Source organism: Dasypus novemcinctus, chromosome 6 (genome assembly GCF_030445035.2).
Source record: "Dasypus novemcinctus isolate mDasNov1 chromosome 6, mDasNov1.1.hap2, whole genome shotgun sequence".
Classification (NCBI taxonomy): Eukaryota; Metazoa; Chordata; class Mammalia; order Cingulata; family Dasypodidae; genus Dasypus; species Dasypus novemcinctus.
Window position 1 is genome coordinate 50860977 of NC_080678.1, and position 243102 is coordinate 51104078.

Genomic DNA, 243102 nt, shown 5'->3' on the forward strand with positions numbered 1-243102 from the left:
TCTCCTATCACATTTACATGCCTCACTACATACGTCTAAGTACTAACACTTCTATATTGAATATAGCCTAGATAGGATGTTATTTTGAATGAATAAAAAGCCATGTGATCTTCCTTGACAGATGTTTAATACTGAAGAAAGGAAATGTTTGCAGACACACAGAGTTACCGTGCATGGGGTCCCAGGCCCAGAGCCCTTTACAGTTTTCACTATAAATGGAGGCACCAGGGCAAAGCAGCTTCTCCACCAAGTAAGTTCACCAGTCCATGGGTAGGAGAATCCAGTGTCAAACATGTATGTACCTGTAGATGTGTGTAGATGTGTTTATGTACTTGTAAATGTATGTACACACATACACACAAATCTATTGATAATCCACCTTTTAATTATTTGTAAATGTTTTCTTCAGCCTTGAGTCCCACTCTGAGACTAATCTGAAAAACTCAAATACAGTTGGTACTACTAGGCAAGCTACCTTAACCTATAGAGAGAATCACTTTTTTAAGGTATCCATATCATCTTTATTTGGCAGAGAAGCCAAAACCTATGAACATTTTTTTTTTGCTTTTTTAAAAAAATCAATTTTGTTGATACATATTAATAAAGCATACAGTTCCTCCAAGGTGTTTCCTCAACCACAGAAAATACTGGCCTCTCTAAGGATAAAGACCAGAAGGAGTAGCCCTCCAAGCCTACACATGGGCCTCATAATCCTTCTTAACTCAGACTTTACTAATTACTCAGTATTTGCACTTCCACTGAATGAAATCTGTTTAGCATCCTAAGGGTGGGACTCAAAGTCTTAGAGCAGCAGATTGGACATGTAGGCCCAGAGACACCTTGGGCCCTTAGAGGCTAAGGTCTTCCTTTGCATGGTGAGAATCTCTTTAGCCCCTTGCCCCAGCCTCAGTCATAGCCCTTGAGGTCCTGTCCTTCTGGTGGTGCAGAGAGGCCTGGAGAACCTAAAGCCCACTACCCCAAGCCCCATAGCAAAATTCACCTAAGCCCCACATGCTGCACGGCTCCTCCTCTGGGCCCCCCCAGGGTTCTTGCTGGACTTGCACACAGGGCTCCCTCCTCATGAGAGGCCTTGTGAGAGTGAGAGGACCACAAACAAAGAGCAGCATCCAGAAGCAGTCAGCTCCTCCAAGGCCACCACAGGCCCTGTGTCTAATTCCTTTCCTCTTCACTATAGAGCTCTAGTCTGCTGGTCACAGTGCCCTAATAGCCTTTCAGACTACTTTATCCTTAACCTATTTCCAAATTTCTCCTCCTCCTGGGGGGTTGAACAAGGAGAGTAGTGACCAAGGGAAGCGACACCCTTGAGGTCCACTGAAGTTAATGTGCCGGATGAAATGTAGCTGGGGTCATATAATGTATAGGGGAGCCAAAAACTGATTGAGCAACCATACATAATAAGTGCTAAGAGATGGCTCTGCCACTTGAGAGTAAGTCAATGTGGTCGGGCCAAGGTCCCTTCCCTTTGCCCAACATTTTATAATTGACTTAGGGGTGGAGAAAACATCTAACCATCCACATTTATGGTTCTGTTAGGCTCTTTTTCAATCAGTTCATGAACATTGGTGTCTGCTATCACAAAACACGGTTGGGGTTTTAGAGAACCTGTGAAGATATAAAGTAAGCAAACATTTCCATGAGCCACCCAAAAATACCATTATTTTATTGTCACCCATGCAAGTCATCATGTGGATGTAAGGAGGGCTGGGGGGAGGATTGACCCTTCTGCAGAGGTGACAGCACTGACAGACCTGCCGCTGGGAAGCTTCACGGCCTGAATTACTCCTGCAGTCCTGGTCTCATTTAAGTCGATCCATTTGTCTTGGCCCCTAATGGTCAATGGCATCAATTACAGACCAAGGGCGAGGGCACAGGGATCACGTCTTATGAGACTCTTCTGCCCCCTCCCTCCTTGACACATTCTGCTTTCCCTCTAGGCACCAGGCCAAGTATTATCCCTCATAATGGCACCATTGGCAGGGACCTGCTGAGAAAGGTGTTGCTGTGTCCAGGCTGGGCAATGGCAGCTTGTCTCTGCGCCAGGAAGAAGCAGGGAGTTTCTCCTCTGTGACTGACCTTCAGCCCCTTCTAGGTCAGCTGTTTGTCAGGACCCTGAACAATATCAGAGAGAATAAATACATCAGTGAAAGTAACCATGTGCTGGCTGGTAGTTACTGAGTTCTCATAACATGCCAGCTTAATGCTTTATAATCAGTGCCTCAGTCATAAAGGGAAACAAACATTATCGAGAGTTTGTTACTGCTTTTACTGCAGATTGGGAAACTGAGTCTCCAAGGGGTTAAGTATCTTGCGCAAAGCCTCATAGTAAGTATTAAAGGCTGATCTCAGACCTAGGTCTGTCTGGCTCCAGAGTTTGTCTCAACCGCTCTGTTTTACTGCCCAGGGTCAGCAGCCAACAAAGAAAACAACCCTCCAGGCACACTGTCAAGAGTTTATTGAAAGGAGAATTCCCAGGAACTTAGATCAGATGAGAATTTAGCCCTTTGAACCTTCCTTTAAAAGATGATTGCGTGTTCCCAATGTTAGAAAAAGAGATTGTCTTGGTAAAAACTGGACTAGGTTCTCTGCCCTCATTCCTGTGTTTTTTAATTCAGTAGGAGCCCTCATTCCAGCAGTGGGAAAAATGCTTATGCCGTCTGGGGATTAGGAATAAGATGTGCCGTTGCCCAGAGTGGATATCAACAATCCTTTTTGGACATAAGGAAATTCTTAGGTCTTCGAAAAAGAATTATGTAATACTCCAGAGTAGATTTCTCTTATAAATTGAACATCAAATATATTTGAACACCATGAAAGTAGACTTGTTTTGAAATGAACATTTTTGCCCCACTCTTCAGAGGTGTGCTGAAATTTGCCTTTGCTTTTCTTTAGGTTTTGATGACTGAGCAAGGCACCAAACCTTTCACCACAGACTATTTTTTGATGGAAGAAAAATATTTTATATCTAAAGAAAAAAATGAATGCAGGAAACAACCATTCCAGAGAGCCATTGGTCCAGAAGAAGAGATCGTACAGATTTTAAGCAGCTGGTTTCCAGAAGAGGGATACGTTGGCAGGATTGTCTTAAAAACCCAGCAGGAAGTAAGTGTAACAACCCACACAGGAATAGCTTGGTGTGCGATTAACATCTCACCACTCACCACCTCCCTCAAATTCCGAATTCTTTATAATTGCAATTTGATCTATGTTATTCTTCTTACGTAAATGTGAAAAAAGTATTTTAGTCATCTGTACATACTGAGAATGTTATCTTTAAGTTTCACGGATTCGGTCTAAAAATCATCACATATTAAACCAAGACAGCAAGGACTTAAAGGATTCCTTACTCTTGTCATCAGTTGTGGGGCCAGTACTTTATACATGTGAAAAGACATTTTTGTGAGGGTCACATTTTTTTTTTAAAGATTTATTTATTTATTTTACATTATTTTATAATGCAAGGCCTTACGGAAATTTTACATTTTGTAGTTACTTTGCTTTCTTTTTAGTGCCTGTTTAAGTCTTAGCTAATAAAATGTCCTGTGCTTACAAATAAAACAACAATATTTATTTGAAAATATTCTATAACATCACCGAAAGTAAGGATCATCCTTAACCTTGGTCAGAATTAGTGAAAACATGTACTCTGTGTGCTAATGTCGTCATGCCCATTCCCGCAGAGAAAGAGAACCACTGCCGTGTTGTCTCCAGATTGTTTAGCTCCTGCTTAACTTGTTTTTCTTTTTTTCCCTGAATAAACTGACTTGCCTGCTAAGTTGCTACCATTTTTTAAAGTGACATATACAATCATTGCTCCAGCGTAGACATCAGGCCCTATGAGATGCCAATAATGAGGCAGTTGAGTCAGTTCAACCAATTGGTTAAACAAATATTTATTGGGCAACTATTGTTTGCCAGGCCCTGTTCTTGCTCCTTTGGGCATTTTCTGTTATATGGCTTGCCTAGTTAAATGCCCATCTGTGGTCCAAAGCACAGTGGAGATGGTAGAGAGCCAGTTTGCAACTTTACATGTTATTTTTTTTTCCTCTCCAATTTCTCTGCACATGGCCTGCAGCCCCTACAAAACTCCAGCACCTCCTTAGGGACCCAGCACCGAGCCCCACCTTCCTTCCCTAACCTTGCCTCAGACCATAAAAGGACTCTTCATTTAAGCAAAGAAATGAAATTGTCTCCCCAGCCTGCTCTTACTATCAGGCATAGGCATACAAATTGCTAAGATGGAGAACTAGCAGTTCTAATAATAGCTTTGAGAGGAAAAAAATAATGAAGATGGCTTAACTTGACTTTTGAATCCATCCTTAATTTCTCGCTAAAATTTGTTTCCTATTTCTAACTATCTTACCCCATTAATTAGCTACATGTAAAAATTGTCCTCTAAATGACAAGTCAGTGAATGAGTATTTTAAACCATGTATTTGCATAATGATTTACAGTGTTTAAAGCCCTCAAATACCCATTATTTTGAATGATCCCTTTTTACACTTGAGGAAACAGGTTCATAAAAGTCAAGTCACGGTGGAGCCAGAAGCTGAAAGAGCTCAAGTCTTCTGGCTTCAAGGTCAGTGTTCTTTTCCCTTCCAGCTGCCCAGGCTGGAGGTGTGTAAGTGCTGGTGGGCTGTCCACACCCAGCCCCGAGGGAGGCAGGAGGCTTAAGCAGGAGGAAAGATGGGCCAGCTGCTGAGTGTCATAGTGATGCTCTATTCTGTGGTTGGAAGGACTGAAATTATGACCAAAATCTTTTAAGTGAGGGAAAAAAAACAAGTGTAGAACAGTATATATAGTAGAGTACAATCTCATTCTGTGTAATGAAAATAGCCGGGAAACGGACTTTGGCCCAGTGGTTAGGGCGTCCGTCTACCATATGGGAGGTCCGCGGTTCAAACCCCGGGCCTCCTTGACCCGTGTGGAACTGGCCATGTGCAGTGCTGATGCGCGCAAGGAGTGCAGTGCCACGCAAGGGTGTCCCCCGCGTGGGGGAGCCCCACGCGCAAGGAGTGCGCCCGTGAGGAAAAGCCGCCCAGCGTGAAATGAAAGAGCAGCCTGCCCAGGAATGGCGCCGCCCACACTTCCCGTGCCGCTGACGACAACAGAAGCGGACAAAGAAACAAGACGCAGCAAATAGACACCAAGAACAGACAACCAGGGGAGGGGGGGGAATTAAATAAATAAATAAATCTTTAAAAAAATAAAAAAAATTAAAAAAAAATAAGAAAATAGCCAATACCTGTCCCCACCTCCCTTATATAATGACATGATCCAAAAAATTTCAGACATGTATGTTGTGGGGCCCATCATTACAAACTTATTCAATTGATTGGGGCAAGTCTGTGCAGCTGACTGGCAAGATGCTCCACAAGGCGATCTTTTCTGGCCCTGGCTACAGTTTGGCGCCACCTGGTGGAACTTATCCATTCCCACTTTGCTATCAATGGGGATGATTCTGGGTCCTGGGGCTGGTTGAGACTTCCAGGACAGTGACAGTGATACTTGAATTCTTCTGGTTTGTTAGCATTCATTTCAATAGACTGATCTGGGACTCACTCTGTTGCCTGCCATCTCTTTCTCTGCATGTTCCCCCTTGCAGAAGATAATTTAAAGTCACCCCCGTTTGAGAATGGAGGCTGAGCAAACAACAGGAGCCAACTGACAATCATATTATAGCTAAATTCACATACTTCCGCACACATACACACACAAAATATATTTGTTTAGCAATATATCACATACACAGACAGCGCGCCTGGTTGTCCCGCGGATCTGTCTCTTGCTTCAACAGTGTTTGAACGGAACAGACCCGGGGACTCTTCCCCACACCCTCGGCTTTGACCACCTTGCAACTGCTTCTCCAGTTGCAACCTCTGGGACCAACTCCTCGGCCATCCCCCGCTGCCGGGACCAGCTAACACCGCTTTTTTGTGGTTAGCTCCTCATTGTCGACCAACCATGAACTCCCAGATCCGTCAGAATTATTCTGCCGACGTGGAGGCCTCTGTGAACCGCCTGGTCAACCTGCAGCTGCAGGCCTCCTACACCTACCTCTCTCTGGGCTACTATTTCGACCGTGACGATGTGGCCCTGAAGGGCGTGGACCACTTCTTCCGCGAGTTGGCGAAGGAGAAGCGGGAGGGCGCCGAGCATCTCTTGAAGATGCAAAACCAGCGCGGCGGCCGCGCCCTCTTCCAGGATGTGCAGAAGCCTTCCAAAGATGAGTGGGGCAATACCGTGGACGCCATGGAAGCTGCCCTTGTCTTGGAGAAGTCCCTGAACCAGGCCCTTTTGGATCTGCATGCCCTGGGATCTGCCAACACAGACCCCCATCTGTGTGACTTCCTGGAGACCCATTTCCTAGATGAGGAGGTGAAACTGATCAAAAAGATAGGCGACCACCTGACCAACCTCCGCAGGCTTGCTGGCCCGCAGGCCGGGCTGGGCGAGTATCTCTTTGAAAGGCTCACCCTCAAGCACAACTAGGAGCCTCCGGAGCCCCAAGGCCGTGGGGGAGGGCTCTATTCCCCCAGCATCCAGGCTTCTGCCTGAGCCCCTCCAGCCAGGAGGCATCTTTCTAACTGCCATCTTGTAGCCCTCTAACAAGCCCTGAACCAAGTGTAAACAATAAAGCTTTTTGCAGCAAAAAAAAAAAAAAAAAAAATATATCACATACACAAAAATATATTTATTTAGCAATACCAAATGTCTAGAAGGATATCTAACTTAACAGCAGTAAGTTTTTGTTTGTTTTGTGGAGAATGAGATGGGAGAGAAAAGGGGGGGAAAAAAGGTGAGAATATGGGGAAATATTTCTTTTTTGATGAACTTCTATTTTTTTTAATTTAATAAGAAATATATATACATATATGTTATATATATTATATATTCACTGAAAGTCAATTCACCTTTTGAATACATCTCATATTTACTTAGGATTTTGTCGATATTCATTTCAACATGACTTACCCAGCTGTTGTTTTAGGCCTTTCACTGTGGGTTTTGTTCACCAGGCTGGCTGAATGTCACTTTCACATGTTCCACACTTCAGATGCCTCATAATTCTCAAATGCTCAGGGTCTCTGTGTAAATGCCTAGGATTTCTATTAAGTGCAATTTACTGTGTTCTTACTTGGCAAAATGGTCTATTGTCTTTCTGCAAATTGACCTAGAGTTAATTTGGACTCCCCAAATCGACAGCTAATGGAAGGCAATGCCTTGACCTTATCAGTCTGCCAACACCAGCCGAAATACTTATAGCACTTCTGTCCTCTCAGAAAACATGCATATCCTTTTAGAATAGTTTGTGAAATATTAACTAGTTTATGAAATACAAAGCTAAAAATTTGTTTCCTTCAGGTTTCAATTACCAAGATACAGCTCAAAATTTTAGCAAGATTTTCCTTCTTTGTTCTACACCATCCTACCATTTACTCACACCATTTTTTAAACACAGAACCTTGAAGAAAAGAGCATTGTTCAAGATGACAAAGAGGTGACCTTGATCTCGGAGGAGGGGAGTTTCTTTGTCCAAGTGCACGATGTTTCTCCAGAGCAACCTCGAACAGTCATCAAAGCGCCCCGCGTCAGCACTGCACAGGATGTCATTCAGCAGGTAAAAGCATCTCCTTTCCCACCTCAGTCCTTTCTGCATGTAAATCAGGTGTCCATGCATTGAAAGCTTATTTTATGAATGAAGTTCTAGAAAAACGGGGACTTGAGAAGAAAGTGTGCCTCGTAAAGGCTGAGAAATATTCATTCTTTCAACAAATAGTTACCGAGTACCTATTCTCTATGAGGCAGTGATAATAATGGATTTAGGAGGTGGCTCTGCAGAATAGGGATTTCATTGTCCAAGAAATGGTTAAGTCAAGACTTACTGACCAGGCAGCGGACTTGGCCCAGTGGTTAGGGCATCCGACTACCACATGGGAGGTCCACGGTTCAAACCCTGGGCCTCCTTGACCCTTGTGGAGCTGGCCCATGTGCAGCGCTGATGCGCGCAAGGAGTGCCATGCCACGCAGGGGTGTCCCCCACATAGGGGAGCCCTACACACAAGGAGTGCACCCCATAAGGAGAGCTGCCCAGCGCGAAAGAAAGTGCAGCCTGCCCAGGAATGGTGCCACACACACGGAGAGATGACACAAGATGATGCAACAAAAAAGAAACACAGATTCCGGTGCTGCTGACAACAACAGAAGTGGACAAAGAAGATGCAGCAAAATAGACACAGAAAACAGACAGCCGGGGTGGGGGGGGGGGGGGTGGGGAGGAAGGGGAGAGAAATAAATAAATCTTTAAAAAAAAACTTACTGACCATCTCTTAGGGATCCTACAGAGAATATACAAGAGGCCTACTCTAACCCTTTACTTCCTCTAAGTCATGTGTCTTTGCTGATGTGATTCCAGAGAACTAGTTTATAACCTTCAAAACCTCATCATGATTTGAATTCATTAAACATCTATCTGAGAAGTGGCATAGCATAAGGGTTAAGAGCACAGACCCTAGATCAAATTGCTCCAGGTTCAAATCTCAGCTGTACTTCTTACTAACTCTGAGGTCTTCGACACATTATTTAACCACCCTGTACCTCAGTAGTAATAGTGTGCTGGTAAACTGGCCTGCAAAATATGAAAAAAAAAAAAAACCACCCTGATTTGTGGCATTTGCTGATTGCTGTTGTATAAATACTCCCACCATGCCTGATTTCACTTGCCAGCTCCAGCTGGCTTCAGCATGCCACCATAGGGAGCGTGGAGATTAAAATAGTGTTTTCCTCACAGGATTGTTGTGAGGATTCAGTGAGTTGATGTATTTAAGGCATTTAGCACAAAGCCTGGCACATGGTAATCACTGTTTAAGTACTATTTACTATTCTTATTCCATGATAATTTGGTTAATATCAGATTCCTCAATAGATTTAGAACTCCAAGAGGGCCCAGTCTTGTCTCTTATTCACCTTTGTCTCCCCAAGTTATAGGACAGGATCTGGTACATAGTCAGCCCTCACTAAATACTTTTTTTTTTCTTTAATTTATAGAATTATATCACTCATATATAAATATACATAAACAAGAGTATATAGTAATAGTTGTGAAGTTACAAAACAAACATATATAACATCAAACAGGACTCTCATAGCTCACCCTATCACCAATACTTTGTATTGTTGTCAAACATTTATAACTAATGATTAAAGAGCATTGTCAAAATATTACTACTAAGCAAAATATTTTCCTCCAAACAACCTTATTATTATTTTTTCAATATATTTCTTATGACAGAAGTTGAAAACTTGTAAAATAATCATGCATGTGTCCAGAGTTCCCAAAAAACACCCCTCTATCAAAACACCACAATGTGGTAGAATATTTGTTACAGGTAAGAAAATATCAACTGATTATTGCCACGTCCATAGTGTACATTTGACACATTACCACACTGCCCCATTATCAACACAGTACTTTGGCCTAGATGCAAGAATATTATAGTATTACGGCTAATCACAGTCCATAGGTCATTCCAGTTGTATTTTACCCATGCTTCTCCACCTTCCCACCACCCTGCAGTACTGATGGACATTTGCTGTAGCTCACACAGGACACTCTTACATCTGTATCATCAACCACATCATCCACCCCTTGGTTTATTGTGCTATTCAGTCCCTAGATTATTCTCTAGCATGCTATTAATTGGCATTTACATACCTAGAGTACCATTTTCAGCCACATATCCATTTATAAACTAGCTTTTACTCACTATTTGTTACCATCCATTCTATACATTTCCACACTTTTACTATAAAGCTAATTGAAACTTCTACATACATTAAACAACAGTAGTCCATCTCAATCCTCCTCTTATCTCCTTTAAGAATCCACCACCTACTACCAGATCTTGAAGATATTTTCCTTCAATTTCATATAGAAGCTTTATGGTTCTTGCTTTTATATTTAGGTCTTTGACCTATTTTGAGTTAATTTTTGGATAAGGTGTGAGATAGGGGGTCCTGTTTCCTTCTTTTGACTATGGATATACAGTTCTTTCAGCACCATTTGTTGAATGGACTGTTCTGCCCAAGCTGTGTGGGTTTGACAGGCTAGTCAAAAATCACTTGACCATACATGTGAGGGTCTGTTTCTGAACCATCATTTTGGTTCCATTGGTCTATGAGTCTGTCTTTATGCCTGCACCATGCTGTTTTTACCACTACAGCTAGGTTATATGATTTAATGTTTGGAGATAAGGGTTTGCTTTTCTCTTTTAAGATGTTTCTGGCTATTCAGGACACCTTACCCTTCCAAATAAATTTGATAATCATGTTTTCAATTTTTAAAAAATGATGGTGGAATTTTTATTGGGATTGCATTGAATCTGTATATCAATTTGAGTAGAATTGACATCTTAATGATATTTAGTCTTCCTATCCATGAGCATGGACTGTTCTTCCAATTATTTAGGATTTTTTTTATTTCTTTTAACAATGAGTTGCAGTTTTCTGAATACAAGTGCTCTACATCATTGGTTAAGTTTATTCCTAACTGTTTGAGTTTTATCTCTCATATTTTATTTTTCCACTCTTTTGACACTTTTAGTTACTTTTTAAAATATAATCTTCATTTCTAGACTCTCTTCCAGGCCTCTCTCTCCTTTCTTTTCTTTTCAGGCTCCAGCATACCCTTTAGTAGTTCCTGAAAATTTGGTCTCTTGCTTAGAAATTCTCTCAGTTTCTGTTTATCTGTGAATATTCTAAACTCACTCTCATTTTTGAAAGACAGTCTTACCAGGTATAAGATTCTTGGCTGGAAGTTTTTCTCTTATAGTATCTTAAATATATCATACCCCTGTCTTCTTGCCTCCATGGTTTCTGGGGAAAAATCAGCACTTAATATTACTGGGTAACCCTTATATGTTATGCATTGCTTTTCTCTTGCTGTTTTCAGTATTCTCTCTTTGTCTTTGGCATTTGACATTCTGATTTGTATGTGTCTCAGAGTTGGTCTATTCAGATTTTTTCGAATGGGAGTAGGTTGTGCTTCTTGGACAGGGATATCTATGTCCTTCAATTGGGTTGGGAAATTATCTACCATTATTTCTTCAAATATTCCTTCTGCCCCTCTTCCCTTCTCTTCTCCTTCTGAGACACCTATAACATCTATGTTTGCACATCTTCTGCTGTCATTTAATTCCCTAAGACCTTCTTCATTTTTTTCCATTCTTTTCTTCATCTTGTTCTTTTGTATGTTCACTTTCAGAGGCCATTTCTTCAAGCTCACCAAGCCTTTCTCCTGCCTCCTCAAATCTGCTATTACATAATTCCAGTGGTTTTTAAATTTCATTTATTGCACCTTTCATTCCCAGCTATTTTTCTGTGTATGCTTTCTAATTCTTCTTTGTGCTCATCCAATGTCTTCTTAAAATCCTTAATCTCTTTAGCCATCTTATTGAATTTATTAAGGAGATTTGTTTGAACATCTATGATTAGTTGTTTCATCCCTTTTATGTCACCTGGAGGCTTACCTTGTTCCTTTAATTGGGCCATATCTTCCTGTTTCTTGGTGTGGATTGTAATTATTTGTTGGTGTCTCGGCATCTGGCTTCCTAGAGTATCTATTTTGGGTGCAGTTGTTCCCTTTAGTTTAGGGCTTCCTGCCCTTTCTCCCTCACTGGTTGTGCGGTAAACACCAAGGCTGTAGTTGGTGCTATAAGCTGTGGAGGCTCAAGCTGCCCTCATTGCCCCAGGGACCAATAAAGCTTCTCCCAGTAGTCTCCTTTGCCAGGGGTAGTGATAGAGTCACAGCTTGTCTAATAATCCAAGTTGTGCAGGCCTAGACTGTAGTGACCCAGAGAGACTAATGAAGCTTCACGCCCCTTCCTCCCCTGCCTGGGGCAGGGATGGAGCTGCAGGTGTGGGCAACAATCTATGCAGTGTGGGTCCAAGATGACCACAGTTGCCCCAGTAGACTTCTGATTATTCAGTCTGTGCCAGCCACACGTACCTGACGTTATATGGATAGGCTGGTGCAGGGCCCGCCAGCCTCCGCCCTGCCAGAGGTGGAGCTGAAGCCTAGCCTAGGGCTGCAGGGCCTATCTGGGTGGGTGAAAGAAATCAGTTCCTACTGTCACTGTGATTTCAGTCAGCCAGGCTTCCCCTCATGCTGGGGGTGGAATCAAAATGGCAGCCACCAGCCTCTTTCTGACTTGGACAGATTCACACCCTAGCTGTTCCTAGGGTTATACTTAGCCAGCTGAGTGTACTAATCAGTAGCCGAAATTGGTGGCCAACCATCTCCTCTTCCCCTGTTTCTGGGAAATGGAGCTTCCAATTCCAGCCACAGAATAGCTCCTGGGTTGGCTTGTGCCACCAGAGTAAGATAATCACCAGCCTCCAAGGCTTGGCCGTTAATTTCCCGGAGAGGCTGGTGCAGGTCCCTCTAGCTCCCTCCCTGCCAGAGGTGGTAGTGGGGCTTAGGCTAGAGCTGCAATCTGATCTGGATGGAAAGAAGCCGGTTCCCACCAGTACTGTGATTTTTCAGTCTGCCGTGCTTCCCCTTGTACCAGGCACGGAGTTAAAATGGCAGCTACTGGCCTCTTTCTTACTTGGACAGATTCAAACTTCAGCTGTTCTTAGGATTATACTTTACCCCGCTGAATTTACTCATCAGTTGCTGAAATTGGTGCCCAACCGTCTCTTCCTTCCCCGTTTTTGGGAAGTAGAGCTTCCAATTCCAGCCACAGAACAGCTCCAGAGGCAGCTTGTGCCCAGTAGAGGATGGGCACCAACCTCTGTGGCATGGAGCGCTCTGCTTATGAATCTTCTCTGCAGATGGGCAGTCTCCTTCCATTCTTTCAGGGATGTGGCAGGAAGCTCTTCTGGTCTCCTAGAGCCCCCAAACTGGTGCTTCAGCCAGCTTTAGATAGCTCTGGGTGTTTACTAACTGCCCTGTAGCAGGAGCTAATTCCAGGAGCTCCTTACTCTGCCGCCATCTTGCTGGTTGTCTAGTAAATACTTTTGATGAATGAGTAAATGCATAAATGAAAGACATTCTTGCATCAAATGAGAGGTGAGACCAGACAACTTCAAAAACTCCTTGAGCATTCAGGAGTCTGTGATTGAAGGACAGGAGGACTCTGTGGGTCTGGATTCTGCCACTCATTGGCTACATGACCTTCATGGTTATGGGCCTCATGGCACGAAGGAAATCTCGGTTCAAGTCCTTATTCTGTTACTTATTAGTTGTACATCTCTGGAATCTTCTTAATGTCTATAAACATAAGCTTCCTCAGATGAAGAATGGAATAATAATACTTAAATCATGACTGGTTGTGCAGCTGAATGAGGGAATGTGAGTAAGTATGCTATTAGCTGCAACGGCACAAATATAAAATGAGGAGATGGACAAATGATCTGGAAGAGCCCCTTCATCACTAAAACTCTATTTTTTCCACCTCAGAATAAAATCTAGAATGAATGCAAGCATTGGAGCTACTCTGTCCTTATTCAGATGATCATAACTTATCTTTCAGACTCTTTGCAAAGCCAAATATTCCTACAGCATCCTGAGCAACCCCAACCCAAGTGACTATGTGCTTTTGGAAGAAGTGGTGAAAGACCCTACCAACAAGAAATCTTCAACCCCAAAGTCCTCCCAGCGGGTCCTTTCGGATCAGGAATGTGTGTTTCAAGTCCAGAGCAAGTGGAAAGGTGCAGGAAAATTCATCCTTAAACTAAAGGAGCAGGTACAGGTAAAGTTTAAGATTATTTTCCTCTTTTCACAAGTGATTTGATATTCATAATCACATTGTGATTCAAATTTGGGAGATAGTGAAATCTAGGAAAAACCTCCTGAGCCAAGGAATTTAGTTGGGAGTTTGAAGAAATATATTCCTTCTGTGGATAAGCTGTCCTGAGAGGGACACCCCTCAGCCCTTCCTTCCAAAACTCCAGAAACCAGGAAGGAAGAGAAAAGGGGCTCTTTCTGAGGTAGTGTCATGTGATTGAGGACCCCGAGTTGAAATTAATACCAATGGAAGACTCTTTTTTTTTTTCCCACAGGCATCCCGAGAAGACAGAAGAAAAGGTATTTCTTTTGCAAATGAACTCAAGAAGCTCACCAAGTCAACTAAACAATCCCGAGGACTCACATCACCTTCTCAGCTTTCAGCCTCAGAGAGTGTCCAGAGCAAGGAGGAGAAACCCGTGGACGGCTTGTCCTCCAGTGACATGACGGACTGTCGGCAGTGACTGACAGCAGCAGGTCTCACCAAGGTATTGTCATTGCTCAGTTCTGAAGCAGGGCTCAACTTTAACTACTGTGTAAGGCATAATTGATCTTTTGTCTCTTCCAAGAGCGGGATGTCCTCTGAAAGCAGATAGGAATGGTACTTTAAAACAGGAAAAGGGCATTTATAATTTTTAACCCTATAACTTTGTAAATGAAAGCTGCAGAGGGCAACCAACTTATCCAAAGTACCACACAGCTTTCTTTTATCAGACAGAATTATCTTAATTACTGAAAATTCCTGAACTTCTTGACAGGCTACTATGTATCATTCTACTTTTATTCCTTTTGGACTCCCAGTTTTATGTTGTTTCAATTTAGGTTTGATTTAGCCTCTACAATCTGATCTGCCTTAATTTAAAAAAAACAAACCTGGCATCTAGGATGTGATGGTTAGGTAAAAAGAAACCAAAATCATGTAACAGCCTCCATATTGAAGCTGCAGTAAATTTAGGGCTCCAGTTGTCAGCTAACTGCTTGGTGCTTTGCATATAAAGTAAATTGTATTCTCTCTTAAAGGAAATTAAGAGAGAATCTGGGACTAGAGTAAAAGCAAATGAGGAAGCCAAACATTGGTTTCCGCTTTTTACTCAGTTTCTTAAAGAACTTAGAGGATAATTATAGCCCACTTTTCACCTGTACCCACTGTAATTCTCAAATTTAAAATTCACAAAAGACCAACAGCATAGTGAAGGCATTGCTGCTTATACTGCAGAACTTTACCATCTGTCTTTATCACAGTCGGGAATTTCTTACATATAATTGCAAAATCACCAAAGCTCACAAGTAAAGAATACATTGATGCCTCTTGGCAGAGCCAAATTTGATTTATACAGCCCAAGAGAAAGTCTATTTCCACAAGATCCTGTTTCTTCGTTTAGGGAGTACTCCAAATATATTTGGTGCCCTGTTCTACACTTGCAGAGGTCTTCCAAAACAACAGGCAAAGTCAAATACAGGAAACCACCTCCTCCAGAATATTTGCATATTAAACCATTCTGGGAGATTCAAGGCTGTTTAGGTTCTTTAAGCAAAGATTCACGAGAAAGAAATCTTAAAACTATGGCAGCTCCATCACCTGACAAATGGATAAACAAATTATTTTGTATACATAGAATGGAATATTATACAGCAAGAAATGAAGTCATGAAGCATGAGGACATTATGAGTGAAGCAAGGCAGACACAAAAGGACAAATACTATATGGTTGTACTATTATGAACTAAATAATACTGTGTAAACTCATATAGTTAATAACTAGAATATAGTTCACCAGAAAATAGAATGAGAATGGAAAACTGAAGGTTAATCTGTGCAGTACTGGTAAAAAAGACTGTTTGTAAATCTTTGGAAATGCATAGAAATGGTGGAAGTACATCATAGTGTTTGTAACTAGTAGTGCTTATATATGGGTATGATGGTCGAAAGGGAAAGTCTAAGGTAATGTATATTACTAGAAGGAAAGCTTAAAAAAATGTAATATGGGACTGTATAGCATAGTAAAATCTAATGTGAAATGTGAATATGGGTAATATTACATTTGTAAAACTTTTTCTTTGAAACAGAACAAATGTATGCTAATGTTACAAGATGTTAACATCAGGCTAAAATACAGCCAAAACAAACTATGGACAGTAGTGTGTATATTAACAATCTTCCATTAAGGGTAAAAAAAAAAAAGGAAATATACTAAGTGAAAGAAACTAGACAAAAGGGTACTACATATGGTTTGATTCCATCTATACTACATATAAATGAGAAAGACAGAAAGAGAACAGCAGCTATGTACAGCAGGGGAAGGACAGAGATTGAAAGGTGATTAAGTAAGGAGTGGAGATACTTTTTTAGTATTTTTACTATTATTATTGGAATAATGAAAATGCTGTAATATTGATGGAAGTGAGGAAAGCACAACTCTGTGATTATACCAAATTCCATTGATTGTACACTTAGGTTAACTTGTATGCTTTATGAGTATGTATCAGTAAAATTGATTCTAGAAAAATAGAATGAAAACCCTTGTACCCACCACACTATTTAAGAAATGAAACATAACAAAACATTTGAAGTCACCTGTGCATCCCCGTATACTTCTAAAACTATCCTTACTTTTGTATTTATAGTCCCTTATTTTTCTCTAGTTATGTATATATTTCTAAACAATATATTATTCCATTTCCCATTTTTACACCTAAATAAAAGAAATAATACTGTTTAAAAAAAACTATGGCAGCAGTTCACATCACATAGCATCAGATAATCATGAGTATTCACAGAATCATGAAGCTCTGAGCTGCATTTTCTTTTGAAATTTATCTAGTATCTCAACTAAAACTGTTCACTACTCACCTTCTTTGCTGCCCCAGTGTTGCTGAGGCAATCAATGCTTCATCCAACAGCCAAATGAGCTTCACGACTAACACCAATATCGAACCTCTCCAACTTTTAGAACATGATTCACCATGGTAGTGGGTCTGCAAGCTTGCCATGTGGACACTTATCAAAATTTTAAATGTTTTCCATATCAAGAACTTAGCATCAGCCTGCCCTGATCAAGAAGGCAGAGTGGGAAACTTCAAGGCTCCATTGTCCTACAGAGGCTTTGAACAACCAGTAAGAACTTTCAGAAATATCTTTCTCAGAGCTCCAGAAAATAGTTAAAAGATTGTAGGAATAGGGCAAGTGCCAAATCAAGAAAAAGGCCACTTAAAAGCAGTAGGAATTCCTGGTGCCCCAGCTACCCCTCCCACCCCCTCACCAGCTTAGCCTGGTGCCAGCCCACTCTCCCAGTGCAGATCCCTGGTTCCAGTTCCAGAGGGAAAAGAGTGATGCTTGGGCACATAATGGAGACATGTAGTCTGGGCCTTTCTTCTGGTGGTGGCCTAGGGATTTGCCAAACCAAAACTTGCTCTGTGTGTAGAATGCAGCTCACAGAGCTCTTCTGCAGGATGCCTTGGAAGAACAGTCAGGTGGCTGACTGGAGCAAAGGATTAATGGCCATAGGACATAGACTGCAATCCCCAGCACCATAAAGAAACTTTCCTGGGAAGAGGGGACATTTGTATCCATGAAAATGGGGAAATTCCTAGGGCTAAATGTATATGCTCAAGACAAGACCCATCATGTGCAGAAAGGACCCAAGTGGCCACTACACTTTGGCCTGGAGATATATATATATATTTTTAAGTTAGGCCAGTAATTTATTAAGGAAGGTAGGGAAGAGAAATGGGAGGCAATAACAGAATATGGGTCCTAGGTAGAAAGGAAAGGGGCTGAAAAGAGATAAAAGGGGCTGATTTACAGGCTACAGTTCCCCATTAGAGATTACAAATGTCCAGGTTTTACTTGCGTGGTATTCCAGGCACAGAGGAAGAAGGCAAGAACAGGCAAAAAGGCAAGAGCAGGAGCCTGGAGCTATTTTAAACTCACTGTACAGATAATCTCTGAAGGACAGTCCTCTCACAAGTTAATCTGCAGACTAAGAAAGAGATTTTCTTTTATTCCTTTTTGTTGTTGTTGTTAGTGCCTGAATTCAAGAAAAGTTCTGTCATAGCACTAGCTAGATACAAGCGTAAGGAACAAATGCCTCAGAGTCTGAATTCCAGCAATTACACATTAAAATATTAAAATTTCAACAGAAGATTACAGCACATACAAAGGAACAGGACTCAACAGCCCAAGCAAAGGAGAAGTTTAAAGCATTAGGAACCACCAGTAAAGAAAAGATCTGGAACATTCCAGACAATGACTTTAGGAAAATCGTCCTAATTATGCTCAAAGGGCTAAAAGAAAACATGAAGAAAGAACTAAAGGAAGTCAGGAAGACAATAGAGACAAAGAGGATATTAATAGAGAGCTGGAAATTATGTAAAGGAACCAAACAGAGCTGAAGACCACAGTAACAGAATTAAAAACTCTAAAGGGGTTCAACAAGAGATTAGAACTGGCAGAAGGAGGAATCAGTGAACTTGGAGATAAGACAATTGAATTCATCCACTCTGAGGAGCAGAAGGAAGAAGGAATGAAGTAAAGCAAACAGAGCCTGAGAACCCTATGGGACACCATCAAGTGTACCAATATATGCATTGTGGGGAGTACCAGAAGAAAAAAGAAAGGGACAGAAAGGATAGTCAAAGAAATAATGACTGAAGGCTTCCCAAATGTAATGAAAGACATGAATATGTACAACCAAGATGCTCAGTGAACTCCAAACAGATTAAACCCAAACAGACCTACTCCATACCATATTACAGTCTGTCAGATACCATAGAGAGAATTCTGAAAGCCACAAGAGAAAGGCAATGTGTCACTTAAAAGGGAAACTCATTGGAAATCATGAAGGCAAGAGACAATGAGAAGACATATGTAAAGTGCTGAATGTAAAAAATGCCTACCAAAAATTCTGTAGTCAGCAAAACGGTCTTTCAAAAATGAGGAAGAGATTAAAACTCCCCCAGATAAAACTGAAGGGCTTCCTTAGCACTAGTCTAGCGCTACAAGAAACTCTAAAAGGAGTTCTACAGGTTGAAAAGAATGGACACTAGACTATTGAATGGGGCCACGTTGAGAAATAAAGATCTCTGGTAAAGATGACATTGGGAAATACAAATGCTGGTACTATTGTATTTTTTGTTTGTAATTTCACTTTTCATTTCCTATAGGATCTAAAAGGCAAATGTATAACATGTATTGATAAACCAATGGTTTCAGACTCAATGTATAAATATGTAATTTGTGACAAGAACTACATAAAGGTTGGGAATGGAGAGCTATAGAATATAATTCGTGTATACCATTGAAGTTAAGCAAAACAAACAAGTTGTTATAGATTTAGGATGTTAAATTTAAACCCCATGGTAACTTCAAAGAACATAGAGGATATGCCAATTTACAGAGACAGAATGTACAGTATAGGTTACAAAGAGTGGAGGGCAGGGGCAATGGGGAATTAATACAGATTGAATGTAGGGTTTGTATTTGGGGTGAAGGGAAGTGAGAGTATGCTTAGGAGAGGTTGGGATGGAAAGATTTATGTCATATATGTGTTTCCACAAAAAGGAAGGAAGGGAGGGAGGAAGGAAGAACAGGAGAAACTGGAGAGATAACAACAATTAAATGTAGTACATGATACTGGATGAGATCTAAATATAGGGAATAAAAGACTGAAAAGGCCATTATAGGGACATAAGTAAAAAACTGAAATATAGAATTGAAGTTTTATATCAATATTAACTTCATTGAACTTGATAACTGAACTTAAGATAATTGTATAAGTGAATATCCTTGTTCATAGGGAATGTACATGGAAGTATTATTATACATTATTACGGTACCCAAACTGATTTACAGATTTAATGCAATCCCAATAAATTTACCACAGAAGTTAAACTGATTTTTAAAAAAGTTAAACCTCTCAAATGTTCAGAAAAATGATAGATGAAAGAAAAGAGGGAGGAAGGAAGGAAGGAAAGGTGAAAGGTGGCAAAATGTTAAAAATTGGTGGATCTGGAAGGGCGAGGATACATTGGAGTTCTCTATATAGGATTTGTATTATTTTTGCAACTGTCCTGTAAGTTTGAAATCATTTCAAAATAATATAAAAAAGCTTAGTGTCAATACATCTTAGGTGTGACAATGTTACACACCTGTACATTGTAGCCTTTGTAATGATGTCAATAGCAAAATTACACTAAGGCTGGTAAATTGGTCATACATTCTACATATAAAGAATGTTCAGTGTGCTACAAGATTAACGTATATAAAAATACAACTCCACTAGAAATTTGACCTAAAAATAGTAAGCTTTCTATAATAAATATTACTAATTGCTTTTATTTTAAGAGTGGGGGGGGGATGGTGCTTTGTATGATTGTCTTTGGATTCTATTTTTCTACAGCAAGTAGACATTCAAAAGCATTCAGTTGACCTCAACAGCTATGTCTCTAGTTGGGAAGAGCTCTCTTTAAAAACAGCTATTAGTGCATCATTGGGTGATGTTTCATGTTAATTTTTCCAAAATGATCACCTCTAAAGTTTCAAGGGTTTATTTATGATAATCTAAAAATTTCTAAACTAGTTAATATTTACTTTACTCATATTTGAAGTAACAGATACTGAGTTGAAGGAATTCCATCTTTTCTTAAAGTTGGACAGTTTATTTGGGTATGATGTGAAAAAAACAAACTAATATAACTTTTTAAAGACTGTGGTGTTCTAGGGCAGAAATATCCTAATGTTCCACCTCCCAGAAACATGATGTTCTAACCTTCTCAGTTCGTAGGCATTAGTCCCTCCCCCAGACCCAGCCACCAGAGCTGTGGGTTTCTGTTGGTTGAAAAACCCTGAACCCTTGCTACACTGTAAATATTTCTGCTCCTTCATTTTCTGTATACTAACAAGCCTATGTGTACAACTTTACAGGTGAAGATCTTTTTTGGCAAGAAGTTAAAGTCAAGAATGAACATGATGGAAACAAATATAATTTCCTTATTTTCATTAGATTTAAACTGGAAATTGATGATTTCTGAACTGAAGCCTTCTTCACAAAGGATGTGTGGTCCATGTGGGAACAAGTAAAATGGCACCAGCTAGCTACCAACCAATTTACAGATAAATGAAGTAAAAAAAGCCCAGGAGATTATCATTTTTACAATGTTAACAGTTGGGAAAACTATTGCTAAACTTCAATAATCGACTTAAATTAAGGGTCAGCAAATTTCATCTAGAAAGGGCAAGACAGTTAATGTTAGGCTTCAGGGGCCATACCTTGTCAGTTACTCAACTCTGCCATTGTCTTGCAAAAGCAGCCATAGACAATACATGTGTGAGCGCATGTGGCTGTGCTCCAATAAAACTCTATTTATGGACCTGAAATCTGAATTTCATGTAATTTTCATGTCACAAATACTATTTTGATTTTTCTCAACCATTTGGAAATGTAAAAGCTATTCTTTGTATTCATACAAACACAGGTGGGAGGCTGGGTTTGCCCATCCCACACTTAAGAGATCTGGGAGTAGTGACACAGTAGTGCTCTGAAAACACAGAAGCTTATTTGGCCATAATTTTATGGCTGAGAATTGGAAGCTTTTGGGCATTGCAAGTGTATATATGTCTTACAACATAAGACTCATTAAAATGAAATTTAGTTTCTACATCATGTACCATAGTATACTCTTCAAGATTTCTTTTTACATGTAGATGGTTTAAGTTTATTGCTTATATATTCAGATTATTCAGTTAATTTTCACAATGTTTAGAATGATGTATAATTTAATATCTACTGAGTTGTGACTTCCTAATAAGGAAATTAACCATTTTTTAAAAGTAAGAGTAGATTGAGTTTGTGTTTAAATTTATTTATTTTATTGCAGCAAGGTTTGTACTGACACTGTACTTATATATTTATTATGCATAGCTTTCTTAGTATCGCTTATAGAGTAGAAGCATTAGTGGTTCTAATTCACTATTTGAAGACAAATCTAAAAAGAAAAGGTGTCCTCTGAACATCTGAAATGGGTCCGAATTTTATGTAAAAGTCTTCATTTCTGATTAACTGAAAAGCTATTGATCCAAGTCATACTTCTAATGTAAATTAGTTTTAAAAACCTTGCTGTATAAAACTATCACTTAACTTTAATATTATTCTTATTCTTGGCATGTAGCAAATTATGGCTTTTTAAAATGACATATCTGTGTTCCTACAAGGTAAAATCTAAACTTTATCTTTCCACTGACATCATTAAAATGTAACGCATTTTTTCTTCGAATTACAAAACACATTAAAAACCCTAATCTTCACTTCTGAAAGGTTTTTTACCAATTATAAAAGTGAATAAATGAACCCCCACGTTCCTTGCATACTCTAAAAACAGAAGTGTTAAAAATTATGCACAACAGAGCTTTGTTGTTGAAATTTCTGACTCAGAGCCTCTTGTTAGAAGAACCACCATTTGCTTACCAACAGAATTCAGGCTATTACAGATCAGTGTCATTTGTACAGTGCTGCAGCTTTCTTTTTCACGTCTATAACAAATGCACAGTGCTGCCCCATTTTCTTTTTAAAATACTCTGGAAACACTTTATCAAGCCTAATACAGTAATAGTCATTTATTCCTCTGGTTTCGCTTAACAATATATTGAAAGCTGAGTTTACTGGTCTAACTGGCTAGAGCCAAAATAAAAACTTGTGCAGGGAAACAAGAAGAAAAGCAAAACTGGTCTCTTGGTTTATCATTTGGCTTTGACTCTTCTTAAGCAACCCCTTTCCACATCAAAGGCTTTTAACATAGTTGTTGATTTAGCTGCAGCACAAATCTGAATAGACTGAATATGAGACTAGGTGGTTTTGCAAGAGAATGAACCCAGCAAATGAAGGAAGAACCTAACTTTGTTGTTCATCATTTTGAGGTAGAAGTAGATACTCTATTGTATTTCAGTCTTTGGGATTTTAGGAAGGACATCATTCAAAAATGTAGAGTCTACTATTTCACTATTAGTTGACCACACAACCTGAAGTTTGCCAGAAATGAGATCTTTACTTAATGTCTCATGTTAATTATTTCAAAATGATGCTTATATGAGTTATACAACGATACCAATACAGCAAATAAAGTATCCTTTGTTATCTAGAATGCATCTAAAATAGCCACCAGGGCCATCCTCACTACCATTTCACTTTTCAGGCTACTAGAAATCTAAGCAGGTGGTGAAGTTGACATGGGAAAAAACTTAAAATAGGCAAACAGGGTTTATTAAAAGATTACAAGGAAAGACATTTTAAGAAGCATCACTTAAAGCAAAAAAGAAAGAGGCATGAATTCTGTCACTCTGTTAGGTGTTGTAAACTTTTAAAAATATCCATAGTTGGCAAGTAAAAATCCAATGTGATATGTAATGCAGGAAGTAATAGAGATAAACATTGTCTCAGTCACCTGTTCATCTGGAATTGGTTTTGCACGATGTAAAACCTTTTTGCATGTATCATCCTTAGCAAATGAAAGTTAATTGTGAAGTTTCCAATTGCAGGTAAATATGGAGTTTAGAGTCAACAAAAGTGAGTTACAAGTTCCTTGTTTTTTGTTTTATTTGAGAAGTTGTGAATTTACAAAACAATCGTGCATACTATACAAGATTCCCATACACCTTTTCTGGATTGCCGTTTATACGAAATCCATACTTGGGTGCATTATCATTTCCATTATACAGTGCATTGTAAATAATTTAGGTGTTTTCTGCCATTAACCCTAGGTGTAAACTTCTAAGAGCAATTCTTGGCTGATGGCTAAGAATTTTTATATAGGAACACCTGAAATGAATACCTTTGAAATATATACTAAACCTCCACGATTATCCAGTTATTTTCACACATCTCTTGGATTTATAATATACTTCATTCAAGTCTGCCACCAAACAGGCCTCTGATCTTTGAAACTCATCCTAACACGGAATTGCATAATGGCTCGTGTTTTCTTAGTTTTGTGAGAATTAGACTTTTCATGAAAAATCATGGAAGACTGAGGCTATGTCTTACACTTGTTATCACCTATACCCCACTCATAAGTGCCTAGCACAGTGCTAAGCACATAGTAGGTGCTCAATATTTGTTTAATCAGAAAAATTATGGCTGTAGTTTAGTATAGGCTCAAGTTGTGTGTGTGTTACCAATTTCTACAATGTTTAGTTCTGAAAATAAAATCAATATTATACCCTAACAAAGCCGCCATCATCTTTTTGGGGGGGGGGCGGGGCAGGATTTAGAGCAGGGATTCTTAACCATTTTTGGTCCATGGACCCCTTTGCCAGGCAGGTGAAAACAATGAGCCCCTTCTCAGAATATAACAGCAGAGAGTTTTATGACACTCAACATCAGAAGTCAGAGAAAATAAAGAGAGTTGACTTTTTTCAATTCAAGCTCTCAGACCCCTGAAATCTTTTTAACCCCTGGTTTATTATCAGTCTATGCTAAAGTGAAAAATTCTAAGCAGTTCTATTTTGCTAAGGGAACGTTGTAAAGTAACAAATTCTTGATATTACAACATGCCTCATCAATTTCAGTTAGAGAATTAATCTTCATGTGTGTCACTTTACAAGAGATAATAAATTTAAACAGCTGAAACATCTTAAGAATGCACCAAGCTTATTAAGTATCAAACAAAACCTGAATTTTCTGTACATATTCCCATCAAATGAAGTTATTTCCTGTTCACTCCTCTTGCAAACTGATCTGTGTCCTTTGATTTGACCTAGAACCAGCTTCAAGACCTAAAGAACAATCAGGACGGCTTGTGATTTCTTTCCCCAGATGGTGATCTTTCTCTTCTATCTCTAGAAAGTGACCTGCTTTGGCTGAGGGAGAAGCGTCTTCTTGGAGATCTGCAGCGATCCTTCTACGATCCTTCTATGATGATTATCTTGAGGGCAACGACCCCAAGAGAGAGGAGGGCCATGACTACGGCTTTTTTTCGCCATTTGACAGTTTCACTCTTATACAGCAGCCATAGTGTTCTTCCATCTAGTTCTTGGACAGCCATCAGCTGCATCTGGGGGTCGTCAAGTTCAACAAAAGCAAAGCCAGGAGGGTTTCTAGCAACCCACACACTTTGGATTGTCTGTAATCGTCAACAGCCTGTTCCAATTCAGTCTTGCTGCCATTGTTTCCTAGATTACCTACATAAACCTTACAGTCCAATAGACAAGAATCATGTTGCATTTCGAGATCTCGGGTTGAAATGCAGCGGCTCAAACCCACACACTGGAATGGCTCTTCCGGCTCTCATTTACCCAGCACCTTGAAATCCTGGGGGCTCTTTATAGACCTCCAGTAATTGCATCAAGACCCACCCTGATTCAATTAGTCACAACTTAACTAAAAACAACATCTTCAAAAGGTCTTATTTAAAATGGGGTCACACACATAGCATAGAAGAATGGGATTAAAATTAACATACTTTTTTGTGAAGAACATAATTCATCCTACCACACAAGGGAATTAGTGCCTAGGGCGAGTTCTACGTGTGTAGCTTTTAGTTGTCCTTGCTCTAACTTCTGGCAAACGTGGCAAAACAGTGTTGTCAACCAGGGAAGCTCACAAAAACCCTGGATGTCCAGAGTGTTTACTGGGGCTCATCAGGTAGCTATTGTTGACTATGTGGCTGTGTTTAGTTTCTAGTCCCTCCAGAGGTGGGCCAAAGCATAAATCATGTTAGAAGACTACCTCCAAAATCCAAATAAATCCACCAGACACTGGGCTTTTAGCAGGGTGTTAATTAAATCTTTTTGTCCCACCAGGTATCCTATTATTTTTCAGCTTAACCTGTGTGGCTCAGGCAATCTTTCTCTTTTTTTTTTTTTCAGGCAATCTTTCAATCAATACTGGCTGAAAGGCAGATTTACATGCCTTCTGTTTTACAATACTAGGCAGAGGAAGTGTTCCCCAGAAAAACATCTTAATCTGTGTTCCTGTAGGTGTGAACTCACTTGTAAACGGACCCTCTGAAGATGTTTTATCGGACCCTCTGAAGATGTTTTATCAGTTAAGGTGTGGACTCATTTGTGAATAGGGTCTTCGAAAATCCAATTTAGGTATGGTCCAATTGATTCAGGGTGGGCTTTAATCTTGGTACTGGAGTCCTTATAGAAAAAAGGCACTGGGAGGAAGGCAGAAGCTGGAAGACAGTGGAAACCAGAAGCACAGACATGAGGAGAGAGATGACCATGTGACAAGACGTAGAGACGCAAACCAAGGAACCCTAAGGATTGTGGCAAGCCAGCACTGAAATGTTAGAGGCTTCGGGGAGAAAGCATGACCTTGCCAACACCTTGATTTTGGATTTCTCCCGAGCCTCTGAAACTGTGAGCCAGCAAATGCTTGTCGTTTAAGCCAACCCATTGTGTGGCATTTATCATAGCAGTCATGGCAAACTGACACCCCTCCACCGCAAACCCTGGCTGTTACCTTTGGTTAGTATTTCTTTAAGCTCACCCTTAGAGTCACAGGTTACTCAGAATTCTTAAACCTTTAAACTACTATTATGATTACAATAAACTTTTGTTTCACTGCCCCAAAAAAAATCAGTATCATAAAGTTATATGAATTAAAATGTGAAAGTATTTCATACTCAAATTCATATGACATTCAAATTAATATAGGATATAGAATTCTCTGGTATCACTGTAATTCTCTATATGCATAGCCAGAAAGTTAAAATGGCTGGTGAATTTCTGGTTTAAATCTGATGTTTCCCCTGAAATAGTTGCTGCCAAACTGAAGAATAAATGTATTGTAAACATATGGAAAATAAATGATTTGTGAAATGTATTGCTCCTTTGTGTCAATGGAGGCAGACCGTATGGCTATCCACACAACTATTTACCTGGAATTGGCTTTATAACTGAGCTGTGTTCTTTGAAATTATGTTAAAAGCAAATATTTATATACCGAATCATACTTTTCTCATTATTAAACAAATAAGCCTAAAAAGTTGACCTCAGAAACACATTTTACAATCATATAAAAGAATATGCTGGGAAACGGACTTTGGCCCAGTGGTTAGGGCGTCCGTCTACCATATGGGAGGTCCGCGGTTCAAACCCCGGGCCTCCTTGACCCGTATGGAGCTGGCCATGTGCAGCGCTGATGCACGCAAGGAGTGCCGTGCCACGCAAGGGTGTCCCCCGCGTGGGGGAGCCCCACGCGCAAGGAGTGCGCCCGTGAGGAAAGCAGCCCAGCGTGAAAAGAAAGAGCAGCCTGCCCAGGAATGGCGCCGCCCACACTTCCCGTGCCGCTGACGACAACAGAAGCGGACAAAGAAACAAGACGCAGCAAAAAGACACCAAGAACAGACAACCAGGGGAGGGGGGGGGAAATTAAATAAATAAATCTTTAAAAAAAAAAAAAAAAAAAAAAGAATATGCTAATAAAAGTGATGTGTACTGTGTTAAGCTGATGTCCCCAACTCAGCTGGAATGGTAAAGGAACTTTTTATTTCCACTTAACTTCATGAGAAGAAAAGAGCTCTAAACTCCAGACCAAAATAACTGGATTCTATAGCTCTGAAGCAATAAGAAATCTACTTAGTTGGACTGTTGTGAATTTTTTAAAAAATTTTTCACATCATAAGAACAGGAAGCAGAGAAGAGAGAGAAAGCAGCTGTTTTATTCAGTTATTTACAGTATGCATATAACCAAGTCATCAAAACAGTTAAAAACAGTTATTTCATAGGTTATTCCTAGCATATGGGAACAGCTTTTACATAAAATATTCCTTGATAATTATATTAATAAGAATAGGCATTTTACCTGTACCAAAGAAAGAAAGAAAGAAAGAAAAGAAACAGAAGTTCCTCGCTAGGTATCCTTCCTCCCTAAGTAGAACAGTGAACATCAGGTCACAGGCTTTGTTTTTCTGCCCTGGAGTAATTCTCCCCATCATCCTCAAGAGCCTGTCAGGAAATGCAATGAACTTCAAAGAGACCAGAATCACATTCAACTATCTTTGAAAGTAGCCATAATGAAACCACTTGCTCTTTAAAAAAAAAAAAAAAAAAGGCCAAACTAGATTACTCTGTGAGGTGCTTCATCTAGCAAGGACTAATGAACTTGTCCAGTTTCAAGCTATTTTCTCTTTCCTCTAAAATCTTCATTAAAAATATATCACTCATTTAAAATGTTTCTCCCTTCTATGTATGATGTTGCAACAAAAATAACATTTATTTAGTTATAGGAAGTAGCTGAATGGTAAAAATCATTCTCAGTCTTGATTTTTCTTTGCTGTATGCCCTAATTTTAACCCAACAACTGCATTTCAACAAGATTCAGCCCCAAAGTAAAAAATATAACTTAGTATATACAGTTTTTAAAAGGTAGCATCATTAGGAAAGAAATTTCCAAATATTTGAGGAAAAAAAGACTTTGATTCTCCTTTCTTAATGAAAGGACATTTTCAGAATTGGAGCAGCATCCCACATGCTACAAAAGGTAACTCTCCTCCATTATTAAATTTTCTTTTGCCTTATATAAGAAAAGCTCCTAAGCTGACATAGCTTTATGTGTATCTGCACAGATACACAATTATATAAGAAAAATCCATGGACTCCTTTCTTCCACTATTGCAGTGATGTTTCAAAATATTTGGCAAAATCCAGAGGCAAGTGAGTAGCAACTTCATTGCAATGTCTTTTGATTAGTTGATTTAAATCTTCACTCAAAAATGAATCCCCTTCTAAAACTTTATCCTGGAAAATATTAAAAGTATGAGTTAAACTTATAGATGTCATAACCAAAACCAAGCTGGGGCAAAGTTAAAAATGGCAACAGCTGACACCAATGTATGGAACACAATAATGACAGATGCTTGGTCTCAGACAAATCCAATACTGAATGAAAGAGTCCCATGACCATCACTATAAAATTCCAATCCCAGAGATCTACCATCAACTGTGACATATGAAAAAAAAAAATTACCAATAAAACAAGCAAGCTGGAGTTAGAATTGTTAAGAGACATATTAAATTAGTTTTTATTTCTTTAAAAAAAAAAAAAAAAGCAAGGTACCACATACTTTTCTTTTGGAGTTTGAAGATGCAACAGGAGGGTTGAATGTCATTGCTGCCATACTGTAGGTCTCAAAAAGTTCAGCAGCAGTTCTATAATCAAAAACATAATAAATTTACCTAAAAATCACAATGTCATCATCTCTGAAATATTGGGAAATTTGGCAACGCTTGGCCTAGTTTTTATATGAAAAATAGTCAGCCACTGTCCCCTCTAAATGAGCCATGAATTCTGCAGTCTTCCAGAAAGTCTTTACCTTTTGGGAAGGATAGGTAACTTTCTGCTTTATTAAATAATAAAATGGCTATTTATCTTTTTCCTTCCCCCATACTTCCCACCTGTCTCCCTTCCCCCAATCTTAAAGGGGAAAAAGGGATAAAAACTTCTTGTCACTTTTCATGATCTCTCCCTCTCTCCTCTTTTTCTTTCTTTCCCTAGCAGGACCATTCACTGCCTTTGGTTGGACTCATGGATCTTCACATTGTAAAAAATTCATAGAACAAGTATGGCAATATCTTATTAGCTGCTGGACAAGGGTGATAGGCAAATGAGGAATTTATTCTTTCCACTTTTCTGTATGTTTTAAATTTATTGTAATAAAAAAAAATTCTTTAAGCAATTACCCAAAACAAATGAACACAATCACAACCAGAATGTTTTCTTCTTTAGAACAATTTGGGAATATGAAATTAAATCAAATCCAGATTCCTAACTAGCACTCTACATTTCAAAAAAAACTTCTTTATAAAACAGACTTTTCATGCATGAGTTTGGATTTATGACAGGTCTGTCCCCTGAGCTGGTCATAGTGTCCCATGCTAGAGCAATCCATGGCCCTGAACCATTGCCTGGCCTCCCTGTCAATGGGCTTTGGCACTGAAGCAGGTTGTACAGTGTGGGAAAAAAAAGAAAAAACAAAACCAGACTTCTCTAAGTAAGCTGCTATCAACTGAATTTTGTAGTTTTATAATAAGGCAAGGAATGCTAAACATTACCTTCGGCTTAACTCTGGCTTAAGAGCTTCAGAGCCTTCAGAAGGTGCTCCAGCAATCAGGTGAGCTGCGTATCTCCGCACTACAGGGTGGTAATGTCTCTGAAGAGAAAACAGGACAACCTCATGGTGCACAGGTCAGTACTTTACAGAATATTAGCTACAGCAGAGATTTTTTTTTTATGAAAACAACCATACATGCATATGTGATTCATAAGAACTATCTACATACTAAGAAAATTATATACAATCTTTGTTCATGGGATTACAATACAAATCTATTTGATGGCCAAAGTACCAGTAACATAGCTTAGTCTTGCTTTCACTGTATGAAAAGAAAAATACAAATGCAATTCTCCTGGGGAGCAGATATAGCTCAGTGGCAGAGTGCCTGCTTTGCATGTATGAGGTCCTGGATTCAATCCCTGGTACCTCCTTAAAAAATAAAATAAAATAAAAGACCCAGAAAAACAAAAAAGCAATTCTCTTTCACAGTGAAAATAGTCAATTCACAACACATTTCCTGATACTTACATTTTCTACTAATCTCACTTTTTTTTTTTAAGATTTATTTTATTTCTCTCCCCTTCTCCCTATTGTCTGCTCTCTGTATCTATTCGCTGCATTCTCTTCTGTGTCCACTTGCATTCTTGTCATGCAGCACTAGGAAACTGTGTCGCTTTTTTTGTTGCGTCATCTTGCTGCGTCCATTCTCCATGTGTGTGTGCCACTCCAGGGCGGGCTGAGTTTTCACACAGGGCAGCTCTCCTTGCAGGATGCACTCCTTGAGCATGGGGCACCCCTACATGAGGGACACCCCTGTGTAGCATGGCACTTCTTGCACGCAGCAGCACTGTGCAAAGGCCAGCTCATCACATGGGCCAGGAGGTCCCAGGTATCGAACCCTGGACCCTCCATATGATAGGCTATCAGTTGAGCCACAACCACTTCTCTAAACTCACTCTAATGCTACCCATACTGTGGGATCACAACACAGATGAAACCTCCTTAAAACCAGGCCTATCTAAGTGTTATTGGATAGGACCTAATACCCAAGTACCTAAAAACAAATCTTGTTCTATTGTGAACAGGATTATGGAATGATTTCAATAGATCTTCACAACCTTAGCACACTAAATTTGACATTTTCCATTTCCTTATAAAATGTACATCAACATTCCAAAGAAGAGGGAAAGCAAAGTAAAATGCAGCATATTAAGTCAGGAATTCTAGGAAAGGCAGTCCCAGAACAAAATATATTAAGTACACAGCCAATAATAACTATTTAGGGAAAAATATATAGAACCTCTCTTACCCGCAGTGCATGCAATTCCCAAAGAGCAGTGTTCTGTGCATTACAGTACTCGGGTTCATCAAGCTCAGGGAGGAACACCCCACTGCCCTGAGACTCATTGTCAAGCAAGAGATCTGTTTTGGGGAAGGTCTGAAAAAATGTCACACAAACAGAAGGACTGAGTAAATGAATAGTGTTCATTTAAAGAATGTTACTGTTCTTATATCATATTATTAATTTGACTTCATGGTAGTATAAGAGCTATAAGCATAAGGACTTCACACCCCTGAGTTGGTTTGTTCGTTTGTTTGCTTATTTGACTTGTTGTTGATTTTTTAGGAGGCACCAGGAACTGAACCTGGGACCTCCCATGTGGGAAGAAGGTGCTCAACTGCTTAAGCCACATCTGCTCCCCACACCAAGTTTTAATAAAAACAATATAAGTTTATATCTTAAGAGAATAAAAACTGGGGGGAAAAAAAAGTTTCATCTTGGCTTTCTTTTCAAGTAATTCCTTGCAAAGGAAAACAATATTATTTTTGCCCAGCAATCCCACACTTAGGAATTTTTCCTATAGAAATACTTACATCAGCTAAATATATGAATAAGGGTATTCACAATAGCATCATTTGTAATAGCAAAATATAAAAAATCTTTAAGTCCACTGGCAGAGAAATGCAGAGAAGCATAAAAGCCAGACTGTCTAAATTTGAATCTCACTTCTGCCACTTAGTAGCTGTGTCCCTTTAGGTAAGTTACTTATCCTCTGGGGACCTCAATCTCCCCATCTGTAAAATACTAGTAACCACCTCACAAAGTTGTTATGAAAATTGAGTTAATTTTTGTAAAGTTTTTATAACAATGACCAGCACAAAAACTGTGTAAGTGCTTATTAAGCAAATAACAAAATAAACCTTACAAAGTCATTAAAGAGAATAAAATAGCAATCATATTTGTACTAACACAGAAATGTGAACATCACTGTTAAGTTAAATAAAAAAATTAAAAATAAAATAAAATAAATAAATAAAATTTAAAAATTTAAAAATACCTTGTAAAACAGTGATGTATAGCATAATCCCCAGTGCTTTAAAAAAAAAAAAGCATGTGGTATATGTGCTTACATATGCATCAAAATGTCTGTTGGAAGGACACCCATCAAATGGTAAAAGTAGCTACCTCTGGGGAGTACCAATAGGGGTGGAATGCTTTCCTTTTCTAATTTTATGTACTTGTTACAGCACCTGATCTTGTTACAAGTGTGAATTACTTTAATATTTAAAATAATAAAGGGAAAAAAAAGACATGGCATCAAACAAAAAATGCACTGCACTACAAGAACTTAGTTCTAGTCATCTGTATCATACTTACATGCATCAGGACTCTGTTAGTTGCTAAAATGCCAATGCTTGAATTTGGAAGAGCATGAAGAGCAAGGGTGGAAAGGCGCTTGATGAAGGCAAGGGCACGCTGCTGAGAAACCTGCTTTCTGCGCTTAGTTAGCATGACATCAAGGCACTGGAGCAGAATCTCAACACCTTCATTGGTTGCACCTAAAACAGTAGGTACATTGTTCACCAGTGTTGTTCTCATGGTTTTTTCATTATGCAACTTCAATGAACTCCAGGAAACCCCAAGATGAATTGTCCTATCTGGTCCAAATCACTTCCCTAACTAATGCAGTGAGTTACACTGGCAGGCCAATATTTTAGATGCAAGTTCATATTTCTTATATTTGATTAAGTATAACTCTGGACACAATATATTTTTAAAAGGCAATTATTTACTAAAGATGAATTATCTGTAATCAACAAACATACCTGCATGTAACTTGAACAGTGTTTTGTAGAGATGTGTATAGAATTTCATTGGGTCAATATTCAGAACATCACCTTTGAAATTATAACAAACACGATTAGGTAAATTACAGCCTCCAAAGAGAAAACAAATAAAGCTTGATGAAGGACACATCTTACCCTGGCCAGAAAGAATATGAAAAGCCGTCTGGACACAGTGAAGACTTTCTTGGTAGCTCAAGTCCTTTTTTAAAAAAAAAAAAAACGGGGGGGGGTAGGGGGGAGAGGCGGCCAACATTTTAAAGATGGTAATTATCATTTAAATCTTTCAGAAATAATTCATTAATAGAGTTACTTACATCAGATTCAATGAGAGTATGTAGAACTATTAATAAATCATCAAAAAATTCCACATTTATAAGGTGAGCAAACCTAAAATCAAACAAAGCTTAGTTAACAGGCAATCTAAAAGCAGAAATAAAGCAACTTAAAATTAAGCTTGACTTTAAAACTGCATTTTAATGTACCTTATTTCAAAATATTAGCAATGACAGAGGTGGTGATGATTATTGATATTTAGATTGGCCTTCCAGACAATCCATTCAAAGTTTATTAGGTATCCAGCAATGCTCTAAGTCATAAGGGTGCCAGCAGATCAGCTTGTACCAGAACAGGTGGTGAAAAGGAAAGGAGGAAAGAGTCTGCTATTTATAAGAAATGGACCTTATAACAGCTTTAAAAAGAGAAAACAGTATAATGATACCAAACCTGGACTTGGTGCCCAGTTCAGGCTCTACTATTAATTAGCTCTGTAATCCTAAATTAGTCTCTTGACTGTCCTGGGTCTCTACTTCTGAAAACACCTAAAACTACCTGATTAGGTTAAAGAGAAAGAATCATATAAGCTATAAAACTTAAGAACACTCTGTATATTGTAAAATATTAGGTACTGAAGTACATTAGAGTCTGGCTATCTCCAGTTAAGAGGTAAGAGCTTCTGACACTCTAAATCTTAGAATAAAAAATGACCTCAACCAAGGAATCGAGAGAGTCTACAACTGCAAGCAACTGAGTCCCATCCATCAGCCACATGGGATTGAAGCCCCCTCTCAATTAGAGGTGGACTAGACATCACCATCCCAGAATCCTCAAGATTGGGGAATAAAATATGGACTAGAGTGGACTTACTGGTATTCTACTATAGACTTATTGTGATTCTAGCAATGGAAGAAATTATATCATTGATGTGGAGACAGTGGTCATTGGAATTGCTGAAGGCAGGGAGAGGGAAAAAGAGGTATAATATGGGGGCATTTATGGGATTTGGAATTGTCCTGAATAACATTACAAAGACAGATACAGGACATTATATAAGCTGCCATAACCTACAGAATAGAGTGAGAGAGTGTAAACTACAATGTAAACTATAATCCATGCTGTGTAGCAGTGCTCCAAAATGTGTTCATCAATTGCAATGAATGTATCACACTAATGAAAGAAGTTGTTAATGTGGGAAAAAGTGAGAGGTATGGGGAGTGGGGCATATGGGAATCCCTTATATTTTATGTAACATTTTATATAATCTAAGTATCTTTTAAAAATAAATAAAAAATATATTTTAAAAAATGAACTTACAAGTGATACATTCCCTATCTATTGGTACAACCTGTGGGAGAAGCAACTGGGCAAAATTTATCAATATTTTAAACACAGAGTGAATGGACACAGAGAGCAGACAATGGAGGGGGAAGAAATAAATAAATAAATCTTGTATATAAAAAAAAAAGTATACCCTCTGACATGGCAACTCATGAACACAAATGCATGAAGATATATATACAAGCATTTTCAGGGCAGCACAGGAGTCTGGCCAAATAAAATAAATAAAATGGGGAATTATGAGCTTAAAAAAAAATGGATCTATAGGTGCAAAATGGCAAGATACCCAGGGTAAACTACTTATAAAAAAACCAAGTCACCAAACTGTATATATAGCATGACTACATTTGTGTTAAGGGGAGACAGGCAACTCTACATACATACATGGGAGGGCAAACTTATAACTTTTAATATAAGTTTTTTTATATTCTTTATATTAGAAAAATTTTAATAAACATGGGTTATTTAAAAAAACACTAAAGAAACTGACCATTAAAAAATATTAAAATTTAAAAAAAAAACCAAGTCCCACCCAGTATAGGAATAATCTCTTCTCTGACCTTATTTATAGCTAAGCATATTAATAATTTCAATGACAAAGACCATATTACCTGATAAGGAAATCCATCCCACTGTAAAACAGCTCTAGTTATTAGAAAGTCATTTCCTATATGGAACAGAAACTTGCCTTTTCTATATCTTCAGCTATTAGTCCAGTATAAAAATATATACCAGTTTTTAAGGACATCTTATGAAAAAAAAAAAAAAAAGTAAAATACTCAGTTTTTTTTTTAATACTGTTTCATGACAAAATAAATAAAGTTCAATTTTTAAAAAAATTTCACCTGTTTCTTTTTACTGTTTCAATGTGGCTAATAGTAAATTTTAAATTACAATGTGGTTCACATTACCTCTCTAATGAACTGCACTGTTCTACAGGAATAATTATGGAAAGTTATCATAACAACCATTGCCCTAGCTCCCATCCCCCGACAAGTTCATTAGAATTGAGAGAACACACCAGCAGTTCTATCTTAGCAGAAATGATATACAAGCAGGGCTAGAATAGAATTAAGAGTTATCTGTATGAGCCACTCAAACTGTTGACAATAGGTGACCAAGTACAGTGTAAAAAAAACACCTAAAAACAAAGAGATGAACCTTAGGGAACCTAGAATTTAGTTAACATAAGGAAGGATTTAAATGAAGGAGAGTTTAAAAAAAAAGGTTTGAGATGAGAAAATCAAATAAGCACAGAGTTATGTTATGAACAGCTTCAAGGAGAGGCAGATGAAAATAAAAAAGGAATGAGAGCTAAGGACATTGGGTCAATATTAGTGAACCCTGTTTAAAATTCATGGTTACTTCAGTTGTATCCAGTTAGAGAATCTAAAAGGTTTCAATCTACACAGCCCTTACTTGGCAAGACCTTCTAGAACTGCAGGTAGAAGAGGTGACCTCTGGGCCTTCTTCAATATTCTGAAGTAAGTTACAAACACAATATTCAGAGTCTCTGTGTGCTGGCAGAAAAAAACAGACAAAATAACTTTAGTATAACCTAGAATACTTCCTCCTGGAGTACCACAACCATTAATTTCAAAACTCAACCTTTTTATCCCCTTCCCACCTCTCCCCAGAACTCAATCTTTGGGATGTCAACAAAATAGAATAAATAAAGACACATATCCCGTATTTCATAAAACTAACAATGACCAAATCATTCACGAACCCAAACAATAAATCTTTAGTTGAAATTACTTAAAACATATAAAAAGAATAACAAAATGAGAAAGTGCCTACAAGTTTAAGTTTTTTCTCTGTACTCTCTGAAGCTTCTGCCTCCCGAAGCTCTCGCTCTAGTTTCTCTTCTGCTTTCTTCCACTGAAAATAGATTGGAAAACAAATAACAAAGGATGTATGAGTGTGTATAACTGAGTGAAAAAAGCAAGCTTCCAAAAAGCCTAATATTTAAACATTATAAAGCACATACAATACCATAGATATGATTAAAAATATAAGCAAAGAAGAAAAACATGGTTAAGAAGCATACAGAAACCAACTTGTCTCCTGGGAATAAGGCCTGAGAAAAATGAGACTGGGGAGAGAACAAAGGGGATTCCAACTGGATTAAGAAATAAAACTTTACTAGTTTATTTATTTTCAAGGAGAAAAAAAGCTGAAGAAACTAATAATGTTTGCTTATTCAGAAGGGTAGTTACATGGGATGTACTATACTATTTCTGTAGTTTTTTAGAAATTTAAAACATTCAAAAAGAAAGGAAAGAGCACGCTGAGCCCAGAAATATCTCTTATTACTAAGTTTCTACAACATGAAGTCAGTCATCAGCAATGCTTCCCAATCACATTTAAATACAATGCTTAAAACCAGAAACTACATAGAAATTGAATAAAATGTCGATTTTCCCCACTTCCTTATGCTGTTTAAGAGCAAAGCTAACAGTTACCAAGCTGCGAGAAGCACAAAGGACTGACCAAGGAATCAATTTCCTTCCCCACAAGGAGATGTTAAGGAACCAACCCGCATGTTCTTGTTAAGTCTTTGTTGTTTACCTCAACTACTATGTATCTGCTGTTCCTAACAGGGGTATCCAATTTAGAGCAGGAAAGGATGGTATAAGTAATTAAAATAACTACCTTCATTTGTATATAAGCTTTAAGTCTATTTTGATAGTTCTGCCATGTTTTCAAACTGTATTAGATTTATTCAAAGAGGACTATCCCTGGAAAAAAACTCTTTTGTTATTTTTATAATAATGATAACACTAATAAACTATTTAGAAATATTTTGAGGAATGATAATGATAATAATAATAATGGTAATCATAGTGATGGTGGTGATGGTTAACAGCTAATGTTTAGAGACCATGGCCAATGTTAAGTATCCTACTAAGTGTTTTACATGTATTGCCTCTTCAAACTGCTCAACAACCCTACCAGGCAGGTACTATTATTAGCCCCATTTGTCAAAGAAATGTGTCCAAAGTCCCACAGTAAGCAAACAAGGGGTCTACATTTAAAATAGAAACCAATAAAGAAAGGCACAGTCACCAATTTCACAAAAACACCATCCTTTCTACTAAGGAAGGAATCTGTATATCACAATGCAGTGATCTAAAAAGCCAAAGGAGAAAAGGTAGCATGGGAAGATCTTTTCATTTATTGCTTTGTCAATGTATCATCAGTTCAAATTGATTTTTTTTTTAATTTATTTGCAGTAACTGGGAAAAATAAAATTCCCTAAATATTAAATTTTAAAAATTTTATATTTATGATTTAACTAAGATTTTTATCTGTCCCTATACTCTGATTTAATCTTAGACCAAATAAAATAGGTTAAATGAAATGAAACAGGTAATAAATCAAACCTTTCTCTGCATTCTTGATAGGGTTTTTCTCTTTTCCTTGAAAGTCATAAACTTTTTGGGTTTATTAATGTCCTCTGTGTCCTTTTTCACTTCTATTTCCTTGATTCTTAGACATAGGAATGTCTTTAACATCTAAAATTGAAAAAAAAAAATACACATATATGTGGCTTAATATTATACTACCCTCAAAAGCTTTATAAGAACAAGCATTTAATGTTATCACCCAGTATCCACACTTGAGAAATTTAACTCACAAAAAGACTCATGTAAGTATGAAAAAATAATCTGGCCGGGACGTGAATGTGGCTCAGGCAACTGGGCTCCTGCCTACTACATGGGAGGTTGCTGGTTCAGATCCCAGTGCCTCCTAAACAAAACAGTGAGCTGGCACGATGGGCAGGCACAGCAAGCTGATGCAACAAGAGACACAAGAAGGAAAAAAACATAATGAGAAATACAACAAAGTAAGGAGCAGAGGTACCCGGTGCCTCCTAAAGAAAATAGCAATCTGATGAGCAGACATGTCCAGCAGGCCTGAAACCTGATGCAGCAAGATGATGCAACAGAAAAGCGGAGAGGAAAAACACATTGAGAAATATAACAAAGCAGGGAGTAGTAGACGTGGCTCAAGCAATTAGGCACTTCCCTCACATAGAGGTCCCAGGTTTGGCTCCCAGTGCCTCCTAAAAGAAAGAAGGAAGAACAGACACAGCAAGTACAAACAACAAGGGGGTGGGGAGAAATAAATAAAAATAAAGTAAATCTTTAAAAAATAATAATAATTTGGCCACAAAATAAAAAGTAAAAATAAATAAATAAATAATACAGCCAAAGACATTCTCTTCAACACTGACGACAATGGGAGAAATCTGGAACCAGCCCACCTGTCCATCAAATAAGGGGACAGATATTCATACAACAGAATACAACACAGACATTAGAAAGAAGTAGCCCTATACGTAAGCTCACGATATATAAAATGAAAAAATCTCCAAGTTTTCATAGTATAGGCCTACTTTTTCATTTTAATATAAGCATGTATATATCGGCAAAGAAAAACATCTAGGATACATTCCAAACTGTTAACAGTGATTGTTTTTTATTCTTCAATATTTTGATGTAGGTTACACATAATATTGAGTCTGAATATTGAGAAGATGATTAGTTTCACTTTTTACTTCATACACTTTTTTTTATCCCCCTCCTTTGCGGCTTTTTGCATGCTGTCTGCCCTCTGTGTCCATTCGCTGTGCATTCTTGCATTCTTCTGTGTCTGTATTTATTTCCCGCCCACCCCCACCCCCACAGCTTGCTTGCTGTCTGCTCTCTGTGCACTGCGCATTCTTCTGCATTTTTTTTTTGCTTGTCTCCCTTTTCTGTTTTGTCACCTTGCTGAGTCAGCTCTCCGCAGCGCTTGTGGGCCAGGCAGCACTCTGCAGCACCGGGGCCAGCTTGCCTTCACAAGGAGGCCCCGGGACGCAAACCCAGGGCCTCCCATATGGTAGACGGGAGCCCAACTGATTGAGCCACAGCCGCTTTCCATCTTCATATGCTTTTATAAAACAAAATGCAAAGTAAGAAAAGGCAAACTTACCTCAGGCCTAACCTCATAATTTCTTCCCTTCACAAAACCAGAAATTACTTTAATTACACCAAGAGAAGCTTGGCCTAATCTATCTTGTTTAAAGAGCTTCTTCACTGCCTCACAACACATTTCAGATATCTGAAAAATAAAACGTTACACTAAATCAGTGTTTTTCAAACTTGCCACTACTTATATTTGGGGTTGGATAATTTTTTTGTCATGGGGGCTATCCTGTTCATTGCAGGGTGCTCTGCAGCATCTCTGGCCCCCAGTCACTTGATGCCAGTACCATCCAACTCCCACCCCAAACTCTGACAATCAAAAATGTCTCCAGTCATTTCCTCTGTTCCCCAAGGTGCTAAATCACCTTCTGTTGAGAACCACTACACTAAGCTGGTATACAAATAATTTTCTTAAAGAGATAGTGTTTAACAAAGTGGCCCCATTTTACAAGTAATAATTGCTGCCAAAAGAATTTTGAGAGGAAAAAATAATCATATGGTCTATAATTGTGCAATTAAGGACGAGAGCAACAATCGTTTGGCACAACCCACCGATTTTGACAAGTCATTCATGAGAGGGACAATCAACACAATGATGTTGTTGTGAAAGTTAAAATGAGGTAGTGCCACCAACAGCTCACACAGGCTCTTCACAGCCACTTCTGCCAGTCCTTTATAAGCCTTTAAGGAAACTACATTACTTTTCTTCATCTTCCTTTGTTTCCAGTCTAGTCAAAAGATAAGTATAGTTATTTTAATCATTGAACAAAACATAAACTACTTAGTTTCCTTTCTACAATAACTGCAAGCAATATGATGAAAATAACACACAATGCTAATCCTTAAACCTGAGTTGTAACTAGCAATAAGAAAAGAAGTATAAATCTTATAATTAAAATTATTCTACTACTATCTACCCCTGAATCTTGGCTTTCCATATGTTTTTAAGGATATGTCATTAGATAACAAGGTCCCTTGGGGAAAAAAAGCAGAGGGGGAACTGGATACTTTTAAGTCCTCTCACCAAGGCTTTTCCCAAAACATTAGAAAATAAGTCAAGAAGCCTGGGTTCAAATCCTACTCACTAATTGACTGGTTAGTATGAGCAAGCTCCAACCTCTCTGAGTGTCAATCTCTTTCTAGTTCCAAATCTCCCAAGAATCTAGAACATCTTTTCTCCTAACTTCTTGCTGATTGTCAATGTGGTATCTTTGCCATTACTCAGGAGGCTCTAAGAAATTCAACTTCTCCTTCAAAATAACTGATGATTCACAAACTTCTTCTCTAGAAATGTTTACATACATACTCTGCTACTATAATACAGCATACTATATTATGAAGATATGCTGGTCTTTCTACAGTAGATTCAACATGCTTCTCCTCATTTCCCTCTATGTCACATGCACCCAAAAAAAAGACAGTATGATGGTAGTGCCTTTATTTTAAACTTGCATCTCATAGATACGCTTTTTCCTCAGTATCTTCACCATATCGCCTATTTCCTGAAGCTGATAAGATTTTATAATGGTTCAGCCAGCTTAGCAAAGGTCTATACTTGGACTATCAAATAGGGAGACCACTAACCACATGTGGCTATCTGAGCATTTGACATGTGCCTAATCCAAATTGAGATATGTTATAAATATATAATACACACCAGATTTTTAACTTAGTACCAAAAATAATAATAATAATCTAAAACATTTAAATAATTTTTAAAATTGATTACATCTTGAAATGATAATTTGGATACACATAAACTATTAAAATTAATTTCATTGCCTTTTTACTTTTTAAGCATTGCTACATTTTTAAAAAATGACATGTGGCTCCTGCTGTATGTCTACATATATGCTAGTCTACACAAAGCTCTGGAGGCCCTATCATTGGGAGAACTAGTAGTGATAAGCAGGTTTCAGCTGGGAGGCCAGAGCACAGAAGCAACATCCATGCCTCCCCATACTCATCCCCACTACACCCTGCTCCTTCATGCCCTTACAGGGCCAAAAGGATTCTGTAGTCTTGTTCCAGATTAAGAGAGCAAAGTGAGCCTAAGGCCCAGCACTGAATAACAGACCAATTGGGTCAAGTGAAATCACCCAGCCTAAGCAATTGAGTCTCTTCATCATTCAGGCCCCAATTTTCCCTAGGCACTTCCTTTTTTGAAGAAAGAGAAAGTGCTACTTTAGGATTTGATAATTGACTGTTAAGTCCATTTTGAAGGCACTCATTTTATACATTCCAAGTTATCCTTCTCCTCTACCACCCCTCCAAATAAAAACAACAAACCACAGAATCGATTCCAACCATTCCTTAATTTACCAAACACATAACTACTTACAATTAAAGGACAGCAGCCACAATAATACTGATATTAATAGCTGGGATAATATAGTGCCTACGGTAAGCCAGGCAGGGTTAAGCCCTTTATACCTATAAACTCATTCACTTCTCACAACAATCCTATTACTACCCCCATTTTAGATAGGAAAACTGAGGCACAGAGACAATATCTTGCCCTTTACACAGGTAATAACTGGAGGAGCCAGGATTTGAACAGTCTGACTCCAGACTCTGCTCTTTACTACATACATCCGCTGCCTTTCACCACCTACCACAGATTATAAAATTCACCTTCCTAATCAAAGATTAAATATGATATACACTTTTTAGAAAAGATAGGAAAACATAATACCTTTAACCATTTGTTCCAGATTTTCCAAATAAAATTTGTATTGGCTCACCAAGCCTTCTTCAAATTCTCTTAACTTTTGGGTTTCTTTGCGGGTCTGAAAGCACAAATATATCAATCTTTTTTTTTAAGTCAAAATATTAAAATCCAAAAATTAGCACAAAATATGAATGACTAGTATATACTCGGTGTTGCAAAAAAAAACAAAATAATACCAAAAACCCCTCTCTCTCAGCTCTGCAAATTTTTGGTTTACTTTTAGAGTAACTATCCAGCATTACCTTGGTAGATTTCTCTGCTTCTGTTAGGGGTCGGATTTTATATGAAGGAGTAATGTCTTTAAATAACTCCATCAAAGAAACTATCACCAGCTTTCGAACAGTAACAGCTACATCAGGATCTTGTTCCATGAGCATGGACCGTAATTCTTTCAATTTTTTAATCTGTTACCAAAAAAAATCACTTGTAAAGCTAGAGAAATCATAGTAAAAGAATTATGAACAAAAGATAACAACCCATATCTGGCACAATAAGTGGAATTCACACAACACACAGTCTAGTCACAACCACAGATACTGCTCAGTATTACTAGAGCAGTCAAAAAAATTAATAAATTTAAACTTTTTAAATCTATCTAAACACTTTTTGAAATGTATTTAAACAAAATATACACAAAATAAATATATTAATACATATACACCAATCAATCAGGAATTAAATATAACATATCCACATTATAGTTAGGTTCAACAAAACTCATAAAGGGAGAATCTGTGTGATGCAATGCAAAAATGAAAACTTGCTTTCAATTAGTGTGCTTGCACTGATAAACTACTATTGCATGCCGAAGCAGGATCCTGAAAAGTAGCACGATGTTTGGCTGACAATGTCTTCTAAACAAGGAATAGGACAAACAGGCCACCCTAATTTGCTATCCTTAAATTGTGTGAAATGAGTATGAGGCTCCAGAGTTAGACCTGGATTTCAATCTAGTAGTTCTTAAAGTCCCTTGAGTTTTTAAAGTTTCTTCAGCTGTAAACTGAGATCAATAGCTTTGTCTCTTGTGGTTATATAATGCTTAAATGAGATAATATAGGTAAGAAATAAGTCTACATCTCACTCTTTGATTCTGCTCTAGAAATTCCCCTCACTTGAATAAAAAAGGAAAAGCACTTTTCCAAAGCATACTCATATGAAATTGCTATTTTTATCAATATAAGTACTAACTTTATATTTACTAACAATATAAACAAACAATTTAAACAATAAACAAATATTTGCCACTGGAAGAGTTGGGGACACCAGCATAATAATAATAACAGTACCACCTTTTATGATTTGAAACTTTTTTTATGACTTAATCCTCACAATAAAGTTCTGAAATAGTTACTACCCTCTTTTAAGAGATGAGGAAAATTAGTCTTGGGGAAAACTAATCACCCAAAGTCACAATGACTGAATCTCCTACAGATCAGTCAAGCACATTTGCAAACAGCTTCTTCCACCCTAATACAATTAATTCTCATTGACTTATCACTCTTTAGAGTTAGAGTATTAAGTCTAATATCTTCATTTGGAAATGAGGAGAGCAGGACCTAGAGGGTTTAAGTGATGCTTCTAAGATCACAGAAAAACTCAGATGTAGGACTAGGCTAAGGTTCCATCCACTCTCTTATTCTTACTCAGCTACAATGTTTAATTAATGCTCTTCCCTTTTGTTTACACTTGCAGGTAACAAGAGAGTTTTAAAATATTAAACATTTACCCCACAACTAACATGAAGAATCTAAAGAAATGAATACCACCTACATTACTTTCTGGATCGGATAATATGGCAGATGCCAAGGCTGCAATATGCATTTTCTTCTCCTGCAGTTTCTTCTTTCTCTCAATTAAATGTTCTTCTATGGTCAGCTCTCGAATGGGAGCTTCAATGATATCTAAAACAGATTAGGTTTTCCGTCTTAAATACTTCTTTGTTTACAAGTACCCAAAAAACCTTATTATATAAAATAATTTTATTATACTACTACTAATAATAGTGGATCTCTCTTTTCCATCATGAAGTATGGCTTAAAAGCTGCCATTTACGGTCCCAACCGGGAGCAGTTTCCAGTCACCCCATAAGACTGGCCTTGATGCGACTCCTTTCCCTGCTGTCTTGCTAAGCATATGTACTCTGGACTCTTCGGTAGCTCTGGAAAGTAACTGAATCCCAGCTGGTGTCACTACCAGTGATCTCCTCTTAAGGACTTCTGGGAAGAGAGAGTATTAAGAGAGACTGAGGGATCACTTCTCTCCCAAAAAAATAGCTAGAGGGCAGATGGAGACTTCTGGAGGACTGCCCTGGAGCTCAGGATACCAGGGGAAGGTGAGACACCACCCAGAAGAGAAAGAGGCAAAGGAAAGGAGTCTCAGCTGGCTGAAAAGTACCATAAGTAAAGCTGCAAAAGCATCAGCAGATGCTCTTCCCCCCACCTACAGAGCAAATAGCACTTTGTGGATCGCAGCGGCTATGGATTCTTTCCCAAGAAAGAGGAGAGGCAGGGACACAGCCTACAGCAAATTTAGACTTTGGTCAGCTAATTTGGTCTGCTGCATTGGAAGGATCGCAAACTTCCAGGCCAGATGCAGCCACAACACTGTTTGCCCTAAAAGCCAATCAGGAGCTAAAGATAATTTGCCTTCTCTAAACACCCTCCCTACCACCCTGGGATTGGCTGCTAAAGAAGTGGAGGGAGGGAGAGTGTGGCCAGCCAAGTGGGGAGAACTCCCTCTGTGGAAGTCTGTTTGCAAGGACATTGCTTCTGCACCACCCACCCACCCAAGGAATTACACTAAATGCATTCCCCCTAGCACCTAGGGTCTGAGCTGAGCAGTCTGCAAAAGACCACCATCTGCTGGTCGGACCAGAAAAGTCCATGAAAAAGGAAAAATAATAATAAACAAAACGGGAAAGCAGGTGCCTTTACTGCCACCCTCTACAAAGCTCTCAGAAACTGGCCTGCATCCCACTGCTGGATCCTTAGCCCTCGTTTGAGCAGTTAAATAGAGGCCATCCTAAATATCTATAACATGTTGAACCAAGAGTCAAAGAACAGTGGTAGCACACAGCTACTTAACAGTAAATCCCTAGGCAAGAGAGAGAAACTGAAAATTAGAGTAATCTCAGTATCAGAATCAGATGCCTAGACATCAGAAAAAAATTACAAAGAAAAAGGAAGATATAACTCAGCCAAAGAACAAATCAAAGCTCCCAGATGAGACATAGGACTTGATTCATACAAATGCCCTACATCAAATCATGGAGTTGAAGGACAACATGGCTAAAGAAATAAAAGACAAACTTGAAATCTTGGACAGAAAAATAACAGAGCTTATGGGAAAGAAAAACACAATAAGTGAGATTTAAAAATTACAATAGAGGCACACAACAACAGATTTGAAATCACAGAAGCATCAGCAACACAGAGGAAAGAACCTGAAAATGAAGACAGAGAAGAAGAGACAGAGAAAAGAATGGAAAAAAATGAGCAGAGGCTCAGGGAGTTGAATGATAACATAAAGCATACCAACATAAGTGTTATGGGAGTTCCAGAAGGAGATAAGAGAAAAGGGACAGAGAGTATTTGAGGAAACAGTGCCTGAAAATTTTCCAACTCTCATGAAAGACATGCATATACATGTCCAATTAGAATGAACCCAAATAGATCTCCCCCAAGACACATAATAAGCAGACCACCAAATGCCAAATAAAAAAAAAAAAATTCTGGGGAAGCAGCTGTGGCTCAATCAGTTGGGCTCCTGTCTACCATATGGGAGGCCCTGGGTTTGGGTCCCAGGGCCTCCTTGTGAACGCAGGCTTGCCCGCATGCTGCGGAGAGCCATCGGCCCACAAGTGCCACAGAGAGCTGATTCAGCAAGGTGACACAACAAAAAGGGAGACAAAAACACAGAAAAGTGTGCAGCAAATGGACACAGAGAGCAGACAACAAGCAAGCCGTGGGGGAGTGGGGGGGCAGGGAATAAAATAGAAATAAATACAGACACAGAAGAATGCACAGCAAATGGACACAGAGAGCAGACAACTGGGGGGGAGAGGGAGAGAAATAAATAAAAAACAAAATCTTAAAAAAACAAAAAAACACTCTTATGACACTCTTCCACAATGTTACAAATGTTTCACAAAAATGCACGGTATTTGTGGTGGGTGATGTATGGGAGCACTCTACAATGTTATGCATCTTTGTTTTGTAAGTCCACAACTTTTACTATACACATTGTGTATGTCAAGTATGAATGATATACTTCAATAAATTGTTTTTAAAATGAACATAATAATAATAATAAATAGCTAATATTTATTGCATATTTACCCTGGACCAGGAATTTCATATTTATTACTAAATGTCATCCTTTCAACAGTCATTGAAGGCAGGTACTCTTATTAGCCCTGCTTTGTAGATAAGGAAACTGAAGCAAACAGAGGGTTGGCAAACAGCTCATATACCTGAAAGAAATGGGATTCAAACCCAGGCAGGTTGACTCCATAGCTCACATTCTTAACCACCATGCTAACGATCCTGAAATAATTTAGACTCACAAAGGAAAAAGACCATCTGATTTAGCTGTGGGTTTTTTTTTTAAGTACAGAATATTCTCCTTTGTTTTCAAATCTGTATAGTACTTTGAACTACACAAAGCATGACCATCTTAAAAAATCCATAGGGGACTAGCTTTGATGAATACACACACATAATCTGTACAGAGGCTATTAAGGATGACTTGCAGACCGTTAAGCCACCTATAATCTCATGTACACTATTAACGTAAATCAATTTATATGAAAGTAAAATTTAACTAGCTTGTTCTGTCACAAATTCCAAAACAATAGAATTCCAAACAATAATATATGTGCTTTCAGTTTAACTCTGAATATCTTTATTAGATATTAGAAGATATTGTATTGTAGATATTAGAAACTCACATTCAATACAATATATGTAAAGTACAACTGCTCTAAGAAAAAGACAAAATGCTTTTATGCCACAGAATCATTTTTGTAATTTAAGGCTTAAAGGTTAATAGGTAGTTATTTTAGGTAGGCCCTTCTCTTACAATTAAGAAGAATTCAAAACAATAACAATTAACAAGACTCTTCATGCAGGCCTAGACATTACAAATATAACTGTGTGCAATTTTTCATAATGCAAAGCAGCAAAAATCCAAATTCACAGGTGAGGCTTTCAAAATGTTGGGAAATGTTCAAAATAACCTTGAAATGACCAATACTCAAAAAAAAAAAAATGCACATCCCAGATTTCATCTAAAAATAACACTCACTATTATACAAAAAATATAATTCTCGGGAAACGGACTTTGGCCCAGTGGTTAGGGCGTCCGTCTACCACATGGGAGGTCCGCGGTTCATACCCCGGGCCTCCTTGACCCGTGTGGAGCTGGCCCATGCGCAGTGCTGATGCGCGCAAGGAGTGCCGTGCCACACAAGGGTGTCCCCCGCGTAGGGGAGCCCCACGCGCAAGGAGTGCACCCATAAGGAGAGCAGCCCAGCGCGAAGGAGGGAGCAGCCTGCCGAGGAATGGCGCCGCCCACACTTCCCGTGCTGCTGATGACAACAGAAGCGGACAAAGAAACAAGACGCAGCAAAAAGACACAGAAAACAGACAACCGGGGAAGGGGAGGGGAATTAAATAAATAAAAATAAATCTTTAAAAAATATATATATATATATAATTCTCAATTAACAATTTCGTAATGTATTCCAGTACCTTCCACTTGATCGAACTCTTCTTCTTGATCTTCTTCATCTCTATTACAGTCAATAACTACATGGAAAATATGGGTATTAAAAATATAAAACTACTCAAGTGGTAAAACTATAAAGAAAAGCAAGGAAGTGATTAGTAACAAAAAACTCAAGATAGTATTTACTTTTGTAGAGAAGAGGAACTAGTAATTGAGGGAAGCACAAGGGAAGTTTCTGGGTGCAGGCACTATTTGCTTCATGCCTGGATAGTAGTTTCATGGGGGTATGCTTTGTAATAAACCATATAACTTCACATCTTTGATTTCTGGGCTTTTCTATGAATTTTATTTCACAAACAAAAAAAGTTAAATGAAAGGAGGAGGGCTTATAAAGGATGATTAATTTGCTCTAATTTTAGAAACTATAGAATTTAGTAAAATGGACCAAAAAATTCATCTGAAACTGCTTATTGCTTGTAAAAGTACAATGGACACCCAAAATAATTATGTCTTTCCAGATAATATGTGACCAACTTTAGTTATCCCCATTTTGGTGATATGGGACAAAGCCAAAATTAGGTTATGAATGAAAAAAAATGTGATATTAGTAAAGAGGTGACATTTTAACTAATACATCAGCTGATTAGATTCACCTGGCTTCTCCCTGGTCTGTGGGATTATACCACTTTTATCTTTGATAGGAAGCAAGTGAATCAGTTCTTTCTCTGGTGCCATTTGCATAGTTCTTGGTATTTTTTCATATTTATCTATAATGCTCTCATGCTTCCGTTTCTTGGCATGAACAGGCTCACTGGAGGGAAAAAGATTCACTTTTCAGTTTTAGTACATTTAAAAATAACCTAGAGATCTATCATTAAAAATAGAGAAAATAAACCCCTGGCCAAACTTTCAACAGGTATACAGACATTAGCACCTAGACCAGTGCATGGCACGTAACAGGCATTCAAACATTAACTGAATGAATGGACCATACAGATGGTCTACCACAGACTCTTAACTATGACTACATCTAATTTTCCCTTTAAAGGCAAATTAAAGATGAAAGTTGCAGCAAAGGCTTTTCAAACACATTCCAGAGTCAAGGGTGACATCATGCTGTTCTATTTTCCCATAACCTTCAGAACATAATATGGAGTTAAAATTCCAGATCCAATTCTTGTGAACATAGGGAAGTCTCAATTTCTTCTCTACAAATGGGAATAATACCTACATTACAGAATAATGAGGATTAAGTAAGATCACAGCCACAAAGAACACAGGACAGCTGTTTTGTCAATGCCTCAAATTTTCCCCCATTCATTATACTTAGTTATTCAGACTCAAAAGAAATAAACTTGTACTTGTCTTATTCATGAGCTTCCTTTAGTCAGAAAGCAAATTGAATAAGAGTGTATACACCCTTTGTAAATGTTGTACTCAGAGGTTTTCATCTTGCACTAACCATCTAAATAAAATTTAGAACCAAGTTTTTAACAATAAAATAATGTAAATGATGACAATCTAAATGAGGTATTACCTAGAAGAAAGATCTCTTGTTAGAAAAGATGCTCTTTGTCCTAAATCCTTCATTAACTGTAAGTCATCTTCATCCAGCATGTCTAAAGGAAGGGCTTCCTCTTCTTCCTCTTCCCTCTCAACCCTTTTACCTGCTCCTAAAAACAAACAAAAAAGAAAAACAGAAGAAACAAGTATTACAGATGGAGAACCCTCTGTGTTTTGGTGTCTACAATAGGAATAGGTATAGTTTTTCTAATACTCTAGCAGGGTACTTGTAAATGGGGGCTGTCTTCTTTCTCATGATGGGGTGTCCTGAGCTGGACAGGACATTAGCATCCCTGACCCTGCAATCTAATTGCCAGGACCACTCCCATGTCATTGTCTCTACTAAAAAGGGCAAGGGCAGAGCAGGGAAGGGAAGGGAAGAGATCTTGAGATGCCTTTCAGGGCACTTGAGAATCAATCGCTTATCCCCTTAACTCCTCATCCCCAATGACCCGCTTCCAATTTATTTCAGCCACCCTCTCCAAGGGTCACATCCCAAATCTCATTGCTCACCTTACTATGACCACAACCTTTTGTCCTTCCAGCTCTCATCAGTTACTTTCACTGCACTTCCTGATCAAATATACAGATTTTCAATCCTCTGACCCACTCCACCTTCTCCCTATCTACCAATGTGTTTGCTCTTTTTTCACTCCCTCACTTAGTTTGCATGGTCTGTCACTTCAATCACTCTCTTGCCAACATCCTCAACCACTTTCCCTTCTACACTTCAGGCAGTCACATCTAAGAAAACTCCAGCTTTGTACCAGTCTAACTACTCTCTCTGCTCCCTTTCCCTATTTCTTACTTTTGCTTGCTCTCTTTCTCCAACTTTTTCAATTAAAAAAAAATACAATGCCAATTAAATGCCAGGCACTGTCCCAAGTGCTGGGGATTCAACCTCAAACAAGACAATTTTAGTGTCTTCCCTATGGGAACTTACAATTCTCCCTGATCCCAAGATTGGTAAATACTGCTATCTGCTATACAGATGTACACACTGCACAACATAGAACTCCTATCTACTTCAAATGAGCATCTATTTCTCAAAACGGATCAACAATTGGTTTCCCCAGATTTCTCTCTTTCCTAGTGTAACTTTTTCAAGTCTTATATCTATCATCACACTTCTAACTCTGCTACTTATCTCACTTCACAGTCATTAGAGGACCTAGCTTACAACTTTACTGAGAAAAAGAGAAGCAGTACACTAGAAACTCTTTCAATCTCCTACACTGAATTCAACAGCATCTGCACTCACCCTCACCTCTTTCCTTCTCTTAACATAGGAAAAGTTGTCTCTGCTCCTACAATCTGGATCCCGAAATTCCTGCCTTCTTAAGAGACCTTCTTCTAACATTTAAGTCCTCTCTCCAGTATCTTCAACCTCTCCATTCTACTGACTTCTTCACATTAGCATTTTAAGACGGCCAAGTAATTTTTCCAGCAGGCAATCTGTCAGTATCTTATTAAAATTTAAAATGCACTGTAATGCTAGTTAAGTAAATCACAGTACTTCCGTAGGAGACAATAATATGGAGCCACTAAAAAAATTTTTTTGAGAACCTAAATGAAGAAAGTAGGAGACAATGGTAATGAAGTGAATCATTTCCTGCACAGACCACATCGATCATAGAAACAGCATATAGCACTACCTGTTTTAGAGCTGTACAGTATTCCATCATACATATACATTTATATCATTTAATTGAACGATTCCTTGTTGATGGGCATTTTGATTATTTTCAGTTTTTTGCTATTATTAACAATGTGGTGATGAACATGCTTGGGCATGCATATATTCTTGGCAAACGTTTCCAAACACAGTTATAAGGTGAGTTTCTAGCAGAAGGATCACTGAATCAAAGGAAAGTATCTTTCTTTTAACCCATCCAGAGGAAACTTATTTATAAGGATATAAGCATAATTTTTTCTTCCTTTTGTTCAAAAGAGTATATCATACATGAGATGACAGCCTATAATTTCAAATGCGTGAAAATTTTAATTCACACTATTCTTCACCTTGTTTTTTTAAATTAACGAGTCATTTTGGAGACTATTTCGATTAGAGCATAAAGAGCTTTCTTTTTCTTGCAACACTCTTCTTTTGATTTCTAAGACAGTGTACACATCACGTTTTCTTCCTAAATCTCTAGCTCCTCCTCTAACCCCTATACAGGTTTTTTTTCCTCCACCTGTTTTTGTTTTTTTCATTTATTTATTTCCCTCCCCCTTGTGGCTTGCTTGCTGTCTGCTCTCTGCATCCATTCACTGCGTGTTCTTATGTGTCTGCTTGTCTCCCTTTGTTGTGTCATCTTGCTGCGCCAGCTCTCCACGGGCACAGGCCATCAGTTCTTTGTGGCGTGCAGGCCAGCTTGCCTTTACCAGGAGGCCCTGGGACATGAACCCAGGACCTCCCATATGGTAGACGGGAGCCCAATCAATTGAGCCACAGCTGCTTCCCTTCACCTGCTTTCTAATGTTGGGATTCTTTAAAATTCTGTCCAGGGTCCTCTTATTCTCATGCTACACAATCTCCAAATTGATTATACCCAAGTACAAGGCCTCAGTTACCATCTAGAGCTAAAAGTATATAAAACTATTTCTCCCACCAGCTCTCTCACATGGAACTTTATACTCTTACATTCAACTGCCTAACAGACTTCACTTACATGCTCAACACATAAGAAAGAAATCTTCTGCTTTTATTTTCAGTAACTATTAGCATACCATGCTTTTTATATTCTATTAAAATATAGATGGTAGAGATCTTAGAAAGCATCTAAACTATTTTTTACAGATGAAGTATCTGGAGATTAAATCACTTTGACCAAGGCCACAATGCTAGCAAATAACAAACTTTTTTTAAAAGCCCAATTTCCTGATTTCAGGAATAGGTTGCCAGGGGATCAAACTGAAAAGTCAGGACTAAGAAAATGCAATGGACATGAGAAGACAATAGTTATTTAATAATTAGATATAGTCAATTATGAATACCCTAAAAGTGCTAGTAACATTGTTGTAGAACTGGCCTGGCACAAAATGGTATGATTCCTTACCTGTTCTGAGTACATGCAGTTCTTGGATAGTTTCACAGAAGAATCATCCTGAAAAGTACAGCTCAATAGGACTCCAAGTTTCCAAGTAAAAAGCAAGCCAGAGTTTAGAAACTAAGTGCACCTTGGCAACACTGAGAAGAATGCACCAGGGAAAAACAATGATCTTACCTTAGACAATTTTCTGTGAGTGGAAAAGAGGTAATACTGGCATGCTGCCCAAGATTTATTTATTTATATGGCTACTTGGAGTTTGTTTTCCCAAGTATTATATTTTCAGAACTACTTTCAAGACATACTAAATAAAAACAGAGGCTCTTTCTCACAAGGAATTCTGGCTTTGAATGTTTTCTCATATTGACTATGACAAAACATAAGGGAATACTATTCTTACCTATTCTTAGGAAGTTCTAACAAAAAGAAGAGTGATTACTAGGAAGCACAGTCACTTCCAAGGAAGAACATTTTAGAACAAATCAGTGGAAACTAGAGTACATGAGGGAAGCGGACTTGGCCCAGTGGTTAGAGCGTCCGTCTATCACACGGGAGGTCCGCGGTTCAAACCCCAGGCCTCCTTCATCCGTGTGGAGTTGCACCACACGCAGTGCTGATAAGCGCAAGGAGTGCCCTGCCACGCAGGGGTGTCCCCGTGTAGGGGAGCCCCACACGCAAGGAGTGCGCACCCTGTAAGGAGAGCCGCCCAGCGCAAAAGAAAGTGCAGCCTGCCCAGGAATGGCGCTGCACATACGGAGAGCTGACACGTCAAGAAGACGCAAAAAGAAACACAGATTCCCGTGCCACTGACAACAACAGAAGCAAAGAAGAACATGCAGCAAAATAGACACAGAGAACAAATAAAAAAACAAAATAAAATAAAAAATAGAGTACATGAATGCTTTCACAGTTACCTGGTCGATTTCCCCTTGGGTCTTCCAATGGAACGGGTTTCTTAGACACAGCATCTTTTACCGCTTGCCTTAGTTTTCTCTGTTCTTTTCGGTACTTTTTCAGAGTGCTTTGTTGTTTAAATTGCTTATTTTTTAGCTTGTTTTCAAGTTTGACTTTACTCGTTTTTAGCAACTTCCGAAAGCTTGGGACCTGTTTTTTATTTCTTCTCTAGAAAACAATAACATAGGCAGCTTGCATTGCCAGAAATTTAAATTATTTTCTTTTTTAAACAGGTTAAAGAGAATTGATTCTAAATTTCATCAGACCAGTTTGACAATTTTCAAGTGTGGCCACCATGGGTCGTGCATATAAGAGCTGAAACCAAACTATGGACTTAATTCTCCAGAATGGCACCAGAACATCAGTTATTCAACTGTGGTCATTCTGTGACCAGAATCCCAAACTACTGAAAGGGGTCTTGGACCCAAAAAATGTTAAGACCCACTGATCTAATGATAAACGGTTATTCGGGGTTACTTTAACACTTGTAGTTTAGCAAACTCAGAGCAAACTGCTGCTGTCCTTAACATAATACTTTTACAGTTTACAAAGGGCATCAACTTTCTCAGCAGCGACTGCTGTTATCCTCAAATTACTAATGAAGAAGCCTAGGATCAGACAACTTTTGTAATGTGCCAGAGATCCCTAAGCCAAGGAGGGCAAAACTAAATTCTGGTTTTTGAATTTCAGCTTTCTTGCTCATTCAGAAGTGCAAAGCCCAGGGTTAACTGTACGCTTCTGTGAAAACAAGAGCAAATCACTGCTGCCCTATTTCCTTACTCTTTAGCGGGGGAGGGGTGGGGGATGAACTCGTTTCGGGTCTCAAGACTTATACCATAAACTCGTCAAGGGCAGAACCCAGCTTCTCACCATTACAATGAGGGGTTTGAAGTCTGACATACTATGAATGCCAAGACTCCGTACAGGTCTCTTCGCGGCTCCCTACAGCAGTGCGCACAAACACTGGGCAACTAAGAATAAGGGAAGCTGACGGCTCAGAGGGTCCGGAGGGAGCCCTGAATCTAGGACGCCGGCCCCTAAACAGGGGTGAAAGCCCGCCGAAAGCCTACACTAGGTAGTGCCTCTGTCAGAGCGGCCCTGAGCCGCGAGACCCGGTTTCTCAAGACACTTACCGCCTTCATCCTTAAGCCTCAAGAGAACTGCAGCCCAACAGTTTCACCAGGATTAGGGATAATCTAGGAACCCCGGGAAATACACGTGCCAAAACGGTGATGTTCCACAAGCCGGAAACAGCCTCCAGCCCCGCCCATCCTCCGCTGCCGGAAGTGGGAGGAGGGACTTCCGTGGGCAGGCTCGGGCGCCTGCCCTCTCGCGGTGACAGTATCCCGGCTCCGGCTCAGTGTCCCTGCAGTGCCTGCGCACGAGCAGGCGCGGAGCCCAGAGAAGGGCTTTGGGTTCGAGGGACTTTGAAATGTCACTGATTTCTTTGACTCGCCTTAGTTTGCATTTTTTGAAGTCTTGAGGAAATACAGGTCCTCCTCTTAGACCGTGAGAACTTGATATTTTTTTCAATCACTTTATTGCGTTTGTGCTTTTCATGTGGCTTATCCCATCCTATTATAGATACTGATATATTTTTTTGCTCTGTTTTCCTATGTAAAGTCTTGAAGGCTAGAAAAGCTTATTCCTCTTGTGTATTGCGGGACCATGGCCCAGCCCTGCGCAGGCACTCGGTATGTTTGTGGAATGGCAAATGATTTCTCAAGATCTTTACTGTACTCAGAAGTCTATGATTCTTGATATTTTATTTTGAAAGATTTTTTTACTTCATTTTTAATAAAGAATTATCTCAGACTCAGACATTTCAATATTTTACAGCTATTATCTTTGTGTAAATTCTATCTGCTTAGTAATTCTTCCCAAGTAATTTTAACAGGATGATTAATGTATTGCAAGTATATGTTTTTTTCAGAATGCTTTTCTCTCAATTTTTTTTCCTAATGAAATTAAATATTCCACTTAAGATTATTTTATTAAAAAAAAAACTGTGAACGTTGAGCACAGCCCTGACACAGAGGCTGGCTTCCTCAGGCCTGACCCAGGTGGAAGGAGCAAGCAGAGGTGTATAGGGCTTTGAGTGCCATACATGGTTTTGGCCTTAATGAGACTGAGAAGAGACCTGTCAATTTCTGGATCCTACCACAAAGACCAAGAATGTTCTTCTATATGGGATTCTCCTTTCCATCTTCCTTCCAACCTCCCCGATCCCGCTTTGCTTGTTCTCCTTCCACTCTCTCAGAAACAGCAGAAAATCGGTCCCACTGGAGTATTACCTCATCAAGCAGATAGAAAACATCAGCCAGCACTCTTCCCACGTACTTAAATTCTTTCCCAAATATATCAACATATCTACAGTCACTCCCAGCCTTCCAGTGTTCCCTCCAATCTCTCCCGGGGTTGGGCACCCTAGCTTCAGTTTAAAACTAACTCCTCTTTAGACTACAGTTTCTGTAGTAATCAATTATACCTGTCTCCTGTGTTCTTTCCCTCATGCCCCCCCTCTCATGTATCTTTCCCCTCAGCCTAAAAGCATATTACGATTTCTTCAATCCTCACATTTTTTAAATGACCCTACATTCCATTGATTGCTGTTTTGTCTTCCTTCCCGGTTTGTCCTTCCATCCAGAAAAGCAGTATTTTTCTGGTGTCTCCACTTCCTCTTCTCTATTAGCACAGTCCAAGCCCATGCTAGCTTTTTTAGGAACTGAGTCATATTCTTGGCTCATTTTAAGTTTATAATCTAGTGAAATCTCTGGATCATTTTTAAGCAATTGTTGCCAGTGAAATCACTCCCATATTGAATTTGAGTAATCTATTATTGTATGAGCCCAAACTTAAAAATGGAATTTTACAAAATTTTTTTTAAGATTTATTTTTTATTTATTTCTCTCCCCTTCCCTCCCCCCCAGTTGTCTGCTCTCTGTGTCCATTTGCTGTGTGTTCTTCTGTGACTGCTTCTATCTTTATCAGCGGCACCAGGAATCTGTTTCTTTTTGTTGCGTCATCTTGTTGTGTCAACTCTCCGTTTGTGCAGCGCCATTCCTGGGCAGGCTGCACTCTCTTTCACGCTGGGCGTCTCTCCTTACGGGGCGCACTCCTTGCGTGTGGGGCTCCCCTATGTGGAGACACCCCTGCGTGGCACGGCACTCCTTGGGCGCATCAGCACTGCGCATGGGCCAGCTCCACACGGATCAAGGAGGCCCGGGGTTTGAACTGCAGACCTTCCATGTGGTAGGTGGACACCCTAACCACTGGGCCAAGTCCGCTTCCCTCTTCCAGCCTTTTTGATCATTTTTAATTGGGTTGTTTGTCTTTTTGTAGTTAAGTTAAAGAATTTCTTTTTATATACTGGATATTAATAAACAGATCACTGTTTTCCAAATATTTTCTCCCATTGTGTAGGTTGTCCTTTTTCTTTCATGATGAAGTCTTATGAGGAACAAAAGTGTTTTTGTTCTTGTTTTTTTTTTTATATCAATGAAGTCCCATTTATCTATTTTTTTCTTTTGTTGCCTGTGCTTTGGGTGTAAAATCTAAGAGACCCTTCCCTAACACAAGCTCCTAAAGATGATTCCCTGTTTTCTTCTAGGAGTTTGAGTGTTCTGCCTCTTATATTTAGGGTTTTTATCCATTTTGAGTTGAGTTTTCAATATAGTGTGAGGTAGGGTTGTTTTGTTTTTTGGTTTTGTTTTTTTGTGTTTTGTATTCTTTTTGTTTGTCTGTTTTGGTTTGGTTTGGGGTTTTTTTGTAAATGGAGATCCAGTTTTTCCAGCACCATTTGTTGAAGAGACTATTCTTTCCCAATTGATGGGACTTGGCAATCGTGTCAAAAATCAGTTGACCATAAATGTGAGGGTTGATTTCTGAGCTCTCAATTATATTCACTTGGTCTATATGTTTGTCCTTGTGCCAGTACCAAATAGTTTTGATTACCTTGACTTTCTAATAAGTTTTAAGATCAGGATGTGTGAGTCTTCCAACTTCTTTCTTCTTCTTCAAGATGGCTTTATCTATTTTTTTTTTTTAACAATGCTGCAAAAAGCTTTACTGTTTACACTTGGTTCAGGGCTTGTTAGAGGGCTACAAGAGGGCAGTTAGAAAGATGCCTCCTGGCTGGAGGGGCTCAGGCAGAAGCCTGGATGCTGGGGGAATAGAGCCCTCCCATGGCCTCTGGGCTCCGGAGGCTCCTAGTCGTGCTTGAGGGTGAGCCTTTCAAATAGATACTCGCCCAGCCCGGCCTGCAGGCCAGCAAGCCTGCGGAGGTTGGTCAGGTGGTCGCCTATCTTTTTGATCAGTTTCACCTCCTCATCTAGGAAATGGGTCTCCAGGAAGTCACACAGATGGGGATCTGCATTGGCAGATCCCAGGGCATGCAGATCCAAAAGGGCCTGGTTCAGGGACTTCTCCAGGACCAGGGCAGCTTCCATGGCATCCAGGGTATTACCACACTCATCTTTGGAAGGCTTCTGCAAGTCCTGGAAGAGGGCGCGGCCACCACGCTGGTTTTGCATCTTCAAGAGATGCTCAGCACCCTCCCGCTTCTCCTTCGCCAACTCGCGGAAGAAGTGGTCCACGCCCTTCAGGGCCACATCGTCACGGTCGAAATAGTAGCCCAGAGAGAGGTAGGTGTAGGAGGCCTGCAACTGCAGGTTGACCAGGCGGTTCACAGAAGCCTCCACGTCGGCAGAATAATTCTGATGCATCTGAGAGTTCATGGTTGGTCGACAATGAGGAGCTAACCACAAAAAAGCGGTGTTAGCTGGTCCCAGCAGTGGGGGATGGCCGAAAAGTTGGTCCCAGAGGTTGCAACTGGAGAAGCAGTTGCAAGGTGGTGGAAGCCGAGGGTGTGGGGAAGAGTCCCCAGGTCTGTTCCGTTCAAACACTGTTGAAGCAAGAGACAGATCCGCGGGACCACCAGGTGCACTGTCGGCTTTAGCTATTTGAGGCCCTTTACCCTTCCATATAAATTTGATGATTGGCTTTTCCATTTCTGCAAAGAAGGTTGTTGGAATTTTTATTGTGATTGTGTTAAATCTGTTTCCCATGGGTAAACCTCCCTCTCCCAGGTATCTAAAGCTGGTAGGTTTTTCTTACAGATTGCCTGCCTGTATAATTTTTTGTACTCCTTTCATTGACTCATACTGCTTTTGCTTGGAGTACAAATTCTGGAAGGAGGGTCACCCTGGGGAGGACTTTCCCAATTCATTCTTACCCAGCCAAAATAGGGCCAGGGATCCATGAAGGGACTGCAGACCAGTTCCAAAGTACCCTGTGGATGGGCACCGAAACTTCTCCAAAAGATCTCCAAAGCTGAGTTTTCCTGACCTGTCCAGCAAATGCAGCTCTTCAGCTATCTTTACCCCACAGTCCTGAGGAAGTCCTGTGTCTTTAAATCTCTACTGCCTCATACCATTACTAGATATATACCCAGAAGAACTGAAAGCAGAGACACTAACAGACACCTGCACACCAATGTTCACAGTGACATTATTCATGATTGCCAAAAGTTGGAAACAACCCAGGTGTCCATCAACTGATGAATGGATAAGCAAATTGTGGTATATACACATGATGGAATATTATTCAGCTGTAAGAGAAATGAAGTAATGAAGCATATGACTACATAGATGAACGAGGAGGACATTATGTTGAGTGAAGCAAGCCAGACACAAAAGGAGAAATACTGTATGATTTCCCTATTATGAATGAAATGCATTGTATAAACTCATAGAGTTAATAATTAGAATATAGGTCACCAGAAAATAGAAGGAGGATAGAAAATGGAAAGCTGAGGGAAGTGGACTTGGCCCAGCGGATAGGGCATCCACTTACCACATGGGAGGTCCACGGTTCAAACCCCAGGCCCCCTTGACCCATGTAGAGCTGGCCCACGTGCAGTGCTGATGCGCGCAAGGAGTGCCGTGCCATGCAGGGGTGTCCCCGCATAGGGGAGCCCCACGCGCAAGGAGTCCGCCTTGTAAGGAGAGCCTCCCAGTGCAAAAGAAAGTGCAGCCTGCCCAGGAATGGCGCCGCACACATGAAGAGCTGACACATCAAGATGACGCAACAAAAAGAGACACAGATTCCCATGCCGCTGACAACAAGAGAAGCAGACAAAAGGAGAACACACAGCAAGTGGACACAGAGAACAGACAGCTGGGGCGGGGGCGGGGGTGAAGGGAGGGAGATAGATAAATAAATAAATAAATAAAAGCATTAAAAAAAGAAAATGGAAAGCTGAGGGTTAATCTGTGTAGAATTGGCAAAAAGGTTGTTTGTAAATCTTTGGAAATGAAAAGAGGGTGAAAGCATATCATGGTATTTGTAACTAATAGTGCTATTGTATGGGTATGACAGTGGTTGAAAGGGAAAGTCTAAGGTCATTTATATTACTAGAGGGAAAGCTAGAAACTGTAACATGGGTCTGTATATGATAGCAAAACCTCATGTAAAACATGAATATGGGTGATATTGCATATAAGATAGTTTTTACAAATATAAATACAAATAGAAAGAAGGAAAAAGAATAACAACTACGTATGGCAGGAGAAGCATAGAGAGATTGAGAGGTGATGAGTATTGTTTGTTTTTTGTTTATTATTATTATTATTGGAATAATGAAAGTGCTCCAAAAATGAATGAAGTGATGAATGAACAAATGTGTGATTACACTGAATACCATTAATTGTACAATTTGGATGGATTTATGCTTTATCAATATGTATCAGTTGTTTAAAAAAATCTCTATTGCCTTCATCTCTGTCTGGGGAGGAATGAAACAATGGTGGCTACTGCCTTTGTCTGGGGTGGATTGAAACAATAGCTGCCCTCAGAGCTGGGACCCAGTGATCAGAATTTGCTAATCAAAAACATTTATGTAATCTAAAGCTTCTTTAAAAAATAATTTTTTTTTTAAAGCCATGGTAAGAAAATTTGAAAAAAAGGAATTTTAAAAACTAAAAAACAAAATAGTAACAATCAGTTATCAGCTGTGCACCCCTGTTTTTGGGGAAGAGGATTTTTATGTCCCTTTCTGTCAGAAGCAGCTAGCCATGGAGTGAACCCCCCAGCAGCCTGCCTTCACAGTGGGGGTTGGGCACCAGTGCAATTTATAGACCTGTACCATAATTTTTCATCCTCTTCCTCTCACTCTTCCCTGACTGCTGTACAGGGTTCTTCTGGTCTCTGGAGTTTCAAAACTGTTGTTTTAGACACTTCCTGCCTGTTTAATAGTTGTTTTGGTAGAAAGACCATATCCTGGAGCTCCCTATTCTGCCATCCTCCCTGGAAGTTCTCCTGTGAGCCCTTTTAAGAGATCTGTCAAGACCCCATCTGACTCTACCTGTAAAACAGAATTCATATTGTTTTCCTTAAGGTCACCAAACCTCCAAATTGTTGTGGGTTTTTTCCTTTTTGAAGTGTGCACTGAATTACATCTTTAAAAAAAAAAAAACCTCACTTGATCTCTCTGCTGTCTTTGATGCTGTACATTTCTCCATCTCAACATTAAAATGAAGACTCCCTTGGCTCTCCTAATAGCCTAGCATCTAGATTCTACTCCGACCTCCATTCCTTCTTCCTTGTACGTTTTCAATGTGGGTGACCCCCAGGATTCTACTTTTGTTCCATTTCTCTACTTTTCTTCTTATTCTAACTTTTTCTCCCAGCATGATGGCATCTGTTAACCCATTGCAAACAGATTCCTGAATCTTTTCTCCAGCCCATACATCTGCCTTGAGCTTTAGTCTTGTAATCTTCTGATTCCTGGACATCTCCATATGGTAACCACAGGCACCACAGTCTATTTACCATATGATCTAGCAATCCCACTTCTAGGTATATACCCAAAAGTATTGAAAGCAGGGACTCAAAGAGCACACCAATGTTCATAACAGCATTATTCACAGAAGCCAAAAGGTAGAAGCAACCCACATGTCTGTCAACAAACGAATGGATAAATAAAATGCAGCATATATATACGATGGTATATTATTCAGTCATAAAAAGGAATGAAGTACTGATACATGTGACAACACAGATGAACCTTGAAGATATTATATTGAGTGAAAGAGAAGCAAGGCAAAAAAAGGCAACTATTATGTGTTCTCACTTATATGAAATAATTAGAATATGAACATTCAGAGTCAGAAATTAAATTAGAAGTTACCAGGGGCAAGGGTAGGAGTGAGGAATGGGGAGTTAATGCTTAACTGGTTCAAAGTTTCTGTTTGCGTTGATGGAAAAGTTTTGGTAATGGATGGTTGTTATGGTGGCACAACACTGTGAATGTAATTAACTCCACTGAATTAAATACCTGACAGTAGTTAAATCGGGAAATTTTACATTGCATATATGTTATCACAATTTTTTAAAAAGATCTACAAAAGAAAGAACTATATTTTTTCACCTCCTTCCTTTGCACCTCTTCCAATGCTCTTTCATTCAGTCACCCACAGCTAGAATCCAAATATTCCAGAAATTTCTGGAAACAAGCCAAGACTTCCTTGGCCACTCACTATATTACGATTCATCTGTATTCTATGAATAAATTGGTTTGAAAACTGTTACTAAGTAGACTTGTACAATAAGGTCTCTGGTGTTCTAGTCCCACAAGATAAATTATATGTTACAACAAGTGACTGAATATTCGTCACTTTGCAATATCTGTTTGGTGATTGAAAAAGCCAAACTCCAAATTAGAAAGCAAAAGTTGTAATTGCATATCATCATTGTCAATCATCTTGCACATACAAGAGTCAGGCAGGCAGTCTTACAACTCACCAAAAGGGGATCTTTGTGGGAAATAGAAAGAGCCACCCTTTCCTCAAGACACTTTACTATCACAGGCAACTATCTACTATCCCTACAAACTAACGTAGCTACTAATGTGAATGGTGCCCCCCAGATTTGTGGAATATATAATCCTTCCTCACATCAATGTTACTGACCATGCTCAGCCCTCTTTCATTTCCTCTTCTAAGTGTGGGGGAGGGAAGGCATCTCAGATCTCTGGTAAGATCTTTGAGATATTGTGACAGTTAAGGAAAGAAAACTCACCATCAGAAGGCTGAGAAATCACTGTGGGTAACAAATGAGTACTACTCAACGTTACCTTGAGAACAAAATAAAGGGATTTTGCTGAAAAATGCCTCTGAGTTGTCAGTCTCAGAGAATTCTCAACCTTTCACTCAGTGGTTAATAAAAAGAACCTATTTATTAATTTGGGACCTGAGAATAGGAGTCTGGAACCCAATGGATGACTGTTATCAATGAACTCCTTCATATAAATCATCACCTATGAGAAGAGACACTACTTTCAAGAGGTGCTGATGAAACTGTTTGTAAACTGTTTTTTATTTTATTTTTTTATTTCTCTCCCCTTCCCCCCCTCCCCCCGAGTTGTCTGCTCTCTGTGTTCTTCTGTGACCGCTTCTATCCTTATTGGCAGCACCGGGAATCTGTGTTTCTTTTTGTTGCGTCATCTTGTTGTGTCTGAACTGTTTAGAATCATGACATTGTAGCATCCGAGAACTGTACTTCACAGAACAGTATGCATGTGGACAATATTTCTGTGTTCTTTTCAAGTGGTTGACTTTGCTATTGTTTGATTACCTTGAAGAAACTAAGAGCTCATAATAGACTCAAAATAGATGTTTCCGTATGAAAAATTATAAATGTAAATTATAAATGTAAGTCTACAAAATCCCAGTATCAAGAATTTGAAAATACATGTCATTGAGAATCTTAAAATATCATTGAAAAAGATAGTCACGCAGCAACAAATAGAGAATAATAAGACATTGCATTGGTGCCAAAATACAAAAGAAAGATGCTTTGAAGGACAATATATTCTTAAATGGATGCTATAGAAAGGACAAAATTCAGGTAAGTAGGATTATATGTCCTAAGCAAGGTCACACAGATAGTGTAAATAACTTATATTGTGGTCCATCAGAAAATAAGGTTAAAATTGTTAATAAAAACAGTAGCCCCTGTAACAGATGTATCCCATCTACATCTCCTCAGTACTCCCCAACCCACAGATGTACCAAAGGGGTCCTCTACAAGTGCTCACAACTTTCTACCCAAGGACTTTTTCTCAATCCCTGCAGGGCAGACCAGAAGTGAAAGGGAGTTAACACACCTGGGAGAAGCCTTCATCCTACGGCAAATGGGACTTGGAGAATAAATACACCAATTGTGGTAGGCTGAAAATTGTTCCCCAAAGGTATCACACCCTCACCTCTGGAAAGTGTGAATATTGCTTTATGTTGCAAAAGATGTGACTAAATTAAGGATTTGAGAAGAGGAGATTATCCTGGATTATCTAGGTGGGCTCTAAATACAATCTCATGAATCCTTATAAAAGGGATACAAGGGAGATTTCACACACAAAGAAGAAGAGAAGGCAGAGACTGGGTGATGTGGCCACGAGTCAAGGGATGCTGGCAACCACCAAAAGCTGAAAGAGGCCCAGAACAGATTCTCCCCTGGAGCCTCCAGGGGGAGAGCAGCCCTGCTAACACCTTGATTTCTGCCCAGTGATAATGATTTCAGGTATCTGGCCTCTAAAGCGGTGAGAGAATAAATTTCTGTTGTTTCAAGCTAAAAAGTTTGTGGTAATTTATTACAGCAGCCATAGGAAACTAAGACACTAATATTTATATCAAGAAATATACCATGGGATTTCCAGGAAGATGGCAGACTAGAAAGACATGGGACTCTCTTCTCCTCTAGAAAAATAGCTGGAGGATAGGCTGAAACAGGCTGGAAAAAGATCTTCTAGGGTTTAGGACACCAGGCGAATGCTGGACACTGCCCTGAGGAGAAAGGGACAAGGAGGGTGTAGCAGTTTGACATAGTTATGAATTCCAAAAATAGACATTGGACTATGTAAATTGGTCTGAACCTGGGCGTGATTAAGGTATGATTAGGGCTTTGATTGAGCCAAGTCATTAGGAGTTGGGGGGGTTGGTGTTAGAGATTTGATGTTGGAGTTTGATGCTGAAGACTTAAGCTGGAACCCCAGGAAGTAAGCTCACAGAGGAAAGAGAAGCCAGCCCCAGGAAGAAAGGAACCTTGAACCCAGAGAGAAGCGAGACCCTGGAAGGGAGGAACCCAGGAAGCCTGAACCCTCACAGACGTCGTCAGCCATCTACCTCCAACAAGTGAAAATAGACTTTGGTGAGGAAGTAACTTATGCTGTATGGCCTGGTACCTACCCCAAATAAATACCTTTTATAAAAAAACAACCACCAGTTTCTGGTATTTTGCATCAGCACCCCTTTGGCTGACTAATACAGAGGGAATCGTGATGCTGAGCTGCGAATTGAAACCAGTAGTCTCTACTGCCAGCACCCTCCCCCACACTAAAGACACTTTAGAATTCTCAGGCCCTCGGCCAGCCCCTACAGACAAAGGGGGCTCCAGGGATCTACCCCTCCAGGAAAAGAGAGAGGGACACAGGCTAAAGCTGACTCAGTTTCTGACCCACAGATTTGCTCTGCTGCATCCAAGGAACCCTTCCAGGCCGGGTGGGGCTGCACCATTGTTTGCCTGGGAGTTGGCAAAGGGCTAAGGATATACAACCCTCCCCATCTCCTCCTCTACTAACAGAGACTGGTTGTTGAGGACTCAGAGGGGAGGGGAAATATTTCTTACTCAGGAGGCAGGGCTGCCAGAAAAGACTGGAAAACTGTCACTGAGATAGTGAATTATAAGGCACTTAGCCTCCAGACAGGAAGCTCTGTCACATTGATCCAGTATGTGTTGCAACAAATACACTCCAACCAGGCACTGAACTGAGAGCCACCAAAGAGCGCCATCTACAGACAGACCAAGGAAGTGCACACAAGGAAATTAAAAATAAGTAAAAGAAGCTTTTTCTGGCCTTTATAGCTTCCCTCTCTAAGGCCCTAGGAAGCCACTCTGCAACCAATTACTGGGTCCAGAGCCCAGTTTTGAGCAACTAGTAGGGACAATCCTAACAATCCAGGTTGAGCCAAGACTAAAAAAGCAGTGATAACACACAGCCCCATGCCACTAAATCCCTACAAAAGAGAAAGAAATTGAGCATCTGAGTAAACTACATCCTAATAAGATGCTTAGACATCAGCAAAAAATTATGAGCCATATTAAGAAAATGGAAGACGTGGCCCAAGAAAAGGAATATAACAAAGCCCCAGAAGAGACACAGGATTTGAGAGAACTAATTAGTGAGATGCACACATATTTCCAATATCATATTAATGAGTTGAAAGACAGTATAACTAAAGAGATAAATGACATCAAGAAGAAATCGTGCAAATGCAAAGAATTTGAAATCCTGAACAGAAAAGTAACAGAGCTCATGGGAATGAAAGACAGGTGAGATAAAAAACACATTAGAAGGAAAATGGATGTGGCTCAACCAATTGGGCTCCCATCTACCATATAGGAGGTCCAGGGTTTGATGCTCAGGGCCTCCTGGTGAGGGCAAGCTGGCCCACTTGGTGAGCTGACCCACGTGGAGTGCTGGCCCATGTAGGAATACCACCCCACACAGGAGTGTCACCCTGTGTGGGGATGCAACCCAGTGTGGGAAAGCCACCTCGCACAGGAGTGCCTGCTGAGGCTGAGAGCTGGCACAGCAAGATGATGCAACAAGAGACCCAAAGGAGAGAAAATGAGAAGACGTAGCAGAACAGGAAGTTGAGGTGGCAAAAGAGAGTAATCACTCTCTTCCATTCTGGAAGATCCCAGGATTGGTTCCTGGAGCTACGTAATGAGAATACAAGCAGACATGGAAGAGCACACGGTGAATGGACAGAAAGAGCAGACAATGGGGGGAATGGGGGAGAAATAAAATAAATCTTTGAAACAATTATACATTAGAGCCATACAACAGCAGACTTGAAATGACAGAAGAAAGAATAAGTGATACTGATGAGAGAACAGCTAAAATTGAAGACAGAAAAGAACAGGAAAAAATTGAGCAGGGGCTCAAGGAGCTCAATGACAACACAAAACACAACAACATACATGTCATGGGAGTTCCAGAAGGAGAAGAGAAGGGAAAAGGGGCAGAAAGAATATTTGAGGAAATCATAGTGGAAAATTTCCCAACTCTCACAAAAGAAATGAACTTACATATCCAAGAAGCACACCATACCCCAATCAGAATAAACCTGAATAGACTTACTCCAAGACACACACTACTCAGAATGTCAAATGTCAAAGATAAAGAGAAAATTCTCAGAGTAGTAAGAGAGAAGCAAACCATCATGTACAAGGGACGTCCAGTTAGGACTTAGTGCAGATTTCTCTTCAAACGACATGGAGGTGAAAAAACAGTGACATGATACAATTAGAATACTGAAAGAGAAAAACTGCCAGCCAAGAATCCTTTATCCAGCAAAACTGTCCTTCAAATATGAAGGTGAGCATAAAACATTCACAAACAAACAGAAACTAAGACAGTCTGCAAAAAAGCAACCACCTTTGCAGAAAATATTAAAAGAAGCCTTAGAGCCTGAAATAAAAAGACAGGAGGAGAGGCCTGGAGGAGAGTAGAGAAAGAATAACCAAAAGAGTAAAAAGACAGACAAAATATGATGCGACATAAGAAAACCAAAGAATAAAATGATGGAAGTAAATAATGCATTTACAGTAATATCACTGAATGTTAATGGATTAAACTCCGTAATCAAAAGATACAGGCTAACAGAATGTATAAAAAAACGTTACCCATCTATATGCTGCTTATAAGAAACTCACCTTAGACCTAGGGATACAAAATGGCTGAAAGGGAAGGGTTGGAAAAAGATACTCCATGCAAAGAGTAACCAAAAAAAAGCAGGGGTAGCTTTATTAATATCAAAAAACTGAGTTTAGATACAAAAAAGTTATAAGAGATACAGAAGCCAATTATATATTAATGAAAGGGACAATCCACCAGGAAGACATAATAGTCATAAATACCTATGAACCTAACCAGGACGCCCCAAAATACATGAGACAAACTCTGGCAAAACTTAAGGGAGAAATAGACATCTCTACAATAATGGTTCTACACCCCACTCACATCATCAGATAGAACAACTAGACAGAAGAACAACAAGGAAACAGAGAACCTGAACAATATGATAAACAAATTAGACCTAACAGACATAAACAGAATGCTGCATCCAAACTCAGCAGGTTATACATTCTTCTCAAGTGCCCACGGATCTTTCTCCAGGATAGACCGCAGGTTAGGGCACAATACAGCTCTCAATAAATATAGAAAGATTGAAATAATATAAAGCAACTTCTCATGTCATAATGGAATGAAACTGGAAATCAATAATAGGAATAAAACAAATTCTCAAATGTGTGGAGGCTGAATAACACACTCCTAAATAATCAGTGGGTCAAAGAAGAAATTGCAAGTGAAATTACTAAATATATTGAGACAAATGAAACTGAAAACACAACTTATCAAAACTAAAGGGATACAGCAAAGACAGTCTTGAGAGGGAAATTTATAGCCCCAAATGCCTATATTCAAAAAGAAGGAAGAGCTAAAATCAAAATTTAATGGGACAACTAGAGAAATTGGAAAAGGGACAGCAAACCAATCCCAAAGCCAGCAGAAGGAAAGAAATAATAAAGATTAGAGCAGAAATGAATGAAATTGAGAACAAAAAAACAAAAAAAAACAATAGAGAAAAATCAACAAAACAAAAGCTGATTCTTTGAGAAGATCAATAAAATTGACAAACCCCTAGCTAGACTAACAAAGAAAAAAGAGAGAAAATGCAAATAATACAATCAGAAATGAAAGGTGGGTAGTTACAACAGACCCCACAGAAATAAAAAGGATCATAAGAGGATATTATGAGAAACTGTATATGTCAACAAACTAGACAACCTAGATGAAATGGACAAATTCCTAGAAATATACAAACAACCTACACCGATTCTACAAGAAATATAAGAACTTAACAAACCAATCACATTTAAGAGTTTGAACCCATCATGAATATCTTCCAGCAAAAAAAAAGTCCAGGACCAGATGGCTTCACAGGTGAATTCTACCAAGCATTTCAAAAAGAATTAACACCAGTCCTGTTAAAATTCTTCCAAAAATTTGAAGAGAAGGGAAAATTACTCAATACATTTTATGAAGCCAACATCACCCTAAAACCAGAGCCAGATAAAGATACTAGAAGAAGAAGAAAAAAAGATACTAGAAGAAAAGAAAATTACAGACCAATATCTCTAATGAATGTAGATGAAAAAAGTTTGAATGAAATACCAGCAAATAGAATCCAACAAACATATCAAAAAGACCAAGTGGGATTTATTCCTGGTATGCAAGGCTGGGTCAAGATAGGAAAATCAATCAACCTAATACACCACATTAACAAATTGAAGGGAAAAAAACACATTATCATCTCAATCGATGCAGAAAAGGCATTCAACAAAATCCAGCATCCTTTTTTTATAAAAACACTTCAAAAATAGGAATAGAAGAAAAATTCCTCAATCTGATAAAAGGCATATATGAAAAACTCACAGCCAACATCATACTCAGTGGGGAAACTTTGAAAGCTTTCCCTCTAAGATTCAGAACAAGATAAGGATGCCCACTGTCACCATTGTTATTCAATACTGTACTAGAAGTTTTAGCTATGATACTTAGACAAGAAAAAAATTAGAGATATCCAAATAGGAAAAGAGGAAGTAAAACCCACCACTGTTTGCAGACAACATGATCCTGTATTTAGAAAATTCTGAAGTATCCATGACAAAGTTACTAGTAAATTAGTTTCAGTAAAGTGGCAGGATACAAGATCAACATGCAAAAATCAGGCATGTTTTTTTGTACACTAGTACTGAGCAATATGTCAGGGGGAAAATTCCATTTACAATAGCAACAAAGGACTCAAATGCCTAGGAATTAACTTAACCAAAAAAGTACAGGAGCTATATGCAGAAAACTACAAAACAATGCTAAAATAAATTTTTAAAAAGACCTAAACACATGGAAAGACATTCCATGTTCATGGATTGGAAGAAAAAATATCGTGAAGATGTCAATCTTACCCAAACTGATTTATAGATTCAATGCAATACCAACCAAAATTCCAACAGCCTACTTTACAGAGTTAGAAAAGGTAATTACCAAGTTCATTTGAAAGAGTGCACTCAAATAGCAAAAAACCTTCTAAAAAAGAAGAGAAACATGGGAGGAATTTCACTGCCTGCCCTTGAAACATATTACAAAGTTACAGTGATCAAAACAGAATGGGGAGAAGCGGACTTGGCCCAGTGGTTAGGGCATCCGTCTACCACATGGGAGGTCTGCGGTTCAAACCCCAGGCCTCCTTGACACTTGTCATGCTGGCCCATGCACAGTGCTGCTGCACGCAAGGAGTGCCCTGCCACGCAGGGTGTCCCCCGTGTAGGGGAACCCCACACGCAAGGAGTGCGCCCCATAAGGAGAGCCGCCCAGCATGAAAGAAAGTTCAGCCTGTCTAAGAATGGTGCTGCTCACACAGAGAGCTGACACAACAAGATGAAGCAACAAAAGAAACATAGATTCCTGTGCCGCTGACAACAACAGAAGCGGACAAAGAAGACGACGCAGCAAGTAGACACAGAGAACAGACAACTGGGACGGGGGGGTTGGAGGGGAAGGGATGAGAAATAAATAAATAAATAAATAAATAAATAAATAAATAAATAAATAAATAAATAAATCTTAAAAAAAAAACAAAAACAGAATGGTACTGGCATAAAGATAGACACATTGATCAGTGGAATAGAATTGGGAATCAAGAAATAAGTCCTCACATATATGGTCAATTTGTTTTTTGACAAAACCACCAAGTCAATGTTAACGGGACAAAATAGTGTCTTTAACAAATGGTTGCTGGGAGAACTGGATATCTATAACCAAAAGAATGAAAGAGGACTCCTATCTCACTGTCTATATAAGAATCAACTCAAAATGGATCAAAGGCCTAAATATAAAAGCCAAGACCATAAAACTATTAGAAGAAACCGTAGGAAAACATCTTAAAGACCTTGTGGTTAAGTGGTGGTTTCTTGGACCTTACATCCAAAGGACATGCAAATATAGATAAATGGAACCTCCTCAAATTTAAATACTTTTGCACCTTCCAGGATTTTGTACAAAGGGTGAGTAGGCAGCTGACTCAATGAGTGAAAATATTTGGAAATCACATGTTAGATAAGGGTTTAGTATCCAGGATATATAAAGAGATGTTACAACACAACAATAAAAAGACAAAGTACCCAATTTAAACATGTGCAAAAGACTTGAATAGACATTCGTCCAAAGACGAAATACAAAGGGCAAAAAAAAACAGATGAAAAAATTCTCAGGGAAGCGCACTTGGCCCAGCGGTTAGGGCATCCATCTACCACATGGGAGGTCCTCAGTTCAAACCCCGGGCCTCCTTGACCCATGTGAAGCTGGCCCATGTGCAGTGCTGATGTGCACAAGGAGTGCCGTGCCACGCAGGGGTGTCCCCCGTGTAGGGGAGCCCCACACGCAAGGAGTGCGCCCCGTAAGGAGAACCGCCGAGCACGAAAGAAAGTGCAGCCTGCCCAAGAATGGCACCACCCACACAGAGAGCTGACACAGAAGATGACGCAACAAAAAGAAACACAGATTCCTGTGCCGCTGACAACAGAAGCAGACAAAGAAGAAGATGCAGCAAATAGACACAGAGAACAGACAACCCGGTGGGGGAGGGGAGAAAAATAAATAAATAATGTCTTTAAAAAAAAAAAAGAAAAATTCTCAACATCACTAATGACTAGGGAAATGCAAATCAAAACTGCAATGAGATATTATTTCACACCTATCAGAATGGCCACTATTAAAAAGACAGAGAACTACAAGTGTTGGAGAGGAAGTGGAGAGATAGGAACACTTATTCAGTGTTGGTGGGAATGCAGAAGGTACAGTCACTGCGGAGGACTGTTTGGTAGTTCCTAAAGAAGCTTAATATAGACTTGCCATGTGACCCTGCAAAACCACTACTGGGTATATACTCAGAAGAACTTAGAGAATTGACATGAACAGACATCTGCCACCAATGTTCATAGCAGCATTATTCACAATTGCAAAAAGTTGGAAAAAATCCAGGGGTCCATCAACCAACAAATGGTTAAACAAACTCTAGTATATTCACCCAGTGGAATATTATGCAGCTGTAAAAAGAAATGAAGTAGTGACTATATGACAACATATGTCATGGACACATATGACAACATGAACCTGGAGGACATTATGTTGAGTGAAGCAAGCCAGACACAAAAGGACAAATACTGTATGATTGTGTTACTATGAACCAAATATATTGTGTAACATATTGTATGATTAAAAACATTTTTTGTGTATCTAGTACATTTAATAGAGAAATGTATGTTTCAAAAAAAAAAATCCATGGAACTACACTGCACATATAGTGAACCCTAAGTTAAAACATGGGCTATAGTTAATAGTACAGTTATTAAAAATATGGTATCATCAATTGTAACCTATGTTCCAAACCAAAGCAAGTTATTAATAATAGGGTGGTATATGAGAATCCTGTATTTTAGTCACAATTGTTCTGTAACCCATACCTTCTCAAATGAAATATTTAACACTTCAAAATATTGCCTATGAAATAAGCTGGATTTAAAAATAAAATAAATAAAAACTGAGTAAATTTTTAAAAGAAGAACTATACCCAGGGAAGCAGAGATGGCTCAAGCGACTGAGCTCCTGTCTACCACATGGGAGGTTCCTCGTTCAGTTCCTGGTGCCCCCTGGAGAAGACGAGCAAGACAGCAAGCTGGTGCGGTGAGCTGATGCAACAAGATGACACAAAGAAGAAACACAATAAGAGACACAACAAAGCAGGGACTGGAGGTGGCTTAAGCGACTGAGTGCCTCTCTCCTGCATGGAAGGTCCCAGATTCCCTTTCTGGTGCCTCCTAAATAGAAGACAAGGGAAGCGAACTTGGCCCAGTGGATAGGGTATCCGCCTACCACATGGGAGGTCCGTGGTTCAAACCGAGGACCTCCTGACCCGTGTGGAGATGGCCCATGCACGGTGCTGATGCGTGCAAGGAGTGCCGTGCCACGCAGGGGTGTCCCCCGCGTAGGGGAGCCCCACGTCAAGGAGTGCGCCCCGAAAGGAGAGCCGCCCAATGCAAAGAAAGTGCAGCCTGCCCGAGAATGGTGCCGCACACACAGAGAGCTGACACAACAGGATGATGCAACAACAACAAAAAAAAACATAGATTCCCGGTGCCACTGATAAGGATAGAAGTGGTCATAGGAGAACACACAGTGAATGGACACAGAGAGCAGACAACTGGGGGGGAAGGGAAGAGAAATAAATAAAAATAAAATAAATAAATAAATAAATTTTAAAAAGAGAAGACGAGCAGACAGAAAGCACACAGCAAGCACAAAAGCAGGGGAGGGGGAAGCAGCTGTGGCTCAAGCAATTGAGTTCCGGTTTCGATCCCTGGGACCCCTGATATAAAAAGAAAGAAAAAAAAGGTGTCCCAGACCCGTGCAGAGAGGTGCAGGCCCCACACGGCGAAGCAACACACCAAAAAACGACAATGATGCAACCAGATTAAAAAAAAAAAAGTAACAAAGCAAATCGGAGGCCGGAGGGATAAATAAAATAAAAATAAATCTTAAAAAAAATACAACTATACCAATGCCTCTCTTCCCAGAGGTAGGACAACTCTGAGGCATCTTCCGCATCGTCTCCTGGAGGTCCACAGGAGGGTATAGTCCTTCCTACACAAGCAACCTACCCATCAGCACGTTCTGAATTAGCGGCTTCCCATCTCTCTTCCCCACCCTCCTATAAGTGGTTCCTGGACTCATGCTTAAATCCTTGCCTGAGGATTTGGGGGACTTCTGCCTATGGCAACCCCCCCTTACTGAGCATGCCTTAATGTTTACCTTAAGATAAATTATCTCATTTTCTCCTCAAATTAATTTTAAGGGATAAAAATTAGCTCTAATTTAAAATTGATGAATCTAAGGATTAGATATCATAGTGTAGCAAAGTCTATGTTTACACCAGGTAAGAAAAGTAGCAAGATGCCACCCTCGGCAGTGGGAATGGTTTTTCAGCAAAAGAGATCAAATGCCTTAAGCTCCTTTCCTAATCTGCAATATTATAGAGCAGGGAAAATTTAAAGAGGGATTTTCCTAGGGTTGTGATACATATTCTTCTCTATTTAAGATTGCTATTAATAAATTAAACTTCTAAGACGTGACATTTCCTCTTTGTTTATTCTCATTGACTGTTCAGAGTTATTCTTTATTTATTCATTGCCTTTCAAAATCCCTAGAGCAGAGGAAGTAGATTTCTTCACACAAAGTCATGCACAGTTGCTGATAGTCCCTTGGGCACCAATAGTTCCTCACCCTCCTCTCTGTACCAGACTCTGCTAGGAACTTTCTGTGAAAGAATGTTCTGTAGAACAAGAATGTATTGTTTCTAGGCCTCTATTCTAAAGCTTCTGGGAAATATAGCTCAGCAGAGAGGAAAATATAGAATGAAATCAACATCCAAGGTATGTATATTACCCTAGCATGTCCCACAATGTCACCCTCCGCTAATTCTAATATTCTCTACTCCACCCACCACCAAAGCTCAAGACGGTCTTCTGGCTACAAATTTGGAAATATTTCTCCTCCTGGTCTTATCTACATATACGGTAAAGGATTACTTGGATAGCAGTTGTGATTCTGAATGCTCTTCTTCATTCTCCAAGCTGATGCTGCTTATCACAATTAAAATCCATTTGGGTGAATAACTGGATACACAAGTGAAATAAGTGGATAACTGAGACAAATGAGAGGTGTGGATAATCCTAAATAACTCCTCCTCCTTCCATCACACCCAGAAGAAGATAAAGATCTGCCTCTACGGAGTCTCTTTTTTGGGCCCATTAGCAGCAACAGGACTTGCCCAGCCCCCAGCATGACTTTTTAATACCGTATTTGGATCTTTTTAACATCCAGTAAAAAAGAGAATTATCAGTTTCCAGAGGTGGTGAAAAATGGGGAGTAGAAGTAAGGAAGGAGATGAATCAAAGAGACAGGCCCCAAAGCAGCTAGGCTTTAAACACAATGTAATGATGCATTTTCAGATAGTTTTAGTGATTGTGTCAGCTATCTACTGCTGTATAACACATTATCCCAAAATTTAGCAGTTCAAAACTGTAATAAACGGTTCCTATGACTATGGATTTCAGGAGTGGCCTAGGAAGATGGTTTTGTTTCTGGAGCTTGCAATCTAGACTAGCTAGGGCTGTCATGATCTGAAGACTTGACTGACACTCAGAGGTGCAGTTCCAATATGCAGCACTCACATGGCTTTCCGGAAGAGCCTCAGTTTCTTGCCAGCTGTTGGCAGCTCAGTTTCTCACTACATGCACCCCTCCACAAGGCAGCTTGAGTGTTCTCATGAAATAGCAGCTGGCTTCCCCCATAGTGAGTTATCCAAGAAGAGCAAGGAGAAAAGGTCAATGCCTTTTAAGACCTAGTCTTAGATGTCTTCACTTTCAATATTCTATTGGTTAGAAGTGAGTTACTTGATCCAGACCACACTCAATGATAGGGAAATTAGACTTCCCTGCTTGAAGGCAGGAGTATAAAAGAATTTGTGCACATATTTTAAAACTACCAGAGTTGGGTTCAATGAACATTTAGTGAGCAACTTTTGTTGGGGCCTGCATAGGCAGTGGGAATTCAAACACAAATCATTTTCCTATCACAGAACTAAAAATAGGAGTTTTTATGTAGGTGGACAAGAGGAAATTTTAGAATACAAGACATTACAGGGTTATATTTTTAAGGCTAAAGGGGCATGAAAGTGAGATTTAAACTGTGGACAATATGAGAGACTGACTTTCTGGCAGATGAGAAAGATTACTTTGTACCCTCTGTGACTGCTTGTCCATAAACTTAGGAGGACCTAATGTGAGGACAGTATACCAACATGAAGAGATAGTGACCAACTTCCTAGGTCACTGCTTTGCACCTAGCAAAAAGCAATAAAAGTTTACTGGTTCCTTGAATTAAATCTAATTGATGAATTAAGATGAATCCTAAATAAGTTAATGGGGATTTTTAATTTGTTTTCTTGAGAAAAATATACTGTTGTTTTGTGTATATGTAATTTTTATTTATTTTTATTTTTTTGAGGTACTAGGGCTGGAAATTGAACCCTGGACCTCCCATGTAGAAAGCATGTGCTTAACTGCTTGAGCCACATCTGCTCCCTTATATGTAATTTTAATTTATGTAAATGTTATTTATTATTGATCTTGTTTCTTACTTTTTTACTTGGTACTGTTTTTAAATCCATTTATGTTATTCTGTAAATATCTAGTCTGCTATTTCTAATTGTTCATAGTGCTCCATGGTGGTTCATCTACCACTTATTACATATTTACTCCACTTCCAAACTGTTTCTAATTCCTTACTACCTAAAAAAATAGAAATAAACGCACACATTTTAATAAACATCCTCCAGTACATCTTCTTAGGGATCTGTCAGAGAATTATTTTCAGGCATATAACCAGGAGTAGGATCCCTGGGTCCTGGGTTATGCAGGCACTGCCTTTGACCAAGTCATGGCACCTGATTCTCCAGAATAACTGCGGCTCTCAGAGGTTTTCTGTTATACAGTTACCTCATCTCTGTTGTTCTCCATTAGAACATCCTAGATTCTTCCACTGAATTTTTGTTCTTTCTTTTATACCCTTTTTATCTTCCATAATTCTATGGTGAACAGGCCGTCAAAGTTATATTCTCTCCCAATAGCCTAAATCCAGTGCCAGTTTAGCATAGCCCCTTTAGGATCTCACAACACACAGTTACACACTAAAGATAATCATCTTCTCAAGGAGGTTTCTGTTGTCAACTACTGTAAGATTATCTTTTAGTAGATAAGTCGTATACTTCTGCAAGAACTTTTCAGTCCACAGATACTTGTTGGGGGCATCTAGTCACTAGGTTGGACTAGAGGCAGGTTGAACCAAAGAAACTTTTTACTTCGTTTCAAAAGAATGAATATAAATGGCTAAGTAGTATGTATGCATGTGTAAGGTTCAGCTTCACTAGTAGTCAAAGAAAAGTAATTTAAAATAGTGAAGAGATATCCTTTTACTCATAAAATTGGAAAGTTTATAAAAGAGATTTTATCTATTTTGGTGAGAATTCAGGAAGATGGGCACTTTCTCATAGTGACAGTGGGGAATGTAAAATTGTACAACTTTTCTGGAGAGCAATTTGGCAATGTATATCAAAAGTCTTTAAGATGCATGTTTAAGAAAAGAGTTTCAGCCAAGGAAATGGGGATGGCTAGAATGAACTCTGTGGTATTGGGGGTATCAGTGTGAATCATACATATATACATACACATACATATGCACACGGGTATATACTTTACTATTTTGGTTTGCTAAAGGCTTCCATTGCAATATACTACAAATGAATTGGCCTCTACAATGGGATTTATTAGGTTAAAAGCTTACAGTTCTGAGGCTGGGAAAAACATCCAAATCAAGGCATCAGGTAAAGCTTTCTCCTTCTGAAAGTCTGCTGCTGGCAACCCTGGATTCCTGCCATGCGGCAAGCACAGTGGCACCTCTGCCAGTCTCTTCTCCTCCAGGCTCACTTTCTCCCCAAGCCCAGCTGTGGGTGATCAGGAACATAGTGGTGTCTGCTCGTCTGCTCGTCTCTCCTCTGGCCTTCATTGCTTCAGCTTTGGGCTGCTCTGTCTCTGGGTTTTCTGTCTTTAGGTTTGTCAACTCTGGAGGTTTCTCTCTGTTTCTGCAGCCTTTTTTGTGTGTCTGGGGCTCTATATCCCTCTGTTTATACAGGACTCCAGTAAGATAATTAAGACCCATAGGTCATGTCCTCCTGAAGTAATCTAATCAAAAGGAAGTTACCTTACCTGAATCTAATCAAAAGTTCCCATCTATTACAATAGATTTACATGCATAGGAATTGGTTAGCTTTAAGAACAGGATTTTCTAGGATCCACCCAACTTCAAACTGTCACACATACATACACACACACACAGATAATTAGATACAGAAATAGGTATAGGTGTGTGTCTGTGCATGTGTATCTGTGTACATGTATTTCTTACATATGTCTGCTGCGAGGACTTAGAAGCAGACTCCAGCATCACTGAACACAGCTAGTCCCCAGATCTTAGTTTGTAAATACCCTTTTTCAACAGAAGGAACAAGGGCTCTTTGGAGAAATTACTGTTTCTAAGTCTTGTTGGAAAGTACAGAAAGAATCTAGAACATCCAGTGGTGCCAGAAAGAAAGAAAGTTGCTAAAAAAATTTGTAGGAACTTGCTAAGAGGACACAAGAGTCAACTTTTTAGGCTCTTAACAATCAAATCTGGGACAATTTGAACAATAACAACAATTTAAAAAACTATTATAGTGTGTTTTATTACTCACAGCATAAAATGAAAACTATTAGTCTTTACTTAAATAAAAAATTGAATAAATAAATAAGTGGAGGAGAATGGAAAGCTTACAAAAGAATTCCAAATAAATATATAAAGAATGATGAAGACCGGGTTCAGTTCCCTGTGCCTCCTAAAGAAGAAACAAACAGACAATGAGCAGACAGTGAGCAAAAAAGAAAAAAACCCAAGTAGACAATGAGCAAACACAACAAGCAAACAGACAAGGAAGCCATCTGTGGTGAGGAAAGAATGATGGAGAGAGTTGCCATTTGGCAAACAGTGTAGTAATAAATATGTCAGAAAAGAATCATAAAAAAAGATATGGGAGGGAAGCGGACTTGGCCCAATGGATAGGGCATCCGCCTACCACATGGGAGGTCCAAGATTCAAACCCTGGGCCTCCTTGACCCGTGAAGCTGGCACATGAGCAGTTCTGATGTGTGCAAGGAGTGCCATGCCACACAGGGGTGTCCCCTGAGTAGGGGACCTCCATGCTCAAGGAGTGCGCCCCGTAAGGAGAGCCGCCCAGCATCAAAGAAAGTGCAGCCTGCCCAAGAATGGCCCCGCACACACGGAGAGCTGACACAACAAGATGGTACGACAAAAAGAAACAGATTCCCGGTGCCACTGATAAGGATAGACGTGGTCACAGAAGAACACACAGCTAATAGACACAGAGAACAGACAAGTTGGAGGGGGGAAGGGAAGAGAAATAAATCTAAAAATAATAATAATAATAATACAGGGTATTTACATTGTCTCAAAGTAGCTCCTCACAGAAGACTTAATAATTACAAACGTAACTTTACAGTAAAGAAAACTGCAGAGACAACCTTAACTAAGCAATCAAACTTAGCATCACCAGAAATGGGTCAAGTCAACATTTTGTGTCTCCTGATATAATGCACTGAGAAGGACAAATCACTTCTGTATTATTTTTACCAAAAATGTGTAATGTGAGTTAAATTATGAGGAAAAATTAGTCACACTTAAATTGAGGAAAACCTACAAAGTAATTGGCTTGTCTGCTTCAAAAGTGTCAATGTAATGCAAGACCAGCTACATAATTTGAAGGGCCCTCCATCAAAAATTATTAAGAATTTCAAGATTGTGATAGCAGAGAATTAAACAAAAGATAAAGTCCTTCTATGTGCAGGGCCCATCATAACTGCTCGGGTAGCATGACCATGAAGCCAAACCTAAGGTCACGAAAGACAAAGACAGACCAAGAAACTCTCCTGTATTTGAGGGGTTAAGCAAGATATGAAATTTAAATGGAGTGCTTGATTCTGTACCAAATCAAGGACATTAGTGGAAAAAATGGCAAAATTTGAACAAGATCTGTAGATCAGATAACAGGATTGTATCAATATTAATTTCCTGATTTCAATAGTGGTCTTGTGGTTATATTAGATGTTATTATTTGGGGAATCTGAAAGGGAAGTATATGGAAACACTTTGTGCTGTTTTTCAAATTTTTGTAATTTCAAAACCAAAAAATTAAATAATTATAATAAAATAAATGTGAGAGATCAGCGAACATTGGAGAAATAGAAATTGTTTTGGAAAATAGAATTTAAGGTGGATTTTAAAGGATAGATAAGAGTTGAATTTTTGGAGAGGAGATTTAGCTGGGCATAAGAATAAAACTTGTAAATCAAGAACATAGTCCTTGGCTTTTTTTTTTTAATTTATTGAAGTATATCTCTCATACATAAACATACATAAACAATAAGTGTACAGTAATAGTTGTGAATGTACAAAACAAACATGTATAACGTCATACAGGACTCTCACAACTTACCCTACCACTAATACCTTACATTGTTGTTAAACCTTTTTAACTAATGATTGAAGAGCATTCTCAAAATATTACTACTAACCAAGGTATTTTAGCCCAACCCCCCATTGTCATTATTATCTTTATATCATTTATATATTGACATACAGAAACAATAAGGGTATAATAAGAGTTGTGAACTTACAAAGCAAACATGCATAACATCATACAGGGGTCCCATACGTTAACCCTCCACCAACATCTTGAATTGTTGTAAGATGTTTGTTACAATTTAGGAAAGAATATTGTCAAAATCTAACTAATTATAGTCCATATCTTATATTTGTTGTATTTTTCCCCCAATCCACCCTATTGTTAATTTTTAAATATATTTTTTATGTCAGAAGTTGTAAACTTATAAAGCAATCACACACATGTGCAGAATTCTCCAAAACACCCCTCTATCAACACACCACACTTTGTTGGAACATTTGTTACAAAAGTATAATATCATCTGATTGTTACCATGTTCATAGTGGCACACATTTTCCATACTGCCCCAGTATCAACACAGTATATCTTTGAAATAGATGAAAGAATATTATATTTATACTGCTAACCACAGTCCATAGGTCACTCCAGTTGTTTCTTTCCCATGCTTCTCCACATTCCCACCACCCTGCAATAGTGATGTACATTTGCACTTGCTCACAAAGGACACTCTTGCATTTGTACCATCAACCACAATTCTCATCCACCTCTTGGTTTACTGTGCAATCCTGTTCCTAGAATATTCTCTAGCATTCTGTTAATTGGCATTTACATACCTAGACTACCATTTTCAGCCACATGTACATTTATAAACTAGCTGAAACTATGTGTTACCTTCTACTCTATACGTTTCCCCACTTTTACAGTAAAGCTAATTAAACCTTCTATATACATTAAACATCAGTAGTCCCATCTCAGTCCTCCTCTTATCTGCTTTAAGAATCGACCACCTTGCTGCAGGGACAGATGCTGGATGTTGTGTATCCTGCCGTGGCCCTCTGGGTGGACTGGGGGAGAGTGTGGACTACAATGTGGACCACTGTCCATATGGTGCAGCGGTGCTCCAGAATGTATTCGCCAGGTGCAGTGGATGTGCCGTGATGAGGGAAGAGGTTGTTGATGTGGGTGGGGTGGGAGGTATATGGGGACCTCATATTTTTTAAATGTAACATTAAAAGAAAATAAAGAAGAGGAAAAAAGGAATCCACTACCTACCACCAGATCTTGAAGATATTTTCCTACAATTTCTTCTAGAAGCTTTTGGTTATTGCTTTTATTTTTATGTTTTTGATACATTTTGAGTTAATTTTTGGATAAGGTGTGAGATAGGGGTCCTCTTTCCTTCTTCTGGCTATGGCTATCCAATTCTTTCAGCACCATTTGTTGAATGGAATGTTTTGCCAGAGCTGTGTGGGTTTGACAGGCTAATAAAAAATCATTTGACCACATGTTAGGGTCTGTTTCTGAACCATAAATTTGGTTCCATTGGTCTATGTGTCTGCCCTTATGCCAGCACCATGCTGTTGTTACCATTATGATTAGGTAATATAATTTAAAGTCTAGAGAGAAGAGTTTGCTTTTCCTTTTTAAGATGTTTCTGGCTGTTCAGGATCACTAACCTTTCCTAGTAATTTGGTAAATATGTTTTCAATTTAGAAATAATGCTGGTGGACTTTTTATTGGGATTGCATTGAATCTGTATATCAATTTGCATAGAACTGACATCTTTTTTTTGTCTTTATTTATTTTTTTAATATTATATCCAAAAAATATGGAGTCCCCATATACCCCCACCCCCCTCATCCCACTCCTCCCCCCATAGCAAAAATCTCCTCCATCATCATGAGACATTCATTGCATTTGGTGAATACATCTCTGAGCACTGCTGCACATCATGGTCAATGGTCCACATCATAGCCCACACTCCCACGTTCCACCCAGTGGGCCATGGGAGGACATACAATGTCTGGTAACTGTCCCTGCAGCACCACCCAGGACAACTCCAAGTCCCGAAAACGCCTCCACATCTCATCTCTTCCTCCCATTCCCCACACCCAGCAGCCACCATGGCTACTTTCTCCACACCAATGCCACATTTTCTTCGATTACTAATCACAATAGTTCATGAATAGCATATCAGTAAGTCCACTCTAATCCATATTCTATTCCTCCATCCTGTGGACCTTGGAATGGTTGTGTCCACTCCACATCTGTGTCAAGAGGGGGCTTAGATTCCACATGGATGCTGGATGCAATCCTCCTGATTTCAGATGTAGGCACTCTTGGCTCCATTGTGTGGTGGTTGACCTTCTTCAACTCCATGTTAGCTGAGTGGGGTAAGTCCAATAAACCAGGGTGTAGGAGCTGAAGTCTGTTGAGTCTCAGGGCCTGGCTATCATATGGTCAGTCCAGAGATTCAGGTCCCCTGAGTGTATATTAAACCCCAGCACCAACTACAGTTCTGGTAAAAGTAACAGGAGAGGCTTGTGAAAAAAGATCACATCTTAATGATATTTAGTCTTCTAATCTGTGAGCATGGAATGTTCTTCCAGTTATTTCAGGCTTTTTTGATTTCTTTTAACATTAAGTTGCAGTTTTCTGAATACAAGTGCTTTGTATAGTTGGTCAAGTTTATTCCTGACTATTTGAGTTTTATCTGTCATATTTTATTTTCACCACTCTTTTGACACTTTTAGTTACTTTTTTTTAATATAATCTTCGCATCTAGACTCTCTTCCAGGACTCTCCTGTCTCTTCTTTTCAGTCTCTAGCATACACTTTAGTATTTCCTGAAAATGTTGTCTCTTGCTTAGAAATTCTTTCAGTTTCTGTTTATCTGTGAATATTCTAAACTTGCCCTCATTTTTGAAAGACTGTCTTACCAGATATAAGATTCTTGGCTAGAAGTTTTTCTATTGTAGTATCTTAAATATATTACACGACTGTCTTCTTGCATTCATGGTTTCTGGTGAGAAATCAGCACTTAATCTTATTAGATATCGCTTATATGTTATACATTGCATTTCTCTTGCTGTTCTCAGAATTCTCTTTTTTAAATTTTTTTTAATTTTTAAAAATTTTTTTGTCTCTATTTATTTTTTTTAATGTTACATTAAAAAAATATGTGGTCCCCATATACCCCCCACCACCTCACCCCACTCCTCCCATAACAAAAACCTCTTCCATCATCATGGAACATTCATTACACTTGGGGAATACATCTCTGAGCACTGCTGCACCACATGGCCACTGGTCCACATTATAGTTTACAATCTCCCCCAGTCCACACAGTGGGCCATGGAAGGACATACAATGTCCAGTAACTGTCCCTGCAGTACTACCCAGGACAACTCCAAGTCCTGAAAATGCCCCACATCACATCTCTTCTTTCCTCTCCCTACATTCAACAGCTACCATGGCCACTTTCTCCTGATTTGTATGTGTCTCAGAGTTGGTTGATTTGGATTTTTTCAGATGGGAGTAGGTTGTTCTTCTTGGACATGGATATCCATGTCCTTCAACAGAGTTGGGAAATTTTCTACCATTGTTTCTTCAAATATTCTTTCTGCTCCTTTTCCCGTCTCTTCTCCTTCTGGGATACATATGACATGTATGTTTGTTCATCTTTTGCTGTCATTTAGTTCCCTGAAAGCCTTGTTCAGTTTTTTCCATTCTTTTCTTCATCTTTTCTTTTGTATGTTCACTTCTAGGGGCCATTTCTTCAAGCTACCAATCCTTTCTTCTGCCTCTTCAAATCTACTATTATACAATTCCAACATTTTAAAAATTTCATTGATTGTGTCTTTCGTTCCCATAAGACTGCTATTGTTCTATGTATGCTTTCAAATTCTTCTTTGTGCTCAACCAGTGTCTTCCTAATATCCTTAATCTCATTAGCCATCTCATTGAATTTATTAAGGAGATTTGTTTGAACATCTATGATTAGTTGTCTCAACTCCTTTACGTCATCTGGAGGCTTATCTTGTTCCTTTAACTGGGCCATAGCTTCCTGTGTCTTGGTGTGGATTGTAATTTTTTGTTGGTGTCTTGGCATCTGGCTTACTAGACTATTTATTCTGGGTGCTGTTTTTCTCCTTAGTTTAGGGCTTCCTGTCCTTTCTCCCTTGCTCGTTGTGCAGTAGGAAACAAGGATGTAGTTGGTGCTATAAACTGTGGAGGTTCAAGCTGCCTTCATTAACCCAGGGACCAATGAAGCTTCTCCCAAATTTCTCCTTTGCCAGGGGTAGGGACAGAGGTACAGCTCTGTGGAATAATCCAAGTCATGCAGGCCTAGACTGTAGTTACCCAGAGAGACTGGTGAAGCTTCATGTCTCCCCTGCCCGGGGCAGGGATAGAGCTGCAAGTATGGGCAGCAATCTATGCAGTGCAGGTTCAGGATGACCATGGTTGCCTTGATAGACTTCCGATTATTCAGTCTGTGCCAGCCAAATGTACCTGCAGTTACCTGGAGAGGCTAGTGCAGGGCCTGCCAGCCTCTTCTCTGCCAGATGTGGGACTGATGCCTTGGCTGGGGCTGCAGGCTGATCGGGGTGAAAGAAACTGGTTTGTACTGTCACTGTGATTTTCAATCCTGACTTCTCCTTAGGCTGGGGGCGGAGTCAAAATGGTCGCTACTAACCTCTTTCCAACCTGGACAAGTTCAAACTTTAGATGTTCTTAGGGTTATACTCTAGCCAGCCAAATCCACCAATCAGTTGCTGAAATCGGTGGCCAACTGTCTCCTCCTCCCCTGCTTTTGGGAAATGGAGCTTCAAATTCCAGCCACAGAATAGCTCCTGGGACAGCTTGTGCTGCCAAAATAGGAAGGATGATCACTGGCCTCCATGACTTGGCTGGTAATTTCCCAGAGAGGCTGGCACAGGTCCCCCCAGCTCCCTCCCTGCCAGAGGTGGGATTGGGGCCTAGGCTAGAACTGCAATCTGATCTGGATGGAAAGAAGCTGGTCCCCATCAGCACTGTGATTTTCAGTCCGCCCAGCTTTCCCTTGTGCCAGGTGCAGAGTTAAGATGGTGGGTATTCAAGTCTTTCTGACTTGAATAGACTCAACTTTTAGCTGTTCTAAGGATTATACTTTAGCCTGCTGAATTTACTCATCAGTAGCTGAAATTGGTGCCCAATCGTCTCTTCCTCCCCCAATTTTTGGAAGTGGAGCTTCCAATTCCAGCCACAGAACAGCTTTCAAGCCAGCTTATGTCTCCAGTGGAGGACGAGCACCAGCTCCGGGGCATGGAGTGCTCTACTTATGAATCTTCTCTGCAGATGGGCAGTCTCTTCCTTCCATTCCTTCAAGGATGTGGCAGGATGCTGTTCTGGCCTCCTGGAGCCTCCATACAGTTACTTCAGCTAGCTCCACATGGCTCTGAGTGTTTACTAACCGTCCATGTGGAGCTGACTCTAGGAGCTCCTTACGCCACTGACATCTTATGGTTGTGCCTAGTCCTTGGCTTTTTAAAAAATATATTTTTATTGCAGAAGTTGTTAACTTTCAAAGCAATCGTGCACATGTGTAGAATTCCATACAACAATCCTTCGCCAAACACACCACTCCATTGTGGAACATTTGTTACAGAGTATGAGATATTATCATCAGACTATTACCACTAACTATGGCTCCGAGCATACATTTGGCATATTTTTCCATACCTCCCTATTATTAACACAATATGTCTTTGGCATTGATGCAAGGATATTACAGTATTGTTGTTAACTATAGTCCTTAGGTAATCCTTGGCTTTTAAATTTAATAAAAATGTGTTTACATAATTTTTCCTTAGCATTTCCATTTGTAATCAATTTTCCTGAGAAAATAACCAAAGATATGCACAAATATTTACATACCAGGAGTTTCATCACAGCAGTGCTTAAAAATGAACAATTGAAAACCATCAAAATGTCCAATAATAGAGGACTGGCAAAATTTACTTTATTCATCCCAGAGTAAGATCATCCATAAAATAATATTCAATTAACTTATTTATTCAAACAAAAATATTTATTTAACACTTTTTATATACTGATCAGTGAACTAGCAAGTGAAGAAAAGATGGTAACTTCTCTGCATCATAGACCCTACACTCACAGGGAAGTCAGGGATCAATCAGTAATTTATAAGTTTTTTCAATTTTTTAATTTTAAAATTTTTATTGAAGTATATTGTTTATACATGAACATACATACACAATAAGTACATAGAATAGTTGGAGCTTACACAACAAATATGCATAACATCACACAGGGTTTTCATACATCACCCTACCACTAATGCCTTGCATTACCTAATAGTTTTTTTTTTGTTTGTTTTTTTATATACCAATGTTCTTTTATGTATGTATGTATGTATGTATGTATTTCTCTACACTTCTTCCCCACCCCCCACCCCCAGTTGTCTGTTCTCTGGGTCTATTTGCTGCGTGTTCTTCTTTGTCCACATCTGTTGTCAGTGGCACCGGGAATCTGTGTCTCTTTTTGTTGCATCATTTTGCTGTGTCAGCTCTCTGTGTGTGCGGTGCCAGTCCTGGGCAGGCTGCACTTTCTTTCGCGCTGGGCGGCTCTCCTTATGGGTGCACTCCTTGCGCGAGGCGCTCCCCTACGTGGGGACACCCCTGTGTGTCAGGGCACTCCCTGTGTGCATCAGCACTGCGCGTGGGCCAGCTCCACACGGGTCAAGGAGGCCCGGGGTTTGAACCGCAGACCTCCCATATGGTAGACGGACACCCAAACCAGTGGGCCAAGTCTGCTTCCCCATACTAGTTTTATGACATGAAATAAAAATGCAGTTTATAGGGGAAACGGACTTTGGCCCAGCGGTTAGGGCGTCCGTCTACCATATGGGAGGTCCGCGGTTCAAACCCCGGGCCTCCTTGACCCGTGTGGAGCTGGCCATGCGCAGTGCTGATGCGCGCAAGGAGTGCCGTGCCACGCAAGGGTGTCCCCCGCGTGGGGGAGCCCCCACACGCAAGGAGTGCGCCCGTGAGGAAAGCCGCCCAGCGTGAAAAGAAAGTGCAGCCTGCCCAGGAATGGCGCCGCCCATACTTCCCGTGCCGCTGGCAACAACAGAAGCGGACAAAGAAACAAAAGCAGACAAAGAAACAAGACGCAACAAATAGACACCAAGAACAGACAACCAGGGGAGGGGGGGGAATTAAATAAATAAATAAATCTTTAAAAAAAAAAAAAAAATGCAGTTTATAAAACAACATGTTTGGTATGATCCCAATTTGTTAAATAATGGAAATGAAATGTATATGCTTTTAAAAATGGAAAGTATATGTATTCGTAACATTATTTCTGGGTGATTGAATTATGGCTCGGTTTTTTAACTTAATTCCATATTTTATTCTATTGTGAAATGACTCCCATCAACCTGTTATACTTTTGTGATCAAAATTAAGTTGTTGAGGAAAGCGAACTTGACCCAATGGATAGGGTGTCCGTCTACCACATGGAAGGTCAGCGGTTCAAACCCTGGGCCTCCTTGACCCATGTGGAGCTGGCCCACAGGCAGTGCTGATGCATGCAAGGAATGTTTTGCCACGCCGGAGTGTACCCCGTGTAGGGGTGCCCCACATGCAAGGAGTGTGCCCCATAAAGAAAGCTGCCCAGCGCGAAAGAAAGTGCAGCCTGCCCAAGAATAGTACCACTACACACACACGGAGAACTGACACAACAAGATGACACAAAAGAGAAACACAGTTTCCTGGTGCCGCTGATAAGGATAGAAGTCACAGAAGAACACACAGCGAATAGACACAGAAAGGGGGGTTGAGGGGGGGAGAAGAGAGAAATAAATAAAAAAATAAATCTTTTAAAAAAAAATTAAGATGTTGAGAAATATTTAACATACTTCAGGTCTAGCCCTGACTATTTCTGAAAATACTAACATTTGGCAAATTTTGATCATCATACAGAATTTATATGAAAACTCTAATTTGATTAGAGCCATAGCAGCTATTTACAGGGTAGTCATTGTTTGCAAGTCTGTGTAAAATTTAAAATTTGAGGCTGATAGACATTTTCCCTAAAGATAGAGTTTCATGCCCTCTTGTAGCATAAAAAGTATTCCCAATTCCTGTTTTTTCACAATCCATAGCTTTGATACATATTTGAAATGAATTTCATTGCATGCTTTTAAAAATTTGCCATTTAATCATGTTTTAAAATACCATAAAAAGAAAAGTCTAAAAATGTAAAAAAACACAATCATCTCCTCTTTTCATGTCCATCCTTTTAGATCTTCAACAATATATATAGGTAGTTTTATACATTGTTGTGATTATAATATTCAGTTGTATCTTCTCTACTTTTTATTCAATATTATTTTGTAAAGATTTTCGTATTTCTGCATGTCTATCATTTTAATTGTTTTCATAATATTTCACTGCTATTCCTAATTTTTTTACACTTATGTTATTGACTAGGTGATATCTAATTTTTCACTATTAAACATTTTTCTCTAAGCATCTATAGCATAGTCTTTTATTTTTTTCTTTTGAATAATTCCATACGTGAGATTCCCAAGAGTAGGATTATAGTGCTCCTTGATATGTGGCACCAGTTTACTTCCCCAAAAGATCAGTGGGCATTCTTAAAGCATTTCATCTGTCTCTTGGTTTGTGGCTGTCCCGCTGTGGCTTACCAACAGCAGTTGCTTAGTGACCTGCTATCATTCATTTCCCAAATATGTCTTGCCTTGCTAAATTAATCTGCAATATGCATCCTTTAAATACTTGTCATCTAACTGTAATCCACAGCCTTAATCCTATCCATTCTTTCTTACCAGCTGAGGTTTTACGAGGCATGCTTGGAATGCTATTTAAACCATTTGCAGAAGCAGAAGACGATTTTAGGAGCAACTCAAGTCACATATTCTTAAAGAAGAATGTACATTCCCAGCACTTTACAGAATTTTCTTTTGGATTTTGATACCAAAGTTATTCCACATCTTGTTAACCAATCTTCAATTGGTTGATGACATTTTTTGTGGTCCAATATTGACGACAGTTTTGTTTAATCAGTTCATGATTGACTCACAGCTTTCAGATCAGTAAATACCAAGGACAATTTCTGGTTATTTTGGGTTTCAGTAGTGCACACTGATACAAAACTAATAGGTTAGATGTTCATCCATGGACAATGAAAATGACATGCTTTCAAGAGTATAAACAGGAATTAGTACAAGACAACTTTTGAATCAAGGTCCTGAGGATTCTAGGTATTCTTTTTTTTTTAGTCACTGGTGTTGGGGATTGGACCCAGAACCTTGTATGTGGGAAGCTGGCACCCAACCACTGAGCCACATTAGTTCCCTTGAGTTTGCTTATTGTTTTTGTTTGTTTGTTTTTAGGAGGCACCAGGAACCAAACCCAGGGAATTCTCATATGGGGAGCAGGCACTCAACAGCTTGAGCCATGTTTGCTCCCTATTAATCTGTTAAATTGGGACTTTCCTGGGGACCAGAAACATATTTTGATACTAATTTTATTTATCCACTCATTCATGTGTGCCTTTAAGTATTTATTGAGCAGCTATTATGTGCCTGACACTGTGCTAGATACTATGGCTAAGAAGGGGAACAAAACTGACATACTCCTTGCCCTTGTGGAGCTTGCAGTTTAGTGTGTGTGCCTGTGTGTGTATAAAAATGCTAGTCCAAATAACTACAAAATCACAGTTGTGATGATGGCTATAAAGAAAAAGATCTGGGTGCAATGAAAGCATATAACATGAGTCTAAAAAACTAGGGGGCAGGTCAGAGAAGGCCTGTCTGAGTAGGTGGCATTAAAACTGAGTCCTGATGGAAAAATAGAAGTTAGCCAGGTTGACAATGTGGGAGAGTACTGCCGGCAGGGGGACCAAAGTGTATGAAGACCCTTATGTTGAAGGAGCACATCATATCAGAAACAGAGAAAAGGATGTTGCATCTGAAACATGACAAACAAGAAAACAAAGGTAAGATGAGACGGGAGAGGTAGATAAAGGTCAGTACAGTGGTAGAACCTCATCAGTATATCATAGCTCTTTATCCCTAAACACACTAATGTGCATTTCTTAAGAATAGGGATATTTTCTTATATAAGTGATATAACAATTATGAATTGTAAATAAGAACATTAAGGTTGATATCTTTATTTAATCTACTCTGCAAATAGCATTTGTCAGCTGATCTAATAATGTCCTTCATAAAATTTTTCTTTTTTTCCTTTTTTCTCTCTAGTATAGAATCAGTCTAGGAATAGCATCACATTTACTACCATGTTGTTTTAGCCTTCCGGAATCTTGGGCATTGCAACAGCTTTCCTTCCTCCCTCCCTCCCTCCTTCCCTTCCTTCTTTCTGACATTGATATTTTTTAAAGAATAAAACCCTCCCTCCCTTAATATTTGTTATAATAAAACTTTCCTTGTTTTGTGTTTTTCTGATTATTCGTTGTGATTAGATTAAGGATATGCATTCTTGGCCTGAGTATTTTATAAATTAAGCTGTATCCTTTCCAGGGTATCACGTGCAGTGCTTGATATGTAAACCTCTTTTTAAAGAAACTTGGTTGTTCAGGAAGGAGGGACCTAAAGCTGTAGTTCCAAGGCTGTTTTTTTTTTTTCAATCTTGACTGAAAGTTAAAATTGGGTTGCTTTTAATAATACCAATGCCAAGATTCTCCAAAGATACTGTTTTCACTGGTCTGGGAAGGGGCTGAGGTATCAGCTTTTTTTAAAACTTCCTAAGTGTTTCCAAGGTGCAGCCAATTTTGAGGAACATTGTTCTAAAGATATGTGGGAGGTGATGGTAGTGATTTAAGACTATAGAAGGTAGAGCATGTTTGAGTGTTATCTGGGAATCCAGCATAGAAAGAAAAAAGCTGAGGAATAAAGAAAGCTATAAAGATGGGAAGTGTGGGGAGTGGGATACATGGGAATCCCTTAAATTTTTAATGTAACATTCTATGTAATCTAAGTATCTTCTAAAAATAAATTTAAAAATATATTTTTAAAAAGGGAGCTATGAAGAATTGAGGACTTTTGGTATCTCCTGAATTATAATGTAGCAAAATAGTCTATACTATGGGATAGTATTTCACCCATCATAAATGAGGAATGGGTTATACATATAGAATATGATGAATTATATGCATTTTGAGAATTTCTGTGGAAGTCAAATTTTCCTAAAAATGTAAGAATCCAAGTGTGCCAATAGTTTTTCAAATTTTAACTAAATTAATATTTTATAGCAGAGATTGAGAATATCCTCTTTCACTGTAACAATTTCATCTGATTTATTGGAATGTATCAGGATATGACATCACTTATGCCTAAAGTTGTGGTCATGTATTACATGGTATCAAAAATGTTTAATGTCATTATGTGGAGAAACATGGGAAAAATACCGTTAATGTAACCTGTGAACTATAGTTAACAACAACATTGTAATATTCTTGCATCAATGCCAAAGATGTCCTGTGTTAATAATAAAGAAATTTATTGTTTCTTTATTTTGAGCCAAATTAGCTCCCTCTTTAAGTAATAAACTGATCTCATTGATCTAAATGTACCCTATGGGTCATAATGATAAGCTGTATGATAATGATGATAATGATACTGTCTCATAATCTGTAATAAAAGTTCCTCAATAATGTAATCTGTTGGTGGAGGTGTGTTGTATGGGAATTCCACATATGTGCATGATTGTTTTGTAAGTTCACAATCTCTCTAATAAATACGTTTTTAAAATGTTTAATGTCAGACTCTTAAGGGACCACAAAAAGGATATGTTATACCTTGAAAGCAGACTTTTTTCCTTTTTTAAAACAGAATATCATATTACTCACCAGATAAGATAGAAAATTTTGTTAAAAGGTGGAAAAGATATCAAGAACCCTTGACTCAATTTATTATGCATTGCATTTTATTGTAGACAAAGTTAGAATATATATATGTATATGTATGTGTGTTGCAGAGCTGAAGGCAGCACTGAGAAAAATAGTAGAGTTGTATGGCTACACGGTTCATAAAACCTTTGCTGCCATTGACCATGGGAAAGGAAGAAGATGAACAGAAGTACACCATTTACAGAAGCTGGGTTTAAAACAGCATTATTTAATAGACAGAGGAGTATAGTGGTAGCTATAAGGAGTAAGTTACCAGGATAGGAAAAGTTTGATAGCTGGAAGAAAAATTGCCAGGATGAATTCTCTAGGCGAAGAGGTAAGAGGTTGAAAAGACAAAAGATTGAGATTAGACCCCCCCCAGTTACTATCACCTTTTTTTAATTCTTAAACTTTTTATTTTGAAATAATTTCAAACCTACATTGCAAAAATAGTGCAAAACCCATAAAGAGAACTCTAACATACTCATATACCCAGATCCTACAATTTTAACATTTGCCACATCTGCTGTATCATTCTATCCACAGAGCTATCCATCAATCTGTCTATATACCTATTTATTTTCTAAAAATTTGAGTATATTGTATACATCATGCTTCATGAACACATAATTTCATGTATATTTCCTAAGACCAAGGTTATTCGCTTAGTAACTACCTTTAGTAATTACCAAGTTTAAGAACTTTAACATTGACATAAAGCTTTCAGTCTATATTCTAATTTTTTCATATGTTCCAATAATGTCCTTTTGGGCTTTTTCTCTCCTGTTACTACTTCTAGACCAAGATCATGTATTGCATTTAATTATCATTGCCTATCTATCTATCTATCTATCTATCTATCTATCTATCTATCTATCTATCTATCTGGTTGTGTCATCTTTTGGGTGCGTTGCTTCACCATGCGTGGGCCTGCACTGCCATGCGTGGGCTTGCCTGCGCCTCACCGTGCAGGTCTGGGAGGCTTTTTTCTTTTTATTTTACCAGAAGGTGCTAGGGATCGAACCCAGGTCCTCCATATTGTAAACAGGAGCTCAATTGCTTGGGCCACAGCCACCTCCCTTTATTTTTTTAAAGATTTATTTTATTTACCTGTCCCCCTCATTATTTGCACTCACTGTCTGCTCTGTATGTCCATTCACTGTGTGCTCTCTGTGTCTGCTCGTCTTCTTTAGGAGGCACCAGGAAGCCAACCCGGGACCTCCCATGTGGGAGAGAGGCACTCAATTGCTTGAGCCACCTCAGCTCCCTGCTTTGTTGTGTCTTTCATCACCTTTCCTCTGTCTCCTTGTTGCATCCTCTTGTTATGTCAGCTTGCCAGGCCTGCCCATCACACCAGCTCTCTGTCTTGTTCATCATCTTCAGGAAGTACTGGGAACTAAACCTGGGACCTCCCACGTGGTAGGTGGGACCTCAATAGCTTGAGACATATCGCTTCCCTCACTGTCTCTTTAGTTGCTCTTTAATTGTGAAACTATATATAACACAATCTTTCCCATCTCAGCCACTACCAAGCATATAATTAAGAGGGATAAATCACATTTACAATGTTTTGCTACCCTCATCACCTCTATTATCACCACTTTCCCATCACCCCAAAACAGAAACCCCATACCAGTTATGCATTAACTCCCCATTCCCCATCATCCCTTATAATTTGTACTTTCCTTTCTGTCTTCATGAGTTTACATATTTTAGCTGTTTCATTTGAGTGGAATCTTTTTTTTTTTAAGCCAGTTCTAATTATATACTACTATCAAGAAATCAATTTTTTAAAAAAGATTTATTTTATTTTATTCCACCCCTCCTCATTGTTTGCAGTCACTGTATCTGCTCATCTCCTCTTTAGGAGGCACTGGGAATCAAACCTGGTACCCCCCATGCAGGAGAGAGGTGCTCAATTGCCTGCGCCACCTCAGCTCCCTGCTTTGTTGTGTCTCTCATTGTCTTTTCTCTTTGTGTCTCCTTGTTGCATCATCTTGTGTCAGCTTGCTGCATCTGCCTGTTGTGCTAGGTCAATGTCTTGCTCATCTTCTCCAGGAGGCTCCAGGAACTGAACCCAGGACCTGCCATATGGTAGGTAGGAGCTCAATTGCTTGAGCAATATCCGCTTCCCAAGTGGAATCTTATGTTATCTGTTCCTCTGCATCTGACTTATTTCACTCAACATGATGTCTTCAGGGTTCATCCATGTAGTGGCATATATCAGAACTTCATTTCTTTTTTAGGCTAAATACTTCATTGTACCTATATATCACCTTTTTGGGTAATTTTTTTTTTTATTAGAGCAGTTGTGGGTTTACAGAGTATATACTACATTTTGCTTATCCATTCATCTGCTCATGGACATTTGGATTGCCTCCATCTTTTGGCTGTTGTGAGTAAAGCTATGAACACTGGTGTACAAATATCAGTTCCCATCCCTGCTTTAATTTTTTTTGGATATAAACCTAGCAATGGAATTGCTGGGTTATATGGTAATTCTATTTTTAACTTATTGAGGAACTGCCAAACCATTTTGCAAGGTGGCTGCACCATTTCACATTCCCACCAACAGCATACAAAGGTTCCTATTTCTTTGCATCCTCACCAGCACTTATTATTTTCCAATATAAAAATAATAGCTATTTCAGTGGGAGTGAGGTGGTATCTCATGGTTTTGATTTGCATTTCCCTAATCTACCCTCATCGTTACCATTATCTATCTATCACTATATCTAGATCTCTCTATATTACCTTTTCTACCTGTGTCCTGGAACTCATTTCTTCCTTCTTCTGAATGATCTTGAAAATAAATGCATTGTTAATTATGTCCTTGCTGCTTGGTCCTTCCCTAGGACCTTAAAAAATGCTCACTGTACAAAAGCGTTTCTTTAAAGTGGATTTTGAGTACACAGACGTTTAGTTTACTTACATATTTTATTATTACTCTTTAATATATATAGTAATTTACTATTTTTTGTATGTATTTTTTATAAGAAAAATAATTTTTTAAAAAGTCTTGGCCATACTGCTTCCTCGAACTATGACTCCATTCTATTTCTATTCTCTCTTCTATTAAAAAATTTCTAGAATGGTGGTCTATCTACTTTATTTCATCCATAACTGGTGCCTTTTATTCCCTTGCAATACATCTTCTTTGCCCACCCAGACGTAATAACACCTTTATATTTTTATTGCCAAATTTCTGCTCCGTCTTCTATCGTTATTCTTTATTCCTAGACTATGTCATCCATAATTCACCTACTTCTATTATGCAGAGCATTCTCCAATCGGTTTCTTCAAACCTAAACCTTAACCCAAGTTTTAGAACTCTAACTATATATTGGATATTTTCAGTCTTTTACTTCTTTTTAGGTGTATTTCCCTTATCAATCAAGATTTTTTCCAATCCAATTCCGTAATTATTCAAACCACATTAGTTTCCATCTCAGAGATTTGTAGTAATGCTGGCTCCTCCTTCTCTAGCATTCCTTATATGTGGTCAGTTACCATGTCTTGTGATTTCTACCTTAAATATACTTCCATTCAATTTTCATCACCCCCATTTTAGTCCATTATTTCAGATTCCCTTATCATAGCCCCTTTTCTGCTTGACTTCTCCCTCATTAGGTAATATCGGGATATTTAAAGCAGAACGATGGTATTACATAGGAAAAATGACTTTGGTAGCACTGTGTAAAATGAAGTGGAGAGGGGGAGGGTTTTGGCATGAGGTGATGAAGACCTGAAATATGGCAACGGGGATAAAGGGGTACGTAAAATCGTAAAATTAACTGCTGACCAATTAGAGCTGGGAAGGACTTAGCCACATCTAAATTTACGTCAAGACAGTTTTTGCTATGCGAACAACACCCGCTTCTGTAAGAATTGTCATACTCGGAGTTGGCCAACCAGCCTCCACTCTCTCTGGCCGATCCAAGATTGGCAGCCTGAGAGTGTTATGGAGAGGGTCTCTCTAGCCACCGTCTCTATGGTTCGCGCAATTGCCAGGTTCGGCTTGCCCAGCCGCGCTTTTGCGCGTGCGCGAGCCCAGGCGCGTGCTCGCCCGCCCGCAACTGCCCGAAACCAGGTGGTGGGAGGGGTGGGTCTGGGAACGTTGCGGCGGCGGCCGCCGCGGCCCCAGCACCCAGGGCGATTGCTGGGCCGTGCTTGCGTCAGGGTGTCTTCTACAGCCTCCCGCGGCGGCGGTGGGCTGGCACCCAGATGGTGGGTCCGGAGGATGTTGGAGCCTGTTCGGGAAGAAACCCGAAGTTGTTCTCTGTGCCGGCGCTGGAGCCCGTGGGCCAGGACGGGAAGATGATCCGGGCTACGGGAGGCTTCGGCGGAGGGTTTGGCGCTGTGGAACCGCCCGAGGAAGAGGAGGAAGAAGAGGAAGAGGAGGAGACGCCGCCTCGGCAGCTCCTTCAGCGTTACTTCGCGGCGACAGGGGCTCAGCTGGAGCCCGGGCTTTGCTACTGTCCGCTCCCCGCCGGCCAGGCCCGCGCTCCTCCGCACTCGGCGGCCCCGCGTTCGGACGCCGGTCCACCGGGCTCGGGCTCCAAGCACCGCGGCACAGAGACGGCGGCAGATGCCCGCGCGCCGCGGCACGGAGGCATGACCAACGGAGACTCTGGCTTCCTGCCGGGCCGGGACTGTCGCGACCTGGAGGAGGCTCGCGGGCTGTCCCGCGCCGGCGGCCGGCAACCGCGGCGCCGCCGCCCGTGCGGCCGCCTCCGCCTCGAAGGGCCTGGCGACGAGGGCGCGGACGGAGCGGGCAGCCGGTCCGACTGGGCCGCGCCGCTCGAAGACCCGTTGCGGAGCTGCTGCCTGGCGACCGCGGACACCGAAGAGCCCGAAGGCGCGGGCAGCGCCTCGGGAGGTAGTCCCGTCAGCGGCGGCAGCAGCGAGGACTTGGAGCAGCCGGGAGCCGGCGCCGGGGGTCCCGGGGAGGGTGCGCCCTCAGGCGCTTCGGCCTCAAGGACTAGCGGGGGCGCCGAGCCGCGCCTTGGCTTCGCCGACGTACACTTGAACTCTCGTAACACGTTCGAGGTGAGCCGTCGCCAGAGCGCCCGCGACCACCTGCCCTCGGCGGCGCCGCCGCTGCCCCCGCCCGCGGCGGAGCAGGGTCCCGCGGGGGCCTCGGCCCGGGCTCGACGGAGCGGTGGCTTCGCCGACTTCTTCGCCAGGTACAGCGCGGGCTGCGCCGGGGCTCGGGACGGGCGCGGGGCCGGGGCTCGGGACGGGCGCGGGGCCGGGGCGCGGCGTGCCGAGACCGGTTCGGGTGACCGCCTCGCAGGGGGCCCCCGCGCGCGTCGGGACCTAGCTTTGATTTGTCACGGGGAGAAGAGGAACTCCGTCTTCATTGTGTTTTCTAGAGAGCTCTGCGAGGAGTTAGTTTTTCTCTTTCCCTGTCACTGGAGGCTATACCTGCTATTCATAACTCGTTTCTGTGTATTCAGGTCTGACCAGCGTTCTAGTGTCCTGTCTACAGTTATGCCTTTTCCAGAAAAACAAACCTTCTCCAGCCCCAGTTTCTTCATTGTGCCTCAGGATTCGGGTGGGTGATGGGGGCGATATGTGTGTACGGGTGTGGTTGTGAACGAGAAAAAGAAGTCACTTTGTGGATCTATTTGCGTGGAGTTTAAATCCATTCACATATCCAGGAGTTCTTGAAATTAAAAGTGATTGTGTAGGGGAGCGAGCGGGTGTAGCTCAGTGGTTGAGCGTCTGCTTCCCATGGATGAAGTCCCAGGTGCAGTCTCCTAAAACAAAACAAAGCAAAAGTGATAATGTATTATAGTGCTTAATAATTTGTTACAGTGATTTTTATTAAAATATAGTCAGATTGGTGATTTTAGATCTTAATCCTAGCCTTTTAAGCCAAATTGCTCTAAGTTGGAAATCTCTCTCTTAATTACCTCACATAGGTCTTTACTTTTTTCAGCAACTTTTTACTTTTTTATGGTATTGTGTTCGTGATTTGACATGATGTATTTGAAATTAAATTATACCGCTGTACATTGCAGGAGTCAGAATGGAATTTTGTTGGTCTAACAAATAAGCAGATAAGCAGAAAATAGAAAATACTTATTTCAGCGCACGTTAGTGGAAAAGCAGTTTCCCTTGAGTCAGATTTTAACAGGCTTTTTTTTTTTAAACTCTCTAGGCAAATAGGAAAGTATTCCCAATATGTAACTCCTCCCTTTCGCAGCTCTCTTTTTTATGGTTTCTGCTTCCTTTTTTTGTTTTTTGTTTTCCTTTACTGCTCCCTTTTGATGGGTCTTGACTAGAACCAGAAGTGAAGGAAAAAAATTCTGCATCTTAAGTTTTAGAGGGCTAAAGAAGTAGTGTGCGTATTTTCCAACTCTGATTGCTGGTTCATATTCCTCTCTCTACTTTCTTTTTTGAATGTAATTAATATTTACATTCCTCTTTCTTCTTTACTATCCTCTTTCTGCTTTTGTATAAATTAAATTATAAAGTTGTTTAAAGATTAAGGAATTTTAATTTGCATCACTCATAGGACAAAATATAAAGTAGTGAGATGTGTATTTAAAACTCATAGTGTCCATAAAAACCTCACGGTTAGTCAGGTTTATATATTTGTAAGGCTGTGTGGCCTTTGGGTGTTTTTTGCTCATTTTATCTACTTTGGTCATGTTTTGTGTCAGGTATAGGCAATTTATACCTGGACAGGATCACTAACTAGACTTGGAGATCACTAGTTCAGCCAGTATATCCTAAATGCTTGCTCTGTGTTATGCATTGGGAATAGAGATGAATTGACCTGGAGGTAGAGTGCAGGCTAGAGGGCATTAAGATAGAAGATACCTGTATTTGTATGATACATATGTATATGCATTATAACTTATGAACAGTAACAAGGCAAAACTATTATAGGAGGCTTTCATGTTATCAGTAGTAAGCAGTAATTTTGAACTAATTTAAAATTTTTCTTTTAGTTTTAGACTAATAGGACTTTTATCAATATAGCTAAGTGACACTTATATGGTCACATTAGGCACATGTACTGCACTGGATTTGAAGTGAAAAGGCTTAGGTGCCCTGAAGTTAATTTCTCTCTAAGCCTTGTTTTTCTTAATTGACATCTGAATGTAAAGACCTTAGGAGCCATTACTTCCTATATATACATTCTTGGGAAAGGGCAGGTTCAGAGAGGTACAGATTTTCTCTTAGCATTTGGCCAAAACCTTAACTGGATTCTGACCACTGTTAAAAGTAGAGATTGTGGGAGTCATCTCTGAATCAACAACACTTAGCACTAGTCTGAAAAACCACACACTCAGGTTGACTGGGCAACTTTGATGGACTCCCCTTCTTTTTTTTTTTTTTTTTTTAAATTTTTTTTTATTGACTTTGTAATAATATTACATTAAAAATATATATGTGAGGTCCCATTCAACCCCATCCCCCCACCCCTCCCCTTCTTTATTGTTCTCTAGGTACTATGATTTTGAAGATATCCATCCCTCCCAGGCAGAATAATCAGAAATTGTCCCTGTCCTACCAACCTAAGAGTGTTTTTACACACACACATACACCCCGTTCCTTTTTTTAAAATTGAAGTTTATCATTCATACATGAACACACATAAACAATAAGTGTATAGTAAAGATTGCGAACTTACCAAATAAACATACATAACATCACACAGGGGTCTCATACATCACTCCTCCACCAACCGTTTGCATTGCTGTGAAACATTTGTTAAAAACTATGCAAGAGCATTGTCAAAATATTACTACCAACTATATTCCTTATCTTATATTTGGTGTATTTTTCCCCCAACTCAGTATTTTTTAAAATGTATTTTTGTTACAGATATTGTGAAACTTGCAAAACAATCATACAGATGTGTAGATATCCCATACAACTCCACACCCTGGTGGAACATTTGTTACAGATTGAGATAATATCGTCAGATCATATTACCACCAATCATAGTCCATAGCATACATTTGGCACACTTTTTCCATACACCTCCATTATCAACACAAAATAGCTTGGCATTAATGCTAGAATATTATAGTATTGCTGTTAACCACAGACTATAGGTTACACCAATTATAGTTTTCCCATGTTTCTCCATATTCCCATCACCCTGCAATAGTGATGTACATCTGCTCTAGCTAACAGAAGGACTCTCTTACATTTGAACCCTTAACCACAATTCTCAGCCACCTCTGGGTTCACTGTGTTATTCAGTCCCTAGATTATTCTTTAGTTTTCTTTCTATTGACATTTACTTCTCCAGACTACCTTTTTTAGTCACAATCCCATTTATAAGCCAGTTGCTACTCACTATAATATGTTATTATCAACTCTTTTACAGTCAAATTAGTTAAAACTTCTATGTACATTAAGCATCCATAGTTCTTCTCAACCCTCCTCAACCCTCCTCTTATCTCCTTATAACTTATACTCTAGGTTTTCATTCCATGTGTTTAGTATTTGTATTTAGTTCATATTAATGAGACCATGCAATATTTGTCCTTTTGTGTCTGGCTTACTTGCTTAGTATAATGTCTTCAAGACTTACCCATGTTATCACATATGTCCCAATTTCATTTCTTTTTATTGCAGCATAGTATTCCATTGTATGTATATATCACATTTTGTTTATCCGTTCATTGGTGGATGGACACTTGGGTTGTTTTCATCTTTTGGCAATTGTGAAAATGCCACTGTGAACACTGGTGTGCAAGTGTCTGTTCGTGTCATAGTTTTTAGTTCTTTTGGATATGTTCCTAGTAGAGGAATTGCTGGATCATATGGCAGTTCTATATTTAGCTTCCTGAGGAACTGCCAAACTGTCTTCCACAGAGGCTGCACCATTTTACACTCCCATCAACAGTGAAGGAGTGTTCCTATTTCTCCACATTCTCTCCAGCACTTATTGTTGTCTGTTTTTTTAATAATGGCCATTCTATGTGATGTAAGATGATATCTCATTGTTGTTTTAATTTGCATTTCCCTAATAGCTAGTGATATGGAACATTTTTTTCTTTTTGGCCATTTGTATTTCCTGTTTGGAGAAATGTCTATTTAAATCTTTTGCCCATTTTTAAATTGGATTGCTTGCTCTTTTATCGTTGAGCTGTATGATCTCTTTATATAGAATGGAAATCAATCCCTTATCAGATAAGTGGTTTACAAATATTTTCTCCCATCGACTAGGCTGCCTTTTCACCTTCTTGATGAAGTCCTTTGAATCACAGAAGGGTTTAAATTTGAGGAGGTCCCATTTATCCATGTTTTTTTGTTGCTTGTGCTTTTGGCGTAAGGTTTAAGAATCCACCTCTTACCACCAGGTCTTGAAGATGTTTCCCTACATTTTATTCTAGGAGCTTTATTGTACTTCCTTTTATATTTAGGTCTATGATCCATTTTGAGTTAATTTTTTTTATAAGGTATGAGGTAGGGGGTTCTTCTTTCTTTCTTATGGCTATGGGTATCCTGTTCTCCCAATACCATTTGTTGAATGAACTGTTCTGCCCCAACTGGTAGGGCTCAACAGGCTTGTCAAAAATCACTTGGCCGTAGATGTGAGGGTCTGTTTCTGAACCATCAATTCGGTTTTATTGGTCTATGTGTCTGTATTTATGCCAATACCATGCTGTTTTTACCACCGTAGCTAGGTAATATGATTTATGGTAGTGAGAGTCTTCCAACTTCACTTATCCTTTTTAAGATGTTTCTGGCTATTCAGGGCCTCTTACCCTTCCAGATAAATTTGATAATTGTATTTTCCATGTGCTTAAAAAAATGCTGGTGGAATTTTTATTGGGATTGCATTGAATCTGTATATCAATTTGGGTAGTACCCTGTTCCTTTTTATCCCCTCAGATCAGCATTTCCTTTAAAAAATAGAACAAAACATTACAGGGGTCTGCACTGAACTACTGGAAGTTCACCCGTGCTTTAAGGACTTCATTTTAGAAATTCTTTGTTTTAAGGGGGAAGGTTAAGAAGGGTGATAATGTGAATATAAGTTAGGTAGGAAGTATTTATATTGTGAGACTTCCATTTTTGTGGGACTAAGATAATTTAAGCATTCATCCGTATTACTTTCAAGTGCTAAGCTAAATTAGCATTTTAACACTGTAGTCCAGGAAGCAAAGCAAATAAAGCAAACCATTACTCTGATTTAAACTTGGAGTGACTTGTTGGGTAGAAATTTTCTGAATTGCCCAAAATGGGCAAGGAGAAATGAACTTTTGAAATTTTAGGATAATTTTAGATTTACAGAAAAGTTGCATAGATAGAGAGTTCCCAAATACCACTCACTCAGTTTATCCAGTTGCTAACATTACAGTACTGTGGTACATTTGTCACAACCAAGGAACCAACATCGGTACTTTACTATTAATTATACTTCACACTTATTTTGTGTATGGCTTTTGACTAAAAGGTTGAATGGGGTTGATTGTGCTTTAATGTAAAGTCAGCTGTTTAAAGAGGAGGGAACTTCAGAGATTACTTTGTGTAATCCCTTGTTACTTTATAGAAAACAGTACTGTCATCAGAAATATTTTATTTGCTAGAAATGGTCTAGTATTAATTTAAGGTAGTATTTTTTTTTTTTAAAGATTTATTTTTATTTATTTAATTCCTCTCCCCTCCCCCGTTGTCTGTGTCTTTTTGCTGCGTCTTGTTTCTTTGTCCGCTTCTGTTGTCTTCAGCGGCAAGGGAAGTGTGGGCGGCGCCATTCCTCCGCAGGCTGCTCCCTCCTTCACGCTGGGCGGCTCTCCTTATGGGTGCACTCCTTGCGCGTGGGGCTCCCCTACGCCGGGGACACCCCTGTGTGGCACGGCACTCCTTGTGCGCATCAGCCAGCTCCACAGGGGTCAAGGAGGCCCGGGGCTTGAACCGCGGACCTCCCATGTGGTAGACGGACGCCCTAACCACTGGGCCGAAGTCCGTTTCCCAATTTAAGGTAGTATTAATTTAATATTGGAAATGAATTAGGGAAGGAGTGAACCTAAAGCATTGATTTTATTTTATTTGCTTTCTTTTTTTTATATTTTAAAGATTTATTTTTTATTATCCCTCTCCCCCCCCAGTTTTCTGCTCTGTGTCCATTTGCTGTGTGTTCTTCTGTGACCGCTTCTATCCTTATCAGCAGTACCAGGAATCTGTTTTTCTTTTTGTTGCATCATCTTGTGTCAACTCTCCGTGTGTGTGGTGCCATTCCTGGGCAGACTGCACTTTCTTTCCTGCTGAGCGGCTCTCCTTAGGGGGCACACTCCTTGTGTGTAGGGCTCCCCTACGCGGGGGACACCCCTGCGTGGCATGGCACTACTTGGCACATCAGCAGTGTGCATGGGCCAGCTCCACACAGGTCAAGGAGGCCTGGGGTTTGAATTGCGGACCTCCCACGTGGTAGGCGGACGCCATATCTGTTGGGCCAAGTCCGCTTCCCTAAAGCATTGATTTTAAAGTCTTTTCAGTTTAGACTGTTTGGGGTAGCATTTACAAAGATTTAACAACTATTACCTGTTTGCTTCTAGAAAAAATATGAAAGTGTATCTTTTAATTCAGGCACGTCCCAGTTTATGAAAACCTAAGCTAACACAAAGTATTCAGAGAATCACTTAATTTAGTCACTTAGTACATACAAATATATTTATATATATCTTCTTTGCTGAAAACTTGAAAAACACCAAAAGTTTAAAAACTCTAGTAAATTGCCACTCCACCCTTACTACCATAAACCTTTCTTTTGAGAATTTCCTTTGTGCACATGTGTTCATTCAGCCAACATTTCCTGATCACTTACTGTGTGCCAGGCCCTTTTTCATGGCCCTTGACCCGCTGTGTTGTGGCTCCCTGTAAGAGGGATGGGGGACCTGTGTTCACAGGTCCTACTCATCTGAGACTAGGTCTGCGCAGCTCAGTGCACGCTCCTCAGAGGGGTCCCTGGAAGGTAGGCATTTTCTTGGGCTGGCACTCTGTAGCAGGGCTTTGCAGGTACCTAGTAGTTCACGATGACACAGCATGGAAAGGTAGAGGAAACAGCTAGACAGAGCTGCAGAGGTGGAGAGGGCCTGTTTGGTATGGGGAGGGCTGAAATTGCAAGGGAGCTGAAAAGCAGACTGGGGGAGCTGTAGGAGCAAGAGACAAGCCTGGCAGGTGGTAGGGTGGTAGGGGCCAGACTCCCCTGGTCTTGAACCCTGGCTCAACATGGCCTTTTCCCCTAGGAGGATGGGAGATTTAGAAAGAGTTTTGCTTATTTGTTTTTTTTTAAAGCAGTTTTATTGCGATACATTCACATAACATACAATTGATCCATAGTTTTCAATAACTTTTAGTATAATCAGTGTTATGCGTTCATTACCACAAAAAATTTTAGAACAATTTCATTATTCCATAAAGAAAAACTCCACACCCCTTGCAGTTACCTCTCAATCCCTCTATTCTTTCCCAGCCCAACATAATCACTAATCTAATTCCATCTTTATAAGTTGATTTATGTTACATTTTATATAAATGGAGTCATACAATATGTAGTGCTTTATGTCTGGTTTCTTTCATTTAGCATCATGTTTTTTTTGCCTGATATTAACATCTTGTAACATTAACATTTATTTGTTCAGTTTCAAAGAAAAACAGTCTTCTATATGCGGTATTACCCATACTCATATTTCACATGAGGTTTTACCATGCTATACAGTCCCATATTACATTTTTAGCTTTCTTTCTTGTAAATATACATGACCTTAGACTTTTCCTTTCAACCACTGTCATACCCATATAAAAGCACTGCTAGTTACAAATATTGTTGTACTTTCACTTTTTCTATTCATTTCCAAAGATTAACAACTTTTTTTACCAATTCTGCACAGATTAACCCTCAGTTTTCCAATCTCTAATGTCATTCTATTTTCTGGTGACCCATATTCTAGTTACTAACTGCATAATATATTTAGTTCATATAAACACAATATATTTAGTTCATAATAGTGCAGTCATACAGTATTTGTCCTTCTGTGTTTGGCTTGCTTCACTCAACATAATGTCCTCCAGGTTGATCAGTGTTGTCATATGCTTCATAACTTCCTTTCTTCTTACAGCTGCATAATATACCATCATGTGTATACACCACAGTTTGTTTATCCATTCATCGGTTGATGGATGTCTGGGTTGTTTCCATCTTTAGGCAATTATGAATATTACTACTATGGACATTGGTGTGAAGATGTCTGTTTGTGTCACTGCTCTAAGTTCTCCTGGGTATATACCTAGTAGTGCTATTGCTGGGTCATGTGGCAAATCTGTATTCAACTTCCTTAGGAACTGCCAAACATTTCTCCACAGTGGTTGTACCATTCTGCATTCCCACCAACAGTGAATAAACATTCCTATCTCTCCACATCCTCTCCAACACTTGTAGTTTTCCAACTTTTTAATAGTGGCCATTCTAATAGGTGTGAAATAATATCTCATTGTAGCTTTAATTTGCATTTCCCTAATCACTAGCAGTATTGAACATTTTTTCATGTGTTTTTTTGTCATTTGTAATTCTTCTTTGGACAAATGTTTCTTCAAGTCTTTTGCTCTTTTTTTTTTTTTATTAAGCAGTTTTATTGAGATATATTCACATACCTTAACAGTCTATCCAATTGTATAGTCAATGACTTTAAAAATTTTTTAAATTTTTAACAAATCAATTTTATTGATACATATTTTTTCATTTTTTTGTGTTTTATTTTTATTTTATTTTTTGATAATAATAAAGCATACAATTCATCTAATGTATACAATCATGGTATTTGGTATAATCACATAGTTGTGCATTCATCACTTCAGTCATTATTGGAGCTTTTTCATTATTTCAACAATAATAATAATAAAAAACAACAAAAAAGAAAATTCTTCACCTCTCGGTCTCTGTTTCCCCTGCTATACATAGCTTCTGTTTTTCAATTAGATAATCAGGTTGTTTGTCTTTTTTTTTTTTTTTTAAGATTTATTTATTTATTTCTCCCCACACCCCCCTCCTCGTTTTGCGCTCACCTTCTGCTCTCTGTGTCTGTTTTTCTTCTTTTTAGGAGGCACTGGGAACTGAACCAGGACCTCCCATCTGGGAAGGAGGCACCCAATCACTTGAGCCACCTCCGCTCCCTGTTATTAAGTCTCTCATTGTGTTTCCTTGCTGTGTCTCCTCCTTGAGTCATCATCTTGTTGTGTTGTAATCTTGTTGGGTCACTCTCTGCGCTAGCCAGCCTTTTTGCGTCAGCTTGTTATCATGCTTTTCTTCTTAAGGAGGCACTGGAAACCAAACTCAGTACTTCCCATGTGGTAGGCAGGTGCCCAAGGGCTTGAGCCACATCCTCTTCCCTCATTTGTCTTTTTATTGTTGGATTGTAGCATCTCTTTATATATCATGGATATTAAACCCTTATCAGATATGTGATTTCCAAATATTTCCTCCCATTGAGTCAGCTACCTTTTCACCCTTTTGATAGAGTCCTTTGAGATGCAAAGGTGTATAATTTTGAGGAGGTCCCATTTATCTGTTTTTTATTTTATTGATTATGCTTTGGGTGTAATATCCAAGAAACCACCTCCTACCACAAGAGCTTGAAAATATTTCCCTACATTTTCTTCTAGTAGTTTTATGGTCTTAGGCTTTTATAATTACATCTTTGATCCATTTTGATTTGATTCTTGAATAGGGAGTGAGATAGGGGTTCTCTTTCATTCTTTTTGTTAAGGAAATCCAGTTCTCCCAGCACCATTTGTTGAAGAGACTGTTTTGTCCTGTTAACATGAACTTGGTAGGTCTGTCAAAAAGAAAGAGTGTCTTAATTCTGTGTAATTTTATATTTCAATTTTTCCAAAATTATTTTTTGTTTTCTTTTTCTTTGGTTCATAAAATAATTCTGGGATCTAGGAAAGGTAGGATTTATTTTTGTTTTACAGTTATTTGCCCAAAGTCAGATAGCCAATTAATGCAAGAACCAGAATTAGACTATACAATTTGAAGCTAATGTGTTGATTTCTATGAATTATAACTAAATTTTAGGAACAAAAACAGCTTTTAGTGTAGTGAAAAGACTATTTGCTTGTGTAATAAGAAACTAAACATTTTCCTAGGTTGTTGCTTCTGCAGCTAACCAACTGTGTGACCTTGGGCAAGTCACTAAATTTCTGGGCTTCAGTTTCCTAATCTGTATTAGGAGATTGGACTAAATGGTCTTTAGAGTTCGTTCAAACTCTTATACATGGTGATACTGTATTAGACAGCTCTCTTGCACATACTATATTAGACCTTATATGCTTGCTGGCTAAATATTACAAATGTGAACTGACTTAAAGAGGATGCTTGAAAAATAGGTTTTGTTTTTTTCCCATCTGTAAAATGAGAATTTGCCAGAGATGGAAATATCCCCTTGAATTCTAAATTCTACCTTGAATATTTCATTCAGTAAAGATCTATCACTGTCTCAGATTAATTATGCTAAACAGAAATGATCTTTGTTGAGTTTCTTATATGTAGACAGTATAAACCAGCAGCTCTAATTCTTTAGCAAACTCTAGATGTGATTTTTTCCTTATAATTTCTTTGGGGTAGGAGAGAGAATAGGGTAATAAGAAAATTTTAATCAACTGGAATTTAAGACATCTAATTTACAAACTATGAGTTATTTCTCAAAGGCTGCCAGTGTTTGGTGAACTAATAACCTAGTCCAGTAGTTCCTTGCCTTTCATATACTTCAGAATTACCTAAAGCAGAGGTTCTTAACCCAAGGGGTCTGTGGAAAGATTTCTGGGGGTCCATGGAGCTTGAGTAGGAAAAAACTCGATCAGATGTCCAACATGATATACATGTTGCCTTATCTTTTCAAATACTACACCACAGATTAATGTTCTTATTTAAGATAAACAACAGTCTACACATTGACATGTCTTTAAAAAATTAAATTTAACTTTCCTATATTTTTGATGTATTGGATTATTATTAAATGTGTTAAGAAAGAAGCACATATGTATAGTATTATAGCTTGTTTTTTTTTAAAGATTTATTTATTCTGCCTATCCCCCCAGCCCCCCACCATTTTGTTTTGCACTTGCTGTCTATTTTCTGTGTCCATTCACTGTGCACCCTTTTGTGTCTGCCTGTCCTCTCCTAGGTGGCATTGGGATCCGATCTTGGGACCTTCTGGAGTGGGAGAGAGGTGCTCAATCTCTTGCGCCACTTCAGCTCCCTGGTCTGCTGTGCCATTTATTGTCTCTCCTCTGTGTCTCTTTCTGTTGTGTCATATTGCTGCGCCAGCTCTCCGCGCAGGCCAGCTCTCTGCTCAGGCCAGCTCACCACATGGGCCAACTTGCCATGCGGGCCAGCCTTTCCTCACCAGGAGGCCCCAGGGATTAAACCCTGGACTTCCCATATGGTCCATAGGAGCCCAATTGCTTAAGCTACATCTGCTTCCTTATATCGTATGTTTTTTATTTTAGTAACTGTATTTCAATATATGTAACTGATTTCCTTTGTAATTTTATTTTATGCATTTAAAAACATTTTTATGGGGATATATTGGTGCAGGTGTGATATATTTATTAAATAATATACAGTATAGAGTGGACTTAGTATCATTTTTATTTTGATGTAGCATGTTCTGAGTGCCACTGATAACTGCTTGCAAAAAGGTTGGTAAGGATGGTGGAGATGGTTTTATCACACTGTGGGAAAACTTAAATTTCTAAATGTTTAAACAGATGTTGAACTATGTTAGGTTATCAGGTATTGAAACTATGGAAATGTTGTAAAATGTAATTTTGAGTAATAAAATTTAATTTAAAGACATGCCAATGTTGAGTGTCATAAAACTATGTGCCACTACATTCAGAGAAGGGGTCTTTGGTTTTCACCCGACTGGCAGAGAGGTCCTTGTGACCTCGGGAAACGGACTTGGCCCAGTGGTTAGGGCGTCCGTTTACCACATGGGAGGTCCGCGGTTCAAACCCTGGGCCTCCTTGACCCGTGTGGAGCTGGCCCATGCGCAGTGCTGATGCACGCAAGGAGTGCCCTGCCACGCAGGGGTGTCCCTGGCGTAGGGGAGCCCCACGCGCAAGGAGTGCGCCCGGTAAGGAGAGCTGCCCAGTGCGAAGGAAAGTGCAGCCTGCCCAGGAATGGCGCCTCCCACACTTCCCGTGCCGCTGATGACAACAGAAGCGGACAGAGAAACAAGATGCAGCAAATAGACACAGAGAACAGACAACCAGGGGGGGTGGGGATTAAAAATAAATAAATAAATCTTTAAAAAAAAAAACAAAAAAAACCAAAAAAAAAACCCTGACCTAAAGGCATATTAAAAACAATTAGGGGAAGTGGATGTGGCTCAAGCAATTGGGCACCCACCTACCACATGGGAGGTCCCAGGTTTGGTTCCTAGTGCCTCCTAAAGGAGACAGTGAGCTGATGGAATGGATTGGCACAGCAAGCTGAGCCAACAAGTTGATGCACTGAGATGATGCAACCAAGAGGCACATGGAGGAAAAACAGTGAGAAACACAACAAACAGGGAGTGGAGGTGGCTTGTGCCATTAGGTGCCTCCCTCCCACATGGGAGGCCTGGGGTTTGCCAGTGCTGCCTAAAGAAAGAGATGAGCAGACACAGAGAGCACACAATGAACAGACACAGAGAGCAGACAGCAAGCTCAAACAACAAGGGGGTGGGAAGAAGTAAATAAATCTTAAAAAAGAAAACCAAAAAAATTAGATCTCCTAAATCCACACCCCTCACCCAGATTCAGAGGACCTGCCTTTCGCAGGTTAATTTGCATTTTTAGAAAGTTCCCTGAGGTGATTTGGATGGTCTGGCAAATTTTAGTGGATTAAGGAGTAAAATAGGGTAAACCTACCTGGAATCTACAAACTACCAGATAGTGTAGTAGTTGAAAGCGCTGGTTCTGGAGTTAAAATGCCTGGATTTGAATCAGCTAACTAACTGTAATTCAGGACAAGTTACTTCACCCATCTGGACATTGGGGATGATAATAACAATACCTTCCTCGGGTGATTGTCATGAGGGTTAAGTGTGTAAGTATTCTAATCTTTTTAAAAATTATCTGACATACAGTGAGGGTTCAAATGTTATTTTTTAGACTACAACAAGACCACCAAATCTCTCTCCCCAACTCCACCACTTAAACCCACTGGCTTAAAGAAAGGAAGATGCTGGAATTGATTTGTTGTGTACCTCCTGAATACAATTATATAATTTGTGGAGTAGGATATTGTTAAACAAGATTTGTAAATGGGGTTGCATGGGCATTAAAATGAACTCTGACATAGTTACTGTCTTAGTTTCCTAGGGCTGCCTTAACAAAGTACCATAAACCAGCTGCTTAAAATAGCAGAAATTTATTGTTTCATGATTCTGGAGACTGGAAGTCTGAAATCAAGGTGTCAGGAGTGCCATGCTCCATCTGAAACATGTAAGGGGAGAATCCTTCATTGCCTCTTCTAGTTTCTGGTGTTTGCTGGCAATCCTTGGCATTCCTTGGCTTGTAAGATGCGTCTGCCTCTATCCTCCCATGGGCTTTTTCCCCCCGAGTCTATGGATCTAAATTTCCTATTACAAAGATACCAGTGGTATTGAATTAGGGCCAGTGCTGCTCCAGTTTGGCCTCATTTTAACTAAACATATTGTCAGACACCCCATTTCCACCCCATGTCACATTCACAGGACTGGGGATGAGAACTTGAAAATATCTTTTGAGGGGGACATAATTTGACCTATAACAGTTGGTAATGTATAATTTCCCAGTCTTGAGTTTTGGCTAAAAAGCAAATTTGAGAAGGAGAGAATGTGGAGGAAGATTAAAATATTTGCAACATTTATTGTTTTAAGCACTTTTAAATATAGGCAGTCAGTTTTTTAGTTTAAGTACATGAAGTGTTTAACTTGGCTTTCTCATACATTTCATATTTTATGTGTTATAGTGTGAGGGCTTTGGGGAAGAGTGGAAACATTTGGAGAAAATGAAAGGGAAGGCCAGCACTTTTCCAAATTGCTTATTTCTTTCTAGGAGCTCTGTTAGCCATGCTGAGAGTTTGTCCTCAGGTAACTCTGGTTGGTAGTTGGTTGGACCCTACTACAGTGATTCTTAAACTTTAGTGTTTAAAATTACCTGGGGAATTCATTAAGAATTCAGAATCCTTGAGGCCCCCTTCTGATTAATAGGTTTTGGGTTAGACCCAGTAAGAACCCAACTTTTTAACAATGGCCCTCCTAGTGTTTCTGATGCAGTCGGTCCCAGAACTTTCTATGTTGTTTATATAGCCATGCTTGCCTGTTTTGTGAAAAAGCCTTAACTTGTGAAATCTTACTCAGGTCTCCTCAAAGTGACATCATAACTTTCTCTCTTTGCAGCTTTTCGAAAAGGGTGTTATTCTTCCTTCTGATGCTGCTAGTTGTAATTTTTTGTCAATGCCTTCAAGAAATCCTGAACACTGCATATGACTTACTTGTCCCCAAATTTCCCATTTCATCCTTTCTTGCACTTCTGGGTTTTCAGCAGGTCATTTCTGCAATTAATTGAAGTTTACCTTAGGATACCAAGTTACAAGTCATGCTTCTAAATTAATTAAAGTGTAAACTTGTAAACACATTAAATTTACCTTTGATTTTGGTTTTCAATTTCTTTTTTTTTTTTAAAGATTTATTTATTTCTCTCCCCTTCTCCCCCTGCCCCAGTTGTCTGTTCTGTGTCTATTTGCTGCGTTTCTTTGTCCACTTCTGTTGTCAGCAGCATGGGAATTTGTGTTTATTTTTGTTGTGTCAGCTCTCCGTGTGTGCGGCGCCATTCCTGGGCAGGCTGCACTTTCTTTCGCACTCGGCGGCTGTCCTTATGGGGCGCACTCCTTGCCCATGGGGCTCCCATGTGCAGGGACACCCTTGCGTGGCACAGCACTCCTTGCGCACATCAGCACTTTGCGTGGACCAGCTCCAGACGGGTCAAGGGGGCCTGGGGTTTGAACCGGGGACCTCCCATGTAGTAGATGGGTGCCCTAACCCCTGGGCCAAGTCCGCTTCCTGATTTCTTTTTAATTTGAATTCTATGTTGGATACATTTTTTTGTTAAAAAATATTTTCCTCTGCCTGTTTCTAACCCAACACAGATTAAAACATTTTAAAGTTAAAACTAAATATACTGGTTTTGAAATCAAATTATGTGCTATTCCTTATATTTTCCCAAACACTTTAATGTACAACTGTCCATCATACAAGTATTATTATTTAGAATTTTCAAATCTGGTTTTCATTTAGACCATTTGTAGTCATCTTCTTGTGAGATAGGGGAAATATTTTGTTGTTGTTGTCCCAGGAATAAGTTATTCAAGGACTACAACAGTTTACTTTTTGTTGTTGTTAGAAAAATATAAAATCCTGTTACCTGCTTTTGAAGGGCAGGGAACCAGATATATGAGGTCCTATGTTCCATCCCCAGTACCTCCTAAAAGAAAAACAAACAAACTGAAAAAAGAACTCTCATTGGAGAGTGGATGTTAGCTCAAGCACTTGAGTGCCTGCTTCCAATGTATGAGGTTCTGGGTTCAATCCCGGTACCTCCTTAAAAAAAAAAAGCAAGGCAGAGAATATAAAATAAGACTACAGATAAATACTTTATTTCCATACTACTCCCGTTAAGGTGGTGAGAATAAGAGCAAGAAAATTGGGGGGTTTGAGAGTGTGGTTAGGATGAGTCTTAATCCTATTACTGGAGCTTTATAGAGAACACCAGAGGGAGGAAGCCACAGGGAGGAGCCAGCAGCTGGAAGTCAACCGAACCCATAAGAAGATGCCGTCATGTGTCTTGCCAAGTGGTGGAAAAAAGAAGCATGCAAAGATTGCCAGCAGCCAGCACCAGAATGCCACAGTCTTCAGGTAGAAAACATCACTTTGCTGATGCCTCAGCTTTTCTTAGCCTCAAATCTGTGAGCCAGTAAATTCCCATTATTAAAGCCATTTTGTGGTATTCGTCATTGCATCTGGGAAACTAAGACAGCAGATTATCTCCATATATTTCTTATTTTTCTGCTCTGCTTAATGCCTTTGTGAATGTTTCTGGCCAGTTCTTTCCTTACAGGTATTTTCTATCCTTTTCCCTCTGATCCTTTGCCACTTCCTTTTAACTTCCCTAATGTCCCCCTCCCCCTCCCACCTCTTAAGAGGCCATATGGCACAACTAAATATTTTTTAATGACAAGTTGTATATATAAGGTTTAATTTAAGCTTTAGAAGTTTAGGTTGTTAGGCAAGCAGATGTAGCTCAGTGGTTGAGCGCCTGCTTCCCACGTACAAGGTCTGGGTTCAGTTCCCGGTATGTCCTAAAAAAAAAAAGGGAGAGAGGAATTTAGGTTGTTAGTATGATATAATCAGGTACTAAAAGGTACATACATCAAAGGGTAAGATAAATGCAATATATACAGTTGTACACGTTATATTTTTTACTCGAGATCCAGTGCTAAAAGGAAAGTAAAATTTCTTCTACAGGCACCATGGTAAATCCAGCAAAGAGAATTAGAATTCCTTAGAACTGTGAGGGAAAAATTTAGTCTTAATTACCAGGAAATAAACTGCACAGAAATTTAAGTTCGAATGTAAGTTATTAAAGTTTTAAATCTGTTAAAAAAAAAAAATCCCAGGTGAATAGTTTCTGTTTTTGAAGGGGATAAAATTTAAGATTTTTTTTTCCCATTTTTTAAATTTAATTTAATTTTTAAAATTTTATTTTTTTGAAGATACATAGATCACAAAAATTGTTACATTAAAAAGTATAAGAGGTTCCCATATACCCCACCCCCCACCCCCATTCCTCCCACATCACCAACCTCTTTCATCATTGTGGCACATCATTCCATTTAGTGAATATATTTTGGAGCACTGCTCACTGCATGGATAATAGTTTACATTGTAGTTTACACCCTTCCTCAGTACATTCAGTGGGTTGTGGCAGGATATATAATGTCCAGCATCTCTCCCTGCAATATCATTCAGGACAACTCCAAGTCATGAAAATGCCCCAACATCACATCTCTTCTTCCCTCTCCCTACCGTCAGCAACTACCGTGGCCACTTTCTCCACATCAGTGCTACAATTTCTTCCATTACTAGTCACAGTAGTTCTATAGTAGAATACAGTAAGTCTACTTTAATCCATATTTTATTCCTCCATCCTGTGGACCCTGGTATGGTGATGTCCACTCCACCTCTATATCGAGAGGGGGCTTAGATCCCACATGGTTGATGGACGTGATTCTCCTGCTTGGAGTTGTAGGCACTCTGGATTCCCTGCTGTGGTGGTTGACCATCTTCACCTCCCTGTTAGCTGACCTGGGTAAGACCAATGAACCAGAGAGTAGGAGTTGCAACTCTGCTGAGGCTCAGGGCCCAGCTGTCACATGGACAGTCCAGAGATTCAAGTCTCTTGAGTATACACCAACCCCAGTGCCAACCACAGGTTCAGTAAAAGTGACAGAAGAGGCATGTATAGAAAGGTCACATCTGAGTCCAACTCCATCACACTCAGGAACACAAATTCCAAAGTAGGGCCCGCTAACAAGGCACTGAACTCCAGAGCCATTTGCCGTGACTATAGAACCTATGCATCTCCTTAGCCCTCCAAAGTTGCTTTTTTTTTTTAAAAGATTTATTTTATTTATTTATTTCTCCCCTTCGCCCACCAGTTGTCTGCTCTCTGTGTCCATTCGCTCCATGTTCTTCTGTATCAGCTTGTATTCTTGTCAGTGGCACTGGGAATTTGTGTCTCTTTGTTGCATCATCTTGCTGTGTCAGCTCTCCGTGTGGGCAGCGCCACTCCTGGGCAGACTGCACTTTTTTCACGTGGTGCGGCTCTCCTTATGGGGCGCACTCCTTGTACGTGGGGCTCCCCTCCACACGGGACACCCCTGCGTGGCACGGCACTTCTTGTGTGCATCAGCATTGCACATGGGCCAGCTCACCATACAGGTCAGGAGGCCCTGGGTTAGAACCCTGGACCTCCCATAGGTGGATGCTCTATCCATTAAGCCAAATTTGCTTCTCATTTAAAGTTGCTTTTTGGCTTATATGGTTCTTGACATGCTCATGCTGCTTCCCAATCTGTATTGACTATTTAACTTCATTGGTACTGCCTAGAGTTGAAGAAATTGATAACCCTTGACTGTTGTTTGGAAAACAAAGGATTTGGGCAATGATCTCCAAAATTTGCTATCTGAAGATGTAATAAAACAAGACTTTCTTTTTTTTTTAGGGGTTGAACCTGGGAAATTGAGCAGGTGCTCAGCCACTGAACTGTACCTGCTCCCCTACAAGACTTTTTTCAATAGATAAATATTTAAGGTAACCAGATGATGATGTCCATCTTTGTGATATACTATTAGAAATATAGTAATAATGTAAAAAAAAATTAACATTATTAAAGTGATTAACTTTCAAAATTGGGCATGCAGATAAAATGAGAACTATACTGTATGAAGGAAAAATTTTAGGGTAAAATAACAGTTATATGTTTTTATGAGGACTCAAGATTATTTTGCTCTTATGAGACTGCCAATATACAATCTTTTAATTGTCCATTTAATGGAAACATCAAAATGCCATATAGAAAAAAAGACAATTACCTTGGACAGGTTTTATCTATGTTACTAGCAGACAGGTTCTATCATACATACCAACAAGAAGATTCAACAGTTATAAATATATGTACCTAACAGTACAGCACCAACATATATGAAACAAACATTGGCAGAATTGAAGGGAGAAATAGAAAGTGCTATGTTAATAGTTGGAAATTTCAGTATACCAATTTCAGTACTGGATAGGGCATTTAAACTGAAAATAAATAAGGAAATAGAGGATCTGAAAAACTAGATCTAACTGACATATAAACACTTCACCCAGCAGTAGCAGAAAATGCATTCTTTTCAAGGTCACATGGATCATTCTCTAGGATAGACCATTATGTTAGGGTGCAAAAGATGTCTTAATAAATTTTAAAACATTGAAATAATAAAAAGTAACTTCTCTGAAAACTGTGGCATGAAGCTAGAAATGAATAACAGAAGGAAAATGGGAAACGTCACAAATATTTAGAAATTAAACAATATACACTAACCAAGCAATGAGTTAAAGAAGAAATTACAAAGGACATTAGAGACTACTTAGAGACAAATGAAAACAAAGACACAGCATACCAAAACTTATTTGAAACAGTGAAGGCAGTGCTCAGAGGGAAATTTATAGCTATAAATCCCTATGTTAAAAAATAAAGATTTTGAAATAACATAATTTTGCATTTTGAGGAACTAGGAACACAAGAGCAAAGTAAACCAGAAGTTGGCAGCAAAAGGAAATCATTATAAATAGAAGGGAGATAAATGAAGTAGAGACTGGAAAAACAACTGAGAGAACAAAACAAAAAAAATGGGCTTTGAAAAAAATCAATAAAATTGACCAACATTGAACTGGAATGACAAAAAGAGAGAAAAGATGCAGATTACTAAAATCACACAGAAATATGGTGATATTACTACTGAACCTATGAAATAAAAAGTGTAACAATATTATGAGCAATTGTATGCCAACAAATTAAATCTAGAAGAAATGGGGAAATTCCTAGAAATACATTTGTGGCAGTTTGAAGCTCGATGGACCCTAGGAGATCATGTTCATAGAACTAATCCATCTCTGTGCACGTAAGCCTATTGTACATTGGGCCTTTTGATTAGATTCAGTTAGGGAACTTTGACTAGATCACTTCAGTAGGGCAAGGCCCAGGGTGGGTTTTAATCCTTTTACTGGGGTCCTTTATAAATGGGAGAAACATGCAGAGACACACAGAAAAAAAAAGACGGAGAAACCCCAAGTCTGAGAGAGAGGCCCCAGAGGCCAGAGGTTCGAATCATTGGAGTACAGAGGCATGGAAAGAGGTCTGAGAAGCTGAAAGAGACAAGGCTGGGAGGAGAGTGGAGAGATGAGCAATATGCCTGATCACCCACAGCTGAGCTCAGGGAGAAAGTAAGCCTGGAGAAGGAAGGGACCAGCAGAGTTGCTGTTGTGCCTTGCCACATGACTGGGGTCCAGGATAACTAGCAGCTGACCTTCAGTGAGACAGCATCCCTGATGATGCCTTGATCTGGACATTTTCACAGAACTGTAAGCTTTTAACCTAATAAATACCCACTGTAAAAGCCAACCCATTTCTGTTATGTTGCTCCCAGCAACCTTTAGCAAACTAAACATCTATTACCCAAATTGACTTAAGACGTAGAAAACATCAACAAACTTGTAAAAAGTAGAGAGTATACATCAGTAATCAAAAACTTTTCACCAGGAAAGCAGGTGTGGTTCAAGCAATTGGCCTCCCGTCTACTATATAGCAGGTCCAGAGTTCAATGCCCAGGGCCTCCTGGGGAAGGCAAGCTGGCCCCTGTGGTGAGCTGGCCCGTGCGGAGTGCTGGCCTGCATGGAGTACCCACAGGAGTGCTGCCCCACTCAGAAGTGCTGGCCCATGCAGAGAGCTTGTCCTGTTTAGGAGCTTTCCTTCTATTCTTAGTTTTCTAAGTGTTTTTAACAGGAAGAAGTGCTAAATTTTGTGTAACGACTTTTCTGTTTTTCTGCATTATCTGAAATGATTTTTTTCCTTCATTCTGTTAAAATAATGTATTACATTAATTGATGTAGAAGCTTATGTAGAATCACCCTACTCTACCTGTGACAAATCCCACTTGCTCATTGTGTAAAACTATTTTGATATGCTGTTGAATTCAGTTTTGCTAGTATTTTGTTGACAATTTTTACATTTATGTTCATGAGAGATATTGGTCTTAATTTTTCTTTTGCTGTGCTATTTTTATTGGCACTGTCTTACTGCCTCCAGTAAGTTTTTGTATGTTGTATTTTATTTTCATTCAAGATATTTTCTGATTTTCCTTGTGATTTCTCCTTCGACCCATTGGTTGTATATAAGAATGTGTTGTTTAATTTACACATATTTGTGAATTTTCCAATTCTTCCCTTGTTATTGATTTTTAGCTTCATTCCATTGTGGTTGGAAGTGAAAGATTGTATGATTCCAATATTTTTTAAAATTTATTGAGACCTGTTTTGTGACCTAACATATGGTCTGTCCTGGAGAATGATCCATGTGCTCTAGAAATGAATGGTATTATGGTACTTGTATTAGTCAGCCAAAGGGGTGCTGATGCAAAATACCAGAAATCGGTTGGTTTTTATAAAGAGTATTTGGGGTAGGAGCTTACAGATAACAGGCCATACCAGCATAAGTTATTCCCTCACCAAAGTCTATTTTCACGTGTTGGAGCAAGTTGGCTGCCCACATCTGCGAGGGTTCAGGCTTTCTGGGTTCCTCTGGACTCAGCTCCTCTGTTTCCTCCACAAGGTCTGCTGTACACTAGGAGGCTCTCTAGACTTTGCCTCCCTCCACAAAGTCAGCTGTAGACTATCAGGTGAACAGCTCTGTCTTTCTCCCTGGGGTTTCTGCTGTGTGTAAGAAGCCATCTCTATTCCTCTGTGTTCTTCTCCTCACTCAGTTCCTTTCTTCCTGGGGCTTTCTCTTTCCTCTGCATGCTTACTTCCTGGGGCTCCAGCCTAAGACTTCAGCATCAAATTCCAACATCAAAACTCCATCAGAAACCCTCAACTCTGTCCTTTGCCATGCCTTTTATCAACCCTAATGATGTGGCCCAATCAAAGCTCTAATCATAACTTAATCACGCCCAGGTGCAGACCAGATTACAAGCATAATCCAATATCTATTTTTGGAATTCATAACCATATCAAACTGTTACAGTACTGTTGGGTGAAATTTTCCATATGTGTCTGTTAGATCTAGTTGGTTTAAAGTATCACTCAGGTCTTCTGTTACCTTAATGATCTTCTGTCTGTTGTATTCTATCCATTATTGAAAGTGGTGTATTGAAGTCTCTTAGAATTAATGTAATACCATATATTTTGCAGGCTCTGTCTTGATGTACACACGCAGGCATACCTTGGAGGTATTGTGGGTTTGGTTCCATCCAGACCACTGTAGTAAAGGAAGTCACCCCAATTTTTTTGTTTACCATAAATATATAATAAAAATGTTTATACTATCCTGTAGTAGACAGCAGTGAGGTTTGCTGTATTGACTGACAGTAGAACTTCTTTCAGAATTGGAGTCATCCACTCAAATCCTGCCACTGCTTTACCAATTAAGTTTATGTAATATCCTAAATCTTTCATTGTCATTTCAATAATGTTTACAGCATCTTCTCCAGAAGTAGTTTTCATCTTAAGAAACCACTTTCTTTGTTCATCCATAAGAAGCAGCTCCTCTTACATTTAAATTTTATCATGATAATTGCAGTAATTCCTTCACATCTTCAAGTTCCATTTCCAGTTCAGTTCCAGTTCTTCTGCTCTTTCCACCACATCTGCATTTACTTCTTCCACTGAAGTCTTAAACCCCTCAAAGTGATCCATGAGGGTTGGAATCAGCTTCTTCCAAATTGCTGTAAATGTTGGTGTTTTGATCTCCTCCTTTGAATCATGAATATTCTTAATGGCATTTAGAGTGGTGAATCCTTTCCAAAAGGTGTTCAGTTTACATTGCCTTGATCCCTCAGAGAATCCCTATGTATGGCAGCAATGGCTGTATAAAATGTATTTCTCCAACAATAGGACTTCAAAGTCAAAGTGACTCCTTGATCCATGGGCTTCAGAATGGAGGTTGGGTTAGCAGGCATGAAAACAACATCAATCTCATTGCACATCTCCATCAGAGCTCTTTGGTGAATAGGTGATTATCAGTGAGCAGTAATATTTTGAAAGGAAATCTTTTTTTCTGAGGAGTAGGTCTCAACAGTCGGATGAAAATATTCAGTAAACTACGTTGTAAACAGATGTGCTTTCATTCAGGCTTTGTAGAGAACAAGTAGAGTAGATTTAGCATAATTCTCAAGGCCCATAGGATTTTTAGAAGGGTGAGTGAGCTCTGGCTTCAATTTAAATTCACCAGCTTCATTAGCTCCTAACTGAAGATTCAGCTTGTACTTTGAAGCTTTGAAGTCAGTCATTGTCTTCTCCTCTTTAGCTATGAAAGTCCTAGATGGCATCCTCTTCCAATGTAAGATTTTTTTGGTCTACATTGAAAATTTGTTGCTTAGTGTAGCCACCTTCATCAGTTACCTTAGCTAGATCTTTTGGATAACTTGCTGCAGCTTCTACACCAGCATTTGCTGCTTTATCTTGCATTTTTATGTTATAGAAATGGCCTCTTTCCTTAAACCTCATAAGCATCCACTGCTAGCTTCAAACTTTTATTCTGCAGCTTCTTCTGCAGAAGAATCAGCCTTCATGGAATTTAAGAGAGTTAGGGCCTTGCTCTAGATTAGGCTTTGGCTTAAGCATATGTTGTGGCTGATTGGCTCTTCTATGTAGACCACTTAAAACTTGCTCCACATCAAACTTTCTCCAGTAAAGCTGTTTTGCTTTTTTATCATTTGTGTTTTCATTGGAATAGCACTTTTAATTTCCTTCAAGAACTTTTCCTTTCCATTCACAATTTGTTTCACTGGTGCAAGAGGCCTAACTTTTGGCCTGTCTCAACTTTCACTATGCTTTCTTCAGTAAGCTTAATTATTTTTAGCTTTTGACTTAAAGTGAAAGATGCGCTACTCTTCCTCCTTTTTGAACTCTTAGAGGCCATTGTAAGGCTATTAAAAGGCTTAATTTCAATATTGTGTTTCAGGGAACAGGGAGGCTTGAGGAGAGGAAGAGAGATGGGGGAACAGCTGGTCATTGGACAGTCAGAATACACAATATTTATTGATTAAGTTTTCTGTCTCCCAAACAAGTACAATAGTAATATCAAAGATCACAGATCACCGTAATAGATATAATTAAGATGTTTGAAATATTGCAAGAATTACCAAAATGTGACACAGAGACCTGAAGTTAGCACATGTTGGAAACTGGCGCACATAGACTTGCTTCAGGTTGGACTGCCATTAAGTTTAAATTTGTCAAAAATGCAGTATCTGTGAAGTGCAATAAAGGGAGGCACAATAAGATGAGTCATGCCTGTTTATGGTTGTTATGTTTTCTTGTTAAATTGACTTTTAAAAAAATCAGTTTAGGGAAGCGGACTTGGCCCAGCAGTTAGGGTGTCCACCTACCACATGGGAGGTCTGCGATTCAAACCCTGGGCCTCCTTGACCTGTGTGGAGCTGGCCCATGCGCAGTGCTGATGTGTGCAAGGAGTGCGGTGCCATGCAGGGGTGTCCCCCGTGTAGGGGAGCCCCACGTGCAAGGAGTGCGCCCCATAAGGAGAGCCACCCAGTGTCAAAGAAAGTGCAGCCTGCCCAGGAATGACACCGCATACACGGAGAGCTGACACAACAAGATGACGCAGCAAAAAGAAACACAGATTCCTGTGCCGCTGACAACAGAAGCGGACAAAGAAGATGCAGCAAATGGGCACGGAGAACAGACAACCAGGTGGGGGGGAGGGGGAGAGAAATAAATAAATCTTTAAAAAAAAAATCAGTTCATACTGACTTTATTCCTTGTAAAAGTTTCAAAATTAAAGTCTGTTTTATCTGTTATTAGTATAACTTCCCTGGTTCTCTTTTGGTTACTATTTGCTTGGTATATATTTTTCCTTCCTCTTATTTTCAACCATCTTGTATCTTTGAATTTAAGGTCAGTCTCCTGTAAACAGCATCTAGTTGGGTCATTTTTTTTTTTTTTTTAATTTTTAAAAAAGATTTATTTATTTATTTTATTTCCCCCCCTCCCTTGGTTGTCTGTTCTTGGTGTCTATTTGCTGCGTCTTGTTTCTTTATCCGCTTCTGTTGTCCTCAGCGGCACGGGAAGTGTGGGCGGCACCATTCCTGGGCAGGCTGCACTTCTTTTCACGCTGGGCGGCTCTCCTCACGGGCGCACTCCTTGCGCGTGGGGCTCCCCCACGCGGGGGACACCCTTGCATGGCACGGCACTCCTTGCGCGCATCAGCGCTGCGCATGGCCAGCTCCACACGGGTCAAGGAGGCCTGGGGTTTGAACCGCGGACCTCCCATATGGTAGACGGACGCCCTAACCACTGGGCCAAGGTCCGTTTCCCAATGTTTTTTAATCCTTTCTGCCAATCTCTCCAATTGGAGAGTTAAGTCCATTTACATTTAAAGAAATGACTGACAGTTCAGGACTTTGCTCTGCCATTTTGCTATTGTGTCCTTGAAAGTCTTATACCTTTTTGTCCCTCCAGCAATACCTACTTTTATATTTATTTGATTTTTCTTAGCGTACTATTTTGAATCCCTTTTCATTTCTTTCTCTATTTTTTATACATTTTTTTGTAGCTACAGTTAAGACTTATAACAATGATGCTTGACTGGATACCAACTTAACTTAAATTGGATATGCATACACTGTTTTCATACCCTTCATATGTCCAAACTCATAGATTTATTTTTACTTTTTTATCCACTTGCATTTTAGAATCTATAAGAAGTAGAATTACATACCCAAAAATATAACAAAATAGTACTGAAGTTTATACGTTACCTGTATGGTTGCCTTTACTTGAGGTCTTTATTTCTTTATGCTGCTTTGATCCATTTTCTAGTGTTCTTTCCTTTCAGTTGGAAGAAGTTCCTTTAGTATTGCTTGTGGGTTAGATCTAGTGGTGACAAACTATCAGCTTTTATCTGGGAATGTCTTAATCTCTCTCTCATTTTTGAAAGACAGTACTGCTGGGTATAAAATTCTTGGCTGATGGTATTTCATCTCTCTGTCTTTTTGCCTCCATGGTTTCTGATAAGAAATTGGCAGCTAATTTTATTGGTATGTGTGATGCTTAGGCTATTGTGTCAACTCGGCCAGGTAATTGTGCCCAGTTGTTTTGTTGGGGGAGCACTGGGCTGACTGTAGTACAGGGGCATTTGTGGACTTTAGTCACCATTGACTTTACTGCAGTGGTAAATTATAGATAGCTGGTTATAACTGCATCAGTCAGGGAGATTGCCATCAGGAGTGAGTGATGCTTAACCTAATCAGTTGAATCCCTTAAAAGGAGAAGTGATTCTAGTATTGAGACAGAATTTCCCAGCTTGTCTTTAGATAGCCAACATCTCCCAGAACTCGTCAAGAATCTTCATTGGACTTTCATTGGAGCTCCTGGTTGCATCCTGCCTGTGGGACTGGACTTGTGCATCCCCATGGATGCATGAGAGACTGATAAATCTCTTACTATCGACAGATATCCCTTGCTGATTTTGTTTCTCTAGAGAACCCTGACTAATACAGTATGATTTCAAAGGGTCATCATGAGGAGTTCCTTGGAGTGATGAAGTTGTCCTGTATCTGATAGGGGTGGGTTTACATAAATCTATACATGTGGTAAAACTCATAGAACCATATATCAAAATAGAGTCAATTTTATTCTGTTAACAAAATATAAAATATTTGAACATTTTATATGACTTATATGTAGATTATTATGAATGTTATTATACATGAATGCTGCTCCCATGCATTTATACTTTTTTAAAATATATTTTTTATTTATTTTTAAAAGAAACTTAGATTACATAAAATGTTACATAAAAAAGTACAAGGAATTTCCATATGCCCCGCTCCCTGAACTTCCCACTTTTGTCCACATTAACAACTTCTTTCATTAGTGTGGTACATTCATTAATGAACACATTTTGGAGCATTGCCACACAACATGGATTATATTTTACATTGTTGTTTACACTTTATCCCATTCCATTCTGTAGGTTATGGCAGGATATATAATGTCCTGTATTTGTCTTTGTCATTCAGGACAATTTCTGAAAATTCCCCCATATTTTATACCTCTTTTTCCTTCTCCCTGCCTTCAGCAACTCCAGTGGCCACTGTTTCTATATCAGTGATATCCTTTCTTCCATTGCTAGAATCACAATAAGTCTGTAGTAGAATACCAGTAAGTCCGTTCTAGTCCATATTTTATTCCTCAATACTGAGGGTTCTGGGATGGTGATGTCCACTCCACCTCTAATTGAGAGGGGGCTTCAATCCCATATGGCAGATGGATGGGACTGTCTTGCTTGCAGTTGTAGACTCTTTTGGTTCCTTGGTGTGGTGGTTTGTCTATCCTCACCTCCTTGTTAGTTGTCCTGGGTGAGTCCAGTGAACTGGAGAGTAGGTTTTGCAACTCCTCTGAGGCTCAGGGCTCAGCTGGCACATGGACAGCCCAGAAATTCAAGTCTCTTGGACGTATACCTACCAGGTCCAGCACCAACTATAGGTTCAAACAGAAGTGACAGTAGAGGCGTGTGTAGAGAAGTTACAGCTGAGTCCAACTCTGTCACACATGGGAACACAAACTCCAAAATAGGGCCCACTGCAAAGCACCAAACTCTGGGGCTATCTGCCATGACCATAGGACCTAGGTGTCTCCATAGCCCCTAGGAGCCCCACTCTTCGGTGTAGTATCTACTTTGACTGTCTGAGATCCTGCTGAGACATGCATAGCATTACCTTTCTCTTGACTTCTCAGCTCATTTTGAAGTCTTAGCCATATAAACTCATTTGTCTTTACCATTTCCCCCTTTTATTCAAGGTCTTTTTCCATTTGCATCACCAGCTGGTGCTTGGTAGTAATCCCTTGGTGCCAGGGAGGCTTATACCCGGGAGTCATGTCCATACTGGGGGGAAGGTAATGCATTTATATGCTGAGTTTGGCTTAGGGTGTGACCACATTAGAGCAACATGGAAGCCCTCAGGAACCCTACAGCACTAGACTAAGTTGCAATTTCAAAAGCAAAAGGCTCGTAAGCATAGCTGTTAATATCAAGGATTTATCAATGGACCATCCTTCTTTACTAGTCATTGCCCCTGTACTTGGGAGATTGTTGCGGTTCCATTAGAGAATGTGGCAGACCTCTTCAGGTTGTAAATTCAATATTTTTTCAGTTGTTGTGTGAATCTCTACCCACTTTGACAATGCCCCATGAACATTTGAACATATTTATATACCTTATACGTGTGCCCAGGTGAACTTCCTCTCATGTATCTTACCATCACTGACGCCCCCCACCAATGATCCTCCTTTGCCATAGTTATAACCCTTCTGTGATCCAAAACTTCAAGAATGAAGCCAAGAGGAAAACGGACTTTGGCCCAGTGGTTAGGGTGTCCGTCTACCACATGGGAGGTCCGCAGTTCAAACCCCGGGCCTCCTTGACCCGTGTGGAGCTGGCCCATGTGCTGTGCTGATGCGCGCAAGGAGTACCACGTCACGCAGGGGTGTCACGCAGGGGTGTCCCCTGCGTAGGGGAGCCCCACGTGCAAGGAGTGCACCCTGTAAGAAGAGCCGCCCAGCGTGAAAGAAAGTGCAGCCTGCCCAGGAATGGCGCCGCCCATACTTCCCGCTGCTGACGACAACAGAAGCGGACAAAGAAACAAGACGCAGCAAAAAGACACAGAAAACAGACAACCGGGGGAGGGGAGGGGAATTAAATAAATAAAAATAAATCTTTAAAAAAAAAAAAAAATGAAGCCAAGAATATTGCCAAGTTCAATTAATAGGAAAATGAGATAGTATTGATAGGCTTAAACATAAGAAATAAAACATGTAATAATTTAGAAAAACTAAAACTTAAAAGTAAAAAAAATATTGGGGTATTAAAAAATTAAAAAATATTTTAAAAAATGTTTTTTGACATTTTGCCTTTCATCACTGTAATAACTTGTTATATATGTACAGTGGCATTTTCTTCAACTTCTTCCTGAGTGTCTTTTTTTTTTTCATTATGTCTTCAAAGAAGTTTTAGCTCACAGTAAAAGTCACATACAGAGTATAGGGGACTCCCATGTACCCAACTTCCTCCCTCTTTCCCCCCTTCCCTATTAATGACCTTTTTACATGTGGATGGTACATTTGTTACAACTGGTTTACAAATATTGAAACATAACTACTAACCATGGTCAGTAGTTTATAGTATGGTTTACATTTTAGGTCATATACTTTGAAAAATTTTTGATGAAATTTAACATGGCCTGTATCCATCACTGCAAGATCATGCAGACCACTGCCATTGCCCCATAACTACCCCCTCTTCCATCTATTCTGTTCCTACTCTGCCTCCCCTTGGTGCCCACAGCAACCCTCAGGCTTCACTCCTTGAAGGACAAGTTTCATAGATACTTGCAACAATGCTAAGGACTTGACATACTAGTCTATCCTCCCCTATTAGCAACCACCCATGCTCTCGAGAGACACACTTCCCTCTGTATGAGAACATATAGGGCCTCCCCAGTATGGGAGTCCCACTCCTTCCCACTCATATGGGTCTCACCCCACTGATACAGCACACTATGACAAAATGACCCCTTGCACATTCTCTAGAACATTGCCCCAGGTGTGCCCTGTCCCAAATGCCCTCCCATCCAACATCCTATACCAGTAACCCTTCCTTGTCATATTGTCAAAAGTTTTCTCAACATTGTTGTTTCAACCGTGTACCTTCCAATCCCCAGTGTTCACCTATTCCCTTCCTCATCCCTCCCCCAAGTTTCAGGGACCATCCAACCCATCCTCCCCACCCTAACCCCCTGTCAAGTTTGCACTGCCCAACCCAATAGTATCCCTACACTGCTGTCATATCCCTTCATGCAAAACTGCTTATTTCCACCATATCATAGTTTTGCCCATATGGGCATTGGCTCACACTCTTCTCCCTTTCTATTTCCTGTAAACCTCTCTTCCAGACTCTTGCTCTCTGGGTTAGCCTTTTTGATTAATTCATATTAGAGAGGTCATATAATATTTGTCCTTCAAAGCCTGGCTTGCTTCACTCAACATAAGGTCATCAAGATTCATCCATGTTATCCTGTATGTTAGTATTCCTTCTTCATCTGAGTAATATTCCACTATATGTATATACCACATTTTGTTTATCCATTCATCTGTTGAAGGGCATTTGGGTTGATTCCAATTTTTAGCAATAGTGAATAATGCCGTTGTGAACATTGGTGTGCATGTATCTGTTTGTGTCCTTGCTTTCAGTTCTTCTGGGTATATACCCAGTAGTGGAATTGCTGGATCATATGGCAGATCTTTAGTTAGTTTTTTGAGGAACCGCCAAACTGCCGTCCACAGTGGCTGGACCGTTCTATATTCCCTCCAGCAGTGGATGAGGGTTCTCATTCATCCACATCCTCTCCAACACTTGTAGGCCTCTGTTTTTTTTTAATGGCCACCACCCTAATGGGTATAAGATGGTATCTCATTGTAGTTTTCATTTGCATTTCCCTAATAGCTAGTGATGTTGAGCATCTTTTCATGTGGTTTTTAGCCATTTGTATTCTTCTTTGGAAAAGTGCTGTTCAAATCACTTGTCCGTTTTTTAAATGGATTGTTTGTCTTTTTATTTTCAAGATATAGGATTTCTTTATATATGCTGGATATTAGGCTCCTCTCAGATAGATTGTTACCAAATATTTTTTCCCGTTGCCTTTTCACTTTCTTGGCAAACTTGTTTGAGGTGCAAAAGGTTTTAATTTTGAGGAGGTCTCATTTATCTATTTTTTCTTTCATCTGCTCGTGCTTTGGGTGTGAAGTTCATGAAGCCATTTCCTATTACAAGTCCTGTAGATGCTTCTCTACATTATCTTCCAAGGTCTTTATGGTCTTGGCTCTTCTATTTAGATCTTTGATCCATCTTGAGTTGATTTTTGTATAAGGTATGAGATGAAGTTCATTTTTTGGATATGGATATACAGTTCTCCAAGGACCATTTATTGAAGAGGCCATTCTCTCCCAGCTGAGTGAGCTTGGTGGCCTTCTCAAGTATCAGATGACTGTATATGTGAGGATCTATATCAGAACTCTCAATTCTGTTCCATTGGTCAGTATGTCTATCCTTGTGGCAATACCATGCCATTTTGAGCGCTGTAGTTTGTAGTATGTTTTAAAGTCAGGTAGTGTGATTCCTCTGGTTTCATTTTTCTTTTTGAATGTCTTTGGCTGTTTGGGGCCTCTTGCCCTTCCAAATAAATTTCATAGTTTTTCCAATTCAATAAAAAATGCTGTGTTGATTTTTATTGGGATTGCATTACATCTGTAGATTAGTTTGGGTTATAGACATCTTAATGGTATTTAGTCTTCCTATCCATGAACAGGGAATGTCCTTCCATTTATTTGTCTTCTTTGATTTCCTTTAACAGAGTTGTGTAGTTTGCTGTGTATAAGTCATTTACATTTTTAGTTAAATTTATTCCCAGGTAATTGATTTTTTTTTAGTTACTATTGTAAATGATATTTGTTTCTTGATTTCCTCCTCAGATTGCTCATTATTGGTATACAGAAATGCTACTGATTTTTGTGCATTGATCTGATAACCTGCAACTTGACTGAACTCATTTATAAGTTCTAGAAGCTTTGTTGTAGATTTCTCAGGGCTTTCTATGTATAGGATCATGTCATCTGCAAAAAGTGAAATTCCTTTCCAATTTGGATGCCTTTTATATCTTTTTCTTCCCTCAGTGCTCGAGCAAGTACTTCTGACACAATGTTAAATAGAAGCGGTGGTAGTGGGAGTCCTTTTCTTGTTCCTGATCTTAGAAGGAAAGCTTTTAGGATTTCACCATTGTATATGATGTTGACTTGGGTTTTTCATACATACCCTTTAGCATGTTCAGAAAGTTTCTTTCTATTCCTATCTTTTGCAGTGTTTTTATCAAAAAAGGTGCTGTATTTTGTTTAATGCTTTTTCTCTGTCTATAGAGATGATCATGTAAATTTTTTCTTTCAATCTTTTAGTGTGGTGTATTACATTGACTGATTTTCTTATGTTGAACCATCCTTGCATACCGGGGATGAAACCTACTTGGTCATGGTGCATAATTCATTTGATGTGTTGTTGAATATGATTAGCAAGTATTTTGTTGAGGATTTTACCATCTAGGTTCATTAGAGATTGGTCTCTAATTTTCCTTACTTTTGGGGTCTTTGTTTGGCTCTGGTATTAGGGTAATGTTGGCATCATTGAATGAGTTAGGCAATTTTCCTTCTACTTCTACTTTTTGGAAAAGTTTAAGCAGAATTAGTGTTAGTTCTTTTTGGAATGTTTGGTAGAATTCACCTGTCTAGTCCTGGACTCATCAAAGTTGGGAGGTTTTTAATGACTGATTCTCTCTCTTTATTTGTGATTGGTGTTTTGAGTGCATCAATTTCTTCTTTTATCAATGTAGGCTGCTTGTGTGTTTCTAGGAGTTTGTCAATTCCTCTAAATTGTCCTTGTTGGCATATAACTTTTCAAAGTAATCCTCTTATGATACTCTTATTTCTGTGGGATCAGTGGTGATATCCCCTTCCTCATTTCTTATTGTATATTTGCTTCTTCTCTCTTTTTTTCTTTGTTAGTCTAGCTAAAGGTTTGTCAATTTTATTGCTCTTCTCAAAGTACCAGCTTTTGGTTTTATATTTTCTAGGGTTTTCTTATTTTATAATTCATTTAGTTCTGCTCTAATCTTCATTTTTTTCCTTCTTTCTGCTTCCTTTGGGGTTAGTTTGCTGTTCTTTTTCTAATTACTCCAGGTGTGTGGTTAGGTCTTCAATTTTAGCTCTTCTATTTTGATATATGAATTTATGCCTATGATTTTCCCTCTCTGTACAGCTTTTGCTGCATCAAATAGGTTTTGCTATGTTGTGTCATCATTTTCACTCGTTTCAAGGTAGTCATTGATTTCTTTTCAAATTTCCTCTTTGACCCACTGTTTATCTAAGATTGTTGTTTAACTTTCATATCTTTGTTCCTAAAGTCCCCTGCTATAATTGTAGAGGCATCTATATCTCTACTTAGTTTTTCCAGTGTATTCTTCAGTGTTTTGAGGCTCCCTGATTAGATGCATAAATGTTTATAGTTGTTCTTTCTTCTTGAAAGATTACCCCTTTTACTAATATGTAGTGTCTGTCTTTGTCTCTTACAATAGTTTTGCATTTGAAGTCCGTTCTGTTTGATTTTAGTATAGCTACTCCTGCCTTTTTTGGTTATTGTTTGCTTTTAAGGTTATTTTCCAGCCATTCACTGGAATGATTCACTCCTTGAATCCCTGGGTCTAAGGTGGGTTTCTTGTAGACAGCATGTAGATGGGTCATATTTCCTTATCCATCCTGCCAATCTGTGTCTCTTGACTGGAGAGTTTAATCCAGTAACATTCATTGTCATTACTCTCAAGGAATTACTTACATTGTCCATATTTTCTTTGGGTTTATGTATGTCATATGTTGTTTATGTTTCTCTTTTTGTCTTTTTATTTCTTACACTCTCCTCTAACTTTCTCCTGTTTTTTTCCCTTCAACCTGCAGAAATCCCTTTAGTATTTTTGAAGAGCAAGTTTCTTATTGGCATACTCTCTTAGTTTCTGTTTATTTGTGAATATTTTGAACTCTCCATCATTTTTTAAAATTTATTGAAGTGTATTACTATACATAAATGTACATAAACAATAAGTGTATAGTAATAGTTGTGAACTTACAAAACAAACATATAATATCATATAGGACTCTCATAACTCACCCTACCACCAATACCTTGCATTGTTTTTAAACCTTTTTAAATAACGATTAAAGAGCATTGTCAAAATATTACTACTAACCAATGTATTTTTCCCCCAACCCACACTATGATTATTATTATCATCTTTATATCATTTATTATATGAACATAGATGAACAACAAATGTATAAGGAAAGTTGGAAACCTACAAAGCAAACATGCATAACATCATAGAGGGTTCTCATATATGAATTCCCCACCAACACCTTGCATTGCTGTGAGACATTTGTTACAAATTATGAAAGAATATTGTCAAAATCTTACTACTAATTATAGTCCTTATCTTACATTTGGTGTGTGTTTCCCCCAGGTCACCCTATTATTATTTTTTAAATGTATTTTTTTATGACAGAAGTTGTACACGTATAAAACAATTATGCACATGGGCAGAATTCCCAAACAGCACCCCTCTGTCAACACACCACACTGTGGTGCAACATTTGTTACAGATAAGATAATATCATGTGATTGTTACCATGTACATAGTAAACATTTGGCTAACATTTTCCATTATCAACACAGTACCTCTTTGGCATAGATGCAAGAATATTATATTATTATTGCTAACCACATTTCATAGGTCACTCAGTTGTATTTTTCCCATGCTTCTCCATATTCCCAACACCCTGCAGTAGTGATGGGCATTTGTTCTAGCTCCCAAAGGACACACTTTCCTCTGTACCATCAACACAGTTCTCACCCACCTCTTGGTTTACTGTGCTATTCAGTTCCTAGATTATTCTCTAGCACTCTGTCAGTTTGAATTTACATCCCTAGACTACCATTTCAGCCACATCCGCATTTATAACCTAGCTGTTACTATGTGTTACCATCCACTCTATACATTTCCATACTTTTACAGTAAAGCTAATTAGAATTTCTATTGACACTAAAAATCAGTAGTCCATCTCAGTCCTCCTCTTATCTCCTTTAAGAATCCTCCACCTACCACCAGGTCTTGAAGATATTTTCCTAGAATTTCTATGGTTTTGGTTTTATTTTTAAGTTTTTTGATCCACTTTGAGTTAATTTTTGTATAAGGTATGAGATAGGGGTCCTCTTTTCTTCTTTCAACTATGGATATCCAATTCTATCAGCACCATTTGTTGAATGGACTGTTCTTCCCGAGCTGTGTGGGTTTGATAGGCTAGTCAAAAATCACTTGACCGGCGGCGGACTACCACATGGGAGGTCTACGGTTCAAACCCTGGGCCTCCTTGACCTGTGTGGAGCTGGCCCATGTGCAGTACTGATGCACGCAAGAAGTGCCCTGCCACGCAGGGGTGTCCCCTGCGTAGGGGAGCCCCATGCGCAAGGAGTGCGCCCATAAGGAGAGCCTCCCAGCGCAAAAGAAAGTGCAGCCTGCCCAGGAATGGCACCACACACACAGAGAACTGACACAGCAAGATGACGCAACAAAAAGAAACACAGATTCTGGTACCACTGACAACAGAAGTGGACAAAAACAAAAACATGCAGCAAATGGACACAGAACAGACAAATGGGTGTGGGGGTGGGGGGTGGAAGGGGAGAAAAATAAATTAAAAAAAAAAAAAAAAGAAAAACATGGAATTAAAAAAAAATAGGATGTTCGACAAAAAAAGCACTTTTTTGTGTGTATAGTCAGCTGAAAGACTTTTTCAAGTGAAAAATGATTGAGGTTGGAAAGAATGTAAGTAATCTTCATGCCAGAGCTTTAATCTGAAACACTCAAGGGTAGCCTAAGTACTGAATTTTAGAGATAGTACTTATACTTTTAAAAATTAATTATGTAGTCACATTTGCCATTGCATGATTAATTGATAATGTTTTCTTTTTTGCCTAGAAATGAAGTGTTATTTGGCTAATAATATCACTAGATAATGCTATTCTTTTGGGAAACTTAAAGTATAAAGTCCAGGAAGTTTATATGTTTTCAAGTGGTCCAGTTTTCACTGAGAGTTTGAAGATTAAGTCATGACTTTTTCTTTTTTAAAAATTATTTTACTCCTTTGATTGAAATTGTTTTTTTTTCCTGTTTGGAAAATTGTTCTAATCCCTTTTTAATATACAACTCCATTCAAGTGACGGTTAAAAATTATATAATGAAAATAAAATGTTAAAATAGTCTTAATGATGTAAACAATAAGCAAAAACAGTAAGCATTTTTTCCCCCATGAGAAAGAGCTGACATCTTCGGCAGTAAGAAGATTCAATATTAGGCAGGCACAGTTTTCTATAGTGTCAAATTCTACAGTATGAGAAACTGTGGAATTTACATTGCATTGTCTCACATCTCCGGTAAGTTTGCTAGTTCTTAAACAAGCACTGTGGATTCTGCTACTTAAAGTCATGAGGGGAGAACTTAGTATAAGTAAGTTTTGTCCCTTTTTGCTTCGCTTTGTTTTTAATAAGGTATAAGAGGCAAGCGGTCTGGCACTTTTATATCATATGTAATTTTTGTTGTGTTGCAAAAGAAATGAAACAATCTTGGCAAAATGTAAACAGATTTAGGTGTGTGAAGCAAATAACCAATAAGTGTCCTTTACCAGCCTTTTTTATAAACACCACTAAAAAAGGCAGATAAATGGTTGTATAGCTAAGCCTTTTTTTCCCTTTAAATTTCACATCAATTTTGTTCTTTTTCTTTCTTCTTGTACTTCCTTTCTTTTTTTCTTGATGTTTTTTAGCAATATAGAAACATTAAACTGCTATTTTTCAGCTGATGGCTGTTTCTCAACTTGTGCCACTGATTTTTTCAATTCATTTTTGCTTAAGAGGGTGGACAGAAATTAGTGGAATGAATGGAAGATGGTGTGTTCGTGTTTCTGTGTGTAGATAGATGTGTATATGAACATAGGATATACAGTGTTGATGGAAGTGGAGGATGAATTTGAAGATGCATTGCCATTTCCATTCCCTTTGCCCTATATGTCCTGACAAAATGTGTCACAGACAGAAAAAAATAAAACACATAGTTCTTCCTGATATTTCCAGCGTATTTGAAGCAGTAAGCACTTTTCTATTTAGAAAACGTTGATGTTGCGGTTTTGGAAAGACCCCAATCTGCCTTAGTTTGGAGTCAATAGAACAAGATATAGGAAACAGATAATCTGCTCAAAACATCACCTTGAAGACTGATAATGTCTAGATGGAAAGACATGGCTGATATAGTGAATACCCTAATACTTCACCTAAATTAAGTTTACCTAGTTAGTCATTAGCACGGCAGGCTTTTCCGGTGGGCGTGGAGGACAAAGGGATGCAGAGGAAACTTGGCCTCCTAAAGGACAACAGAACCTACTGCATCCTCTCTGCTATTAGGCAGCAGTGTCTACCCCAAATTTCATCCTCTTGGATGGAGATGAAGAAGGGAACAGAGAGAAACTGGTAGTGTCCCTCTCTGCCGCCCCCTCCTGAAAAGTGAAGAATATAGAATGAGTGATCCCTGCCCCTAATACTGTTGTAAAAGTCATGTTCATACAGGCAAGCTCTATCTCCAGGATCCAGAGAGTAAGAATTATCCTCTTTTGTGTGCATGTTTATACACTTTGAGTTTGTTTTGCTAAGAAGTCTTTAGTGTTAATTGCAATTGAAGAAATCTTATTATCTTGAGGACTAGGAGAAGGGGAATAGTATGTATTGTGTGTCTGTCTTTTTTGGATTTGAAAAGGTGATGAAGAGGAACCTAGTCCCACACATTTATTTACATTGTGACCTCAGCTTCATTGAGGATTGGGAGATAAGGAATGGGATATGAGAGAAATGAGGGAGTATGACACATTTTTGCCTAAATATGTACTTTTTATTGTGTTTTCCCCGTGGGATTTAATAAAGTGGTAGATCTGTTCCTAGGTTAGCCTGCAGAAACCTATTTAATCTGTAATCTTGTAATAGAGCTCTATATATTTGTAACAGTATTTTATCATTAATTTTTATTGTAGAAGTGTGCCATTTAGTAAATCATGGTATAGGTAGTTTTTTTGGCAGGGGATAACCTGAAAACCCAATCCAAAATTTCTTAGTGGCATAAGAAATTAATTTGGAACATCATCTGACACCTTTCTTAGCAATTGGATACCTGTAAGCTCATGTTTCTTTTATGGAAATTCTTAGTAGTAACAAAACTGTAAGTGTACTTGATACATAAATAGCAAGGTGTTTAGCTTTGGTTTGTTTTCTATGATTTAATGAGAATTTGAACTTCATTCTGTCCTTCTTATGGTTGTACTGTACTATACTATATATTAGAACCAGTCTTTATATTGGGAGGCTATTTATGTACTTATTTATTTTACTTTTCTCTTTTTATCCCTTCTAATAATAGCAAGATTAACAAGAACTATTGAAAGACCTATTGCTATTTGGTTAAAGACGTTAGCATTCCTTGGATTTAATTGTGGGAGTCCAGAATATCTTTATAAATTTATAACATATAAAAATATGTCTTGACAGGTTCTTTGTGATTCAGGGTAATTTCTAACAGTCTTTACAGAAAGATTTATGTATATTTAGCATTTTGGCTGCGGTTTTTAAAGAGTTCTGCAATTTATAGTGACCTGACATACATAGTATTTACAGTTTCTTGTTTTTTTAATATGAGAATATGTTTGGTAGTGATAACAATATTTAATGACAGATAAAGTTATAAAGACAGAACCATCCCCAGAGGGTTCTTTTAAACTCTGCACATGGAGAATTTTGATCTGTGGTCATTATTGGTTTGTTTGTGTTTTTTTTGGTATAATTGAATTGTATACTTGTGATCTCCTCAGTCTCTTGCTTTGTCTGCATTCTCAGGCAGATTGCATTATTTGAAGCTATGTTTCACTGAGTTTGTAAAGAAACAATGTGCTCTTCTATTTGATGGTTACCCTGCTTTAATTAATTTTATATGAAATTAATTTTTACATAAATTTTTCTTTACTGCAATTCCAATATAGAGAATGAAATGTCGTTTTTCTCCCTTTATAGGCACTGAGGTGACAAGCAAATAGTTGGATTGTAGATTTTAGATTTGAAAAAAATAAGATTGTATTTATTTATTTTTAAAAAGATTTATTTTATTTCTCTCCCCTTCCTCCCTGTTGTCTGCTCTCTGTGTCCATTTGCTATGTATTCTTCTTCATCTGCTTGCATTATCCGGCGGCACTGGGAAACTGCGTCTCTTTCTTGCATCATCTTGCTGCATTTGCTCTCCATGTGTGTGGCGCCACTCCTGGGTGGGCTGTACTTTTTCACACGGGGCAGCTCTCCTTGCAGGGCACACTCCTTGCATGTGCCCCCATGTAGGGGTGCCCCTGTGTGGCACGGCACTGCTTGCTTATGGCAGAACTGTGCGTGGGCCAGCTTACCACACAGGTCAGGAAGCCCTGGGGATCGAACCCTGGACCCTCAATATGATAGATGGATGCTCTATCAATTAAGCCACGTATGCTTCCCAAGATTGTATTTAAAGATCTGATTCTAGCTACTGGTTGGAGTTTGTGGCACTGAAAAATATATTTTTGGTTCATGGTAGACTTTTCCCCCAAGAGCTAATTGTTAAGTGTGTGAGCCTCTGACCTAGTAACTACCTTAATGTGATCATTGAGCCAAGCTTATATAAGGTCACAAATTGACCCTAAGAGGAGTACTTAAAATCTGAAATGTTTATCTGGCCCAAGTAAGTACATTTAAGCTTTGTGATACAAGTTAATGCCTATACATTGTGAGAAGAGGCTAAATTTATAGCTCCTTAACTGTCGGTTAAGAATATGAAAAATCTGTTTTAGTTTGTGCTCTCTAATTAATAGGAGGTATCGATTGGGGCATTAGGTTTACATAAGTGAATAAAAGCTAATATTTTTTGTACATATAAAAGAAAATATGTAATAGATATGTGAGTTATGATAAATAGTCTCTGATAAACCCTTTGACCAATCTCAGAAATAGAACTTTTTTTTTTTGAGCATTGAACCCAGGACCTCGTATTTGGGAAGCCATGGCCAGTCACTGAGCCACGTCAGCTTCTCTAAGTTGGTTTTCTCATTCATTTTGTTTGTTGTTTGTTTTTGTTTTTTCAGGAAGCACTGGGAACCGAACCCAGGACCTCCCATATGGGAGGTGGGCACTCAACCACTTGAGCCACATCTGCTCCCCCTTTAGAACATTTTTTAAAAAGATTTATTTATTTATTTAATTCCCCCCCACTCCCCCGGTTGTCTGCTCTCTGTGTCTATTTGCTGCATCTTGTTTCTTTGTCCGCTTCTGTTGTCGTCAGCGGCACGGGAAGTGTGGGCGGCGCCATTCCTGGGCAGGCTGCACTTTCCTTCGCTCTGGGTGGCTCTCCTTACGGGTGCACTCCTTGAGCATGGGGCTCCCCTACGCGGGGGACATCCCAGCGTGGCGCGGCATTCCGTGCGCGCATCAGCACTGAGCATGGGCCAGCTCCACATGGGTCAAGGAGGCCCTGGGTTTGAACCTCGGACCTCCCATGTGGTAGACAGACGCCCCAACCACTGGGCCAAGTATGTTTCCCCTAGAACATTATTAATACTGTTGAAAAATACACCTGTGACTGTGTCACTGCCCTGTTTGCCCCAAGAGGTAACAACTGCCCCAAATTCCCTTGCTTTTTAAAACAGTAGTTTTTACCACAATGTATTATGGTTTTGCTTATTTATAAGCTTTATAAAAATGGGAACTGTTTGTATTATTCTGTACCTTTTTTTTTTTTTAAACTCAGAATTGTTTTAAGGTTTATGTTGGATGTAGCTTTGGTTCATTTTCATTGCAGAATAATATTACATTTAATAATATACATAATAGAATAAAGTTTTCTCTTTTTCTTTCAATTAATTTTTGAGCTAGAAGCAAATATGATTGTATGAATGTAGTTTCTTAGCCATGTTCATCCCTCTCTAAACTTGATATCAGTTTTCTTAGTTTCTGCCAGTCCATTGTTTGTAAAATGTTATTTGACTTTAGTTTGTGAGTTACCTTATTATTAATGAGACTAAATACTAATGAGACTGTATTTCTATTACTTGCTATTTTGTTTTCCTCCTTTGTGAAATACCTATTAATAGCTTTTATCTATTTTTTCTGTTAGCTTGTTTATCGTTTATGAAAATGACTGGTTGGAGTTCTTTAATATTTTCTGCATACCAAGCTTTCATCATTTATGTGTGTTGCAATTTCTCCTCCTAATTCTAAAAATTTCTGTAGTTTGCCTTTCATATATAATTATTTGATCCATTGGGATCTAACTCCTGTGTGTGGTATGTGATAGAGACCTTATTTCATTTTCCACCAAAAAGATAGGCCAAAGTCCCTGCACCATTCATTAATTTTTTTCCAAATAGAATACATTTATTATACAAGAGGCCCCAATAAAGTATAAATATAAAATATGCAAGACACAGTATAGCATTATCATAATTTAAATTTGGTTTTACACCAAAATACAGGATAAAATATATTAAATCATTTAAAATACCAATTTTTAACTTCTATAAATTCAGAGGATCTTTTGGACTTATATATCTTCTTTTTCTCCTTGAAAGGGCTTCCTGGGGCAAGGATAAGCAATCCAAACCATTCCATTATGAGTTACACTCAAAGTTGGAATCATTTCCCTTGCAGTTGATGCCTGCAACTTCTATATACTTAAAGAACTTGAACTAAAAGAGTTTCCAGAATAAAAGAGCATCCAGTTATCTTCCCCCACCCCCTATCCTTCTGAGGGGGAAAAGAAATGGGCAAAGAACAGGTTGAAAGATGTGTGCAATGGCTGGGGGAGGCCTGCATACTCCTTTACCTTCTTGATAGGGAGGAAGGTTTAGGGCTACCTGCTATTGAATGAGCTTCAGGTATTTTAAAATACCAACTGGCAGAACCCAGCCTTTCTCTCACTATCATTATGAATCAGTGGTCAGCAGTTGTCAACCACAATTCTCATCCACCTCTTGGCTTACTGTGCTATTCAGTTCCTAGATTATTCTGTAGCATTCTGTCATTTGGGATTTATATCCCTACACTACCATTTTCAGCCACATCCCCATTTATAAATTAACTTTTACTCACTATGTGTTACCATCCACTCTGTGCATTTCCATACTTTTACAATAAAGCTAATTAAACCTTCTACATACATTAAACATCAGTAGTCCATCTCAGCCCTCCCTTGTCTCTTTTAAGAATTCACCACCTACCACCAGGGCTTGAAGATATTCTCCTACAATTTCTTCTAGAAGCTTTATGGTTCTTGGCTTTTATATTGAGGTTTTTGATCCATTTTGAGTTAATTTTTGGATGAGGTGTGAAACAGGGGTCCTCTTTCCTTCTTTTGGCTATGAATATCCAGTTCTTTCAGCACCATTTGTTGAATGGACTCTTCTGCCTGAGCTGTATGGTTTGACAGACTATTCAAAAATCACTTTCAGAAACAGGGTCTGTTTCTGAACCTTCAATTTGGTTCCATTGGTCTATGTGTCTGTCTTTATGCCTGTACCATGCTGTTTTTACCACTATAGCTAGGTAATACAATTTAAAGTCTGGAGATGAGAGTTCACTTTTCTTTTTTAAGGTTATTTCTTACTATTCAGGACCCCTTAACCTTTCAAATACATTTGATAATTGTGTTTTCAATTTTAAAAAAATGCTTGTGGAATTTTTATAGGGATTGCATTTAATCTCTATATTAATTTGAGTAGAATTGACATCTTTATGATTTTTCTGTCTTCCAATCCATGAGCATGGAATGTTCTTCCAGTTATTTTGGCCTTTTTTATTTCTTTTAACATTGAGCTGCAGTTTTCTGAATACAATTGCTTTACATCGTTGGTAAAGTTTATTCCTATTTGAGTTTTATCTGTCATATTTTATTTTCTCCACTCTCTTTGACACTTTTGTTTACTTTTTAAAAAAGATAATCTTCATTTCTAGACTCTCTTCCAGGGCTTTCTCTGCTGTTTTTCTTTTCACACTTGAGCACACCCTTTAGCGTTTCCTGAAAATCTGGTCTCTTGCTTAGAAATTCTCTCAGTTTCTGTTTATCTGTGAATATTCTAATCTTGCCCTCATTTTTGAAAGACAGTCTTGCCAGATGTAAGATTCTTGGCTGAAAGTTTTTCTCTTGTAGTATCTTAAATACTTCATACCACTATCTTCTTGCCTCTGTGGTTTCTGGTCAGAAATCAGCACTTAATCTTCTTGGGGATCCCTTATATGGTTTGCATTGCTTTTCTCTTGCTGCTCTCAGAATTCTCTCTTTGTCTTTGGCATTTGACATTCTGATTCGTATGTGTCTCAGAGTTGGTCTATTCATATTTTTTTCAGATGGGGGTACATTGTGCTTCTTGGGCATGGATATCTATGTCCTTCAATAGGGTTGGGAAATTTTCTACCATTATTTCTTCAGATATTCTTTCTGCCCCTTTTCCCTTCTCTTCTCCTTCTGGGACACCCATGACATATATGTTTGCATGTCTTTTGCTGTCTTTAAGTTTCCTGAGACCTTGTTCAATTTTTTCCATTCTTCATTTGTTCTTTTGTATGTTCACTTTCAGAGGCCTTTTCTTCAAGCTTACCAATCCTTTCTTCTTCCTCCTCAAATCTGCTATTTTATGATTCCAGTGTTTTTCTAATTTCATTTATTGGGCCTTTCATTCCCAAAAGATCTGTTATTTTTCTATGTATGCTTTCAAATTCTTCCTTGTGCTCATCCAATGTCTTTTTAATATCCTTAATCTCTTTAGCCGTCTCATTGAAGTTATTAAGGAGATTTGTTTGAACATCTATGATTAGTTGTTTCAACTCCTTTATATCATCTGGAGGCTTATCTTGTTCCATGTCTGGACTGTGTCTTCCTGTTTCTTGGTGTGGATTGTAATTTTTTATTGGTGTCTTGGCCTCTGGCTTACTAGAGTATTTATTCTGGGTGCAGTTTTTCTCTTTAGTTTAAGGCTTCCTGCCCTCTCTCCCTTGCTGGTTGTGCAGTAGGAGCCAAAGATGTACTTGGTGCTATAAGCTATGGGGGCTCAAACTGCCCTCCATGCCCAAGGGACCAATGAAGCTTCTTCCACCTTTCTCCTTTGCCAGGGGTGGGACAGAGTCATAGCTGTGTGGAATAATTCAAGTTGTGCAGGCCTAGACTATAGGTGCCCAGAGAGACTGATGAGGCTTCACTCACCTTTCTCCCCTGCCTGGGGCAGGAATGGAGCTGCAGGTGTGGGCAGCAATCTATGCAGTGTGGGTCCAAGATGACCACATTTGCCCCAGTAGACTTCCATTATTCAGTCTGTGCCAGCCACAGTTACATGAAGTTACCTGGATAGGTTGGTGCAGGGCCTGCCAGCCTCCTCACTGCCAGAGGTGGGGCTGAAGCCTAGGCTGGGCCTGCAGGCCAATCTGGGTAAAAGAAACTGGTTCCTATGGTCACGTTGATTTTCGGTCCTGGCTTCCCCTCAGGCTGGGAGTGGAGTCAAAATGGTGGCTACAAGCCTCTTTCTGACTTGGACAGACTCACACCCTAGGTGTTCCCAGGGTTACACTCTAGCCAGCCAAGTCCACCAATCAGTAGCCAAAAGCAGGGGCCAACTGTCTCTTCCTCTCCAGTACTTGGGGTATGGAGCTTCCAATTCCAGCCACAGAATAGCTCCTGGGACAGCTTATATTGCCAAAGTAGGCCAATTACCAGCCTTCGCAGCTTGGTCGTTAACTTCCAGAGAGGCTGGCGCGGGTCCCCCTAACTTCCTCCCTCCCAGAGATGGGGCTGGGGCTTAGGCTAGAACTGCAATCTGATCTGGATGGAAAGAAGCTGGTCCCCACCAGCACTGGGATTTTCAGTCTGCCCTGCTTCCCCTCATACCAGGCGCAGAGTTAAGATGGCAGCTTCTGGCTTCTTTCTGACTTGGACAGGCTCAAACTTTAGCTGTTCTTAGGATTATACTTTAGCTCGCTGAGTTTGCTCATCAATAACTGATGTTGGTACCCAACTGTTTCTTCCTCCCCTGTTTTTGGGAAGTGGAGCTTTCAATTCCAGCCGCGGAACAGCTCGCGAGGCAACTTGTGCCTCCATTGGAGGATGGGCACCAAACTCCATGGCGTGGCGCCCTCTACTTACGAGTCTTCTCTGCAGGTTGGCAGTCTCCTTCTTCCATTCCTTCAAGGATATTGCAGGGTGCTCTTCTGGTCTCCTGGAGCCTCCAAAACATGTGCTTCAGCTAGCTCCAGATAGCTCTGGGTGTTTACTAACTGCCCTGTAGCAGGAGCTGACTCTAGGAGCTCCTTACTCCACTGCCATCTTGCCGATTGTCTCTTGATTTATTTTTATTCTACTTGCATGATATCTATATATAAATATGAGGATGTTTGGTATTTTTATGATAACATGATTTCCTTTTCACAAATATAACACTAGTCTTCTTTAATATGTTTCAATAAAATTGTATCGTTTTCTCCATAAAGGTCTTTTACTTTTTAAGATTTATTTATTTATTCACCCCCACCCCCATTGTCTGCTCTCTGTGTTCATTCACTGTGTGTACTTCTGTTTCTGTTTGTTTTCTCTTTAAGCAGCACTGGGAACTGATCTTGGAACCTTCTGGATTGGGAGAGAGGTGCTCAATCTCTTGTGCCATCTCAACTCCCTGGTCTGCTGCATCTTTTATTGTCTCTCCTCTGTGTCTCTTTTTGTTGCATCATCTTGCTGCACCAACTCTCTGCTTGGGCCAGCTCTTCATAAGGCCCTGGAAATCGAACCTGGGGCCTCTGGTATGGTAGACTGAAGCCCAATTGCTGAGCCACATCCATTTCCCTGTGTTTTGCAACTGCATCTGTTTTGTCTGATATTAGTATATCTACTCCATATCTTTTTTTTTTTTTTTTTGAGTGCTGGAGTCAGGATTGAACCTAGGACCTTTATATGGGAAGCCATCACTCAACCACTGACCCACATTGGCTCCCCTGAGTTGGTGTTTTCATTTGTTTGCTTATTGTTTGTTGTTTTGCTTTTAGGAGGCACTGGGAACCAAACCTGAATCCTTCCAAGTGGGAAGCAGGTGCTCAACCGCTTTAACCACATCAGTTCCCCACTCCACATCTTCTTCCCACCCAGGTGGCTCCCTCATCTGCCTGCTGATTGTCTCTGCTCACTGTGTCTGCTCCTTGTCTACTCATTGTATCTGCTCCTTGTCTGTTCATTGTGTCTGTTCACTGTGTGTTCATCTTCTTTAGGAGACACTGGGAATTAGTACCTTCCATGTGGGAGCTGAGTGCCCAACCACTTGAGCCACATCTGCTTCCTGCTTGTTGTGTCTGCTCATTATGTCTAATCATTTTGTCAGTTTGTTTTATCAGCTCTTTGCCTCTGTCTTTCTTCTTTAGGAGTCACTGGGAACTGAACCTGGACCACCCATGTGGGAGGCAGCCGCCCAACTGCTTGAGCCACATCTGCTCCCCTCCATATCTTTTTTTTTAAAGATTTATTTATTTATTTATTTTCTCTCTTCCCCTCCTCCCACCCTGCTATTCTTGCTGTCTGTGTCTGTTTGCTGTGTGATCTGTATCTGTTTCTCTTTTGTCTTCTCTTCTCATTTTTTCTCCTCTAGGATTCACTGGGATTCTATCCTGGACCCCTGGAGACAGCTTCCCGGTCAATTGTGCCACCTCAGTTTCCAGTCTCTGCTATGCTTCACCTTGACTCTCCCCTTCATCTCTCTTGTGTTGCATCATCATCTTGCTGTGTGACTCACTTGCACAGACACTGGCTCACCATGTGGGCACTTGGCTTGCTGCGTGGGCACTGGCTTACCATGCAGGTTCTTGCACAGGCACTTGCTCAGGCACTGGTGTGGGCTCTGGCTCACTGCATGGGCACTGGCATGGGCTCTGGTTTAGTGTGCAGGCACACTTTCTCTTTTTCTTTTTCACCAGGAGGCCCCAGGGATTGGACCTGGGTCCTCCCATATGGTAGGCAGAAGCCCTATCACTTGAGTCACATCCACTTCCCTCTCTATCTTTTTTAACTTCTATTATGTGGAACATCTTTTTCCAGCCTTTCACTTTCAGCCTGATTTTGTCTTTGCAGCTAAGGTGGTCTCTTGTAGAAAGCATATTGATGGCTCATATTTTTTTTTATCCTTTCTCTCAGTCTATGTCTTTTGATTGGGGAGTTCCGTCTATTCATGTTCAACGTTGCTACTGTAAAGGCATTACTTCTTCCATTTTCTCCCTTGGCTGTCTGTTGTCATATCTTACTATTGTCTGTCTTTTTAAAAAATTTTATTTATTTATTTATTTCTCTCCCCTTCCCCGCAGCCACCCCCCTCCCCAGTTGTCTGTTCTCTTTGTCCATTCGCTGTGTGTTCTTCTGTGACCGCTTCTATCCTTATCAGTGGCACCGGGAATCTGTGTTTCTTTTTGGTGCGTCATCTTGTTGTGTAAGCTCTCTGTGTGCAGTGCCATTCTTGGGCAGGCTGCACTTTCTTCACACTGGGTAACTCTCCTTACGGGGCGCATTCCTTGCGCGTGGGGCTTCCCTATGCGGGGGACATCCCTGCGTGGCACAGCACTCCTTGCGTGCATCAGCACTGCGCATGGGCCAGCTCCACACGGGTCAAGGAGGCCCGGGGTTTGAACCGTGGACCTCCCATGTGGTAGGTGGAAGCCCTATCCATTGGGCCAAGTCCACTTTCCCTTGTCTGTCTTTTAACCCTTTTAGTTACCTTTACTTATAATCTTCATTTCTGCACACTTCTCCAAGCCTCTCACCCTTGTATCTTCCTTTCAGGCCACAGAACACCCTTTAGTATCTTTTGTAAGTCCTGTCTCTAGGTGACAAACAAGATTCTTGATTTGTTGCTTACCCTGTTATTGGCGTCCTTTAACTTATTTCTGTAGCTCTGAAAATGTTTCTGCCAGTTCTTGCTGGTTGTTCAAAGCTTCTTTGGGGGTTGGAACCTTGACACATCTCATTCACGATCTTGTTGGAGGGAGGGGCATGGGATCTCTCATATTTTGGCTTTAATTTTATTTTCCTTAATAACTAATGATGTTGACCATCCTTTCCTGTGCTTATTAGTTTTTCATATATCTTCTTTGATAAAATGGCTATTCATATCTTTTGCCCATCTTTTAACTGGATTATTTGTCTCATCATTGTTTGTAATATATTCCACTGTCTGAAGATATTCCATTGTCTACAGGTTTATATATTTGGGAATTCTGCTAGTAGTCTAATGTCATTCCTTTATAGTTGATGTGTCTTGTATCTCTGTCTGCTTTTCTTCTTCTTCTTCTTTTGTGGTTGTGTTCCTCACTATTATTAGAAAGTCTTTAGGTGTGGCCACCCTAAGTGCAATTGATGATTCATCTTGGAAAATTCTTAGCCATTGTCTCTTAATATATTACCTCTTCTTCATTCTCTTTTCTTTTTCTAAGACTTGGGTTAGAAGTGTTTGTGGTCTTTGCAGTCTGTATTCCAAAATGATTATTCTTTATTTTGTATTACCACTCTGTTGCATTCTGTGCTATTTCTTTACTACAATTTTTCAGTTCCCCTAATCTCTTTTCAGCTGTATCTAATCTGTTTTACCAGTCTATGACTTTAATTTTAAGAATTTTAGAGAAATTTAAAGTTTCTCAAGAATTTCAAGAGTTTCTCATTTCTAAATATTCCTTTTGCTACATTTTCAAGTCTGCCTGGTTATTACTGCTAGTGATTTTCTGTTCATTTTTATTACTTTATCTTTTTTGCCTTCAATATTTCATTATATTCTATATTATTTATCTATCTGGTAATTCCCATTTTTTAAGTATTTTGGAACCTAACTATGGTTTTTTTTCTTATTATTTTGTGGTGATGTATTTTGTTTTTAATGTGTTTGATGATCTGTGTTGGTTTTTTTAAAGATTTATTTTGTTTATTTACTCCCCTCCCCGCATGCTGGTTGTTTTATGCTGTCTACTCTCTGTGTCTGCTTGTCTTCTCTTAAGGTGGTACCAAGAACCAATCCTGGGACCTTACAGAGTGAGAGAGAAGCACTTAATCTTTTGCACCACCTCAGCTCCCTTGTTTGCTGCATCTCGTATTGTCTCTCCTCTGTGTCTCTTTCTGTTGTATCATCTAGCTGCACCAGCTCTCTAAACAGGCCAGCATTTCTGCATGGGCCTGCTCCCTTGCGTGGACCAGTACTCCTGCATGAGCCAGCACTCCGTTCAGGCCAGCACTCTGTTCAGGCCAGCACTCCGCTCAGATCAGCTTGCCCTGTGGCCAGCTTGCCTTTCACCAGGAGGCCCTGGGAATCGAACCCTGGACCTCCTATATGGTAGACAGGAGCCCAATTGATTGAGCCACATCCATTTGCCTGATGATCTATGATTGAGCATTTATTTCATGAAAAAAACCGGAAGCCTAAATTGCAAGTCCTTTTCCCCAGAGAGTACATCCAATAGAAGTTTTCTGTGATGATGGATCTATATTTGCACTCTTCAGTATAGTAGCCAGTTGCCACATATGGCTAATAAGAACTTGAAGTGTGACTAAATTGAATAAGTAACTAAATTTTTTATTTCATTTCATTTAAATTAATTTAAATTTAAATAGCCTCATGTGGCTAGTGGCTACCACGTTGGATAGCAGAGCTGTAGAGGATGTATGTTTTCTTTTCTTTGGAGCACAAGGATATCTGCAGCCTAGGACCACTTAGTCTCTTTCCAGTTTTTTAGCTTTCTGTATGGAAGTCTCAGGCATAGATTCCTCACTGCCTATTAATCTAGGGCTTAATGCTGATTGTTGTCATTTGCCTTTAGGGCAGCCTAGCCTTTTGCATTTGTGAGTACTCAAATTATAGGTCTGTTTTTCCACTGATATGTTTCATTTGACTTCTGTAAGCCTAGAAATGTGATAAAAAATTGGTTTATGTGAGATCTAGTAAGCTTGTAGTGGGAGGACCCTCAGAGTATTGTAGCCAGCTTCAATGCCCAAACCTGCAGTTCAGTTTATATGTTTTGCATCTTGTTTAATGGTTATTTGTGAGTGTCAAAAGAAAAGTGTGTATCATATTGGTAGATATTCCAAAGCTGGAGTGCTTATTTAATATTATAAGTGACACTTAAATTTTACACTGATCCTAGTAGACTGGAATGGTGAACTGGATTTAAGTTCAAAACTCAGTTGAACAGGAAAGCGGCTCTGCCTCATTCAGTTGGGCTCCTGTCTACCATATGGGAGGCCCTGGGTTCATGTCCCGGGGCCTCCTTGTGAAGGCAGGCTTGCCCACATGCCATGGAGCGCCGCCCGGCCTGCAGATACCGCAGAGAGCGAACTCAGCAAGGTTCACACCTTGTGTTGAGACACAACCAAAAAAGGGAAACAAGCAAAAACATGGAGGAGTGCGCAGGGAATGGACACAGAGCAGACAACAAGCAAACCACAAGGGGGAAGGGGAAATAAAATAAATACAGACACAGAAAAATGCACAGCGAATGGACACAGAGAGCAGGCAACATGCAAAAAGCCACAAGGGAGGGGATATTAAAAAAAAACCCAAAAACCAAAAAACTAAATTGCACAATTTAAAGATCTGGAAGATCTCTCATAGTAGCATTTCATGTGCAGTGTGCCTAAGAATTGTTTTCAGGTTTGGTGAGATTCAAATTGCTTAAAAGAGAAAACAAAACAAAACAAATTGGTTTTAGTTTGCATTACTAGAAGTTTAGTAACTTAAGCCATTCGTAATAGTTCCACTGATAAGACCATATCTAGAAAATATTGTTAAGTTTTGGAAGAGAAATGTGATCACAGTGCTGAGAGCAGTGACCTGTGTCATTGAAAAGAGGTTGAAGGGAACTGAGAGTAATTATGGGGAAATGTGTATGTGTGTCACATATTTACAGATTTCTCCTATATCAGAGAGCATCATTAGGAATAACTTGAGAAGCTCAACATAAGAAATAACTTAAAGGCATTTAGAGTAGATCAGGAATGTATTTTTTCTTAGCCTTGGTGTTCCTTATCAGAAGAGGTGTTCACGCAGAAGCTGGGTGACCCTGTTTTGGAAGTGCTATAGAGAAGGTTTAGACTTAATGAATTCTGGTGATCTGTAAGTTTTAAGTTTCAGATACTTATTTAAAACCTTTTTTCTGCTCAGCACTTTAAAATAAGATATTTTAAGCATGTTATACTTGTGATTTATGAGTATTACTCTGTAAGACTTGAGTAAAATTAATGTGTTTCTGATTCAACATGTTTTAATCTCAAATGTATAATTTTTAACTTTTCAGTTATAGAAAATTTAGAAACTTATAATTTTTTTTGTTATATTTTTAAACTTTGGGAATTTTCACAGGGATATTGGCTCTATTATCTTTGCATTTAATTACCAAGGATTCAAAGAGTTTATATGATTGTTCTTTTAAGGCAAACTTTAAAAATATTTCAGTATGGGTCCAATCAGGAGATAACAACCACACAGTGGTTTAAGCAATTTAAGTTTAATGTAAAGAGATATTAAACGATGTCAAGAGAGTAATATAAGATATAACAAAATTTTGTATGGTACCTAGATTTGATGGAATGTATTCTTGTGACTTCTTCCCCAAGGTTGGAGTTCAGACCTCATTGATTGAAGAAGGTGTGTGTGTGTGTGTGTGTGTGTGTGTGTGTGTGTGTGTAATTAGATGTGGCTCAAGTGATAGGGCTTCCATCTATCATATGGGAGGACCTGGGTTCAATCCCTGGGGCCTCCTGGTGAAAAAGAAGAAGAGAAAGTGTGCCTGCATGGCGAGCCAGTGCCTGCGTGGTGAGCCAGTGCCCCCATGGCAAGCCAGTGCCCACACAGCAAGCTGAGTGCTTGCATGGCAAGCCAGTGCCCAACACAGTGAGCCGATTGCCACCTGCATGGCAAGCCAGTGCCCACATGGCAACCTGAGTGCCCACGCGCTATCTGAGTGTCCACACAGTCAGTGGCTGCGCAAGTGAGTCACGCAGCAAGATGATGATGCAACAAAAGAGAGACAAAGGGGAGAGTCAAGGTGAAGTGCAGCAGAAACCAGGAACTGAGGTGGTGCAGCTAACAGGGAACCTCTTTCCACTTGAGAGGTTCCCAGGATCAAATCCCGGTGAATCCTAGAGGAGAAAAAATGAGAAGACCAAAAAGAGAAACAGATACAGAAGATCACACAGCGAATGGATACAGACAGCAAAAACAGCAGGATAGGGAAGAGGGGGAGGGGGACAATAAATCTTTTTTTTAAAAAAAAGGTATATAGTTCAGCTAGCTCACTGGAGAGCAGAGAAGCCTGTTGATTTGTCTAGGCTGGAGGGGATTTGTGGTTGCTGAGCAAGCAGGAAGCAACCTTTTGAGTGCAGCTGGGGATCAGCCCCAACTGGTGATATGGGCTTGTGGAGGAGGTGGGAACCCTCTGGACTACAAGCAAACTGTGAGAGTCCTCCATGGGAGAACCCTCTGGGGTACAAGTAGGTCACATGGGGGCTTTCAGAGGGAGCATGGCTTCTTGGGAACCTTGTGGGCAAAGTGAGCTGCATGGGGCTTGCAGAGAGAATTGGCATGGTGCTGGTATGAAGCCTTGGGTGCTCTGGTTTCCATATCTAGAAGGCTGCGGGAAGGCTGTCTTCAGGCCAAGGCTGCAGGTTTCCCAAGGGACTACACATTCCAGGAATGTGGACTGAGCAGAGTTCCATCAGGTGACCTCAAACCCACACCATTGACACCCTCTGTGGCAGCTGCAAACTTAAGGGGAGTCCCTTTCTGCAGTGTCCCTTCACTGCCTTCTACTGAGAAAGCATAACATTGTATTCCTTTTAAAGGAGAAATATTGAAAGGATTTCCATCTGTTTTATAATTTATATGTAATGGATGGGTGAATTTGGAGCTAAAAGGCAATAAATTTATAGGTGGCAAACAAGATATTAAACATGGTTTAAATAATAGGTCAGCCTTTGAGTCTTGACATATTCCTGGTCCTTAGCATATTGATTACTGAAAACCTCGAACTTCAAGATTTTATGAAGAATTAAGTTGCTGTATATGTCCTCTACTGTATTTTTAAAGCTTCTATTTTCTTAAAAAATTACAGTATTAATGTAAAAGGATTCTATGATCAAGTAATTTGGGGATATGCTGGGTTAAAAAAGATTACACATTTTGTTTTTTCTGTATGATGTGTTACTTTATCAATTTCTAAATGAAGATTATATTCTGAGTTTCTTCAGCTTATTTGACCAAAGAATGCTTTATTGATTTGGAGTAGTGGATTAGTGTCATGCAGGACATGTTTGGGACATGCTGGCATAACCTATACTTTAAAATAATTCAACAAAAATTGTAAATGATCTCAGTATTGCTTGTATTTTTTCTTTCCATGTACCTAAGAGTCTACTTCCACAAATTTACCATTTTTAATGGATGACTCTTTTTGCTGAAAAGCCCTTCCACTCTACCCAAATTTAGATTCCTTGACCTTGTCCCTAATAACTTTGTGGTCAGATATTCCCAGCCTGTTGTTGTTGTTTTTAATCTTATATCCTCCTTTACTGCTAAAAAAATATTTATCCACTTCCCCATATCTGCTCCCCAATTTTCTGTATCCCAAACTCTATTCATGTTTTCTTTCTGGCTGAGATATCTCTTTTTAATCCTATCCATTTTATTTTTATTTTTATTTTTTTATTTTTTTTTTAATGTTACATTCAAAAAATATGAGGTCCCCATATACCCCCAACCCCCCTCACCCCACTCTCCCACATCAACAACCTCTTTCATCATCGTGGCACATTCATTGCATTTGGTGAATACATTTTGGAGCACTGCTGCACCATATGGATAGTGGTTTACATTGTAGTTTACACTCTCCCAGTCTACCCAGAGGGCCATGGCAGGACATGCAATGTCCAGCATGTCTCTGCGGTACCACCCAGGACAGCTCCAAGTCCTGAAAATGCCTCACATCATAGCTCTTCTTCCCTCTCCCTACCCTCAGCAGCTACCTTGGCCGCTTTCTCCACATCATTGCTACCATTTCTTCCATCACAATAGTTCTGTAGTAGAATATCAGTAAGCCCACCCACTCTATCCATTTTTTAAAAATATTTTATTATGGTGTATTAGTGTTCTCTAGGGGAACAGATAAAACAGGAGATGTATGTGTGTATATATACATATAATGTAAATATTATTAGACTTTTTATTTTTTATTTTTAAGTTTTATTTTTATTTTTATTTATTTCCCCTTCCCCCCCTTGTCTGCTCTCTGTGTCCATTTGCTATGTGTTGTTGTTCTTTTTTTTTAACAGATTTATTTTTTATTTATTTCTCTCCCCTTCCCCCCCCAGCCCCCCTGTTATCTGCTCTCTGTGTCCATTCACCATGTGCTCCTCCATGACCACCTCCATCCTCATCAGCAGCACTGGGAATCTGTGTTTCTTTTTGTTGCGTCATCTTGCTGTGTCAGTGCTCCGCGTGTGCAGTGCCACTCCTGGGCTGGCTACACTCTCCTCCACACTGGACGGCTCTCCCCAGGGGGTGCACTCCCCGCGCCTGAGGCTCCCCCATGCAGGGAGCACCCCTGTGTGGCAGGCCACTCCTTGGGCACATCAGCACTGCACGTGGGCCAGCTCCACATGGGTCAAGTAGGCCCGGGGTTTGAACCACAGACCTCCCATGTGGTAGGCAGACGCCCCATCCATTGGGCCAAGTCCGCTTCCCTGCTATGTGTTCTTCTGCATCCACTTGCGTTATCTGGTGGCACTGGGAAACTGTATCTCTTTTTGTTGTGTCATCTTGCTGCATCAGCTCTTTGTGCAGCACCACTCCTGGGCGGGGTGCGCTTTTTTCACGCAGAGTGCACTCCTTGCACATGGAGCTCCCCTGCACGGGGACGCCCCTGTGTGGCAGGACATTCCTTGCGTGCCACAGCACAGCTTACCATATGGGTCAGGAGGCCCTGGGGATTGAACCCTGGATCCTCCATGTAGTAGACGGACGCTCTGTTGGTTGAGCCACATCTGCTTCCCTTATTAGACTTTTTATAGGAATTGGATTGTGACTGTGGGGATGGGCAAGTCCAAATTCTGTAGGATATGCCTCAAGCTGGGAACTCCAATGAAGGTTTTCACTGAATTCCCCAGGAGAAGTTGGCTGGCTAAAGTAGAGATGGAAATTCTCCCTTCTAACTGCTGAAATCATCACTTCTCCTTTTAAGGCCTCCAGTTTATTGGATGAGCTGTCATTGTTGAAAGCAATCTCCTCAGTTAATAGATGTCAGTTTACGAACAATTTAAATCCAGGAAATATCCTCAGAGTAACAATCAGGACAGTGCTTGCTTGACTAAACAACTAGACACCATAACCTGGCCAAGTTGACACATGGACTTAACTATCACTAGTGATAATTTGTGTATAACATAAACTTTGCCATTTTAACCATTTATAATTATACTCCAGTGGCATTATTTACAGAGTTGCTGTCATCACCCTCATCCATTACCAAAACTTTTTCATCACCCCAGCTGAAACTCTGTGCTCATTAAACAATAACTCCCTTTTCCTCCTTCCCTCTAACCCCTGATAACTTCTAGTCTACTTTCTGTCTCTGTCAATTTGCCTCTTCTATGTCGTTCTTATAAATGGAACCATAAAATCTTTGCCCTTTTGTGTCTTGCTTATTTCACTTGGCATAATGTTTTCAAGTTTCATCCATGAAATAGCATATACTGCACTTTTGAATGCATTTTGACGCAAATAAACCCAGATATTTAGGATGTCAGATAACTTGCAACTATTTGTAACTATGTGGTGAATTTAAAATTTTCTTAATATGTGTTTATATCATAACTTATGAAAGGTTGATTCTTAGTTTGATTCATCAGAACCCTTTTTAATTGGTCAGAGGGTATAATACTCTGGTCATACTATATTGATGGACACATTTTGAACATCATCCCTACATATATGTTCAACTAGGTACTTAATTTGGTTGGTTAGGGCATGGAACTAATAAGGTAAAATTTTATAGCTTTGAGTAAACGAATAGATTTTCAACTTGAATAGATTTTTAGTTAGAGATACTTGTTTCCTTGGTTATGGATTGACTTTTCCAATAAGTTTTCTTTTACATAGCCTGGCTTAGGAAAACCGGTTACACACACATTCTAGCAATGGAGTATCAGTAGATGCACTTTTATTACAAATGATAGCAAGTTCTTACTGAAAGTAATTAAATGGTATTTTTCCAAAATATTGTATTATTTGTATTCCTCTCACTGTTTTATATAGGTTCTCTTTGACTTTTTTGTTTTGTTTGTTAATCTCTTTATTATCTCTGTTGATCTAATACTTCCATATAAGCCAGGTATTCTTAATTGAGTTTTTTGTTAGTTTAAGTAATAATAGTATAAATAGAAATAATTTCATTTTAAAAAGTAGTTTGTATTTGCCTTAGAAATAAACATACTTTAAAGATTGTTACTAAATAGCTCCCTGGTTACAAAAAAACACAATTCATATAACTTTTCTATGTTACAGAAACCTTTTTCCGAAAAGGACAAAGGAACTCAAATCAGTTGTCCATAGTGCTCCTGGTTGGAAATTATTTGGTAAAGTCCCTCCCAGAGAGAATCTTCAGAAAACTTCCAGAATCATTCAACAGGTAAGTACTAAAACAGCCTTGTAGTTTGTCTTAGCTTTTTGGGCTTTCTTTTCTTGAAAATTAACCATATCCCATTATCATCCTTATTTTCTAGATTCAAATTTTGGAACCGTGGATATAGTAATCTTCTTAAAAATTTTTTTCAAAACAGACCACATAATTATTTTCAATTATCTTTTATATTTGTGAAAATTCTTCAAAGAAATAGAATATTGATTTTCTTTCCCAGTTATTCCTTGGATAGCTTTTTTTCCCCCTTTATTTTCCACTTAGCCAGTCACTCTCACCAGGTACTTTGATTTCCATCTGACATGGCAGTATTTGCCAATGACACAGATTTTATAGGGAGTGGTAACTGTTAACTGATGAAACAATAAAAAGCAAGAATAAGTAAATTGTAAGATTGAACACTTTCCTTTGTCACTTTTTTATGTTCTGCCTGAGCCATTGACTTTGTGAGTGAGAAGGGTGGATACACAATCTTTTTCTGGTAATTTTGGAAAGCCAGTTGTTCTAGCATCCATATGAATCCTTGTTATTTCTATTTATTTATTTTTATTTTCTTATTTTTAAAAAACTTTATTGAATATCCTTATTCTTGAATTCTCAAGGATTTGAGATCTTTTGACTTCTGAATTTGTGTTACTCAATACTAGGAGATTAGTAAGATTGGAAAGCAGTAAGACTAGATCAGTTTGCTGTTTTTAAGTTCAGAGAACTTATTGCTTAAATAGAGGTATATATTTAATTGATTAGATCTTTAAAAACATTTATTGTAGTTAATTTTATTTACAAGTAATTAAAATACTGAATCATTTCTATAACTACTGGGACTTAAAACTATATCGCTGTGATTCTCAAACTGTGTGTCCAGGTACATAGTGTGCTGCAGCTCAGGGGCACCATGGGATATTTAAAATTTTTGAGGCAAATACCATGATACTCTATACCTCAGAGACTATTTGCGGTAATACACAGTCTCAACATTAGATAGCTCTACAATCTTTTCTATGATGTCATATCTTGGGAATCTGGTTTTTTTGAGGTTGTTATGATAAAAATCAGATACTATGAAAAAATCAGCATGGAACAGGAAGTATGGGTGGTGTCCAATCTGATTTCTAAGTTTGAGAAAGTGTACGTGCCAACAGGTGTACATTTCTAATTAATAATTGTGTGTATTTAAGAAAGAAATAAAACTTTTTCCTTTCAATTTATGCATATTATTTTTCACATGGTTACTGTTAGGACATAAATCCTTATTAAATTGTTTGGACGTAACTAGTTATCTAATGGAACCATTAGGTATTTCTTTTGGTTTAAAAAAAAAAATTACTGAGACACTAAGCACTGTTAACCAAGTTTGGGAACCTCTGCTATAGGGTCATCTTAAATTTTAGCTACTTTTTGTAAAGTCTGGAAATAACTTCTCTTGGCTAGAGTTTTTCCAGAAGAACAAGTTTGCCCTCTAGAGGCAAATCAGTAGTCTTGCTAGTGAAGATTTGTACTATACTACAGGCATTCTTGACTTTATGGTAGTTTACTTTAAATATGCATGTGCATACATTTTTATATCTTTATGCAAACTAATGTTCTGTGATATTTTTGTGCTAAATTGCTGGCTGGATAATTATGTTTCCTGTATGCTGTGAGTGCTCCTTAATCTTTTTTTTTTGTTTGTTTTTTAAAGCTAAGACCTCACTCTCTCCTTTTAAAAAATATATTATGTGAAAATCTGATGAGTGATCAGGAAACAGACAACTCATATTTGCATTTTAGAGGAAGGAAGTGGAGTTGAAATGGAGTTGCTGTCCTCCACAACCCTACAGATAATGATTTCTCCCAGTCATTTATTTTAATGTCCCAGCTTTCTAGCTGTGTGTAAGTGCTACAGTGTATTTTTGTGCCTTATTCATAGTTCTGTTAGTTTTCTGGGAGAGTTGATGGATAGTCGAGTTGTTACTCCTCTGACTCTTTTCTCTACCCTTAATTTATGTATCTTTTTCACCATGTGATGGAACATTCTGCCTCTCCTTCTGTACTTTCTTTTTCCTTACTCCTGCTACTCATTTGTCTGACTTCATTGTCCTCTTCCCTGCACTTGTTATTTTCTAAGTGGGCATGACTTTCTCTTTTTAGTAATGCTAAAATTTATAACTTTATATCTCTATTCCAACTTGAAAACATTTTTTTTATGGCCCTGAATTTGAACTCTGTAAAACATTGTAAGTATAAAGAGGTGTTTGAGACCCTTTCCCATGTACTTCTTTCAAAGGGATATTACATATTTGGAACCAGAAAAAAAATGAAGACTTAATTTTCCTTCACATTTTAGGACTTTTAAAATTCATTCATAGGCTTATGGAAAATACATATAATTATTTATGTGTGTGAATTTTTACATATATGCTGTTATAGATTTTTTTCTGCAACTTATTCAAGAAGAAAATGTTAGTATTTATATTTGGCTCATTTAACTTTACATGGTTTGTACTTATAGTCTTTCAGAGATACATGAACTTCATAAGTGAAAGATACCTGTAGGATATATATATATGTATATATTTTAAGTTTATTCCTATGGGTAATTTTTTAAATGATCAATTTTTCTGTATTTACAATAAAGAAACAAAAGAATCTTTTTAGGGTGATAAAATCACATTGACTCGAATTTTACATTTAATTTGGCTATCAGTTTCCAAATCACAAGAATATTCATAGTACTCTTTTATGAGGATTATCACATGTGTTCTCTTGCAGGTATGAAATTCCTGCTTGTGGCGTTTTGGTGAACCAGTTGGTGAGCCATGTTAAAAATCACATCTATTCATTATAAATATTATTTCAGTTATATTGTAGTTCAGTTGACCCAGGTTTTTGTTTTTCTGAATTAATAGGCTGAAATTGGAATGCAGCTAAAAATTTGTCTTAATGACCTCCAAACTGCAGCTGAGGGTGATATCAAATGAGCCATGTTATATAGAAATGAAACATGATTTCACAGTAGATTGGATTTACCTTGCTAATGTCAAATTGACCATCTTTTAGTAAGAAAGTGACTTTTTTTTCCGTAGGGCACTCGCTGTTTTTATATTGGTATCTATAGTGTTAAAATAAGATTGTAATACTTAGATGATGTTTCAAGTTTTTTATCAACACTCATAATTTTTGAGTGAAGTTTTAGTTGAATGGTTGAATCATTTTCAGATCACCTTTTTTTTTTTTTTCTTTAGGAGGTACCGGGGATTGAACCCAGGACCTCATATCATATATGGGAAGCAGGTGTTCAATTACTGGACTACATCCACTCTCCAGTGAGAGTTGTTTTTTTTTTTCTCTTTGTTGTGTTTTGTTTTTTTAAGGAGGTACTAGGGATTGAACCCAGGATCTCATAGATGGGAAGCAGGTACTTAGCCACTTGAGCTACATCCACTCCCCTCACATAACTTTTGACAGGCAAGAAAAAAATGTTTTAAAAGGTACTAACTTACTTTTTAATTTGAACACTCAAATTGTCTAAAAGTAGATTAGGTCTCTTTCCTTAGTTAAACTTTGGTTTTGAAATTTTTTTACTGTGGGAACAGTAATATTGTGAAAAAGACCAGAACACATGTGCTTTGTGAGAAGAAATTAAATATATAATTCTTCAAATTGCTGAGAGCTTAATTTTTTAAATTACTTCCCTTATTGGTGTGTGTAGCATTAGAACATTTGAAAAAAATTTGTTGGTTTTAGTTATGTTTAACTATGATAACCTTGGTGTAAAATTTGGCTAGTTACTTTAAAACTAAACATTGTTAAATTGTTGAGGGGCTAGGCTATGTTTAGAATTTATTTTTGAAAAGTTTTTATTATTGTACCACACTCGCATGTTTTGATTTCACCTTATTTACCTAATCTCTTGTCACCTGGAAGAGGTAATAAATCATTGCCTTTCCAGCTGCATGTGTCTTTATTTATAGTTAACGATAAGTTATTATGTGTTTCCTATGTGTGAATGAAAGTTATCTTTGTAAGGTCTCAAGATTGAGAGAGGAACTCTTTAATGCTTTGGGCCTGTGCTTCTGGGAGAGGGGAGAATTATGAGCCTCAGTAGAAAAAGTTAAATTAAAGAAAACTAAAAAATTAAAAATAATGAGTCCCCACATATTGAACAGGGAAGAATTTATAGAGAATTTTTTTTTTTCCTATTAACAGAGACAAAGACTTGGGAAGGAGTTGCGTTTTGAAAAGTTTCCAAGTACCTTTTATTTGATTATATGAATACAATTTGAGTATCAAAATTATATTAAAAGTTTTACTCATTTTGTTTTTATCTTAGCCTTGTATAGTATCTTAGATTTCATATCAGACTAAACAAACAAACAAAATTATGTTAGTAATGGCCAAAATGAAGTTTATTGAGACACTCCTGTATGTCAGAGATAATAAAATACTTTGTCCCAAAGGATTCAATTAGGCTTGGATTCTGGGATGGGTTTTATCTCTCTTAATTTATAGAATTCTAGAATAAAATATAGAATAAGTAAAGGTTGATTAAACTAAACACTATAAATTTAATTAATTAAACTAACAGTAAATTAAATCATAATCATCTAAACTCTATACTCTATACATGCTGGTTTCCCTGGCCCTTGAATTGAGTTGTATAAAAGAACCCATTTATCTTGGGTAGACATGGTCTTGAGGTGGTAAAGATGACAACATGGGAAGTTTCTTCCATTTCTGAAACAATATTCTGGCTCTCTATAAACTTCACTGTGAAGGCCCAATAGATAGAAGGGTTTACTTAATGATGTGGGTTTAATATTAACCCTTTCAATAGAGTGTTCTTAGTTATCTATGAATGTTTTATCACTGAATCTCAAATTTGAGTCAGTAAATGTTTATATCAGTGTATTTATCAGGTTATTTCAGCTTTTTCCTTGTCTTTGGAAGATTAGATCCTGTCTTCTATTCTCTCTCCTCCCCAGTTCTCATGTTTTACTTCTTCTTCAAGAAGCTATTCAGAGACTTCTGCCATCCTCTCTTCGGAGTCATGGTCTCAGCATTTCTCATATTTCCCTCCTAGCACACCTCCTTTCTAAATGACCTCTTCGGCTACCAAGGTATAAGTACCATTCTGCCACCAATACATTTTGTGGCCTCATGTTGGCCAATATTAAACCTTTTCTCTAACAGAACTTGAAGAAAAAATTTCTTGAATTAACCTTAGATTCTTCTCTCAAATTGGCTTTCATTTCAATGAATACATAATTTATTGACTGTATATAATGCAATAGGCATAGTGTTAGGTTCTTGGGATATAAATAATGAAAGAGTCCTAGTCTTTAACTTATTCCAGTATAACTGGATAGGTAGATGGGGTATTAATATAAACCTATAATATAGTGTGGTAAGTGCTATTAAAGAGGTCTGAACTAAGCGTGAATATCTATGAGAGGATTAATTCTGCTAGAGATTACGTGAGAGTTGTGTTCTGAAGTACTAGTGGGAGCTCACCGGGTAGACAAGATGGGGAAAGTCATTGTAGATAGGGGAGACTGAGCAAATAGGAATGAACAAGATTTGTTATGTTGTGTATTTTGCCGGATTCAATTTGCTAATATTTTGTTAATGATTTTTTGCTTTTTATACTCATAAGGGTTATTGATCTGTAGTTTTCTCTTAATGTCTTTGTCTGATATTGGGATAATACTGGTAGTATTGAATGAATTGGGAATTGTTTCCTTCAGCTCTATTTTATGAAATAATTTATTTAGAATTAGTATTATTTCTTCCATAAATGTTTAATAGAACTCACCAGTGAAATCATGTAAGTCAGGATTTCTCAATCTAGGAACTACTGACATTTTGGTAACAGAATTCTTTGTTATAGGGGGCTATCCTGTGAAATGTAGGATATTTATTATTATCTCTGGCCTCTACCCACTAGATGCCAGTAGCAGTCCCCTCCCCACATACACACAGTTGTGGCAAGCAAAAATGTCTTTAGACATTGTCATATATCCTCAGAGGCAAAATCAACTCCACTTGAGAACCACTGATCTGAGTCAAGCCTGGAGTTTTTGTTGTTGTTGTTATTGAGTATATTTTTAATTATAAATTTAATTACTTCAGTTGTAGGGCTATTCAAGTTCTGTATTTCTTCTTGAGTCAATTTTGGTAACTTGTGTTTTTCAAGAATTTTTATATTTCATCTATGTTGTCAAATTTACTGTAATAAAATTGTTCATAATATTCTCTTATGATACTTTTAATATCTGCTGGATATGTAGTGATAATCTCTTTTACGATTCTGATGTTAGTAATTTGTAGTTTTTTTCTTGATCAGTTTTATTAGAAGTTTGTCCAGTTTTTGATCTATTAAAAGAAACACCTTTCTTGCACTGATTTTTATATCTTATGTATCTTTTTTCTATTTTGTTTATTTCTGTTCTTTATTATTTACTTCTTTCTGCTTGCTTTGTATTTAAGGTGGATCATTAATTTTAGGCCTTTCATCTTTTTCATATACGTATTTTAAGCTATAAATTTCCCTTTAACCAATGTTTTACAGCGAGAGTATCACAAATTTTGGTATTTTGCATTTTTATTTTCATTGAATTAAAAATATTTTCTTTTTCTTTGTTATTTCTTCTTTATCTCATTGATGTTTAGAAGTATGTTTTTAAAATTTCCAAATATTTCAGAACTTCCCAGATATGTTTCCATAAATTTCTAATTTAATTCCATTATTGTCAGACAATATAAATTATGCAATTTCAGTCTTTTTCAATTTATTGAGATTTGTTTTATAGCCCACATATACCTTATCTTAGTGAATGTTCATGTGCACTTGAAAAAACTTGTATTTTGCAAATGTTGGGTGGAGTATTCTATAAATATTAGGTAAATTGGATGATGTTTAAGTCTTATATATTTTTGATGGGTTTCTATCTACTTTCTCTATTAATTGCTAAGAGAGAGTATTGAAATCTTCACCATAATCTACTTGGCTATTTCTCTTTCCATTTCTGCCCTTTTTTCTTTTTTCAGTTAGAGATGTGGGTTTATGAAGCAATCATAATACATAATGTGCAGAATTTCCATATATTACCCCTCCATCAACACCTTGCATGTTGTGTAACATTTACTACAAATTATGAAAGAACATCATCAAATATTTCTACTAGCTATGGACCATAGCTTACATTTGGTATTTTTTTCCCATACACCCCCCTATTATTAATACCATGTTTTAGTATTGTATATTTGTTATAGTTCATGAGAGAACATTCTCATATTTGTATTGTTAACTACAGTGTATCATCCACCTCATGGTTCATTGTGTTATGCAGTTCTATGCCTTGTACAATCCACATAAAGCATAAACTCAGTGGCTCTTACTTTCATCAGAGTTTCATTGCCTCACTAAATTTTTTAATGTTTTCTTTCGTCCAAAAGAAGAAATCCCCTACACCCTCCCCTATTACTGACCTTTTAGTCTGTCCTTTTTTGATTGGTGAAATGTGCTTCTTTTCCTTGGTAATATTTCTTATTCTGAATTTTTGCCAGATTTTAATTTAGCCACTTCAGCTTGTTTTCAGTTAATGTTTGCATGATATTTCTGTTCTCAATCTTTTACTTTGTATCTGTCTTTATATTTAAAGTGAATTTTTTGTAGGCAGCATGTAGTTGGGTCTTACTTTTCTATACAGTCTGATAATCTCTTTTATCATCAGCATGATTAGGCTTAAGTTTTACCCATCTTGCTCTTTCTTTTCATGTTGTTCATCTAGTCTTTCTTTTTTTTCTCTCTCTCTTTTCCTACCTTCTTTTGGGTTAAATGAGTATTTTTAGTATTCCATTTTATCTCCACTATTAGCATATTAGCTTTAACTTTGTTTTTTTCAGTGGTTGCAGTTTGCTCTTAGCTAGCAGTTGTTAAATTTTTTGGTCTCATGTCCACTTTGTAGTTTTAGTAATTGAAGATCTCAAAAAGCTTTTGTTTATGGGGATTCTGTCTATCAGTTTTACTGCATCCAAAATTAAAGCTGAAATGTTAAAGTATTATTCATTTGAAATAATAATAAAGGCATTACATGCTAACATGCACTAACATATTTATGAAAAATAGCTATTAAACCAATCTAGTGGAAAGAGTGGCATTGTTTTACATTTTTATAAAAATCCTCTTCATTATTTTGCTTAATAAGAGAGAACTGACTTCTCAATTTAATCCTACAATTAAATTTCTTGCAATATGTTGTTTTAGTTTTAAGATATTAAGAAAACTTGATCTCACATAGATATGTAGAAAAGAAAAGAGTGTTTTAGTAGCCTTTTTAGATTATTGTAGATATTCTCCTTTGACACACTTCAAAGTTCATAAAGTTATATCTTATTAAAAATTGGTTACTTTGGTGTGATCTATGTATCTTAAAAAAAGATAATAAAAGTATTTGAAAAAATATGGTTACATTGTAGAATCTAAAACTATATATCTCTCTAATGTTAATATCTATTGGTCCGTCTTGCACTTTCAATAGATTTTCATCCTTGTATGGCTTTGTAACATTGCACGTTGGTTGTTTGGAAAATTTTGGTTTACCAAATCATGGACATCTTCCAAATGTTGAGACATTTTATTTTACAATATAAAAAAGCTACAATAATATTGCTACCAATCTCGTGCAAAGTTTAAATATTAGAAGCTGTCAGGCATTTGCTGGCATTTACAAATTTGGTGGAAATTTAATTTTCACTTGAAAGATTGAGTATTATTTCTGGCAACAGTCACTTGTCAGTCATGCTCCTTGAAATCAGACTCAATTCATCCTTTTTGTTTTGATTTCCTTTAAATTTGGAATAAATTTTAGATTTTCAGAAAAATCACGAAGATTATGCAGAGAGTTCCTGTATAACTCTCACCCAATTTCCCCTAAAGTTAGTATCTTAAATTACCCTCGTCAAAACTAAGAAGACAGAATTCCCATACAACACCCCTCCCTCAACACACCACATCGTGGTAGAATATTTTTTACAGATTGTGAAACAATATCATCAGACTATTACCACTAACCATGGTCCATCATAGCATACATTTGGCACACTTTTTCCATACTCCCCCATTAACAACACAATTCAACTTTGGCATAGATGCATGAATAGAATATTACAGTATTGCTGTTAACCACAGTCCATAGGTCATTCCAGTTGTATTTTTCCCATGCTTCTCCACATTCCTACCACCCTGCAGTAGAGACATACATCTGCTGTACCTCACAAAGGATACTTGTGCATCTGTATCATCAACTACAAATCTCATCTACCTCTGGGTTCACTGTGTTATTCAGGCCCTAGGTTATTTTCTAGCTTTCTTTCAATTGACATTTACATCCCTAGACTACCCTTTCCAGCCACATTCCCATTTATAAACCAGTTGTTACACTATAATGTGTTACCATCAACTCTATCCATTTCCACACTTTTACAGTAAAGTTACTTAAAACTTATACATACATTAAGCATCAGTAGTCCATGTCAGCCTTCTTCTTCTTCTTTTTTTTTAGATTATTTATTTATTTCTCTCCCCTTCCCCCCCCCACCCCGGTTGTCTGTTCTCTGTGTCTGTTTGCTGCATCTTCTTTGACCGCTTCTGTTGTCAGCGGCACAGGAATCTGTGTTTCTTTCTGTTGTGTCATCTTGTTGCGTCAGTTCTCCGTGTGTGCGGCACCATTCCTGGACAGGCTGCACTTTCTTTCGTGCTGGGCGGCTCTCCTTAGGGGACACACTCCTTGCACGTGGGGCTCCCCTACGAGGGGGACACCCCTGCGTGGAAGGGCACTCCTTGCGCGCATCAGCACTGCGCATGGGCCAGCTCCACACGAGTCAAGGATGCCGGGGTTTGAACCGCGGACCTCCCATGTGGTAGATGGATGCCCTAACCACTGGGCCAAGTCTGTTAGGGTTCAGGCTTCTTGGGTTCCTCTGGGCTCAGCTCCTTTGTTTTCTCCACAAGCTCAGCTGTAGACTATCAGGTGAATGGGTCTGGCTGTCTCCCTAGGGTCCAGCTTAAGACTTCAGCATTAAACCCCAACATTAAAAACTCTTAAATCTGTCCTTTGCCATGCCTTTTATCTGATCCCTACCCACCAAGGGGTGGAGACTCAACACCCTAATGACGTGAGCCAGTCAAAGCCCTAATCATAACTCCGTCACGCCCAGGTGCAGATTAGATTACAAAAATAATCGAATATCTGTTTTTGGAATTCATAACCATATCAAACTATGACAGTATCCTTGGGTCTAAGGTGAGTCTCTTGCAGACAGCATATAGATGGCTCTTATTTTCTTATCCATTTTGCCAGTCTGTTACTTTTGATGGAGGAGTTTAATCCATTAACATTCCATGTTTTTACTGTAAAGGCAGTTCTTGTTTGACCCATTTTGCCCTTTGAGTTTTATGTCATATTTTATTTTCGCCACTTTTTGAGACTTTGTTACTTTTGTTGATATAATCTTCATTTCTAGACTCTTCCAAGCCTCTCTCTCCTGTATTTTCTTTTCACACTGTAGCACTCCCTTTAGTATTTCCTGCAAGACCACTCTCTCTGTTTTAAACTCTTTCAGTTTCTGTTTATCTGTGAATGTTCTAAACTCACCCTCAATTTTTGAAAGACAGTCTTGCCAGATATAAGATTCTTGATTGGAAATTTTTCTCTTGCAGTATCTCCCATGGTTTCTGATGAGAAATTGGCACTTAATCTTGTTGGGTATCCCTTATAGGTTATGCACTGCTTTTCTCTTACTGCTTTCAGAATTCTCTCTTCTTTGGCATTTGACATTCTGATTAGTATATATCTTGGAGTTGGTCTATTTGGATTTATTCAGATGGTAGTACGTTGCGCTCTTAGGACACGGATATCTATGTCCTTCAATAGGGTTGGGAAATTTTCCACCATTATTTCTTCAAGTATTCCTTCTGCCCCTTTTCCCTTCTCTTTCTTGTGGGACACCTTTTACATATGTTTTTGTATGTATCTTGCTGTTGTTTAGTTCCCTGAGACCTTGTTGAATTTTTTCCATTCTTTTCTTCCTCTTCTTTTCTATGTTTGTTTTCAAGGCCATGACTTGAAGCTACCAGTCCTTTCTTCTGTCTACTCAAATCTGCTGTTAAATGACGCCAGGGTATTTTTAAAAATTTATTTCTCCCCCCTCCCTCTCTTGTCTGCTCTCTTTGTCCATTTGCCGTGTGTTCTTCTGCATCTGCTTGTATTCTCATTAAGCAACTTCAGGAGCTGATCCTGGGACCTTCTGGAGTGGAAAAGAGGTAATCATTCTCTTGTGCCATCTCAGCTCCCTGGTCTGCTGTGTCTCTTATTGTCTCTCCTCTGTATCTCTTTTTGTTGCATCATCTTGCTGCTTCAGCTCTCCTTGTGGGCCAGCACTCCTGCGCAGGGCAGCACTCTCTGCAGGCCAGCATTTTGCACAGGCCAGCTCATCACATGGGCCAGCTTGCCTTCACCAGGAGACCCTGGGTATTGAACTCTGGTCCCCGTCTATGGTAGATGGTAGCCCAATTGCTTGAGCCACATCTACTTCCCTCCAGCATATTTTAAATTTCATTTATTGTACCTTTCATTCCCATAAGATCTGCTTTTTTCCTATGTGTGCTTGCAAATTCTTCTTTTTTTTAAAGATTCATTTTTATTTATTTCTCTCCCCTTTCCCCCTCCCCAGTTGTTCTTCTCTGACCGCTTCTATCCTTATCAGCGGCACCAGGAATCTGTGTTTCTTTTTGTTGTGTCAGCTCTCCATGTGTGCAGCACCATTCCTGGGCAGGCTGCACTTTCTTTTGCGCTGGGCGGCTCTCCTTACAGGGCGCACTCCTCTCGCGTGGGGCTCCCCTACGCAGGGGACACCCCTGCGTGGCATGGCACTTCATACTCTCCAAGTATGTGGCGCCATTCCTGGGCAGGCTGTACTTTCTTTCACGTTGGGTGGTACTCCTTACGGGGCGCACTCGTTGTGCGTGGGGCTCCCCTACCCGGGGGACATCCCTGCATGGCAGGGCACTCCTTGTGTGCATCAGCACTGCACATGGGCCAGCTCTACAAGGGTCAAGGAGGCCTGGGATTTGAACCACGGACCTCCCATGTGGTAGGCGGACGCCCTATCCATTGGGCCAAGTCCGCTTCCTGCAATCTTCTTAGTGCTCATCCATTGTCTTCTTATTAACCTTAATCTCTTTAGCCATCTCATTGAATTTATTAAGGAGATATTTTGAACATCTCTGATTAGTTGTCTCAACTCCTTTATGTCATCTGGAGGCTTATCTTGTTCCTTTATCTGGGTCATATCTTCCTTTTTCTCGGTATGTGCTATAGTTTTTGTTGGTGTTTTAGCTTATTAGCTAATAAGCAAGCTAGATGTTTTTATTATGGGTTCAGTTTCTCTCTTTAGGGCTTTCTTGCCCTTTCTCCCTTGCTGGTTGTGAAGTGGGAGCTGAATGTAGTTGGTGCTGTAAGCTGTGGAGGCTCAAGCTGCCTGCATTGACCCAGGGACTAATGAAACTCCTCTCACTTTTCTCCTTTGCCAGGGATAGGGACACAACCACAGCTGTGTGTAATAATCCAGGTCATGCCGGGCTAGACTGTAGTTGCCCAGAAAGACTGTTGAAGGCATACCCTTCCTCCCCTGCCTGGGGCAGGAATGGAGCTGCAGGTGTGGGCAGTAATCTATGCCATATGGTTCTAAAATGACAGCAGTTGCCTAGTTAGACTTTTGTAACAGCTTGATATTATCGATGAATTTCAAAAAGAAATATTGGATTATGTTTGTAAACTGGTCTTTTCCTCCAGGCATATGAGATTGTATTTACTTGATTATAATCAAGTAAACCTCTTGTGTCAGGAGGTGGGCACTTGCTGATAAAAGGCATGGCAAAGGACTGAGTTAGGGGCTTTTAATGTTGGAGTTTTGATGTTGGAGTTTGATGCTGAAGTTAAGCTGAAACTTCAGGGAGAGAGCCAGAGCTATTCACCTGATAGTCTACAGCTGAGCTTGTGGAGAAAACAGAGGATCTGAGCCCAGAGGAACCCAGGAAGCCTGAACCCTCACGGACTTCAGCAACCATCTTGCTCCAACACGTGAAAACAGAGTTTGGTGAGGGAAGTAACTTTTGCTTTATGGCCTGGTATCTGTAAGCTCCTACCCCAAATAAATACCATTTATAAAAAGCAACCGATTTCTCGTATTTTGCATCAGCACCCCTTTGACTGACTAATACAACTTCTGACTAGTAAGTCTGTGCCAGGTGATGTACCTGCAATTACCTGGAGAGGCTGGTGCGGGTCCCCCCAGCTTCCTGCCAGAGGTGGGGCTGGGGCTTAGTTTAGAGCTACAATCTGATCTGGAGAAAAAGAAGATGGTCACTATCAACACTTACTAACTGCCCTGTAGCACAAGCTGACTCTAGGAGATCCTTACTCTTCTACCATCTTGCTTGTTGTCTGGCCTCAATTTGGTTTTGTCTGTTTTTCTCATGATTTAACTGACTGAGGTTATGTTTTCTTTTTTTGGGGGGTGGGTGGGTTTGGAGTCGGCGGAGAAGGAATACCACAGAGGTGAAGTGTCCAGTTTAGTTTTGAAAAGGGTCTACCAAATACTCAAGTCTGAATAATTATAATTTGCCATCTGTTTTTCTTTTAATTAAAAATAGTATTTCATGAAAATGGGGTGTGCTCACAAGTGCTTTTCTTCTAGACAACTATTGTACTACATTGTGCAGCAGAAGTTCCTTATGTGTACTTTTCTTTTTATCACACAGTATTTAAAAGGCATTCTCTTTGTAGACCAGGATTTAATATAATTAATAATTCTTACTATTTCATCATGGGCATTCTTAACTGAAACTTTTTTCAACTGAAAGTGCATGTCATGACAAATACAGTGAATAGTAGTGCAATTTAGTGTCACTGCCTTGAATTGTGCTAGGACATCTGCAGTTTAATTCACGTATACTTTAGCATCATTAGTGCAAATGTCAACATAGGGACAAAAACAAAATATTAGCAATATCATGAATATAATTTTGACTTTGCAGCCCCTTGAAAGCATCTCTGGGATCCCCTTGGGTCCTCCAATTACATGTTCAGAACTGCTACATTAGGGTTTATGATAGGATATTATACTATATTGTATTGTGATTATGATATTTATCTTTACTTTATCACAGTCTTCCTTCAAATAATGTTATATATTACCACTTCAAGTATAATGTAAGCACCTTACAATAATATACTTCTATTCTCTCTCAACTTTTGTGTTGGAAACCTGATGCATTGGTATTATTTTTGCTTTAATATTCAAATATCCTCTAAAATCATTTTTAAAATGAAAAAATATATTTTATATTATTCATATTTACTATTTCTGTTGCTTTTCATTTCATTTCATAGATTCATGTTTTCATATGATGAATTCTGCCTGAAAAATTTCCTTGTATGCAAGTTTACTGACAACCAATACTCTCAGCTTTTTTTTCTCAAAAGTTTTAAATTTTGCTTCCATTTTTTCCTTCCGAGTGGCTACCTCGTCTGTTTGTTTGTTGTTTTTGCTTGTTGTTTGCACTTGTCTGCTCATTGTTTTTTTACTTATCTGGTTTTCTTTCTTTAGGAGGCACTGGAACCAAGCCCAGGATCTCCCATGTGGGAGGCAGGCGCTCAGCTGCTTGAGCCACATCCGCTTTCTGTTCATTTGTTTTTGCTTGATGTCTACTCATTGTCTGCTTGTTGTTTGTCTTCTTTAGGAGGTACCAGAAACCGAACCCTGAACTTCCCTTGTAAGAGTAGAACGCTCAACTACTTGAGCCACATCCACTCCCATTGAGTTGATTTTTTAAAAAATATTTTATTTATGTCTCCCCACCCCCTTGTTGTTTGCACTTGATGTGTCTGTTCATCTTTTTGGTGTCTTGAGGAGGCACTGGGATCTGAACCCAGGATCTCCAATGTGGGAGGGTGGCACTTAATCACCTAAGCCACCTCTAGTCCCTGCTTTGTTGTAGCTCTTATTATGTTTTTCCTCATGTCTCTTGTTGCCTCATTTTGTCACATCAGCTTGCTGTGACTGCCCGTCCCGCCAGCTCTTTTCTTTCTTGTCCTCTTTAGGAGGCACCAGGAACCTCTGCTCCTTGCTTTGCTGTGTCTCTTGTTATGTTTTTCTTCTTGTGTCTCTTGTTGTATCATCTTGTTATGTCAATTTGCTACACCTGCCCATCATGCCAACTCGCTGACTTCTTTTGGAGGCTCTAGGAACCGAATCACAGACCTCCCATGTGGTAGGTGGGAGCCCAATTGATTGAATCATATCCGCTTCCCTGATTCCGTTTTTGATAGATTCATTCTCTTGGTATATGATTCTAAACCAACACTTTTTCTTATTACTTTTTTTCCTTTTAAAATTTAAATATTTTTCCATTGTCTTCTGCTTGCATAGCTTCAGATGAAAGTATTTAGTCACTTTCATATAAGGTTTTTACATAATGTGTTTTCTTCCTCTGGTTGATTTTAAGATTTTCTTTTTACTGCTCTTTTTGAGACATTTGATTATGATGCATTTCGATGTGGTTTTATTTGTGTTTATTCTACTTAATGTTCTTGGTCTGTTGGTTATAGTTATCATAAAATTTGGCAAGTGTTCATCCATTATTTTTCTCTGTTCTCTGCCAGACTCCAACTACGTATATATTAGGCTGCTTCATATTACTTCCTAAAGCTCTGTTTATGTTTTTTCCATCTTTTTTCTTTCTGTGTTTAATTTTGGATAGTTTCTCTTGTTATTTCCTTAAGTTCGTTGATATTTTTTTCTGCATTTTCTAATGTGGAAAATACGAAATGAAAATATCACTAGATGGTATTAACGGTGGATTTTAGATACTGCAGAAGAAATCAAGTTCACTGGTAATTTCTTAGTAGTGGGGGTAAATAAGTTCTAAAGAAAAAACTACTGTAGGCCTGAAAAAAAAGCTTGGGGAGTGGTACAACTCAGTGATTGTGTGACTACTTACTTCCCATGTACAAATTCCTGGGTTCAATCCTTTAAAAGAAAACAAAAAACTTATAAACAGGCCACAAAACTTGATTCCAAGAAACCTGACTGACAGGCAGAACAATGTCAAGAATTATTTAGCATTCAACAATGTAAAATTCACAATGTCTGACATTCAATAAAGAGACCGTTTGGGGTCTCTGCTGAAAGTCCTATGTATTCAGTGATGACTTTCCATTCTCATTGGTGGAAATGTGAGTAATTTGCAGCCCTGAGTAAGCTCTGGGAACTGTTTTCCTCCCCAATAATTGTTCTTTCCACATTTGTTGTTCTTTGCCCAGCCTTGTAGTATTTAACTTTAACTACACATGTGGCGATTGGTGTTCAGCCAAAGACTCAAGAGGACCCCTGTGCAGATTTCTGGAACTTTTTCTCAATGGAGTACTTTTTTTCTGCTGCTCTGGCCCACAAAATCTAGTCCCTTCACAGTTTTCCCAAGCTAATAGAGCCTCTCTTTGCATTCCCCTTTCTGTTCTAATGTCCAGAAATTGTCTTCTAGAACAAGAATGGGTAATTGTTGTAGACTTACTATGTTTGTTTCCCCTTTTCCATGGATCACAAAGGTTGTTTTCAGCAAGAAAGTTGATGTAAATTACCCAGAACACCAAGTGGGAATCTGACATGTCTCTTTGAAGGGATTTTTTGGTGTTTTGTTTTGTTCGCCAATTGTGTCCAATTTGGGTTTTTTTTAAAGTTTTTCAGAACATCTTCATTTGTCCAAGTTGTTGGAAAAACAATGCTTTTTAAGTCTCTCTATTCTCTTTTAACTAGAAATTTTGTTTCAAGATTTCCTAAATGTCTTACATTATTTTCATTTATTTTATAGATATAAAATTATCATGTCTACAACCTGTTCTCCTACTATGTTGATTTTTAAAATAATTTTTAAAATACTCTTTACAACAGTTTGCAATTGGGTAGTTATACCTCCAGGAATCCTTATTGACTTTGTGTTAAATTTCTTACTTTTCTTCTCCCACTTCAATTAAAAACAAAGGGGAAGCTGACTTGGTTCAACTGATAGAATGTCTACCTACCATATGGAGGGTCCAGGGTTTGATACCCAGGGCCTTCTGACCAGTGTGGTGAGCTGACCCATGCGCAGTGCTGCCGTGCCATGCAGGGGTGCCCCTGTGTTGGGGAGTCCCACGTGCAAGGAGAGCGCCCCACAAGGAGAGCCACCCCATGTGAAAAAAGCGTAGCCCACCCAGGAGTGGCACCGTATACACAGAGAGCTGACACAGCAAGATGACGCAACAAAAGACACGTAGGTTCCCAGTGCCACCTGACAATGCAAGTGGACACAGAAGAACACACAGCAAATGGACACAGAAAGAAGACAACGGGGGGGAAGGAGAGACAAAAAGTAAATCTTAAAAAAAAAAATAAAGCAGGGTAGCAGATATAGTTTAAGTGGTTGAGCACCTCCTTCCCAAGTACCAGGTTATGGGTCTGATTGCTGGAATCTCCTAAAACAAAAAAACTGTCATTGGTGTGCAGATGTAGCTCAGTGGTTATGTGCCTACTTCCCATGTACAAGGTCCTGGGTTCCATCCCTGGCATCTCCCCAAAAAAAAATAAAAAGCAAAAATGATCTATCAGGTGGCCCCTTTTGCTGGTACTGTTGAAGATAATTTCCGGATAATGTATCTTTCCCACATACTACTTTGCTGTTAAAAATTAATATAGAGAAAACTCCCATAATATGAGAAGTGGTAAGCAGATGTGGCTCAAGTGATAAGGCTTCTGCCTACCATATGGGAGGGCCCAAGTTTGATCCCTTAGGCCTCCTGATAAAAAAGGAAAAGAGAAAGCATGCCTGTGCACAAGCCAGTGCCCGCATGATGAGCCGAGTGCCCGTGTAACAAGCCGATTGCCTGCATCAGTGTCTGTGCAGTGAGCTGAGTGCCCATGTGGCAAACCAGTGCTCATGCAAATGAGTCATGCAGCAAGATGATGATGCAACAAAAGAGAAACAAAGGGGAGAGTCAAGGTGAAGCACAGCAGAAACCAGGAACTGAGATGGCACAGGTGACAGGGAACCTCTCTCCACATCAGAGGTCCCCAAGATTGAATCCTGGTGAATCCTAAAGGAGAAAAAACGAGAAGAGAAGACAAAAGGAGAAATAGATACAGAAGATCACACAGCTAATGGCCACAAACAGCAAAAACAGCAAGGCGGGGGCGGGGGAGGGGTGGAATAAATAAATATTTTAAAAATATATGAGAAATGTTGTTAAGCATATATACTCCCTCTTTTCTAAAATATTATTATGAGAAAAAAATATCTTTACCCTTTAGGTCTGTACAGTATTTCTTTGCCTTGGAATTATAAGTCATTTTTTTCTACATTAGCCTTCTAGAGAGAGTAGAACAGTTGCCTATCATCTGTTAATCATTCTTAGAATTGCTAGTTTGAATCAAATTTTTATACAGTAGCTAGAACAAATTATCCTACAGCTTTTTGCCAGCCTGCCCCTAGCATTGGTTTCATCTACTATTCTAGTTACTCCAATTAAACATGTTTTATAGAACAATATTTTCAGTGGAAAATAAAATGAATAGGCCAAATAAAAAATTAACTAGTTTCATTACACCCTGTAGAAATATGTTTCATATGGTACAAGAAAGAACTGAATGTGTCTCGTTTTACATTTGGTGTAGGAAGCTCCCAATTACTTATAAAAGAGGTCAGTAAAAATGAACTTTGTTGGCAGAAAGTGAGGCAGATTGATATAGTATTTTCAAGCAGTGAATGTTCTCTAGCTAGCATTGTTACTTCCTTGAACTATGATATTTCCAGTTTTCTTTTAATATTGTAAAACTTCCTTATAAGAACCTATAAAATCTTCAGTATTTATTTCATCATTAAACTATCATTTATAGAAGAATTATTTGTATATCTATCATATAAAGAATATTTATTACATGATAGGCATGGATTTAATGAAAATGACTTCAGAAATTTCAACGTTAAGATTTTATTTGATTATATTTTTAAGTGAAATCTTAATTGTTCCTATTACTTTTCAATAACTTGAGCACTATTTCCTCTATATAGTCCTCTTGACTCAATTACTTAAGAGTATCTGTCCATATTAAAAATAAGTTTACCTTTATATGTGTAGAAGGTACCTCTTGTTCAATGCTCAGCATGCAGTATCAGCTCTTCCTTAAACAATACTGAATAATTTCAAGTAAACCAAACGCCACTTCATTAGAATCTAGAGGCATAATTACATTTTTGTTTTTTTTCTTTTCTGCATGGGGTGGCTCTTCTTATGGGGCACACTCCTCATGAGTGGGACTCCCTTATGCAGGGGATACCCCTGTGTGGCACGGCACTCCTTGTGCACATCAGCACTGCACATGGGCCAGCTTACCACATGGGTCAGGAGGCCTGGGGTTAGAACCCTCGACCTCCCATGTGGTAGGTGGACGCTCTGTCAGTTGAGCCAAATCACTTCCCTCCATTTGTTTGATTTTGTTTTTGGCAAGAATGAAGGTATGTACTTCATATTGCACCATAGCAAGAAACATATAATATCTAGTTGTCTCTTACTGTGATGTTAAGATGGATAAGTGATTCAGGTAGTATCAGTGTGATCTTCCCATTTAAAAGTTGCCCATCCCACCAAATGTTTTTATCTTTCTCATTCTTTTAAATTATGCTGGGGGAAGCAGATTTGGCCTAATGGATAGGACATCCGCCTACCACATGGGAGGTCCAAGGTTCAAAAGGGCCTCCTGACCCGTATGATGAGCTGACCCAGGTGTAGTGCTGATGCGCACAAGGAGTGCTGTGCCACGCAGGGCTGTCCCCTGTGTAGGGAAGCCCCACATGCAAGTACTGCGCCCTGCGCAGATAAAGTGCAGCCTGCCCAGGAATGGTGCCACACATACAAAGAGCTGTAACAGCAAGATAACGCAGTAAAACGAGACACAGATTTCTGGTGCTGCTGACAAGAATACAGTGGACACAAGAAGAACACACAGCAAATGGACACAGAGAGCAGACAACTGGGAGTGGGGTGGGAAAGGGGAGAGAAATAAATAAAAATAAATAAATTAAAAATCTTATTTAAAAAAAAAAAATTGTCCTGGATAGCTTCTTTACTATCTGTTAATGTAATAATAGACTTTTTTTTTTCTTTTTTCTTTTTTTTTGAGGAACTGGGGCTGGGGATTGAACCTGGGACCTTGTATGTAGGAAGTGCTCGCTCAACCACTGAGCCACATCAACTCCCCTGAGTTGGTTGTTTTGTTTGTTTGCTTTGCTTTTAGGAAGCACCAGAAACCAAACTCAGGACCTCCCATGTGGGAAGCAGTCACTCAACTGCTTGAGCCACATCTGCTCCAAATAATAGATTTTTAAGAGACCAGGCTCTGGAGCTTCATATATTTTCTCTAGTATCTCTGATTTTAAATTTAAAAAACATGAATAGAAAAGTGGTTTATTACACTGGAATTTGTAATGAAGAAAAGAAACACTATAATTAGATAAAAAGTCCTAGATGTTAGGAAAGAAAATTCAAAAGAGGAAGAAAAAAGTCTGACATATGGCTTTTGACTGTGGAAGACTATGGTTTGGGGGGTGGAAATTAATAAAGCTGAACATACACAAACTTGAGTAATTTGAGGAGGAAGAAGTCTCTAAAACCCCAACGTGGGGGAAGCGGATGTGGCTCAACTGATAGAGCATCTGCCTACCATACAGGAGGTCCAGAGTTTGAACCCAGGGCCTCCTGGCCTGTGTGGTAAGCTGGCCCATGTGCAGTGCTGCCACGTGCAAAGAGTGTCATGCCATGCAGGAGTGTCCCCCATGTAGGGGAGCCCCAGACGCAAGGAGTGCACCCCACGTAACAAAAGCATAGTCCGCCCAGGAGTGGCACCGCACACACAGAGAGCTGAGGCAGCGAGATGACGCAACAAAAAAAGAGACACAGCTTCCCGGTGCCGCTGAGAATGCTAGGGGACAGAAAAGAACACACAGTGAATGGACACGAGAGCAGACAATGGAGGGGGAGGGGGAAGTAATAAATAAAAAGTAAATCTTTTAAAAAAAACGTGGTTTTGCAAGGAATGTTAACAGAGTATGGGCTTAGATAGATGCAGAACTAAAGACATTTCTAAAACTAATAGTATAAGCCTTTTTTTTTTTTTTTTTAAGATTTATTTATTTATTTAATTTCCCCCCCTCCCCTGGTTGTCTGTTCTCTGTGTCTATTTGCTGCGTCTTGTTTCTTTGTCCGCTTCTGTTGTCATCAGCGGCACGGGAAGTGTGGGTGGCGCCATTCCTGGGCAGGCTGCTCTTTCTTTTCACGCTGGGCAGCTCTCCTTACGGGCGCACTCCTTGCGCGTGGGGCTGCCCCACGCGGGGGACACCCCTGTGTAGCAGGGCACTCCTTGCGCGCATCAGCACTGCGCATGGCCAGCTCCACATGGGTCAGGAGGCCCGGGGTTTGAACCGCGGACCTCCCATGTGGTAGACGGACGCCCTAACCACTGGGCCAAAGTCCGTTTCCCAGTATAAGCCTTTATAAATGGTGGCAGGACCCATAAAGGCAGATGAAGTTTATAGAAAATACTTAAGATAGCATAATAATTTTGAAGTAATATTGCAAAAAAAGAGTAAACTTCAAGAAAATTGTCAAATTTTTTAGAGGGATGGAACCATCAGTTCATATTTTGCAAATGTCTGATTCACTCGGAAGAAACAGTCTCTGAGTTGGAGAAGATGTATTAACAAGATAAAAAGAATTACAGGCCATCGTAGGTAAGCAGCCAACAAATGAAACAGCTGACCACTTTATGTACATTTAACTTCCTTCATTTAAATTAATATACCCTCTAGCTACAAATGGACCTTTAGATCTGCTGTGAAATCACTGCGTAATCTTTGAGAATTTCATAAAAAGTAAAATTGGTACCTGGAGATGATGAAATGCTAGCTTATTTTTTTTAGAATGGGAGAAATGGGGGTTTTAAATTGTAAAGCCAGTAAGCTTGTTATTGATCTTTGGCAAATTTCTGGAAATACATTTCAGCAGAAGTTTGTGAGCAGGTATGAAAGAATGCTTAAGTCTAGAAATCTGAATGTGTCTGTGAAGAACATATGTCTACTTAGCTATTTCTCTTAATAGAATTATCAGTTTGAATGAATTAGAGAAATGCTGTAGAAATAGTGTCTTAATTTTAGTGGAGCATTCCAGTCTTTGACTTTATTTTTGATAAAATAAGTTGATGGAGTGTTGTTTGAATTTAAAGCAAATAGGTAGATTTATAATAGTTAGGTTCACAGTAGGTTGAAAGCCAAAGTATGGGAACTTTATATTTTCTGCATTAATTTTCCCTTAAACCTATAACTTTTCTAATTAAAAAAAAAAAGAATATCTCCCTAAAACCTTAATTAATTTACTGCATTTCTATTTTTCTTTCTCTTAACATACTTTGCTACTTTATATGTAATATAAGTTCATAATTTAGATTGTTTTGGGGGAGAAAGTGAATTTTATGTGTTTCTTCCTTATTGCAGCATAGTATCTATAATAATAGAGATTGAATAATAGAAACTGAAAATTGGAAAAGTCTTCATAAAGTATATTTTTGTTTTCTTTAGGAATATGAAGCACGAACAGGGAGGACCTGTAAACCACCACCTCAGTCTTCAAGACGTAAGAATTTTGAATTTGAGCCACTTTCTACCACTGCCTTGATTCTTGAGGATCGACCATCGTAAGTGTGCTAGTGATTATCAGAAAGTATTTATATTTTAAACTTTAATTTACTTTTCTTTACAATTTCACTTAAAAGCTACTGAGAAATTAGATAAAGGGCTTTATTTAAAAACAACAACAACTTAATTGCAGTCATTTATCCTAAAAATTAATATGGGAGAATATATTGTTATTATCCAAAAGCCTTATAAGAATTTCTTAGAAGTCTCTAAAAGCCAATATATGAACATACAATCTTGGCTCTTTATGTTGGTTCCTATTTCAACCCTCCTTTCTGATATGGCAATTATTCTGGCTGACATTTAAATGTACTTCTTCTACTTTTTTAGGAGGTACTGGGGAATGAACCCTGGACTTCGTATATGTGAAGCAGGCAGTCAACCACTGGGCTACATTATCTCTTCTGAGTTGGTTTTTTCATCTGTTTGCTTGTTTTTGTCTCCGCTTTTAGGAGGCTTCCCACTTTTTCTTCCTTAGTTTTAAGATATTCTGGTCCCTGCCTTTTATGCCACCTAACTACTGTCTGTTAATCATTTGGTAATAATGTTTGGGGAAGCAGATGTAGTTAAGTGATTCTGATATTCCTCTTTTAGGATTTGATAAATATATTCATACGCACTTATCCATTGTTAAAAAAAATCTCATCTGGGGTCATTTCCACAGTTGAGGTGACCTGATTCCCTGAGGAGGCCAATACTGTAGGTGCTAATATTGCCTACATAATTCTTAACCAAATCTGAACCAGAGTCCTTGTGAGTGGGCCATCTGATCAAATGACATATTCACTACTATACAGTGAGAAATGGCTCTGTCTTTGATAAAGCCTCTGATTCTCATGCTGTTTAATGTCAACCCATTAAGGGGTGGCTGGATGGTAAGACTGACTGCAAGACTGTGAACTTCCCCTCTTGGAGGATGTCCATCATAACAGATACGGAAGAGGTGGCCTTCAATAGTCTGGGTGTGGTCATTCTAAAGGGTTCCATGCCAAGAGGAGATGGCATGGGGAGGAAAGATGTACTGAAAGCAACTGTGAAAATCTTCAAAATCTAGGACCAAGCCTTCAAAAATATGCCAAGAAGTCAGTTAAGGGTTGTCATCATGGGATACCCAACCAGTACCAGCTGCCTGACTGCCTGAAAGAAGCTCTATTCATCTGGAAGGAGAACCTTAGTTGCTTGACTCCTTTTGATCAAAACTGAGTTAAATCTGAGATTGCTCTCGAGCTTGGTATCACTACTAATGATGTAAAGAATACCATCATCTGGGGAAATCATTTCTCAATTCATTATCTAGATGTGAGCCACACCAAGGTGAAATTTCAAGAAAAGGAAGATGGTGTGTATGGAGCTCTGAGGGTTCTAGATGGGCAAGAATAAATACACTTGTGCAACATCATGGCACTGCTGTCATCACGGCTCAGATATTATCTAGTGCAATGTTTGTTGTGAAAACCATCTTTGACTATGTCAGAGACATCTGGTTTAGATCCCCAGAGGGGACTGTTTGTGTCTATTGGTGTTATCTCTGATGGCAACTCCTATATTCCCTTAAATTAGACTTGGAAGTTTGTTGAGGTTCTCCCTATCAATAATTTCTCACGTGAGAAGGTGAATTTTACTGCAAAGGAAATAGCAGAGAAAAAAAAAACAGCTTTTGAATTTAACTCTGCCTAACAAGACAATAATTTTGATGTTACTAAATACTCAAAAAGTAAAGAATTGAAATATTGTCTTTGACTCTAATACCATATAATAATAATGCTATATTCAAATTACTCATGAAAAACAGTACATTTGAAAGATTGACCATCGAACCCTGGACCTTGTATATGGAAAACCACTGCTCAACCACAGAGTCACATAGTCTCCCCTGAGCTGGTTTTTTCGTTTGTTTGTTCTTTGAGTTTTTGTATTTAGGAGGCATCAAGGACTGAACCCAGGACCTCCCTTATAGGAAGCAAGCACTCAACTGCTTGAGCCACATCTGCTCCCCTGTATCAAAGTTTTATTTCAAATTTGCTTCCAGGGAGGAGAACTGAACTAGGGCAACTCAGAAGATTTCTTTCTTGGTAGATTTATAGGAAAACAGAAGTGATTATAAGTAAGAAAAGATTATCTGGTTAAAGATCTTTGGACTCTTGACTGACAGCTGAGTAGATGGGTAAAACTAAGTTCCCAGAAGAACTTTGTTAAGCTTATTAACATTCATTTGAAAAGGCTTAAGCTTTTCACTAGGAATGTTAATTTCTTCCCAGGAGTTTATAAAAAGAGCATGCAAAAAGTTCTGTTACAGATAATGTTTGGGACAAATTTTTCTTTTTTTTTTTTAAAGTTTGCTATGTTTTTTTTTTTTTGTTTTGTTTTTTTAAGATTTATTTTTATTTATTTAATGTCCCACCCCTCCCCTGGTTGTCTGTTCTTGGTGTCTATTTGCTGCGTCTTGTTTCTTTGTCCGCTTCTGTTGTCGTCAGCGGCACGGGAAGTGTGGGCGGTGCCATTCCTGGGCAGGCTGCTCTTTCTTTTCACGCTGGGCGGCTTTCCTCACGGGCGCACTCCTTGCGCGTGGGGCTCCCCCACGCGGGGGACACCCTTGCGTGGCACGGCACTCCTTGCGCGCATCAGCACTGCTCATGGCCAGCTCCACACGAGTCAAGGAGGCCCGGGGTTTGAACCACGGACCTCCCATATGGTAGACGGACGCCCTAACCACTGGGCCAAAGTCCGTTTCCCACAAATTTTTCTTTACACTATTTTATAATCAAACTTATCTTTGTAAGTCGGGGGTTCTTAAACCAGGGGTCCATGGATTTTAAATGGTCCATGAGCTTGAATTGAGAACAGTCAGCTTATTATCTTTACTTTCTTTGACCTCTGACTGAAATCTAGCATTTCCTTCACTTACGAATGTATGCAATAAATTAAAATAGTATTCATTTCATACCACATTACAGTTGTTGTGTTATCTTGAAAAATTGCTTATGCTCATCCATACTTCAAAACTATGGTAGTTGTTAGACCTGATGCTAGTTGAGTGTCATAAAATTATCTGCCACTACATTCTGAGACAGGGTTGTGGTTTTCATCTATCTGGCAAAGGGGTCTGTGGAACCAAAAAAGGTTAAGAACCCTGTTTTGGTCCTGTATTCATACTTTTGCTTATGTTATTACCCTCACTTGGAAGGCAGTTCTCTTCTACTTCACATCAACCAATGTTTTAAGAATTGAACTTTATCTTTTCTGTCAAGTCTGTGTTGATTTCTTCAATTTTCAGTAATATCTACTTTTCTAACTCCTTATAACTTATGTAAGCAATTCCTTGAAATAATATTCTATGAAATTGATTTGAAATAATATGAGAGGCACAATAACATAAGAAGATCCCTGTGTACCAAAAAAGTATAGACAGCTAAAAATAGTAAAACTCTTCTATTGAACCATCTGCATTTAATGTATTAATTATAATTAATACTATACCATTCATTGTTTCTGTGTGAGTTTGCTCATCTGTGATAAAGACATTGAACTTGATCTCTGACTGTTCCACTCAACTCTAAATGCTGTGACTTAACAATTTTGTTCACATTTTTAGGATTTTGAGGGGTCTTTTTTTGAGAAGTAATTTATGTGACATATTTATGTAACTAAGACAGAAATAAAGGCTTTGGTGGTGTTGGAATATGGGGGTGCCTAATCATTTATCCCTCTTCTACTTCAACCAATAAAAAATAAATACAGGGAATTAATGGGAATGAAAACTTCAGTTTTATTGAAGATAAAACAAAACGGTAATTTATTAGTGGGACCTAAGTACTAAACGGTACTTCCTACTTTATCTTCCCCAAAATATTCTTCTAACAGATTAGGGCCAATGAATGTTGGATCCATCCAATTGCAACTGAGAAATTAGAGCAAAGACCTGTGTCAATAGACCTCTTCTGTGTCTGGATGCAGCCAGGTTCAAGATGGCCTCTTCTGCTTTCGTATCTCATCTTACTGTTAACACCACTACTTCAACTGTGATGTGGCATCTCAGGAGGAGGAGTCAAAAGTTCTTCCTTAGCATGGAATTGATGGTGGAAATTTCCTCTTTTATAGGTCAGAGTGAAAATATGAGGAGAGGAGTTTTGCCCTCCAAAGGGAGTTTGTTAATTGGTACTACCTTTTCCTTTCCTATCCTCTGTAATTTGCAGAAGCATTCAGAATCATTGACTTAATAGGCTTTTATTTATTTATTTATATTTTTTCTTCATATTTTTGTAGTTGAAACTTGTCTTTACAGATGGAGCAATTATAGCGTATAATTATCTGAAATCTCTTTAAGAGGATTTAAAATACAGTGACTTCCATAATTTCATCTTCTTGTTAATTCTTTTCTCTCCTATTCTTATCTGAATCCATGTGAAAATAAAGATAGTCTTCCAGAGGAAGATGAGACTATCAGTACGGGCTGATTGTGTTGATATGAGCCTTTTCTATTTTTTAAAATATATTTTTATTGAAGTGTATCATTCATACATAAACATGTATAAACAATAAGTATATAGTAAAGATTGTGAACTTACAAAATAAGCATGCATAAAATCATACAAGGGTCTCATATAGCATACCTCCACCAACACTTTGCATTGTTGTGAAACATTTGTTAGAAAACTATGCAAGAGCATTGTCAAAGTATTACAACTAACTATAGTCCCTTATTTTACGTTTGATGTATTTTTGCCCCAACCCACCCTATTTTTAAAAAAAATACATTATTATTACAGAAATTATGAACTTACAAAACAGTTACATATATGTGGAGTTCCCATACAATACCCCTTCACCAATACACCATATCATGGTGGAATATTTGTTACAGATTATGAGATAATATGATCAGACTATTACCAGCAACTATGGTCCATAGTGTACATTTGACACACTTTTTCTATACACCCCCATTATCAACACAGCACATCTTTGGCATTGAGCAAGAACATTATAGTGTTCTATAGGTCACACCAATTGTATTTTTCCCGTGCTTCTCCACATTCCCAAACCTTGCAATAGTGATGTACATCCACTCTACCTCCCAGCAGGACACTCTTTCATCTGTACCATTAACCACAGTTCTCATCCACCTCTGGGTTCACTGTGTTATTCAGTCCCTTGATTATTCTCTAGCTTTCTTTGAATTGACATTTATTTCTCCAGACTATCCTTTTTAAAGCACAATCACATTTATAAACCAGCTACTACTCACTATAATGTATTACCATCAACTCTGTCTGTTTCCACACTTTTACAGTCAAGTTAATTAAAACTTCTACATATATTAAGCATTAGTAGTTCTTCTCAAACCTCTTATCTCCTCATAACCATCTCCTAATAACCTGTACTCTAGGTTTTAACTCCATGCATTTATTCTTCATATTTTGTTCATTTAATGAGACATGCAGTATTTGTCCTTATATGTCCGGCTTACTTCACTTAACATAATGTCTTCAAGATTCATCCTTGTTATCATGTGTCCTAATTTCATTTCTTCTTATTGCAGCATAGTATTCCTACATTTTGTTGATCCATACATTGGTTGATGGACACTTGGGTTGTTTCCATCTTTTGGCAATTGTGAATAATGCCACTATGGACATTGCTGTGCAGATGTCTGTTCGTGTCATAGTTTTTAGTTCTTCTGCATATATTCCTAGTAGAGGAATTGCTGGATCATTTGGCAGTTCTATATTTAGCTTTGAGGAATCGCCAAACTGACTTCCACAGAGGCCGCACCATTTTATAGTCCCACCAGCTGTGAAGGAGTGTTCCTATTTCTCCACATCCTCTCTAGCACTTACTGTTATTGTTTTTTAATAAAGGCCATTCTTTGAGGTGTTAGATGATATCTCATTGTTGTTTTGATTTGCATTTCCCTAATAGTTAGGGATATGGAACATTTTTTCATGTGCTTTTAGTCATTTATATTTCGTCTTTGGAGAAATGTCTATTTAAATCTTTTGCCCATTTTAAAATTAGATTGCTTGCTCTTCTATTGAGTATGTATGATCCCATTATATAGAATGGAAATTTTAAAAAACAGATAGGTGGTTTCCAAATATTTGCTCCCATTGAGTGGGCTGCCTTTTCACCCTCTTGATGAAGTCCTTTGAATCACAGAAGTGTTTAAGTTTGAGGAGGTCCCTTGTTTTCTTTGGTTGCTTTTGCTTTTGGTGTAAGGTTTAAGAATGCACCACCTACAACCAAGTCTACATAGATGTTTCTCTACATTTTCTTCTAGGAGCTTTATGGTACTTGCTTTTATATTTAGGTCTTTGATCCATTTTGAGTTAATTATTGTATAAGGTATGAGAAAGGGAGGGGGTCTTTCTTTTTTTTGGCTATGAATATCCAATTCTCCCAGCACTATTTGTTGAATAGACTGTTTGCCCCAGCTGAGTGGATTTGATAGGCTTGTCAAAAATCATATGACCAGGGCGGCGGACTTGGCCCAGTGGTTAGGGCGTCCGTCTACCACATGGAAGGTCCGCGGTTCAAACCCCGGACCTCCTTGACCCGTGTGAAGCTGGCCCACTGCGTAGTGCTGATGTGTGCAAAGAGTGCCGTGCCACGCAAGGGTGTCCCCTGCGTAGGGGAGCCCCATGCTCAAGGAGTGTGCCCTGTAAGGAGAGCCGCCCAGCGCGAAAGAAAGTGCATCCTGCCCGGGAATGGTGCCACACACACGGAGAGCTGACACAACAAGATGATGCAAAAAAAAAAAAAAAAAAACACAGATTCCTGTGCCGCTGACAACAACAGAAGCGGACAAAGAAGACATAGCAAATAGACACAGAGAACAGACAACTAGGGGTAGGGGTGGGGAGAGAAATAAATAAATAAATCTTTAAAAAAAGAAAACCACATGACCAAAGATGTGAGGGTCTATTTCTAAACCATCATTTTGGTTCCATTGGTTTATGTGTCAATCTTTATGCTAATGCTTGCTGTTTTTAACCACTGTAGTGAGGTAATATGCTATAAAGTCTGGAAGTGAGAGTCCTCTGACTTCACTTTTCCTTTTTAAGATGTTTCTGGCTATTCTGGGCCTCTTACGCTGCCAGATAAATTGGATGATTGTGTTTTCCATTTGTTTAAAAAATGCTGGTGGAATTTTTATTGGGATTGCATTGAATCTGTATATCAATTTGGGTAGAGTTGACATCTTAATGATATTTAGTCTTACAATCCTTAAGCATGAAATGTTCTTCCAATTATTTAGCTCTTTTTAAATTTCTTTTAGTAACGCATTGTAGCTTCTTGAATACAAGTGCTTTACATCCTTGGTTAAGTTTATTCCTAAATATTTGATTCTTTTAGTTGCTATTGTAAATGGAATTTTTTTCTTGACTTCCTCCTCAGGTTGCACATTACATTGTTTAGAAACACCACCGATTTGTGCATATTGATCTTATATCCTGACACTACTGAAATTGTTTATTAGCTCTGGCAAGTTTTTTGATTTTTTGGAATTTTCTAGATATAGGGTTATATCACCTGCAAATAATAAAAGTTTTATTTCTTCTTTTCTGATTTGGATGCCTTTATTTCTTTTTCTTGCCTGATTGCTCTAACTAGAACCTCTAGCACTATATTGAACAACAGTGGTGACAGTGGGCATCCTTGTCTTGTCCCTGATTTGTTTGAATATCTATGATTAGTTGTCTCAACTCCTTTATGTCATCTGGAGGCTTATCTTGTTCCTTTAACTGGACCATATCTTCCTGTTTCTTGGTGTGGATTGTAACTTTTTGTTGGTGTCTTGATATCTGGCTTACTAGAGGTATTTATTCTGGGTGCAGTTTCTCTCTTTAATTTAGGGCTTTCTTGACCTTTCTCCCTTGCTGATTGTGTAGTAGGAGCCTAGGATGTAGGTGGTTCTGTAAGCTGTGGAGGCTCAAGCTGTCTGCATTGCCCAAGGTACAGATGAAGCTCCCAACTATCTCCTCTGGCAGGGGTAGGGACAGAACCACAGTCAGGTGTAATCCAAGTTGTGCAGGCCTAGACTCTAGTTGCCCAAAGAGACTGATGGAGCTTCACACTCCTTTCTCCCCTGCCTGGGGGGAGGGGTGGGAAGGAGCTGCAGATGTGGGCAGCAGTCTGTGCCACACAGGTGCCAAATGATTGCATTACCCCAGTAGACTTCCATCTATTCAGTCTGTGTCAGCTGAATGTACCATTCAGTTCCCTGGACAGGCTGGTGCAGGGTCTGCCAGCCTCCTTCCTGCTAGAGATGGGGCTGAAGCCTTGGCAAGGGCTGCAGTACAGTTTGGGGTGAAAGAAGTCTGTCCCAGGGAAGCGGATTTGGCTCAATGGATAGAGCATCTGCCTACCACATGGGAGGTCCAAGGTTCAAACCCAGGGCCTCCTGACCCCTGTGCTGAAGCTGGCCCATGCGCAGTGCTTGATGTGCACAAGGAGTGCCATGCCATACAGGGGTGTCTCCCGTAGAGGGGAACCCCACACGCAAGGAGTCCACCCCGTAAGGAGAGCCGCCCTGCATGAAAAAAAGTGCAGCCTGCCCAGGAGTGGGGCTGCACACAGGGAGAGCTGACGCAGCAAAATGAGGCAACAAAAAGAGACACAGATTCCTGTTCCCACTGACAAGAATATAAGTGGACACAGAAGAACACACAGCGAATGGACACAGAAAGCAGACAACTGGAGGGGGGAGGGAAGAGAAATAAAAAACATAAAATAAAAATAAATAAATAATAGAAGTCGGTCCCTACCATCACTGTGATTTTTAGTCAGCCCTGCTTCCCCTCATGCTGGGGGTGGTGTCAAACTGGCAGCTACCAGCCCCCCTCCATCCTGGACAGGACTAAACCCCAGCTGTTCCTAGGGTTATTCTCCACCTAGCCAAACCCACCAATCAGTAGCTGAGGTTGGCGACCAACCGTCTCGCTCTGCCTCATTTTTGGGAAATGGAGCCCCAAACTCCAGCCACAGAACAGCTCCCCAGGCAGCTTGTGCTGCCAGAGTAAAATGATCACCAGCCTTTATGGAGTGGCCTGTATCTTTCTGGAGAGGCATATGCAGATTCCCCCTAGGTTTCTCCATGCTAAGTCAGACTGGGACTTAGGCTAGAGCAGCATTCCGATCTGGATGAAAAGCCGGTCCCTCCTCCCATCACTGTGATTTTCAGTCCAATGCATTTCCCCTCATGCCAGGGACGGAGTTAAAATGGAACTACTGGCCTCTTTCTGACTTGGACTGGTTCAAACTTTAGCTGTTCTTAGGATTATACTTTAGCCAGCTGTTTACTAATCAGCTGAAGTTGGTTTTTTTGGGAAGTGGAGTCTCCAATTCCAGCAGCAGAATAGTTCCTGAGGTAGCTTGTGCCACCAGTGGAGGATGGGCACTGGCCTGCATTATGTTACCGGATGGCTCTGGTTTCTGGTCTTCTGGGTTCTTGGCTTATGTTGCATAAAAGAATTTAAGGACATGCTATAGGGTAGGCAAGGGATTAAGAGAGTTTATTAAGAAAAAAGAAAATGAGAAAAGTGCATAGTACTTACAAATCTTCACTACAGTTGGGCAGTCTCCTCCTTCCGTTCTTTTAAGAATGTTGCGGGATGCTCTTCTGGTCTCCTGGAGCCCCCAAACAGGTGCTTTAGGTAGCTCTGGGTGATTACTAATTATCCTGTAGCATGAGCTGACTCTATTTGCTCCTTACTCTGTTGTCATTTTACTGTTTGTCCCTCTAATGTATTTTTTATCTCAGCTGTTGTGTCTTTCACTCTCATGAGTTCTGTCACTTTTCTGTTCAGGTTTTCAAATATTTCTTTGTGCTGATTCAGTGTCTTCTTGAAATCCTTTATCTCTTTAGCCATATTATCTTTTAACATGTTAATTTTTTTTTAATTTTGCAAAACGAGTATTTTTTAAAGGCATATAGACAATAAACAAAGTGAACATTTAATCAGATCTTAACTTCTGCAAGGCATTATCTGTCCTAGAATTGTTCCAATAGATTTCAGTCTCTAAACATTTTTATTTCAATAATCATCATCTTCATCAGAGTCCATTACTTTCCTTCTGTTGAATTTAACTGTTGTTTTCTTTTCTGTTTGTTGTCTTTTTCAAGTATTTCTATTAAACCTTGTTCTGATACCTTCCCACTTAGTTGTCCATATCTTGCCATCTGAATAAGGTAATTCTCTACTGCTTTAGTTTTTTCGGGCTTCATGAGTGCTAAATTATTTAACCTGGCCCGGGCTGACTGACCCAGAACTTGGGCTAGGATACTGTTTCTCATTTTTGCCTCCCTGTGCTTTGCTTCCTGTTGTGCTGCATCACTAGGATCCCCATGCATTGCCTGCAGCTCCGCCAGCCTCTGCTTCCTCAGCGCCTCTAGCTCCTCTTCCGCCATGGTGAGGCCGTCCGGGCTCGAACAGCCGCAGCTGCTCTGTTGCCCACTCGGAGGGAACTCCTGCAGACCCTTCAACATGTTAATTTGATTTTGGTGATGTTTGTGTCTCGATTACTTGTCTCAAATCCTGTGTCTCTTCTGGGGCTTTGATATATTCCTTTGCTTGGGCCATTTCTTTCATTTTCTTTGTACGGCTTGTAATTTTTGCTGAGGTCTAGGAATCTGATTAGGAGGGTAAGTTTACCTGGATGCTGAATTTCTCTCTCTTTGAAGGGTTTAGTGCCTGGAGGCTGTGTTACTGCTGTTCTTTGTTTCTTGGTTCAACCTACTCTGGATCTTTAGGATTGTCAACTGTTGCTCAAAACTGGACCCTGGACCCAGTAATAGGTTGCAGGTCTGCTTCTTAGGGCCTTGGGGTGGGAGGCTGTAAAGACCATAAAAATCCTCTCTTACTTCTTTTAATTTCCTTACATACACTTCCTTGGTCTGCCTCCAGATGGCAGCCCTCGCAATTCAGTGCGTGGTCAGTGCGTTTGCTGCAACATGGACCTGATCAATGTGATGGAGGATCCTGCTTGAGCTAAGAGCCTTGTAATTCAGGGTTTTCAGAGGCAGTTTTCCAACCTTTGCTGGCAGCCCCCTCCCTTTTCCTGGGTAGGAAATAATTCCACTCCCCTCTGCATCCTCAAGAACCAGTTCTGGTCAGTAAAGAGAGAGATTGAGAGGGTCAGGTATCTTTAGTCCTATGTATCTTTAGTCCCTTGCTAGCTCCCAAGGCAGACAATCCTGCAGCCCCACCTAGCCTGGCAGGGTTCCTGAGACACAGCAGACCAAATCTGTGGATCAAAAGCTGAGTCAGCCTTTGGCTGTGTATCTCTTTCTCCCCTTGTTATGGGATATAGTAACGTTAACAGATGGCTCTGGTTTCTGGTGTTCTGGGTTCTTATGTTGCGTAAAAGAATTTAAGGACATGCCATAGGGTAGGCAAGGGATTAAAGAGTTTAAGAAGAAAGAAAATGAGAAAAATACATGGTCCGAGGCATGGACTGCAGACCTGGGGCTTTTAAAAGTCTTTCCTCCTCCCATTTAATAATGTTGGAGCGAGGCCCCAGCTGTTTGCTGTTCTGATTGGTTGCCCTACCTGTCATTTCTCAGGGGGCCAATGGTTAGGCCTTTAGAGAGTATCTGGGGCTTTCCCTTGACCATGAATGAGATTCTCATTCCAAATGAGATACATGGCCAATGTAGCAGTTTGATATAGTTATGAATTCCAAAAATAGATACTGGATTATGTTTGTAATATGGTATATTACTGGGCATGATTGAGTTATGATTAGGGCTTTAATTGGACCACATCATTAGGGCGTGGCAGAATTGGATAAAAGGCATGACAAAGGACAGAATTGGAGTGGTTCTCCTTGCAGGATGCCCTCCTTGTTTGGGGGGCACCCCTATACAGGGGCACCCCTGTGTGGCATGGCACTCCTTGCACACAGCAGCTCTGCACGTGGGCCAGCTCACCACATGGGTAAGGAGGCCTGGGTATCAAGCTATGGACCCTCCCATATGGTAGGTGGACACTATTAGTTGAGCCCCATCCACTTCTCCCAGTCTCTTTTTTTTTTTTAATTTTTTTAATTCACCCCTTGCAACTTTTTTGCATGCTTTCTGCTCTCTGTGTCCATTTCGCTGTACATTCTTCTATGTCCGTATTCATTATTTTCCCTTCCCCCCTTTCACCTTCTTGCTGTCTGCTCTCTGTGTTCATTTGCTATCGGTTCTTGCGTTCTTGTTTGTCTCGCTTCTTTTTTTTTTTTTTAAAGATTTATTTATTTATTTAATTCCCCCCCCTCCCCTGGTTGTCTGTTCTTGGTGTCTATTTGCTGCGTCTTGTTTCTTTGTCTGCTTCTCTTGTCGTCAGCGGCACGGGAAGTGTGGGCGGCGCCATTCCTGGGCAGGCTGCTCTTTCTTTTCACGCTGGGCGGCTTTCCTCACGGGCGCACTCCTTGCGCGTGTGGCTCCCCCACGCGGGGGACACCCTTGCGTGGCACGGAACTCCTTGCGCGCATCAGCACTGCACGTGGGCCAGCTCCACACGGGTCAAGGAGGCCCGGGGTTTGAACCGCGGACCTCCCATATGGTAGACGGATGCCCTAACCACTGGGCCAAAGTCCGTTTCCCTGTCTCCCTTCTTTTGCGGCATCACCTTTTTGCTGAGTCAGTTCTCCATGGCGTCTGTGGGCCAGGTGGTACTCTGTGGCATCTGCAGGCAAGCCTGCCTTCACAAGGAGGCCCCAGGATGTGAACCAAGGCCTCCCATATGGTAGGTGGGAGCGCATCTGACTGAGCCACAGCTGCTTCCCAATCTCTTTTTTTTTAAAGATTTATTTATTTATTTAATTTCCCCCCCTCCCCTGGTTGTCTGTTCTTGGTGTCTATTTGCTGTGTCTTGTTTCTTTGTCTGCTTCTGTTGTCGTCAGCGGCATGGGAAGTGTGGGCGGTGCCATTCCTGGGCAGGCTGCTCTTTCTTTTCACGCTGGGCGGCTCTCCTCACGGGCGCACTCCTTGCGCGTGGGGCTCCCCCACATGGGGGACACCCTTGCGTGGCACAGCACTCCTTGCGCACATCAGCACTGCGCATGGCCAGCTCCACACGGGTCAAGGAGGCCCGGGGTTTGAACTGCGGACCTCCCATATGGTAGACGGATGCCCTAACCACTGGGCCAAAGTCCGTTTCCCTGTCTCCCTTCTTTTGCGGCATCACCTTTTTGCTGAGTCAGTTCTCCATGGCGTCTGTGGGCCAGGTGGTACTCTGTGGCATCTGCAGGCAAGCCTGCCTTCACAAGGAGGCCCCAGGATGTGAACCAAGGCCTCCCATATGGTAGGTGGGAGCGCATCTGACTGAGCCACAGCTGCTTCCCAATCTCTTTTTTTTTAAAGATTTATTTATTTATTTAATTTCCCCCCCTCCCCTGGTTGTCTGTTCTTGGTGTCTATTTGCTGTGTCTTGTTTCTTTGTCTGCTTCTGTTGTCGTCAGCGGCATGGGAAGTGTGGGCGGTGCCATTCCTGGGCAGGCTGCTCTTTCTTTTCACGCTGGGCGGCTCTCCTCACGGGCGCACTCCTTGCGCGTGGGGCTCCCCCACATGGGGGACACCCTTGCGTGGCACAGCACTCCTTGCGCACATCAGCACTGCGCATGGCCAGCTCCACACGGGTCAAGGAGGCCCGGGGTTTGAACCGCGGACCTCCCATATGGTAGACGGACGCCCTAACCACTGGGCCAAAGTCCGTTTCCCCCAATCTCTTCTTAATAGCCTTTATCTCTTTAGTCATAATTTCCTTCAACTCCTTGAACTGCTTTAGGAAATTTGTGTGATTATCACTGATTAGATGTCTTAAATCCTTTGTCTCATTCGAATATTTGGTTTGTTCCTTTGGCTGGGCCCTCTCGTGCTGTTTCTTAGTATGGCTTGTAATTTTTTGCTGATGTCTAGGCATCTGAATATGTTGGTGAATTTACTCTGATGGTCAGTTTCCCTCTCTTGCTTAGTGGTTTTGTTTCACCACTCTTCTTTGATTTGGTTCAACTTATTATAAGTCTTTAAAATTGCCTAGCTCAAGTTATCAAAATAGGACCAAGGAATCACTAATGGGGCACAGACCGCTTTGAGGGGATTGGAAAGAGAAACTCCTAAAAGCAGTTTTCTCCTTGCAGTTTCTCAGCTGGCCACAGATGGCACTTGCTGGCAAATCTTTCCACTGAGGTGTCTCTTTTTAACCTCAACTTGTCTGTGATACAAGTCTGGCCAGAGCCAAGATTCAGAGCCATCTCTGCTGGTCAAATTCACTGAAGAGAAACCACTCTCCACCCTCTGTCCCACCCTTCCTCTTCTCAGGGAAGAAGATGTCTGTTCCCCTCTTAGTTGGCTGCAGTGAGCTGTGGGTTTTATCTAGGCTGTTCACCTTCAGGGTGGGAGATGAGTGCTGTTTCTGGCCATGTGGATTAGTTACTCACAGTTTTCATTTTGCCTGTTTCATCTCTCTGTCCCTCATCCTCCTGGAAGATGCTTAGCACTCTCCTGGTTCTGCAGATCATAAAGCACCTCCTTCATACAGCATTTTGCCCTTCCTCTGTTGTTTTTATGAGAGAGTTGAGCCCTGTCTATCTATACTTATGCTATCTTTCTGGAAGTCGGACCCTATAAGATCTTTTTTTTTCCTCATTACAAAAACTTACTGTAGTTCAGATGTGGAGGCCAGGAAAGAGGTTCATAGACAAGGGGATGGGGAGCAGGCAGATTACAACTCACTGCTGAATGGGGTCAAAGGGAGCAGAGTCAGCATAGATGTCACACACAGGGCCTTATGTGGGTATAGGTACCCACTTTGAGGGAACCCACCACCCCCTAGTAAATGGTGAGAGAGACTCTTGAGTGAAGTTAGTGAGGCTGAGGTACATATTAGATAAGAAAGAAACAGGTGATGGAACTCAGCTATGGCATGTTCCTTGCTATTTAAGTGTTTGCAGTCACTGGAGACTGGACACTAAAAGATGTGATGGAAGATTGCAAAACCAGAGCTCTACAGGGTGTGTGTGTGTGCCTTCCTGGAGCTGGGGCCGTCTGATAGGAGGTCTCTGGAAGATGAATACGAGTCGGATCATAACACTTCGTTAGTGAGGCAATACTGTTCTGTGGTCAGAGAGGAATGTAATGACAGAAACTTTGAGTGGTCAGATATTGTGTGAGAGAATCATGAGGCTATTTGAAGAGATTTGAAAAATGACAACAAACTAAAGTGTCAGCATCTTTTGTTCAGCATACTTGGTTGTGGAGTATGTTCATTCACTTATTCCTGAGAGTGCTGTGCAAGAACTATTGAAAAATATTTGGAAGTATATGTTGAGTAATTATACAAAGTTACAGATTGCAATGTAGTGATCCATTATAGTTCATGAGGCCCTGTATTTCTTGTTCTTTACCTGGATTTTTGCTTCAATTTATACCTTAAATGAAAAAGTACAAAATTCAAAAGAATGTATCAGAAATGGGAAGGCCAGTTGAAATGTTTAGAGTGCTTCTCTTTAAGCACTTTCGTATCTTGTGGAACCTATTATTTTACAGAGTATTTCAGTATTCCTTAGGAGTGGGGAAGAATGCCAAGATAGTACATGCTTCTGGCAAGATGCTTTTGCTGTGTGGTGACTGAGGGCACCTGCCACTATTTCCTGCATAGGCTCTTACACCACAAAAGAGTATATAAATATATTAATAAAATTCATCATGAGTTTCAGGCTTCATTTGGAATGGAAGCTGAACATGCTTACCTTTTGGAAACCCTAATTTTTAGAACTGGATTTTTCATGGAAATCATACTTTTCTGTGATCATATAATTCTTCTTTGGGCTTAGATAACCATGTGTTTGATAGGAACTATTGATGTCCATAATGGTTATGATATTCCTCTCAAATCTTTAAATCTCATCCTTTTCTACGCTGGTTTTGGCATCATGATTTTTACCACATAAGCTTCACTGGAAACTATACTTTGACAATTATGTGGTGGGACAGAAGTTTTTGAATGGACTCTCAGTGTATTGCCTACACTGAAAAGATGAAATTTGAGAAAAAGAGTGAATAAACATTTTTCATAGACCTTCCTGAAGATACACATTTTCCTGAATTGAAACTAGTAGCTAACATTTTTTCTGGGGAACAGAAATAAGCTAAGTGTTTTGGCTGCTAAGTGATAGAAGAACATTAACACCTTTAATTATCTTTCTAGCAGGAACTACTTCTGCTTTACATACAAGTTCTATATATGCAGAAAAAAAGTAAATATATGTTTAAGTGCAGTTTTTTGAGGAGATTTTAAAGTCCATATTGCTAACCTTATAAAAAGGTTTTAAGTACTGGAAGAAGTATTACTTTATCTCTTTTCTGATGTAATACCATAGACCTGAAGTTGGAATTGGTCTTTGGATCTTTTAAATAGCTAGGACTCATTTCAAAGAGCTCTTAATAGTGTGTTGTTAGCCTCATATTGAACTTTAAACATTTTTTAGAATTTGACTAAAGATCAGAATTCATAGGTTGGACCACATAAGTTGGTCAAGTGACTGACTGAAGCTGCTGAATCAGGAAAAGCCAGCCCTGAGCATGTCTGTCTACTCTTGCTGGGAGCAACCAATTTAGGGTGATTCTCCCTTTCTTTGAGGAGTCTTTTTTTTTTTATTGCTATGCACTGTTGGCATCAGTAAATTAAAGCATTTCTGTATCAGTGCAAGTGGAATATTTTAGTCTACAGGTTTTCAAATTTACTTGAATTTTAAGAATTGATCTTTATTTCTGCTGTTCACACATTCATTTTTGTATATCAAGTTCTCTTTATACTTAAATATGTATCTTGAATCTGTGAATTGACTTACTATACTTGCATTTTGAGCTGTTGAGATAAATATGATTCTTATCTGAAAAAAATTTCATTGAAGTATGTCTTTCATACACGAACATACATAAACAATAAGTATATTATAAAAGTTGTGAACTTGTAAAACAAACATGCATACCATCATACAGTGCTCCTATATATCACCCTATTATCAATAACTTGCATTGTTATGAAACATTCGTAAGAAATTATGGGGAAGCGGACTTGGCCCAGTGGATAGGGCGTCCGTCTACCACATGGGAGGTCCCCGGGTCAAACCTCAGGCCTCCTTGACCCATGTGGAGCTGGCCCACACGTAGCGCTGCGCACAAGGAGTGCCCTGCCATGCAGGGGTGTCCCCGCATACGGGAGCCCCAAGCTCAAGGAGTGTGCCTTGTAAGGAGAGCTGCCCAGAGCGAAAGAAAGTGCAGCCTGCCCAAGAATGGCGCTGCCCACATGGACAGCTGATGCAGCAAGATGACACAACAAAAAGAAACACAGATTCCCATGCCACTGACAACAACAGAAGCGGACAAAAGAACACACAGCAAATGGACACAGAGAACAGACAACTGGGGTGGAGGGAGGGGGAAGGGGAGAGAAACAAACAACAAAAATTATGAAAAAGCATTGTCAAAATATTACTGCTAACTATAGTCCATATCTTACATTTGGTGTATTTTTCCCCCAACTCACTCTATTATTTTTTTGTTCATGAACCATATAATTATATCAATAAATGGCACTTGGTATAATCACAGAGGTGTGCATTCATCACTTCAATGAATATTAGAGACTTTTCATTGCTCAAAAAAAAAAAAAAGGAAATAAACAAGAAAAAACAAACCACTGTAAATCCCATATGTTAGTGTTACTAATTTCAAAACTTAATTATGTGCTTTCACCATTTCACCATTGTCATATGCTTCACAACTTCATTTCTTCTTACAGCTGAATAATATTCTATTGTGTGTATATACAACAGTTTTTTTATCCATTCGTCAGTTTATGGACACCTGGGTTGCTTCCATCTTTTGACAATTGTGAATAATGTTGCTATGGACATGGTGTGCAGAGGTCTGTTTGTGTCACTGCTTTCAGTTCTTCTGGCTATATACCTGGTAGTGCTGTTGCTGGGGCCATGTGGCAAATCTGTATTCAACTTCTTTAGAAACTGCCAAACAGTCATCCAAAGTGGTTGTACATTCTGCATTCCTACCAACAATGAGCATTCTTATCTCTCTACATTCTCTCCAAAACTTGTGGTTTTCTGTTTTTTTTTTTTTAATAGTGTCCATTCTAGAAGGTGTGAAATGCATATATGGCTGATTTGAGGTACAGTGTTCTATAAATGTCTGTTAGGTATAGTTCGTTTATCATATTGTTTGGGTTTTCTTTTTCATTATTGATCCTCTGTCTAGGTGTTCTATCTTTTTTTTTTAAAGATTTATTTATTTATTTTATTTCTCTCCCCTTCCCCCCCCCACCCCAGTTGTCTGTTCTCTGTGTCTGTTTGCTGCGTGTTCTTTGTCCGCTTCTGTTGTTGTCAGCGGCACAGGAATCTGTGTTTCTTTTTGTTGTGTCATCTTGTTGTGTCAGCTCTCCGTGTGTGCGGCACCATTCCTGGGCAGGCTGCACTTTTCTTTCGTGCTAGGCGGCTCTCCTTACGGGGCGCACTCCTTATATGTGGGGCTTCCCTATGCGGGGATACTCCTGTGTGGCACAGCACTCCTTGTGCGCATCAGCACTGCACATGGGCCAGCGCCACATGGGTTAAGAGGCCCGGGGTTTGAACCGCGGACCTCCCATGTTGTAGACGGACACCCTAACCACTGGGCCAACTCCGCTTCCCTGTTCTATCTATTGATGCTAATGGAGTATTGAATTATCCAGATATTATTGTGGAGACATCTGTTTCTCCTTTCAGTTTTGCTAGAGTTTGCCATGTATTTTGGGGCACTCTGGCTAGGTGCATAAGTATTTGATTATTTCTTCCTTGGGGATTGCTCCTTGTATTCATATATAATGTTCTTCTTTATCTCTTATAACAGTTTTGCATTTAAAGTATGCTTTTTCTCATATTAATACAGCTATCCCTACTCTTCTTTTGCTTACTGTTTTTGGAATATCTTTTTCCAACTTTTAAATTTTTAGATACATTTGTATTGAAATATAGCATTCATACGAGAACATAAGTAAACAATAAGTGTATAGTAAAAGTTGTGAACTTGCGAAATAATCATGCCTAACATCATACAGGGGTCCCATACATCATCCCATCATCAAAATTTTGCTTTGTTGTGAAATATTTGTTACAGACTATGCAAGAGTATCATCAAAATATTGCTAGTTATAGTCCTTATCTTACAGTTGGTGTATTTTTCCTTCACCCACACCCTAATATTTTGTTAATATATTTTTATTAAACAGGTTGTGAATTTACAAAACAATCATGCATATGTGCAGAATTCCCATAAAATGCCCCTTCACCAACACACTGTACCTTGGTGAAATATTTGTTACAGATTATGAGATAATATTATCAGATTATTACAAACATAGTGTACATTTGGCACACTTTTTCCATACCCCTCCATTATCAACACAATGCATCTTTGGCATTGATGCCAAAAAATATTACAGTGTTGCTGTTAACCACAGTCCATAGGTCACTTCAGTTGTATTTTTACCATGCTTCTCCACATTCCCACAACCCTGCAATAGTGATGTATACCTGCTGTACCTCATAAAAGGACAGTCTTGCATCTGTACCGTCAACCATGATTCTCATCCACCTCTGTGTTCACTGTGTTGTTCAGTCCCTAGTTAAGTTTATGAGGCTAACATCACCCTAAGTACAAAGCCAGATCCTATAAGATTCTATAAGAAATGAAAATTTACAGTACAATTTCCTTTATAAATATAGGGTCAGAAATCCTTAACAAAATAATAGCAAATTCAATCTAGTAGTACACTAAAAGAAATATACATCATGATCAAGTGGTTTTTATCCTAGATATGCAAAGGTAGTTCAAGACAAGAAAAACAAATAATGTAAAGTAGCATATTAACTGAATGAAGGGGAGAGAACACATGATCAGCTCAACTGATATAGAAAAGGCATTCAACACATTATAGCACCCCTTGATTATATAAATCACTTTGGGTAGAATCAACAACGTAACAATATTTTGTTTTGCTGTTGACTTTTTTTTCTCTCTGTGTATCATTTCGTATAGTTTTCTATTATTGTCTTAGAGTTCTTTTATTCTTTCTTTGGCAGTGTGTCATCTCCTGTCAGTCCCATTTTGTATGTTATTCATTTTAGAAATTGTATTTTTCATCTATAGATGTTTGATTTGGGTCTTGAGTTTTTCTTTTCATCATGCTTATTTTCTTCTATCTTTTAAATATAAATATATATATATTTTAAGATTTATTTATTTACTCCTCCCGCCTCGTTTGCGCTTGCTCTCTGCTCTCTGCGTCTGTTTATTGTTACTCTCTGTGTCTCCTCATCATCTTTTTTAGGAGGCACTGGACACTAAACCTGGGACCTCCCATGTGGGAGGGAGGCGCCCAATTGCTTAAGTCACATCTTCATCCTGCTTGTTGTATCTCTCATTGTGTCTCCTCATTACGTCATCTCGTTGTGTCAGCTTGCTGCACCAGCCCATCATGTCAGTTTTCTGTCTTTCTGGATTTCTTAAGGAGGCACCAGGAACTGAACCTGGGACCTCCTATGTGGTAGGCAAGTGCCTAACTGCTTGAGCCACATCCTCTTCCTGAAATATATATATTTATATATAACAGCTGTTTTATCATCTTTGTGTAGTAATTCTATTATCTGTGACATTTCTGTACGCTTTGCATTGTTTGATCATTCCTCTCATTGTGGATTATATTTTCCTTATTCTTTTCTTGCCTCATAATCTTTATTAGATGCCAGAAATAGTAAATTTTAAGGTAGTTGGATGCTGGGGTTTTTTGTGTTCCTTTAAATATTTTTCACCTGTAGTCTGTACCACAGTTATTTGGAATTGTCACTATTCTATATCTGTCTATCTATTTATAGATAGATTTTCACTAACCTTCAATGATAGGTATCTAAGAAGCGATTGTCTAGGGTGGAGAGTGGGTGAGTATTGAAAGCAAAAAGGTCACAAGGAAACTTTCTGAGATGTTCTATATCTTGATTGATGTTGTGTTTGCACAGGTGTACACATTTGTCAAAACTTGTTGAACTTTACTTTTAAATGTATTCATTCATTTTTCTGTATGTCAGCTATACCTCAAAAACGATTTTAAGAAATCTTGACAGCGGACTTGGCCCAGTGGTTAGGGCGTCCGTCTACCACATGGGAGGTCCACGGTTCAAACCCCGGGCCTCCTTGACCTGTGTGGAGCCAGCCCATGCGCAGTGCTGATGCACGCAAGGAGTGCTGTGCCACACAGGAGTGGCCCCCACATAGGGGAGCCCCATGTGCAAGGAGTGTGCCCTGTAAGGAGAGCCGCCCAGCGTGAAAGAAAGTGAGCCTGCCCAGGAATGGCGCCACCCACACAGAGAAGTGACTCAACAGGATGACGCAACAGAAAGAAACACAGATGCCTGTGCCACGGACAACGAAGATGCAGCAAATAGACAGAGAACAAACAACCAGGGTGGGGGAGGAAGGGGAGAGAAATAAATAAATCTTAAAAAAAAAAAGATTTTAAGAAATCTATAATAAGTGGGTTAAACAAATAAAGAAGTGATATTGTCTGAAATCTGAAATTTTTAAATATATAAGCATATATATAAATATATATGACAAATATATACAAACATATATATAACAAATATTAGCAACCTGGATTCTGATTCTGTTTTAAAATGCAGAATTCTTTTCAATATTTTGCTTTCTTTTTTAAGATTTTTAAAAATCCATTTATCTTTTCTTACCCCCTTGATGTTTGCACTTGCTGTATCTGTTCATCTTCTTTGTTTCTTTAGGAGGCACCAGGAACTGAACCTGGATTGCCAAAGTGGGAGGAGATACCTAATCATTTAAGCCACCTCCTCTGTTCCCTGATTTGTTGTGTCTCTTGTTATGTTTTTCCTCTTGTGTCTCTTGTTGCATCATCTTGTTGTGTCATCTCACTGTGCTTGCCTGTCATGCCAACTCACTGTCCTGCTCATCCTCTTTAGGAGGCACCAGCAATCTCTGTTCCTTATTTTTTTACGTCTCTCATTATGTTTTTAATTCTTGTGTCTCTTGTTGCATCAGCCTACCACACCTGCCCATCGTACCAGTTCGCAATCTTATTTGGTACCGGGAACCAAACCACAGACCTCCCATGTGGTAGGCGGGAGCCTAATCACTTGAGTCATATGCTTCCCTCACTTTATTATTTTTTTTAAAGATATTTTATTTATTTCTCTCCCCTCCCCACCCCATCCCTGCCAGTTGTCTGCTCTCTGTGTCCATTTGCTGTGTGTTCTTCTTTGTCCACTTCTTTTCTTGTCAGTGGCACTGGGAAACTGCATCTTTTTTGTTGTGTCATATTGCTGTGTCAGCTCTCCATGTGTGCGGCGTCACTCCTGGGCAGGCTGCACTTTTTTCGTGCTGGGCGGCTCTCCTTACGGGGCACACTCCTTGCGCGTGGGGCTCCCCTACGCAGGGGACACCCCTGCGTGGCACGGCACTCCTTGCATGCATCAGCAGTGCGCATGGGCTGGCTCCATATGGGTCAGGAGGCCCTGGGTTTGAACCCTGTACCTCCCATGTGGTAGGCAGACGCTCTATCAGGTGAGCCAAATCGCTTCCCCTCACTTTCTTTTTTTTTTTTTAAAGATTTATTTATTTATTTAATTTCCCCCCTCCCCTGGTTGTCTGTTCTCGGTGTCTATTTGCTGCGTCTTGTTTCTTTGTCTGCTTCTGTTGTCGTCAGCGGCACGGGAAGTGTGGGCGGCACCATTCCTGGGCAGGCTGCTCTTTCTTTTCACGCTGGGCGGCTTTCCTCACGGGCGCACTCCTTGCACGTGGGGCTCCCCCACGCGGGGGACACCCCTGTGTGGCAGGGCACTCCTTGCGCGCATCAGTGCTGCGCATGGCCAGCTCCACACGGGTCCAGGAGGCCCGGGGTTTGAACCGCGGACCTCCCATATGGTAGACGGACGCCCTAACCACTGGGCCAAAGTCCGTTTTCCCCTCACTTTCTTAATGTATAAAATGAGGTGGTTAGGTTAGAAATTCTTTGTATCTGATTATTAAAAATGGAGTTAAGTTAATAAGTTCAAAATCTTTTTAAAATGATCTCCATTAAGTAATTACGTTCTTTTTCAGAAATCTACCTGCCAAATCTATAGAAGAGGCTTTACGTCACCGACAAGAATATGATGAGATGGTGGCTGAGGCTAAAAAACGAGGTATAAAATATAACTCCAAGTCGTATAAATAATTTAATGATTTTGTTTTCTTCAATGTTAAAAGGAAGATGGATGGTAAATTTGATCAAATCTGTCTTCAAGATGATGCTGAATTCTTATTTTTCTCTATTATTTTTGTAACTAAATTGGTTGTTAAAGAGGAATAAGATGTTATACCAGAATTTAGTTTTTATGCAAGTATTTTACAAAACTAATGAGAGGAAGGACAACAGACTATATGAGGGGTACCTTATATTTATTTCATAGAACCTGAACTGATATTATTTTACTTTATAAATGAAGATTTTATTCACGAATTTGTGTATTACAGGCTTTTTGATATTTAATAATTCAATAATTTTAACATTTTGAAATAATGTCCCATATAAGTATGAGAATATGATTTGAAATGAAAATTTACTTTTGTTACTTATGAAATCTCTCCAGAGTACCAGTTGAATAATTTGGCCAGGCACACACATATATAGTGTAATATTTGTGCATTTGCACATTTATTCATTCAGTCCCTTTTCTCACTAAAAAAATAGCACAAGGGTAATTTAACGGTATTTATTCACTAACCATTGTTTGTTCAAGATGAACATGCATTTTTAGAAAATATTACACAGCTGTACCTATCTTTAGACCTATACTTTTTTAACAAGTGATATTTTTTCCTTTGACTTGAATTGAAGTGAGTGGAATATTATAGTACACAGTTCTTACTTTGTGGCTTTATTTTGGAAATGAAGTTTATTCTTTAATTTTAGTGTATACATATATCAGGGTATGTATTAGGTCAGTTATATTGTCTAATAGGCTTGATTATTTAAACATTAGTTGAGTTTACTATACAGTATTTGAAATATTTCTAACATATCCAGTAAATTTTTAATGACTCTTAACATTGACTTCACTATTTGACTAATATTTAATATAGTTATTGATAAGTAGATGATCCTAATAACATGATATGATGGAGATAACACTGAATTGTGAAATCAAAAGACCACAGCTTTAGGGCGGTGGCCTTGGCCCAGTGGTTAGGGCGTCCGTCCACCACGTGGGAGGTCCACGGTTCAAACCCCGGGCCTCCTTGACCTGTGTGGAGCTGGCCCATGTGCAGAGCTGATGCACGCAAGGAGTGCCCTGCCACACAGGGGTGTCCTCCGCGTAGGGGAGCCCCACGCGCAAGGAGTGCGCCCCGTAAGGAGAGCCACCCAGCGCAAAAGGAAGTGCAGCCTGCCCAGGAATGGTGCCGCACACACGGAGAGCTGACACAACAAGATGACGCAATAAAAGAAACAGACTCCCGTGCCGCTGACAACAACAGAAGTGGACAAAGAAGAAGACACAAATAGACACAGAGAACAGACAACCAGGGTTGGGGGGGGGGGGAAGGGGAGAGACGTAAATAAATGAATAAATCTTAAAAAAAAAAAAAAGACCACAGCTTTAATTCTTTTTGATACTACCTAGAGTAGGCTAATGTTAGTTTCCTCATCTGTAAAATGTGGAGTCAGGTAGTCTAGATCATTGATTTTAAAGGCCTTTCCACCTGCTCCCCCTTTTTTTAAACAATAGACCTTTCTCCCAAGAAATCTTACAAAGAATCTGAATACATTTTTTTTTTTAAAGAGGGGAGGGGGACTCTGCTTTCTTTGTCGTTTGTCCCTTAAGAAAGTTTCTGAGACATATGTGAAAGAATTTGAAAAACATTTTGGGTAGCCTATGTCTGAAGTCCTTATTGGTTCTAAAATTAAATAATTGGTTTTTTTTTTTTTTAGAAGGTACCTGGGATTGAACCCAGGACCTCATACATGGGAAGCAGTCACTCAACTGCTGAGCTATATCTGCTCCCCAATGTGAGCTGGTTTTTTCACTTGTTTGTTTTGTTTGTTTGTTTTTAGGAGGTACGAAGAATTGAACCCCAGACCTTGTATACAGGAAGCAGGCACTACATCTACTCCCCTATAATTTGATTTTTTTAATTTATTTTTATTGTGGTAACATATATACCATAAAATTTGCCATTTTAACATTTTTAAGTATATAAGTATTTGGTATCAGTGTGTTGGCTTATTACCATCATTCATTACCAAACTCTTGTTAGCACCCAAAATAGAAACTTTGTGACTAATGCTGTTATAAATAAAAGCTGATTTTTAAAATTGAAGCATATCATTCATACACGAACATATGTAAGCAATAAGTGTATAGTAAAAATTGCGAACTTAGAAAATAAACATGTGTAACATCATACAAGGATCATGTACATCAACCTTCCACCAACACCTTGCATTGTTGTGAAACATTTGTTACAAGTTATGCAAGAGCACCGTCAAAATATTACTAACTGTAGTCCATATACATTTAGTGTATTTTCCCCCCACCCACCCTATTATTTTTAAAAATACATGTTTATTACAGGGGTTATGAACTTACAAAATAATCATGCATGTGCAGAATTCCTATACCACGCCTCTTCACCGACACACCACATCATGGTGGAATATTTGTTATAGATTATGAGATAATATCCTAAGACTACTACCACCAACCATGGTCCATAGCGAACATTTGGCATACTATTTCCATACCCCTACACAGTACATCTTTGGCATTGGTGCAAGAATATTACAGTATTGCTGTTAACTACAGTCCATAGGTCACACCAATTGTATTTTTCCCATGCATCTCCACATTCCCACCACCCAGCAATAATGACATACGTCTGCCTTAGCTCCCAGCAGGACACTCTTGAATTTGTACCTTCATCCACAATTCTCATCCACCTCTGGGTTCACTGTGTTGTTCAGGCCCTAGATTTTTCTATAACTTTCTTCCAGATGACATTTACATCCCTAGACTACTCTTTTCAGCCACAATCCCATTTATAAACCAGCTGTTACTCACTGTAATATGTTACCATCAACTCTATAAATTTCCACACTTTTCTAGTCAAGTTAATTAAAACTACTACATAGTTTAAGGATCAGTAGTCCTCAGCCCATCTCTTATCTCCTAATAACCTATATTCTAGGTTTAAACTCCATATGTTTATTCTTTGTATTTAGTTCATATTAATGAGACCATGCAATATTTGCCATTTTGTATCTGGCTCACTTTATTTAGCATAATGTCTACAAGTTTCATCCAGTTATCATGTGTCCCAATTTCATTTCTTCTTACAGCAGCATAGTATTCCATCCTATGTATGTATCACATTTTGTTTGTCCCTTCATTGATGGATGGACACTTGGGTTTCCATCTTTTGGCAATTTATAACTTGATTTTTTTTTTTAAAGATTTATTTATTTCTCTCCCCTTCCTCCCCCCCACCCCCACCCATTGTCTGCTCTCTGTGTCAACTTGCTGTGTGTTCTTCTGTGCCCTCTTGCACCCTCGGTGGCATGGGGAAACTGCATCTCTCTTTTTTATTATGTCATCTTGCTGCTGCATTAGCTCTCTTTGTGTGTGATGCCACTCCTGGGGGTGGGGGCGGCACTTTTCTCATGCAGGGCGGTTCTCCTTGCAGGGTGCACTCCTTGCGTGGGGCACGCCTATGTGGGCACCCCTGCATGGCATGGCACTCCTTGCACGTGGCAGCTCTGCGTGTGGGCCCGCTCACCACACGGGTCAGGAGGGCCTGGGGATCAAACCCTGGACACTCTATCAGCTGAATCATGTCTGCTTCCCATAACTATTGATTTTTAATTCACTTATTTCTGTCTTTGTTTGAGGAATCTCTTGTTCCAATATTGTGACCTTTGATTTCTGGAGGGATATTGTTCGTATATGTTTGTTAGGGGAATTTTTATTTCAATCTTACTCGTAAAGTAAAATACCACACTAAAAAGGTTCAGTTTAACAGTGCCTTTGGCAAAATAATTTTTTTATGTCATGGTTTATGTCAGGGTATTCATATTCCCCCCTATATAAAAGGATACTAGTTTCCCACAGTTAGTTTTCACATAGTTATTCATGGTGCATTTCAGTTCATAGATTGATAACATATAAATAGGGTATAGTAATATACTTAAAGAATTTTTCTGAACTTTGCTCTATTTATTTTTATAAGGTAGGAGATGTTACTTTTAAATTGTTAACTAAGTTAATATTCTGTATCTTTTTTTCTCTGCTCCCTTCCTAACTTTCCTTGTTGTTATAAGAATATTTTTTTTGAGAAAAGCCTCTTCTGTAGATTTAGGTAGAAGTAGAAGGGGTTTTTTGTTTTGCTCATTTATATTGAAATAATTTTTGTTTAAAACAGAAATTAAAGAAGCATTTAAAAGAAAAAAAATAATGAAGGAACGATTTAAGCAGGAAGAAAATATTGCAAGTGCAATGGTAATTTGGATCAATGAAATATTGCCCAATTGGGAAGTAATGTAAGTAAGCAGACCTTTTCTGAATTCCAGTTTGTTTCCAAAGATCTCATGTTTCCAGTTCTATATATATATATTTTTATTATTTCCCAGCATGTATCTTATACTTGGGCTAAATTATACTCTTAACCAATGCCTGAAAATTTCCATACTTATCTCTGTGCCTTTGCCCTTATTGACTACCCTCTATGCCTGTTAAAATCTTACCCATTCTTTGAGACTCCTCTGAAATACCAACTGATCCATTAAGCTATTATAGTCTCCTCACTTCATGATTTCTTCATTCTAACACACCGTCAATTGTAAGATGTACTATGTATGTAATAGCAGGTTTTTGGAAAAAAAATATTAAAGTGTTTATGTACATTCATTGTAAGATGTATTAAATGTTAAATATTAAAGTGATTTTTAAAATGTTTCATAATCAAGGAAATATGGTATATATGATCTTTCCCTTCTGAAAGTGTGCCATTGTACTTTGAGACTAATGTATCTCTTGCCTTACTTAACCTCTTATTTTTTCATAGTATTTTTGTACATGCCTTATCTTCCTTCTAGACTGGAGGAAAGGAGGTATCTTATGTTATGGCTAGTGTAGGAAAAACATCGGGAATTTTGGCACAGTATCCAGATATTATATTAGGATCTTTACGTATGTTATCTAATTTGATTCTTAGAGCGTTTATAACATACATATTTTTTACCTCCATTTATGGGTCATAGAGGTTAAGTGATTTGCCCAAGTTATACCTTTGGTGAATGGTTAAACCAGATTTGAACTCAGGTCTGTCTGACTCTAAAGTTCATACCCTTCAGCAGACTACAGTACTGCCTCTCAAAGACTAGGGTCTTACCCTTGTAGATACTTTGTGATCTTGTTTTTGGTACTGAATTGGCAACATATTTTTATGTCCCTTTTATCCTGTTTTCTGGGTAATTGTCCACATATTTCTGATCTTCCATTCTATCCTTGTATTAGTAGAAGCTATGGAAGGCAGTTCCTTTAAATTATCATTGTGTCTCTTTAGGATAAAATATATATATACACACACACACACACACGATATATAAATATATATATGATATATATACATCATAGGCTTGCAAGAATGAAACCAAAGGAAAGAATGCATCATTTCCATCCTTTCTGTATTCTTAAAATCATTCAGTCACTTGGCCATAGACTCGATAAACCATCATGCAACTAGACTTTTTGATATAAAAAGTAATTTTGTCCTTTTTTCTCCCCCTTTAATTCTAGGCGTAGTACGAGAAGAGTTCGAGAATTGTGGTGGCAGGGATTGCCCCCTAGTGTTCGTGGGAAAGTTTGGAGTCTAGCTGTAGGAAATGAACTAAATATCACTCCTGGTTTGTATTCTATATTCAGTTACTCCCACATATACAAATAGCTATCTCCAGACTTACAAATCAGATTAGTAGATTGGCCATTTAAAATGGCATTACCAATATATAACGTCATTTATAACAAGCATGCTTCATCTCCCCCCAAACCTGTTATGATTTAATAAGTAATATACTGTATTTCATAATATATGAATAAGGTGTTTGGTATTTCCTTTAGTTCACAACTATTAATAATATTCTTGGCATCCAAATATCGTAAGTATAGGTAATTTCAAAAAAAATTTCTGGAGATTCTATGTTGCAATGAATGAATAAGTATATACAAGGAAAAATAAAATAATCTTGTCATGGAAAAGTTTATCCTTTATCCAAAATACATAAGTACTGGGGGAAAGCTAGAATTTTTTTTCCCTACTGCTCTACTTAAACCAATCCTTTTTGACTCTTTTTTTAACTAAAAAAAAAAATTTATTTACATACTCATTGAAAAAATATTAAAGCAATCATAAAGTACAAATAGTCTCTTTTCTTTCATCCATCCAAATTCCCACTCTCAATCATACTATAAATACTGTTAACAATTTGGTATATGTTCTTCCAAACCTTTTTTCTATTCATATAAAAAGTATGTGCCTGTATATGATAATTTTCAAGACTTTTCTCATTTCATTTTCATTCTTTTATATTTTTTCCCACAGAAAGGAGTTTTTGCCATAATATTATTCTGAGGCTTATTTTTTTACTGTATAATTCAGACATCCTTCTATATCAGTATATACAAATCTACCTCCTATGTATTATAGCTGCAGTATATTCCACAGTTGACTATATATAATTTCTTTAATCATCTTTCTAGTGGTACATAAATCAATGACCTTAATCTTAAAACAACATCAAAAGTACTGTTTTCACCCTTCAAATTTGAAAAGATCGAAATAAATGAGGATTACCCATATAGAGCATGCCTGAAAATAATTGGAAATATTTATTGAAAGCTTCAAAAAAACATAACCTTTTACTTAATTATTCTGGTTCTAAGAAATTTACTCTAAAAAATTAATCAAGGCTGGGTGCAAAAGATTTTCTATAAGGATGTTCTTGGCAGCAGTAGAATTACATATAATTGGACAGAATTTTAACAAAATATAAATTTTATATTTAGTCTTAAAAGGGATGAAATCTTTAGATAGCATCTTTGTGTGTGTGTTTTTTTTTTACTTTTTTCTTTATATGTGATTTTCTTTGAAATTGATTTATAGTAAACATGTTAACAGATTTTTTTTCCGTATAATTTTATTTTTAAGGAGTTTTAGAATGCAGAAAAGTTACATGGAAAGTATAGGGGAAAGAAGAAAAAGTATTGGGGATTCACATATGCTCTATTCCCTCCCCCCCACATTTTCCCCAATTAATAGCATATGATATTAGTATAGTACATTTGTTACAATTGATGAACAACTATTGAAGCATTGCTACTAACCAAATTCTGTAGTTGTGGTTTACACTTTGCACTGTACAATTTTATAGGTTTTGACAAAATGTATAATGGCTTGTATCCGTCATTGCAGTGTCATACAGAACAATTCCTAAGTCCTAAAAATGCCCTGTTGTCCCGTTCCCCTCCACGCAGAACCTCTGGTAATCACTATCTTTAAATCACTGTTACAAGTTCTTCTGTTACTCTGAAATTAGTAAGTCTACTTTGGTCTGTGGTTGCATTCCCCTTTCAAGTTTGTTCATTCCTCAATCTTGAGATTTTGGGATGGTGATGTCTCCTCTGCTTCATATTGAAAGGGGGCTTAGATTCAATGGAGCAGATGGATGGGACTGTCTAGCTTGCAGTCGTAGAAAACAAAAAGACAAACATTGGTTGTTTTTTTTTTTTTTTTTAAGTTTTAGAAATAGAATTTATAGGAAGAATTAAGAGTATGAATTTAACCTTAAAAAGTCTAGATTTCTACGTAATTTAACTGTTCTCTCCAAATATAAAGAAATGTTTCTTTTGCCTTCTGTGCTTGGAAAAGATAAAGAAATATTTTTACCTTGTAGTCAGAGATTTCAGTTAGATTTTTTAAATGTTAGGGTTGTTGAATATATTGGAATTGTTTAAACGCTTAGGAATCAGTTTTACATACAGGCGAGGTATGGTGGCTCTTTGAATTTTATTTTGTTTACTGTTTAGTTTTGTTGTTAACCTTGGCTTTAGAATGTGAGGTAGCCCCATCACGTAGACATTAACATATTGGTTAGATTGATGTTAGCTTTTTTTGATGGTGTAATCAAATGTTTCTTTTTTAAGCTCTAATTTGTAAAGTTTCATAATATAACTGGGTCATTTATTTTCAAAGTGATTTTAGTTTTCATCTACTTAACATTTATGTGATCAGAAATGGTATGAGTACTCATTCCCTTCTTTTTCACTAGTGGTGGGAAGAATGCCAAATTGTGATCCAAGTAGATATCTTTTCTTTCTTTTTTTAAAATTAGAACAGTTGTAGGTTTAAAGAAAAAGCATGCAGGAAGTTAACTCACACAGTTTTCCCTATTACTAGCATTTTGAATTGGTGTGGTACTTTTGTTATAATTGAGCAAATAATATTCAATTATGCTATTAACTTTAGCCTGCAGTTTACATTAATGTTCATGCTGTGCTGTACAGTTTTATGGATTTTCTTATGTGTGGTAACTTATATCTAACCTAAAATTTCCCTTTCATCCCTTTTCAAATATACAATTCAGTGGTGGTAATTGTAGTCACAAAGTTGTGCCTCCATCCCCATCATTCCTTGCCAAAACTTTTCTATCACTCCAAACAGATATGCTGTACGAACTAAACATTAACTCCTTATTCCCCTCCCCACCTAACCCCTGATAATCTGTACTCTCTTTTCTGACTTTATGAATTTACATAGTCGGCTTATTTTATCTGAGTTAATGCAGTATTTGTCCTTTTGTGTATGATTTATTTCACTCAACATGATACCTCTGAGATTCATCCATGTTGTTGCATACGTCAGAACTTTATTCCTTTTTGCAGCCAAATAATATTCCTTTGTGTATATATATAACTTTTTGTTTATTGATTCATCTGTTGATGAATTACTTGGGTTGCTTTCACCTTTGGGTGGTTCTGAATAATGCTGCCATGAACATCGGTATGCAAATAATCTGTTCTAGTGAAGTAGATTTATTTTTGATAACCTTGTTTACTTTTGAATGATTCTAAATAATTTGGCTCTTTGCCTGTGTATTTGTTTTGTTTGTTTTAATCATGAAATGTATAACCATGAAGAAATAGAAACTAAGAGTAGGGGCTCAAAATTCAGGCAAATGTGATTCAAATCTTGGTTCCACTCTAAATTAGATTTGTGACCTTGGGCAGATTATTTGACATCTAGTAGTCCAAGTTTTCTACACCTATAAAATGGGAGTAATATTTCTTTTTTCAAAGGATTGTACTAGTACTTATTTGTGGTATAAATATAAAATTATAGTGAAAGTGAAATTTGGTGAGATTATACACAGTATCTTTATCAGAAAACCAGAACATAAAACATACACCAAAATGAAAGTATTTTCTGTTCAAGTCCAAGGTACCATCTCTATGCCTACTTCACCTCTGCCTTTGTAGATTCACAGTCAGTTAGCATGAGGAGCCAAGAATGGAGTGAACTGAAATGTGGGTCATCTTGTGTAGATGAGCACTCTCAATCTTCCTTGGAGAAATGTCCTTTCATGTTATGGAATACCATACCACATTTTTTTATTAGATCATTTTGTGCTTTCCAAAAGTAACAGGTTTATCTGGTGAGCCTTTCTTCCAAGGCAGTTATAAAATTTGAGTGGAATAGTTTAACAAGGTATGGTTTGGACTCAGTTTGAAAGCAAAAAGTGTAGACTTCAATTTGATACCTGAAAACCCCAAAATAACTGTGTATCTAAATTTAAAATTGTATCTACTTCTTCTACCAAGTCATTGATAGTGGAGGTGGACACAAGTAACAGAAATTGTAAGTTTGATTTTTAAGTTTTCTCTTTCCCAACCATTAGTAGGAATGAAAAGTGAATAGAAAGGACCAAAGATCAGAGTAGTAAGTGTTTGAAATGTATCTGTCAGCTGTTTTATAATCTGATCCTTGGCAATATATGGAATTGGATATAGGTTCGTGAAAGCTCTGGTAACCACAGTTGTGTCTTGAGAGAAGGAGTAGGAAGGAAATCCATTTTCACTTTATATTCTTTTGTACTGTTTGGATTTTTTAAAACCATGTTCATGGAGCACCTTTAAAAATTTTTATAAAGATTAATTGAAGTAAAAATGTTCTTGGCATTTTAGACTATATAAATGTTTGCATTTGGCCAACAAGTAATTTTTCTTGTTCTTCTGTCCCTGAAATTTACTATTTTGTGTAATTTAAAATTTTATAATAGTTAGAGACAATTAAAATTTGAGAGTTTCTTTTCAATTTCTTCTGTTGCTGTAGTTGTTAATATGTGTCCTACATATGGACACATAGTGGTAGTCCCAAAAAGTAATTGACTGGGCACTTAAGTAAAAGGATAAGGATAGAGATTGTTATATATAAACCTTTTGACCAAATCCAGGTGAAGTATAGATAGCATTAGGTATTATGTCATATTATATGTACATTCATATAATATAATGGAGAAACCAGTTTCAGGAGAGAAAGAAAACAAAAACTAGCATTTCTTGAGGGCCTATAAGGTACCAAGATCTTTACATAAACTATCTTATTTAATCACAAATAACCCTAGCAAATAATGTTATTTTTCTCTAGTTTACAGATGAAGAAATTCAAGATCCAGAGTAGTTGAGTGACTTTCCTGAAGTCCCACAGGTAGTGAGTGGCAGAGTTAGAATTTGAATCTAAGGGCTCACTTACTCCAAAAGTCATGTTTCTGCTGTTCCACAGTGATGCTCCCTTAACAGGAGCATCTATAGTGTAACTACTTGGCTGACTACTCTGCAGTATTTTTATTATCTTTCTGCTGTATAGGTAGTTATTTTTATATGTGCCACATTTTGATGCCTGCTACATTTAGGGAGATTGGACCTATAATAGGTAAAGAGTAAAAAGCTCATATGTAAATATGTAAACCTATTTCTTTCCTATTTTGTGAATTTTTGTTCTTTTTTTCTACAGAACTTTATGAAATTTTCCTCTCAAGAGCAAAGGAACGGTGGAAAACCTTCAGTGAAACAAGTTCAGAAAATGATACAGAAGGTCTGATATTTTTCTTTTTTCTATATATTTTATATTTAATTTTTTTACAAGATACTTAGATTACACAAAATGTTACATAAAAAAAATATAAGGGATTCCCATATGCCCCATTCTCCACACCTCCCACCCTTCCACACTTTTAACAATTTCTTTCATTAGTGTGGTACATTCATTGCAATTGATGAACACAATTGGAGCATTGCCACTAAGCATGGATTAGAGTTTACATTGTAGTTTACACTCTCTCCCAGTCAATTCTGTGTGATTTTTTTCTTTCTAAAATAGGAACTTCAGGAAGAAAATCCAGCTTCATAAGATAACTTAATTTTGTACCATATGTTAGAAACTGTAGCCTTTTTAGTAAGTGGCAGTTTTATCCTGAAATATAAGAGGAAACTGAAGCTCCGAGTGGTTAAATAACTTGTAAGCAGTGAAGCTGGGATGTAAATCCAGGTTGTTGGACTCCAGAGCTCAGGATTTAAATCATAACATTGAAACTAATGGGGGTGAGTTATTTTTAGGCCAAGCACTTACTTTACCTGAAGACAAATGACCCCTCCCTCCACTGACTTTCACTCCTTCTCTATTATTTATGGTTTTTATCATGCCTCTTCTTTATTTAACTCATTCATGGTCCTCATTTTTCCCACCACCCTCATCATTTTTTTTCCCTAATCATTTCAGAGAAAATAGGAAAACTAGGTAAATCATCCTAGTTTACCAAATTTAGGTAAATTTACTCAGCAATTTATTGTCCTTAAATAATAGGGAGTTATTTGTCTGCCAGTCACTTTTTTTTAATATAAATTTTTTATTTACTTTTAAAAGATACATAGATTGCATAAAATGTTACATAAAACAATATAGGGGATTCCGGTTTGCCCCACTCCCCCTACCTCCTGCTCTTTCCACATTAACAACTTCTTTCATTAGTGTAGTACATTCATTGCAATTGATGAACACATTTTGGAGCATTGCCACACAACATGGATTATAGTTTACATTGTTGTTTACACTCTATCATGCTCTATTCTGTAGGTTATGTAGATATATAATGTCCTGTATTTCTTTGCAGTGTCATTCAGGACAATTCCAAGTTCCAGAAATGCCCCCATATTACTCCTTTTTCCCTCTCCCTGCCTTCAGCCACTCCAGTGGTGACTGTCTTCTCATAAATGCTATAATTTCTTCCATTGCTAGAATCACAATAAGTCTATAGTAGAATACCAGTAAGTCTACTCTAGTCCATAATTTATTCTCCAATCCTGGGGATTCTGGAATGGTGATGCCTATTCCACCTCTAATTGAGAGGGGGCTTTAATCCCATATGGCTGATGAATGGGACTGTCTTACTTGCAGTTACAGATTTTTGATTCCTTGGTGTGATGGTTTGTCCATCCTCACCTCACTGTTAGTTTTCCCGGGTGAGTCCAATAAACTGGAGAGTAAGTACTGCAACTCTGCTGAGGCTCAGGGCCCAGTTGGCACATGGACAGCCCAAAGATTCAAGTTTCTTGGTCAAACACCTACCAACTCCATCACCAACTATAGGTTCAATAAAAGGGACAGAAGAGTCATGTGTAGAGAAGTCACATCTGAGTCCAACTCTGTCACATTCAGGAGCACAAACTCCAAAGAAGGGCCCACTGGCAAGGCACCAAACTCTGGAGCTGTCTGCCATTACTGTAGGACCTAGGTGTTTCCGTAGCCCTCAGGAGCCCCACTATTTGGGATAGCATCTACTTTGGCTGTCTATGAGATCCTGGTGAGTTCTGTTTGCTCTGCTTCATAGAAAACAAGCTCTCTTCTCTTGCTGTAAGTAAAACTCTAAAAATGAACATAACTTAGGAAAGAGAAATGGTGATTTTCATAGTGGTTTTCTATGAATACATAGATGACTCTGTTAAATTCCTTGGATACTCTTTCTTCTCTTTTACAAAAATGAACATTTAGGGTGGGGAAATTTGACCAAACAAGGTTAGAAAAAAGACTTAATTCCCAGAAAGTTCATGTAAGCATCATCCTGAAACTTGTTAGCTATGTCAGCTATTTGTGGGGAACTGAAGGTGCAAGGAAGGTGAAGATGTAAGAAATTTTATACTGGCAGGGCTGATTCATTGTCTTTTCAAACTCATCTTTATGAAGAATTGAAATTATAAATTTGCACTTTGAGTCATTTTGTTAAGAATAACTGGGGGAAGCAGTTGTGGCTCAATTGATAGAGTGTCCACCTACCATATGGAGGGTCCAAGGTTCGTAACCCAGGGCCTCCTGACCCTGTATGGTAGGCTGGCCCATGTGCAGTGCTGCTGTGTACAAGGAGTGCCGTGCCATGCAGGGGCGTCCCTCACGTAGGGGTGCACCCCGCAAGGAGAGCTGCCCCGCATGAAAAAAATGCAGCCTGCCCAGGAGTGGTGCTGCACACATGGAGAGCTGATGCAGCAAGATGACATAACAAAAAAAGCAACACAGTTTCCCGGTGCCACATGGCAAGAATTCAAGCAGACACAGAAGAACACACAGCAAATGGACACAGAGAGCAACAATGGGGGGGGAGGGGAGAGAAATAAATAAAAATAAATCTTTAAAAAAAGAAAGAACTGGTAAAAGTTGCAGCTTGGTAGAAATTAATTGAATGTGGTGAAGAATTAATTCACTCAGAAGCAATGTTCTTTTTAAAATACTGTTTTCTGATTTGCTGAATGTTTATAATTTATAGTTATTTAACATTTTCGACTATTATTTTTGCAAATATTGTTTCTGCCCCATCGCTATCTCCCTTTGAGACTCTAATTTCATGTACATTGAACTGTTTAAAATTGTTCCCAAAATCTTACACTTTTTTAAAAAATTCTTTTCACTCTCTGTGCTTAAGTTTGAATATTTATTGACCAATAATCAAGTTCACTAATCCTCTCTTCTTCTGTATACAGTTTGCTATTAAGTCTTTACTGTGAGTTTTTAATTTCAGGTATTATACTTTGTAATTCTAGAATGTTCACATGGTTCTTTTTATAGATTCTGTTTCTCTGCTGGGGTTCATCTTTCCATTCTATAGATTTTTGCCATCTTTTCTGTTTTCTTTAACATATTTATAGTTAATGTTCTTGTCTTTTAATTCCAATATTGGATCACCTGCAAGCCTGCTTCTATTGGGTTGTTTTTCTTGATTATAAATCACATTTTCCTCTTATTTGAATATTTTTAAAATTTTAATTGAGTGCCAATGCTTGCTCTTTTCTGGAAGTTTGGTTAGGAGTTTATCACCTCAATTCAATCAGCACTTGAGCTAGGTTGACACAGGTTGCAGTTTTAGATAGTTTACTTTTGGTTTCAAATTTCTTGAAAGAAAGACTGTCCTATTTTTATTACAGGCCTTCCCTCCATTCGGTCTTTCTAGCCCAGTCTTCTACATTACTCCAGCACTCAGCAAAAATCCCACAAGGGAAAATCAGGTATATATTTAGGGCTCTTCCAGGTTCTTATCTGTGACACCAGCCCTACTTGGCCACAATCTGTTTTCTTTTTCACCAGGCAGAGTACCTGTGTCTATGACAAGCCCAATCCTAAATCCATGGCCAGACTTGGCAGATTCCCTAGGGAGAAAGATGGCTACTGGTATCCACTCACCTAAGAAAGCCTCTTCCCTTTCTGGCATTTAAGTTCTGTAGACCTCTCTATGTACATAGCTCTCTGATGACTTTTTTTTTTTTTTTTAATGTGTTATTTGTACTTTTCTTCTGTAGTTATGGTAGGAGCTCCAGCCTTCTATAAAAATAGGAAGCAGAAGCCTGTCACCATATAACTTTCCAAGAAATGTATAAATAGATACTTTCTTCATGTAAGAGGCACTAATTTTCAGCAGAAGCTGTGTGGTGTGTTTTTTTATTGTTTTGTTTTTGTTTGTTTTTTTTGTGTGTGAAATTTCCTGATTATTCAGCTTTTAACTTTCCTTAAATCATGCATATGCTGTGTGATCATTCTGTGTTTATAAGATGGAACTTGTTACAGCCCAGCAATCATTTTAATTTCATCTCACTTGGCAAATGCAGGTATATCTGTTGCTGATCGGGAGGCCAGTCTGGAATTAATTAAGCTGGACATATCCCGTACATTTCCATCTCTCTACATCTTTCAGAAGGTGAGGGTTTCTAACCAGCTTATAACTCTATTTGAAAGAATTATTTTAATATCCAAGGGGAACAAATTATTTAAATGCATTGCTACTATTTTAGAAAAGGCATAACTATAAAAATTGGGGACCTTTATAGAAAAGGAGTGAAACAAGGAAAGTTTTTAAAGAATTTCTGTTATTGTATTCCACTGACTGAAATACATTGCAGTTAACATACCACACATTGCCTTTTATGTAATAGGTAGTTGACAAATGTTCATTAAGGTGAATTTCTTTGTTATATTTTTTTCTGTAAGACATTTGAATTCTTAGTGTTTTTGCTTAGTTAATTGTTAAAGTAATTTTAACTTTTCCCAAATCTTATAATTTCTCAGCACCTATCTTATAAAATTACCATTGAAAAAGGAAGAAATAGTTTATTTTTTAGAATGGAGGCTGTTATAAAGTTACTTATACCCTTATGAGAGGAGAAATAATTTCATTTTATATGTACTTTATATTTGATTGTCTTTTTACATGGAATTCTTCTATCTTTGGATTGATAAAATAAAATGAGATAGTTACTATTAAGATTAAAATCGTAAATACAACTTAATTTATTATAGTTTGGTGTTTTTCTTTTGCTGAAATTATATAAAATAAAAGTCACTATTCATTATATTCTTATTGGATAAATCTAGACTTCTTTAAAATTGTACACAAACTATTTAGATTGTAACCATTAAGTTTATTTTTTGGCTTTTTTGTTCTTTAGGATTAAATTTTTAAAATAATGCTTCAGATAACATTTTGGGAGAGTGTATTTAGAATATTTTTGACAGTTGTTAAATACATTAAAACAAGTAGTCATTTAAGAAGTATTGAAGTTTATTCACATATTACATGAGAATTAACTTAAAGACAATTATTTATATAGTTTCAATTTTCATTTTCTCTCCTAAGGGTGGCCCATATCATGATGTTTTACATAGTATCTTAGGGGCATACACTTGTTACAGACCTGATGTTGGTTATGTAAGTATTTGTTTTAGTTTGTTTTTTGAATATGAACCTTTTATTTATATTTTTAATCAAAATATCTTGTGATGTGCTATCTCCCAAATGTCTGTATTTCTATGTATTTTTTCTTGGGCCTATACATTTACCCAGGGAGGAATCTTCGAATCTTCTTCTTAGGGTGGTTATAAGTTTCACTGCCAGTTATCTGAGAGGGCAGCTGGGGATTTCACCATTCAATTTGTAAACTTTTATTTAATGCTTCTGTTGTCAGTGTTGTTGCCTTATCCCCTTTCCCTTACCCTTCTTTCCTTGAATGTGCCTCTTATTTCTGCCAGGGTGAGTAAAGAATACGCATCTGCCCATCCAGGATAGGGAAGGATATTTGTTTTGCAACTTTCATACACTTTCAACCAATCCCATTTTTAGCTCTTTCCCTGAATTTCAGAGAAACCTGTTAACTTCATTCAGTTCCTGGGCTTTCCTGGGTTTTGTGGCTAGAATTGGCTTGCTGCTTATTGGCTTCCTCTTCTTTATACTTTAGTTTCAACGTTCTCCACTTCTTTAAAATTTCTAAAATATTATTGACCTCTTTTCTCTGCTGTTTATATAATCTTCTTTCATTCTCTTTGTTCTTTTTTTTTTTTAACTTTCATTTTCTTATATCTGGGGAGGGGCTCAGGGTTGAACCCAGGACCTCATATATGAGGAGCTGGTGCTCAACCACTGAGCCACATCAGCTCCCAAATTTGCCATTTTTAAGTAAAATCACAAAACCTTCATCTTCTCATCCTTATCTTCTCCCTTGTCTGTCTCTGTCTTTGAATCTCCTTTCTTCTAATAAGGACATTAATCATATTGGATTACAGAGCAGTATAATCTCATCTTAACTAAATACATCTGCAATGATTTTCCATTTTCAAATTTCCTATTTCCCACAACATTTCCTGCAACTCTGTTGATACAACCCTGACTTACTTTGTGTCATAAAAAATGACTTCATTTTTCATATCAAACATTATTACACATTTTGAGATTTTTATAAGACCTCTAAAAAATAAACCTAAGTGTGTGTAGTGCAAGAGATTGGTACACTACTACAAATTAATAATCCTGGCAGCTAGCATATAATTTTGCTTTTTGTTATTAAAAAGTAGCAAATATTAAATGCTTTATAAGGTAAAACTAGCATAAACTATTAGAATACATATTTCATGACATGATTTGACAAACTAAGCTTTTAACTATCTTAATGAATAACACTGAATCTATAAATAAATCACAGAAGAGTTTTATCTGTGGATTTAGTTAGTGTTTCTTGAAAAATTCCGTTATCCTGGTTCACATTCCAGTTATAGTTTGAAGAACCACTGGCACCAATCTGTCCTTTTGCTATTCTTTTTGTATGTTTCCTGGGACTCTTCCTCAAGGGTGATGCATTCTTTGATAATAAATGTTCTAATAAAGAGGTGAGATCACTAAATGAAAATTATCATTACTTTTCCCTGTTCTATCATATAATGGAATTAGTCATATATATATGAATAAATGGCAGGAAGCTAGAATCTTTCCCTAACTCAGTATTTAGAATTATCCCCTTTTTTTCACATTCCATGCCTCAGAGCAATTCACTATAGTAAGTTTTGGAATAAAGGACTGTGATTTTCACTTGCTACTATGAATGCAGTGACATTCTTAGGTAGTTTATGTTCAGAAAAGAATACAGGGAAGTGGATGTGACTCAAGCAATTGAGCTCCCTCTTACCAGATGGGAGGTCCCTGGTTCAGTTCCTGGTGCCTCCTAAAGAAGACAGCGAGTTGACATGAAAGGCAGGCACGGGAAGCTGATGCAGAAAGATGGTGCAACAAGAGACACAAAAAGAATAACATAATGAGAGACAAAACAGAGCAGGGAACTGAGGTAGCTCAATTGATTAGGTGCTCCCTCCCACATCAGAGGTCCTGGGTTTGGTTCCAGATTCCTCCTGAAGAAACAAGAAAGACAAAACAGACATAGCAAGTGCAAAGAACAAGGGGATGGGGAGAAATTAATAAATAATATAAATATTTAATTTTTAAAAAAGCAAGAAAAATACATATCTAAGTAAGGTTCTGGGAATGAATTCCCTTGAATTATCCACTCCTGGTTACTCTTTGGAAAGTCTTTATATGCCAGGGCTGTGCCTACTGCACTTTTAAAAACCACTGCAATTGTAGTAATTATTGAATTATATTAGAATTGTATTAATTTTTACTATGAGGAAAGGATTATAGATTGCTTCTGGGTAGAGTAAAGATCTTGAGTTTTGAGTGTCACCAGTCTGTAGGTCCTCTGCTGTGAGACTTTTCCTTTTAAACAAGAAGGTAGCTATTATTTTGCCTGGATTGTATCTTCTGGCACTTACATTGAATTGGGCCTGCACTATGGTAGATCTCTAAGGTGGGTATACCACAAAAGCAGAAATGAGAAGACCAGCTAAGTTTTTTAGTATAGTGAAAGGACTCAGAAACTGTAGACCCAACTCACATGTTACCATAAGAACTTTTTTTTCCATTTTCAAATATTTATTTAAGAGGTCATAAAATATATTTTTATAATGCATATAAGAAAAACACATTTGAATGAATAAACAATAAAATGACAGAATTTAATTTTTGTAAATAACTTTATAGCTTTATAATATTAATAACTTTTAAAAATTCAGAGAAGAAATTCAAAGTGTATTTAAAACTTGAAACCATATGTAGCAGTTTGATATTGTTGATGAATTCCAAAAAGAAATATTAGATTATGTTTGTAAACTGATCTTCTTGTCTGGGCATATTAGATTATATTGGATTCATAGGTTTACCTGATTAAGGAATTATGTAAGCCTCTTTTGCCAGTAGGGCTTTGAGTCCCCACCCTTCGGTGGGGATAAAAGGCATGGCCAAGGACAGAGTTGAGGGTTTTTGACGTTGGAGTTTGATGCTGAAGCCTTAAACTGGAGCCCCGGGAAGTAAGGACACAGAGAAAAGAGAAGCAAGCCCCAGGAAGAGAGGAACCCAGGAACCCTGAACCCTTACAAACATCAGCAGCCATCTTGCTCCAACACTTGAAAATAGACTTTGATGAGGGAAGTAACTTATGCTTTATGACCTGGTATCTTTAAGCTCCTACCCCAAATAAATACCCTTTATAAAAACCGACCAATTTCTGGTATTTTGCATCAGCACTCCACCATGCTTTACAGTATTTTATATAAAAAAGGAATTAGGCTTTTAAAGGTAATATATGGGTAAATGGATGTGGCTCAAGCAATTGGGAGGTGCAGGGTTCGATACCCGGGGCCTTCTGGTGAAGGTAAGCTGGACTTTGTGGCAAGCTGGCCTGAGCAGAGAGCTGGCCAGTGCGGAGTGCTGGCCCTTGGAGAGTGCTGCCCCACACAGGAGTGTTGGCCCGCATTGAGAGCTGGCCCACGCAAGAGTGCTGGCCCTCATGGAGAGCTGGGTGCAGCAAGATAACACATCAAAAAGAGACACAGAGGAGAGACAACGAGATGTAGCAGAACAGGGAGTTGAGGTGGTGCAAGAGGATGAGCCCCTCTCTCCACTTGAGAAGGTCCCAGGATGACTGGTTTCCAGAGCCGCCTAATGAGAAAACAAGCAGACACAGAAGAACGCACAGCAAATGGACACAGAGAGCAGACATGGGAGGGTGGGGGTAGTAAATAAATCTTTAAAATAAAAAAAGTAATATATCTCTTAATAATAGTTTTTCAGGGAAGTGGATGTGGCTCAACAGATAGAATATCCACTTATCATATAGGAAGTCCAAGGGTTCGATACCCAGGGCCTCCTGGCTCATGTGGTGAGCTGGCCAATGCGCAGTGCTGCTGCGTGCAAGGAGTGACAGCCCATGCAGGGATGCCCCCATGTAAGGGTGTCCCCTGAGCAAGGAGTGGCCCCTGTATGAAACTGTGCCCAGGAGTGGTGCCACACACAAATGGAGAGCTGATGCAGCAAGATGACTCAACAAAAAGAGACACAGATCCCCAGTGCCACCTGATGAGAATATAAGTGGACCCAGAAGAAAACACAGCAAATGGACACAGAGAGGAGACACTGGGGTGGGGGGGGAACGATAAATAAATCTTTAAAAAAATAGTAATAGTTTTTCAAATGATTTCAAAATGGGCTTCCAGACACTGTGGTATGTGGACATGAAGAAAAAAGACAAGAACTTTGACAAGTAAAGTATTAGTCCACTGCAGCTTAGCAAAAGTTTACTTTTTAGATATAAATATTCTTCCATTTATGTTTGTTCTTATTACAGAAGCTGAAAGAACTAATATGCCAAGTATATTTGAGGAGTCCGTGATCTATACAGCAAAAAGTTTTTAAAAAGCCTGAATTCTATAGAGTGTACTATACTACATTTACAGTAACTGAGTAAATGTAAACCATATGATTAACTACTCTATATAAAACAAGCTCACACAATATCCCCTGTAGCTTTGCAGCTTTCCCACATTTATTTTTTGTTATAGCTCTTTATTTCCCATAGTGATTATCAATGAAAACCTAAACAAGGCAGGTGTATATATATGTCTCCTAGAATAATAAAGAATTGCAAATCTGAGTAGACCTCTTCCCATGTCTTGTCCAGGCATAGAGGGAGAGAGGAGAACTTCAAGTGACAGAAAGTGAGTGGGTTGTACAGGTAATTCAACTATATTGGTAAAGTTATATTTCTTAAACTGGGTGGTCTATATGTAGGTTGGCTTTCATTGTTTGTGTTTTGTTTGTTTCCCAAGTTTTTATTTCGAACAACTTCAAACTAACAAAGTAGTAGTTTTTCTCCCTAATCCATGATCCAGTCAGGGTCACATATAGGATTTAATTGTCAGATGTGTTTATCTGATCATTTCTTCATAATGAGATTCAGATTAAACACTTTTATAGGAATACTACATAAATATTGTGGTACAGAAAATAATGTGTCATAATGTACAGCATCTTATATTCAATTAAATGTAATTTTATCCCTTCCATTGCTCTGTTACTATTCTGTTACAGATGATTAATACTTTCCCCCTTCATCCATTCAGCACATATTGTGGTGGTAAGATTATAATGATGAACAAGACAGACATGTCTTATTATTAGGTTGCTATTGTTGCCCTAACAAATTTCCACAAAACTAGTGCCTTTAATAACATGAATTTATTATCTTACAGTTCTGGAGGTCAGAAGACCAAAATGGATTTCACTGGGTTAAAGTTCAGATGTCAGCAGGGCTGTATTCCTTCTGAACACACTAGGGGAGAATCCATTTCCTTTCTTTTCCAATCTCTAGAGGCCACCTGTATTCCTTGGCTCATGGCCCTCTTCTTCCATCTTCAAACCCAGCAGTGGTAGCATCTTCAGATCTCTATCTGACTCTCCTGTTTCCGTCTTTCACTTATAGGATCTTTATGATGTCTATATTGGACCCAACTAGATAATACAGCACAGTCTCCCTATCTCAAGACAGTTAACTTAATCACATTTGCAGAGTCTCTTTTGCCATGTAGGTAACATATTCATAGATTCTGGGGATTAGGACATGGATTTCTTGGGAACAGGGGGCTTTATTCTGCCTCCCACAGTCTCCTCATGGAGTTTATGTTCTAGAAAATCAAATAGGCTATTACTTTAGGGCTTGCAAAGAGTACTCAGAAGAAGCTAGAGAAAAAGGAGGAAAACAAAAAAGATGTTAGGTCCAGAAGCTAAGGATTACTGCTAAGAGGGTTGAAAAATGCCTATTGGATTTTGTAATAAGTATCATTGATGATCCTGGCAAGAGAAGTTTCAAGATAGTGATAGAACCGGAATGTAAGTGAAATTACATAATATCTGTCCTTTTGTGTCTAGCTTATTTCACTCAGCATAATGTCTTCAAGGTTCATCCATGTGGAAGCACACATCAAGACATCATTCCTTTTTATGATTGAATAATATCCCATTGCATGGATATATCACATTTTGTTTATTCATCTACTGAAGGACATTCAGGGTCCTTCAGCCTTTTGACTATTGTGAATAATACTGCTATGAACATTGATATGCAGATATTAGTCTATCTCTGCTTTCAGTTCTTTGGGGTATATTTGTAGCAGTGGAATTGCTGGGTTATATGGTAATTTCTGTAGTTAATTTATTGGTGAAAACAAGCTGTTTTCAACAGTGGCTGCCACATTTTACATTTCCACCAACAGTGTATAAGGGTTCTTATTTCTCAACATCCTTTCCCACATTTTTCTTTTAATAACTATTCTAGTGGGTGTAAAATGATATCTCATTGTGGTTTTGATTTGCGTTTCTTTGATGAGTTTTTATCCATCTATATCTTCTTAAGGGTTATGTCTAATGGATAAAGGTATCCATTTTTAAATTAGGTTGTTTATCTTTTTGTGGTTGAGTTGTTAGAGTTCTTTATATATTCTGGATATTAAATCCTTCTCAGATATATGGTTACCAATTATTTTCTCCCATTCGGTAGGTTGTCTTTTCGCTTTCCTGACAATGTCTTTTGCTACACAAAAGTTGTTAATTTTTTTTTTTTAAAGATTTATTTATTTATTTAATTCCCCCCCTCCCCCGGTTGTCTCTTCTTGGTGTCTATTTGCTGCGTCTTGTTTCTTTGTCCGCTTCTGTTGTCGTCAGCGGCACGGGAAGTGTGGGCGGCGCCATTCCTGGGCAGGCTGCTCTTTCTTTTCACGCTGGGCGGCTTTCCTCACGGGTGCACTCCTTGCGCGTGGGGCTCCCCCACGCGGGGGACACCCTTGCGTGGCACGGCACTCCTTGCGCGCATCAGCACTGCACATGGCCAGCTCCACATGGGTCAAGGAGGCCCAGGGTTTGAACCGCGGACCTCCCATATGGTAGACGGACGCCCTAACCACTGGGCCAAAGTCCCTTTCCCAAAAGTTGTTAATTTTGATGAAGTCCATTTTATCTATTTTTTGTTGTTGCTCATGCTTTTGGGGTCATATCTAAGAAATCATTGTCAAATCCAACATAATGAAAGTTTCACCCTGTGTTTTCTTATAAGAGTTTTATGAGTTTAGTCTTATGTTTAGGTCCTTGATTCATTTTGACTTAATTTTTGTATATGATCTGAGGTAGGGGTTCAACTTGATTCTTTTGCATGTGGATGTGCAGTTTTCCCAGCAACATTTGTTGAATAAACTATTCTTTCTACAAATAATGTATTTGGCACTCTTGTTGAAAATCAGGTGGCCATAGATGTATGGGTTACTTCATGTACTCTCAATTCTATTCCATTGGTCAATATGTCTGTCTTTATGCCAGTACCACACTGTTTTGATTGCTGTGACTTGGTAGTAATTTTTGAAATTAGTGAGACCTCCAGTTTTGTTCTTTGTCAGTAATGATTTGGCTATTTAGAGGCTCTTGTGAGTCCATATGAATTGGAAGATTGGTTTTTCAATTTCTGAAAAATAGGCTGCTTGAATTTTGATAGGGATTGCATTGAATCTATAGATCACTTTAGGTAGTATTGACATCTTAAAAATATTAAGTCTTTCAGGATGTCTTGTCATTTATTCTCTCAGCAGTGTTTTGGTTTGTTCAGTGTACAAGTCCTTTGCCTACCTGGTTAAATTTATTCCTGGGTATTTTCTGTTTTAGATGCTATTGTAAATGGACTATTTAAAAATTTTTATCTTTTTTTTTCCATTTTATTTTTTTTAATTAGAGAAATTGTAGATTTATGAAAAAATCATGTAAAAAACAGTGTTCCCATATTTTCCCCTAATGTTAACACATTGCATTTTGTGCAATACCTTTGCTAAATTGAGGAAAGATGATTAAAATTGTATTATTTATTATAGTTGATAGTTTGCATTAGGGTATATTTTTTTCCCCATATACCACCGTATTATTAATACCTTGCATTAGTGTGGTACATTTTTTTATAATTCATGAAAGAACATTTTTCTAGTACTTAAAAAAAAAAACTTTATTTCAAATTTGAAAAAAATAAAATAACAGAAAAAGGTAGCTCGACAAGTTATGGCAACATTACTCCTAAAAAGTTCTGTCCAGGAACTTTTTTTTTTTGAGGTATTGCAGACCGGGGATTGAATCTACACTCCCCCACTGAGCCACATCAGCTCCCCTAAGTTGGTTTCCTCATTTGTTTTGCTTGTGGCTTCTTTTTCAGTTTTTTCTAGGACTGGGAACTGAACCTGGGACCTCCTTTGTGGCAAGCAGGCACTCAACTGCTTGAGCCACATCCATTTCCCTGTCCAGGCACTTTTATCTCATCTAATTCCAACTGCTAACTAACTCATTTGTTCCTGTAGTGTTCAGAAAGATACACAGATGAACCCAGATTACTTAAATGATGTAGTCAAGATCTCTTTATTAATGAAAAAAAAGAAAAGGTGAAAAAGGATGCTTAATTATCTTCATATCTCACCAAACCAAACCCGTATTCGCTTTTTAACCTTTAACATTAATATAGTACTAACTTTGCTTTTGCTACAAAAACATTACAATGATGCTTTGATTAAAACCATAATCTAATAGATTACATCAGTTATATTTGTACTATTAGTCTATAAATTACATTTAGTTATATTTATGCTATTAGTTAATAATTGTACTATTGACTATAATAGGTCATCATTTATTCTGTGGTTCACTGAGTTGTACAATCCTATATTTTATCCTTTAGTTTTTATTCTAGTAACATATATATGACCTAAAACTTCCCCCTTTTAACCACATTCACATACATAGTTCAGTGCTGTTAATTACATTCACAATATTGTGCTACCATCATCTACATCCATTTCTAAAACTTTATAATTAACCTGAATAAAAATTCTGTACTAATTAAGTATTAACTTCCAATTCCCTACCCCCAACCCAGTCCCTGGTTACCAGAGCTAGAATTTAACTCTGTGAGTTGCTAATTCTAATTATTTCATATCAGTGAGATCATACAATATTTGTCCTTTTATGTCTGGCATAATGTCTTCAAAGTTCATAGCTATTGTTGCATATATCAGAATTTCATTCATTTTTATAGCTGAATAATATTCCACTGTAGGTATATGTCACATTTTCTTTCCTTATTCATTGGTTGATGGACATTTTGGTTGCTTCCATCTTTTGGCAATTATGTATAATGCCACTATGAATATCAATATCATATTTTCTTTATGCATTCATTGGATGACGGACATTTGGGTTGCTTCCATCTTTTGGCAGTTATGTATAATGCCACTATGAATATCTGTTGGAGTCCCTGTTTTCAGTTCTTTGGGGCATATACCTCACTGAGAGTTTGTCAGGTCATATGGTAATTCTGTCCTTAGCTTTCTGAGTTGCTGACAAACTGTCTTCCACAGTGGCAACACTATTTTACATTCCCACCAGCAATGAATGAGTGTTCCTTGTTCTTCACATCTTCTCCAACACTTGTAATTTTCTGTTTTTTTTCTTTAGTACTGGCCATTCTAATTAGTGTAAAATGGGATCTCACTGTGATTTTGATTTGCATTTCCCTAATAGCTAGTGATATTGAGCATATTTTCAAGTACTGTTTAGCCATTTGTATATTCTCTTTGGAGAAATGTCTGTTTGTGTCCTTTACCCATTTTGTAATTGGGCTCTCTTTTTATTGTTGAGTTGTAGGATTTCTTTATATGTTCTGGATATTAAATCCTTATTGTATATGTGGTTTCCAAATATTTTCTCACATTGAGTAGGTTGTGTTTTCACTTTTGTGATAAAGACTTTTGAAGCACAAAAGTTTTAAATTTTGTGAGGTCCCATCTATCAGATTTTTCTTTTGTTTTTTATACTTTGGATATATAAAGTCTAAAAAACCATTGCCTAACACAAAATCCTTAAGATGCTTCCCTACATTTCCTTATAGGAGTTTTATAGTCCTGGTTCTTCTATTTAGGTCTTTGATCCATTTTAAGTTAATTTTTATATATGGTCTGAGATGGGGCTCCTCCTTCATTCTTTCGCATGTAGATATCCAGTTCTCCCAGCGCCATATGTTGAAGAGACATTGCTTTCCAGTTGAGTGGACTTGGCAACCTTGTCAAAAATAAATTGGCAAAAAGAAAAAAGAAAAAAAAAAAAGGGAGGAGATGTAGCTCCGTGGTTGAGCGCCTGCTTCCCAAATACAAGGACCCAGGTTCAATCCCTGGTACCTCCTAAAAAAAGAAAAAAAAATCAATTGACTATAGATGTGAGGGTCTGTTTTGAACTCTTGATTCAACTCCTTTCATCTACATATCTATCCTTGTGCCAGTACCATGCTATTTTGACCATTGTAGCTTTGTAATAAGTTTTAAAATCAAAGTATGGAGTTCTCCAACCTCAAGATGTTTGGGGCTATTTGGGGTCCTTTACCCTTTCAAATAAATTTGATGATTGGCATTTCTGCAAAGTAGGATGTTGGAATTTTGAATGGGATTTTGCTTAATCTTTAAGTCACTTTGGGTGACTTAATATTTAGTCTTCCAAAGCATGTGCATGGAATGTCTTTCCATTTATTTAGATCTTCTTTAGTTTCTTTTGCAGTTTCTATGTATAAGTCCTTTACATCCTAGGTTAAATTTATTCTTAGGTATTTGATTCTTTTAGTTGCTGTTGTAAATAGGATTTTTTTTTTCTTGATTTCCTTCTCAGATTGCTTATTACTAGTGGGTAGAAGCATTGTGTATTGATCTTGTACCCTGCCACTTTGCTGAATTCATTTTTTGGCTTTTGTAGATTATTTGGGATTTCTTATGTATAGGATTGTATTTGCCAATAGGGAAAGTTTTGCTTCTTCCTGCCCAATTTAGATGCCTTTTATTTTTCTTGCCTAACTGCTCTGATTAGAACTTCCAGTACAATGTTGAATAATAATGGTGTTAATGGACATCCTTTTCTTGTCCCAGATCTTGAGAGAAAGCTTTTAGTCTTTCACTATTGAGGATGTCAGTTGTGGTTTTTCACTTTTGTCCTTTATCATGTTGAAGAAATATCCTTCTATTTCTGTATTTCTAAGAGTTTATATCAAGAAAGGATACTAGATCTTGTCAAAACGTTTTCTGCATCAATTGAGATAACCATGTTTGTATTTTCCCTTCATTTTGTTAATGTGGAATACTACATTAATTGATTTTTTTATGTTGACCACCCTTGCATACTTGAGATAAAACCCACTTTATCATGGTGTATAAGTCTTTTAATGTGCTGTTGGATTTGATTTGCCATTATTTTGATGAGAATTTTTGTGTTATATTCGTAAGAGGAATTGGTCTGTAATTTTCTTGTAGGATCTTTATCTGGCTTTGGGATGTGGGTGATATTGGACTCATAGAATGAGTTAGATATATTCCCTCCTATTCCATTTTTTGGAAGAGTTGCTCAGGATGGGTATTAATTCTTCTTGGAATGATTGGTGGAATTCACCTGTGAAGCCATCTGGTTCTGTACTTTTCTCTTTTTGGGGAGGTTTGTTAGGACTGAGTCAATCTCTTGTAATTGTCTGTTGAGATATAGTATTTCTTCTACACTCAGTGAGGCTCGTTCATGGGTTTCTAGGAATTTGCCCATTTCACCTAGGTGGTCAAATTCATTAGCATACAGTTGTTCATAGCATTCTTTTATGATCCTTTTTATTTTTGTGGGGTCAGAAGTAATATTATACCCCCCTCTCATCTCTGATTTTACTTTTTTGTATCCTCTCTTTTTATTATTAAGATTTATTTTTATTTATCCCCCCTCCCCCCCCACCGTTCCCCCTATTATCTGCTCTGTGTGCCCATTCACTGTGTATTTTTCTGTGTCTACTTGTATTCTCATTAGGCAGCTCCGGGAATGGAGTGGGAGAGAGGCGATTACTCTCTTCTGCCACCTCAACTCCCTGTTCTGCTTCGTCTTCTTATTTTCTATCCTCTGTGTCTCTTGTTACATCATCTTGCTAAGCCAACTCTCTTCATTGGCCGGCATTCCTGTGCAGGGTGTGGCTTTCGTGTGCGGGGCATTCCCATGCAGGGCGGCACTCCTGTACAGGGCTGCATTCCCATGTGGACTGGCACTCTGCGTGGGCCAGCTCGCCACATGGGCCAGCTTGCCCTTACCAGGAGGCCCTGGGCATCGAACCCTGGGCCTCCTCTATGGTAGATGGGAGCCCAGTTGGTTGAGCCACATCTGTTTCCTCTTTTCTTCCTTGTCGGTCTAGCTAAGTTTGTCAATTTTATTGATCTTTTCAAAGAACCAACTTTTTGGTTTTGTTAATTTTCTCTTTTGTTTTTTATTCTCCATTTCATTTATTTCTGCTCTAATCTTTGATTATTTCTTTCTTTCTGCTTGCTTTGGATGTTCTTTTTTTAGTTCCTCCAGGTATACAGTAAGGTCTTTGATTTTAGCTCTTTTTTTTTTTAAAATGTAAACATTTGGGGTTATAAATTTCCCTCTCACCACTGCCTTTACTGCATGATGTAAGTTTTTATGTGTTGTGTTCTCGCTATCTTTAGTCTCAACATATTATTCAAGTTCTCTGTTTTCTTGCTGATCTTCCCTCTACATGTTCTGTCTATTGATGAGAGTGGTATATCGAAGTCCTCAACTGTTATTGTAAAGATATCTATTTCTCCGTTCAGTTTAGCCAGGATTTGTCTCATATTTTTTGTGGCACTGTGGTTAGGTGCATAAATACCTATAATTCTTATTTCTTGGTGGATTGAGACTTTTATTAAAAGAGTACCCTTCTTTGGCTCTTAAAACAGCTTTGCACTAAAAGTCTGTTTTGTCCAATATTAGCATATCTAAATCAGCTTTTTTTGGTTGCTGTTTGCATAGAATATCTTTTTTTTCCATCCTTTCACTTTCAACCTATTTGTGTCTTTCGGTCATAGATGAGTCAGTCTATTGTAAACAGCATATAGTTGGATCATAATTTTTTTTATGCATTCTGCCAATCTCCATCTTTTGATTGGAGATTTTTATACATTAACATTCAGTGTTGGCGGCGGACTTGGCCCAGTGGTTAGGACGTCCGTCTACCACATGGAAGGTCTGCGGTTCAAACCCCAGGCCTCCTTGACCCGTGTGGAGCTGGCCCATGCACAGTGCTGATGCTTGCAAGGAGTGCCGTGCCATGCAAGGGTGTCCCTGCGTAAGGGAGCCCCATGCACAAGGAGTGCACCCAGTAAGGAGAGCTGCCCAGCGCGAAAGAAAGTGCTGCCTGCCCAGGAATGGTGCTGCACACACGGAGAACTGACACAACAAGATGATGCAACAAAAGAAACACAGATTCCCGTGCCACTGACAACAGAAGTGGACAAAGAAGACGACGCAAATAGACAACAGAGAACAGACAACCGGGGTGGGGGGGGGGGTAAAGGGGAGAGAAATAAATAAATAAGTAAATCTTAAAAAAAAAAAATTCAATGTTACTACTATAAAGGCAGTACTTACTTAAGCCATTTTGTCCTTTGGTTTTTATATGTCATATCTGTTTCATCTCTCGTTTCCTGTATTACAACCTCCTTTTCTATATAGTTGATCTTTTGTGATGTATCTGACTGATCCCATTCTCATTACTGTTTCCGTATAATTTTAAATTCTTTGTGGGTACCTTGGGGTTTGCATTCTACAATCTACATCTATTACCTACTAATTTGAATAGATACCAACTTAGCATACATGTTCTCTGTTCCCATATACCTGTTTCCCTTTTTTAGTGTCGTTTTTGACCCACATTACCTCTTTATATTTTGCGTGTCCATTATCAAGAAATATGCTTTTTTGTTGTTCAATTGTATTCTGAATTAAAGCATATTGCATGGTACTATTGGCTTTTTTTTTTTTAAGATTTATTTATTTATTTCTCTCCCCTTCCCCCCCAACCCCCCGCCCCAGTTGTCTGTTCTCTGTGTCTATTTGCTGCATCATCTTCTTTGTCTGCTTTTGTTGTTGTCAGTGGCACAGGAATCTGTGTTTCTTTTTGTTGTGTCATCTTGTTGTGTCAGCTCTCCGTGTGGGCAGCACCATTCTTAGGCAGGCTGCACTTTCTTTCATGCTGGGCAGCTCGCCTTATAGGCGCACTCCTTGCGCGTGGGGCTCCACTATTTGGGGGACACCCCTGCATGGCAGGGCACTCCTTGCACACATCAGCCCTGTGCATGGGTCGGCTCCACATGGGTCAAGGAGGCCCAGAGTTTGAACTGAGGACCTCCCATGTAGTAGACGGATGCCCTAACCACTGGGCCAAGTCCACTTCCCTACTATTGGCTTTTGCATTTAAGTTTTTAGTTACCTTTGCTGAAGATCTTCATTTCTACACAGTACTCCAATCCACTCTTTCCTGTCTGTCTTTTCCACCTGCAGAACCCCCTTTAGTAATTTTTTTTTAGAATGTAGTGGAGATCGAACCCAGAACCTCATACATGGGAAGCAAGTGCTCCCCTTGAGCTACATTCACTTTCCCTTTTGGTAATTCTTGTAGGGCAGGTATTTTGTAGATGAAGTCCCTCAGTTTCAGTTTATCTGTGACTATCTTAAACTTTCCCTCAATTTTGAAGGACAGTTTTGCCAGATAAAGAATTTTGGGCTGGCAGTTTTTCTCTCTCACTACCTTAAATATATCATACCACTGCCTTCTTGCCTCCATAGATTTGGATGAGAAATCAACATTTAGTCTTATTGAGGATCCTTTGTATGTGACAAATCACTTTGTTTTTGCTGCTTTCAGAATTTTCTTTTTATCTTTGGCATTTACATTCTGATTAGTAGGTCTCAGAGTAGATCTATTAGAATTTGTTTTCTTTGAAGTATTTTGTGCTTCTTGGACATGTATAGTTACGTCTTTCCTAATAGTTGGGATATTTATGGACATTATGTCTCAGATATACTTTCTACCTTTTTCCCCTTCTCTTCTTCTGGGATGCCCATGATGTGTATGTTTGTCTGTTTCATGCTGTTACTCACATTCTTGAGACAATGCTCAATTTTTTTCTCTATTTTCTCTATCTGTTCTTCTGACTGTATGATTTCATTTGTTCTTTCTTCTAGGTCACTGATTCTTTCTTCTGCCTATTGAAATCTGCTGTTGTATGTCTCAACTGTATTTTATTTTATTTTATTTTTTATTTTTTAATTTTTTTAATTGATTTTGTAAAAATATTACATTAAAAAAATATGAGGTCCCATTCAACCCCACCACCCCCACGGCACCCCTCCCCCCCCAGCAACACTCACTCCCATCATCATGACACATCCATTGCATTTGGTAAGTACATCTCTGGGTATCTCTGCACCTCATGGTCATTGGTCCACATCATGGCCCACACTCTCCCCCATTCCATCCAGTGAGCCCTGGGAGGATTAACAATGTCTGGTGATTGCCCCTGAAGCACCATCCAGGGCAACTCCAAGTCCCAAAGGCGCCTCCAGATCTCATCTCTTCCTGCCATTCCCCATACCCATCAGCTGTCCACCTTTCCCACTCCAATGCCACCTTTTCTCTGAGGTCCTTGGATTGGTTGTGTCCGTTGCACCTCTATGTCAAGAGGAGGCTCAGATTCCACATGGTTACTGGATGCAATCCTCCTGCTTTCAGTTGTAGGCGCTTTAGACTCCATGGTGTGGTGGTTGTCCTTCTTCAACTCCATCTTAGCTGAGTGAGGTGAGTCCAATAAATCAGATTGTAGGAGCTGGAGTCTGTTGAGGCTCAGGGCCTGGTTATCATATTGTCAGTAAAAAGATTCTATCCCCTAAATATATCTGAAACCCCAATACCAACTACAATTCCAGTAAAGTAGCATGATAGTCTTATGAAAAGAGATCCCCTCTGGGTCCAGTTTCATCATGCAGAAACACCAGCTCCAAAGAAGGGCCATCTGACATGGCAGTGAACCCTATCTGCCATGACCATAGAACCTGTGGGTCCCTTTAGCCCTCAAAGGAACCAATACCTGGGGATTGTATCTACTTTATCTGTCTCTTTGACTCTGCTCAGTTGTGCATAAGGGCAATCCTTCTGACAGCCTCCAGACTCTTTTTTTTTAGAGACTCATAGCCATATAAACTCATTTCTCCTTTCTATTTCCCCCTTACATTAGATCAAACAGCATTTTAAAGTCATATTATTCTATGTAGACAGGGATATTCTACTGATCCGCATCGAACCTTCAATTCAAGGTCATTTTCCAGTTGCATTATCAGTTGTAAGTTGTTAGTGATCCCTCGGTGCCAGGGAGGCTCATCCCCGGGTGTCATGTCCCACGCTGGGGGGAAGGCATTGCATTTAGATGCTGAGTTAGGCTTCGAGACTGGCCACATTTGAGTAACATGAAGGCTGTCAGGAGGAAATTCCCAGGCACAGTGCTACTCTAGGCCTTGTTCTTATTTCAGGCATATAGGCTCACAAGCATAGTCATTAGTATCAGGGGCTCACTGTTGGACCCTCATTCCTTCTCGGTCCTTGCCGCTGCACTTGGGGGACTGCCGCTGCTCCCCTAGGGACCACGGCACAGCACCCCCAGTCAGGGACCCAGTACCCCCCCAGCTTTAGTTTTTAATTGTTGCCACTATGAGTATATCCAAACATTACCATTCACCCTGGACATATGCCCTGTATAGCTCCCTGTCAGCCATATATCCCCTGTATTTTAAATCTCCATTATTGTGCCTTTCATCCCCATAATTTCTTTTATGTTTCTTGTTACACTTTCAAACTCTTCTTTATGCTTACACATTGTCTCCTTAATATCCTTTTGCTCTATATCCATATTTGCCTTCACCTCCTTGAATTGCTTTAGGAAATTTGTTTGAATTTCTTTGATTAGTTGTTCCAAAACCTGTATCTCCTCTGAAGTTTCAATTTGTTACCGTGACTGAGCCATATCTTCCCATTGCTTAGTATTTCTCCCTTTTGCCTAGGGTTTTATTTTTGACTGGCTTTGTGTGAAGGCTCTTCTTTGACACTTGATCCAACTTACTTTGGGCCTTTAGAAAAGCCCATGTTTAATTGTTCATGTTTTCTCAGCTCTTCTTCATCTGATTTCTGCCTTGGATATATAGTTCAATTTTTAGGATTGCACTTTTTGTGTAGTTGTTTCACCTCCAGGAGAAAGCTTCCTTTTCCTGTTTTCCTACTCTGGGAATATATTGTTTGTTTTTGTTCAGAATTTTCTCCCCAGCTCCTAATATTTGTTTAAATATTCTCCTTCACTCAGTGCCCCCTTTTTCTTAAACTTTTTGATTCTGGGACCTTTCCTGTGTTAGAGTAGTTCATTTCCCCTGACCTTTTGTTTTTGTTTTCTCCCCTCCCCTCCCCTCCCCTCCCCTCCCTTCCCCTCCCCTCCCCTCCCCTCTCCTCTCCTCTCCTCTTGTTGGCAACTCTTGCCAACAGTTCTACTATAGTCTTTCTTTCTCTTTTCTTTGTCCTCTTGGGGTCCTTTTGTATGCCACACCTCAGGTTTGTGTTGCACCCTGGGTCTCTGTGAACTTGGGTTGCTATGCCTGAATATGTATAGGGTTCTGTCTTTCTGTGGTGAGTGGCTCTATAGTCTGCATCCATGGCAGGAGGGTCCCATGCTCCCCTACCTTTGCATGACTCCAAAGCTGCATGAGACCAAGAGATAGGGAGAGGTCTGGACTGGCAGGACCAGGACAAAAATTTCTTACCTGATCTTGGAGATTACTTTTCCTTATTCAATTCAGTGTTTGTAGAATCTTTCTCCAGTCTTTATTGTCTTCCAGAGTTCTCATTAAGTGGGATTTGTTCTTTTATTTGTTGATTCTTAGGGGAGATTTTTCCAGGGGATGTCTTATATTGCTATGTTGATGACATCCCAAGACTGCTGACTTTCGTGTGTTAATCTCATATCCTGAGACTTTGTTGAATTCATTTTTTAGCATGCCCATCATTTCTTACATGGATTGACTTTCTTATGTTAAACCACCCTTGTGTTCCTGGGATAAATATGAGATAGGCTTTTGTAGTAAGTAAAAACCAACAATTTTTTTTTTCAGAAATTTTCCCTATTACTGTTTAAAGTATTGAGATTTCCAAAGCACATGAAAGAAAATGTAAAATTAGGGAGATTCCATAATTACTAGTATTCTCTATCTATTACAGGGACTAAAAATAAGCCTTGGCTAATTCTTTTTTATAATGCCACTTTGTAATTTTTCAGGAATACAATCAAATAAGCAATAGAATGACTTTTTATTCATAAAAGTACAGGATTCTCATGTATCACTGTATTATTACAAATGACTCTTACATGCATATTTTAATTAATTTATTTTCCCTTTGAAGGTCCAAGGGATGTCCTTCATTGCAGCAGTACTCATTCTCAATTTGGAAGAAGCTGATGCCTTCATTGCATTTGCAAATCTCCTGAATAAGCCATGCCAGTTGGCCTTTTTCCGTGTGGATCACAGCATGGTATGGTTTTGGAATGGATCATGGTTTCCTTTAACTGTAGGTTTCTGTATTCTGAACCTCCTTTCAAGACTAAGAAGACTAAGATAATCTGATCTAATATTAACTCTCTTGAATTATAGTTTGAATTCTCTATTTCTAGAGTGTATTTCTTTATCATTTTATTGATATTTCTATCTGTAGATGCTGAAATATTTTGCAACATTTGAAGTATTCTTTGAAGAAAATCTCTCTAAATTGTTTCTTCATTTCAAGTCCTATAGTCTTACACCAGATATATACTTGATAGACTGGTAAGTGTAGCATACATAATACATAATAATAAAAGGAAATAAAAATATAGCTTTTCTTGTGTCTTAGGAACTAGAGTAAATGTCAACGCACAGGGTCATACACATAGAAGACATTTCCCTTACAAGTAGAGATACTCCGTTCTTTTTATGGAGAGGCATTTGCTTAAGAGCAAGGACTGTGTGTTGAAATCCCTCAATTTGTGTATCAGTTTCTTATCTATAAAATGGGAATATTTATATCTTGACTTGTAGTTGAGTTGAATACTGAAGTGCAGGTATTTTATATAGATTATCTCTTTCATTGCCTCATACATGCTAAATATTCAGCAAGAGTTTGTTGGTGTTACTTTATTATTTCTAACACACAAGGGTTTATGATTGTTATGATATTGTTTCTTTACAAAGGAGTTTTTTTTTTCCAAAGCTTTATCCAATGTTGTAATATAGGAATGACACTTTATTTAGAAGCTAATGTCTTTTTTTAATCTTTCCAATACCAGCTCTTCTGTGTTAACTTGAAATAGCCAGTTGATTATAGAGGGCAAATTTTGCTGCAGAGATGGAGCAGTTGATCTTAAGATAGGTAGTTAAAAGTAAATATAGAATATTTAAACCTTAAATCTTAATCATACAAAACCAGTGGATTTCATGTAAATGATACTAAATTTTTAGATAGAGTTGGGGGTGCATTGATCAAATATGTCTCTCTTTTTTTAAATAAACTATATTATTTTATTTTTCAAAGTAATCTCTTCCATTCTGACTAGGAACATTATAGTTCCTCTAAGAAGGACCCAAAATAATTGGGAGAAGAAGAGTTTTATATTATAGGATCCAGAAAACCAAGATCAATTGCTAACTCTATGAAAGAAGAAAAAAATCTCAATTATCAGTCTTGAGTGTGAACATGGAGTATATTAGAATGAAATTGGTATAGAGAGCCAGATGGAACTAATAAATGAGTGATTACTGTATACTAGAAGCTGTTCCTAAGCCCTGCTCATACCCTTTCTCATTTTGAACAGTGAGTTAGTGTTCTCTGTACTGTCAAGAGTATGCTTTTTGTTATATATATGTGTGTGAGCTTTAATTTAAGAAGTAGACATTTATTTTTGTTTTCTCTGGCTCTTTTGAGCTCATTGCCTACAAATCCCAGAATCATCTGTGCAAAACAGAAAGGAATGAATAAATGGTGATGCTAAAGGGTATGGGTGTTTTTTTTTTGTTGTTGGGAAACCTTTAGTTTTCCCCCTCAAATTCCATCAGCCCCACCTCAAATATTAATAAACACACAATCCCCCTAAAATACCATGTACTTTCTTTGCCAGGACAATTTTGGGCCAAGTCTGTAGTGCCCACCCTCCCCACTTCCCTAACCAGAATACTATCTCAAAGCACTACTGGAAAAGGAATCACATGATTAGACATTGACAGAAAGGAGAGTAAAAACCCATTTTGGTCATTCCGTTGAAGGATTTACGTGCTCCAAAAGAAGTCATGAGTAAACCTGGTGACTGGGGGGAAAAAAAGCAATAGATGTTTGTGGAAGGGGAAGAAAAGGAGAGAAGTCAGATTTTATGGATTTCTGTTAGGCAACTAAAAGATGATACTTGGGTTCCTCATACAATAAGAGTAAGCAACTTTAATTTCTTAAGTGCCAGGCACTGTTCTAATCATTTATATTTGTTAACTTCTTTAATTTTTAAAACTATACTGAGAAGTAGATAGTATACTATCCTTATTTTACTGTTAAGGAAACTTGCTTAAGATCACACAGCTCTGAGGAGACAAATCCAGGATTCAAACTCAGACATTCTGGTTTCAGAGCCAATACCCATAACCTCCTGACTACTCTCCCACTCTAGCTTATATTAGGTCTTCCCTCTAATATAATGTGGTAAATTCACATAATTTTGTTCTTTATTATTTAATTTCCCCCTAAAGTTCTTTGATGGAAGGAGCCATATCTTTTTTGCCTTTTTATCCCTAGTTAAGCACTATTTTTTTTAATGTAGAGATGCTTAATGAGTGAGTGAATAAATGAATGAAAATTTTCAGTGACTATTTCCCTTCTCATTTTAGGATCTTCACACTCTATAGCAAATCACTACCACTTGATCTGGCCTGTCGAGTTTGGGATGTATTTTGCAGAGACGGGGAAGAATTTTTATTTAGGACTGGATTGGGAATCCTCCGATTATATGAAGATATTCTCCTGCAGATGGACTTTATTCATATAGCACAGTTTCTAACTAAATTACCAGAAGATATCACATCAGAAAAGCTGTTCAGCTGTATTGCAGCCATTCAAATGCAGAATAGCACCAAAAAATGGACTCAGGTAGGGTAACATATTCCCATCTCTAAAAGATGTATTAAAACAACAACTGACGTTTTGTAAAAAAAAGTTATGTATTTTTCAAGCAAATATAAATATATATCTTAAAAAATCATTTTGACTTTGATAAAGTAAAAGTTTACAGCAAATTTCCATCTTTTACCTATCCAAACCTGTGGTTTTACTTTTATGAAGTCCAGTAATATTTTATTTTTTGAGTTTAATGAAGTACAACCCAGAATAGCCTTATATTTGGCAAGCAGTTATATAATTACCTTGGGGTTTCAAAAAGAAAACAATTTTATTAAACATCGACTGCGTACTAAAGGTGTTGCTGTAGAAGGAATACAATGTATTGATCTTGTCTTTTAGATGCTTAGTCTTACTAGGGAAACAAACATTATGGTAATTTAAGAAGAACGACATAAAATAGTAGTATCACTTGCTTCAGGAATGATGCAGACAATAAGCCTTATAAGTTCGTTGTTTAATTGCTTATGAAAATGAAATGGAGGAATATTGGTCCAGAAAAAGTTGTGTTACTAAATAATCATTTCAAAATATTTCACAAATGATGAAAACTGGAATTTAATCATATTTCATAAAATTGGTTTTAATAAAATGAAGGAATTTGAGAATGACAGTTCCAAGGGACAGAGTTAAGGTATACTAAAATTTCTTTCACATTGATAAACTATAGTTATTTAAATCTCTTAATCTAGGTGGTAGTTTCTGAGAATTAATCTTTATTTTATATAATTTCCAGGTCTTTGCATCTGTAATGAAGGATATTAAAGAAGGAGACAAGAACAATAGTCCTGCTCTGAAAAGCTAATCTTCAAAATTAACAGACTAATTGAAATACAAAAAAAAAAAAAAAAGCTTTTTTGATAAGTTTTTTGTTTCTTATGTAAAAAAGGAGGAAAATGTTGGAGAAATCTAAAAGAATCAAGAGATGGAAAAACAGCTGTTTTTGAATTCCATGGCGGAAGTAAATGAAATGAGTAACCTATTTGACAGTATTATTTAAAAGTATTTTGTGGGGATAGCCATTTTACAAAGGAAAAAGTTTAAATGGCTAGTGGCTAGTTCATACTCCATAAATTGGAGTAAATGTTTAATGCAATAAATTTTTTAAATAGTTTTGAAGATACTTAATTTTTACAACATCATTTATTTTTTTTTAATAGTTACCACAGAGGCACTTTTGGAGGTCAGAGTGGATTATTAAATACTACTTTAACCTTCAAAATACTGTTTGAAATAAACATCTGAGTGCAGATATTATTTCTAGTTCTGACCATTTAAAGATACTGTAAACCAAGAATAAGCAATTTTGGTTGTAAGTTCTTTAAGTCACCGAAGTTTTCATTTAGCTTCATTCCCCAGTTGGGGCAAATTTGGGGGTTACCTGAGAACTGGAAGTGTTGGTGGGAGATTATTTAACATTTGTTTAGGTGTTTTTCCATAGTATTGGATCTATTCATCTTTGAAGGGAAATTGTGTCTCTTCCTTAAGGAATTTGTCACTCAGAATTTTAGCTGTTCTGTTTATAGTCTAGGAAATTGTTCATCTAGTAATTTAACATTAGAGAAACTAAACTGGTAGAAAGAAAATTCTTTGCACTTTAGTGGACTTAAGACTTGACTTTGGGAATAAGTCCATAAATATAAATGACATTTTTTGGTGATTAGAGTAAGAGTAATGAATTTTGAGAGTTCTTATGTAGACTGCTCCTTGGCAAGACTTCAGTTTTTTTTAGTTAAAATTCCTCCACTATTTGTAGAAATAAGATTTGTTAATTCCAGTTTGAAATTTTAAATCTTAATATCTAGTCAAGTCTATGACTTGTAAAGCATTGTGCGTAATATTCTAATCAATGGAAATAAGAGTAAAAGAAAAAGTTACAATTAACTTTTTTTCTAATGAGTCTAACTTTTATGGTATTGTGGATAAAGAAATTAGTAATCATTGGTAAATTGACATTACCTTTATTATTTTAATACATGTAATTCCTAACCTAAAATAAATCACTTGAGTATTATGAGCGCTATTTGTATAACATGCTATCTGGTTAATAATTAGATTTATAGTGTGCCATTTCGTTGCAGTTCATTTTGAAACAACACTTAAGCACACTGTTTCTGTTAGTGATATATAGTTTTCCAACTAACAAGCCTGAGATCTTTGTTAGTATAGTGACTGCCTTTTTTAAGGAGTATGGGACCAGAGGGTGCCCAAATATTTTTACTCGTGTCATTGTAGCCTACGGACTACTAATGAGACCCTCAGAAGTTAATTCCTATCATAGGGACTTGCTTAGTGGAAATCAGTAGTATAATAAAATATTGAGGGAGTATCCAGGGTCTTAATAGGTCTTAAGATGATCTTTTAACTCTGGTAGCCACTTCCTTGGGATTGGTGGCCCTGACAGAGGTGGAATGTAATCCCTGACAGTAATCTCATTGAGGTTATACTACATGTGTAAACTTAATCTTTTGTGCATTTTTTCCTGAGTTGGATCTAAGTTACTGTATTTTTCTTATTTTTGTAAAGTTTCTTTATATTTCGATTATAAATATGTATATATATAATATAAATATAGGGCATTCATTAACCACTAATAACAATTACTGTGTAAATAAAACCTGTAAGCAGAATAATTACTTGAAACGAGTCTTCATTACTTTTGGGATATCCAGTTTTATTAACCACATCTGGAAAAAAAAAAGGAATAAACTTTTTTTGCCAAATTTTTCTTCCAAGGGATGCTCTAGGTCTTCAGTTTCTTAAGGTTGGCAGTACTGGCAGCTAAAATATTGTACTGTATCTTCCTTTCAACTTCCTGTATAGACAATATGTGGTTATTTATGTGGTCAGTGTTTGACAGTTTCTTGGTTAAAGTATATTTTCAATTAAAAAATAACTTTCCCTAAAATCCTCAAGGTAATATGAAATTTAATATGGTGTTTCATTTGTCTACTGTAATCAAATTGAGATATATATACACACACACATACATAGAGATACACACATATATGTACGTACACACATTGATTTCTCACTCCATTGTTTCTTTAGCCCAGGTTTGTATTGCAATGTTTAAATGCCTCTAGAGTCCAATAACTAGTATGGTTTCCTAATGCCACCTTTTGCTGATATTTTTCATTTCATGTAATATTATTGATTTGAGTATATTTGTTTGACTTTACAGAAGTAAGGTAGCATTTGCAAAAGGGTATTGAGATTTCCAAAGCCTCTGATTTCTGGATAATAGGTTTCATTGTAGTTTAGGAACTAATGCTATTTTTACCTAGAACAGTCAGTTCTAGAGTATATACTAGAGTTTATAATTCTAAAGCACATAACCATGAAATAATTTATCTTCATAATGCTAAGTGTTTTGTTTTGATTTCTCGTCTATTTTTTTTTAAAGATTTATTTCTTTCCCCTTCCCCTACTCCCCCCCCAGTTCTCTGTGTCCATTTGCTGCGTGTTGTTCTTTGTCCACTTCTGTTGTTGTCAGTGGCATAGGAATCTGTGTTTCTTTTTGTTGCATCATCTTGCTGTGTCAGCTCTCCCTGTGTGCAGTGCCATTCCTGGGCAGGCTGAACTTTCTTTTGCGCTGGGTAGCTCTCCTTATGGGGCGCACTCCTTGCGAGTGGGGCTCCCCTATGGGGGGGGGCACCCCTGCGTGGCATGGCACTCCTTGCGTGCATCAGCGCTGTGCATGGGCCAGCTGCACACGGGTCAAGGAGGCCCGGGGTTTGAACCGTGGACCTCCCATGTGGTAGACAGACACCCTATCCATTGGGCCAAGTCTGCTTCCCTCATCTATTTTTGATTAAAATAAATTATTTTATATTCCAAGAGCATACTCAGACAGCAGCAATTGGTATAGAAGAGGCAAAAATATGTGAAGCAGCACTGGAAAAATCAGATTTAAATTTTCCTTGACTAATTGATAGTGTCAGAAAATTGTCTTAACCTCTGTAAATAAGGTGATTTTTTTATTGAATTCATGTTATTTTGCTCTTGTCAAGGCAATGTCCAAAATATGAATTCCCAAATATAGGTATACCTCATTAATTAGAATTTCACTGATTCGCAACATGAGAAAACTAAAACTAAAATGGAACAGAAGTTTTAAGTAAGATTTCAAGGAAACTAAACACTTGAAAGAATGTCTTGTCCTTTAACACTATTATTTGCTTACTAACAGTGTAATTGCAGTAGACGTAGGCTATCTGGTACTTTGAAAAATGCATGAACATTTGAAAAGCCTGATTACATGCTAAACATTGTCTTCTAATATTTTTGACAGGCTACAGAATGTTGAAAGATTTAGAAACTGGCAAAATGTCATTTCTTTCCAAACATTCTACTGTTCATATTGATCCTCCCTCAGTCCCAGTTAATGAAATTTGACCATGTGCATTTCAATCTGTGGGCTTGTTTTATTTTCCAATAAACATCAGGAAGCAAGTTCAGCTTCAAAAAAATCACATTGCAAAAGTGTTTTATTTGTTGAACATTTAAGTAAATAGAACTTTCATGATTTTAATTAAGGCAGAATTACTTTTATTGCTGTGTATTTGGAAAATCATTTTTGTAATAAAAATTCAAATGATAAGGGAATATAGACTTGAAGGAATATATAAAATTGACAACAGTGGGATATATATTTTTGTTCTCATTTTTAAAATTCAGGCATAATACTACCTGCAATGGTATTATAAAAGCAGAAATTGAAACTTCCAAATTTTCTTGGTCTTGGAAAAATTGATAATTTGGTATGCAGATATATTTTGATTTCTATATAAGACTTTTAATTTTAGTATCTTTATACTTAAACTTTGAAAGGGAAATATTTACTTGATTAAAACCTTGTAGATTGTAAAAGGCTTTGAAAGCCAGTGTTTGGACTTTAAGAAGATAAATTGGAAGGTGTTTGATAGGGCTTAGTGTATTCTTAAATTATACCCATTCACAAGGCAGGTGTGTAATAAATTAGCCTAGTTGTGACAGATATGGGCAGATGAATTGTTTTTATTTTGGTCTCATACAGTTGGCTAAAAATGCAAACTATTTCCAGTTCACGCAGAAAATCAACACTTAATAGGTAGAAGAGAATGAACAGATAGAGGTCAGAAATAGCAGTGTCAGGAAGGGAGTGGAAAAGACGAGGGATCAGAATATTTCCATAAAGGACTGATTGACAGTGACATGCTACAGTGAAGTTAAGATGAGTACTGAGAGATGTCCATTAAGTTTGCATTATGGAGGTCTTTGATTACCTTAGTAAGCATCCTTTGGTGTTTGTTGGGTATGGCAGCCAGATGAAAAGGTTACGTGGGAGTCAAAGAATTAAAGATTGCCAATGTAGGTTGTTATTCTAAAGTTAGCTATAAAGGGCAAGAGAGAGCAGATAATAACTGGAGGGGAAAAGAGAGGTCCCCTCTTCCCCCTTTTTAAAATGAGATTAAGTATGTAAATACTAATGGAAAAGATTCAGTAGAGAGATGTATGAAACAAAGATCTGATGAATTGATGGTTAATTTAAAATGCCTGAATTGGCTGAAGGGAGTTGGATCCAAAGTGCAACGTAAGGGAAAATGGAAAGGGTGCGCCATTGCAGGTAGGTTTATTAAGATTGTTTTTGGGAAGCTGAAAGATGATTTCTGGGTAATTACTTAAATTGTGAGATAGGCAGCAAGTTGGGTCATTTATATAAACAGAAGGGCAGATTTTTTTTCCCTTTTAAACAATAAGTGTATAGTAATAGTTGTGAACTTACAAATCAAACATACAATATCATACAGGGACATCATACCTCACCCTTACCCTACTACCAATACCTTGCATTGTTGTGAATTTTTTTTTAAGATTTTATTTATTTATTTATTCCCCCCTTGTGGCTTGTTCCTTTTCTTTTGGTGTCTCTTCTCTGTGTCCATTCGCTGCTTGTTTTTTCTGTATCTGATTGTCTCCCTTTCATTGCGTCATCTTGATGCGCCAGCTGTTTGTGGTGCACGGGCCGTCAGCTGTCCATGGTGCATGGGCCAGCTTTGCCTTAACAAGGAGGCCCTAGGACACGAACCCAGGGTCTCCCATATGGTAGACGAGAGCCCAACTGATTGAGCCACAGCCACTTCCCTGTTGTGAAACATTTTTAACTAATAATTAAAGAGCATCCTCAAAATATTACTATCAACCAAAGTATCTTACATTTGGTGTATTTTCTCCCATCCTGCCCTATTATTATTATTTTTATATAATTTATACATGAACATACATAAACAATAATTGTATAGTAAAAGTTGTGAACTTAACAAAGCAAAGAGGGAAACGGACTTTGGCCCAGTGGTTAGGGCGTCCGTCTACCATATGGGAGGTCCGCGGTTCTAACCCCGGGCCTCCTTGACCCGTGTGGAGCTGGCCATGCGCAGTGCTGATGCGCGCAAGGAGTGCCGTGCCACGCAAGGGTGTCCCCCGCGTGGGGGAGCCCCTACGCGCAAGGAGTGCGCCCGTGAGGAAAGCCGCCCAGCGTGAAAAGAAAGTGCAGCCTGCCCAGGAATGGCGCCACCCACACTTCCTGTGCCGCTGACGACAACAGAAGCGGACAAAGAAACAAAAAAGCAGACAAAGAAACAAGACGCAGCAAATAGACACCAAGAAC

At 38.7% G+C, this 243102-nt stretch overlaps 3 protein-coding genes, 1 non-coding gene and 4 pseudogenes across 11 annotated transcripts in view; 5 read left to right on the forward strand and 3 right to left on the reverse strand.

The window, feature by feature from the left end:
- PLCE1 (phospholipase C epsilon 1) overlaps positions 1-26627 on the forward strand; it is a 384952-nt gene extending 358325 nt beyond the window's left edge. For 2 of the 7 annotated variants that reach the window (XM_058298789.2, XM_058298791.2), the window contains 6 exons: positions 122-250; positions 2911-3120; positions 7481-7639; positions 13554-13772; positions 14083-14295; positions 20729-24025. In XM_058298789.2, coding sequence (XP_058154772.1) covers positions 122-250; positions 2911-3120; positions 7481-7639; positions 13554-13772; positions 14083-14271 — 906 coding nt within the window. In that variant the 3' untranslated portion in view covers positions 14272-14295; positions 20729-24025. Of the gene's footprint in view, positions 1-121; positions 251-2910; positions 3121-7480; positions 7640-13553; positions 13773-14082; positions 14296-20728; positions 24026-24638 lie in introns of those variants that run through there. The other 5 variants (XM_058298793.2, XM_058298794.2, XM_058298790.2 and 2 more) reach the window with 3 other exon arrangements.
- On the reverse strand, positions 14265-54904 carry NOC3L (NOC3 like DNA replication regulator). 2 transcript variants are annotated; one of them, XM_058298797.2, is made up of 21 exons: positions 54734-54885; positions 53561-53768; positions 49571-49706; positions 48687-48844; positions 48057-48113; positions 44077-44207; positions 42549-42710; positions 42271-42364; positions 40128-40303; positions 39583-39711; positions 37989-38120; positions 36403-36483; positions 36022-36122; positions 33303-33375; positions 33124-33187; positions 32968-33039; positions 32519-32700; positions 31169-31297; positions 29858-29955; positions 28870-28954; positions 14265-14389 (listed from the first exon to the last, which is right to left on the reverse strand). In XM_058298797.2, exons 1-21 carry the CDS (start codon positions 54740-54742, stop codon positions 14333-14335), a joined length of 2334 nt encoding a protein of 777 aa, XP_058154780.1. In that variant the 5' UTR covers positions 54743-54885; the 3' UTR covers positions 14265-14332. The 2 variants fall into 2 exon arrangements, with proteins under 2 accessions (XP_058154780.1, XP_058154779.1); XM_058298796.2 differs by lacking the exon at positions 14265-14389 and adding an exon at positions 27446-28543 and having other exon boundaries at positions 54734-54904.
- On the forward strand, positions 29625-29758 carry LOC111764853 (small nucleolar RNA SNORA42/SNORA80 family). The gene has a single exon (XR_002797358.1). It is a non-coding gene; the product is annotated as a small nucleolar RNA SNORA42/SNORA80 family (small nucleolar RNA).
- Positions 54905-57654: 2750 nt separating the features above from the next.
- Positions 57655-58527, reverse strand: LOC101447559 (ferritin light chain pseudogene; annotated as a pseudogene).
- Positions 58528-95904: 37377 nt separating this feature from the next.
- On the forward strand, positions 95905-239086 carry TBC1D12 (TBC1 domain family member 12). Its single transcript, XM_058298800.2, has 13 exons — positions 95905-97035; positions 153004-153127; positions 175842-175957; positions 199123-199205; positions 203479-203596; positions 204855-204961; positions 210124-210204; positions 214257-214345; positions 215282-215353; positions 233667-233795; positions 233976-234085; positions 236168-236426; positions 237190-239086. Exons 1-13 carry the CDS (start codon positions 96074-96076, stop codon positions 237256-237258), a joined length of 2319 nt encoding a protein of 772 aa, XP_058154783.1. The 5' UTR covers positions 95905-96073; the 3' UTR covers positions 237259-239086.
- LOC139439108 (malate dehydrogenase, cytoplasmic pseudogene) lies at positions 176944-178600 on the forward strand (annotated as a pseudogene).
- LOC101439436 (programmed cell death protein 5 pseudogene) lies at positions 185881-186399 on the reverse strand (annotated as a pseudogene).
- On the forward strand, positions 191149-192007 carry LOC101439022 (methylsterol monooxygenase 1 pseudogene; annotated as a pseudogene).
- Positions 239087-243102: the final 4016 nt, after the last annotated feature.

Bases quoted from the DNA above. Each gene is read 5' to 3' on its own strand.
- NOC3L (XM_058298796.2), bottom strand. The intron at 48,845-49,570 runs GTAATACCTCAT...TTTTCCCTCCAG, and splicing joins ACAAGAGATCTTTCTTCTAG to TGAGCCTGTTCATGCCAAGA. The intron at 29,956-31,168 runs GTAAGAGAGGTT...TTTTCTCTTCAG, and splicing joins GGGAATTGCATGCACTGCGG to AGACATTACCACCCTGTAGT.
- TBC1D12 (XM_058298800.2), top strand. From the start codon at position 96,074: ATGGTGGGTCCGGAGGATGTTGGAGCCTGTTCGGGAAGAAACCCGAAG. The intron at 153,128-175,841 runs GTAAGTACTAAA...TGTTTTCTTTAG, and splicing joins CTTCCAGAATCATTCAACAG to GAATATGAAGCACGAACAGG. The intron at 175,958-199,122 runs GTAAGTGTGCTA...GTTCTTTTTCAG, and splicing joins ATTCTTGAGGATCGACCATC to AAATCTACCTGCCAAATCTA.